Source organism: Oncorhynchus keta, chromosome 36 (assembly GCF_023373465.1).
Source record: "Oncorhynchus keta strain PuntledgeMale-10-30-2019 chromosome 36, Oket_V2, whole genome shotgun sequence".
In the NCBI taxonomy this organism is placed as follows: Eukaryota; Metazoa; Chordata; class Actinopteri; order Salmoniformes; family Salmonidae; genus Oncorhynchus; species Oncorhynchus keta.
This window is the reverse complement of record NC_068456.1, coordinates 11,963,749-12,219,397: the sequence shown is the minus strand read 5'-3', so window position 1 is coordinate 12,219,397 and position 255,649 is coordinate 11,963,749. Positions and strand designations below refer to the sequence as shown.

General features: G+C 42.5%; 3 protein-coding genes across 3 annotated transcripts; 1 reads left to right on the top strand and 2 right to left on the bottom strand.

Annotated features, from left to right (window-relative positions):
* Positions 1–12,494: 12,494 nt before the first annotated feature.
* LOC118369649 (pituitary homeobox 3) lies at positions 12,495–35,388 on the bottom strand. Its single transcript, XM_035754202.2, has 4 exons — positions 35,126–35,388; positions 20,769–20,895; positions 15,440–15,645; positions 12,495–13,501 (listed from the first exon to the last, which is right to left on the bottom strand). Exons 2-4 carry the CDS (start codon positions 20,875–20,877, stop codon positions 12,935–12,937), a joined length of 882 nt encoding a protein of 293 aa, XP_035610095.1. The 5' UTR covers positions 20,878–20,895; positions 35,126–35,388; the 3' UTR covers positions 12,495–12,934.
* Positions 35,389–39,182: 3,794 nt separating this feature from the next.
* LOC118369648 (Golgi-specific brefeldin A-resistance guanine nucleotide exchange factor 1-like) lies at positions 39,183–124,599 on the top strand. Its single transcript, XM_052498244.1, has 40 exons — positions 39,183–39,202; positions 51,532–51,635; positions 52,069–52,135; positions 85,412–85,543; positions 92,332–92,450; positions 92,784–92,892; positions 93,299–93,359; positions 96,404–96,458; positions 98,412–98,559; positions 99,058–99,266; positions 99,387–99,558; positions 101,608–101,819; positions 101,913–102,011; positions 102,123–102,317; positions 102,515–102,710; positions 102,853–102,993; positions 103,105–103,193; positions 103,342–103,544; positions 105,851–105,974; positions 107,066–107,191; positions 108,588–108,670; positions 108,866–109,102; positions 109,233–109,326; positions 109,414–109,590; positions 109,847–109,911; positions 110,110–110,233; positions 110,452–110,523; positions 110,650–110,744; positions 110,912–111,065; positions 112,486–112,711; positions 112,931–113,088; positions 113,303–113,549; positions 114,524–114,714; positions 116,124–116,274; positions 119,029–119,159; positions 119,485–119,586; positions 119,832–119,945; positions 120,609–120,792; positions 120,975–121,142; positions 121,770–124,599. The coding sequence occupies exons 2-40, from the start codon at positions 51,540–51,542 to the stop codon at positions 121,988–121,990; spliced, it is 5,547 nt and encodes a 1,848-aa protein (XP_052354204.1). The 5' UTR covers positions 39,183–39,202; positions 51,532–51,539; the 3' UTR covers positions 121,991–124,599.
* Positions 124,600–124,658: 59 nt separating this feature from the next.
* Positions 124,659–130,686, bottom strand: LOC118369647 (core histone macro-H2A.2-like). The gene is made up of 9 exons (XM_035754191.2): positions 130,500–130,686; positions 128,332–128,523; positions 128,041–128,147; positions 127,293–127,487; positions 127,062–127,172; positions 126,809–126,908; positions 126,620–126,709; positions 126,197–126,371; positions 124,659–125,255 (listed from the first exon to the last, which is right to left on the bottom strand). Exons 2-9 carry the CDS (start codon positions 128,501–128,503, stop codon positions 125,090–125,092), a joined length of 1,116 nt encoding a protein of 371 aa, XP_035610084.1. The 5' UTR covers positions 128,504–128,523; positions 130,500–130,686; the 3' UTR covers positions 124,659–125,089.
* Positions 130,687–255,649: the final 124,963 nt, after the last annotated feature.

Here is a 255,649-nt window from a genome sequence, read left to right as displayed (position 1 = left end):
TGTCTATGATGTACTATGATGTTTTAATATGATACTCCTATATGAACCGTTTGCCCATTTACACCACTGAACAATTATGTTGATGCGGGAAAACTTTTCAGTTGGTTAATTGTGGATTCATTTTTTTTTTAATGAGTTTGGAAATAAGATGTTTAAACCAGTGCTTAATCTATCTTTTAGAATATGGCTAGGGATGTTTTTCTAAACTAATTCATTTTAATTTAATTTGACCTTTATTTAACCAGGCAAGTCAGTTAAGAACATATTCTTATTTTCAATGACGGCCTGGGAACAGTGGGTTAACTGCCTGTTCAGGGCAGAACGACAGATTTGTACCTTGTCAGCTCGGGGGTTTGAACTCGCAACCTTCCGGTTACTAGTCCAACGCTCTAACCACTAGGCTTCATGCCCTTAATTGTTACAGTTTTGTCCATGAATTAATCTTCACAATATATTGATTATACACTATTAGAGAGACTGTTGTTGCAGCTTACAACTTCATGAATGATGACATGTACAGTGTCTCGGAAAGTTTTGTGTGGTCCTTCTGTGGCTCAGTTGGTAGAGCATGGCGCTTGTAACGCCAGGGTAGTGGGTTCGATTCCCGGGACCACCCATACGTAGAATGTATGCACACGTGACTGTAAGTCGCTTTGGATAAAAGCGTCAGCTAAATGGCATATACTATACTACTATACTACTACTTTTCAGACCCCTTGACATTTTCCACATTTTGTGAGGTTACAGCCTTGTTCAAAAATGTATTAAATTGTTTTTCCCCTCATCAATCTACACACAATACCTCATAATGACAAAGCAAAAACAGGTTTTTGGAGATGTTTGCCAATTTATTACAGATTTTAAAAAACATAAGTATTACTCTGTTGAAGCACCTTTGGCAGCGATTACAGCCTTGAGTCTTCTTGGGTATGCTGCTACAAGCTTGGCACACCTGTATTTGGTTAGTTTCTCCCATTCTTCTCTGCATATCCTCTCAAGCTCTGTCAGGTTGGATGGGGAGCGGTCATGCACAGCTATTTTCAAGGTCTCTCCAGAAATGTTTGCTGGCCACACTACATGCCTAGAGAATTTTCAGCTATACTTTTCATGGCTGTTTATTTACCACCACAGATAGATGCTGGCACTAAGACCGCACTCAGTCAGCTGTATAAGGAAATAAGCAAACAGGAAACTTCTCACCCAAAGGCGCTCCTAGTGGCCGGAGACTTTAATGCAGGAACTAAATCAGTTCTACCAAATTTCCATCAACATGTTAAATGTGCAACCAGAGGGAAAAATTCTAGATCACCTGAACTCCACACAGAAACGCGTACAAAGCTCTCCCCGCCCTCCATTTGGTAAATCCGACCATAACTCTATCCTCCTGATTCCTGCTTACAAGAAAAAGGAAGCACCAGTGACTCGGTCTATAAAAAAGTGGTCAGATGATGCAGATGCTAAACTACAGGACTGTTTGCTATCACAGACTGGAACATGTTCGGGATTCTTCCGATAGGCATTGAGTCACTGGCTTTATGAATAAGTGCATCGAGGACGTCGTCCCCACAGTGACTGTATGTACATACCCCAACCAGAAGCCATGGATTACAGGCAACATTCGCACTGAGCTAAAGGGTAGAGCTGCCGCATTCAAGGTGCGGGACTCTAACCCGGAAGCTTACAAGAAATCCTGCTATGCCCTGCGACGAACCATCAAACAGGCAAAGCGTCAATACAGGGCTAAGATTGAATCATACTACAACGACACTCGTCTTATGTGGCAGGGCTTGCAAACTATTATAGACTACAAAGGGAAGCACATTCGCGGAAGCTGCCCAGTGACACAAGCCTACCAGATGAGCTAAATCCCTTCTATGCTCGCTTCGATGCAAGCAACACTGAGGCATGCATGAGAACATCAGCTGTTCCAGGCGACTGTGTGATCACGCTCTCCGTAGCCGACTTGAGTAAATCAAATAAAATCAAGTCAAATGTATTTATATAGCCCTTCTTACATTAGCTGATATCTCAAAGTGCTCTACAGAAACCCAGCCTAAAACCCCAAACAGCAAGCAATGCAGGTGTAGAAGCATGGTGGCTAGAAATACTCCCCAGAAAGGCCAAAACCTAGGAAGAAACCTAGAGAGAAACCAGACTATGAGGGGTGGCCAGTCCTCTTCTAGCTGTGCCGGGTGGAGATTATAACAGAACATGGCCAAGATGTTCAAATGTTCATAAATGACCAGCATGGTCAAATAATAATAATCACAGTAGTTGTTGAGGGTGCAACAAGTCAGCACCTCAGGGGTAAATGTCAGTTGGCTTTTCATAGCTGATCATTAAGAGTATCTCTACCGCTCCTGCTGTCTCTAGAGAGTTGGAAACAGCAGGTCTGGGACAGGTCCTTCTGTAGCTCAGTTGGTAGAGCATGGCGCTTGTAACGCCAGGGTAGTGGGTTCGATCCCCGGGACCACCCATACGTAGAATGTATGCACACATGACTGTAAGTCTCTTTGGATAAAAGCGTCTGCTAAATGGCATATATTATTATTATTATTAGGTAGCACGTCCGGTAAACAGGTCAGGCTTCCATAGCCACAAGCGGAACAGTTGAAACTGGAGCAGCAGCACGGCCAGGTGGACTGGGGACAGCAAGGAGTCATCATGCCAGGTAGTCCTGAGGCATGGTTCTAGGGTTCAGGTCCTCCGAGAGAGAGAAATAAAGAAAGTTAGAAAGAAAGAAAGAAAGAGAGAGAGAGAATTAGAGAGAGCATACTTAAATTCACACAGGACACCGGATAAGACAGGAGAAGTACTCCAGATATAACAGACTGACCCTAGCCCCCCGACACATAAACTACTGCAGCATAAATACTGGAGGCTGAGACAGGAGGGGTCAAGAGACACTGTGGACCCATCCGATGATACCCCCAGACAGGGCCAAACAGGCAGGATATAACCCCACCCACTTTTCCAAAGCACAGCCCCCACACCACTAGAGTGATATCTTCAACCACCAACTTACCATCCTGAGACAATGCCGAGTATAGCCCACAAAGATCTCCGCCACGGCACAACCCAAGGGGGCGCCAACCCAGACAGGAAGATCACGTCAGTGACTCAACCCACTCAAGTGATGCACCCCTCCTAGGGACGGCATGGAAGAGCACCAGTAAGCCAGTGACTCAGCCCCTGTAATAGGGTTAGAGGCAGAGAATCCCAGTGGATCGAGGGGAACCGGCCAGGCAGAGACAGCAAGGGCGGTTCGTTGCTCCAGAGCCTTTCCGTTGACCTTCACACTCCTGGGCCAGACGACACTCAATCATATGACCCACTGAAGATATGAGTCTTCAGTGAAGACTTAAAGGTTGAGACCGAGTCTCTCACATGGGTAGGCAGACCATTCCATAAAAATGGAGCTCTATAAGAGAAAGCCCTGCCTCCAGCTGTTTGCTTAGAAATTCTAGGGACAATTAGGAGGCCTGCGTCTTGTGACTGTAGCGTACGTGTAGGTATGTACGGCATGATCAAATCGGAAAGATAGGTAGGAGCAAGCACATGTAATGCTTTGTAGGTTAGCAGTAAAACCTTGAAATCAGCCCTTGCCTTAACACGAAGCCAGTGTAGGGGAGTAATATGATCACATTTTTTGGTTCTAGTCAGGATTCTAGCCGCCGTATTTAGCACTAACTGAAGTTTATTTCGTGTTTTATCTGGGTAGCCAGAAAGTAGAGCATTGCAATAGTCTAACCTAGAAGTAACAAAAGCATGGATTAATATTTCTGCATAATTTTTGGATGGAAAGTTTCTGATTTTTGCAATGTTACGTAGATGGAAAAAGCTGTCCTTGAAACAGTCTTGATATGTTCGTCAAAAGAGAGATCAGGGTCCAGAGTAACGCCGAGGTCCTTCACAGTTTTATTTGAAACGACTGTACAACCATCAAGATTAATTGTCAGATTCAACAGAAGATCTCTTTGTTTCTTGGGACCTAGAACAAGCATATCTGTTTTGTCTGAGTTTAAAAGTAGAAAGTTTGCAGCCATCCAACTTCCTTATGTCTGAAACACAGGCTTCTAGCTAGGGCAATTTTGGGGCTTCACCATGTTTCATTGAAATGTACAGCTGTGAGTCATCCACATAGCAGTGAAAGTTAACATTATGTTTTCGAATGACATCCCCAAGAGGTAAAATATATAGTGAAAACAATAGTGGTCCTAAAACGGAACCTTGAGGAACACCGAAATTTACAGTTGATTTGTCAGAGGGAAACCATTCACAGAGACAAACTGATATCTTTCCGACAGATAAAATCCAAACCAGGCCAGAACTTGTCCGTGTAGACCAATTTGGGTTTCCAATCTCTCCAAAAGAATGTGGTGATCAATGGTATCAAAAGCAGCACTAAGGTCTAGGAGCACGAGGACAGATGCAGAGCCTCGGTCTGACGCCATTAAAAGGTAATTTACCACCTTCACAAGTGCAGTCTTAGTGCTATGATGGGGTCTAAAACCAGACTGAACCATTTCGTATACATTGTTTGTCTTCAGGGGGGCAGTTAGTTGCTGCGCAACAGCCTTCTCTAAAATCTTTGAGAGGAATGGAAGATTGTGCTAAATTTGATCATATTACTCCAGTGCTAGCCTCTCTACACTGGCTTCCTGTCAAAGCAAGGGCTGATTTCAAGGTTTTACTGCTAACCTACAAAGCATTACATGGGCTTGCTCCTACCTACCTCTCTGATTTGGTCCTGCCGTACATACCTACACGTACGCTACGGTCACAAGACGCAGGCCTCCTAATTGTCCCTAGAATTTCTAAGCAAACAGCTGGAGGCAGGGTTTTCTCCTATAGAGCTCCATTTTTATGGAACGGTCTGCCTACCCATGTCAGAGACGCAAACTCGGTCTCAACCTTTAAGTCTTTACTGAAGACTCATCTCTTCAGTGGGTCATATGATTGAGTGTAGTCTGGCCCAGGAGTGGGAAGGTGAACGGAAGGCTCTGGAGCAACGAACCGCCCTTGCTGTCTCTGCCTGGCCGGTTCCCCTCTTTCCACTGGGATTCTCTGCCTCTAACCCTGTTACGGGGCTGAGTCACTGGCTTGCTGGGGCTCTCTCGTGCCGTCCCTGGGGGGGTGCGTCACCTGGGTGGGTTGATTCACTGTTGTGGTCGGCCTGTCTGGGTTGCCCCCCTGGGTTGTACCGTGGCGGAGATCTTTGTGGGCTATACTCGGCCTTGTCTCAGGATGGTAAGTTGGTGGTTGAAGATATCCCTCTAGTGGTGTGGGGGATGTGCTTTGGCAAAGTGGGTGGGGTTATATCCTTCCTGTTTGGCCCTGTCCGGGGGTGTCCTCGGATGGGGCCACAGTGTCTCCTGACCCCTCCTGTCTCAGCCTCCAGTATTTATGCTGCAGTAGTTTATGTGTCGGGGGCTAGGGTCAGTTTGTTATATCTGGAGTACTTCTCCTGTCCTATTCGGTGTCCTGTGTGAATCTAAGTGTGCGTTCTCTAATTCTCTCCTTCTCTCTTTCTTTCTCTCTCTCGGAGGACCTGAGCCCTAGGACCATGTCCCAGGACTACCTGACATGAGGACTCCTTGCTGTCCCCAGTCCACCTGGCCATGCTCCTGCTCCAGTTTCAACTGACCTGAGCCCTAGGACCGTGCCCCAGGACTACCTGACATGAAGGCTCCTTGCTGTCCCCAGTCCACCTGACTGTGCTGCTGCTCCAGTTTCAACTGTTCTGCCTTATTATTATTCGACCATGCTGGTCATTTATGAACATTTGAACATCTTGGTCATGTTCTGTTATAATCTCTACCCGGCACAGCCAGAAGAGGACTGGCCACCCCACATAGCCCGGTTCCTCTCTAGGTTTCTTCCTAGGTTTTGGCCTTTCTAGGGAGTTTTCCTAGCCACCGTGCTTTTACACCTGCATTGTTTGCTGTTTGGGGTTTTAGGCTGGGTTTCTGTACAGCACTTTGAGATATCAGCTGATGTACGAAGGGCTATATAAATAAATGTGATTTGATTTGATTTGTTACCCAGACTATTTGCATTGTCCCCCACCCCCTCTTTTACGCTGCTGCTACTCTCTGTTTATTATCTATGCATAGTCACTTTAACTCTATCTACATGTACATATTACCTCAATTACCTCACTAACCTGTGCCCCCGCACATTGACTCTGTCCCGGTACCCCCTGTATATAGCTTCGCTACTGTTATTTTACTGCTGCTCTTTAACTATTTGTTATTTTTACTTTTATTTTTTACTTTCTTAAAACTGCATTGTTGGTTAAGGGCTTGTAAGTAAGCATTTCACTGTAAGGTGTTCGGCGCATGTGACAAATTACATATGATTTGATGGTCTTTTTAACATTTTGTTTTCAATTAGGTCCACTACTGCTCAAAATGTTTAATACAGCTGTTCACAAATATTCATTTGGGAGATATGTGATTACAGCACTAATTTTACTTTTATGTTGTCGTCCTGTCTCGAGACCTTGGACCGTCTTTGCTATTTTTATTATCCATGAAACCCCTGGCCCAGGCAATTCATAAATTTAAAGAAATAACACATTTCCCACAAATCTACTGATCACTTCATCTCATTATATGTAGACGATAATTTACTATATCTAGACAATTTATCTCAATTACTCCCAAATGCGTTGAAGATCACAGATTAATAGATGATCTGGGCTCTCTATAATATATAAACGACTTTTGGAAAGCTCATATTCTGAGCTAGCCATTAAAAATATGGTCCACAGATCTAATTGAATCTGAACAACCCTTTAACTCAAACAGAATATGGATAAATATGACTATGCCATCCGGTAATCCGAACAATCAATTTATACAGTTTAAGTTTGTTCACAGACAGTATTTATCCAAGGAAACATTTTACAATTAAATTGGCACCAACTCCTAACTGTTCACTGTGTCTCCTAAATCATATAATGTGGGAGTGCCCTGCAGTCAAAGATACAAAATTAATTTTGAAGTGCGTACATTTAAATATTCAATGCTTTGGATCTATTATGTTACTCAAGGCTGATAGCTCCTTGAATCTCTCAATCAATCAGAGAAGATTACTGCTGGCAGGCAGCACTGCTACGAAACATGGCTCCCAGTTGGGGTGGGAGGGAGGATTGGGTCTGAAGGGCGATATGGGTTTATCTTTGTATGCATTTCTTTGATTGTTTTTGTACCTGCAACCCACCCTCTGAAAAAAAAACTAAATTAAAGCTGGTCACAGAAAATGTTTACTTAGCAAAATAGATAGGATCTTGAAACCATGTCCATCTATGGGAAAATTACCCTGATTAATTGTCTAGTGATATAGCAGTTTACATATCTATTCATGGCTCTACCGACTCCAGGAGTAGTAATGTGAGCCAATAATAATTAATTTTTATTTTGAATGGCAAACCAGATTAAGTTAAATAGGTATATTTATATAATGAATATGAGTTTGGATGGTTAAAACTATTAAATATCAAGGCATTAAAACTCTTTCTTAAAGCTTCTATTTTACCAAAACTGTATCTAAATCCAAACGGGTTTTCCAGTAAGCTACTAAGAGAGGCACATCCGATGTTTAAAACGGGGGCTCTTAGACGTTATACCGAATAAAACCATCCATTTGCGGTGGATTGACAATGGAACCCTGTTTAAAGTATCCCTTTTTTTAATGAAGCCATACAATTCTAATTTCATCCTCCAGAAGAGGCACAACACATTTTACAGCAAATAATATGGCTAAACTCCAATGTACTGATAGTGGATAAACCAATTTTCTTGAAGATAATGTATAAGGTATGAATGACATTGTAAACAACGACGGTAAAATGTTGTCACACAAGCAATTAATCGTAGTGTATGGAGATGTATGCTCAATACAAAATTATAACCAAATCATTGCAGCTCCGCCACAAAAATGGAAGAGGCAATTACTTGAAAGAGAAAGGAATGAATTATTTTGTCTTCAACCAATTTCGAAATAATAAATGGCTTAAAATGACCAATATACTGAGTATACTATGACCAATGAAATTTGATTTGATTTACAAAACGTTAAGAACACCTGCTCATTCCATGATTTACACTATATATACAATAGTATGTGGACACCGACATAATTGTCTCTTATCGGGTGCAACACTCACTACCGAGTTCCAAACTGTCTCTGATAGCAACATCAGCACAAGAACTGTTCATCGGGAGCGTCATGAAATGGGTTTCCATGGCCGAGTAGCCGCACTCAAGCCTAAGATCACCATGTGCAATGCCAAGCGTCAACTGGAGTGGTTTAAAGCTCGCCACTATTGGACTCTGGAGAAGTGGAAATGCATTCTCTGGAGTGATGAATCACGCTTCACCATCTGGCAGTCTGACGGACGAACATGGGTTTAGCGGATGCCAGGAGAACGCTACCTGCCCAAATGCATAGTGCCAACTGTAAGGTTTGGTGGAGGAGGAATAATGGTCTGGGGCTGTTTTTCATGGTTCGGGCTAGGCCCCTTAGTTCCAGTGAAGGGAAATGTTAACGCTACTGCATACAATGAGATTCTAGACGATTGTGTACTTCCAACTTTGTGGCAACAGTTTGGGGAAGGCCCTTTCCTGTTTCCTGTGACATTGCCATCGTGCACAAAGCGAGGTCCATACTTGTCTTTTTTTGTGAACCTTTATTTAATTAGGCAAGTCAGTTAAGAACAAATTCTTATTTACAATGACGGCCTACCGCCTGACCTCAACCCCATCGAACACCTTTGGGATAAATTGGAACCCCGACTGGGGGCCAGGCCTAATCGCCCAACATCAGTGCCTGACCTCACTAATGCTCTTGTGGCTGAATGGAATCAAGTCCCCGCTCCAATGTTCCAACATCTAGTGGAACTATACTGCGTAAAATTCAAGAAAGTTAGGAACAGATTTTCAATGTCCTAATACCATGGTACCGGGTTTATGAACTGACATAGAAAATAACAATTGACGCATCAATCCGTTCTTTTCAATTTAAGCTATTATATAAAATTCTCACTATAAAAAAATGATCAGAATATGGGGCATTGAACAGTCAGCCCTGTGCAGACTCTGTCACGAGAAACAGAATCAATAGAGCATCTCTTTTGGTACTGCCTTCTTTGGAGTCAGGTCCCGGAATCGTTGTCATGTCATAATATCAGGGCGCGGTTGGACCTGCAAACTGTATTGTTGGGGATTTGAAGGACCACATTCAGTCAATTGGAAATATAATTGTGCTCTTGGGTAAAATGTTTATTTTTGGGGCAATTTCAGCAGAAATGTTGCAGATGGGGAGGTTCAAGTCCCTAGTGAGACACCATGGTAGAATGTAGGGATGTATTGCAAGAGGAAATTGTAGAATGATAATTTACTGGGAAAGATGGGTTGAACTGTGGCTATCAGAAGGTTGGAATTAATGAGTGTGGGAATAAATATATACACAGTATAAATGTTTGTGGTCCTTCAATCAGGGGTAATGGTGGGGATGTGATTATTGTATGTTTTGCTTTTAGTTATTTATGTTTTCTATTTTTGTTTTGTGCTGTGAACGGTGTGTGCTGGTCTTGGTCGTTATTGGTGCGATTGCTTCCGTCGGGGAGGCTTGGTCCTTCCCGGCCTTGGAAAGTGTCTTTGGGCCGGGGACGGGGACAGGGGCTTCGACACACCGGCATCTCGGAGTGGGGTGGGGTGGCGGCGAGTGCCCCCACAGACAAGAGAAGCCACTTATGGGAGAGACCATTCATATTGTCTTTGTATTGTATTGAGTTGCTGTAGTTGTAATACAAATAAATAAACATCGCTGGGAGCTTTCCTCCCATCTTGATCAATTGTTTATTGTTAATAACTTTGAAAAGCTATCTCAACCTATTTTAATTTTTTTAATCCTCTTTGGAAACAAACTGTAAAAGAAAAAGCTGAGATTCCTTCCTCATTCTGGTTGTATTATTAACACTAATTACCATACTAATTACTGTACTTTCTGCTGATATCCAAATGACAATTTTAATTAAGTCAGGGTTTCCTAAACGTGGTCCCGGGGGCCCACCCTGGGTGCACAATTTTGGTTTTTGCCCTAGCACTAAACAGCTGATGCAATAACCAACTCATCATCAAGCTTTGAGTATTTGAATTCAGCTGTGTAGTGCTAGGGCAAAAACCAAACGTGCACCCAGGGAGGCCCCAGGACTGATCCTGAATTAAGTCAGTCTTGCCCATTACTTTAATCATAGAAAAAGGTGGAATAATGATATGTAATTAAATCATAGTTCCAAACGAGGTATGCAATTAACAAATTAGTCAACACAGTGTACCTGGAATGGATACTGATATGACATTCTACACCGTTCATAGTATTACAGACATTTGGTGTGAGAGATGTTCAATAACAACAACAATAACATAACTATTTCATGATAACATCTTTCTAGCAATACCATTGCATATGTACCTTATCCATTTTGGAAAACAGGTGGTCATAGGGACTTAGATCGAACAGAATGTTCAACACATTGACGTCCGTAGGCTACCCAGAGAGCTTATCATCATCATAAAATGTGATGATTGATTCTTCATCAGCAATAAATGCAAATATTCTTTCATAATCTTTATTATACTTTCCACTACCACAAAGAGACTGTAGGCACTCCTGGATATTTATAGTGGGTAAAAGGAGATGTGGATTGCTTAATGCTAAGCTGTTGTTGACTGTAATTCAAGTGGTATTGGACCCAAGGAAGTTGAAGTGACAGATTAATTATAACCTACTGATGTTGCTGGACTTCTTGACGCTGAAATGCATGCTTGAACTAAATGTGTTCATGATATGTGGGCCCTTGAAATATTTTACTGAACCATATAGGATACTGTCAGAGTACAAAAACAGTTATTCTATTCATTCCCTCTGTATTCTCAAAGGTAATCGTTATTACTTCAAGTTGTATGGATTTTTTCCAGACAATGGCTTTGGACCGTTGTGAATGTGTTCTCCTTGTGCTGGGCAGTATGAACAAATGGGAATGGGTTGTTTGTCCTCCAATGGAATATTGATTCTATGTGTTGTGTGGAGGGGGGATACCAAATACTGTGACTGCTCCACTTCACTCCACAGACAACTGTAGTCCCATGGACTGTCTTTTTGGACTGCTGGGAGAAGAGACAGATTTATACACACAGAGTTGTGTTTTTGAAAAGGTAGCCGTTCATAAATAACTACACATATAGTTGCAATGTTATAATAATTGTTTCCTTGTCTGCCTTGTAGTTCTAAGATTTGATAGCTCCATTGCTTTATGCCTGCACGTTTGAGAGCCTGTTGTCTAACATTGTAGATATTAACTAGTAGTAAGTAACTAAATAGTAAGCCTAAGCAGAAACAAACAACTAAAATGTGAAAATGTAATTGCTGTAAAAGGCAGCTTTGCCACAAGCTGGGCGTCCCAGGCTCAGCCGACAGTCCCCTTGGTGAGTCCGCAGGGACTCCTCCTGAAGGCTTACATAATGTTGGCACCGGCCTCAGAGATCTAAGGCACGGCCCCAAGAATTCCTCCTGTTACGTTTAGGTCAAACGTATCATTAACCAGGCAGCAGGAACATCTATATCTCTCCATCTCTCTCCAGTCCCCACGTCCCCTGTTGCATAACGTTGCCAGGGATGTGAGACAGCGTTTCCATGGCGTTGACGCTTGTTCAAGGGGAACATAGTGTGTAGGACTTGTTTATCACTCAGTCTAATGTCATAGAACACAGTGGAGGCTGCTGAGGGGAGGACGGCTCATAATAATGGCTGGAACGGAGCAAATGGAATGGCATCAAACACGTGGAAACCATGTGTTTGTATTTGATACCATTCAACTCCACTCCATCCATTACCACGAGCCCGTCCTCCCCAATTAAGGTGCATCCAACCTCCTCTGAGAGAACATAGATGAAGTCATGCAGTACCTGTAAGGAAAGCTGGTGACTTTCTTTCAATAGTACTCACTTTCAGCCCATGTGTTGTTCATAAAAACACATCATTTTTATTATGTTAATGAGACAAAGCAGGCTACACCAGGAAAAAAGGCTTGTTTTATAACAACTGCACTCTTACATACATTTTTACAGTCATGAACTCCTTTTTATAACACCACACAAATCTATATATTCAATGGCTTTTTTAGACTTTTCTTTAAAAATGTTCTGATTTTGGATATTATTTCTTCTGTTTGAGACTACGTTGTGCTAGCTCCTCTCTCCTTTCTGTTCTGACCTTTGACGCCTGATCTTCTGGGGATTGGAATTCATGACAAAATTACAATTCCTAAAGGAGGTACTCATAGTACATCAACCTAGGGTCTGCTCTTCAAGAACATGCTTTTCTCATCTCCAAAGTACTACGTTTCATGGATAGTTTTGTCACATACAAAACAAAAAAAGTCCATTATATACATCCTCATATTGGAACCACAGGTCATTTTCCGTGATGGTGGCAAGCGTCACAATGATTTCATGTTTGGCCAAGATGTTGACCACCAGTGCAGTAGAAGCATCCAGGTTTTCTTCATTTTAAATTCACTCGAGTCATGCAGTCCCAAAAAAATGATATTGGATTAAACTTAGAAATCCTTTTTGACAGTTGGTCGGTTCAGCGACAAAGTCTCAGCGTATTTGAGAGAGTTCTTTGAAGCGTGGTGGTCCATCAGGGATTTTCTTCTAACTGTTAAAGCTTATTCCTGTTGTGTAGCATCAGTTAGACAAACAGCGTCTTGTTAACTAGTCCATGGTGATGACGATGTGTGCAGTTAACTCTGATTCACTGATGGAGCATAGCAGGGACCGGGAGGAGGAGAGGGAGAGGGGGGCAGTGGGTCTGAGAGGTTGGGGGGGTACAGGGCAGGCTGGGTGGGAGTGGGTACATGTCTTCATACCGGCCGGTCCACTGCATACTGGCAAGGGCTTAGGTTGGAGACTGTGTTTTGCACGGCTGGGTAAGCAAAGTTGGCGTGCTGCTTGGCCTTCAGTCGGAGGCTGGCCAGGCTGGAGTTGCAGGTGTCTCTGTACATGTACGGACTTGCGGTGGAGGCATAAGGGCAGGTGGCGGCGGTGACCGCCACCGAGTTCAGCGTGGAGCTATTGAGGTTGCCCAGGTTGCCCAGGTTGTTGAGGCCCGAGCCGGGCACCCCGGCCACCGCCGAGGGCACCATGGAGGAGGCCATGTTCATGGAGGGGATAGAGCTGGGGGAGGAGAACATGGGCTGGGAGGACAAGGGGCTTACATTCATGGAGTTGAAGAAGGGGAAGCTCTTGGCTGACAGTGGACTGCTGGCCAGACTCTTGGTGGCCCAGTTGTTGTATGAGTAGCCAGAGTACATGTCATCATAGGGCTGCATTAGTCCATTGAACTGGGCACCAAAGCCGTTTTTACACAGCTCAGCCTGTTGGTTCCTCTCCCTCTTCCTCCATTTGGCACGGCGGTTCTTAAACCATACCTGAGGGAGAAGGAAAGAAAAGGGAAAAAATGAAAATAGATATGGGCTTTTCTTTTCAGCCTAATCTGAGGTGGTAAAAATTGTTCTGAAACACAATAACATTTTGGTTTGCAATGGCTGACACTATGATTTCTTTCAAATAGTTTAGGCAAGATTCAGTATACTGTAGCTGCAGACTTTTTAAAAGAAAGAATCATCTGGGAAACTAAGTTGAAGTGTATAATCAAACAGTCATATTAGCCATGGTTTATTAAAACAAATTATTCACTTATTTGAATTATGAGCTCCCAGTGAAAGAAATGTCAAGCTGGAGCGGTCTTCACATTTTGTAATTTTAAGGTCCTATTTTTGGAGGGTATAAAACGGATTAAAGTTTTAATGGCAAATCTAAAATGAAGGTACTTAATTCAGTTCCCAATTGGGGAAATATGAATTTGTCCCTGCGCGTTCATTTTGTGGTTGAACTTTCTCTTTATTCTCATAAAGACTTCAAAACTAATTGAGAAGCAAAATACCTTTATTATAAGAATCCAATACAAAAATGATATAAACGGACTGTGTAAAGTTAAAAATCTAATTGTATTAATCAAAATAATATTATTCACATTTGAGTTATTCTAATAAAAATTATTAAAAAGCTACCAACACTTCTGTGGCTAACTCCTCTCCCTCCCTTCCTCATCGAATACTGCTGTGCCAGGGATACAGTATCTAATCCAAACCCTTAGTCTGTGTCTGCCAGCCGGGAGAACAGGCATCTGTTGTGATAGTAATAGAATGCTCTGGACTATTGAATGTGTTGGCACAGTGTATATAGCAGTGAGTCTTCCATGGCACCCATTGACAGTAGGGGAAGTCCCGCTGTGGAGGAAGATTTCTCTCTCCTTTAAACATGACTCTGGGGAAATGTTGTTTAGGTGTTCATGGAAACATCTGAAAGTCAAATGGTTGGATGGGGGTTGTGGCAAACCTTACCTCACTTCCCTAAAACTGTCAAATGACTGACATGATCAGACACTCGCTGTAACCTAAGTACCCACGTTCATTGCTTACGACTCTGCTAAAATCTATTTATCAGAATTCGGACAAACTCTGACATATTTCATATTATACATTTAATTTTATAATACTGTGTTGGTTTAATTTAGTCTGAGCTGTATTGATATTATTAGAATCCAGTCTCCTTGGACTCAGGACTCTCTGTACTGTAAATATACATGTGCAGTAGCAATTAGAGTTTTATTAAGCACATTGTATGCAGCTATGTACTGTACATACATATTTGTAGGCAAGGAAGTAGCCCGCATGGATATAGAGGGAGAGCAAGTGGTTTGTTATTCAAACATTTATTACAAACGCATTCTGTGTTAAATACAATAAATCAAGATGACAGGAGAAGTATTCTGTATATGCAGGGGGAATCTGTGTCCATGTGGGATTAGCAGGGAACTAGTGGGGTCCTGCTAGACATTAGGACGTGTGTGGTCTGTTGTTCTTTCAAAATAACAACCAAGACTGTGTGCTATGTGACCTTTAATCTAGCCAACATGAATTTGATCCATTACTAGGCAGGAAGGCAACGATTGTATTGTCATCCATCAAAATGTGAGCCCACCTGCTCCATACTGGTGGTGACCAAACCTCTGGGCTTGAGGGAACATTTCAGGGTCAGGAGCAGATCGACACACTTCTGACCTTTGTGACATGTGAAGCCTAGTTTTAGGTTGTTGAAGTCAAATTGCAAAATATTTAAATCTCTGCTTAGTTAGGTAAATTTGTCATCTTTTAGATATGTACCCTCAGGTGCCTTTTACCTTCCGAATTATGTTGAAATTATATGTTGAGTCCCACAAATGTATTGTTGAATAACACCTAAACCCTAAGGAAAGTGGGTTTGGATTATTTCACTGGCTCAGTAGTGATTCTGTAGGGACTCACCCTAACTCGTGCCTCTGTGAGGTTGGTCCACACGGCAATCTCCTCCCGTGTGCTCATGTCGGGGTAGCGGTTCCTCTGAAAGGTGGCCTCCAGCTCCTGAAGCTGCTGGCTGGTGAAGTGGGTCCTCTGCCTGCGCTGCTTCTTCTTCAGAGAGCCGTCCTCTGCATTTGACTCGTCTGTCTGGTTCTGGTGGGACTTCTCTGTGTCTGGGAGGCAATAACATGGATCAGTAGTTATAATCAGAACAAAATGTGGGCCCAATACATAGCAAATCCTCATTTTGTATCGCATCCTAACTATCTACATTTGTTTACAATACTTCCAGACTTGCTCAAACATGTTATTGACAAATTGCATATTTCCATTCCCATCCAATATCAAGTATTTTGCACAAAAGCAGCAATCATCTCTCCAGAGTGAGGTGTCTTCCCATTAAAAAGTTATCACACTTTCCACTGTCCACTTTTATTTTAAATTAATTAATATAATGGACATTTTATCCCCCTGCTATTTGAAAAATAATGTGTTGACATATTTTCAAATAATATGGGAATTGTTTACAGTTTACACCTACTGTATTAGATTTGTGCAGTTCTGTTTGGAATATTTCAAGATTCATTGACTGTATGTATTCTCTTCTCAGAGTTGTCAAAAAACAGATCAATAATTTCAATTGGCCCTGAAACCCATCTGGCACTAACACCAGAACCAAACAGACATGTTTTGTCTGCCCGTGATCCTTTCTCTCTTCATCTGAGTTCCGCAATTTGAGGACCCCACAGAAAGAGTGAAATTAGTTGGCTAACTAATCCCAGGGATCAGGCTTTTGTTACCGGGCAGGTTTCGGACTGTTTGGCAAGGGTTTATCTCTCTGAGAGCAGTAAGAAATAATCAGCAGGGTTTAAAAGACTCTGCAGTGCCACTGGCAAAACCAATAGGACCAGACTTTTGCTGCTATCTACCAGTAAACTGACACTGGTTAAGCCATCACTTAGGCCAAAAACCATTGTCCATCCCATGTCACAATCCAGGAGAGAGGGCATATAGTATATATATGCCTTCTACTATACATTTGTACACCACCATCAATATTAGCCCATGTGCTATAGGTGTGTCTAGTGTAGCCAATTGATTTTTCTAAACTGGGTGGTTCGAGCCCTGAATGCTGATTGGCTGACAGCCGTGGTATATCAGACCGTATACCACAGGTATGACAAAACATGTATTTTTACTTATAGAATGTACGTGTGTGTGTGTGTGTGTGTTTGTCAAATATACCCTGCAGATTTTGGGACAGCAACTTATTGGGTCAGACTGCTAGTCAATCAGCCAGCCAATAAACAAACCAACCAACTAACAGTCAGTCCTTCTTAATGCCCACCACCACTTGCACAACTGATGAGATGTTTGAGAATGTCTGAAGCCTTGTGGATTTATCAATGCCAAGCACACTGCCAGACACAGTTGTTTGTCAATTCAATCTGAATTTAAAAGCGTAATCCCTTGGGCAGGCGAAAAGCACCAATGTAGCAGCATACTGTGTTATGCAAATGCATGCACACATGCTTTGAAATGCATGCATACATACCCACAAATGCTTGTGTATGACATATATTATAGGCTATTGCCTCTCTAGGCTTTGCATTATGCACTAAGGCCCCAGCAATCTGAGGCATATTCTAATCACTAGGAGTGTCCTTGAGAATTGAGAGGCTTTGTTTTGACTAACTATACATTTGTGAAAGAAATTTTAAAATTCCCAGCTACGTAATCAAAAATTGTCTGAATAAAATATGCCTATTGTAACCAAGCCTCTAGATCTATACTGTACAGTTACAGTATGTGTTTGTCATTTATAGAAGTTTAACTCATTTTGAAACTTCAGATGTCAGTGAGTGTGCTAATGCCCATGTGCCATTTGTCATTTAATAAGGTCTAATTTAATAAAAATCACCAATATGTATTACATTTCTGCATTTAATGGATACACAGGTTAGGGTTCTCATAATATGTATCCAGAAGGATACACATGGTTATTTGTTCAGTGCAAGCCTATATCTTTTTTATAAACTGGATTCTCATGACGGTGGACACCTGGATCTCAACTCTGAAATATTAAGGTGCCTTCAGAAAGAATTCACACCCCTTGACCTTTTTCCACATTTTGTTGTGTTACAAAATGGGGTTTGAATGGATTTAATTGTCATTTTTTGTCAACAACCTTCACAAAATACTCTGTAAAGTGAAAGTGGAAGAACAATTCTAACATTTGGAAAACATTAATGAAAAATGTAACCCTAATATATCTTGATTAGATAAGTATTCAACCTCCTGTGTCAATACATGTTAGTATCTCCTTTGGCAGATATTAGAGCTTTGAGTATTTCTGGGTAAATTTCTAAGAGCTTTCCACACCTGGATTGTGCAACATTTGCCCATTATTACTTTTCAAAATGATTCAATCCTCTGTCAAATTAGTTGTTGATCATTGCTAGCCATTTTCAAGTCTTGACATAGATTTTCAAGCTGATTTAAGTCCAAACTGTAACTAGGTCACTCAGAAACATTCAATGTTGTCTTGGTAAGCAATTTCAGTGTATATTTGGCCTTGTGTTTTAGGTTTTTGTCCTGCTGAAAGATGAATTTGTCTCCTAGTGTCTGTTGGAAAGCAGACTGAACCAGGTTTTCTTCTAGGACTTTGCCTGTTCTTAGCTCTATTCCATTTATTTTTTTATCAACAACAAAAAACTCCCAAGTCCTTCCTGATGAAAAGCATACCCATAACATGATGCAGCCACCACTATTCTTGAAAATATGGAGAGAGGTATTTAGTGATGTGTTGTGTTGGATTTGCCCCAAACATAACACTTTGCATTCAGGTCAAAAAGTTAATTGCTTTTCCAAATGGTCATTATTACTTTATTGCCTTGTTGCAAACAGGATGGATGTTTAGAAATTTTTTATTCTGTACATGCATTCTTATTTTCACTCTGTCAGTTAGGTTTTTAATTTTTATTTCTTATTTAACCTTTATTTTACTAGGCAAGTCCGTTAAGAACAAATTCTTATTTACGTCCGACCCCGACCAAACCCTAACCGGGACGACGCTGGGCCAATTGTGCGCCGCCCAATGGGACTATCAATCACGGCCAGTAGTGATACAGCCTGGAATCAATCCAGGGTCTGTAGTGATGCCTCTAGCACTGAGATGCCGTGCCTTAGACCGCTGCACCACTCGGGAGCCTATAGGTTAGCATTTTGGAGTAACTCCAATGTTGTTGAGCCATCCTCAGTTCTCTCTTATCACAGCCATTCAACTCTAACTGTTTTAAAGTCACCATTGGCCTCATGGTGAAATCCCTGAGCGGTTTCCTTCCTCTGCAGCAACTGATTTAAGAAGGACGCCTGTATCTTTGTAATGACTGGGTTTATTTATACACCATCAAAAGTGTAATAAATATCTTCACCATACTCAAAGGGATATTCAACATCTGATGTTTTTTCATTTCTACCCATTTACCAATAGGTGCCCTTCTTTTCGTGGCATTGGAAAACCTCCCTGGCCTTTGTGGTTGAATATGTGTTTGAAATTCACTGCTCAACTGAGGGATCTTACAGGAGAGCTGGTTGTCCCTACAGATGGATAGTACTTTTTATGTTAGTTCAGTTTCATTCACCTCTGAAAAACATTGTCTGTTTTTAATTGACATTCATATCAGTTTGTATTGTATGTCTCAAGTACAGAGATGAGGTAGTCATTAAAAAATCATGTTAAACACTATTATTGCACACAGTCTATACAACTTATGTGACTTGTTGAGCACATTTTTACTCCTTGCCATAACAAAGGGGTTGAATACTTATTGACTCAAGACGTTTAAGCTTTTCGTATTTTATTAATTTGTAAATATTTCTAAAAACATAATTCCACTTTGACATTAAGGGGTATTGTGTTTAGATCAGTGACTCAAAAATGTCATTTAATCCGATTTAAAATCAGGATGTAACACAACAACAAAAAACTGACACGGGATGTGAATACTTTCTGAAGATACTATAATATTATAGAGGTCCAGTTTACTTAAAAAAATATAGGCCTACACTGAACAAATAACCATGTATATCCTTCTGGATACATATTGAGAACCTGAACCCTAACCTGAAATGGACATTGAAAAACAAACTCATTGTTCAATTTTATTAACTAAGCCAATATCACAAGAAAGAACAATGAATGGTTTATTTGTCAATATCTCATTTCAACTAGATAAAACTTTTCTAGAATGAATATTCCATAGTCAGTGAACAATACAAGTAAGGTACAGTACATTCGACATATTGCCTCTTGATATTTGGCCTCCACACACCTCGTTATCTTGATGGTTTTAGTGCGTAATCCGTGGTTCATTTACAGTATATGCGGGTTCTCCTAAATCCCTGCACTCACTCAGGACCGTCCATTTCGGAGTAAGTTTACATTAGTCACACTAATGGAGTCTGTTGCAGACCCTGGATCCACAGAGATTTCATCTATTAGACCGCACGGGTATCACAAATATTAGCTTTTTCTCTCTGTCAAATGCCTAATTTGTTATAAATTGGCATGCAGGCGGTTGAAATGCAGAGGCAGATATTTAGCTTTCAAGCCTGAGCAATCGTAGTTGCTCGAGATATTATTTTATGTCTAGGCCTATGACATTCGGCTATATTCCGTTCATCACGCACAGATATGTTTTAGCTTGTTTTTTTAGGTTTCAATGGAGAGTTATTAATAGACCTACAGCATATCGGCGCTTAAAGACACGCACACGACAAAATACCAAAAAGCTCCGCCAAAGCGTAAGGGGTCCATGCCAAATGTTTACAATAACTTCCATTAAAGTCTATAGTCGCTGCAGTTAATAACTCTTGCTTTATAAAAGCCAAACGAGAAGAATAAACTTGCAACTTTGGTTCATTAAAGAAAATAACAATTATATAATGTGAATCATAGGAATATGCGCTATAGGTCTACAAAATAATAGCAAGCCAATTAATATTATGGTTGAATTGATATCCACACAATCACGCACATTAAAGGCGACAATGAATAGCCTAATAGCTATTGCAAGCTAGAAATTCGTCCTGATATTATTATGATTATGATTATTATTATTATAGCTTATTAGGACATTATAATTCCCATTATTATTATCAAATTATTCGATTGGTTTAGACCCACAGGCATTAACATATATGCCTATTCTTCATCCAATGTCAGTCTGAGGAGTATTTATCGGTCAAACACTCCTGTGGACAAAGCATTTGCAAGGTAAACGTGGAAACCGACCACTGTTGTCTTGGCCTTTGCATCCCTGATCATGTTGAGGCGTTCCAGAGTCTGAAAGCGATAGCGCTGGGCTACGGGCTTCACTGTCTGTCAGAAGGTTAAAATCCATAACCTCGGCCGCCAGGCTCTGCAAAAGGAAGGCAATACATTTCAGTATTAGTCAATATGGCAAAATAATACAAGTATCCTCATAAGTGTAGACCTCCAACCGAATTGGCATGACAAATAAATAACAACAATAGAAAACAACATCAGAAAGATCAACTAATGACAACAATAATTATGTTAATAATAATTTAATAATAAGCCTGGATATGTAATATAAGAAATAGCAGTTCTGACATTTCCATATCAACACAAATTAACGAGTGAATCTGCTGTCTATGAATTTCACAATTCTCTTAACTTTTTAAAATGTGACAAACTGTTAGTGCTAATGATAGGCTATAGGCCTACTGAGCAGGCTTTATAATATTCTCATATTTTGATAACATTCAGGTTGCTGATTGACTTTATTTATATTTTGTTTTATTTATTTAACCTTTATCGAATTAAGGACATGAAACGGTCCATCTGTGACATAACTATTTGATTAAATGTAGGCCTGTATTCCGTGGTAATTACTACGAATGTGTTCTGTTAGTTCTATTTTTGTTCCTTTGCAGTTATGTAGTTAAAATATATGGTGACCGTTCAGACCTAAATAGCAACCTCGTGAGGGAGACTGATACGTAATAGAGCCTAAAATAACAGGTCGTTTATTTATACAAGCGCAGTTAACACCTTGAAGATATGGGGACACAATCACTCCCTCAAAGCTTCTTGAGATTTATGATGTCGTGGCTGGGTTTAACGACGGGGTAGGTTCCAATCCACTTAGCCGCCTCTCAACTCGTTTATGGGCACTCCCAAAATGGGAGCTGCACCTAACGTGCATGGTTCATACCAAATCAAATAAAATGTTCAAAACAAATTGTATTTGTGAAATGGGCCGAATACAACATTTGAATACTTTACCGTGAAATGCTTACTTATTTCCCAACAATGCAGAATGAAAAAGTAAGAAAAATTAACAAAAGAAAAAAAGAAATAGTAAGACAATACAATTACAATAATGAGGCAATCTATGTATAACCAATACAGGTGCCTAGTCAATGTGCAGGGGTATGAGGTAGATGAGGTAATTGAGGTAGCTGAGGTAATTGAGATAGTGTGTACATGTAGGTAGGGATAAAAGAGTCTAGGCAATAAGGTAGATAATAAACAGAGTAGCAGCAGCATATGTGAAGGGTGTGTGTGTGTGACATCAATATATATGTGTGTGTGGGCATATGTAGTGTGTGTGTGTGTGTGTGTGTGTGTGTGTGTGTGTGTGTGTGTGTGTGACATCAATATATATGTGTGTGTGGGCATATGTAGTGTGTGTGTGTGTGTGTGTGTGTGTGTGTGTGTGTGTGTGTGTGTGTGTGTGTGTGTGTGTGTGTGTGTGTGTGTGTGTGTGTGTGTGTTGGCGTGACAGTGTAGTACAGTATGTGTGAGTGACTAGAGTCCAGTGAGTGTGCACAGGGGTAAATGCAAATAGTCTAGGTAGCGATTTGATTAACTGCTGAGCTGTTTTACGGCTTGGTATTAGAAGCTGTTCAGGAGCCTTTTGGTCCCATACTTGGTGCTCCAGTACTGCTTGCCATGTGGTCGCGAGAGAACAGTCTATAACTTGGGAGGGTGGAGTCTTTAACAATTCTTAGGGCCTTCCTCTGACACCGCCTGGTATAGAGGTCCTGTATGGCAGGGAGATCGGCCCGAGTGATGAACTGGACTCACTACCCTCTGTTTCGCCTTGCGGTCAGATTCCAGGCATTTGCCATTCCAAGAAGTGATGCAGCCAGTCAAGAAACTCTCAATGGTGCAGTTGTAGAACTTTCTGAGGATCTGAGGGCCCATGCCAAATCTTTTCGGCGCATCGATTTGAGTGTGTCAAGAACTGCAACGCTGCTGGGTTTTTCATGCTCAACCATTTCCCATGTGTATCAAGAATGGTCCACCACCCAAAGAGTATATACAGTTGAAGTCGGAAGTTTACATACCCTTAGGTTGGAGTCATTAAAACTCGTTTTTCAACCACTCCACAAATTTCTTGTTAAGAAACTATAGTTTTTGCAAGTCGGTTAGGACATCTACTTTGTTTATGACACAAGTAATTATTCCAACAATTGTTTACAGACAGATTATTTCACTTATAATTAACTGTATCACAATTCCAGTGGGTCAGAAGTTTACATACACGAAGTTGACTGTACCTTTAAACAGCTTGGAAAATTCCAGAAAATTATGTCATGGCTTTAGAAGCTTCTGATAGGCTAATTGATGTCATTTGAGTCAGTTGGAGGTGTACCTGTGGATGTATTTCAAGGCCTACCTTCAAACTCAGCGGCTCTTTGCTTGACATCATGGGAAAATCAAAAGAAATCAGCCAAGAACTCCAAAAAAATATTGTAGACCTCCACAAGTCTGGTTCATCCTTGGGAGCAATTTCCAAATGTCTGAAGGTACCACGTTCATCTGTGCAAACAATAGTATGCAACTATAAACACCATGGGTCCACGCAGCCGCCATACCGCTCAGAAAGGAGACGCGTTCTGTCTCCTAGAGATGAACGTACTTTGGTACGAAAAGTGCAAATCAATCCCAGAATATCGACATAATCTGAAAGGCAACTCAGCAAGGAACAAGACACTGCTCCAAAACCACCATAAAAAAGCCAGACTACGGTTTGCAACTGCACATGGGGACAAAGATCAGGTCTGATGAAACAAAAATAGAACTGTTTGGCCATAATGACAGTCGTTATGCTTCGAGGAACAAGGGGGAGGCTTGCAAACCAAAGAACACCATCTCAACCATGAAGAACGGAGGTGGCAGCATCATGTTGTGGGGGTGATTTGCTGCAGGAGGGACTGGTGCACTTCACAAAATAGATGGCATCATGAGGATGGAAAATTATGTGGATATATTGAAGCAACACCTCAAGACATCAGTCAGGAAGTTTAAGCTTGGTCGCAAATGGGTCTTCCAAATGGACAATGACCCCAAGCATACTTCCAAAGTTGTGGCAAAATGGCTTAAGGACAACAAAGTCAAGGTATTGGAGAGGCCATTGCAAAGCCTTGACCTCAATCTCATTGAAAATTTGTTGGCAGAACTGAAAAAGCGTGCGCAAGCAAGGCCTACAATCCTGACTCAGTTACAGTTAGGAGGAATGGGCCAAAATTCACCCAAATTATTGTGGGAAGCTTGTGGAAGGCTACCAGAAACGTTTGACCCAAGTTAAACAATTTAAAGGCAATGCTACCAAATATGAATTGAGTGTATATAAACTTCTCACCCACTGGGAATGTGATGAAATAAATAAAAGCTGAAATAAATCATTCTCTCTACTATTATTCTGATATTTCACATTCTTAAAATAAAGTGGTGATCCTAACTGACCCAAGACAGGGAATTTTACTAGGATTAAAATGTCAGGAATTGTGATAAACTGAGTTTTTCAGTAGTCAGACCCTTAAGTCATTACTTTGTTGAAGCACCTTTGGCAGCAGTTACAGCCTTGAATCTTCTAGGGTATGATGCTGCAAGCTTGGCACACCTGTATTTGGGGAGTTTCCCCCATTCCTCCAGACGTGACGCTTGGCATTCAGGCCAAATAGTTCAATCTTGGTTTCATCAGACCAGAGAATCTTGTTTCTCATGGTCTGAGGGTCCTTTAGGTGCCTTTTGGCAAACTCCAAGCGGGCTCTCATGTGCCTTTTACTGGAGAGTGGCTTCTGTCTAGCCACTCTACCATAAAGACCTGATTGGTGCAGTGATGCAGAGATGGTTGTCCTTCTGGAAGGTTCTCTCAACTCCACAAAGGAACTCTGGAGCTCTGTCAGAGTGACTGTCTGGTTCTTGGTCACCTCCCTGACCAAGGCCCTTCTCCCCCGATTGCTCAATTTGGCATAATTCAAGAATTATGAAGACCACTGTGTTCTTGGAGACCTTCAATGCTGCAGACATTTTTTGGTACCCTTCTCCAGATCTGTGCCTTGACACAATCTTGTCTCAGAGCTCTATGGACAATTCCTTATACCTCATGGCTTGGTTTTTGCTCTGACATGCACTGTCAACTGTGGGACCTTAAATAGACAGGAGTGTGCCTTTCCAAATCATGTCCAATCAATTGAATTTACCACAGATGGACTCCAATCAATTTGTAGAAACATGTCCAGAATGACATGAAACAGGATGCACCTGAGCTCAATTGAGTCTAATAGCAAATGGTCTAAATACTTATGTAAATGTCTAAAAAACTTGTTTCTCTTGTTCAATATTGGGTATTGGGTGTAGATTGATGAGTAAAACTATCTATTTAATCCATTTTAGAATAAGGATGTAAAGTAACAAAATGTGGAAAAGAGTATGTGGACACCTGTTCGTCGAACATCTCATTCCAAAATCATGGGAATTAATATGGAGTTGGTCCCCCCTTTGCAGCTAGAACAGCCTCCATTCTTCTGGGAAGGCTATCCATGTTAAAACATTGCTTATGTGACTTGCATCCCATCAGTGCATTGGTGAGGTCGGGCACTGATGTTGGGCGATTAGGCCTGGCTCGCAGTCTGTTTTCCAATTCATTCCAAAGTTGTCCAATGAGGTTGAGGTCATGGCTCTGTGCAGTCCAGCCAAGCTCTTCCAGACCGATCTCAACAAACCATTTGTGTATGGACCTTGCTTTGGGCACAGGGGAATTGTCATGCTGAAACAGGAAAGGGCCTTTCTCAAACTGCTGCCACAAAGTTGGAAGCACAGAATTGTCTAGAATGTCATTGAATGCTGTAGTGTTAAGATTTTCCTTCACTGGAACTAAGGGGCCTAGCCTGAACAATGAAAAACAGCCCCAGACCATTATTCCTTCTCCACCAAACTTTACAGTTGTCACTAGGCTTTCGGGCAGGTAGCGTTCTCCTGGCATTCGCCGAACCCAGATTCGTCCGTCGGACTGCCAGATGGTGAAGCATGATTCATCACTCCAGAGAAGGTGTTTCCACTGCTCCAGAGTCTAATGGAGGCTAACTTTACAGCACTCCAGTCGACGCTTGGCATTGCGTATGGTGATCTTAGGCTTGTGTGTGGCAGCTCGGCCACGAAAACCCATTTTATGAAGCTCCCAACAAACAGTTATTGTGCAGACGTTGCTTCAAGAGGCAGTTTGGAACTTGGTAGTGAGTGTTGCAACCGAGGAGAGACGATTTTTATGCTCTACGCGCTTCAGCACTCGGTGGTCCCATTCTGTGAGCTTGTGTGGCCTACCACTTCGTCCTAGACATTTCTACTTTACAATAACAGCACTTGCTGTTGACTGGGGCAGCTCTAGCAGGGCAGAAATTTGACGAACTGACAATTTGAAAAGGTGGCATCCTATTACAGTGCCAAGTTGAAAGTCACTGAGCTCTTCAGTAAGGCCATTCTACTGCCAATGTTTGTCTACGGAGATTGCATGGCTGTGTGCTCAATTTTATGTGGTTGATATAGCCAAATTTGAAGGGTTGTCCACATTGTAGAATACTATGAAATAATAAATATGGAATCATGTAGTAACCAGTAAAGTGTTAAACAAATCAAAATATATTTTATGTTTGAGATTCTTCAAAGTAGCCACCCTTTGCGTTGATGACAGCTTTGCACACTCTTGGCAGTCTCTCAACCAAATTCATGACCTAGTCACATGCAATGCATTTAAATTAATAGGTGTGCCTTGTTAAAAGTTAATTTGTGGTATTTCTTTCCTTAATGCATTTGAGCCAATCAGTTGTAATGTGACAAGGTAGGGTGGTATAAGATAGCCCTATTTGGTAAAAGACCAAGTCCATATTATGACAAGAACAGCTTAAATAAGCAAAGAGAAATGACATTCCATCATTACTTTAAGACATGAAGGTCAGTCAATCCGGTCATGAGGACCGCCACTGGAAAGGAAGACCCAGAGTTACCTCTGCTACAGAGGATACGTTCATTAGAGTTAACTGCACCTCAGACTCTGTAAATGCTTCACAGAGTTCAAGTAACAGACAACTTAACATCAGCTGTTCAGAGGAGACTGCGTAAATCAGGCCTTCATTGCTGCAGAGAAACTACTACTAAGGGACACAAATAAGAAGAGGAGACTTGCTTGGGCCAAGAAACACGAGCAATGGACATTAGACTGGTGGAAATTTGTCCTTTGGTCTGATGAGTCCAAATGTGTGATTTTTGGTTCCAACCGCTGTGTCTTTGCAGAGTAGGTGAACAGATGATCTCCGCATGTATGGTTCCCACCGTGAAGCATGGAGGAGGTGGTGTGATGGTGTGGGGGTGCTTTGCTGGTGACACTGTCTGGGATGTATTTTTCAATTCAAGGCACACTTAACCAGTATGGATACCACAGTATTCTGCAGCGATACACCATCCCATCTGGTTTGTGCTTAGTTGGACTATCATTTGTTTTTCAACAGGACAATGACCCAACACAGCTCCAGGCTGTGTACGAGCTATTTGACCAAGAAGGAGAGGGATGGAGTGCTGCATCAGATGACCTGGCCTCCACAATCACCAGACCTCAACCCAATTGAGATGGTTTGGGATGAGTTGGATCGCAGAGTGAAGGAAAAGCAGCCAACAAGTGGTCAGCATATGTGGGAACTCCTTCAAGAGTGTTGGAAAAGCATTACAGGTGAAGCTGGTAGAGCCAATGCCAAGATTGTACAAATCTTTCATCAAGGCAAAGGTTGGTTACTATGAAGGATCTCAACAACAACAACAAAAAAGAGATTACTACATGATTCCATATGTGTTATTTCATAGTTTTGATGTCTTCAATGTTATTCTACAATGTAGAAAATAGTAAAAATAAAGAAATACCCTTGAATGAGTAGTTGTGTCCAAACTTTTGACTGGTACTGTATATATATATATATATATATACAATGGGGCAAAAAAAGTATTTAGTCAGCCACCAATTGTGCAAGTTCTCCCACTTAAAAAGATGAGAGAGTCCTGTAATTTTCATCATAGGTATACTTCAACTATGACAGAAAAAATGAGAAAAAACATCCAGAAAATCACATTGTAGGATTTTTAATGAATTTATTTGCAAATTATGGTGGAAAATAAGTATTTGGTCACCTACAAACAAGCAAGATTTCTGGCTCTCACAGACCTGTAACTTCTTCTTTAAGAGGCTCCTCTGCCCTCCACTCGTTACCTGTATTAATGGCACCTGTTTGAACTTGTTATCAGTATAAAAGACACCTGTGTCCACAACCTCAAACAGTCACACTCCAAACTCCACTATGGCCAACACCAAAGAGCTGTCAAAGGACACCAGAAACAGAATTGTAGACCTGCACCAGGCTGGGAAGACTGAATCTGCAATAGGTAAGCAGCTTGGTTTGAAGAAATCAACTGTGGGAGCAATTATTAGGAAATGGAAGACATACAAGACCACTGATAATCTCCCTCGATCTGGGGCTCCACGCAAGATCTCACCCCGTGGGGTCAAAATGATCACAAGAACAGTGAGCAAAAATCCCAGAACCGGGGGACCTAGTGAATGACCTGCAGAAAGCTGGGACCAAAGTAAAAAGCCTACCATCAGTAACACACTACGCCGCCAGGGACTCAAATCCTGCAGTGCCAGATGTGTCCCCCTGCTTAAGCCAGTACATGTCCAGGCCCGTCTGAAGTTTGCTAGAGAGCATTTGGATGATCCAGAAGAAGATTGGGAGAATGTCATATGGTCAGATGAAACCAAAATATAACTTTTTGGTAAAAACTCAACTCGTCGTGTTTGGAGGACAAAGAATGCTGCGTTGCATCCAAAGAACACCATACCTACTGTGAAGCACGGGGGTGGAAACATCATGCTTTGGGGCTGTTTTTCTGCAAAGGTACCAGGACGACTGATCCGTGTAAAGGAAAGAATGAATGGGGCCATGTATCGTGAGATTTTGAGTGAAAACCTCTTTCCATCAGCAAGGGCATTGAAGATGAAACGCGGCTGGGTCTTTCAGCATGACAATGATCCCAAACACATCGCCCGGGCAACGAAGGAGTGGCTTCGTAAGAAGCATTTCAAAGTCCTGGAGTGGCCTAGCCAGTCTCCAGATCTCAACCCCATAGAAAATCTTTGGAGGGAGTTGAAAGTCTGTGTTGCCTAGCAACAGCCCCAAAACATCACTGCTCTAGAGGAGATCTGAATGGAGGAATGGGCCAAAATACCAGCAACAGTATGTGAAAACCTTGTGAAGACTTACAGAAAACGTTTGACCTCTGTCTTTGCTAACAAAGGGTATATAACAAAGTATTGAGATAAACTTTTGTTATTGATCAAATACTTATTTTCCACAATAATTTGCAAATAAATTCATTAAAAAATCCTACAATGTGATTTTCTGGATTTTTTTTCTCATTTTGTCTGTCATAGTTGAAGTGTACCTATGATGAAAATTACAGGCCTCTCTCATCGTTTTAAGTGGGAGAACTTGCACAATTGGTGGCTGACTAAATACTTTTTTTGCCCCACTGTATATATATATTCATTATAACAGCTGTATAATTGGTCTTTGCCTTGTACCAAAATTATTGAGGTAACACTGCCATAAGTGCCATAAGGGACTATGTGAGTGTATGTGTTTAAATCAAAATTTTCATGCAAATCTCTGTCACTCTATAAGCCCCTCTGTGGCTGTGGACCATTTCACTCCTCTGGTGTGTCTCTGTGAACTATGATGCGAACGAGTCACATGGTGGCCCATAGTGGCATAACATTGAATCTCACTCACTTGAGCTGAATACTTACTGGGGAGACTTGCTATTATATGTAGTAGACATTTCCCAGTCATTTTCATTCAAGTACTCTACTGGTTAGGGGCTCTGATCTGATCAACCAACTTGCTGACCATCATCATTTGCAGACTAACTTGATGGAGAGCTCGTTGTCAGTTTGAAAGGTAAACTCAATAAGTCCTCAACCTGAGCCACCACATCAAGCAAACACTGTCTGTACTCCCGTTTCCCCTTCTTTTCATTTCTTCAGAACATTCCTGACAGCCCTCTGCTCATCGATGTGAATGCCTCTGCCCTTGACATCTCAGGAGAAGGCCTACATGATGAAACCTCATCTCCATGCAGATAAGCCTAACAAAAATATTTGTATTCCACTTCAAAAGTTTAAAGAACTGCACGGATAAAACTAAGTGTTTTATGATATGTCGTGTTGGTCGAGACTTTAAGATTGGAATTCACCGTGACAGAAAAAGAAAGTGAGTCCAACAAAAAATATACACTTACAATCCCTTCTGTTCAAGCATGTTTAAAGTTGCCATGCATCATGATTTTTGAAGTTAGAAATGACAATCAAATTATTTTCAAAAGTACCGGTTGGATATCAAATATAAAACTTGATGTTGTTTGGTACAAGTAGACAATGATAAATACATACTTATGCCAATGCAGTTCTCTCCTCAATTTGTCAGAATCTTTATTCCCATGTGTATTATACTCAAACTATTACACCATCACCCTTAGACTCCCACATGACATCCATGACTTATAAATGTAACACTGCAGGAAAGCGTTTGGAAGAGTAATGACCAGGTAAGCCCATATCCAATCACAGTGAGGGAAACTGGGAGACACAGGAGGCAGTGTTGTGATCATGTCCGTATTGCTCGAATACAGGTTAGAATGATGCATGTGAAAAGTGCCGTGCAAAAGCTGATAAATAGATGTTTATCCTTCACAAAGTATAAAGCATTTAGGAATATATTATTCTGTGGTGTTAGTATCTTTCCCAGTGGCGTTGTTCAGCCCCTGAAGGAGAGAAGGGAGATGGAGGATAAGGTCAATTCTCACAGAGAGATTGCTTTCCAAAATGTACTGCTTCTGTGTTGAGGCTAGCTATATTGCTAATGAGGTTCTGATATGGTTTTGTGGGCTAAAGTTGACTTGCAGGTCTAATGGTATTTCAGTTGATTGTACTTTACAACCAGTCTAAAATGATATAAAAGTTTATGCTGAAATCAATACAATTACTTGTCAAAGGTAAGTAATCAAATATATTTCTTGCTTTTGATTCTCTATTGTGTAAGCTTGTTGAAATTAAATCTAAAGTTGTTGAAATCAAAAGTCAATATGTGCCTTATAGGACATATCTGTTTTGTCTACAATAAAGTCCTAAACTGAAAAATAACCCAGTCTGATTGCAAAGCAACCCATAGCAAAACTCAGAGAATAGTGGCATGACAGAGAGCAACAGGTGCTGTCCTTTGCTTTGTGTGTAGGTCTATGCCACCAGAGAATAACAGTATTTTGGTCAGAAATATGAATATGACACAGTCAGACACATATCCACTTTGACAGTGATGTATGGGACCGTGTCAAAGCAGTGCTGAGAGAGGCTGGGATGTTTGGCAGGGAGTGCGGTAACGCTCACCCGTCATTTTGCCTAGAACAAGGTGTCAGTGTCCCCTTCAGAGCCGCGACATTATTATATTTCATATTCCAAATCAAGTCCCTTCCCTAGAATTAGATAAGGCCAACAACCCACCATGGGTCTAACAAGGACACATTGATAAAATGGACCCTATGCTTTTATGAATTTCAAGAGACACGGAATGGAATGTCCCGAGTTCACCCCAGATTTGCAATAATGTTGTGTTATTTAGTGCATGTGCATTCATATTATAAAGGTTATCCTTAGTCATAACATAATGACTATAGGTGCAATGTCCTATATGTTTACAGGGTATGTTATGATGATGACTTAATTAATTACCAATTCATTTCGTTCATTGTTATCTGCTGATATTTGACAACATCCGTCACAATATCAATCAATTGCTTCCCCTAACATCTCTGAAAATGTAACATTTTCCCCATGGTGGCCCCTTTCATTTATCATAGAAATGTGCATAAATGTGTAGGCCTACAGTTGAGAATGTATCCTTTCCTAAAAGTTCAATCAGAGATGCCTGATTATGTTGTCAAAAGGCATGCACTCTATTTCAACCCATGAATGACTCATAATTAAGACATATCGTATATAACCAATTGTTCACCCCATTGAAATAAGTGAAGTCAATCTAGTCACTAAATGTGTACAATGGTAATAATACATGTATTATAATAGGAATAATTACTACAAATCATGATACTATTCATAGTCAGATTATAAATCATTATTTTTTTCTTGTTCAATAGTCTACAAAAAGGCCTACTTATGTTGATAAAGCTGTTGGCTATACCAGATACTTGATCGTAACCTGACATGCTGAAATGTTACAGGCAAATTGTTTGTCTGACAAACATAACCCATAGCGATTGACTGTGTAACCTTGGTAGTTCAACAACTTTATTAGAATTACTGTGATGTTTTCTAAGGACTTGCTCTCGTGCTCGTGCGCCATGCATTGTTAAATTGGGAGCAGTGTACCACCACTCTCACCATCCACATTCAAACTCTGGGTCCCTCTGTTTTCTGTCTCCACAATGCGCGTTAAGAGCATAACACATTGCTGTAAGCACAGATGGAAGTGCACGTTCACTCATATGAACTGAATGAAGTTGAACTCGTGTTCAACTCTTCTGCGCAAATCAACATAAGTAGGAGTTGATGCGAGATGGGGTCTCTAGTTTGCACAAGCAGAGCGCTTTGCATAAGCAGTAGCCTATACGAAATCGGTCTCATTAAAATATACATCTGATAATAAAAAAAATGGAAGCAGAAATCCTCTCATTTTTCAGGAGATTGCTGGTTCCATCTGTTGTTACGGCAGAGGCAGACTGCTTACATTTCCACGGACTTGTGCATTAGCCTTGGAATTATTCATAAACGCGTTGAGAATTAATTCCTTGGATTAAGACTTGATTAAGATGTGTGTCACTTTGCTGTCTGAGAACATATTAAGGGCCTTCTCGAGGAGGCGGCAGATGGAATTTCGGCCCAATGTTTGTAGATGTTAATTTCTCCCCTCCTCACATTCATTTGCATATTACTGGGAGTGGCAAAGCCTGAACTCGCATTTCTCAATTTCAAGTTATTTTCGGAGCAATTCATTCGATGTTATCAAGTCCATTTTATTATTATTATCATTATTAGGCTATTAAATGTTGTATTTATCAGAACATTTTAAACATGCGCATATATGTTTTATTACAGGGTATTTGCCACTGAAATTACTGAGCTGGTAGGCCATGTGAATAACTTTATAGCTTTGTCTGGACGTTCAGATTCACAATAAATTGTTCAATTAATAAACAGAAAGCAATCTGAAATAGGAGCAATTAAAAATATAAATTGTCCTATATCTACATTTTGAGTGAAATGTATAATGCTAAATCTAGAGGTAGCTTACAAGTAGTCTACTATACAAGGACAATTCGACAATATCAACATTTAATAATGGGCCTATAAGAAATAACTGTTAGGCTAATTGTCATAGCTTGATGGCTGAGGCTCATAGCATGATCACATTTTACATTATCAAAATTATAATGACCGAGAATCATAGGTTATTTGGAAGACAATGTTGCTCCCTAAATTATAGGCCTATCCCTTGTCTCATTTTAATTCGACATTATCCCATGATTTGACGTTGAATTAACATAATAGGCTACGCCAAAATGTTTCGTTTCAACAACTCAGTGGTTTTAATTTCAAAACCGTGTGATTCCTTAGCCTAATACAAATATATGTTTTATAATACACAAATGATCACATCTAATATTATATTGATCTTTAACTTTACATGTGATGTGGAACACGTGTCAGACTGAAAACTCCAAAATAACATGCAATAAAAAATGGCATGGCCTAAATAATCGATTCTTAATAAGTTATAATGGTTTGCCATTTGACCTCTTAAATTCGAAAAAAATTGATTGACACTTGTTGTTCAACGTTGTAGGATACTACTGAAATTATTTTTTTCTTATTCCCACAGAAGAAATATTAAAAAGCCAATTTATATACCACTTTTAAAATACCCCTGTATAGGCCTACCATACAGAATAGGCCAAGCTGTGTAAGACACGTTGCAATCAAATCAATTAAATCAATTATGATTGTCATTTAAATTTCTGCATGACATATATCTAAAGAATTGTTCAATTAGTGTAAACATATTAGGCTATAGTGTTAGAATTAAGTAGTATAGTTGAATTCGTAATAGCCTATATCCTTTTAAGGCCTATGTTTTCCATGACGAAAAATGCCACACATATGGATCCAGCAAAGGATTGTTAGCCTATATGAAACAATAGCAATGATTTATACTTAAATATATGCTTGAAAACAAACCATGTTCAGGGATGATTGAACGCACGCATGTTTGTATGGAGAGAGTTCCGAGGCTTAGACGAGAGGGTAGAGGGGGCGCAGCTCTGCCTTTCTTTCTGAGGTCTCTTGTCGCTCGGGAGCACCTGCCACCTATCAATTTCGGGTAGATCCCCAAAAATGTTTGACCTCTGAAATAGTCTCACAGAGAGCGCCCCCCATATACAAGACAAAATCATACTAGTTGCATTTCGAAAGAGTTTATAATTTGGACATACAATGGGAAAAACGTGTTAGCATGTATATCAATTCTGATATATTAAATGCTTGTAAACAAATATATTTATTTAGCTTTAGAAAGATGGAAACAGACTTATTTTTCAACTGAATTAAAGCAAATGTAGGTTTCACAAGACGAGCATATGCAAGGTTAAAAAACGTTTAGCCGTTTACCTACTAAGAAATCAATCAAGGCCAATATTAGAGATAATTTTAGATACATTGTGGTCTACACTTTCAGTGTTATTGTCAAGGTATACAGGCTAGGCCTAATAGATGCATGTTTCATTGAGATAACGTTTTGCATTATGGCTATGGTTATAGTAACAGAGTGCACTCTTATATGGAACCTAACTCTGAGTTTGTAGGGCCAGATGTGACACATCATCATCATCATTAATAATGAAGTAAACTTTTAACATGAGTCTATTTATTTTACCCTGGTGAATAAAAGTTTAACCACGCAGTTACCTAAATCATGTTAACGGACTTACCGAGTATCCTAAACATTTGGTCAATAACTTTAGAGTTATATGCTGGTAAAGTTTGAGTATGTGAGGTGGCAGTTTCAGACTAGCAACACTACTACAACAGTGTATAGGCTACGTTATTGATTGATAGTTCAAACAAGGGCAATCTACTCATTTGCTTGCCTAATGCACATGCTGTCATAACACACACAACCACGACATTTGGAGTTGTACTGGGAGACTATCCTACTTGCACTTACATGAAATCCCGGTCTGGTTAAATTAATCCCCCGAAAAGGCAAGCTTGGTGTGGGTTAATGGTTGTCCGAATGAGATGTTGCTGACATGAAGAAAGTTCCTCTGTTTGTAAAGTAAAAAATCGTCAGTTTCCCTCTTTCAATGCTGTCAGACATGAAGGCAGTCGAAGAGTGAAGGCTTGATCCCCATACAGCGGGGGACTGACTTTATGCTAAATATCTTGTGCGACAGGTCCACTACAGAAAGGACTGCCCACTTCACCGCTTTTACTTGCCCGGTACCAACTCCACAGTGCGCGCTCGGGCGCAAGCAACTCGCACACACACACATACGCACGCACATACCTCTCTCTCTCTCTCTCTCTCTCTCTCTCTCTCTCCCTCTCTATCTTGCAGCCATGCACTCTCACATGAATGCGACCTCTCCCCGCCACTTTTCTCTGTATTCTCGGTTTGCGTAGCTTTTCGCTTCGCTTTGTCCAGGTGATATCGAGCTGAGTCAAAGTAGCCAATTATTTGATTGTATTTCAATTTCATCATTACGACAAAAACGGATGGCGACAAAGTTTCTTTCTTGGATGTATCATTATTGATATATGAATAAGGCTATAACGTGACAGCTACGTGTAGGTTAAACAGGTATTGAGGGTTTTCAACCTTCCACGCACGAAGGAACGCTCGGTGCCATAGGAAGGAGGGGAGAGAACATGGACTAAAATAATATTTGGTACCCATGTGCATTAATAGTAACAACTAATCTTATTTAATTCCCCCAAAATCCAGACAAACAGCTTTCGCCTATCTGTGATTAAGTAATTCATTGATGATGCAAATGATGAAGTTTGCCAATGCATTTTAATTCAAATTTAGGATATCCAATATGGAAGTTCCAGAATAAGATGATCCGCCAAACAACACCCATGCACTCCCTGTTGACATTGTGTGTATTGAACCCACTGCTGACAAATTCATCCTGCACAGAAAATTCTCCAGTGTCAAATCAACACTGAGTGTGTTAAATTGAACACTGTCCCAGTGTCTATATGGTCCACATTTGTCAGTGTTAAATTAACACTGCGGTTAGTGTAAAGCCTTATTTGCATTCGAGTGAATTGTACAGTTATTACCCATGATTGTATTTGTTAGTGACAGAGACATGGTTGTTGCATTCATTAATTTCTAGCCCTGTGGCCTTCACCAAGTGAGATCCTAAGTGAATATGTTATCATTAAAATTCAATGATTTTAAGACAATACCATAGATATTCTACTAGGCCTTATTTTGAGGGCCTAGTTTTACCCTAATACAGTGGCCTGAAACTCATGGTTTACATTCCACATCAGACCTGCAAGTCACATTATGCTGGCTTGCAAAGGGATGTGAAATTCCTATTGGAATCCAGCCAGAGTGGGGATATCCAACATTTATAGTTTATATTCACCCGCAATCTACATTCAGAATGACTGCCAGGGTTGGGGAGACTATAGATTACCTAAAGCATGTAAACTGGAACAACAATTTCAGTAACCAGTGCAATAAGTCCAAGAAAGAGATTGGATTTGTTTAGAAAATCTATGTTATTTATATTTGACTAGCACAATATTAATTAACCAATCAAATATATGCAAAAACAAAGATATTGAAACAAACAATTCTAAAAATCAAGCTGCAATAAAACATTATGGGAAATATGACAATGATGGGCCTGGCTTTGGTTCAACTCTGGCTATTAACACCAACACTGGGGTTATTTTACACCACTGAGTGTTCATTTAACTCTTACAAAGTTAATTGAACTCCTGAATGAAAACTAGAAATGTTAAACTGAAAAATCAACACTAGTTAACACTGGCCAATTTGCTGTGTGTCCTTTGTCATTTGCCCAATGGCAATCCAAACTGTATAGAAGGACTACCTTGTACATATCCATAATTTTATGTCAAGTAGCCAATATTGGCATAGGATTTAGTCACTGGCGAAAACTAATTGATTTTGAAGGTCCATCACCATTTTACGAGTATTGTCTTCAAAATTCAAAATTTGTCTTTAGCTTGTAATCACAAATGTCTTTGATAATAGCCTAAGCTTTATACAGTATCTTATTACAGCACCAATAGGCTTCCTGTGCCTTAAACCAGATTTTGTCAGATTTCTTACAACTACCTGGCAAACAAGGCATATGCCTACGCCGAACTCCATCAAAAGAGGCCACCGCTGCCTTAAAATTAATATATGAGTTAGATTCAATTGCCTGAGAAATATGACAAAGGAATTCTATAAGCAACTCTGGTTTCATTGTCAACTGATTACTAATGTTGGCGTTCGTTTTAGCAGTCTGTAATAGAGTAACTATGAATAATGATTAGTGTTACTTCCCATAACATATGCCATTTAGCAGACACTTTTATCAAAAGCAACTTACAGTAATGTGTGCATACATTTGGGAATGGGTGGTCCCGGGAATTGAACCCAATATCATGGCGTTACAAGCTCCATGCTCTACCAACTGAGCTACAAAGGACCACTTCCCAGATATCTTGAGTAAATATTTGCAGTTTGGATGAAGTAAATGTAATCAAAAGAAATCCAGATGTGTGGAGAAGAAGTGTGGAAACAGAATGACGGGGACATTCAGTCAAAACATATCACACTATGGGTCAAATGAGGACACATCATAATACGCAGGCAGCACAACATTCCATCATAAATGATCATTCAATAGCCTACTTCTTTCACATCGTTGTCCATGATTATGGAAGCATGATTCTGCTGTTTGGAGAATACATTATCACATTGTTTCAATGTGCAAACGGTTGAACAATTTTTTGTTTTGTTGATGAAATACGATAGTCTAAAAAGATTCCAGGTGTTTATTTGTGCTAATCTGACAGGTGTTCACTACAATTTGTACAAAATATAACCTATTGGTTGAGCATACCACAAATGTCATGTATGTACAGGTGTATTACTGACATCCATAAAGATGTCAGTCATACACCTGTACATACATGACATTTGTGGTATGCTCAACTCTCTTGTTATTGCCTCAGTGGGGTTGCCCTGTCTATGACGTGCATTTATTTGCAGATGAAATGTTGCAATTACAAACTGCACAGGTGATCAAACACTTAGCAAAAGAGCAAATAGAGGGCTTTGATTGTAAGGAGTTGCTGCTGCATGTTTTAAACAGAAAGTAATACTTTCAGGTTAGAAAAGGGCCACTGACATCACTCAGCGAGATAAGGGTTTTGATTTAGTTATAGGAAACCCTACAATATCTTTACACGGCACATAGAAACAAAAATGCTTTCATTTTCCACAAAAATGCAGTTTATGCTGCACTGTAGCCTAACGTTACATTTAAATGTTGATATTTTTACATTAAGTTGTCCCTCCTTACACGGTTAATAGGCCTATCTATTGATTCATTAATCATTATGGAATAACTTTAGTGCCTACATGTTCTAATGCTAAAGAATAGCACAGCCATAAATGCATAAGGAAACATTGGCTCCAGAAATAATTTTGTATGATAATTTCATCATACTGGGCCACCAACAGAATCAATCAACCAAAACCTTCATACATGTGTATCAACAGATGAACCAACCATATACAGGTATTGGGGACATGGGCAGCAATGACAGCTTGTGTTGTTGTTTACACCAGATTACAAAAATGAAGATTACAAAAATGAAGTGCTGCAGTCTTTTGCATTTCCAAGGATGCTGACCATAATGCTTTCGTCATCACGAACACTCAATCAACCTTGCTTACGGTTAGTCCCGCCCATTCAGATTCCTTGATTTCATGTCGCTAGAGTAGTTGGATACATTAGCTTATGGATAAGTCAACAGAAGTTTATGTAGCTAGTTATGATAAATGTAAAAACACGTCCGTCTTCTAGTGATTCAAGGTATTTATTTCCAATAGGAATTATATTTCGTCGGCCTAGAGAGCTGTCAAACATAACAGGCGATTGGCTTAGAGTTGTCAAACCATCCCAGTGCAGCATGTTTGGTTGTGAAGACCCAGGTTTTCCACGTCAGTGTGTTTACCAAGAACAGATTGACAGCCGGTGTATGTGTTACATTTGTCCATATTAGGAACAAATTACCGAATGAATCAATAGTTGTGGGTTTTAATATGACTCACGTACTGGTATGTCAAAATATTTGAATTGTCCTATATGTTGTAATTGATTTTTGGTCATCACTGTTGGCCAGTTAGCTTGCTAGCTAAATAAGTTAGCTATCATCAGTTGAAATTGTACAAGACTCCATCTTGGAACTGCAACCATACAGGTAGGCTATTTTCACAGTTCAGTTTGGTGCAATGTTAGTTTGCTAGTTGATGAGTCATACATCCAGTAAAAGCTCATTTCACACAGTCATTGTTTCACCCCGACTGTGTGTCGTCAACAATGTAAATTACGGCAGAACTAGCTAGCCGACCTGTCCAATTTGACTGAGCCTAGCTAGCTACGTAACTTGATAGCTAACGTTAGCTAGCTAGTTGTCTCACCAAGTTAATGTTAGTTTAATCTTTGGCCGTGAAATATCTATCGTTGGGTAGCTACCTAATAGATAAAGCATATCGATAGCTGTATACAATAATTTCCCAAGCCACTTGTCTATGTAGCTGGTTAGTTATTTAGCTAGCTAGCTCAGCTAGATTGTAACATTGGTGTCGAGCCAATTACCCTACTTAGCTAGCTAAATTGTATCACCCATCACATGATTGGTGATCAAAACTAAATTCACTGCAGCATTAGGAATATTATGTTGTAAATCAGCAACTCATGTTTAAAATGAAGATAATCCCAACATGTAAGCAAGCCTTTATTACTTATCAGCCAGCTAACTAGCTGGGCTAGCCTAATCATCGTATCTAAGGCAGGCCTGTAAATTACAAGGCTAGGTGAGTAGCTAGTTTGCTAGTAATGCTACTGTTAGGTTATCAATCCGTTCACAGTTGACACAGTAGCATAGATGTCAAATGACAGGTAGTCAGTCGCGCGGATGTTACTGATAAACGAGTCTAAAACATGGGGAGTTTCAAGTAGCTAACTCATTTCAGTTGAGAAGAAGACTGAAGACTCTCTAGCCACTTCCCTACCAATAAGAAGAAGTTAGGTGTTTTATCTCTGAACACTCAAGATGGTTTCTCCACGGACTGTTAGATAAGGGGAGCCTTGGGGCGTTAAGACAGGCCATGGCAAACTTTTTTATTAGCATAATTGGTGAAGCAAAGGGAAATTCTAAACTGATCTGGGAGAATCTAAAAAAGTTAACAGGGAAAGACCATAGTAACACTGCAAAAAGACGGTTATTTACCATGATTTCTAATCTAAAACAGAATGCAGTTGAAATAGCAATAGCCTTCAATTCCTACTTTATTGACTCTGTCAGGATACTGACACAGAACCCCTCCACTGGTTTCTTGGGCTCAGTGCTAGTAAATTATGCTCAACCTAAGAGAGGTTTCTGAGTCAAAGGTGAACAAAGTGATTAGCTCACTAAAGAACTCTAAAGCCAAAGATGTGTTTGGGCTGGACTCTCCCTTTCTTAAAAACTACGAAGAGTTACTCATTGGCCCCATTACTAAGGTCACCAACACACCTGAAACCCCACCTCTTTAAGGAATACCTAGGATAGGATAAAGTAATCCTTCTCACCCCCCCCCCCCTTAAAAGATTTAGATGCACTATTGTAAAGTGGCTGTTCCACTGGATGTCATAAGGTGAATGCACCAATTTGTAAGTCGCTCTGGATAAGAGCGTCTGCTAAATGACTTAAATGTAAATCTATTGGTCTTGGGGTGTTTCCACGTGTATGGAAGTCGGCCATAATAATGGCCATCTTTAAATCAGGCGACCCTGCTGACGTGAGTAACTACAGGCCCATTAGTACTACCTGTGGTGTCAAAGGTTGTTGAACAGTGTGTAGCAGAACAACTGATTGCCCACCTCAACAACAGCCTCTTCACATTACACTCCTTGAAGTTTGGCTTCAGAGCGAAACACTCCACAGATACGGCCAACTGCTTTCTTCTGGAACATGTGAAGTCCAAGATGGACAAAAAGGGGAGTTATTGGGGCTGTGTTTCTGGACCTAAGGAAGGCTTTTGAGATGAGACACTCATCATAAAATTGTCCAAGTTCAAATTTTCCCCTGATGCCTTGAGATGGATGAAATCATACCTTGAAGGCAGAACTCAGTGTGTCAGAGTGAGCAATGAGCTGTCGCCCACTCTTAGCTATGATGTGGGCGTGCCCCAAGGGTCAATACTGGGGCCCCTCCTGTTCAGCCTGTACATTAATGATCTGCCTTATGTCTGTACTGGGTCTGAAGTTCAAATGTATGCAGATGATACAGTGATATATGTGCATGCAACGAGCAAACAACAAGCTGCACAAGAACTCACTACTGTAATGGTCCAGGTTACAAAGTGGCTCAGTGACTCGTGTTTGCATCTCAATGTGAAAAAACTGCATGTTCTTCACAAAGAGGGCAACAGCTGCTACAGAGCCAGATGTCTGTGTGTCAGGGGAGAAGCTCCAGGTGGTATCTGATTTTAAGTACCGTGGCATCATACTTGATTCGAACCTCTCTTTTAAAAAGCATGTGAAAAAGGTCATTAAAATAACCAAATTCAACCTAGCTAATTTCCGATTTATACGAAATTGTTCGACTACAGAGGTAGCAAAACTGTACTTCAAATCTATGATACTCGCCCACTTAACATACTGCTTGACTAGTTGGGCCCAAGCTTGCTGTACAACAGGCTCTCAAAGTGCTTGATAGGAAGCCCAATAGCCATCATCACTGTTACGTCCTCAGAAAGCATGAGCTCCTGATCTGGGAAATTCTTGTGCAATACACCGACGCATGTCTTGTATTCAAGATCCTAAATGGCCTGGCTCCCCCACTCAGTATTTTTGTTAAACAGAAAACCCAAATATATGGCAGCAGATCCACAAGGTCTGCCATGAGAGGTGACTGTATAGTGCCCTTAAGGAAAAGCACCTTTAGTAAATCTGTTTTCTCTGTGAGAGCTTCCCATGTCTGGAATACACTACCATCAGACACACATAACTGGACCACATATCACACTTTTACAAAATGCTTGAAGACATGGCTAATGGTCAATCAGATTTGTGAACATGGTCCCTAGCTGTGTGTTTCCGCTTTCCTTGTTATCTGTTGTCTGTAGCTTGTGAGGTGTGGAAACACTTTGTTGCTTTTATGATTTTTGTCTTGCTGCTTTTTGTTCTATGTTGCTCTGTCTGTATGCTACGTCTTGCTTGTCCTAGGTTGCTATTGTCTATATTGTAATTGCTTTTAATAACCTGCCCAGGGACTGCGGTTGAACATTAGCCGGCTGGCTAAAACCGGCACTTTTACTGAAACGTTGATTAATGTGCACTGCCCCTGTAAAAATAAAATAAACTCAAGCTCAAACAACACTCGGTGGAGACTAGAGATCCTGACTGCCAATATGTCCAGCCCTAGACATACCATGTAGTTATCCTGACCCTCACACCTCACCATTGTCACACACACACACACGCTAATGATGGATAATTCAGTCAGTGTGGTGTATTAGCAATGATTATATGTATCAAAATTAGAGGTCGACCGATTATGATTTTTCAACGCCAATGCCGATTATTGGATGACCAAAAAAGCCGATACCGATTTAATCGGCCTTTTAAAATATTTTTTATTTGTAATAATGACAATTACAACAATACTGAATTAACACTTATTTTAACTTAATATAAAACATCAATAAAATCAATTTAGCCTCAAATAAATAATGAAACATGTTCAATTTGGTTTACATAATGCAAAAACAAAGTGTTGGAGAAGAAAGTAATATGTGCCATGTAAAAAAGCTAACGTTTCAGTTCCTTGCTCAGAACATGAGAACATATGAAAGTTGGTGGTTTCTTTTAACATGAGACTTCAATATTCCATAAGAGGTTTTAGGTTGTAGTTAATATAGTATTTATAGCACTATTTCTCTCTCTACCATTTGTATTTCATATACCTTTGACTATTTGATGTTCTTATAGGCACTATAGTATTGCCAGTGTAACAGTATAGCTTCTGTCCCTCTCATCACCCCTACCTGGGCTCGAACCAGGAACACATCGACAAAAGCCACACTCGAATCAGCATTACCCATCGCTCCACAAAAGCCGCGCGGCCCTTGCAGAACAAGGGGAATAACTACTCCAAGTCTCAGAGCGAGTGACGTTTGAAACGCTATTAGCGCGCACCCCGCTAACTAGCTAGCCATTTCACATCGGTTACACCAGCCATTAGGCTGATATGCTTGAAGTCATAAACAGTGCTGTGCTTGCGAAGAGCTGCTGGCAAAACGCACAAAAGTGCTGTTTGAATGAATGCTTAAGAGCCTGCTGCTGCCTACCATCGCTCAGTCAGACTGCTCTATCAATGACGACCTTCAATGTTATGTCATAATTACGTAAAATTCTGGCAAATTAGTTCGAAATGAGCCAGACTGCCCAAACTGTTGCATATACCCTGACTCTGCGTGCAATGAACGCAAGAGAAATGACACAATTTCACCTGGTTAATAAGATGGCGTAGCAGTAAGTCGTCCTGTCCCCTGTATATATCGCGTCTTTTTCTTTTTTTTTTTACATATTTGTCTTCGCATACCTCTTTAAAAACATTTAGCTAAATCTAAGCTTCCAAATACTCTCCTGCAACCCGCCTCACCCAATGTAGCTATTTTTCCTAAAGTATTTATATTTACTTCGGAACCGAAACCCCTCAACTGAAGCTAGCCAGCTAATCCACCAGCTATGCTAGCGGTCTTCAGCTAACCGGTCATCAGCTAACCTTTAGCTCGGAAAGCTCTCGCCAGTTCGAACAACGCGACTCTAACCAGAGCATAACGGACCTATTTATTTTTCATCCCTGGATTCCCACCGCAAACCGAACATTTATCAGCTGGATCTTCACAACTAGCTATTTAGCTAAACTGCAACCCCGGATGATTACCCCTGGCTAGCGTTTCCACCCACTTAGCTTGAAGCTAGCCCGGCCAGAGCACCTGTAGCACACCCCTGCTACCCTGTCTAGCCAGGGCCTACGAACTGTTAGCTTGTTAGCACAGGCCTGCTAACCGTCTGAATCGCCTCGTCCCAAACACTCTCTGGACCCATATTTACTTTCTATCTCTTTTTGATTTTTAAATTGTTTATACCTTCCGGAAACCTGCCTCACCCATTGTGATACGGAATCGCTATTATTTTTAATTTTTTAGAACACACTCAAGAACCTCCAGACGCTAACCAGCTAACTAGCTACAAGCTATTTAGTCACTGTTAGTTTTTTTTAACCTGTATAACACTCGCCAGTCCAGCTTCCCTACCCATCCACCGCTGCCCCCTGGACACTGATCTCTTGGCTACATAGCTGATGCACGCTGGACTGTCCATTAATCACGGTACTCCATTCTGCTTGTTTGTTTTATCTGTCGGCCCCGTTGCCTAGTCAACGCGATTTTACCTGCTGCTTGCTGTGCTAGCTGACTAGCTGTTGCTGTCTCACCTACTGTTTTAGCTAGCTTTCCCAATTCAACACCTGTGATTACTGTATGCCTCGCTGTATGTCTCTCTCAAATGTCAATATGCCTTGTATACTGTTGTTCAGGTTAGTGATCATTGTTTTAGTTCACAATGGAGCCCCGAGTTCCACTCTTCATACCCCTGTTACCTCCTTTGTCCCACCTCCCACACATGTGGTGACCTCACCCATTACAACCAGCATGTCCAGAGATACAACCTCTCTCATCATCACCCAGTGCCTGGGCTTACCTCCGCTGTACCCGCACCCCACCATACCCCTGTCTGCGCATTATGCCCTGAATATATTCTACCATGCCCAGAAACCTGCTCCTCTTATTCTCTGTCCCCAACGCTCTAGGCGACCAGTTTTGATAGCCTTCAGCCGCACCCTCATACTACTATTTCTCTGCTCCGCGGGTGATGTGGAGGTAAACCCAGGCCCTGCATGTCCCCAGGCACCCTCATTTGTTGACTTCTGTGATCGAAAAAGCCTTGGTTTCATGCATGTCAACATCAGAAGCCTCCTCCCTAAGTTTGTTTTACTCACTGCTTTAGCACACTCTGCTAACCCTGATGTCCTTGCCGTGTCTGAATCCTGGCTCAGGAAGGCCACCAAAAATTCAGAGATTTCCATACCCAACTATAACATCTTCCGTCAAGATAGAACTGCCAAAGGGGGAGGAGTTGCAGTCTACTGCAGAGATAGCTTGCAAAGTTCTGTCATACTTTCCAGGACAATACCCAAACAGTTCGAACTACTAATTTTGAAAATGACTCTCCAGAAATAAGTCTCTCACTGTTGCCGCCTGCTACCGACCCCCCTCAGCTCCCAGCTGTGCCCTGGACACCATTTGTGAATTGATCGCCCCCCATCTAGCTTCAGAGTTTGTTCTGTTAGGTGACCTAAACTGGGATATGCTTAACACGCCGGCAGTCCTACAATCTAAGCTAGATGCCCTCAATCTCACACAAATCATCAAGGAACCCACCAGGTACAACCCTAACTCCGTAAACAAGGGTACCCTCATAGATGTCATCCTGACCAACTGGCCCTCCAAATACACCTCCGCTGTCTTCAACCAGGATCTCAGCGATCACTGCCTCATTGCCTGTATCCGCCACGGAGCCGCAGTCAAACGACCACCATCACTGTCAAACGCTCCATAAAACACTTCTGTGAGCAGGCCTTTCTAATCGACCTGGCCCGGGTATCCTGGAAGGACATTGACCTCATCCCGTCAGTTGAGGATGCCTGGTCATTCTTTAAAAGTAACTTCCTCACCATTTTAGATAAGCATGCTCCGTTCACAAAATGCAGAACCAAGAACAGATACAGCCCTTGGTTCACTCCAGACCTGACTGCCCTCGACCAGCACAAAAACATCCTGTGGCGGACTGCAATAGCATCGAATAGTCCCCGCGATATGCAACTGTTCAGGGAAGTCAGGAACCAATACACGCAGTCAGTCAGGAAAGCTAAGGCCAGCTACTTCAGGTAGAAGTTTGCATCCTGTAGCTCCAACTCCAAAAAGTTCTGGGACACTGAAGTCCATGGAGAACAAGAGCACCTCCTCCCAGCTGCCCACTGCACTGAGGCTAGGTAACACGGTCACCACCGATAAATCCATGATTATCGAAAACTTCAATAAGCATTTCTCAACGGCTGGCCATGCCTTCCGCCGAGGTTGGCTACCCCAACCTCGGCCAACAGCTCCGCCCCCGCAGCTCCTCGCCCAAGCCTCTCCAGGTTCTCCTTTACCCAAATCCAGATAGCAGATGTTCTGAAAGAGCTGCAAAACCTGGACCCGTATAAATCAGCTGGGCTTGACAATCTGGACCCTCTATTTCTGAAACTATCCGCCGCCATTGTCGCAACTCCTATTACCAGCCTGTTCAACCTCTCTTTCATATCGTCTGAGATCCCCAAGGATTGGAAAGCTGCCGCAGTCATCCCCCTCTTCAAAGGGGGAGACACCCTGGACCCAAACTGTTACAGACCTATATCCATCCTGCCCTGCCTATCTAAGGTCTTCGAAAGCCAAGTCAACAAACCGGTCACTGACCATCTCGAATCCCACCGTACCTTCTCCGCTGTGCAATCTGGTTTCCGAGCCGGTCACGGGTGCACCTCAGCCACACTCAAGGTACTAAATGATATCATAACCGCCATCGATAAAAAGACAGTACTGTGCAGCCGTCTTCATCGACCTTGCCAAGGCCTTCGACTCTGTCAATCACCATATTCTTATCGGCAGACTCAGTAGCCTCGGTTTTTCGGATGACTGCCTTGCCTGGTTCACCAATTACTTTGCAGACAGAGTTCAGTGTGTCAAATCGGAGGGCATGCTGTCCGGTCCTCTGGCAGTCTCTATGGGGGTGCCACAGGGTTCAATTCTCGGGCCGACTCTTTTTCTCTGTATATATCAATGATGTTGCTCTTGCTGCGGGCGATTCCCTGATCCACCTCTACGCAGACGACACCATTCTATATACTTTCGGCCCGTCATTGGACACTGTGCTATCTAACCTCCAAACGAGCTTCAATGCCATACAACACTCCTTCCGTGGCCTCCAACTGCTCTTAAACGCTAGTAAAACCAAATGCATGCTTTTCAACCGATCGCTTCTTTGCACCCGCATGCCCGACTAGCATCACCACCCTGGATGGTTCCGACCTTGAATATGTGGACATCTATAAGTACCTAGGTGTCTGGCTAGACTGTAAACTCTCCTTCCAGACTCATATCAAACATCTCCAATCGAAAATCAAATCAAGAGTCTGCTTTCTATTCCGCAACAAAGCCTCCTTCACTCACGCCGCCAAGCTTACCCTAGTAAAACTGACTATCCTACCGATCCTCGACTTCGGCGATGTCATCTACAAAATGGCTTCCAAAACTCTACTCAGCAAACTGGATGCAGTTTATCACAGTGCCATCCGTTCCCGGGACCACCCATACGTAGAATGTATGCACACATGACTGTAAGTCGCTTTGGATAAAAGCGTCTGCTAAATGGCATATATTATTATTATATATTATACCACCCACCACTGCGACTTGTATGCTCTCATCGGCTGGCCCTCGCTACATATTCGTCGCCAGACCCACTGGCTCCAGGTCATCTACAAGTCCATGCTAGGTAAAGCTCCGCCTTATCTCAGTTCACTGGTCACTATGGCAACACCCATCCGTAGCACGCGCTCCAGCAGGTGTATCTCACTGATCATCCCTAAAGCCAACACCTCATTTGGCCGCCTTTCGTTCCAGTACTCTGCTGCCTGTGACTGGAACGAATTGCAAAAATCGCTGAAGTTGGAGACTTTTATCTCCCTCACCAACTTCAAACATCAGCTATCTGAGCAGCTAACCGATCGCTGCAGCTGTACATAGTCTATTGGTAAATAGCCCACCCATTTTCACCTACCTCATTCCCATACTGTTTTTATTTATTTACTTTTCTGCTCTTTTGCACACCAATATCTCTACCTGTACATGACCATCTGATCATTTATCACTCCACCCAGTGCTAATCTGCAAAATTGTAATTATTCGCCTACCTCATGCCTTTTGCACACATTGTATATAGACTCCCCCTTTTTTTCTACTGTGTTATTGACTTGTTAATGGTTTACTCCATGTGTAACTCTGTGTTGTCTGTTCACACTGCTATGCTTTATCTTGGCCAGGTCGCAGTTGCAAATCAGAACTTGTTCTCAACTAGCCTACCTGGTTAAATAAAGGTGAAATAAAAAAATAAAAATACCTGCTAACCTGGATTTCTTTTAGCTAAATATGCAGGTTTAAAAATATATACTTCTGTGTATTGATTTTAAGGCATTGGTGTTTATGGTTAGGTACAGTCGTCCAACGATTGTGCTTTTTTCGCAAATGCGCTTTTGTTAAATCATCCCCCAGCGTTGCATCGATTATATGCAAAGCAGGACATGCTAGATAAACTAGAAATATCATCAACCATGTGTAGTTATAACTAGTGATTATGATTGGTTGTTTTTTATAAGATAAGTTTAATGGTAGCTAGCAACTTACCTTGGCTTCTACTGCATTTGCATAACAGGCAGGCTCCTCGTAGAGTGCAATGAGAGGCAGGTAGTTAGAGCGTTGGACTAGTTAACTGTAAGGTTGCAAGATTGGATCCCCCGAGCTGACAAGGTGAAAATCTGTAATTCTGCCCTTGATCAAGGCAGTTAACCCACCGTTCCTAGGCCGTCATTCAAAATAAGAATGTGTTCTTAACTGACTTGCCTAGTTAAATAAAGGTATAAAAACAAATCGGCAAAATCGGCGCCCAAAAATACCGATTTCCGATTGTTATGAAAACTTGAAATCGTCCCTAATTAATCAGCCATTCCGATTAATCGGTCGACCTCTATTCCATGCCCTCGTTTGGTGATGCGTCGTTCCCCCGAACGACGAGATTCCTGGCAGGCCCGAGGGTCCCATGAGCTAATGAGAGAAATTAACTGTCAATAGCCGCTTTCTCCTTAGCTAGCTAACCATGCCTAGTAAAATATAGCAATCTGTTGGGTAGCCAACTTTGTTTTGGTAGCTAGCTAGCTTACATTGCTTTCCAGCTAACATTACCCCCTACAACATATACAAATAAACATTAACTCGCTTGTTTTTAGTCAAAACAGCAACATGCAATTTCTTACTCTTTATAATCAAAATCCATGTAACATGATCCTTTTAACTACAAAGTTTAACTAGCTAGTAACATTAGTTATTGGCTGTAGTCATTTAAATTAGTGATCTAGCTAGATTGCTTTGTTGACAAATAATAAAACTGCTTCTTACCTTTATTGCGGAATCGCATTCGGAAGGTTGTGGCCTTGGGGTGTAGAGTATTGCAGACTCCGAGTACCGTTTATAAAGTTATCCGTAACCATTTCCAAGGCTTGGTGCGACAAGTAAAAATTCCAGGAGTTGTTCATGGTTTAAAATGACCGCCAGTATAGAACACCCCCAAGGAAGTGGTATGGCAGAGCTTTTAAATTGCGTTCATTTGATTGGTCATGTTCAACCGTCACGTCCTCACTTCTGGTTTTGTTTGTTTGATTGAAATGGTTTCCTTTCAATTGCTACGCCTCTCCCTTTTATTCCTGTGCATTTGTTTGGCTGATTTTGTGCTGGTGTTTCATGAAACTACACTTCCTGTCCCATCAAAACAGGACTTCTGGTACAAGTGCATTGCTCACAATGACTGTATACTGTCACTCCAGCAGAGACGGAAGAGGAAGTGAGACATCTCACTGGCTAATGTTTCTTGGTTCATATACAAGTAGACCAGACCCAGCTGCTATTGCATTGGTGTCTATGAGAGAGCCACCCCTTAAGTTTACCGAAATTATGAAGCCCTGTGCATATTGCCGGTATAAAGTGTAGTTTGCCAGGACTACAGAGACGGTAAATGTGGTAGTACCAGTTTCAAGCAGGCTGCTTTTTAGGAATTAGGCTACTTGGAGATGAAACTATGAGAAATCAAGGGTCATAGCATTGGAAAGTTGAGCGCAAAGCTACTGTTCATTTCTTAAATTCTAGCGGAAAAAACATTTGATAATTCATCATTGTTTATTTGATAAAACAAAAGTAAACACTATCTGTTTGTTATATGAAACTTTACATTGTACTGTGAAACTGTTTGAGGTCTTAATCCCATTTGTCAACCAGCCTTTTTAAATTGGCCTTTAATCAATCAATGTATTTATAAAGCCCTTTTTTTTCCTTCAGCCTGAACAGCCAAAAAGCACATGTAATCGGATATTTCAAGCCACATGCAAATCTGATTCCTGGCCATGCGATTTGTCAGAATGGTCAAATCTAATGTATTTGCCATAAAGTGGTTTTAAACTATTATTTGGCATATCGTGTTGCTTAGGAGCTACTCTGACAGTTTGACAAGGACATGTAGTAGCTAACTAGCTTGTTAATTGTTTACAAGCAAATTAGTGAATGTGTTTTAACTCTAAACAGCTATACCTAGCTAGCCAAAATGGACTAATTTTGAAAGTCGGGTCATTTTATCCTTTGAGGCTTTATTAAACATTTTCTTAAACCTATAATTTTGAACATTGAAAGCATCTGGGAAATGTCAATGGCAGGTATTGTTCTCAGCTTAGCTTGCTATAGAACTTCTGAGTGATAGGAAGCACGAGCAACACCACCAGCAACACCACCAATCAGCCTACACCACTGCTCGCACACCAGTTGTTACTATGACAACTAGCGTAGCCATGTCAGCAAATGACTGCTGTCTGAACACACACATCCGATGTGGTCACTTGTAACTTGCTGTTTTGGACAGTGAGTATTCCAAAACCAATTTGAAAAATAACTGATCTGAGCGTTAAGGCCTGCAGTGTGAACAAGGCTTAAGTCTATCATTCAAAGCTTGCATTTCAGCACTCTCACCCCCCTGTACCAACAACGTCTCCCTGCAAAGACAGGGTATTATTTGTCTACAGTACCTTTCTCTGGCCGGCTTAAAGGTTAATCCAACCATTTTGAGGTACATGGGGAAACTGCTACTCAAATATTAACATACGTCAATCTGATAATGTTCTGCTTGCCCAATTATTTTTTTTTTTTATCTTTAGGTGGTGTCCAGAGATACCATCTGCTTAATGCTGATTTAGCTGTAGGGTCAAATAGTTCAGTGTAGACAGTTGCATTGACTGGCTGGTCTTTGACTACCGAACTATTTTACATTAATTCATTTTATTGCTTTAGAGTAAGAAGTAGGCCTACTGCAAATTGATATAATTTATAGTTTGTCTTCTCAGATATCAGGATGGTCGACAAGAATATATACATTGTCCAAGGGGAGATTATTACTGTTGTAAGTGCCATCAAGAGGAATTCAAGGTGGAATACCCACACTCCTTTGGTAAGTTAATTTGTCTTGGTGAATAAAAATGGAGTAACACTGCTATTTACCAATCTAGGCTTAGTTTGACATAAGACAACCGTTTAGTTTTAATTTGTAGAATTACCTGCTCCAGGAAGTAATGTGACAGACTTGGTACAAAAGGAAGAACGATTCATAAGTTAAGAGATAGATGGGGGATTGTGTTTTCATAATGCTGTCATGGATGTGTTTGTGTAGTGTTCAGGCCTAATCTTCATAAAAAAAACTATACCGTAGCTCTATGCATATGAACATACTCTGAGTAGAAGACAGCCATTGTATTACAATTGTAGGCAGTGTTTTCATTTGAATCAAATCTGCAGCATTTGAATAGTTTCACTTTTTGAGGTTCAAAGTCCTCTCATTCATTTGAGTTGATGCCAATATTGTTTATTGTTTTACCTTTGTACAGGATGAAGAACAAGATCCATTGCTTAACAGCTTCAGCCACCTGAAGGAGACTCTCAACAATATAAAAGGTAATTACGTCATAATGACAAGCACAACACATCACATAAGTGTTGTTGTATTTTGGGAAAATTGTCATGCCATAGGTAGATATCTGTAGTGAAGTCTCCTTTACTAATTCCTGACTAGCCCTCTTCTCTGTATAGTTGACCCATGAGGTCACCATTTCCTCCCTAACAGCATATTATACAGAGATACCGAAGATATGATAACACGTGAAAGTTTATAACAATTATTCAATATACGAGAATTGTCGATAATTGTCTTTGACCATGGAAGCGGACAAGCTTAAAACAAAAGCCAAATTTTCATTTTCAATTTTCCCTTCGCCAATACGTTACATGGATAAATCTCAGCCAGTTGGGACCTTGGGGCTAAACACATTCAGATTGTTATCACAAAGTACCTTCTCCAGCCTGAAGAGTAAACGCATATTTAATCAGGTGTGCAGCAGATTTCCACAGAGAAATAGGCTGGCCTTTCACGTTTGTCAATATTATCTCTCCCAATGTCTTACTGGGGGGGACTACTCAGCTTAATAATTTTAAGAAGTCCCATTGAAACGATATCAATGTTTGCTAATCTTTTATCCAAATTCCTCATTATGAACGAGACGGCAAAGGTAAATGTTAAGCTAAGTTGTGCAAGTGTTCTCCTCTGCACAAAGACGGGAAGATGTGTGCAACTATGAGGCGATGCACAACGCTTCAAGACACTGTTACCTCGGAGCTCTTATAACAACATGCAATTCAGTAAAAAAAAAAAATAATATACTGTATCTATTTGATTTCCCTGCATGTCTTAATATTCTTGTCAAGAATTCCTTGATCGGTTTTGGTTGTGACAATACTTTGTTCTTGATATGTACTACTTATATCAACTATATTTCCTCTGCAGGGCAATATTCTCCTTGTACTCAGACATAAGAATGTTCTATTCTTTATACTTACTTAGTTCTCTTATTCCGGATTGGATATAATTCCACAACAATATTCCACTGGAGTCTCTTGGGCCACCGTTTGTGCATCTCTTCCAGTTCAGCCACCCCTGTCCATCGCCACATATTTGGCCTGCCTCGCTTGTGCTTTCCCGTAGGTGTCCATTCGACGTGGACATTTTCTTGAGGCATCCTCAGCAGTGCACTTATCTGTGCCATCGTATCCTGCCCATCTTGATCTATACTATACTGGTGGAATAAACCTTTTATAGTCCTGAGTTTTCAAAACTATCCTGCATGTTGGCAACACGTTCCATGATGTCTCTTTGCAGAATGGTTGCCAACATGATGCATAGGACAGTTTTAAATTTCATATAGTTTGCTGAGCAAAAGAGGTTTAGTTGTTTCACATACACTAGGTTGGTTAGCCTACCTAGTCTCCTACAGTGCCTTCAGAAAGTATTCATACACCTTGACTTATGCCACATGTTATTGTTACAGCCTGATTACAAAATTGGTTAAATTGTTTTTCTCACCCATCTACACACAATATCCCATAATGCAAAGTGAAAACATGTTTACGTTTTTTTGTGTGCAAATTTGTTGCAAATAAAATATCTAATTTCCGTAAGTATTTACACCCCATGTTAGAATCACCTTTGGCAGTGATTACAGCTGTGAGTCTTTCTGGATAAGTATCTAAGAGCTTTGCACACCTGAATTGTACAATATTTGCACATTATTCTTTTGTTGTTGATCATTGCGAGCCATTTTCAAGGCTTGACATAGATTTTCAAGCTGATTTGTCAAAACTGTGACGAGGCCACTCAGGAGCATTTCAATTTTGTCTTGGTAAGCATCTCCAGTTTATATTTGGTCTTGTGTTTTAGGTTATTTTCCTGTTGAAAGGTGAATTTGTCTCAAGTTTTCCTCTAGGATTTTGCTTGTGCTTGGCTCTATTCTATTTCCTTAAAAAAGCGTCCTTGCCGATGACAAGCATACCCATAACTAGAGGTCGACCGATTAATCGGAATGGCCGATTTTAATTGGGGCCGATTTCAAGTTTTCATAACAATTGGAAATAGGTATTTTTGGGTGCCGATTTGCCTATTTAAAAAAAGTATTAAAAAAAATAACTATTTAACTAGGCAAGTCTGTTAATTAAGAACACATTCCTATTTTCAATGATGACCCAGGAATGGTGGGTTAACTGCCTCGTTCAGGGGCAGAACGACAGATTTTCACCTTGTCAGCTCGGGGGATCCAATCTTGCAACCTTACAGTTAACTAGTCCAACCCAATAACAACCTGCCTCTCTCTCATTGCACTCCACAAGGAGTGCCTGTTACACGAATGCAGTAAGCCAAGGTAAGTTGCTAGCTAGCATTAAACTTAAACTTATCTTATAAAAAACAATCATAATCACTAGTTACCTACTAGCGTGTCCTGCGTTGCATATAACCTGACTGAGCATACAAGTATCTGACTGAGCGGTGGTAGGGAGAAGCAGACGTGTAAACATTCATTCAAACAGCACTTTCGTGCGTTTTGCCAGCAGCTCTTCATTGTGCGTCAAGCATTGCACTGTTTATGACTTCAAGCCTATCAACTCCTGAGATGAGGCTGGTGTAACCGAAGTGAAATGGCTAGCTAGTTAGCGCGCTAATAGCGTTTCAAATGTCACTCGCTCTGAGCCTTCTAGTAGTTGTTCCCCTTGCTCTGCATGGGTAACGCTGCTTCGATGGTGGCTGTTGTCGCTGTGTTGCTGGTTCGAGCCCAGGGAGGAGCGAGGAGAGGTACGGAAGCTATACTGTTACACTGGCAATACTAAAGTGCCTATAAGAACATCCAATAGTCAAAGGTTAATGAAATACAAATGGCATAGAGGGAAATAGTCCTATAATTCCTATAATGATTACAACCTAAAACTTATCAACTGGGAATATTGAAGACTCATGTTAAAACGAACCACCAGCTTTCATATGTTCTCATGTTCTGAGCAAGGAACTGAAACGTTAGCTTTCTTACATAGCACATATTGCACTTTTACTTTCTTCTCCAACACTTAGTTTTTGCATTATTTAAACCAAATTGAACATGTTTCATTATTTACTTGAGGTTAAATTTATTTTATTGATGTATTATATTAAGTTAAAATAAGTGTTCATTCAGTATTGTTGTAATTGTCATTATTACATATTTTTTTAATCGTCCGACTTAATCGTTATCGGCTTTTTTGGTCTTCTAATAATCCCTATCGGCGTTAAAATCATAATCGGTCGACCTCTACCCATAACATGATGCAGCCACCACCATACTTGAAAATATGAAGAGTTGTACACTGTTTGTGTTGTTTGATTTGCCCCAAACACACATCTTTGTATTTTGGACACAAAGTTGTTTTCTTTGACACATTCTAAGCAGTTTTACTTTAGTGCCTTATTACAAACAGGATGCATGTTTTGGAGTATTTTTTTATTCTGCACAGGCTTCCTTCTTTTCACTCTGTCAATTAGGTTAGTATTGTGGAGTAACTATAATGTTGTTGATCCATCCTCACTTTGCTCTTATCACAGCCACAACTCTGCAACTGTTTTAAAGTCACCATTGGCCTCATGGTGAAATCCCTGAGCGGTTTCCTTCCTCTCCGGTACTGAGTTAGGAAGGACTCCGGGCGCCTGTATCTTTTTTGTGACTGGGTGTATTGATACACCATCCAAAGTGTAATAACTTCACCATGCTCAAACTGACATTCAATGTCTGCTTATTTTTTTTTACCTGTAGGTGCCCTTTGCGAGGCATTAGAAAACCTCCTTGGTCTTTGTGGTTGAATCTGTGTTTGAAATTCACCGTTTGACTGAGAGACCGTACAATTATCTGTATGTGTGGGGTACATAGATGAGGTAGTAATTCAAAAATCATGTTAAACACTATTGCACAAAGTGAGTCCATGTACCTTATGTGACTTGTTAAGCACATTTCTACTGCTGAACTTCTATAGGCTTGCCATAAAAATGTAATACGGAGGGCATAGGTTAAATGCGGAAGACACAATTCAGTTGAAGTTATTTAGGCTTGCCATGCATGACAAAGGGGTTGTATATTTATTGACTCAAGATGACATTTCAGCTTTCCATTTTTTTATTAACTTAAAATAATAATAATGTAAAAACAATTCCACTTTGACATTATGGGGTATTGTGTGTAGGTCAGTGACACAATCTAAATGTAATACATGTAAAATGTAGGCTGTAACACAACAAAATGTGGAACAAGTCAAGGGCTGTGATTACTTTCTGAAGACGTGTGGTGTGTGGTTTCAGAGCAGAATTACTGAATGCTAACTTCAGCCGATTTTGTTTTCTGGTCGGAATCTTTACATTTCACTTATTTTGCCCACTACGTTACTGTAGTGTAAATTCACATCAAATTCAAGTGTTGATCTCCTGATTTATCAAAAAAGCAAGCAAGCTTTTAACCCTTATTTTACAAGGTAAGTTGAGTAGGAACATATTACAATTTTCATATTTGTTTTACAAATGTTGGGAGAAGGATGCAAAATGTTATATGAAGTCATCTTTTCGATGTGCCATTCTAGATGGTCTACAAGATATTGTGTGTTTGTATTGCCCTTCTCATAGATATTCATGGCTATGTGTTCAAGCAATCAGCTTAGACTGTGAGTGGTGTATGTATGGCTTGGCTCATATTTCTCATCTTGGGGCTATAGTTTGTAAATGCTAGACATAAAGATTTTGGCTGTCCTGAGTTCCTTGTTTCCACCAGGGATTTTGTTTTCCCTACTCTACTGATCAGTCGGTCAGTAGAGTATGGGATGGCAAGTTGCTTTCAAGTTATTTAAACGTTTATGGTAACTAGTCTATGGCATCTCTATTAAACGGGTATCTCTAGTGCCATATAGGGTTCACATGCAACAACCCCATTAGAACCCCTGACCCCCATTCTGTCTCTCTATCAACATCTGTAATGATTGATCATTTGGAGTGGCTGTGTTGTGTGGATTTAATGGAGTGGTGCTAGCTGATGGTCTCCGGTGAGCCAACTCTGCGGTCAAGCCTTTGTGTCGTCATGCCTTTGCAATGGGAGTCCTGGCAGCTCCACAGCCCCAGCCGCAGCAGTAGCAGCTAGTGGAGAGACAGAACACATGGAGCCTGCGGCCACGGTCTCAGCCCCCTCCAGGCATAGTGCTTCCTCAAGGGAATGCCACTGCCTCGAGATGGACAGGCACGGCTGCGACAGAGGCCTGGGAGGAATCCGCCACGCTTTTTCACCCCCCCCCAAGAACACCAAAGGCCTTGTTAGTGTTCCACAGCTAGCATTGGCAAGTGTTGTTATATTTTGTTTAGCTACTTTGATTCGACAGAGGTAGATGCTATAGTCTCTTGGTTGCCAGTTAGATTAGTTTACAGAACAAGTTCAGCCAAAGTTACCATTCTTTAAAAAACATTGGGAAACTTCTGACAATGCTGGAATATTATTGTAATAGTTGAATATTTTTTTGTTATCCCATGTTGTGACTTCCGTTTGAGCAGACTGACTTAATTGTACAGTATTTGTTTTTCCATCTTGTTTTGTCGTTCTAATGTGTTTTGACATGACATTTCCAATGGACAAACAGTAGGGGGGTTAAGAGATGTTATTGCCTCCTTAACCCCCAATTTTGTGCGTATTTGGCTCTCTTACACGGTATGCACCTGTCCTGGTGCGAGATGAAAGCCTGGAAAAAGCACATCAAATAACCAGGCCAAAGCCCAACTCTGTGTTTGACTGACTGATCAATGTGTTTTTGTTTCTGTGTGAATTCTTCTGGGTGGGCTGTGTAGTGGTGCTCTGAGGCTGCAGTGGTCCAGCTGTCTGCTTAATGAAAGCCCAGTAATTCCATTCACACTGTGTATCTTAGCTCCTCGAACAACAAAAGCAACCAGCAAAGGAAATGTGGATTAGTCCCGAAAGGTTTCTCAGCCACTTTCTCCCCGTTAAAGGTTCTGTTCTCTTTCCTCTGTTCTGCCAGCGTGATTGGCAGGGCCATGTGCCATGGCACAGTGCAGCTGGAAGTATATCATCTGCAATTTTAGTTGGGTAAATATAGCAGGGAGTCTTGTCAAGCAGAGAGATAAATTGTTCTGGGAAAGGAAGTGTTGTCTCTCTTTCTGGAAGAAAAAAAGTTTCCTACAACTTCTGGAAGGAGGGTTTCTCTTTATTTCAAACAAAGAGAACACAGTTATGGAGCCTGGGCCAGTGGTGAAGCATTTGCCATGCCTCCACCCCACCTTCTCACACCACCCCTCTCTTCCCTAGGGGAAGTAGGCCCAATATCTCCTCTTTGGATGGGATGTTTTGGATTTCTACAAATGCTTAATCTTCCATCACTAAGCTCATTCAACCCATATAATTTAGTGCTTTCCACAGATTTAGGATCTGCATCTGCATCTTTAGACTTGAACTGCTTGTTTGCAAACAATGAAAGGGTAGACTTTCCCCCTTTTGTCTCATAGGATATGTCTTCAAAAAATGAATGAAACACAGCAGGACTTGTTGACTCTACAGTTTCAAGGAGGGGAATTATTTGTACTTGAGTATCTCAATAAGGACTATTTATTTAGCCAAACGCTCCCTGCTTACTATTCAAAATGTCATTCAATTTGTGTGCAATTAATTTTTTTTTAAAGCCAGCAGTTTCAGTCAACTGTTAGTACCGCAACCAAATACCATTTTGTGTTGTCATTGACTGTTTTGGGTATGACATTTTATGTCTCCAGTGGTCATTGCAGATCATATTTACATGTTAAATTGGAATGTTCTATATTCACTCCAAGCCTGGTTTGGGCTCTTGTCTGCCTTAATGCCTATGAGATGTAGCTATGGTTTGCCAGTGCTGTCCACTAATCATTGAACTTCTGGGTAAGTAAGTGGGCCAGTGATGACAAGGATAACCATGAGGACTTGTGTTGGGTAATCCCGGCACTACACTGGAATTACAAACAAGCAACTAATAGTGACAAATTGTCACTGTGACATATTTGGTAATGCCTATTAAGATATGCTGTCCATATTTTCTAATTGAAGCCATAGGCAGTGGATGTTTTACAACATCCCAAAAGGCAAATGCATTGTTTTGATGTGTAGATTGAATCGGATCTCTCCCGTGACATTGGCAGGGAAGTGTTCTATAAAGGATCCGTGTTTAACATCAAACAGACAAATCTGTCTCAATCCCCTGTTGAATAATTCTGTGGATTTATATTGGTTGTACAGTGGTCGACTATACCTCTGAGAGGTAGGAAAGAAGAGAGCAGGGTGAACACATTCATTCACACGTATCCCCCCCCTCGTCTTACCTTATTTTCTAGATTTTGTTATGCACAAGTCATTCCCAGCCTCAGCTTTCTAAATCTTTAAATCTTCTTTTTTTTTTTTTCATCTCCCTTTTTCCTTTACAGCGAAGGTCAGATTTTTGACAAGTCTTCAGAGAGAGCAGTCGGTCTAAATCTCCTCATTTTTATTCATACAAATTCAGGTTTAGAGATTTCAACACCCACAAGATCCAAAGCCAGACCGGCCTTTGACTGACAGCTCTTTCCCTTTTTTCCAAACACTAACGAAATTCACAGGCACACCTCTAATGGACTGGAATCACCAGAAAGGCACCAGTGGTTGATAGTGGAAGCGTAGAGTGAATGCCGTAGCGATGATTTGATCAGTCGCAGACTGACCTTTTCGGTAATTACCTCGCTGTCCCATGAGCAAAGGACAATGCAGAGACAATTTTGCTAGGAGTGGCAAAATTTGGCAAGGGAGCACATTTTAATCGTTATTTTAGTCTCAAACACTATGTTCATGATTTCATCCCTTTTAATGGTAGTTGAAGTGTATACTGATATTTTTTTTTTTTTTAAAGTTTAGTGTCTTAGGCTATTATCCAGGTCCGCAGGTTAGTTGTTTTGTAAGGCTATTTTATTCCTATAGTTCATTATTGAAGGATTAACAGTCATGTGTTTTACGTTATCCATGAAATGCATACGATCCCACACATGTACCTCAGTGTTTCCTTTCGTTTTTTGTTGTTGCAGCAGTGTCAACGGGTTGCGCGTGGGGAGTTAGGCTCACCTTAAATCGGTCCGGAATTGGCGGCAGAGAGAAATTAGCTGTTTTCAGCTAATTTCCTTTTTATGCATTTTTCTATGGAGCTGAGAGAATGTTGCAGTGTGAAAGTACATTTCCTGAAGTTCTACACATTTTGACATTGCCAATTCTGTGTTCTTATGCTCAAACATTATAACAAATCAGGGCTGTGGGCATGTAGCCGGCGTGACCGGTCAGTAATCCAGCCATGCCAAAAATGATCCTAAATTCATGGTTCTTAGAATTGTTCCATTCTCCCTGAATGTCTAGATTTAATTTTGGTGCTTGCTAGTTCTCAGATTATATTATTGAAAAATAATTAGGTCAATCATCTTTTCTACATATTTTGTCTGGTGTTAGTCATTGGAAGTTTATACTGAAAGCTTTTTTTTTTTTTTTTTTTTACCCCAGCCTGGCGCTAAATGAATTTCCGTGTTCATTTAGCACCGCTGTTAAATTCATACAGGGAAACACTCATTGTACAGTCTCGTCCATCAATAAGTAGGAACAAGCACACACTCGTAGTTCAAGGTCAAGTGTGTTCGTGTGTGCCGTCTTGGCCACACAGCTGTGCTCAGGCAGCCGTGGCCAGGCCTCTGAGGGCCGTAGCCTGTGCACGTGGGAACCGACTGTGCCCTTTGGGTCCTCTGCGCTCCTCCGCCACCTGATATCCGCACATATATCATACTCAATTGAACCGCCAGAATGCAGTTAGCAAATGCCAAGTAAGAAGAAGAGCCATAATTCATAACGCTCAGTCACTTATGCAAATATGTTTACATATGAAAGCATTTTGCCCAGTGGAATTGCCTGTGTGAACTTCATTACATTTCCCCAGTACGCTGTGGGCTTACCACTGAGATTGTGATGAGGGAGGGTTTTATTCTCAGTCCCAGCTTTGAAGTTATTTTTATTGCTCTGTCAAAAATACAATAATTACTAAGGATAGTGTTGTCAGAGTCATTTTAATACCCTGGTCATTTTCCTGACGTTTGATATTTTACCTATTTATAACACCCAATCCACTAGTCTTCTTGTGTGTAGGCATTTTGAATACCGGTTGTGTGCTATTGAAATTAATTCTGTAAAGTGGCCTATATTTGCTTATCCCATCCCTTGAGAGCATGTGGATTCTCATTAACCCCTGTGCTATACCGGAGATTTAAAGGTAAGGGGAACATTTTACTCTTTGACTGTGAATGTCAGAAGGAAACATTTGTGTGGGCCCAGTGCTGAAGTACAGCAAGTGTTTGACCCTGTGAGGAATTTACAACTGCTGTCCCCTGAGGAGCGAGGCTTCCTTTCCATTGCGCCAAAAACTTGAGACCCTGGTTTCCATTACAGAGAGATGGTGTCCTGTCCGCTACTTCTCCCAACCTTTCATCTGTCCCCGTCCATGGGAAAGGTGGGATGCTTAGCACCCTTGTAGGGTTAATGCCCCAGTCCGGGTGGGATGGGCATAGGGTTAAACCTTTTTAGGAACAGTACTCAAGCTTTCATTATTGGGTGCTTGGAAGTTTATTGGGTTCACTATTAACCCAAAGGAATGGCAAAATGTTGGACAACTTTCACAATAAGTCATAGGAAGTTGAAACCTTGAGGCTTTAATACAGTACAAAAGTAATATGGGCCATTTTATGTTTAGACCCTGTAAGCAAGCCGACTATGACCAGCAGAGCAGTGTTCGCTGGGATGTGGTCCATTGTGGGTGCGTTAGGCCTTTTGGTCCATCGTCGTTAAAGCGCCCATCAAATGGCCATGATTAATCGGGGTCCTCTCCATAGACAGGCTGCCACCTAGTGCTGGTTAGTAGCTGTAAATCTGGCCAGTTAACAGTGCTCTAACCGGGGACTGACAGGCAGGGCTTAGGCAACTGTTGTCCTGTTTCAGAGCCTCAACAATGTGCTGAGTGGATGGAGAGTCCCACCAAAGGGCCATTAATCATATTGGCCTGGGGGGGTGCGCATCAGCTGGGGTGTATGGGTGAGGGTGGCGTGAAGGATCCGGATGTGCTGACAGGAACAGAGGACAAGACGGGAGCAAAACAACAGACTCAAAAAATAGGGGGACAGGAGTACTCTGTTTGGCCTTTTGCCAGCAAGGTTAAGCAAGAGGAGAGGAGTAGAGCCAGAGATCCGTCCTAAAAATGGATGTCGTTGTCCCCAAGGCGGGAAGGCCGGTGACAAGCTCGAGTCCAAAATAATCCCATAGAAACGCTTTGGACTTATTTTTGTCAGATTTTGGTGAGAGTGGAACCTCTCACTTCACCTCTTCCTCTCTGGTAGAGCATTGCTTCCTGAAAGTTTGCATCAGAACACTTGTCATTGACTTGTCTTGTCAAGTTCTCTGTGCTTCAAAATAACTCACTAAGGAAGTGAATAACTAAGGAACAATAACTACCAATTTACCGTAGAACCTGTTTGGTGCGAGTAAATCAATCTTATGTAGCTCATTGATGGGCAAAGGCAACAAATGTACTTTGATGCACAGCTTTTGTTTTGAAAGGTGCAGTCTATAGTAAGAAAACATGGCTGGCTAGTTACTTTTTGCCACCGGCATTAATGGTGACCTGAGACAAACATTGCTCTGGCTAGAAATAGATTTTCACCAAGAAATTATTTTAACCCTCGAAGCTGTTTCTTCCCACTTCATGTCCTAAGTTTCTTCCCACTTTATGTCCTAAGAGGGACAAATAAGATGACATAATGGCAGTAGATATTCAGGTAAAGATAACATTAAGTGTCATGGGGTCTAGCCTACAGTTAATGTCTAAGCAAACCTATAGGGTCCTCTTAATTCCTCTAGGTTTAACCTATAGGGTCCTCTTAATTCCTCTAGGTTTAACCTATAGGGTCCTCTTAATTCCTCTAGGTTTAACCTATAGGGTCCTCTTAATTCCTCTAGGTTTAACCTATAGGGTCCTCTTAATTCCTCTAGGTTTAAACTATAGGGTCCTCTTAATTCCTCTAGGTTTAACCTATAGGGTCCTCTTAATTCCTCTATGTTTAGCTGTGTTCCACGGAGTCTGGAGTCGATCAGTTTAATTCAAGTCTAGGCCCACCTAATGTGTGTTTGTCAGCCGTGAACCAATGCCGAGGATTTAGTGTTTTCCAGTCTGCTACCTGGATTGGGTTTTAATGTTCTGTTAAGCATATTCTTATGAGGTGGTAATTGGCTCGGTGTGGGCTAGATCTCCAACAGGACCTCCCCTGTCTTTGTTCAGCCTGGAGGTAATAGGTTTTAAGTTCAATGTTGCTTTAATGACTCCACACTGGGAGCTGAGAACATTATTAAAGCAGGGGGTATTAAGGTGGGGTTTGGGACATTTCAACACCTCTGCCTCCTGCACCCGTCCACACTGGAGGTCTGCTCTAAAAACAACCTGGGAGCACATGTGGTGACACTTTGATGGGGCGGACAGCATTTTGCAGATTGACAATATGACCCGGTATTGACAATTTTTGGAGGTGCCAAGTGTTCGCTTTCAATGTGTAAGTGAGCGTGTCGCTATGTATAGTCCGACACAAGGCTGAAACCGTTTTAGACGAGGCTCAGAATTGTGTTTGTGTGGCGGCGGTTTCTGCTCTGTGTATTGTTGGCGCCTCACGGACAGCATTTGAACCTTTTTTAATTAGTCATTCTATAGCAGGTCACTTTTCAGCGTGATGTTATTTGCATTTCTGTTGGGTGGCTGGAATGACCCCTGGCTCATCACAATCCCAATAAATCTCAGGGGTGCCTGGCAAAACGGGATCTGTGCTCTAGTCTAGTTCACATACAGTGTGTTGAGGAGACTTTCTCATGTATAGATTAAAATGGTCTATATAGTACGTCACCTCAATCTTCTAGATTAATATTTACCCCATGCAAATGCTGTGGATTATGTGGGCTAGATATTTAGCTAATTTAATTTAGTTTACAATTTCTACATTTAGCTTACAGCTTCTGGCTGGTCTTGTCAGGTGGTTCTGTTGTGTGGAGCGTACATAAATCATAGTCCCTATTAGAGGTTTCCTCTTCATTCTGAGTGAGTCGGTCTGCTGTAGGGCATGCCTGGTTGTAAAAGCCTGTTTTGTTAGTCATAGCATGGATAAATATAGGGGCTCAACCCTGAACACCTTTGACAGACAATGTGAAATATTGCATGCAATTGGTTAACGGTGGACACAAGGTTGTTTACTGGAAGGGTACATTGGAAAGTCAGAAATAAAGCAGTGGACCACTGACTGTCAGTGGCCAGGATAATCTCCTCAGTAGGACAGCAAAGCTGGAGAAATCAAACTGCACACTCGACTAGCTGTGGAAGCGGCCCTGCTATTGGGTGTTGGGGGGGTTGGTGGAATGGGATTTTATTGTTGTCGAAAATAAGGGCCGATATTAGTATTGCGAGGAGGCAGTGTCTTGCTTGTGTGGCGCTCACATCTTAAGCCTTGGGCGTCCCAGTGCGAATCCCAGACTGCCTTGATGGACTGTGTTAATAAACCTCCCTGCAGACCTACACCCCCCTCACACACACATTCGCGCGCACACACATTGTCTCTCCACACACAGCTGCTTGTTATTTCATGCCCCATAATGGCCCTGTGACCACGGACATTCTAATACACATATCCAATTAGATAAGCATTGCTGTGTGCTTCAGCTTCCAACTGTGATTCTCACACATGCATGCACACACATTGATACATAGAATTCACATTTTTAGTTTTTTGTCAGTCTTGCTAAGTAAGACTGTAAATCAAGGTCACCCTCATTCCCAATCCCTGAATTATATTGTACTAATTTATAAGTACCATTTTTAAAGAACGTTTTTATTCTAGGAACATTTTAACTTCCTGTACTGACGCTTTTGGAAAACCTAATGTAGTTCCCAGAAGAGACTGCATGTTGCTGTTGAGTCTTCAACGTTATGGCAACTTGTGTGTGTGATGGGGGAGGCTAAGATCACTGCCTTGTTCATTGAACATGCCAAGCCGATACTCGATTACACTTCAATGGATTCACCTGTTAAAACTCTTGAGTACAGCCATTGGGTTGTCAACCCCCCCTCCTGTTTCGGCATGGAACAGAGGCACTGGCAAAAGGCAATAGCTTCCAAGTGGACGCCCCAAATAAAAAATAAAAAAAGACAGCCTATTTTTGGGCCTCAGCTGGGTTTTGAAGGGAGTGTGTGCTGTCAAGGTGACATGGGTCAACTTTCTTGTCGCGGGACGACTGGGGGGGAATGGCTGAGAGGAGGGGTGGAACAGGCTTGGGGAGGGGCGATTTTTAAACAACTGCCAGTGTTTCCGGGTTCATAAATATTGAATCGAAAAAAAAGGTGGCATATGCGGCGAGCGTTTTAAACCTGTTGACGCGTCCTTCTAAAATAGAATGGGATCAGCACTGCCGATTACACATTTTGACAAAAGCCGTCCTGCTGACAGGGGAGGGAGCCGGTCGGGCCTGGCGGCCCACGCAGCCGACGAGGAGACATGCTAACAACCTGCGACAACAAGGAGGTGTTGATTGGTCTGAAAGCGAAATAGAACTGCTGATATACTGCCAGCCTACCCCTCCCTCTGGCTCCCTTTGTTATGGCCATGGCGCTCCTCTGGCTGACGGATGTGACTGTGATATGGACACGAGGGACAAGGTGGACACCCCCCTTTGCCCCACCCCTCATCTCTCTCGTAAATGGCTTTAGATTTTTTTTTGTTATTTCGGTCACTTCTTTTTAGGTCATTTATTTATTTATTTATTTATTTATATATACACGCTTACAAAACGGAGGTTTCTGAGACTTTTTAAAGTTAGAGGTGGTGATGTTTATTTTTAGAAACTGGACCTCCCGATTGAATGTAAAATATCGTGGCTATATCGTTTTTAGATTCTTTTGTCACTGTACAATGTGTCTTAGCCTCTTAAACACTCCAAGGTGTTGTTGTAGTTCAGTGGTCACCAACTGGTCGATCACGATCGATTGGTTGATCTCCACGTCATTCCTAGTCGATCACCAAACATTTCTATAAAAAACACCCAAAAAAAGATGAAGCCTTGAAAAAAAAAAATCATTTTATACTGTTGGCAGTAGGCGCTCTTGATTCAGCAGCCCTCGCACTGCAAAGTGTTCCCATTTTGAACCATTTAATGTGTCTGAAGGTAGAACTCAGTCTACCCCGCAGTCCCAAAACCAAATCAAGTGCACTTATAGGCCTACCGCTGGCCAATCAGATAGCTCAGAGCTCCATGTCTGCACAGTTTCCTCGAGCCGTAGACTGTAAAAACAAGTATTGAACGCACAGAAAAGTTGATACTGTAAGATTTTAAAACCGTGACTAGAGGCTCAACGAATACAGCAAAGAGCTGCTCTTTTTGAGAGTTAATGTTTTAAGTTGTTATTCAGCCCTGTCAACACTTTGTAAAACACATTTTTATAAGCCATAAAATGTGTCCTCCCTACTTCGTCATGCTACAACCAGCACTGCAGCTGCAATTAATGAGTATAGCAAAGTGTTCTGATAAGCTTACAAAGTTATTATTATTGTCTTTTTTAATATTGAGGAATATTTCACGTTTTCTGGTCATGGGAAAAACATGAGGCAGAAATAATGCAGTGCGACTTGAGTTTCGCCATCAGCCCAAAGACTGTTCCCTTTTCTCAGTGGAGGGAGGGAGAGCTCCCTCCCCTTAGACTGATCATCAGATGCAGGCCATCAGTCGTAGTAGTAGTAGTAGTAATAATAATAATATTATGCTCACATTCAAGCATAGCCAATGCATGCAGTGATAACATATTGGACCTATAGCCTTCTGCACAAACCTCATTGCTACAGGACTGTTTTTAATTTGTTAATGTTTCATAGGCTTACATTTAAGTCGTCTTTAAAAAAACTCTGGACTGTAGTTCTCTGCGTGTATTTTTACTCAGTGATCTTGACTCAAAAGGTTGGTGACCACTGATGTAGTGAAAAGCAGCGTGAGATAAATATACCCAGATTTGTCTGTTGTTGTCTAATCCCTGTGTGGTGGCTCCAACGCTGTAGCCCCTCTTCAGTCAGAGTAGGGCTTGTACGCACAAGGCAGACTGCAGCCATCCCAGCTATGCACATAAACCCATGTTAGTTTAAAATAGTAAAAATGCTAAACTGGCAGTAGTGTAGCAGGTTATGAGGGGTGAAATGTGGTCCCTGAATTTACGACCTGGGAACACTTGCGGCGTAGTATTGCGTCTTGTTTTTGCGGTGTGTCTGTGTGTGTGCGAAGAGAAGGGGGTTGGTGCTGCTCTGTATCTCAGACACCGAGGTCAGGGGGGAACTGAACTTGTGAACCAGTGGGTAGCACTGTTACTGTTGAGACTAGTATTGATCAAACTAATCCAAGGCTCAAAGCACAGATTCCTCTGAACTTTAGGTTTGCTCTTTATTTGGACGCTCCACACGCTGACATTCACTCCACTCGTTCAAAGGAAAATAAATACAGATGGTGACTAATGGATAGTTAGTTTTGTTGGTAGGTATAATGGCAGTAAAGTGAAGGTCGGCAGTTTAACCGACCTATATTTGATTTATTTATTTCACCTTTATTTAACCAGGTAGGCAAGTTGAGAACAAGTTCTCATTTACAATTGCAACCTGGCCAAGATAAAGCAAAGCAGTTCGACAGGTACAACAACACAGAATTACACATGGAGTAAAACAAACATACAGTCAATAATACAGTAGAAACAAGTCTATATACGATGTGAGCAAATGAGGTGAGATAAGGGAGGTAAAGGCAAAAAAGGCCATGGTGGCAAAGTAAATACAATATAGCAAGTAATAAATAAATAAACACGGGAATGGTAGATTTGCAGTGGAAGAATGTGCAAAGTAGAGATAGAAATAATGGGGGGTGCAAAGGAGCAAAATAAATAAATACAGTAGGTAGTTGTTTGGGCTAAATTATAGATTGGCTATAGATGGGCTATGTACAGGTGCAGTAATCTGTGAGCTGCTCTGACAGCTATATGGTACAGATAAGAAAGCAAAATCCTGAAATCTAGGGTAGGCTTTCTCAAGACTCTGATCACACGTAATGTTGTCTGGCCCTCATGTCTTTTTGACTTTCACGTTTTCTTTTCATCACTTCGTTGTTTTGTGTGGTTTGTCACACTTCCCTTATTCCCTTTTATGAAGCGCCTTGAGCAATCACTAGTTTTACAGGTTTTTGGGCTAAATATGTTTGTGATATTGCAATATGGTTTACTAATCCATAATTCATGTCTTTACTCTGGTGTGTTATATGGATGTAGTTCAAGAACAGTGCATTTGTATCAGCATAACATGCTGACCACAACGCTCGCGTCGTGTGTGCGAGCATTGCAAAATAAATGTAAACATACATGCTATTCAATTATTGCACCCACACTGCTCGCGCACGCCAACGGGCGTCTGCGTTGCCAATCGCTAAAATAGAAGTCAAGTTCTTTTTGTGACGCTGACCGCGGCGCAAGTCCTGCATCTCCCCTCTCATTGGTTTATAGTAGCAGATACCCACGCTCCATCTCATTGGTTATACCCACGTGGGTGATTGAAAGATGAACTGAGTTCGGTCGATTGTCGTGTATGTAACTATGAAAGTTAGATCCCAATCGCCATAAAGTCCAAAGAAGAAAAAGCCTGGAAGGAGGAGAGATGACTAGAAACGATTCGGTTGACCGTTTTATGTGTGGATTAATTGTCGGAGTAGAGGACCTTGTGCATTTCAGGTAAAATAACAACTCAACGTTTAGATTCCAGGACAAATTAGCTAGCAACTGCAAGCTCGCTAGCTAAATTGCCATACATTTTCAATGTTATTCGATCAGTTCCCAAATGAATACAATTGGTTAAGAGTTTGTTTTGATATTTCAACCTGCGTGTCATGATCACGTTTGGTGTGGGGCGACAATCTATTTATGCACGATGGCCCGCGCGCAGCCGGTTTGCATACAGTGTTAACGTCGGCCATTTTTATGTTAAACATTTATTCCATTGTTCACTCTTGAGGCACTAGCTAACTGTATTGTAGACAATCCAACCGATTCAGCCATCTCTCAACACGCATGTATGCTGAGCCATTACAGGACAAGTTGAACGGGATCTCTAGGGCCATTGAAGTTGACAGATACTTTCATAATTATAGGTTAACACTTCCTTTATCAATAGGCGAATGTAGTATCAGGTGCTGTCAGGGCAGGAGAGTAGAGATGTATAGAGGGAAGGTTTAGCCAATGACCCATTGCAGTTGTGTACACAGAGAGATGCCCCACCTCTGTCTGCTCGACACGCACGCGCACGCACACACACACACACACACAGCCATTTTCTTTAAAGGTGACAAAAGGGATTGGCGATTGTTTTTCTGTTTATCAGAGGTGACATGACCAGTGGCGCAAGGGGGCGAGGAGGCCCTGTGTTGCCATAGCTAAGTATACATCCCTGACAGCTCCATAATGGGTTTCAGGAAGTTCAGTCGAAAATAAAAACAAAGCAACATTTCTAGCTGATTGGTTTTGAAAGGCCGTTTTTCCTTGCTGAATGGGAAAAATGTGGACTTCAGCATTCCATGGCAGTGATGCCAGTCGGATCGGATAGGCGCAGCCTTGCGTGAGCAGAACGAACAGGGCCCGATGGAGACACAGTGCGCTGCAGAAACACACTTTATGGGCAAGAATTTAGGCCATGGGTTTGGAATAGCAAAAAAAAACAACAAATGGAGGAAATCCAGATATTATATTTTGTATCACAAATCTTTTTAAAATTGGCTTTATTTTGTCACAGACCGTGGGTTCGTTAAATGTTGGTTGGGCTTTAAATACTTTTAACTTGATATAGCCTAGTTCAGAATATGTTGATGTAGAAGTACTGGTATACTCTCTTTATTTCTACAGTTGGACAAGTGGAAGAGTGTAAAAGAGTGTGTGGACCTCCATTTAGTGGTTTGGAGCTAATCCCTGTAAAGCCTGTAATGTAAGCAACATTCTCAGCGTTTGCTCTGTGATCCAAATGATGTCGTACTACGTTACCAACTGAACTGGCAAGACCATACTTTAAATACCCTGTTCTATTGTTTTTGTGTCACATTATTTTGAAGTTAATAAAAATCGACCATTGGCACTCTTTTCCCCTTGCCTGGGAGGGACCAACCCAAAGCTGTCTGTTTTAGACTAAAGGATTTTTTTTCTCTGATCAAGGCATTTTGTGGTATAAAACATATGGAGAAAAGAAAGAACAGAACATAAACTTGAAAGCTTGGTAGATTCCATTTTACCATGTTGAATGTTTTGATTCTCTAAATAAATACTGATCAAGTCAGAGCCTGGTGTTTTGTGGATGAAAGCAAGGGCCTTGTAATGAATGAAAAGGCTAGATGGCATTGAATCATCCACTCAAGCAGCGCGCGGAGGCTGACAAGGCGGAAGATAAGTGAGACGAGACGAGGCCACAAATCGTAAGGATGGAAGTGCTGTAGCCCTGCGTTTAGATCTACATTTTTGATCTTTGACTTTCTCATGTGTGAGCTGCCTCAAGTGTTTACAAACACCTAGCCCACCGCTGCTATCAGAGCAGAATTTTGTCATGAATTCATAAAGATAATGCACTTACTGGATCTAGTCCCATTTGCTCAGCTGTCCAACAGTACCCCACAGTATCTTCGAGGAGCCACTTAATGCGGCATGGTTTAAAATTACTGCACTCCTGGCAAACGGCCTCAGTATTAAACTCAAACACTTTTTGTAAATTGTGTTTGTATTCCTTTTTTCCCTTTGCCTCTCCGGTTTGGGTCAATTATGTGCTGAGAGATGTTTTATGACAAACAGCAAGCCTCAGGGAAGTGCACTTTATACATCACTAGAAGGGCCTGCCATCTGAACTGCGATAGAGTAGCTCTGTTTTTTGCTCTTCAACCCCTCAGCCCCACTGCACAAATGCTGAGGGAAACTTGAAGGATTGCATCTCCTGGTAGCTGTAGAGAAGACTGGAGGGTTCGTTTCTCTATCCCGCTGACACCCCACAACAGGAGAAGAGGCATAGAGCCGTAAGCCATGCCAAGAGCCTCGCTGCGGGATGGCGGGACACATAGCGTGTACCCTCTTGGCCCAGCCCCTGGCCTCTGAATTTACCCAAAGCTGGTTACAGTATCGCAAACATGTGGACCCACTGGGGAGTAATTTATGACAGTTGTCGCCTTGGTCTGATAAGCCAGTCAGGGCATCTCCAGCCACTCTGAGCGGGGTATTTCAGAGCCCCAGTGGGGATAAACCCGATAGGCTTTAATGTTTCCCCACCACGGAGCCTATGTGGCATCACTGGACAGAAATGTTCCCCGGTCCCAAAGCCACTGTTGTCTAAAGTCACCATTCGTTGCCATGGAGAGGAGAAATGCTGTACATGGTGACTACGCAACACTTTAGACAAGACTCGATGTGTATGTATTTTATGAGATCTTGTTATGAAATCTCAAACTTGCACATTCTTTGTTGGATGTATATTACAGTGTAAGGAACAACTATCCGTGTCATATCGCTGGATAATATTAGACTTAGTGACAGTGAAGTGGTCCAAGTCAACACGGTTAAAAAAAAATAAAGTTATAAGTACGCACTTGAATCTGAATTTCTTAATTTCAATGTTTGGCTATATGACCCACTTCATCCCTCATCTGCATTCCCCCTGTAGACTTGTTTATGGTGCTGTTAGCAGGAGGAGCTGACCCTGTAAAATGGGCTCAGAGATTCTCTCAGCTCTGTCAATGGGCTGCAGATCTGACGGCTAGATGGACTGAAGAGGCTTTTAGCTGTGTGTACAGTCTCCAACCTCTGTTTGTTTGGGAGTTTATTCCAGCTGTACAGTATTTACTGCTAGCCGAGGAGGAGTTGTCAGCACTAGTTATTCATGTGTGTGCCACAGACTGGCTAAACAGTATACTAGCCGAGTGATGGTGTATTGGCTAGTCCACTCCCTGCAGAACAAAAGGCAGCATAGGGAAGTGCTCATTAATATGCTTTTGCTGTATTTAGGAGCTGACTGGCTGGGGCGCGGCGTTGTCCTCTCGACCCGCCCACCCTCCAGCCCAGGGTAAACTGAAACAGCCAAGATTAGCATTAATCCCTCCTAATGCTGCGGCTCATAATATAGTCATTAGGTGACTTGAGACTAATCCGTCTCACCTAACTGCTGCGATTTATTAAACACACACAGAGGATTTTTGGATTTTCTGTCAATGCAGGGCGGGCATAAAGAGTGCATCACGTCTGAATACACAGGTATCAGACTAATACTGATGAAGCTGGGACTGAGTAGTACATTGAAATGAGGGGGCAGGGATGACTGGCCTTTCCATTGAATCATGTTTTCCTGCATGTTGTCTCTATTCTAAATCCCCACCGTCTGTTTTACCTGCTGCCCAAACAGTGATGAAAAGGTGAATCCTTGGTCAGACTTGCAAAGATTAAGGTAACTCTTTCGCTGTTGGTAAATCAAAGCCCACACTAGTTATTTCAAACATTTTCTAAACATATTTCCATATTTGCTCAGTGCCCAACACCTTACATATATAGGAAAAACAGGACTGAATTGTTTACCTTCTAAAATGACCATAGCCTAACAATCATAGTTTAGGCATAACACGCAACACCTTTTCTAGATCAAATATTAGAATGTATTCTTTGTGGTGATTTATCCAACCATTCATTCATTCATGGTTTAGCCATCCCCCCCGTTGTGTGAACACGGCAGCAGAAGCACAGCTGGTCCTTCCAGTAATGTCAAGGTGGCAGAGGAAGTGTCTGTGCTCTGGAGATAGTTCAACAGTAGTCCTTGGGAATTCTATCTGGAGAGCAGTCAGAGCTCTGACTGTGTAATGGCACCTTGAAGGGCTCATGCTGGCAGGCAGTAGGTTTTCTTGTCATGCCGTGACTCCTCTACAGTCTACTCCTCTGTCCTAACCATCCACCGGCTACTGCTTCCTTCACTCACAAAACTTTTATATAACTAGGCATGTCAGTTAAGAACAAATTCTTATTTACAATGTCGAACTACCAAAAGGCCTCCTGCGGGGACGGGGCCTGGGATTAGAAATAAAAACAAATCTATAAAGACTAGGACTAAACGCACATCACGACAAGGGAGACAACATATAAAGAGACCTAACACGACAACACAGCATGGTAGCAACACATGACAACATGGTAGCAACACCACATGGAAGCATAAAACATGGTACAAACTTTATTGGGCACAGACAACAGAACAAATGGCCAGAAGGTAGAGACAATACATCACGCAAAGCAGCCACAACTGTCAATAAGACTGTCTATGATTGAGTCTTTCAATGAAGAGATGGAGGTAATACTGTTCAGTTTGAGTGTTTTTGCAGCTTGTTCCAGTCACTAGCTGCAGCGAACTGGAAAGACGAGCGACCCAGGGATGTGTGTGCTTTGGGGACCTTTAACAGACTGTGACTGGCAGAACTGCTGTTGAATGTGGAGGATGTGGACTGCAGTAGGTATCTCAGATAGGGGGGAGTGAGGTCTAAGAGGGTTTTATAAAAAAAATAAGCATCAACCAGTGGTTCTTGTGACAGGTATACAGAGATGACCAGTTTACAGAAGAGTATAGAGAGGAGTGATGTGTCCTAATAAGGAGCATTGGTGGCAAATCTGATGGCTGAATGGTAAAGAAACCACTTGGGGTGTTCGATTTATACTCCAGCCCTAAATTCTACCTTTATGGACTGAGAAAGAGGGAGAGAGAGTGAGAAGTGTGTGTGAGAGTACAATGCATGAATTGGATCACTGGTCATCTTGCTCTGATTTTCTCTAAACAGCTGGTAAATAATTTGTTGCCTCCAGTAGAGCTAACCGGCAATGCATTTTACAAAGCCATACATCTTGAGAACAGACCAAAAAGATTGACACAATGTACTTCAAAGTTGTCGTCATTGATGGTTTTATCATATTTTTTTAAATGGCTTTATTTGGCACAGTAGAGAATATTTCTTAAGATAATCAAACTCTCTTTGCCACTGATGTGAAATAGAAAATAAAAGTACAGGACTGATTTTCAGAATAGAATCGTGTTGAAAATAGAGCCTCCTCACATAAAAAGCATAGTTCTCTGTGTCCACACTGCTCAGCTGAAACCTTAATGTAATTCCAGGCGGGCTCTGATTTAGTGTGTGGCGGTGGGTATTGTTTCTTGCAACACAGTAGCCAGGGCCTGTTGTCTAAATCTACAGTGCGTGGTTGCAGGATTCCTTCAGACCCCAGGGAATGCCATTAGTTGGGAGCTGAAGGAATGCAGCAGGTGAAAGAGTGGAGCCCCCCCCCCTCGTTTCTCTCGCTCTCCTTCTCCCTCCACTCCTCATTCTTTCCATGCAGTTGTGGATGGTAGTACTCATCAGGATGGGTGTGAAATCTAGTCCGAGCTGGAGCATGTGTGTCGATTTATCCTGCCGAGCTGACCGCCATCTGCAGCTTAACCCTTTACTGTACCAAACAGAGAGCCCCCCCCCCAATTCTTTCCCATGATTCGCACCAGGATCGGCAAGGATACATGGTCGAAGGATCGGATGGAAATTCAGTGTTGCTCTCTGTTTGTTTTTCTGGAAATAGAGGTGATAATACCAGGCCACCTCTTCTGAAGGGCAGCGTATGACAGCGCAAGCACTTTGAAATAAAATGGATTGGATTAGATAATGGGGGCCGTATTTGCCTCGATGTATGTCATTGGGTGGAAACGGTTTATAGAGCAACTTAGTCCTGAAAACCAAACTCAAGATCATCGATTTATAATGAGATGTGTCGCGAGACCTTAACTTTGGACGTAAGGAATCTTTTCATGAGTTTTTGAGATTTTACACAATACGGTGTATGACAGACACACACAAACACACAGGAACTGAACTCTATGCGCTTCATCCTACCTTCCCCCTCTTTCTCTCAAATGTTTTAATTTGGCATGATAAAACATCCGTTATTTATTAGTTGATTGAGTGTAAAATATGTCCATCCATCATCGTGGCGACGGCAGGCTGTGAAACACATTAACTGGACGACCGGAGCCTGGCCAGCCCTCGGCTGGAATAATACTGCTTCTGTGCAAAGTATGCACCATAGAAAATACATTTTATGTACAGGATAACAGGTGCAAGGCAGCGCCGGTTCCTGGGCTGGGAAGGTTTACTAATGAAGTCATGCTTTTTGAATGCGCTTGGCCTTCTTTTTTACCACTTGTTTGCATTTTTATATCAGCAGAGCTGAGTTACTCTTAAATAGACTTTTAGCTACAGGTTGTCTGAGAACATGGCTTTTTTTTTGGTTGTTTAGCCTAGATGAAAGGCAATACAACTATTTGAATATAAATATGAGTTTAGGTCTTGATTGACAATGGAATAGTGTGGTTTAATTAGTAGCCCAAATTCCTCAAGCCTTTGTCCACTGCCTGGCTATTACCGTGGCTGTATGCCCCTTCAATATCCATTGTTTAGCATGCACGCTCTCTCTCATGTCAACAGGGGTATTTCTCCCTAGCGAGGCCCTCTCCTGTTTGTGGTCGTTATAAATCCAGAGGGCCGTTTGAACAGAGCCCCGTGGGTCAGAGGTGCTGGCCAGGCTGTTTGTGTTTGCTTGGTCTTTTGCACTGCCTTTTTTAATATCTGTCCCAAGATGTGGCAAACAAAGCCTTGGTGGCCAGCGGCCTCGGTTTCAGTGACCTGCTGAAAGACTGATGGAGTGATTATGAAGAGGAGGAGAGCGTATGAAAGACTGCCTGGATTAGGAGACCAAACAGGCCTTTTGTTTATCTGTGTGAATTCAAGTTTATGCTGTGCTGTCTCTTTCGCAGCTCCCTACACACACACACACACACACACACACACACACACACACACACACACACACACACACACACACACACACACACACACATGCACAGTCAAATTGCGTGACTCCACCTCTGTCCCCAGCCTGCAGTGAGGGGACAAGTAGGCAAGCAGTGACACACAGCCACCACCAGGCACAAAGGGTTTCCCTCTAGACTAGATAATAATAATCTCATGATTTGACTTCTCTGTTCACAATAATCATGTTGGTGTTTAAAGATGGGAAACATGACTGAGGGATTCCTTTGAATCCAAGAGTTTACAGCAAATACTGCAGCAAGCCTCTATTGTTAATATCGGAGAAGCATTTTATATGTATTGGCCAACTTTGTTGTTTTACATTTTTATTTATCTGTTATTTTACCAGGAAAGTTGATTGAGAACACATACTCATTTACAGCAAAAACTTGGGGAATAGTTACAGGTGAGAGGGGGATGAATGAGCCAATCGTAAACTGGGCATTATTAGGTGACCGTGATGGTTTGAGGGCCAGATTGGGAATTTAGCCAGGACACCGTGGTTAACACCCCTACTCTTACGATAAGTGCCATGGGATCTTTAATGACCTCAGAGTCAGGACACCCGTTTAAAGTCCCATCCGAAAGACTGCACTCTACACAGAGTAGTGTCCCCAATCACTGCCCTGGGGCATTAGGATATATTTTAGACTATAGGAAAGAGTGCCTCCTACTGGCCCTCCAACACCACTTCCAGCAGTATCTGGTCTCCCATCCAGGGACTGACCAGGACCAACCCTGATTAGCTTCAGAAGCAAGCCAGCAGTGGTATGCAGGGCTAAAGGTTAAAGGTTCAACACATTTTCTTTAGAATTTTTGCTTTGTAATTTCAGAATGTCCCTAATATACCTGCATTAATAGTGGAATGATAGTTTCACACTATTACTTACCCGCCAGTGTTGTGATTGGCTGTGATATTCGCCTATTGATTTCTCTGTGAAAGCTGTTTTGACTTTGTGGAGGTGTTATTTAGAACATAGACATATCTGATATTGGCAGGAAGCTTAAATTCTTGTTAATCTAACTGCACTGTCCAATTTACAGTAGCTATTACAGTGAAATAATACCATGCTATTGTTTGAGGAGAGCACACAGTTTTGAACTTAAAAGTTATTAATAAACAAATTAGGCACATTTGGGCAGTCTTGATACAATTTTTAAACAGTAATGCAATGGTTCATTGGATCAGTCTAAAATGTTGCACATACACTGCTGTCATCTACTGGCCAAAATGTAAATTGCACCTGAGCTGGAATAATACATTATGGCCTTTCTCTTGCATTGCTAAGATGATGGTACAAAAAAAAATAGAAAATAAAGTTTTTGTCCCCCTTTGTATTATCTTATACTATATCTATTGTTATGTTCTCCTACATTCCTTTCACATTTCCACAAACTTCCAAGTGTTTCCTTTAAAATGGTACCAAGAATATGCATATCCTTGCTTCAGGGCCTGAGCTACAGGCAGTTAGATTTGGGTATGTCATTTTTAGGTGCAAATTGGAAAAAAAGGGATGGATCCTTAGGAGGATAACAAATCGATTTTCAGTGAAAATAATTAACACTCAATTGTAGCAATTAATTGAAAACTCTTGAAATGAAGGCCACTTCAATCTGTCCTTATTCACAGAATATTGGCTCTATCTTACATTCGCTGGCCACTTAACAACCTAAGACAAGGTATGTATGTGTATGTGTGTGTATATATATATATATATATATATATATATATATATATATATATATATATATATATATATATATATATATATATATATATATATATATATATATGCAAACTATATTCCATTCCCCACTAGAAAACACTTGTGTTGTAGCCCTGCAAAAGCTACAGTGAGTTATTTCCGAAGCACTTGGAAAAGTTTTAATTTCTCTGGGGCTTTTAAATTGCCTGTTTAGGTTGTGCCGAGGCATTGTTCAAAGCATCTATAAAATACCGCTGCGGGTTGGACGAAACAACCATATGGAGTTTCATAACATTGGTACATCCTAATTGCCCCCCTTTTGACAAGTGCCAATTTCCTTCAAGAGTAGGGAGCGATGGGGGGGAAAAGATCGAAGGAGGGAGGGCTTGCCAAGTTGACATGCATCAAACTTCTCCCGACAGATGGGTAAGACTGTCGTCCAGGACTTGCTAGCGCTAGATGAAAATTCTCCCTGGATTTCATTTAGCCTTGCTGGCCTTGTTAAAACGTCCCCTCTCCCCCAGCATTAAGAGCCGGCCGCTGGAAGGCCCCTGACTCTAATTCCAGGAGCGGGGCTCCAGATCAATAACCATCAGTGTTTGGTTTTAGGCCGCTGCGCCGGTCACAGGGGTGACTAACCCCCCCCTCACCCCTGCTCTTCACTCACGCACCCATGGTGTCATTTTGTTTTGAGGTAATTTTCACTGTGAGATCGTGGACTGTCTGAATTGGAGTGAGTGTGTGTGTGTGGGGTAGTAGAATCTCAGGGATTTGACAGGTCTGCTGTTGCACATGTATTTTTCTCCCTTTGTCTGTTACTGTGAGGGCACATTAGCATTAGGTTGTGTGCAGGGCATGCACTACAATATGTGTGTGCTCAAACGCATGCATACACACACATGCGCACACACAACGTTCCTGTTCAGCTCATGAAAGGCGTAAAATTAAATACATTTTTAACTGTGGAGCCAAGAGTCTTAAAATGTCAGGACATGGAGGGGAAGAGCAGAATGTGTGCAATGCCCATGTCATAAATCTAGAACGTATCATATACACATTCGTCACGTTTTCTCCCATTCACAAACAGGCACCATTGGCAACTCTCTGTATCCTACTTCCTTTAGAATGTACAGTATGCATTTTCCCTCAAGTCAGCACAATTCAGTCAGTCTTCAGTTTTCCACATTTTAACCAACCTTTTTTTGCATTTAAATAGATACATTTGTGTAAGAAAAAATATTTTAAATGAATCAAAAATGCTTTTTAATTGGGAAGTCAGTGACCAACAGAGAGGGTCTTAAAGGAAAGGTGGACAGGGTTCTGTTTTAGACTGGGCGGAGGGCACCAAGCCTGTGTGATTGTATAAAATATGTGACACAGCAGTCTGACAAATTAAGTTATTCATCCTTTTGTGATTAAATTAAGCAAATACAAAGGGGCGACCAGGCCCAGTGCCCACAGTATTTCTGGTGTTGTAATCATGTGCTGCTCTGAATAGCTGTCCCCCTCCCTCCCTCCGCCTGTCTCTCTTGCTCTCTGTCTCTCACTCACATACACACACACACACACACGTTTTTCAAAATTGGCTTTGTGTTTGTAGAGCGTAATGCATAGTTCTCATGGAATTCAGATTTCTCTCTGTTGGTTCAGTGGCATGCACAACAAGGGGTAAATCTATCACAATTAATGAAACTGGAAATGATGGCTATTGGAGAGCTCGGAGTTGATGTTTTATACACCTGAAGTTGATGTTAAAATCATGAACAAATACCTAATCCCAAAGACTGAGCTGCATGTTAAAGTAAAGGTTCACCCATTTTGATTGTTGTATTGTTTTTGTGCATCTCTGTGTGATGTTCGATCAATTTCCAGGGTCATTTCATGTGTTCATGTGTATGTGAGCTATTGGTGTTCAAGTAGGCAGAAATCTGTCCGGTATGACGTAGAACTGTGATAGTCTCATTACACTGGAAGTTAATAGGAATATGACTTAGATTGCAAGAACATCTATCATACATGTCAGATTTCGATACTGGCCGATGTCAAAACTCGGGAGAATGTCTTCTCTCGAAAGAGACGTTGATCATATTTTCTGCGATATTCCTACCTCGAGAAATGTGTGATTTTACTATTTGTCTGCCTCTTTAGTCCAAAGTGCATTGCAAGGTGCCGTTGCCAGAGATTTTATAGGAAGGAGATGGGAATCCAATGAAGGAATGTATAACGCCGCACCCAGCAGACTGTCGACTAATCATGTTCACGTTGTCATGCTGCGTTCCATGGTTGCTAAGCTAATCGGCACACAATCCCTTCTCAAATTCAGTGTATATATTGAGAAACGTGCCCATTTTCCTCCAAAGTACTTAATGTTACGGTTCCAAAGCTATATACGATATTACAGAACATTCTTGTAATTTTCTTTAGGTGATAACCAATGTATTTATTTGTTTAAAAGGTCCAATGCAGCCTCTTTTTTTTTCTTTTTTTCTCAATTTCAAATAATTTCTGGGTAATAATTAAGTACCTGTGATTGTTTTCAATTAAAATGGTCAAAAAGAAACAGCTTCTTAGCAAAGCAAGGATTTTGGTAGGACTGTCTGGGAGGGGGAAACTGGAAATGAGCTGTTATTGGCAGAGAGGTTTGGAACTGTGTCTTATTTGTCTTATTTAACGCATGGTGATGTCACCATGGAAGGCTAAAACTCCATCCCACCAAAACAGGCAGAAATTTCAGTTTTTTTTTTCTTCCCAAACCAGTTTTTACACTAAAAGGGCATTATCACAATTGTATAGTATTATTATAATCTCCTAGTGTGGAAATATATACAGTACCAGTAAAAAGTTTGGACACCTACTCATTCAAGGGTTTTTCTTTATTTTTACTATTTTACACATTGTAGAATAATTGTGAAGACATCAAAACTATGAAATAACACGTATGGAATCATGTAGTAACAAAAAAAAGAGTTAAACAAATCAAAATGTATTTTTATATTTGAGATTCTTCAAAGTAGCCACCCTTTGCCTTGATGCACACTCATGGCATTCTCTCAACCAGCTTCACCTGGAATGCTTTTCCAGCAGTATTGAAGGAGTTCCCACATACGCTGAGCACTTGTTGGCTGTTTTCCTTCACTCTGCGTTCCAACTCATCCCAAACCATCTCAATTTGGTTGAGGTCTGGTGATTGTGGAGGCCAGGTCATCTGATGAAGCACTCAAACACTCTACCATTTTGTTCAAATAGCCCTTACACACCCTGGAGGTGTGTTTGGTCATTGTCCTGTTGAAAAACAAATGATAGTCCCACTGAGCGCAAACCAGATGGGATGGTGTATCCCTGCAGAATGCTGTGGCGGCCATGCTTGTTAAGTGTGCCTTGAATTCTTAAAAAATCACTGACAATGTCACCAGCAAAGCACCATCACACCTCCTCCATGCTTCACGTTGGGAACCACACATACGGAGATCATCTGTTCATCTACTGTGCGTCTCACAAAGACACGGCGGTTGGATACCAAAAATCTCAAATTTGGAGTCATCAGACCAAAGAACAGATTTCCACCAGTTTCTTGGCCCAAGCAAGTCTCTTCTTCTTATTGGTGTCCTATAATAATGGTGTCTTTGTAGTAAGTCGACCATGAAGGCCTGATTCACGCTGTTGATGTTGATATGTCTGTTACTTGAACTCTGAAGCATTTATTTGAACTGCAATCTGAGGTGCAGTTTCCTCTAATGAACTGATCCTCTGCAGCAGAGCCAACTCTGGGTCTTCCTTTCCTGTGGCGGTCCTCGCGAGAGCCAGCTTCATCATAGCGCTTGATGGTTTTTGCGACTGCACTTGAAGAAACTTTCAAAGTTCTTGACATTTTCATAATTGACTGACGTTCATGTCTTAAAGTAATGATAGACTGTAATTTCTCTTTGCTTATTTGAGCTGTTCTTGACATAATATGGACTTGTTTTTTTTACCAAATAGGGCTAACTTCTGTATACCACCCCTACCTTGTCACAGCACAACTGATTGGCTCAAACGCATTAAGAAGGAAAGAAATTCCACAAATTAACTTTTAACAAGGCACATCTGTTAACTGAAATGCATTCCAGGTGACTACCTCATGAATCTGGTTGAGAAAATGCCAAGATTGTGCAAAGGATGGCTACTTTGAAGAAACAAAGGTTTACTGCCAATGCACTAAGAATGTCATCTTCTTTGGCTTTGATGTATTGGGTATGAAAATAAATAGTTATTGTATTTGCCGGTGTTCAATTTTTTGCTCTTCACTTCTGAAGCAGCCCTCTCATATATAAAGTTCTGCCTTGATCTTGCGCTGCACTCTTCTGATAAGGCATAGCAGTTTTTCTACTCGACTTCACCACCATATTCAGATTCACCGTACGAAATCAGCAACAAATAGGTAGACTGATACATTAAAGGAAACAAACTGACATGAATGTTTATCAGGACGTTCTCTTAGTGGTCTTGTGAATGTCTTCTACTGGAGTCTACATTACAGTGCCAGTTTACAGTTGGAGCACAGCTCCTAGTATTCCCTGTGTTTTAAGCCCTTTCTGCTCCACTGCCAATAGATGTGCATACGTTAGATGGTGTGGACTGAGGTGCTCTCCTGGGGGCAAAGGTTCAGGGTCTCTCTGTCTCTGCTGTGGTCGTTTGCAGAGGTAGGCCACACATGGCAGCACACACCATTCAGTGTGGTTTTTATGTAGGACTGAGTAATTCATTTCTGGTGACTTTTCAAAAAGGACATTCTACTCCAAAATGAATGGAAATATAATTAAGCTGACACCATCTAAAATAATTTCCACCTCCAGAAATTAGCCAAATAATATATTGGTAAAATTATTTAAAATACGTTTTACATATTGGACCATGCATGTAGCCTATGCATAGTCGATATTATCAGGTATGCTATTAGCAGTAAGTATTATCACCTGTAGCCCAACTGATGCCGCATAGTGTTTATAAATAAATAGGCTGATGCATGGGATTGCCCATCTACATTTACCCTATTGGGCTAATCATTAGCTAGATCCCAAATGTGATTTTTGAACTACTTAGCATCCTATTGATGACAATTATGTCCCAATAAACTTGCATAAACGGAGTGAAGGTAACTTCAGGTGTTCTGCCACCCGGGGTAATACTGCCTGTACTTCTCACAGAAACCACTTCATGTCACAATTTCCCCCCCAAAACCCTTCCCTGGTTGCCAAGTAGGGAGGTGTTTTACCGTAAGTTACCCTACAATTGACCCATGTTACATTTAGCCTCACTCTCCCCTATGGACTCACAGCAACCATGCAACACTGGACGATGGTTCCAACATGGCCAAATGTCCTAGCTGAGCTTTTTAGTATTAGACAAATTGGACTTAAACAATGGTAAAATCTAGTATGCCAAACCGTATTTAATGTGGCTGATATTTAACGCACACGCGCGCACACAGAGTTGGGAGGCAATAGGCTATACATACATACATGGATGGGTAAGGGACGTTAACCCCCTTTTTTATATTGGCCAATGTCAGCCAGAGGTCAACCTGGTTATGGTGTGATTGTCTCACTGTGGTGGTGCAGGGGCTGTCTTTATTTATTTCACTTCACAAGCCCTGGAGATTGAGCTGAAGTACAGAGCCATATTTAGCCTTTATTTAAGATGATTGGGCTGGCCTGCCAGGAGAGCTGTCTGATGGGCCAGCCCCTACTCACCGATGGCCAGCCAGATCAATACAACACAATTGAGTTCTCCAATTTGAGGGTCTTTGAGACGTAACCGTGGCACTTACAGGGTGATCGCTTCTGATGAAGTCTTTATCAGCCTCTATTGACGGATTAATTTGAGCACCCTCCACCCCGGTTCCCTTTTACTCTCCCAACTGTAAAGTAATGGATACTAAGCCCCCTCCTTTAAAAGTTTCTAAGAGCTGATGGATTGATAGATAGGTCGCCTTCTCTTTTTGGAGTTTACACAACCTCTAAGTTTGTTTTTGTTATTTCTGCCTTGATATCTGATGGGGGTGGGGATTACTTTTCAGAAGCGTTCAGGTGATCCTGTGGTTGTTTTGAGACCATTGTTCAGGCAGGAACTTCAGCATTGTGGCTAAATTTACACCAAATGGACCTTCCCCATCAAAGGAGCATTGAGGGTTTTCATGGGGAATACAAAGAAAACATCAGATCCCCCAAAAAATGAAGAAAAAGAAAATGCAAGCGGGATAAGATTACTTTCAGAAGCAAGTCTAAGAGCGAACTGGCGTCCGATGAAAGGTTGTGGAAATGTCCAAATTATTAAATATTTGATTTCCGAACAAGCCGCAGGGATATTGGATATCGCAAGCTAATGCGCGGTGGTCACGTGCAATCTTGGAAATTGGTCAAGGCTCGTCTCAGCCTTTTTGAAGTCACAAGTAGTTTTTTTTTTAGTTTAGAGTAGCTGCTCTAGAGGAAGCCTAATCCATGTGGTATTACTACGGCAAGCAGTGTTTCGACAACACGCCAAACGCTGTTCGTGACTCCACTAATTTGTCCGTTTGTTGTTTTACCTGGTTTGTATTTTGCAGCCCCTCTCGACCCCCATCTCGTTCTTTTGGTTACCCTCCGATGGAGCAGTTACCTCCTCGGATTGGCCCGAGGTGGTTTCCCATCGCGAAAGATGCAAAGTGATCTTCGTTTCTCTGTGACTTGATTAAGAGGAAGATTTGGGGCATCTTCCTCTCCAGCTGTGTTTTGTTGTCTGTGGTGTAACCCGGCTTTCATTTATACACCACAATCTGCCTCTTGTGGGTGCTTTATGCTTGTTCAATGTCTTTCACTCCATGTCTTTTGTCAATATGTTTTGTGATTGTCATGGAATATGTAAACATGCAAACACTGTCGGTCGTTACGGGATTTCTTCCAGTCGCTGTGACCCCTCCGAGCCACCAGCAACCCTCACCCCCACACCGAGCCCAGTCACTCTCCAGTCATTTTCATTAATGCTAAATCCCACATCCTACACAGCTGCCTTAAAAAAAAGCTTTTGGAAATTGAGTTGTAATAAGATACCATGTGCTGCCAAGGTGAATAAGAGGCGGCTCTTGAATGCCTCTCACTCCCTCGGTCTTTCACTCACACACACACACACACACACACACACACACACTTCGCTCCATGTTGTTCTCATCTCTTACTGTGCTGCAGCAGTGGGAGAAGGTTACAACCTCCTGAGCAGCTAATTCCCCATTGATCTGCCCTGGGGCACCAGAGCTGTTGACACAGACCTTTTTATAGAGAGCAGAGAAAAGTCCTCACACTGCTGTTCACTACTCTGTTCTGCATGTTTTTGCACAACAGCAGAACTGAGGCTAAGGCCCTACCGAGACTTACCACACTTGGGATTTGAAGATCCCACTGCCATGATAAGGGAAGATAACTGAGAGCATTAAGATATTGGGAAGAAATATTTCTCCATGGTGGAGACCATGTGATTTGGAACACTGAAAAAAGGACATCTATTTGGTACAGTACACTGCTATATATATGTAGTATCAGTGTTCAGGGTTGAATATGTTGACTGACCTGTCCTCTCTGTCTCCACAGAGCTGTCAGATTTGGAGCCTAACGTATTCCTGCGGCCCTTCCTGGAGGTGGTACGATCTGAAGACACCACCGGACCAATCACAGGCCTGGCCCTCACCTCTGTCAACAAGTTCCTGTCCTACGGCCTCATAGGTGAGCAGCACAGCTGTCAGTCAGACCACTGTTGTCCTACTGATAAGCATTGATGATACAATCAGCTGATATCTCAAAGTGCTGTACAGAAACTCAGCCTAAAACCCCAAACCGCAAGCAATGCAGGTGTTGAAGTAAGTTGGCTAGGAAAAACTCAGTTATTTAGCCTAAATATTGTAAGTAAAACTTACATATATTTATGTGTGGGACCACTACATTGTTCTTTAAGACAGCTTTCCATGAAGAGGGTGAGTTGGTTATATTTTCAGTGTTTCCCCTGGGATATCTTTTCAACAATCGTGACAATGTAGCGGGGGAGGGGCCAGCAGGACTTCGTTATTGCGCTAACGCAAGTTAGCAACGTCCATCAATCTGCACATATAAAAATTGTCTCCATGAGTTCATTTGGCTTAATTGCTAAAACCTCGCACTATCCTTTTAAAAGCGTGTCAGCAGAAATATTTTTAAAATATTTTATTTTTATTTTTGGAGTGGCGGCAACAATTTAGCAGCAACAGGGCGTCTCTGCTAAATTAATATTGGGGAAACACTGTTGTCAATCTGTGAGAACTGTCTTCATGGACTCCCTCTGGATTTAGGCAAACCAAGAATGATGTGTTCTCACTAGCAATGCCTAAATGGACTTGTTTTTTATCACACAAATAGCACAGCCTGTCCTTTCTAGCATCATCGTGAAAATATGGCAGGCGTCCGCCAGTTGTTGTTAAAAGTGTGAAATAAGCATCGCCAGATGTTATTCTAAATGGCAGGGGGTGGATAAATGATGGTACAGTACATCTCTGACCGTTGAAACAGCTGCAACCCCTCTCTAAATTAAATAAGTGCCATCGGCACATTGAATAACACCATTTAACGCATCCCTGTCCTGAACTTCTTATTGAGCTGTATTTTTATCATTCAGCTGTTACATTGTCCAATATTCAGTTAATAAAACATATGTGAAAGGTAGGCTAGGTGTAATTTGATTTCAGCTCCATGACCATTGCTACGATGTCATTTTCTGACTGATCCAACAAGCCCTTAGAATACCTGGCAAACTGAATCTAGACACACGCACGCATGAACGCACTCAAACACACAACCCACACCGCACTCACATGCATCACAGTCACAAGCACACACCATCACAGTCCACCCCCTCACAAATCACTTCCCTACTCCCAGAGCTGCTGTCCGTCACTCAAAACCCAACGCCTGCTTCCTAATCCTGTAACCCCCCCCCCGCCCGCGCGCGCACGCACGCACACACCTCATCAGCGGGGTTCAAAGGGACAGGTAACCATGGAAACGTGACCCAGCAACTCTCAAGACAATGGCCCTCCAGCGCAGAATGAAGAGAAAGATATGACACGCTCAGATATTACCCTCTGTTTGAATTCAACCCGTGTTCCTCAAATGCTGTGAGGTCTTTCCCAGCTTGTTAACACTGAAGTCAAAGGCATTGCTTTCCCCTAGCCTCCATCTTAGTCTGCTCACATGGCGAGTGGCTAGTTGGAGCACACAGTCGTGGGACATATTAAGAAACTGATAATGGTTACGAGGTACTGATTGTATTGGACATTAATACATTCGTTTTTCAACTGGATATTACTGTACAGTAAATGTCGTGTAGCTGTAGTTAAATACTTGGAAACGTTTTACTGAAATGTGAAATAAGAGTTGCGACAGATTTTTATCGATGCTGTATTGTGATTTAAATTGTCAAATAAATTCTACGCCTTCCTGAAAATGTTGTAACCTACTGAAATTGATTTAGAAATGTCATCTATTTAGATTTTAACATTATTCACTAGAATAACTTATTCAAGGGCTGGTAATCACGTTGGTTCTGAGGTCTCGTTGATTAGCAAGTAAGTAGTGCCAAATTACACGGCTTAATTACTATTTCAGACCAAAAAGTTCCTAATACTACCCAGGTTGTTTTCTGGTACTTACGACAGTCATTTTGAGGAAGTGCCAGTAGCTAGTAATTTAGAATTGACTGCAGAGTCAGAGAGCAACCTGTTACCTTAATAACCAGGTGAACAAGAGACAGTCTGTATCATGTTCATAGAGGAATATGAGATTGGATGAATGACCTTTCAGAGTCAAAGGGCTTTTATACTAATGAGACATTTACCACCAGTCTGATTGTCGCCAGTGAAAAGTCAGCTTAGTTATCCCTCTGTATTCCAGACATTTATGAGAGCTTGCTATCGATATTAACTAAGGATATGACCTGTAGCACATACTAGTACTGCACATGAAGGTTTACTCCATCTAGCAATACTTTGAGAAAACGCCTCTCGCTTTCGAAACACCAGCCAAAGGAAACATCTCAAATAGTCATTTTTACTCAATTGTCCATTTGTCACTCCGTTGTTCAAGTGAGGTAGTTGAGGTAAGAGGTTTAAATTGACTTCTGTTAGTCGTGAATTACTGACACCAAGACAGGCAGAGGGCTGATCCTGATAAACACTGCCATCTGCTGGCTGCAGTGGCAAAAATGATCAGATTTCCTGGTCTGTCACTCACTAGTTTTTGATCATTTATTTTATGGGAATATGTCAGTTATATTTTTTCCCATCTAGATGTATGTTAAAACTATCACTAAATAGAATCTAATTTTAATTTTGCAACATCAGCTTACATTGAATAGGGATCGATTTCACTGAGTTTTTCCTCACTATACAGTATATATGGAAACAAAGAAGAGTTGCCTTCAAGTATCACGACTGAGAAGTCCAATTGCCAAAACATGCTAATAACAGGGATAATGCGACCACTGGTGGCATGCTAAATACGTCCCTCTTCGTCTGTCTGCTTTCTTGTAATAGACGTTGTGGTTTTGCTTTGTCTTTGAATGATTACAGAGCTCTGCTGTCTCCTGTGCCTGCGATGTGGTGAGGAGGGCGCAGTGCAAGTTTGCACACATTACTCTCAGGAGAACCACACCACAGCATGTAGCCTTGTTCCTTTAACCCTGTGTGCCACGCTGAACATGTTTCCCCTCACGTCGTCCCTTTGTCCCATGTCTCCCTTCCTCTGTTAGCAAAGGGCCCTGCCTGTCCCGCCCCCCGGTCTCCCTGGGGGGTCCAGAGAAGAAAAGAGGGGGACATTTCATTTAGTGAGGGCTAATTCCGCTCAATCTATGGCCTGAGGTCTGCTGGCATGGAGGGAGTGCTGGCCTAAGCCCCTCCACTGACAGACATCCCGATCCCCACCCGTCTCTTCTCCTCTCCACTCCGCTCCTCAACCACATCCCTCAGAGCCCAGAGGAAGTTCCACTCAGCCTGCCTAGAGCAGCCATGGCCACAACAGCCTTATAGGGCCCATAGGACGGCTCAAATGAGCATTTGCCACCACTACCCGCTTAGAAGAGGCGTAAAATATCACACTGGTTTTCTAATGAGTGTTTTACATTAAAAAAAGGCATTTTATAGGACTTCAAAAGGTATTTTATTAAAATGTTACCTGGGCTGTCTGACAATGGGTTGTAGTGACTTTCAGAAGGGGAACAAGTGAGCAAACCTGACTTCACTTAGACCAGGTGATAGCACCAGTCCTTTTGTTTGGTTTGAGGAGATGTATTGGTCATTGTACAGTATGTGGAGTTTTGGTGTGTGTGTGTGGCATTCTGAAATCCACTCTCCTCTTTCACTCGGCAGCATTGCTAGTCAGCCTTTCCAGCTCCTCTCTAACCACACACACACACACACACACACACACACACACACACACAGCCAGTCTCTGGTGTTATTTTAACAATGGTCCATCCCTTCATAGGCCATCCTCTGGAGACACTGCCAAGAGGGATTAGTATTTTATATCACTTCTGACATTCTGCTGGATAGCCCGTGGCTCCAGTTTCTGTGGTGAGATGAGACGTTTTCAGCACAACTTCCACGGTTGTTGTTGCCCTCGCATCTTGAGGGACGTTGGCATGACTCAGTTTCAGTCTGCTAACCCGGTGACTCGTATCATTCACTCAAGTTTACTCAAAGCGTCGACAAACGCTCCAGAACTTTACACACACTCATTTGTTAAGCATCTCAACTGGAAAGTCACTTCTCCCTCTTCATTTTGCTAATGACAGAGATTATCGACGGTCAGGCTAAACCCCTCCCCCGGCCTAAACCACTCCTATTGTTTCTATCAATAGATGGAATGTTGTGTGGCGTCATGGCTCTACCTGGAAAAGCTTTCACTTATTATTCCACTCCTTCCCCTAGTATGCTCTGCACTTATTAGACCTAGTTAATGAAATGCTCCTTTAAGAGCGATGGGGAAAGAAAAACATGCTGGCTCCAGGCTGCTATCTGGCTCCGGTTGGGTTTCAAAACACTGGCTCCTGTTGCCTAGACAGCCAATTGGCCAGCACTGCCCACAAAAGGCCACATCTGGTGATTAGATCTCCAGGCTTTGAAGGACCTTCTGGATGGACCAGCTAGATTGGGGTTGTGTGTGTGTGTGTGTGTGTGTGTGTGTGTGTGTGACCATCAGATGTGTGTGTGTGACCATCAGATGTGTAAGACTTATTGGATCAATAGTCCAGTCATATCACTTGTCAGAAAAGCTGCGTTCTCGCTGCATTATCTGTTTGACAGCAGCTGTCTCTCTGCATCAAACATGCATTCACGTAATGATGCAGTCCTAGATTTGTTTAGTTTCCCCTCTTGCCTTAAAATGGTATTTTACTTGGCTTTTTAGCCATGTTAATGATTCAATCGCTTCAATTGACCAAAATGTGTCCTCTCTGATCATATTGGTGGATTTGTGCTTTAGTTGGTCTGGAAAACCATTTCTGCCTCTGATTTTGTGAATATCAAACGTTTCACAGGTTGGCTTGTTGCACAGTGCTGACATCTGTTAAAAAGAGGGTAATGTCAATGTGCTTTCTTCTCAATAATACGGTCCTCGACCTGCCTTCTTTGAACTGGCCACCTACTGCAACTTTCCCCTTCTCCGTTCTATCTTGTTTTGAAGGACAATGCTTTTTTTAATTAGATTTTTTTATTGAACATTTATTTAACTAGGCAAGTCGGTTAAGAACAAATTCTTAATTACAATGATGGCCTACCGGGGAACATTGGGTTAACTGCCTTGTTCACGGGCAGATCGACAGATTTTTTTTACCTTGTCAGCTCAGGGAATCGATCCAGCAACCTTTCGGTTACTGGCCCAACACTAACCACTGGGCTACCTGCCTCTAACCACTAGGCTACCTGCCTCTAACCACTAGGCTACCTGCCTCTAACCACTAGGCTACCTGCCTCTAACCACTGGGCTACCTGCCTCTAACCAGTAGGCTACCTGCCTCTAACCAGTAGGCTACCTGCCTCTAACCACTAGGCTACCTGCCTCTAACCACTAGGCTACCTGCCTCTAACCACTGGGCTACCTGCCTCTAACCACTGGGCTACCTGCCTCTAACCACTGGGCTACCTGCCTTTAACCACTGGGCTACCTGCCTTTAACCACTGGTGGGCTACCTGCCTTTAACCACTGGTAGGCTACCTGCCTTTAACCACTGGTAGGCTACCTGCCTTTAACCACTGGTAGGCTACCTGCCTTTAACCACTGGTAGGCTACCTGCCTTTAACCACTGGTAGGCTACCTGCCTTTAACCACTGGTAGGCTACCTGCCTTTAACCACTGGTAGGCTACCTGCCTTTAACCACTGGTAGGCTACCTGCCTTTAACCACTGGTAGGCTACCTGCCTTTAACCACTGGTAGGCTACCTGCCTTTAACCACTGGTAGGCTACCTGCCTCTAACCAGTAGGCTACCTGCCTCTAACCACTGGGCTACCTGCCTCTAACCACTGGGCTACCTGCCTTTAACCACTGGGCTACCTGCCCCTAACCACTGGTAGGATACCTGCCCCTAACCACTGGTAGGATACCTGCCCCTAACCACTGGTAGGATACCTGCCCCTAACCACTGGTAGGATACCTGCCCCTAACCACTGGTAGGATACCTGCCCCTAACCACTGGTAGGATACCTGCCCCTAACCACTGGTAGGCTACCTGCCCCTAACCACTGGTAGGCTACCTGCCCCTAACCACTGGTAGGCTACCTGCCCCTAACCACTGGTAGGCTACCTGCCCCTAACCACTGGTAGGCTACCTGCCCCTAACCACTGGTAGGCTACCTGCCCCTAACCACTGGTAGGCTACCTGCCCCTAACCACTGGTAGGCTACCTGCCCCTAACCACTGGTAGGCTACCTGCCCCTAACCACTGGTAGGCTACCTGCCTCTAACCACTGGTAGGCTACCTGCCTCTAACCACTGGTAGGCTACCTGCCTCTAACCACTGGTAGGCTACCTGCCTCTAACCACTGGTAGGCTACCTGCCTCTAACCACTGGTAGGCTACCTGCCTCTAACCACTGGTAGGCTACCTGCCTCTAACCACTGGTAGGCTACCTGCTATCCAGATTTGAACAGTGTAATGTGCCTCTCACAGCTTCATTTTATTTCTATTTAACCTTTATTTAATTGGGCAAGTCAGTTAAGAACAAATTCTTATTTACAATGACTGCCTACACCGGCCAAACCCGGACAATGCTGGGCCAATTGCATGCCGCCACATGGGACTCCCAATCATGGCCGGTTGTGATACAACCTGGATTGGATTCAGATTAATTTGTCACTTTAATTCAGCTGAAGTGTTGAGTGGAACTTGGCAGCTTGAATGAGCAGTGTATGAAAGAAGCTGTTTTATAAAATGTCTGTGGAAAAAGACGATGACGACTGCGGACTTGTTGTTGTCTGTCCTATGCAGATGCTAACCATGAGGCGGCAGCGGAGGCCATTGAGAACATGGCAGACGCCGTCACACACGCCAGATTCGTAGGGACGGACCCCGCCAGCGATGAAGTGGTGCTCATGAAAATCCTACAGGTAATCTTCTAGCTAAAATCTTTCAGGTAACGGTGCACCAGAAAATGATTAATCAAATGTGTTTATTTCAAACAAGCCTAAGGGCTGCATATCAACTGTCACCCTGTTTACAGTAGTACTCTGTCATAGTATGACACTTCACTATATGGGGGATCGGTTGTCATTTTAACTTTGATACAAGTGTCTTACGTGCATGAATACCCTGGCTGGATTCCCTTTGAGGCTGGAACATTTACTTTATGATACCTCGTAAAAGAACCTGAGATGACCACTCTGAATGTTACGCACACACTCACACATACACACACACACACACTGCGTCTGCCGTGACAGGTCCTGAGGACCTTGCTGCTCACGCCCGTCGGAGCCCACCTGACCAACGAGTCTGTGTGCGAGATCATGCAGTCGTGTTTCCGCATCTGCTTCGAGGTGCGCCTCAGCGGTGAGTTCTCTCTCTGTAGTTCTCCCAGGGATTGATACACACTTCTAGTCCACATGCTGTGTTAGAAAGGAACGCTAAGCTGTATTTTATGATGCTTTTCCAGGGGAAAAATATCAGGAACTTGTAGATGGGAACGTTTAGCTTCCATGGCCTCTGGGGTCCTCCATCACACCAGCCTAACAATATGAGTTCTACCGCTCAACTCCAACGCTCACCCCCTCCAGGCCTTCTGCCCTTAGTTCACTAACACCCCTTACCCCTCCCCCAGTCCCTGAGATGTGCATTAACAGAAAACCCCCCTAATCCTGGCCAAACGCATACAGACAGGAGGTCCCAGCCTGGCCTCTCTCCTCTTGTCCTCTGGGCTCTAATGGCACCTGCCCTGTTTGTTTTGCCCTCTCCACAGAGCTCCTGAGGAAATCAGCCGAACACACACTGGTAGACATGGTGCAGCTGCTGTTCTCCAGGTAAACGGGGTTGGGTGTGTGTGTGTGACAAGTTCAATCCCCCCCCACAGTACACTGTGACTGGAAACCTTCAGGAAATTAACTTCCAGTTTGTCTTTTGAGACCCATTTCTATTAGGTTATTGGATTAGAGCACCTACCCAGAAACCACTGGGAGGGAAAGGTGTAGGGTTAGGGCTTACTTCACTGTGCTCTGTTTAAATTGCAAATCTGTTTAATTATACAAGTATGGGACACTTTAATTTGAAGATAATTTAGTAAACTTAAACTCCATATGAAAGTCCCTGCCCTCGTCATAAGACCTGTGAACCAATGTTTTTGTAAACAACATTGGTAAACTGTGGTGTCGTGGTACCTAGAGAAGTCGGTCTACTCTAATTTTGCCACAAAATTAAAAAAGGAGATTTAAAAAATACATAATGTTTTCCTATAGATTTATCAGGTTGTCACTCTCATAATCTAACTTTTTTTAAATAAAAATATATTTGAAAAATACGGTTCTACCACAATTCTTAAACCACATCAGGAGACACTTTTTTTAGGTACTGTACAATATCCCATTGCAGAGTTTGCAAAACAAATGCCCTCCTGATTGATACAAATCATCACTAGCATTTTGACAGGGTAGGCTTACTTCAGTCAATATTTAATTTAGATGTGTTCATTCAAACAGCCCATGATGACTGACGTGCACATCCGAAAGATTCAACCAAGACTTCACACCAAACTTTTTTCAGTACCTTGTTTGCATACCCATTGTTGCCTAAGTTACTATTTACTGGTAGATATAAGTTGAAACGTCTTTCCTACCTACCGGCTACCAATGTCGTTCTTCTGTGAGCTGCTCAATGCAACAACCAGTTGAGAGCTGCGTGCTCTCTCGCTGCCCACAGATGATATTCCTCTGAAACCAGGCTACCGTTATGTGTGCAGCACATGAATATATTTCAAGTGCTTTGTGTTAGCTACTTTGTGCATGATTTCTCTATTGTACTAAATAATTGATAGGCGTATAACTCCACTTTGATACGCATCAGTGGGGATTAAGAAGTGAGTACACGCAATGCCCACCGGAAGAATACGGCAAATACCTGTGTATACCCTCCACTACACCACTGACGTTAAAGCAACAATGGTCATCGTTCAAAGATTTTAATGCTAAAGTTGTTTTACCATCAACTGGTGGTGGGGTATAATGCCTCGGAAGCCTCAATAGGTATTATCGTTAAATACGTTAAAGTCCTCAGCAACACTTTGCATCTTAATATGCCTCTGCATTCAGAGGTCACTGGTTCACTAATGCAATAACATGCTTTTTCTACCGGTATTTAGCATAGGGTGGCTCCACATCGCTTCCCCACCTCCTCTCCCAGAGGCCCATACATTAGACTTCCACTCACGTCGTCGTCTCACATGATGAGCCTGCAGAAGAGCGGCAGATGTATGATCTGCATATAGATGAAGAGGAGCGGCTCCCCCATAAACACACACATGCAGCATTAGCATGGTCATTAATCCTGCCAGAAATGATCCGAAAATAATCGGGAATAGAGTCGTCTCATTCTCTAAATGTATTAGAGCCCCCCCTCCACCACCACCACCGCGAGAACAAACAAAATATAGTCACGGTGTAATGGAGGCGCGTGGATGTCAGACGAGGCTATTTGATGCAGGATTTGTTAAAAAACATGGTGTTGTCTTTCACAATAGAGCCAGTTGATATCACCACGTCACCGTCAGCACGTTCTTGGTCCGTTTGTGTCAGTGCTGGGAGTTGTTATGCACCGTATCAGCTTGTTATCATATTTCTTGCAGCACTGTGTATTGGTTGTCGGATATTCAAATAGAAAATAATGACAGCCGTTGCAGTCAAAGGAGGCGTCTGTGTCCGTGGTATAAAAGAAAAAAGTAGGCCTATTACTGCCCTTTTCCCAACAGTCAAGTACCTTGAGGATGCCTATAATACCACGTGCTCATTTGTCGGTGTCTTTATTGGCTGGCCAGCCGCCCCTCTTGTCCACAGCTCGTCCATAATAAAGATGTGAGCGCCTTGGGCAGCCCCCCCCCCCCAGGCTGGGCGTAATGGGCAGCGGATCTCATCGAGTGCTCATGAGGAGGCTTAGATCGCCTGCTGAAAGTATTAGGGATGTTAATCTGTTGGACCCACAGATCATCCAATAATCGAGCTTGCAAGACAAGACCATTAACGCGGGAGTTAACGTCAGGGGCCCGTCTCTCTCTCTGTGTGTGTGTGTGAGACAGCCAGTGACATCTCATTCGCCGCAAAGCCCAAGAGTCCACAGAGCACAAGGCTCTCAGACAATGTGTGATGCATTAGAGAACATTACGCTGCCCAGCTCATCTCACCAAGCCACTGAGAAGCTCATCTGGGTCCGGGAATAAATGCCCTCCGAGACAGATTGCTTCTGTCTTCTGTCAGCCTAGTGTCTCATAAGCATTGTTCTCTCTCTCGCTCTCTGTCTGTTTATGATTATTTTCATGGAAGTTTGGTTAGTTAAAAAAAATACCTTTTGTAAAGCAATTGTCAACTTGTACACCAGCTGTTTCTCTTCTTCTGTCTGCAAGCCTTTGAGAGATTACAAATTATTTCAGCTAAGATTACCAACAAATGTACAGGTTCTTTGTCCCTGCATGGATATTGAGGTTACACAATAGATTTCTTTCAGTGTGGTATTTAAGAACAGTCAGACTAGTCTCCATGTTAGTCTAAACGGTGTTATGCATGTAGCTACTTCCCTTGGCGTCACAAAGTTTTCTAGGGCTTAAAACCATCTGTGCTCTCACCCTGCATATTCAGTGTGCAGGTTGAATTGAAAGTGACTCATCTTTAAATATTGTCTGCAAATGGACAAACTGCTTTGTTGGGGTGGATATCAGGTTTCCTGTCACCTCACGGTGGCTGATGAATGAATTACCTTGAATTGACAGTAGAGGTTGAGAAGGCACAGGGGCGCAACACAGAGGTTGGAAAGAATTGTTTGTATTTGTCAGACAATTGACATCTATTTTCCATTTTTCTTCCAGACTACCCCAATTTAAAGAAGAGGCCAAAAGTTTTGTGGGTGCTAACATGAAGAAGGTAAACTCAAATTAGGCCTAGATGTTGAATGTGCCACTACTCTCTGGCTATGACTAATTTGCTTGCAATACCCCCTCCCTTTGTCTCCCCTTGTTCCTGTCATCCCCATGGTGCTGTGAATAATCATTGTACTCTGCAGGGATGGCCACCGCAACAAACCCTCTTGGTTCTGAAACTAGAGTGCATGAAGTATCCAACAGGGAAGAAATGTAACCTTTTTTACTGGGTGTCTACTCCCTCACAGCTAAACAGAAAAGTGTCTTTACACAATAATAATATCTTGTCTTGTGGTACAGGATTGAAACTGGATACCCCAAATGCCCTTCCCTCCCTCTGCTTCCACCCATCAAGATGGCGTTCTTTCCCAGTATCACCTCTGTCTCATCGGATGCTGCCTTCAAAAATGTTTTTGTCCTTTGTTGATTTTCTTTGAGTTCCTCCTTTCAAACTGCTCATTTGCCTGTGTTCCCTCCCACAGATCCCATCCTGTATCCTGGACACACAGGATCTTATTTGTGCAGAACAGCCTATAAACACCAATCAGAGGGGCTTAGAGAGGGTACTTGATAAAGCCACAACTTTCCATTGGCTCTCGCTAGTGCATTGAAATGGGCCAGGATAGCATGGCTTTCTGGAGTGAATGCATGAAGATGCATTTGAGGGATATTTCAGCATTTTCTTAGAACTTTGGTTTCAAGGAATTTCATATTTCCATAACACAAATTTTACATCCATTATTCAAATAGTTTTTCCCACTTAACAACTTAATTAAACTTAATTTAATGGAAAATAAATGTTGGCTAATAGTTTCAGGCTGTACGACAAAATAAGTTGTAGTCATAACCATTTTTGTATATTTGCATCGTGTAGCTTAGATCGGACATTTCGCTGACATTTCTGGTTTAGCCTCACACCACAAAAAAACTCCAAGTGACTTTTGTTTCACAATCATACCTCATCAAACCAAGACTCCAAATGTACAAATCGTACAAATAAAAATAGTAATGGGCTTGAAGCAGTTCCAATATGAAACCTGCCGTTCTGTCTGATTGCCTGCCCTTCACTGTTTTGTCTGCTCATTCTTCAACATCTTCGTATGGAGCCTCCTAATCCACCACCCCTTCCCCAAACAAACCCATCCCTGGGGAGTTTGCATGGTGCTCTGTTCGCCCCCATGCATCACTGACTGAGTGTCTTGTCTGTGTGCTACTGCTAAAATGTCGTCCATCACTAATCACGGGCACCTGCCCCCTTCTCTCCTGAGGCTTACAATATCTTGTGGAAAAACAAACGAGTGCAGGTAAGGAGACTCTGGTGCCTCAGTTGGAGAATGACCATCCCTCCTTCCTATCCACCCTGCCCCTCCTCCCTTCTCGTTCAGAACCCATTTGCCACCCCCTTTTGAAGATTCATACACAATGCGATGGGGGCCAAAATTGTTAAAATATTTGTATACCATATTGTAGATGCATCTAATGATAAATGTATTGATTTTGTTAGATGTGTAGAGTACACAAACCATGCCATGGGGTTAGTTTGTAGAATGAAACAGATCTTACTGCGTGCATTTTTGTGATGGTTGCTTGAATTTGTTTCTTGTGATTGTCACTTTTTGTTGTATAGTCTTATAATTCACCCTCATAGGTATATTGTATCTTGTCATTGGGGATACTTCTATGCAGTCTCAGCATTTGCTAAACAGAATGAAGCATGTGGCTGCGTTTTTGTGTACGGTCACTGTCTTGTGTTTTCAGATGTCGGTCTGTTTACTTTCTGTTTTAAGACGGTCACTGTCCAAGTGTGTAAATGGTCCAGAAGGATCCTATTGCTTTTAAAAGTCCAACCTGATGCAATACCCTCATCTGTACAATGTGATATTACAACACCCTCTAGCCAAGCGCATAGTCAGCGGTTGTGTGTGACTGTTTACTGAGTGTGTTCTACTGGTTCCAGTTGAAGATGCGCGCTGGTGGGATGAGCGAGTCATCAAAGTGGAAGAAGCAGAAACGCTCGCCCCGGCCCCCCCATCACATGGTACGAAGCGCCTCGGGCGGATTGGAGCAGGCCCCTCCCGCCACCCTTAGCCACAACAACCTCACTGGTGAGATTTTATTGTTTTTTTTAGACTGAGTTAGAAACCAGGTCCTGGGGATAGACATGGGAGGTAGTACATTAAGGAAGGATTGTCTGCCGAGCAGAGGCTTGAACCCCCGTTGCCGTCAGAGAGGTCGGGACTGCTAAACCCCACTCCAGCACTTCTATGATCTTTTAAATTAACTTTTCATCTATTACTGCTACCACGTTGCAATAACCGGAAAACAGACCATTGACCGACGATATCAATGCATGCCACGCCACAACATCAACAACAAACGCTTCCTTTAGTAATGAGCAAATGCCTCTTCTGTAAATCAAATCATATTTGGTCCAAGGGGGCTTCATTTTATGTCAATCAAATTTAAACATCATAGATATATCAACATTTATACTGTCAGGCACTCTAAAGTGGGAAAATGTATATTGTGAATACATCTATAGAGGCGGTCTCCAACCACAAAACATCTGATGTATCTAACCATGGTCGGTTTGTGTCTACCAGGTGGTGACCTTTTCATCGAGCAGGTTAGTTTGTCTGTCCCAGACAGCATGGCCTCTTCCATGTCTAGCCCCACAGACAGCGGCCTGGACACCTGCTCCAAGGCCACCTCCAGAGAGGACCTGACAGACCTGGACCAGAGCAGCTCTGTCGCCACCACCCCAGGCACAGCAACTAGCCCTTCCACAGAGCCTGGACGCCTGGATGCTCAGGTGGGGTGAGGGTGGGGGCGGGGCATTGGAAGCAGCTATGTTGTGTCATTTTGTGCATATTTGAATTAAGTCTGTTGGAGCTCATCAATGTTCATACTCTGTTTCTGTTTCCCCTGCCAGTCTGAGGGGAGGCAGGTGGATCGTGCCCAGTCAGCTTCGGTGGAGTCCATCCCTGAGGTCTTGGAGGACAGAGACTCTGTGACGGAGCAGTCAGACTCGGCCTCAATACACGACATGGATTACGTCAACCCCCGAGGAGTCCGCTTCACACCACAGCAAACTCAGAGAGATGGTGAGGATGGTGAGCCCTCTTACCTCCACTACCAACCAGCGTTCAGTTTGGGTTTCACCGTGCCTCAACCTGTTCCATTTTACATCTCGCCCTCTGTCTCACCTTGTCTCATGTCTGTTCACATGTCTCAACATGTCTGACCTCATGTCTCAACCTACGGTGCATTCGGAAAGTATTCAGACCCCTTGACCTTTTCCATATTTTGTTACATTACAGCCTTATCCTAAAATGGATTAAATTGTCCCCCCCCCCTAATCAATCTCATATAATACACCATAATGACAAAGCAAAAACACATTTTTATACATTTTTGCAAATTGATGAAAAAATATATCCCATACACATAAGTATTCAAACCCTTTACTCAGTACTTTGTTGAAGCACTTTTGCCAGTGATTAAATCCTTGAGTCTTCTTGAGTATGATGCTACAAGCTCAGCACACCTGTATTTGGAGAGTTTCTCCCATTCTTCTCTGCAGATCCACTCAAGCTCTGTCAGGTTGGATGGGGCCCGTCGCTGCACAGCTATTTTCAGGTCTCTCCAGAGATGTTCGATCGAGTTCAAGTCCGGGCTCTGGCTGGGCCACTCAGGGACATTCAGAAACTTGTCCCGAAGCTCCTCCTGTGTTGTCTTGGCTGTGTGCTTTGGTCACTGTCCTGTTAGAAGGTAAACATTCACCCCAGTCAGAAGTCCTGAGTGCTCTGGAGCAGCTTTTCATCAAGGATCTCTCTGTACTTGGATCTGTTCGTCTTTCTCGATCCTGACTTGTCTCCCAGTCCCTGCCGCTGAAAAACATCCCCACAGCATGTTGCTGCCACCACCATACTTCACCGTAGGGATGATGCCAGGTTTCTTCCAGACGTGACGCTTGGCATTCAGGACAAAGAGTTAAATCTTGGTTTCATCAGACCAGAGAATCTTGTTTCTCATGGTCTGATAGTTCTTTCGGTGCCTTTGTAAAAAAAAAAAAAAAACTCCAAGCGGGCTGTCATATGCCTTTTTACCGAGGAGTGGCTTCCGTCTGGCCACTCTACCATATAGGCCTGATTGGTAGAATGCTGCAGAGATGATTGTCCTTCTGGAAGGTTCTCCCATCTCCACAGAGGAACTCTGGAGCTCTGCCATCGGGTTCTTGGTCACCTCCCTGACCAATTCCTTTCTCCTCCGATTGCTTAGTTTGGCTGGGCGGCCAGCTTAAGGAAGTCTTGGTGGTTCTAAACCTCTTCCATTTTAGAATGATAGAGGCCACTGTGTTATTGGGGACATTCAATGCTCTAGAAATGTTTTGGTACCCTTCCCAGATCAGTGCCTCGACACAATCCTGTCTCTGAGCTCTACGGACAATTCGTCCGATCTCATGGCTTGGTTTTTGTTCTGACATGCACTGTCAACTGTGGGACCTTATATAGACAGGTGTGTGCCTTTCCAAATCATGTCCAATCAATTGAATTTACCACTGTTGGACTCCAAGTTGTCGAAACAACATCTCAAGGATGATCAATGGAAACAGGATGCACCTGAGCTCAATTTCGAGTCTCATAGCAACGGGTCTGTAATTTGCAAAAATGTCTAAACCTGTTTTCGCTTTGTCATTATTGGGTATTGTGTGTAGATGTTTATTTATTTAATCCATTTTAGAATACGGCTGTAACGTAACAAAGTGTGGAAAAAGTCGAGGTGTCTGAATACTTTCCGAATGCACTCTGTCCCACAACTTGTCTCTGAGTGTCCTTCATTCTTACCCATGTCTTAATTTATATCTCATGTCTAGGGTTGCATAATTCAGGTATCTGTCCCAATATTCCCCGGTTTTCCAGATATCCTGGTTGGAAGATTCCTCAAATTACGAGGGAATAAGCAGGAAATCTAGGATTCTGGAAAACCATGGGATTTGGGGAAAATTACCAACATTTTGCAACTCTACTCGTGTTTCACGCCACCAGAGGGTTATACTACAAAGCAGGATCATAAGTTTATCGACGTCAGCTGACTCATACATCCTGCTTTGTCAATAATTTCCTGTTTTGTGTTTCTTCTTAACCTCCCAGGTGCGGCTCTCATCCCCTACGGTCTGCCCTGTCTGCGGGAGCTCTTCCGCTTCCTCATCTCACTGACCAACCCCCATGACCGCCACAACACGGATGCCATGATGCACATGGGCCTGCAGCTGCTGACCGTGGCTCTGGAAGCAGCCCACATTGCCCCCTACCAGTCACTGCTGGGTCTGGTTAAAGACGAGCTCTGCAGACACCTCTTCCAGGTACTGTTACACCACAGGCTTATTCAGGAGGGGGAACTTGACCCTTCTATTGTGTCTTCTACACAATATGACATAACATGTTTCCTTTTTCAGTTGCTAAATGTGGACCGTATGAACCTGTGTACCGCCTCCATACGAGCCTGCTTCTTGCTCTTTGAGAGCATGCGAGGACATTTGAAGTTTCAGCTTGAGGTATTTGGAGTGTTTTCTTTTGTTTGCGATATTGTCAAACAATTGTTTGACACAACCGCACGAGTCGTTGTAAAACAACCAACTAAACCGAATGACCTGGGGTGTGTGCAGATGTATCTGAAGAAGCTGATGGACATCATCACGTCAGAGAACATGAAGATGCCTTATGAGATGAAGGAGATGGCTCTGGAGGCCCTGGTGCAGCTCTGGAGGATCCCCAGCTTCGTCACCGAGCTCTACATCAACCATGACTGTGACTTCTACTGCTCAAACCTGTTTGAAGACCTCACCAAGCTGCTCTCCAAGGTGGGAACTGGGGCGCCTGCTCTTTGACTTTCTGAAATCTGCATTAGAAGAGTGTCTACTGTCCCGTTCAGTCAGGGCTTAATACTTTTATTAATTTCAATTTGATGCATGTCGTCACGCTCCACGCTTTACATTTTCAGGGGAACATTGTTCTCTTTTGTTGACTTATGGTGTGTTTGTATCATTTTGTCTTGCAGAATGCCTTTCCTGTGTCCGGACAGCTCTACACAACTCACCTCCTCTCACTAGAGGCCCTACTGACTGTTATTGACAGCACCGAGGCCCACTGCCAGGCTAAGGTGCTCAACAGCACAGCTCAGCAGGACCAATCAGCAGAAACTGTGTTGGTGGAAGGGGAGGGCTCAACCAATGACCATGTAGACACAACCACAGGTATGCAGATTTCTATCAAACATTTGATGTACTTTCTACTATGATAGTCTCATACTATAATGGGCTTTGTTCAACATTGACTGCAGTTGTATCAGATGTGTATAGAGGGGTAGTCATTAATATGTTTGTCATGTGGTTGTAGAAGCAGGCAGGCAGGTGAACCGTGCCAACGGTCAGAATGTTCCAGAGGCTGACAGCGTGCCCCTTCCACCTACCAGCGGGCACCTAATGGCAGAGAAGATGAGACTGGGCAGACAAGACCAGGAGGAGACAGAACCATCTGGTAGGTTTGATTTTACTAACCAGTGGTCAGGTCTCCTCGAGAACTTGGTTAGCATTCCGCTCTATAGCCATGAATTAAAAGTGAAAATTGTCTTTATTTTATTTTTGATAGCTGAGAAGAAAGAACCGACAAAGCCTCGACGCTTCTCGTCTTGTTTACCTGATTCTCAAGAGCTGTTGGACATCAGAAATAAAAAGAAGGTAGGTTTTATCATTTTGTTGTATATCTGTTTTAAATAACTTACTTTCATGGCAGTTGAACACATACTGTAAACGCTGACTTTTACATGATGCCAATGGCGTTTGTCTCTCTAAACTGAAGTGATAGTATTTATTTGTATGATTACAGCTGCTGAACAGCGGCACAGAGCAGTTCAACCAGAAGCCTAAGAAAGGCATCCAGTTCCTGCAGGAGAAGGGTCTCCTCAGCAGCCCCATGGACAACAACGAGGTGGCCCAGTGGCTCCGTGAGAACCCCCGCCTCGACAAGAAGCAGATCGGAGAGTTCATCAGTGACCGCAAGCACATGGAGCTACTGGACAGCTTCGTCAAGTACAAGTCTTTATCATTTCCCGGCAGCGTGCTGTATGACCAGTTGGTTTTAAAAGAAGACCTTTTCTGGATCTTCTCCTTCATTTAATTGTACTGAAGCTTGGTTTTGTCAGTTACTCGTGAAGCAATGAATAGTGAAGCAGTGAAGTTTATTTACTTGAAACCTAGGAGTTGATTTGTCTTCAATCCATAACAATGATCAAATACAGTACACAACTCAGTATACACTGAGTATACAAAACATTAAGAACGCCATGACATAGACTGACCAGATGAATCCAGGTGAAAGCTATGATCCCTTATTGATGTCACTTGTTAAATGCACTTCAATCAATGTAGATGAAGTGGAGGAGACGGGTTAAAGAAGGATTTTTAAGTCTTGAGACAATTGACACATGGATTGTGTATGTGTGCTGTTCAGAGGGTGAATTGGCAAGAAACAATATTTAAGTGCCTTTGAATGGGGTATGGTAGTAGGTGCCAGGCACACCGGTTAGAGTGTGTTAAAAACTGCAACGATGCTGGGATTTTCACGCTCAACAGTTTCCCGTGTGTATCAAGAATGGTCCACCACCCAAAGGACATCCAGCCATTGGGGTCAGCATCCCCGTGGAACGCTTTCGACACCTTGTAGAGTCCATGCCCCAACGAATTGAGGCTATTCTGAGGTCCAAATGGGAAGGTGCAACTCAATATCAGGAAGGTGTTCTTTATGTTTGGTATACTCAGTGTATGTATAGTTGTGTAAAAAAAAAAGACCTGACAGGAAATTGAAGAATATACTTCAAAATATACAGTACCAGTCAGAAGTTTGGACACGCCTACTCATTCTTCATTTCAAAACTATGAAATAACACACATGGAATCATGTAGTAACCTAAGAAAGTGTTAAACAAATCAAAATATATTTTAGATTTGAGATTCTTCAAAGTTGCCTCCCTTTGCCTTGATGACAGCTTTCAACACTCTTAGCATTCTCTCAACCAGCTTCATGAGGAATGCTTTTCCAACAGTCTTGAAGGAGTTCCCACATATGCTCAGCACTTGTTGGCTGCTTTTCCTTCACTCTGTGGTCCAACTCATCCCAAACCATCTCAATTGGGTTGAGGTCTGGTGATTGTGGAGGTCAGGTCACCTGATGCAGCACTCCATCACTCTTCTTCTTGGTCAAATAGCCCGTAAACAGCCTGGAGGTGTGTTTTGGGTCATTGTCCTGTTGAAAAACAAATGATAGTCCCACTAAGCGCAAACCAGATTGGATGGCGTATCGCTGTGGTAGCCATGCTGGTTAAGTGTGCCTTGAATTATAAATAAATCAGACGGTGTCACCAGCAAAGCACCATCACACTACCACCTCCATGCTTCACGGTGGGAACCACACATGCGGAGATTATTCGTTCACCTACTCTGCGTCTCACAAAGACACGGCTTTTGGAGTCATCAGACCAAAGGACAGATTTCCACTGGTCTAATGTCCATTGCTCGTGTTTCTTGGCCCAAGCAAAATCTCTTCTTCTTATTGGTGTCCTTTTAGTAGTGGTTTCTTTGTAGCAATTTGACCACGAAGGCCTGATTTCACGCAGTCTCTGAACAGTTGATGTTGAGATGTGTCTGTTAGTTGAACTCTGAAGCATTTATTTGGGCTGCAATCTGAGGTGCAGTTAACTCTGAACTGATCCTCTGCAGCAGAGGTAACTCTGGGTCTTCCTTTCCTGTGGCGGTCCTTATGAAAGCCAGTTTCATCATATCGATTGATGGTTTTTGCGACTGCACATGAAGAAACTTTCAAAGTTCTTGACGTTTTCGGAATTGACTGACCTTCATGTCTTAAAGTAACGATGGACTGTCATTTCTCTTTGCTTATTTGAGCTGTTCTTGCCATAATATGGACTTGGTCTTTTACCAAATAGGGCTAACTTCTGTATACCACCTACCATGTCACAACACAACTTATTGGCATTAAGAAAGAAAGAAATACCACAAATGAACTTTTAACAAGGCACACCTGTTAATTGAAATGCATCCCAGGCGACTACAGTACCTCATGAAGTTGGTTGAGAGAATGCCAAGAGTGTGCAAAGCTGTCATCAATACAAAGGGTGGCTACTTTGAAGAATCTAAAATATATTTTGATTTGTTTAACACTTTCTTTTGTTACTACGTGATTCCATATGTGTTAGTTCACAGTTTTGATGTCTTCACTATTAAACAAAATAATAATAATCTTGAATGAGTAGGTGTCCAAACTTTTGACTGGTACGCTACATATTAGTGCTTTATACTCATTCTCCCATTCCCACGTGCAGCACGTTCACTTTCCAAGGACTGCGTATTGACGAGGCGCTGCGTCTGTATCTGGAGGCCTTCAGACTGCCAGGAGAGGCTCCGGTCATCCATCGACTTTTGGAAACCTTCACAGACACCTGGCATGTAAGTCAGCTGCCTTTACCCCCCTTGAAAGGCGTTCTTTCTCTCTCGCTCTCGCTCTCTCGCGCTCAGGGCACCCGGAGGGACTCACACACTTCTTCCATTACCGCATGGCAAGGCAATCCTTGCCACCAACTGTCCCTATCCTTGTCACCAACTGTCCCTATCATCAGGTAATTACGTCCAGTGGAACGCCGACCCAGATCTGAATCAGGGACATTAATCACTCAAGTAATTAGGGGAATAGTAAAATGCAGCAGTGCCAACCGCAAGGTTGGCATAACAGAGCCGGCCTGTTGATCAAAGGCAGGGGGACAAACCAATGGGGGCCACTGGCTGCTCCTTAAATAACCGGAGAGGGTCATCCTCGTGACCTGGAAAGTATTCCTAGTAATGTCTTTTCATAGTCTCTCTCCATACACAATCGCCTTGAATGACTTTACAGATATTCTTAATGCACACTTGTCTTTTTCCGCTATTGAGCAGTCATCCGTCGTGACTGCACTTTCAGCAGCACAAATATATACCGAACAAAAATCGAAATGCAACAATTTCAACAATTTTACTGAGTTACAGTTTATGTAAGGTCAATTATAATAGTTTCATTAGGCCCTAATCTATGGATTTCACTTGACTTGGTAGCGGTGCAGCCATGGGTGGGCCTTGGAGGGCATAGGCCGACTCACTGGGGAGCCAGGTCCAGCCAATCAGAATAAGTTTTTCCCCTCAAAAGGGTTTTTATTGCAGACAGAAATACTCCTCAGTTTCATCAGCTGTCCAGGTGACTGGACTCAGACGATCCCGCAGGTGAAGAAGCCGGATGTGGAGGTCTTGAGCTGGCTTGGTTACACGTGGTCTGTGGTTGTGAGGCCCGTTGGGATCTTTTATTTTAGCTCATGGAACATGGGACCAACACTTTACATGTTGCGTTTATATTTTTGTTCAGTATAGATATTTGAACGTTATGCCAAAGGTAGTTAGTTATATTATAGTGTGTATCTGGAACTATACCTGAAATAGTGCCTGCAACTCAGCTGTTGATGTATATATATGGATGGAAAGAGGGTTATTTGTGTGTGTGTGTGTGTGTGTAGAAAGTGAACGGTTCTCCCTTCATGACCAACGACGCGGGCTTCGCCCTGGCCTACGCTGTCATCATGCTCAACACGGACCAGCACAACAACAACGTGCGCAAGCAGAACATCCCCATGACTGTTGAGGTAAATGCGCACAATTTATTTCCCATGAAGACTCATCACTATATATATTTTTTTTTTCAAAGATTTATTAGTATTGAAATAAAATGGAAAATAACTTAAATTCGTAAGTATAGTAAGTTTTCTACAAATTGTCTTAGAAATGCACTCATCAACCACATATATATGTTAGATCTGATTTCAATCACTTCTTATGAACACTTGTGCCAGGCTGTGATGGGTTTTGCCAGAGTCCCTGTTAAGACCCTTTTAGACACCCTACATTAGTATGTTGTACTGGTTCTTTCAGACCCTCTGATGGTCTGACAGACCTCCTGTAACAGCTGTGCCCAGTGGTGGTCTGTGGGATGAGATCATCCTGGTTAGTCATGTGAACAGGCGGCAGGGGTGGAAGAAGTGAGCGAGGAGAGGACAGGGGAGGGTGGGGGGCGTCCTCTGCTGTCCTGGCTCCCTCTCTCTGTGTGAGTGACAGCGCCTGAAGACTAAACACAAGTCCCATGGACAGAGTTCTGAAGAGAGCACGGGTGGGCCACAACCAGTATTCCAAGTTGCCATTATGGAATTCTAATCTGCAATGAGAGCAACTGATTTGTTTTACCTTATATTTTTCTAGGGGGCAATGAAATGCCTACTGTTCAATTTGCTGACTATTTACAGCACAGTATATAATTACAGATTAAAGTCCTTACGATGGTACGTCTCCAAGTGTCATACAAATGCCATGATACGATATTATGTGGGATAAAATGGACTCGGGGCATCCTGGCAAGAGTACAATTCAGAGCAATAGAATATCAGCTACCGCATAACACATTGTAGCTCCCCAACAAATCCATAAGTGTGGAACAGCTCTGCTCTCTGGATGTCAGTCCTATGATGACTTGGCAGGCAACACGGCCAGCTGCTTTTTGTCTGTGGCGGCTATTATTACCGTCGTCTGCTCCGCTTTGGGGTGGAGGGGGACTGGTATGACAAACACAACCCTGAGCCCATGGCCCCTGAGCCTTCATTGTGTTCATTTCTCTGTCTGTCCATCCCACTGCAAAGCATCTCGTGTTTCCCCTCTGTTTTACCTGCTATCAGCCGAAGCACGCAGCCGACCAGGAGCCTTGACTCTATCCGTCAACACACGGCGGATCTGTTTATTTGCTGTGGCTCTTGGCCTCGATCCTTTTTGTCGAACATCACACCTAACCGTATTAAGTGACACATACGTTGGTAAAGCTCCTTGGCCCCCCCATCCCCTTAATTGTTGGATGCTCAATTAGCCAGCGCATTGCATTCCTAAGGGTTGGATGCCAGAGCCAGAGCCAGGCCAGCTGGCAGAGCTCCACAATGATTGATGTGTTGATGGTGCCCTGATTCAGTATTGATGTCCGTTCCCCCCACCTTCATGTAGCAATTCAAGAAGAATCTGAAGGGTGTGAATGGAAATACAGACTTCGATCAGGATATGCTGGAGGACATCTACAATGCAATCAAGTAAGACATAGTCTTGTATAGAAATGTTTGTGACGTGTACACACACACACGATGAAGTAAATCTATCTCATTTCAAGAGGATATATTTGTATCAGCGTTTGAGCTTTGACGGTAAGTTATGTCAAACAACCCACCCCAGATGATCAAGGTCGGTTTTTAGCGTTCACACACTCCGTGGTATTCTCTGTCCTGTAGGAATGACGAGATAGTGATGCCAGACGAGCAGTCAGGCCTGGTGAAAGAGAATTACGTGTGGAGCGTGCTGCTCCACCGGGGGGCCACCTCCGAGGGGGTCTTCCTCCACGTGCCTGCCGGCAGCTACGACCACGACCTGTTCACCATGACCTGGGGGCCCACCATCGCCGCCCTCTCCTACGTCTTCGACAAGAGCCTGGATGACGCCATCATCCAGAAGGCCATCGCTGGCTTCCGGTACACTAGGCGTCCCCAGGGGTTTCTGGACCCAGCACTGTGGTTCTGAGGAAATGCTGACGAAGCATCTATTGGGGAAGGCAATGAGAGCGAGTCGCAATGATAATCTGCTTGTCTCTCTCTTTTTTAGGAAATGTGCCATGATATCAGCTCATTGTGGATTCAGTGACGTGTTTGATAATTTGATCATCTCCCTCTGCAAGTTTACAACGCTCAGCAGCGAGGTAAGTGCTTAATTTCAAATGTGGGAACCTTTAGCATTACACCTACTGGAGTTTTCTAAAATGTTCCACTGGGTGTGTTCAATACAGTCGGCGGAGAACCTTCCCACAGTGTTTGGGAGTAACGGGAAGGCCCAGGTAGCCGCTAAGACCGTGTTCCACCTGGCCTACCGGCACGGTGATATCCTGAGGGAGGGCTGGAAGAACATCATGGACTCCATGCTGCAGCTGTTCAGAGCCGAGCTGCTGCCCAAGGCCATGGTGGAGGTCAGAACTGTTTCTTTATAACTAGCAATGGTCATGGACAGGGACAGGCATAACCAAGAAAGACTGTGTTTTTTTGTATGGTCTGTGAAAAACAAATGGTCTCGATCATGTTTCGAGTACCTATGGAACACGGAAACTTTCCATTCATTTTGTTGGGTGAAATGGGTCTTTTGGAACTTGGGTGCTATACTGCCGCCTGCTGGTATAAAACCAGAAATAATTTCCTTGTGGCGTTTGTTTGCTTATGTCCATACAGGTGGAGGATTTTGTGGAGCCAAATGGAAAGATTTCGCTTCAAAGAGAAGAGACGCCTTCAAATCGGTAAGTCACCTCACAATCCTGTCATACAATCTGTTACGCTGGCATAGCAGACTGAGCTCTTTCACTTGTGAAACCTCTTGAGTTTTTGACATTTTAAACCCAGTTCCAGTAATATTGTGAAACGGGTGGCTATCGCCAAGCATGAAATGTCTTTTTAAGAGTTTGACATCTCTCCATCTTTCTCTCTGTCTCTCCCAGGGGCGAGTCTGCGGTGCTGAGCTTTGTGAACTGGCTGACTCTGAGTGGAGCGGAGCAGTCTGGTCTACGTGGGCCCTCTACTGAGAACCAGGAGGCCAAGCAGGCAGCAATGCTCTGTATCAAGGTACCAGAACTAAACCAATCATCCCTCATCCCACTGCTTTGTCTCTGTCACAATCGTTCAAATTGTCTCTGGTGACCAGTATACTGTACGTTCTAGTTCAACTGTGTGGTTCATATCGTGCAGTTTGAATCTTTTCAAATTATGAATACATTTTTGTGGCTTTTTGTATACACGGTCAGTCTGGTAAATTGATTTGTTACCTGTCACTCCCGCGCCAGCAATGTGACCCAGAGAAGCTGATCACAGAGAGTAAATTCCTGCAGCTGGAGTCTCTACAGGAGCTGATGAAGGTAATCATAAGAGTCCAGGCAAATATTGTTCATCTTAACATGTGATTGGCTGAATATGAATTTCTGAGATGCAGGTAGTTTAGAATGTTCTGGTGTTGTTTACTAAGAGCTGTTTCTTGTGGACAGGCTCTGATCTCAGTCACACCTGACGAGGAGACGTATGATGAGGAGGACGCGGCTTTCTGCCTGGAGATGCTGTTACGCATCGTCATGGAGAACAGGTACGGCAGGAAACGGTGCGGTGTTTGCTTTGAGTCAGGGACCGTGTGATCGCCTGTTTATGTTTTGTCCCAAGCAAGTCCAGTAGGAATTACATCAGTCAAATCAGCTGTTTGAAAATCAGGCTTTGTTATGCTATTGAGTCCTTAAATTTTGTGTGTGTGTTTAGGGACCGCGTGTCATGTGTATGGCAGACGGTGCGGGACCACCTGTGCCACTTGTGTGTCCAGGCTACAGAGAGCTGTTTCCTGGTGGAGAGGGCTGTGGTGGGCCTCATCAGACTGGCCATCCGCCTGCTGCGCAGAGAGGACATCAGCTCACAGGTACACACACACACACACACACGAGAGCGGAAACCAAACTATCTAGGCGTACATCATTGGTTTAATGCATGTTTTGTGCTGTCAAACAGATAATGCAGAGATGATGCAGGTTTGATGCAAGTGATGGCACTGAGTGATTGGAGGATTGGACTGCTGATCCAATGGGATTTACATTTGATGGTCACACACACACACACACACACACACACACACACACACACACACACACACACACACACACGCGCAGCTTTATTAGGTCAGTGTCCTTTAGCCATTGCAATCGGTCTTATCTGGCCTGAGCTTAACAGCAATCATAAAGGAGGCTTAAATTTGTTGTATAACAAGTTTAAAAAAAAAGGATGTTTCATGCAATCATACTGGTATCAGATGTTTAATTTGTTCTGGCTTAAAGGCACAGGATGAACTACCTATCAGTATTCTTAGTCTGTGTTGATCAGTGGGACAATTTCATTAGCCAAGTTTTTACTGATCTAATCTTTTTCCAAGAGGGACCTGGTTTCTTGGTGACCTGGCCTGTAACCTAAATAGCGTTTATTATGTGACTGTCCTATTGGCCTTGAACTATTATATCATTGCAGTTTCTCGGCAATGTAAAGAAAATAGGAATGTGTTCTACTTTATATCCCATTGGGAAACCAAACAAGTCTCTAGTGAACACTTTCAAATGTATTTATGGATTGATTGTGAAGGAGTTAAAAGCGCCCAGTTATGTAAAGGTTGTTTACATGTTGGTTGTAAAAACCCTACTGTTTTGAGTGGTTGTTATTAACCAAGGGGGGGGAAATCTGTTTTTTTAAAGCTTAATTATTCTTGTTTTTTTGTCTTATTTACGGAGTTTTGCAAAAAGTGTCTTGTGATAAAGAGTTGCGTCTACTGTTTTGCAAAAAAGTGTTTAGCATTTGCATTGGTGTAAAACCAATGTCCACACGGTTCCAAGTTTCGCTCACATGGATCTCAGTTTCTTTCACTGTGTTTAAGAAATCGAGGAAAACTATAAATGGAGCATTAACTTTGGGTCCCATTTCTTCTATAAGGTATTTAATTGGCTTTCAATCTGATCTCTAACCCAGATGGACGTTGTTACAGCCAACTAATAGTGTTTCCTCCTTCCTTTTCTGTGTGAACCGTGGCGATCAGGGCAAACATCTTATGTTGCAGGGACTTGAATCCACAAATCCCACATTTGTTTTTCTAATCTTTTCCTTTCAAATGTGCAGTGAGACCAAGAACTGTGAGACCTAGTGCAGTATATACATTGAACTGTATTAGGAATTGTGAGCCGAATGTCGGGAACGTACTTCAATTCCCTAATCAGTGAGATCGAGGTCACCGGCAGTTCAAGCAATTGGTCTTATACAACGTTGGCGTCCACTTAACCCCCCTGCCACCCTATCTCTAGGTGCTGCTGTCCCTGCGTCTCCTGCTGATGATGAAACCACACGTCCTGGCCCGGGTTAGCCGGGAGGTGGCCTACGGCCTCCATGAGCTGCTCAAGACCAACGCTGCCAACATCCACTGCACAGACGACTGGTTCACCCTCTTCTCCCTAATCGAGTGCATCGGGGCCGGGATCAAACCACCCGCCTCCTTCCAGGTCACCTCCACCAGTCCCGACATCGACACAGGTCAGCCTCTTACATGTACAGCATCACGTGGCATGGTAGCCTACTTTGTTGGCCTTGGCAGCGGAGAAACCTTATGATCACCTAGTTTACTGTCAATTGCGTTGACTTTACACAAACAGCTCGGCTGTTATGTTACAAGGCACACGTCCACACTGTTAGTGGTGTGTTTTGATGCCTGGTATAAAAAAAAAATCTGTCCTGTTTCCACCTTTGTTCCAGGTGCCCAGTCAGACAGTGAGCTGTCGTCCCACCACCACAGCGAGGTGAGTCTGGACCGGGGCTACACCTCCGACTCTGAGGTCTACACGGAGCACGGAAAGTCCAGGATGCCCCGCTCTGTCACTGATGTGGATGTGGCCAGCAGTGGATGGCTGGTGGTAAGAGCCCACACACACACACTCGCGTCACCTGCACACACTTTTCTTTCGAGTGCTCAGATGATCAACTCCAGAGGTCTTCATAGCGTTAATACACTGTTTATTGTGGAACGCCACACTATAATAGTAAAGCTAAGCTTGTGTTATTTTGTCATATCAATGTCAGGTAATGCCTCAGCATACCGCACATCTCACACTGTGTTTATATTGGCAGGTTGGTAAAGATGACCTGGACATCAACAAGGTACCGGCCTCTGGCTCCAAGCCCCTGCTCAACCCTCTAGTGAACCAGTACAGCCTGACCCTGGGCCAAGACATGGGCTTCCACGACACCAAGTCCCTCATCAAGTGTGTGGAGTCCCTCTCCTTCATAGTACGCGATGCTGCACATGTCACCCCTGAAAACTTTGAGCTGTGTGTCAAGGCCATCCGGGTGTTTGTGGAGGCCAGCCTTAACGGAGGTACAACTTCCTCTTTCCTCACTTCCTGTTGACTGACAAATCAATTCCTATTTGAGGTTCATTTTATATTCAGTCTTTTTCCAAAGGGTTTCTTAATCTTCCAACAATGAATTCGGCATTGTATTTGCCTTTACATCAATGCTGTTTTCCAAGTGAACACAAGTCATCAAACAGTAATTTCTAAATTAAGCTTTGATAGTTTGGCATGTTGGGTGGTTACTCTTAAAAGCCTTTGGAAGGGGATCTCAATGCATGTCTATATAGTAACTAACCTGACTCTGGGTTCCCTGCCTCCCCCACGCCAACCCTAATTGAGGACTGTGTCACTCGGCTGCCCTTCTCCCAATTCATTCAGCAACAGCAGTCTGCTAGTGATCCAGACTCTAGAGTAAAACAAGGATTACAGTGGGAGATTGTTCACTGTGCAAGCCTGGCACCACTGATAGCCTTTTAATTTCTCCCAGCGCTCCAGACCCTTAAGATACCTGCTGTCAACACAGCTTTACACACTTAGCAATAAAGTTTGGTTGATCAAAGACCTCGCGCTAAGCACCGCTCTAATCTATATGGGAAGCGAATGGAAACCGCACAGCCCTAAAACCTGCTATTACTCAATTAGAATTGATATAGCCTTTGGGGTTTACGTGAAAGGAATGTATTTTTTCCTGGAGAGTTTCCTAAGCGCTAAGTCATACCCTATAGACCTATCCATTAAGATAATTATTATCATACTGCACATTGTCTTACACTAGAATGGCCAGTCCTGAAGTCATTCAGGTCTTGGTACTGTACGCCGCCTTAGGGTAAAGACATGGTCTCTGTACTGCTAAATTGGATTACCTTTGGGAGCAGCAAACAGTGGGCATTCATTCTCTGTTCAGAGATATCAGTCAACTATTAGGAGAAAATTTCACACTCAGGATATATCTGTAACAATGGCTAAAAACAGTCCCTCCATCTCTCCTGACCTACAGGCTACAGGACCCATGAGAAGAAGAAGAACCACAAGTACGACTCCCAGAAGTCCCGCGTGAGGAGGAAGCCTCGGGAGAAAGAGGGGGCATCCCGCCGCGCCAAGGCCTCCAGCCAGAGGCACTCCCGTTCCCATAGTGACGATGAGGAGGACGAGGGAGTCCCGGCCAGCTACCACACGGTGTCATTACAGGTTAGTCAGGACGTAAGTACCGCAGCCCTCTTTCCCTTCTACCTTGGTCTCTGTGCTGCTCAGGGGCTCTGTTCAGTTGGGTGAAACGTTCCGAACTACATGTTCGGAACGTATCTGAAGGTTCTGCAACGTTGTACCCTCCTAAATATGCCCCAGGTGTGCTCTGCCTCAGGTGTGTGTGGGTGGGAGGTGGGGTTGCGGAGGGAAGGTGGGGATTTGGGGAGATTTCGGTTATATCTTCCCCTCTCTTGGCACATTATGGTTGTCATGGCAATTAAGCAATGTTGTGGCCGTGTTTAGTTCTATTCTTCTTGAACTACTATTCTCATTTCCTGAAGTGTTATTAAGAAGTTACATTGTCTGCCATCTCTTTTCAGAACTAATTTGGCACTAATCAGGTATTCATGCTCAGTCGACTAATGCTAATATTCACCTCTTGTATTGCCTATTCACAAATTAACTGTCTTGGAAAGGCTGAGTTGTGAATTTTCAATGCTCATTGCTCTAGCTACTCTAAATGAAATTAAACTTTCAAACCTTGACTAATTAATTGCTTGGAAAGGTATATTATTAGATATTTAGGGCTGTGTAGGGTTGCAAAGAGCAAGAATATTACCAGTAACTTTAGGAATTTTGAAAACTTTAAAGACTTTTAGGGAATTTTCATGAAATGTAAAAGATATTCCCCCCAAAATGAAGATGTTTATAATATAAAAATAGAATCATAAGGCTGTAAAACATTATGCTAAATGTAACCCATCAACATAGTTAAAACTGTTGCTGTTTTAATGAGTATGGAAAATCCATATTTATTTATTTAAAAATATATATTTTTGGGTTTCCCATGTCAATATATATTTGTTGTAAGTGCTTTGGGGTCAAACTGGTGACGGTTGTGAAATAAGTCAATAGTTGGAAGAGCTGCAAAGTTAATTTAAAATTATATCATAAGATGTTTTCTCCAGAACCATATGGGATATCTACTAGAAACTCATGGAATGGATCAGATGGACACGTATATTAAATAAATGAAAAATAAAAATGTTTTTTTATAAATTTCCGAAATGTCTTTGGTAAATTACAGGGAGTTTTGCAACCTTAGGTCTGTGTAACATAAATGAAATAATTTAGACATGGAAAATACTGTACTATACAAGATGTGTAACTTCTCCATCAGCGTTTCAAAATGACATAAATATCAATACTCTTATCACAGATCATTACCTAAATATATTGTCAGCATTAGGATAAAGTACTTAGACATGTAAATGTTATTTTACTAAATGTTATTGAGGAAATGTCTTGCAGCCAATCCAGACATTAAGTCATACTCATGTTTAGAATCAAGCTGTATTGTGATTAGAATAGCTATGACCACATCATAATGACATGAAGTTCCCCTGGCTCAGCTGTTAGACCTGATGCACACCCTGCACACGAGGGCCGCCAGCATCTACAGCTCCTGGGCACAGGAACAGCGCCACCTGGAGGTCGCTGGGAAGAAAATTGAGGCTGACTCCCAGACACTGTGGACCAGCTGCTGGTGCCCACTTCTCCAAGGTCAGACTTTAACCCCTAGCTATCTATAAAACATATTTGCATATAGGCACCACTCAATTCTGTGTGTATTAATCGGGATTAAACACAATTCATTGTTTCCTAGTCATTTGAGGAATGTTTTAAATGTCATTGTGCGGAACCAAAGGCACATTTCCTGTTTTCGTGGATAATGTTTTCACATGTTAATGCTTTTTTGCTTATATTGGAACGAATGACTAGTATTTAGAGGAGAGTCATATACACTGAACAAAGCTTTACATGTTGATTTTTGTTCACATGTTTCATGAGCTGAAATAAGATCCCAGATATGTTCCATATGCACAAAAAGCTTATTTTTCGCAAATGTTGTGCACAAATGTGTTTATATCCCTGTTAGTGAACATTTCTCCTTTGCCAAGATAATCCATCCACCTGACAGGTGTGGCATATTAAAAAGCTGATTAAATAGCACGATCATTACACACGTGCACCTTGTGCTGGGGACAATAAAAAAATCCAATGTCAAGTGGAAAGCCTTGCCAGAAGAGTAGAGGCTGTTACAGTAGGAGCTACTGAACATGACCTCTCCTGGTACTACTGAACATGCACTGAAAACAATGGGTACAAAAGCCATAGTAACATCAGAATAGTAATCAATATATATAAAAACACAGAATCCCAAACACCAAACATAATGTTCATAAATCTGATTGTTGTCAATGTCAAAGGTGTTCATTCCACAGACTAGAGTGACTTATTTCTTCTTGGCTGGGGGATTTGAGCTATCATTATTTTTTTAGGCACATTCTTCTTTTTCTGTTCAGTCTGTTGGGACAGGAAGGACACTGGGTTTAATCTACTGATGTCCTTTATGCTGGTCATTTAACCTAGTGATGTTTTTTATCCTGCTAATTTACCTTTATGCTGTTGTACGTCTAAGTTTGAACATTAGTCATGAAGATTAGGAGAAAAAAAATGTATGCGCGAAAATAACTCGAGATCCTGAGGCCCATTGTGAGATTAATTTGTCTTAAGGTACTTGTGACCAACAGATGCATATCTATATTCCCAGTCATGTGAAATCCATTGATTAAGGCCTAATGAATTTATTTCAATTGACTGATTTTCTCATATGAACTAACTCAGTAAAATCCCCCAAATTGTTGCATGTTGCGTTTATATTTTTATGTCTTCAGAAAGTATTCACACGGGTCCCCTTGACTTATTACACATTTTTTTGTTACAGCCTGAATTTAAAATTGATTCAATTTAGATTTTTTTTGTCAATGGTCTACACACAGTACCCCATAATGTCAAAGTGGAATTCAGTTTTTCGAAATTAGTACAAATTCATTTAAAAAATGAAATTGATTCAAGACATTTCAGCTTAAGTATTTAACCCCTTTATGGCAAGACTAAGTTCAGGAGTAACAATTTGCTTATCATGTCACAAGTTGCATGGACACTGGTGTGCAATAATAGTGTTTAACATAATTTTTATTTCACTACCTCATCTCTGTACCCCACACATACAATTATCTGTAAGATCCCTTCAGTCGAGCAGTGAATTTCAAACACAGATTAGACCACAAAGACCAGGGAGGTTTTCTAATGCCTCGCAAAGGGCGGCACTTATTGGTAGATTGGTACAAAGATACAGACGTCCTTTCAAACTAAGTTGCCGCGGAGGAACGAAACCGCTCAGGGGTTTTACCATGAGGCCAATGGTGACTTTAAAACAGTTGCAGAGTTCAATGGTTGGGATAGAAGAAAACTGCAGATAAATCAACATTGTAGTTACTCCACAATACTAACATAATTGACAGAGTAAAAAGAAGGAAGCCTGTACAGAATAAATATATTACCTAACATGCATCCTGTTTGAAACAAGGCACTAAAATAAAACTGAAAAAAATAAAATTACATTTGTCCTGAATATATATATATATATATATATATAAGTGTTATGTTTGGGGCAAATCCAATACAACACATTACTGAATACGACTTTCCATGGGATTTTGCCAATGGGTATGCTTTTCATCAGCAAGGGTTTTTCAGGATAAAAAATAAACGGAATGGAGCTAAGCACAGGCAAAATCCTAGAGGACAACCTAGTTCACTCAGCTTTTCATTAGACACTGGGAAATTAATTCACCTTTCAGCAGGACAATAATCGACACGCGGGTTGCTTACTAAGAGTTAGTTTTGCTTGTTAGTTTTGCCTAGCTGCTTGAAACTCTATGATAAGAACTGAATATGGTTGTCTAGCAATGATCAACAACCTATTTGACAGGGCTGGAAGAATGTTGAAAATAATAATGGGCAAATGTTGCACAATCCAGGTGTGGAAAGCTCTTAGAGACTTAAACAGAAAGACTCGGCTGTCATCGCTGCCAAAAGTGATTCTAACATGTATTGACTCGGGGTTGAAAACTTATGTAATAAAGATTATATTAGTGTTTTAATTTTTCTTTTGTATTTAAAAAAAAAAAAAAAGTTACACATTTTTCTTCCACTGTAACACTTGAGTATTTTGTGTGACAAAAAAATGACATCCATTTTAACCCCACTTTGTAATGCAAAAAATATGGAAAAATTCAAGGGGTGTGAATACTTTTCTGAAAGGCACTGTAATTCACTGAGTTGACCCTTGAGAGAGTGGACTTAGTGGTCTTGTTCTCACGCCACTATATAGCATTCCACTTAACACTCTTGCCGGTCTTAACGCTTTATATCTGACATAAGTATCCATACATTGTGTGAATCCCATAGGGATAGCCTGGCTGTGCTGTGATGCCAGGCGGCAGGTGCGAATGCAGGCCCTGACCTACCTCCAGAGGGCACTGTTGGTCCATGACCTGCAGACACTAGATGCTGTGGAGTGGGAGTCCTGCTTCAACAAGGTGAGAGGAGGATGCTGAACATCTTTTACATTATAGGAGGACCACTGTGAAATGGTGTGTGTATGTGTAAGGAGAGTGGTGGGTCATGAGAATGGCTGCTGAATGGTTCCTCTGAAATATATAGTGAAATATATATGATTAATTAAGAGTAGGCACTTGGGGCCAAATCCTAGCTTGCCATGGGCATTTATTTAGAATTTTATGGCAAATATCTCATTGAATACAATGCAGTATTATGCAAAAAAAAATCTCAAGTTCGAAAATAAGTGGGAAATAATTTTATCAGTGTTAACTGTGTTCTAATCATTGTGTATTGTGTTGCCAGGTCCTGTTCCCCCTGCTGACCAAGCTGCTGGACAATATTAGTCCTGCAGATGTGGGAGGCATGGAGGAGACCAGGATGAGGGCCTGCACCCTGCTGTCAAAGGTCAGAGTTCAGTCAACACACAACAGGCAGCCATGTCAAAGTGTGAAATCTGTAATATGTGTTCAGACCGTAGGGGTGACTTTGTTGTTTTTGGGGGGGGGTTGAGAAATTTACAAAGTTGCTAAATCCTTCCCGTTGTCTAGCATTGCTTATCCGTCTGAAGAGCGATAGTATAATATGCTGTGTCAGGTACCCATGTCATATATGAATATCTCACTGTTTTCTATTGCTTTGTTCTCCACCAGGTGTTCCTGCAGCACCTCTCTCCCCTGTTGTCTCTGCCCACCTTCGCTGCCCTGTGGCTCACCATCCTGGACTTCATGGACAAGTACATGCACGCTGGCTCCAGTGACCTACTGGTGAAGATGCCTAATATTGCACAGTATCACATGTCGATTTCAACTCCTATTAGCTCATGTGTTTCTACGAGTAACTGCCAAAATAATGGAAACACTTGAGTAAATGAGGGATACAAAGTATATTGAAAGCACAGGTGTGGTTCCTGAGTTAATTAAGCAATTAACATTCCATGCTTAACGTCATGTATAGAAATGCTGGGCAGGCCATTATTTTGGCTAACATGACTATACCCTCAAAGGATGGCAATGCCCCTATCCACAGGCCATTAGTGGTCACTGGATGGTTTGATGAGCATGAAAACGATGTTAACCATCTGCCATGGCCGTCTGTCACCAGATCTCAACCCAATCGAACACTTACGGGAGATTCTACACTTGAATAATCTATGCCAAGGCTCATTAGAAGCTGTTCTGGCTCGTGGTGGCCGAACACCTTAATTAAGACACTTTATGTTGGTGTTTCCTTTATTTTGGCAGTTACCTGTAGCTAGTCTAAAAAGTCCATCACTTTACAACAATAAGTGGTCAAACGCAAAGGAGGGCACACAAGAAAAATAAGAGTTCATGTTCACTCCTATTCAGCTCTGTTCAGTGTTTTTTCCTTCTGTGTGTGATTGCACGGCTGATGGGCAGTTTTTTAAATGTATTTTTATCCGACCCCAGCTGGAAGCCATTCCAGAGTCTCTGAAGAACATGCTGCTGGTGATGGACACAGCAGGAATCTTCCACAGCGTCGACTCCCGTACGGGATACTCTGACCTGTGGGAGATCACCTGGGAACGCATCAACTGCTTCCTGCCTAACCTCCGGGAAGAGCTCTTCAAACAAACAGTCATACCCCAACCAGGTAGAGGACCACACACTATACCTGCATCTATTAAGGCCTTGTTTTCTCCAATATGCTTTGAATTAGTTAGAATACACTTCCTACATGTTTTTCATGATGTGTACTTAACCTTCAGTGTTATTTCTGCTATATAGCTACATAAAGCCAGATCACTGAAATGCAATGGTGCTCTGTGTCCATAGATCCTGCTCCCAGTCCCCCAGTGGAACTTGCCCAGCTGGCTGCCCCCTCCCCCCCAGCCTCACCACCCCCAGCCCAGGCCCAATCTCCAGTGCCAGCTGCCCCCACAGAGCCAAAGACCTTCAGCAGACCAGCGTCGCCCCAAGATCCTCCACCACCTAGTGCCAACGGTAACCATGTTAACATGGCCAGTCATAGGCCTCCCGGGTGGCGCAGTGGTCTAGGGCACTGCATCGCAGTGCTAGCTGCGCCACCAGAGACTGGGTTTGCGCCCAGGCTTTGTCGCAGCAGGCCGCGACCGGGAGGTCCATTTGGCCTAGTGTCGTCCGGGTTAGGGAGGGTTTGGCCGGTAGGGATATCCTTGTCTCATCGCGCATTAGCGACTCTTGTGGCGGGGCCGGGCGCAGGGCGCGCTAACTAGGTCACCAGGTGCACAGTGTTTCCGCCGACACATTGGTGCGGCTGGCTTCCAGGTTGGATTTGCGCTGTGTTAAGAAGCAGTGTGGCTTGGTTGGGTTGTGTATCAGAGGATGCATGGCTGTCGACCTTCGTCTCTCCCAAGCCCGTACGGGAGTTGTAGCGATGAGACAACTACTAACAATTGGATACCATGAAATTGGGGTAAAATTTCAAATAAAATAAAAACCATGGCCAGTCATTTATGAAATTTGGCCAAAGCCAATGATCATTATCAGTTTCATAGCCAACAATAAATGAATCAATCAATGTCCTCTTCTTTTCCAGGAACTGACAGATCATCTCCAGTGCCCCGTCGACTCCCCCCATGCCCACCCCAGTGAAGATGTCCCCCCAGATCTCTACCCCCCTGAGTCATTCCCACATGAGTCAGTCCCCCCTCATCCTGCAGCCACTGGCCTCCCATCTGCAGGTGGGGGGCGTGCCCCCCATGTCCCTGCCCATCATCCTCAACCCCGCCCTCATTGAGGCCAGCTCCCCTGTCCCCCTGCTCCCTGCCCCCAGGTCCACCGACCTTAGTGACACCCCTGAGGTAAAATAGAGCCACCTGCTGTCACAGGGGGACATTGTCCCCCACCTGTCCCCTAAACAACATAGCTTTCCTTAGGCTCTGCACCCCTTCACAGGAGGGGATAGACCAACTCTTGACAGAGAGACCCTGGCATACATGGTCATCTCTCAGACAACACTAAACAACCACAGACACATCTAGCTTTGGTCTTATCTAACATCCTGGGGCCTGCTGTCCTTCAATATTCACGTATTCATCAGAAAATACATATTTATGATATATTTATGATATACATATACGATGCTGCATGGATGTTAAGGACAGCACTTATTTGACTCGCTTCGATCTTTCCCACTTTTCCTACTGAGTCAGTTTCAACTTGAGACCTACAAAGTTAAGTCCGTTGTTAGTATGCCTCTGCTTCACAGTAATCTAGAGGTCCTGCCAGGAATAAATCATAGTGAATAACTTAATTGGTTTTAGGTGCTGCATGTTGTTTACTGAATAGGATGTACAGAGATGAATTTACTCCAGTCAAAGTATCAGGGCACTGTGTCTTAAAACAAAAGAGTGAAATACTAGCTATATCATAACTCTTGTATCTGAAGGTTGAAATATACGTGTACAGTAATATAAAAGCATACAGTTTATATATTTCCATTATAAAATTGTCTGAGGTTTTTGAAAATAATTATATTATATGATATCCTGAGATTTCCAAAGAGGGAGAAATTTGCCAACATGTTGTCACAAGCTTGTTCGCAAAAAGTTGATTACAATGCCCAAAATAACAAAACTATGTTTTAAAAGGACACTACGTATTCTTAAGTCCTCTAAACACTGTTATACCCAAGAGGGACAGAGGTGTGCATGGTTTGCCTTGGAAAGATGGATTTGAGATGCTGCCATTGCTAACAAGGACAGCACCTAGAACATTCTGAATGTGACGTCTGGCCTGGGCATGTCCGCTTTTATCGGTCAGGCTAGGGGAGTTTTATAGGAAGGTCTTAATGAGATTATTTAAATGAGTACAGTATTGACTAGCAGATTGAGCATAGACAGCCATCAGTAAATCTGGGACAAGCTGATCTAAAATGCAGTTTTCATTTTCAAGTGATGAGATGAATGGTCTGGATAATCTTTGCAAGTTTTCATTTGGGACTACTTTATCCCACTTGACACAGTGAAAGTAATTTTGCATGTCACTGTCCGTACAGTAAGCAGTACAGTAATTTATTGATTGCAGAGGAGTTCAGATCTTGGTAGGTTGAGGTTAGAGCCTTGATCTTCTGGCAAATTGTACCCAAACCAAACACCTCACTGCATGTGATGATGCAAGAAGAAGAGTTTTCAAAAGCATCAACCACTTAGAACAGGGATGAGCAACTGACGGCGGCCCGTGGCTCCTGTTTGAAAGGCCCTCGGATCACAGCCCCCCACCACAGTCGGGTTCTCAACTTACTGTTGTGGGTTAGAATAGTAGAATACACAAGGTGCAATTTCAGAATGTGGTTCTGCATCAGCTGTTTTTCTATCTACTGATAGTCAATTAGCCCATGTCAGCTAAAAATATTTCATTGCCAAGTTAATTTAGCGGCCAGCTATCCAGACTTGTTATCACGGTCAAATTACAGGCCAGGGGGCCCCCATTGATTTTGTTAGTCTCACTCGGATATCATATTAACAACTGCAAACATTTCTCTCCACCCTATGGCAAAATGTGTAGAATTGCAGGAAATTAGCTGTAAAATGCAAAATCTTCTCTCCACCCCACGGCAAAATCTGTAGAATTACAGCAAACATGCTTTAGAACTGCAACATTTTCTCCACACCATGATAAAAAATATGTAGAATTGCACTAAATTAACTGAAATGATCACCACTGTCAAGACATGGGCCACTAAAATGTTTTGCTCGCAATGGGGGGGTGTTATGTGGGTATGCAGACCTACGAGCAACTGCATCGCCTCATGATGAGTTAAGATTTTTTGTGGCCCCCCCACCCCCATCATTTCAGAGCAGTATACTACAAAGCAAGATCAATGACTTGGACATAACTTTATGCTAAAGATTAGCATGAAACTAGCATTGTCTAATTGACTCAACAACCAGAAAATACATATGTTAGTATAGGTTTATTAAAATAATAAAACAGAAAATGAAGTTATATCTGGTTGTTTATTAAAGTTAGCTGGCTAACTCGTTGATGCTGCTTTGTAGTCTTATCCCTGCGGTGACTATTTTGAATGACCAATCTTGTGATTTGCGTAACCTTCAGTGCAGTTTATTTCTCGGCCGTTGCCCTTATCAGTCTAAAATTGTAATCTTATTTATTCCGCTAGGAATGGGCTGTTGGGAGCAACTGCTTTCAGGTCAGGTTATATTACTCTCCTAATCCACTGCCTTATGTCAGAGAAATTAGAAACGCATTAGTCTGTCTGTGCACCAACACTATACAATGAAGTGGAGCCCCTCTTTCACAGGGTTGTTAAGTCGTTTTGGAAGCTGTTCATTTGTTGTACTGCATTGTTAGGTATACCAGGCGCTAATTCTTGAGTGAACAGGAAATTACATGTGTATATATAAATAAAAGGTAATGTACTTTTTACAATGTAATAAATATAATGTAATGAAACTGGGTTGCTGTGCTATTCATGGGTGTTGGTAAATGATGCATCAATCAAATCAGAACTAGATCTGTGGTGTAAAACATCTGGATTTTTATTTCAAAGCAGAATGAGAAACACTTTTCTTAGTAAACTAACTGTATCAGAAACTACAGAGGGATTCTAGCAGAAAAAACAACCGTCAAAATTGTCTTTGTACATGGAATGTGAAAACAATCTCAGTAAATAAGGGATAAGAATGACAAGCCATGGGATTATTAATTGAGTCTAGTCTAAAAAGAATGCAATCCTGTAAAAGGAAGACAGTGTAACATAAATGCGTACAGTACTTCACTCACAAACATATTTTTTTTTTGCCTTCCGAGGGCTATCCAATGTCAAAAACGCCTACTTACAGCACCTTTGATCACACTATATCAGCTGCAAAAAACAAAGATCCATCTGAAATACAACTGCAACCGTTAAAAAAACACCTCAAATCAAGCATCTCTTCAGCTCAGCTTCACTTGGCATCCAGCTTGGCCATTTCCTGAAGGTATATTCCGATGCTCTCGCTGTCAAACAGTACAAAGTAAATGTTTTTCAGGGAGGAGGTCGTCGCAGAGACAAAATGGTTGGAGATGGCCTTGAGGATCAGCTGGGCGGCTGTTTGCTTTGGGAATCCATTCCTACAACCAGGAGAGACACAGATATGGGCTCAATCTCAATTTGACTTTCCACAATCTCCTTGATTGGAGGAGATAGGTTAAAGGCATTTTGAGAAGGAATCAAGGAAAGATTTAGAGCCCTGGTTCAGAATGTTGAACTATGTTAATTTAGTTGACAAGAAATGTCAACAGCCAATTTTTCCTGATGAGATGCCATGAAAAGTACCATAACTGCTGAGTTTTAATTTTAGTTGAGAAATTCCACGTCCAATCATAAGCATGCATGCCTTTGCAGAATATTTAATGCAATCCTCTCATTGGCAGAATTAACGTTTTTTTAAGCACGGTCTGATTGAGCTGATCTGCCCGGCTCTCCCACACAGCTCCCAGGTGGTCACTTCAGTCACTCGTCAATCTTTTTAACTGGCAGCAAGGACACTTCGATTGTAAGTAACCTAAAGTATACTTTTTTTCTTTACTCTCTCATACTATTTGCTGAATATTAGTAGTACAGTAATATTTCTGCCATTGTTGTGGAAAGCTCCGATTCTTCCATTTTTAACAGAATCACTTATTTACCCCCACTCCAAGGTTATGAAGGGGAGATAAAAGCTGAATGCCTAAATTGTTTAACATGTAGCCAAGGCTTTGTAGCCTGTGGTAAATCATTGCTGGCATTGGTTACAATCTGACACAATAACAATGTGCCAGCTATATGAAGGGATAGTAGGTCTAGTTGGACAAGACTATCTCAATGTACACATGTACACTAATTATTAAATTCACTGACTAATATGCGACAAAGTCTGACTAAAACTAGACAAATTGTTCAGAGTTTTAGTCGACTGATAACGAAGGAGGAAATTATTCAATTGTGACTAAGACTAAAAGTAATTTTAGTTGTCAGTGTTTAAAAAAATTGTTACTGGTATAGATTTAAAGCTGTAGTTGAGTAGTCTCACCGGCCAGCAGGAAGTGAGGGGAAGGCAACGGACTTGAGTTTCTTCTCCTCTGCAGCAGAGAGGCAGGCCTTGACAGTCTTCTCCAGCTGGTCCTCACACTTCTCTGAGCCCCATTGAGGGATGTTACAGTGGATGACAAAACGAGCTGGCATCCCACTGGCCTGGCTCACCGCAACTACAGGACGAAGACACGGAAACACACACTGATGTTTCCCTCTTTCTATGTAGGTTTAAATATACGCATTGACAGTGTACTTGAGGCTAGACAGGTGAGTGAGGGCGAGACTATCATGTGTCAATGATGCTGAATGTGGTTCTTTGGATAAACACATTTGGTATTAACATAATTTCATTAACATTGCATGCGAAACTTCTCAAACCTCTCATTCAGCAGATTTTACTCTAGTTTCCAGATCTCCATACCTGATGCTACCTCCAAAGGTCCCTGTGCTTTCCGCAGTTCTTTCACTGCCTCCAAGAAGTCTCGCCCCCCTGCCTTCTCCAGGGCACTGCCTGCAGACGAGCACACAACAGGTAAGAGGGATAATTATAATGGGCCGTGGGCCTTTCACACGTCTAAGAAGAAAATACCAGCAGGTCTGACTTTCTCACCCACTCCCTCTTTGAGGTCCATCTCTGCATTTGTGGGGTTGATGATTCCCTCCACCTTGATGGTTCCAATTTTGCTAATTTCACTCTCTGTTAGTGAAAGCTGTTTTAGGGGATGTAGAGTTGAAGTTACAACAAAATCACTTAGAAACTCGACTCGTGTCACTTATTTCCAAGGTGTATGACTGAGGTATCTTTATAAAAGGTGTAATAGAATGACATGTCATTGCTGACATGAGCCTACGTTTAATGATACCTTTTGTCCAAGGAACAGGCTTTTCGCTGAGAGGATAGTGAAGCCATCCCCTGGCCCATCTTCCACTGTTGAGTTAGCGACAACAGCCTCTTTGTCGTTTTCCGTGTTTTTCTTTGAATAGAATCAATGAAAAACAGAACACACTCATGCTTCTTATAGCACTATAACAAACACATGGACAAATATTGAGATGTTTGCTGTCATTGACGAAGCCCATTCATGTGTACTTACCCTCTGTTTGCGACCTGGTTTGCCTTTGCCTTTTTTGGTGGTAGGTTTCTTGATGCTCTTGACGCGTTCCGCCCTCTTCTCTGGCACGGTTACCTGAGTGTCCACTTTCACTCGGCTGCCCCTCTTCTTGGACAGCAGCTCAGGGTGGATGCGAGGCAGAACCCCTCCGTTTGATATGGTCACCCCTCTGAGAAGCTGAGAGGCCACAGAACAGGTGAATCAGTTGACTATTCTGTCTCATTGGTCAATTTCTTCCCTCTGAGAAATACTAGGCAAGTGGTAAAAATCCTGCTAAAATGATAAAGCTCATTGTCTAAGTGTAATTATTTCATCCCCACTTATTTGAATATAGGCGCAATGTCCCCACTGTCTAAAAAAAAAACATTACATATTTTTGAGTGTATTGAGCATCTAACCTCTTATAGTTAGTTATGTGTTGTCAGGATTTGGGGCCTCAACAAAACCGTTTCTCCATTCGAGGTTAACCACAAAGCGGTGGCAGTTCATGCCTGATGAAATCCTACCTGATACAGATGCCATTTGGCGTCAACTGCACCTTCCTGAACACTTAGACAAAGGGACTATCTTCATCATTAGTTTTATGGATCCCTATTGGGCACTAATCTACTGTAATATAATATGTTGGAACAATTGTGCAAGTGAAGTGGAACAACATGAAAAATGTACTCTGCTGAGTTCATTATAGGATATTTTTGAAATGTCCGTTTCAAGGGGAATAATACTGTACCTGGTTGAGCTCCTCGTCATTGGCGACAGCCAGTTTAATGTGCCGAGGAGTTATTCTGCCTTTTTTGTTGTCCCTTGCTGCATTCCCTGCCAACTCCAAAATCTCAGCTAAACAAGAAAGTGTCATTAGAAAAATGTTCTGCCACCAATAAAATATAAATTTTCATATTTTACATAATCCTGTAATTAATACACAAGTGAATTTAGGAACATTGTTTTTTTGTGTTTGCTGACACATGACGACACTGTCTTGACATTGGTGTGTGTGTTTTCACTCAGGCGAGATACCAACCTGCCAGGTACTCTATGACGGCTGCCATGTAGACGGGTGCCCCCATGCCGATGCGGTACTTGTGTGTCCCTGTGCGTAGATACCTCATCATCCTCCCCACAGGAAAGATGACTCCTGCTCTGGCGGAGCGGGACAGTTTGGTGGTCTTCTTCTTTCCTCCTCGGGCTGACATCTTGCCTCAGCTATGTCTACCTGGGGAGGACAGCAGTCGTATCACCATGGTTAGTGTTCAGGATGGAGATTGCAACTACATTCAATTGGTTATTTGTTCTATACATGCAACAATGAACCAATTGAAATACACTAGACCCTATTGTGCAAAATTGTTTTTATCATGCCCACTTGCCCAAAGGAATTTAGTAAGACTACATTTACTTTAGTGGAGGTTGGTGGGAGGAGCTATAGCAGGACAGGTTCACCGTAATGGCTGAAAGGAAATAAATGGAACAGTATCAAACAAATGGAAGATGTTTGACTCTGTTCCTTTTATTCCATTCCAGCCATTACAATGAGCCCATCCTCCTATAGCTACTCCCACCAGCCTCCACTGATTTACTCCTGCAATTGTGCCATTTTGAAGCTTCTATGCATTGAATGGTAAGGGTATGTGGTGGGAGCAGAATGACTAGAGGCAGGTGTGTTTGACAGGTGTGCACAGGTAGCAGAATCAAGATATGAAGTCTGGGTGTGAAAAGTAAACCAACGTGTCTATATAATAGGCTATATGACTTATCATTCTTTAAACTGATAAAACATGCATAAACACTTGAAGAATAAAGATTGAGATGTACAGAAGAGGCCTATCAGGGGCATCATATTGTCCTCGTGTAGGCAAGAAAAGACCTATACCTTGACTTTGCAAAGTTGATAAGAACAGAGACAGAATTAAACAAGCCGAGCACACTAGATTAGCATATTATTCCAAATTATTAAGGAATTAAAAGGCCTACAACATTTAAAAGCCCAGTGCAGTCAAAAACGTGATTTTCTGTGTTTGATATATTTCTACACTGAGGTTGAATAATACTGTGAAAAGGATAATGCAAGAGCTGTTTGAAAATACTTTTTGGGTTTGGCCTTCCATGGTGACATCACCACCCGGCAAATTAGTTAAGACCAATAAGAAAGAGTTCCAAACCTCTCTGCCAATAACGAGCTGATTTTCAGTTTTCCCGTCCCCTCTCACTCCCAGACCTTCCTAGCAAAATTCTTCCTTGAAAAATTGCTCTTTGCTAAGGTTTAAAAAAACAAACATCTTAATTGAAAACAATCACACTATAGTACTTAACTGTTACCCAGAAATGAATTGATATTGAGATAAAAACGGCTGCATTGGAACTTTTAAGAATTCAAATAAATTGCCAAATACGAAGAATTGTAAAGTTGTGCATGAGTAACGTTATTAGTTTGATTTTCAAGATGGGAAGGTTACTTTGCCAGAGGTTGTAAACAAACTAAATAATACTAGTACAGAAGAGGTCCGCGGTGGCCTACAGTAGAGTCCCAGATTTAGAAATTCCATTTGCAATCTGAGACCCGATATATTATTTCGGATTGCTATGCCCTATTGCATTGAATGCATTACATTTTCTTGTGCATCGTGAATGCGTTTTGTATCATCGATTGCTCTCATGCAAGGGCAAAATACAAGAACAGAGAAAAGATCGTGACACCTACTGTAACCTACAATACTCGACGTAATTGAATTCATATTTTTCGTAAAATGTGACGTTTAAAATTAGATCCTAGCCGACATAACAAGACAATGTACAAATCGCCATGAATATAGGACAAATTAAATACATGTGTATACATAGACGTTCTATTCTGCAGGAATAAAAATTCACATGCTGGTAGGCCTACGTGTGTTTTTCGGATAGGGTACGCGTATTGAAAAAAACATTATGCACACCTATCTAATCAAGGGCCTCGCTTCAGTTGGTCGCCTGTCCCCTATAAATACGCGGCTGTTCTCAAATAGAAAGGTCTGCTACATCGGGCCGTAACCTTTCTTGTAATTATGTTGCTCACATGCTACAGCGCAACCACCATTTTGTTTTCATTGCATTGGATGTGTAATCTCATCAGACATGAAAAGAAATTCTTTCGGAGACGCAGCTCGCCACATAACGAAATAAGCCGGATATGCGTGAGCGTGAAATTGGTACCTGTTTGTCGTCCTTTACACGAATAAATGCAGACCCGAGTAACCTTTCACAAATCCCCCGAGGAATTGCTATGTTTTTTTTCTTCGCTGTCCTTATGCGTATCCTGTTCCTAAAAAAAAACTACAGCCACAACCACCGTACATTCATAGGAGGCTGGCTCAACGCTACTACTGATGCTGCAAAGTGAAAAAAAAATCATTCCAGGGGAAAGTAGAATGAAACGCCCCCTTAAACATGGCTTCCAGGGGAGAAGAATGTTGGTTGAAATGAACGCGAAGTGTTTAAAGAAATGAGACAGAATTTGGCTTTGTATACCTATAGATACCTAGAGATAAGTGTGGGCTATGTGTAGAACACATTGTGGATGCATACACAGACACTCCAGTCCATCCTAGTGTAAAGGCTACTGTGTAGTAGACCAAGAAATAGGCATCATGGTTGCCCACCTTCATTGTGTAAATTCTGCATAGCAGGTAACAACAACAAAAAACTCAAGAGTATACTGTAGAGGCCGACACTAGCCACCCCCTCCAGAGTAGGCCTACCTGCCAGGAGCATCACAGTGCAATGGCATACATTTATTTTACCCAGGTCCAAAATGGAACATTTCCGCAGATCCTTTTTACCATAATATATGAGGCTTTTTAACACAAACACTTTTTTATTTATTGATGTGCTGCTTTTAGTGTCTGTGTCCTTGTTGTGTTTTTGTGGTGTATTGTATTAGCAATGCATGTTTTGGCTGGTGCAATCAAATCTCCCCATGGGGATTAATAAAGTAATATATTTTAATATTGGCCATTTGGTTATTCTGTGTAATCCCATGTTGCCTTAATGTTGCAAAATCTCATATTCCTAAAATAGTCAATAGTCATAAAACATATGTTAAGTTGACATTTACAGGCTATTGAAACTGAAAATACAGTTGAAGTTTACATACATTTAGGTTGGAGTCATTAACACTCGTTTTTCAACCACTACACACATTTCTTGTTAATTTTGGCAAGTCGGTTAGGACATCTACTGTGTGCATGACACGTCATTTTTCCAACAATTGTTTACAGACAGATTATTCACTTATAATTCACAAAATAACAATTCCAGTGGGTCAGAAGTTTACATACACTAAGTTGACTGTGCCTTTTAAACAGCTTGGAAAATTCCAGAAAATTGTCATGGCTTCTGATAGGCTAATTGACATAATTTGAGTCAATTGGAATGATACCTGTGGATGTATTTCAAGGCCTACCTTCAAACTCAGTGCCTCTTTGCTTGACATGGGAAAATCAAAAGAAATCAGCCAAGTCCTCCGAAAAAGAATTGTAGACCTCCACAAGTCTGGTTCATCCTTGAGAGCAGAAGGTACCACGTTCATCTGTACAAACAATAGTACGCAAGTATGAACACCATGGGATCACGCAGCCGTCATACCGCTCAGGAAGGAGACGCGTTCTGTCACCTAGAGATTAACGTACTTTGGTGCGAAAAGTGCAAATCAATCCCAGAACAACAGCAAAGGACCTTGTGAAGATGCTGGAGGAAACAGGTACAAAAGTATCTATAAGTATCCTATATTGACATAACCTGAAAGGCCGCTCAGCAAGGAAGAAGCTACTGCTCCAAAACCGCCATTAAAAAGAAGCCAGACTACGGTTTGCAACTGCACATGGGGGCAAATATCGTACTTTTTGGAGAAATGTCTTCTGGTCTGATGAAACAAAAATACAACTGTTTGGCCATAATGACCATCGTTATGTTTGGAGGAAAAAGTGAGGATCTTGCAAGCTGAAGAACACCATCCCAACCGTGAAGCACGGGAGTGGCAGCATCATGTTGTGCTTTGCTGCAGGAGGGACTGGTGCACTTTACAAAATAGACGAGGCAAGGACATTTATGTGGATATATTGAAGCAACATCTCAAGACATCAGTCAGGAAGTTGGTCATAAATGGGTCTTCCAAAGGGAAAATGATCCCAAGCATACTTCCAAAGTTGTCACAAAATGGCTTAAGGACAACAAAGTCAAGGTATTGGAGTGGCCTTCACAAAGCCCTGACCTCAATCATATAGAAAATGTGTTGCCAGAACTTAAAAAGCGTGTGGGAGCAAGGAGGCCTTACAACCCTGACTCAGTTACACCAGCTCTGTCAGGAGGAATGGGCCAAAATTCACCCAACTTATTGTGAGAAGCTTGTGGAAGGCTACCTGAAACGTTTGATCCAAGTTAGCAATTTAAAGGCAATACACTCAATTAGTGTTTGGTAGCATGTAAACTTCTGACCCACCGGGAATGTGTTGAAAGAAATAAAAGCTGAAATAAATCATTCTCTACTATTATTCTGACATTTCACATTCTTAAAATAAAGTGTTGATCCTAACTGACCTAAGACGGGTACTTTTTACTCTGATTAAATGTCAGGAATTGTGAAAAACTGAGTTTAAATGTATTTGAGAGAGAGTTTCAGTTAATCCAAAAATTAAATGAAGGCAGTTGAAACCATATTACAGCCTGTATGACTAGCTATTTTATGCATCAAGGGGAAATCACATGGGACTAGGTTGTCAGATGAACCAATCAGAATCTCTGACTCCATCTTTGATCTGCCAAAGTCAATTGCTAAATGGAGCCATGTCTGAATTAACTTCCAAACAACTCCCAGGCTTGATTTGTCAAATCTCATAATACCTTGACACACTGACACCTTAAAATTTCTTGAGTTAGAAAATGTCAAATATGTTCAAATTAAACTGGAAATGCTTTAGTAAGGGAACACTACTGATAATTGTGGTCTCCATCATCTGCAACTTTGCTTGTCTGTGATCCTGAAAAGCACCAGCCTTATTCTTATGATATTTCCTCTTGTTCCCAATGTCAAGATTAGGCCTGTGTCCAAAGACCAATGCCCCGCAGCTGCCTTGAGCTACTGCATGTCAATTTACCATCGATGGATGGATGCAAACCATTAAACTCATCAGCCCTGCCGTCCTCAGAGTGCATCTTCCGCCCTGGCCTATTATAATATAGGTAAGTAAGTGATAAGTTAATTCGTATGGTGATACTATACCAGTTATATTAAATTATTACCTTCTTCCTCATTCTAAATATCAATGGGACCTTCTGTTGCCACTATTTTATTATTTTAATTTACACATGTTCACCATATGCCCTTATTGCTTAGAGTTGATGCATCTCAGTGCACAATCCCTGAGCTATTATAGCAGTCAATATAGTCGTCACAAATGACGTTTGGAGAAACGACTTCCCTTTGCAGTGCCCATTACTTATCCTTCAACAGAGGGCAGTAAAATAAAATGTTTTATCTGTTGGACCATTATTTGGCCCATCATTCCTATTCCTCTTATGCTATAGAACAGTTAAGGAAGTAATGGCTTTGTTATTGATACAGCTTTATGTAAAAATAATCTCCGGTAGTGTAAAGTGATGGTGTTGAGAATAAGAGTTTGCAAGAGATTCACATACAGATGGAAATAATGCTTTTTTCACTCTTCTTGTCCTGCCCTGTTGTATCTCACTTGCTACCCAGTAGAGGTCAGCACCTGCAGGTCTACTTTGATTCATTAAATGTAATTGTCTCAGGCATTGGGTCACAGCAGACTAGTTAAACTCTCAAAATAATCTATTGATATAAGGCCTTGAGATTGTGATGGAAATTTTGATCTGGTATGCACAGGCTCTAATGTATTTATATTTTAAATGTCTTACACAGAGATATGCATGTACTCCCTGTTCACCCACGACTGCGTGGCCGCGCACGACTCCAGCACCATCATTAAGTTTGCTGACGACACAAAGGTGGTAGGCTTGATCACCGACGATGATGAGATAGCCTATTCGGAGGTCAGAGACCTCCCAAGACAATGCAGCTGATTGTGGACTACAGGGAACGGAGGGCCGAGCACGCCCCCATTCACATCGACGGGTCTGTAGTGGAGTGGGTCGAGCTTTAAGTTCCTCGCTGTGCACATCACGAAGGATCTATTATGTTCAACACAGTCATGAAGAGGGCACGACAATGCCTCTTCCCCCTCAGGAGGCTGACAGATTTTGCTTGGGCCCACAGATCCTCAAAATGTTATTCTGCTGCCCCATTGAGAGCATCTTGACTGGCTGCATCACTGCTTGGTATGGCAACTGCTTGGCAAGGTGCTACAGAGGGTAATGCGTATGGCCCAGTGCATCACTGGGGCCGAGCTCCCTGACATCCAGGACCTCTATACCAGGCGGTGTCAGGGGAAGGCCCTAAAAATAGTTTGACTCCAGCCACCCAAGTCATAGACTGTTCTGTCTGCTAACGCACAGCAAGCGATATCGATGCACCAAGTCTGGAACCAACAGGACCCTGAACAGCTACTATCCCCAAGCCATAAGCCTTCTAAATAGTTAGTCCAGGTAGCCATTTGGTTAACTATTTAACTATCTGCATTGATCCTTTTTGCACAAACGTTGTTTTACTCATGCTACTGTTGACCATCTGTCACTTTATTCCTAGTTCTATGTACATACCTACCTCAATTAGCTCGTACACCTGCACATCAACTCGGTTCTGGTTCCCCTTGTATAGGCAAGTTATCGTTACCCATTGTGCATTACTTTTGTTATTACGTGTCTTACGTTTCTATGATATCTCTATTTTCTTTCACTCTGCATTGTTGGGAAGGGCCCGTAAGTAAGCATTTCACTGTTAGTCCACACCTGTTGTTTACGAACCATGTGACAAATACAATTCGATTTGATATGATGGGTTAATAAGACAGTAATGTCAAATATTTTTGTCTTTTGTGTTACTTTTAAAATGTCTAACACTTGAGAATCAATAGAATCACACTTAAGTGATGACCTGATTTGTTTATTATAGATCTTTCACGATTATGTTTCTCATGTATGCCATCACTGTGAGGGAAATGGGTGTTACCTAGAGCATTTTTACTCCCAAACACCCAAGCTCACACAGCTGCAGGCTTATTTAGAAAACATTCTGTTGTTAGCATGAAATATAGTTTAGATTGGCCTTAAAACTTAGTAGGGCTAGGCTCCGTTTTTCTCAATTGAATGACGTGCCCAAAGTAAACTGCCTGTTGCTCAGGCTCTGAAACCAGGATATGCATATAATTGGTACCATTTGAAAGAAAACACTTTGAAGTTTGTAGAAATGTTTAAATAATGTATGAGAATATAACACAATAGATATGGTAGGAGAAAATCCAAATAAAAACCAACCAGAATGTTTTTTTTGAGGCCAGCCTCTTACAATGGCAAGTATAAGGTCATACTAAAAATTAGCTCCCTGGATGCAATTCCTATAGCTTCCACAGGGTGTCAGCAGTCTATGTTCAAGGTTTCAGGCTTGTGACTTCAAAAACGAATTAGAAATAACAGTTTTAGTAGAAGGACACTGTCTTGGAAATTTGTGTTTGCGCACACCGTGAAGACATGATGCACCTGCTAAAATCGGTTTCCTATTGAACATCCTTCCGTAAGAAACATTATAGTTTGATTACATTTTAGGATATCTGAGGAGTATATAGAAATGTATTTTGACTTGTTGAAGCAAAGTTTAGGGATAGATTTTCGGATTCCTTTCTCTGCATGTTGAACGAGTGGATTACTCAAATCGATGGCGCCAACTATACTGACATGTTGGGATATAAAGAAGGATTTTATCTAACAAAATGACACTACATGTTATAGCTGGGACCCTTCGGATGACAAATCAGAGAAAGATTTTCAAAAAGTAAGTGAATATTTAATGAAACCTGTGGTGGTGGAAAAATATTTTGATGTGGGGCGCCGTCCTCAAACAATCGCATGGCATGTTTTCGCTGTAATAGTTACTGTAAATCGAACAGTGCAGTTAGATTAACGAGAATTTAAGCTTCAACCGATATAAGACATATGTACCTAAATGTTTAATATCCATCATTTGTATGATTATATATTTGAATTGTGCACCCTCCAGTTTCACCGGAAGTTGTCGGGACGCCAAGCCCAATACTAGCACTCCACACACCCATCAAACTTTAATATAAAATATAAATATCACATCACTGTATATAGACTTTTTGTTTACTTTTGTTCTACTGTATTATTGACTGTATGTTTTGTTTATTCCATGTGTAACTCTGTGTTGTTGTCTGTCGAATTGCTACGCTTTATCTTGGCCAGGTCGCAGTTGCAAATGAGAACTTGTTCTCAACTAGCCTACCTGGTTAAATAAAGGTGAAATAAATGTAAAAAAATAAAACTGAGAAATATAGTGTAATGCCATTAAACTTCTGAATAATTCAGTATAAAGGATAGGGGAATGGGACATTTTTGTATCTGCTGTCGGTAATGACAACCCAAAATCAGTCATACAACGATAAAGAAGATTATCTTTTCCCCCTCAGTCCTGTGGAATAAAGCAGGACCAGAGGGCATATATATAGATAGAAGCAGAGGATGCAGACACTGTGCTAGATCTAGTTTAATGATCTAACCCAGGGATGGGCCACCTTTTCTAGGCCTGCGTATCAAAAAATAGTATAATACACAAGGTGCAATACAATTTCACTTAGGGCACCCAAAAGGCTAGGCCTGGCTTTGACTGCATGTGTGGGTATAAATGTTGGTAAATTTTTCTTGTGGCCCCCACCCCCATCAAAGTTGCCCATCCCTGACCTAACCTTTACTGTAGCCAGCTCACAGGATGGTCCTGTCTGTAATAGCCATAGTTTGCCAGATGCCTGTTGCATCCTCAGGAGGAGCAGAAGAGATGGTTTCCCCAGGTCTGTGTGTCTGGGCTGTTAGAGGAAGCATTGGGGGGGGAGACAGGCCCCAGAGTATCTGCACAACAGAGGCATGTACAGTTTTAGTCAGCGTTCACCGGCAGAATGGTGAAAACACCTGGATGCAGCCATCCAAACAGACCCTGTGCCTGGTGATGAGATGACTGGACCTGTTCCCATTGGGCTGGACTTCACAAATGAGTGCCTCTGATTGATAGGGTCAATTCATAAATTTAATTTCATGTCCTCTGTTTCATTTCAATGATCTGAATTGACCATAAAACTTCACCCATTTACTGACTAAAATGAACTACAGTAGTACCAGAAAGGAATCATTTTGTACAGCATGACAGAGTGCAGGGGCAGATTAACCATATAGCAATTCTGGCAAATGCCAGATGTGCTGGACCATTTCTTAGTTGGGTGGGCTGGTTGAAATTGACACATATATATATTTTATATCAAATTTAAACAACAACGTGACATTGCCGGTGGCCCATGAGCCTGGTATGATTTTTGCACAATTTTTCTGTTATACTAATCTATAATGAGCCTTTGGCTGACCAGTGGGCAACAGCCGGCCCTTTAAACCAAGATGGGCCTGCCCGATTTTCTGATGGGATGAGCTGAGGTCACGCAAACTCACATTCAAAGTCTAACTCGGCATCAGCAAAGAGACCACTCCAACTCTGTCATCAGTTAGACTGGCAAAATCATGGATTGTAAAAAATGGAAAGCTGTCTGTAAACATAGGAGCACGTTGTCACCTCACTCAAAACGTCCTATATGTTGGGTGGCTAAAACCATGTCAAACAGTATAGTGATTCCTGTAATAAGTGTCTTCCCTGTGCCTGTGGCCTCGCCGTGCCCACATTTTCAGAAATGCGTTTACACAATTCAAATCTTTTCACTAATTGGTCTTTTGACCAATCAGATCAGCTCTGAAACGTATCTTATGTGAAAAGATCTGATGTGATTGGTCAAAAAAACAATTAGTGGAAAAAAGATCAGAATTGGGATGTATGTGTAAACATCCACTGTGTCCACATTGTGACCAGATTTCCTGATTCCTACCTGTATGCAAATTATTTGACAGCTATTCTAACCCTAACCCTAAATAATATTCATTTATTTTAAGACATTGTTTTCACAAATCAATGGTGACACTGACACATGTCATCGGATGAGATAATGATGATAGCTTTCATGTCCAAAATTTTTTAATATTTTCCTAATTGGATCACAATGAGTTCATCAAACCGCATTGACACAGAACATGAACACACCTAATCAGGCTTGATATATTAGTGCCTACTGAGAATACTGAGAGGTAGAAAATGAAGTGTCAACAAGTTTATTTACTGGAGGTCCTATACACTCACTTGGGTGTCTGGCCAACCAATTAGCATGACCTTTTCACCTGTTTGATTTTGGTTCAATTCCAAGCAATACACAACTGCTCAGAGACTTGTCTGTTGACGTGTGGAGGGGGTTATTAATTGAGCATTCCTGCCTGTGGTCTTGTCGGTCACATCCATTGGAGGACATGTGCCGATTACAGGAGCTTTGAAGAATATTCACACGAGAAACATTAGTGGAGACTATATAGTGCGATCACTGTTACTTTCTGTCACTTAGATTTTACTGTCAGGGTCAGGTGGAGTTTGAACAAAAAACAGAATTTACCCCCCCCAAGTCTTTATTTGTCATGTAAGGGTGGGGGAGATGTTTACTCCAGTGGCTTTGTACTTTTTTCCCCATATGAACCGCTGTAAGGTGCAGAAAGAGTGTGATGGAGAATTGGTCAGTTCCTGCTTCTGCTGATGTCAGAAAGGCTTTAAAGACACTTTGTAACTGGAAGACTTGGAAGGTTTCTGATCAACAACAGGACTTGGGTTGATTTAAAAGAGTTCTGAGTTCTGATTGACGTTTGTAACGTCCTTTTGTGGTTGCTTGCTGCTCCATTCCTTGAACCACTTGTTGTGCATAACTCATGTTTCCCCTTCTGCTTATCCTCTCTGTCCTCATCAAGGCTCTGCTTAGTTTAGCCCTCCTGTGGTGGAGAGAGAGACTGTACATATCATGGTCACATACTCAGTGGTTCTTATTTCCTGACTGGTCTAACTTTTTAATCACAAAATCTGACCACAGCTGACTCTCTGTAAATCAAAGGAGCCTAAACATTTGAGCCCTTGTTTTTTTTTTATCCCCCCCTGTCTGCTGTCTGCTGTCTGCAGTCGGACTAAACCATGGAATAGTTCCCTGGATAAGTTAACAAGTAAGGTTTTGGACAGCAGATGTATCCTTTCCAATACGGTCTTATAAGTCAAAGTTCCTATTGTGTTTCTGCATTACTTGACAGGTTCTGTTATTCCTTGGATAAGTAGCCAGCAGAGACACATGGTAATACAATGGTTTCACGTTTAATCCTTCTAACATCCTGGGGTTTTGTCTGTGCTGCTGAAAATCATATGGAGTCCATTTTCATAATCTAGTCTCGGATGATTCAGACCTGTGACAAACACATCAACAGCACATGGATGGAAGGGGATTCAAGTTATTTCCCAGCAACCACCATAAAAGAGCCTCCAAAACCGCACTCAGGTGGCACCGTAAAGAGCCAGCTGGAAAGGAAATCCATGTGTGTTTACTCTTCGGCTGTTTGGCTGCTTTCCCCAATGCATTTAAGACCCATGTTAAGTAATAATGCCCCGTAAATTAGGATTTGTTTCAGGAGAATATTTAGTTGGTACTGTTTTATGCCGGTTAGGTCATGACCATCTGTGGGAAGTAGTCAAATCTGCTTTTGTCTCGTAAATAGAGATGCGTTAGTGATGTCTTTCAACAATGGTGAAGTGAATGTGTGGCCAATTTACTCCACCGTTACTGTGAGATATCTCGCCTAAGTAAACTACACGGTCTTCTTTTCTGTCAGTTAAGGCCATATAAGAAGAGGACTGAAGCTCTACCTTTCCAAAGCATTCCAAATGCCATAACCTTCACCCTTCTTGTGGTCGGAAATTACATACAAATTAGACGAACTGGGAATGCCATTGGTGGGCTCAGTCACGAAAGAAGGCCCAAATAGCAGCCCCTTCCTCTATTGAGACTGTTAAAGGTAATGTCACTTCCATCCATCCATTCAATTCCATTCTCATAGGGCTCACAAAGGTCCTGATGGCGTGACAGTAGGAGATATAGTATGCAGGTATCATTACTAGGATGAAAAAGATATATATACAATATCCCTCACATGCCACGCTATGATTCCTATAAAACCCTGACTTCAGTAATTAGGACTTAATAGCTTTAATAGCTCAAACTTAACTCAGTCTAGACCAGATCGTTCCTCCAGAAATACACGCACAGCTCTTCCGTTAGAGAATGAGAAACATCCTAAATGAGGCTACAATGAAATAGTACCTGAGGGAGGGGAGGGGGGGTGAAGGCCTGAGGGGAATGGCCTAATAGAGAATGGGATAGAGATTAAGACTGTGGAGGGAAACCCACCAGTGTGCTGAGGGTCTGTGATATACCCCACTGAATTGGAGGCACAGTGTCGTGGATCCACATGTATTTCAGCTGGAATCGGTCGATGCCTGATTGCTTTATGTGCCATTCATCAGGTCTTGACACTGTTAGAACTTCCTCTGAAGTTCAGTATGTCGTCGAGCAACATTCAGAATGAGAGCCTTGGGGAGGATGGGAGAGGAACGGCTTGAATTTGAAATGTATAAAACATGTTTTGACAAGTGCTCAGACATTTAGACAAATTAGCTTTTTTACCTGATGCTATTAATTAAAAGGAGGGGCAGAGCAAAATAAGACATTTTGAAGTCCACTACATGAAATTCTAAATAAAATAAAAAGTCCGTAAGAAATGCCTCTAGTCCACAATCCCCAAAATGGCTTTCGAAATGTGTCTAATCATGCTAGACGCCATTGCACATTCGTGACGCGGGTCACCAGAGCTGGAGGAAGCAGGATGGGGTGGGCAAGTTGGGGGACAGGGACAGGCTGTCCCGCCAGTGTAACGATAAAAACATGCTAAAAAAATAGACCTATCATGCAGTCTCAGCATGGGCACCGATGGCAGGTATTTATAGGACCCAGACAAGAGGGCGATGGTGCCTCTCACAAAACCCGGGGCCCTCAAGACAGGCAAATAGGACACCCCCCAAGGGCCCCAGAAATAGCACTCAAATCCCCCTCATCCGCCCTTGGAACCCGGCAAGTCATCCCAAAAAGAGTCTCCGAACAGAAATAAGGCTTTAAAGTGAAGGAGCTGAACAGAGGAGCCGGCTTCAGGTTTCGTTCAGACGGCGCTGTCGTGTCAGAAAAGGCCCGCAGAGTGGCGACAAGGCCCAGGCCACCGAGTTAACCCCACTGCCAAGCCCCGCATTCCACACAAGTATTTTTAGCGGTGGCATTTAAACTTGGCAGAGCGTCATCTCCCAGGCAATCTTCAGTATTTCCTGTTCCTGTGAAAGATGGAGGTCCGAGGACACAAACAGCCACCAAGACAGGCCATGTCTAAAAATACAAGCTTTTCATCTGTCTAATTTCACATTTTGTCTCATCATTTTAATGTCTTCCGTAATACTTTTCAACAACAATTTTTATCTTCCATACTTTGACGCTCGCCGAGGCACATTATTTATGTGCTACACATACATGGAATGCTAGGACACCCAAACGAACGGACATCACGATATGTCAGCCATTTCATGAATGTAATCTGACGCGGAGTTCAAAACGAAGAGTGGACTAAATAGTGCCCTGTCCAGTAACCTCACCCTTCAGCTCTTGAAGGGAGAACTTTGGGGGGGGAAAGAGAATTTCTCTCCATTTGATACCCGGTCATGGTGGCAAGGCCTTTGTTTGTGTGGTACTTTCACTTCATTGCCTGTGTAGACCAAAACAAGAATGAAGACGAGTGGAGGGAGGACAGGGACGGACAGACAGCTGGGTGGATGAAATCCAGCCTGCTCTGTCTTAAAGCAATTCATAAATCACAACATAACTGTGGAGTTACTGAATGATAGGCTAGCATGAGAAGATTGCATCTGTCATCCGTGTGTTGTCCTCAACACATCTGTTGCTAACGTCTGTATTTGCTAAGGACTGAAAAATGGGCTGTGAACCGTTGCTGTGCTGTAGGATCACTTGGGGTATTGCTCGGGTAATCACTCATATGAGGACAAAACATTTAGACTTATCGCGGACAGAATAATATTAGTTGAAGTTGAGCTAATGCTTTTTAAATAGCATTGGACACCACATGACCACACTAGCTAGCTAATGGTCAGATGATTTGTAATGGAGAGAAAAAAGAAAAAAAAATCTGTACAAATGTTGTACAGTAGCTTCTAATGGCCGTCTAGTTTCCGCTCTGTTCTCTCAACAGAATGTGAACCATGGAGTCCCAGTTGGAGTTTCTGTTTTCATCACGGACATATTCATCAGAGAGCGCAGAACAGTGGATCAATTCTGTCTACACTGTCACTTATCACTCACATTGCTGTTGGTGCCACTGTATTAAAAGCACACCCTGGGACTCTCTGAAAGATCAGTGCTGCCAGACAGTATGAATGCCTTGAAATATGTAGAACGCATAAGAATGTTTCCACGCGAACAAGGGAAAGTGTTACTGAGACCTTCTCCAAAATGTCCGATTCTTTAATAGGTGCCTGATTTTCAACCTGTGAATTGTGCAGAGGTGTTGACAGGGCGTTTCTTAAAGACACTGTTTTCCATGACACAGACTAATTACCGATGAAAGCCTGAACAAGGGTTGCCACAAGCGAATCTCATTTTATGGCCCCGGGCTAGATCGAGGCAGCTTTCCATATTTTCCCCATTAAAAAAGGGTTATATTCATCATTAAAATCCCCATTACGAAGCTGGGACGTCAAATGGAGGTTTGAGTTCAAAGTAAAGGTGGATTTTCCATTGCTTAATACCTGAAAACAAGTGGAAATGCAAATGTGAACTTTGACTCTCTTAAAATACTCATTCTACAAGGAGAAGTCAACATGCTGCTTTGTATAGCAGCACAGAGTGGTGATTTAATGTTGACTACTTACTACTGTTGCATTGGTGCGTAACATGGTTCATAGGCTTCTAATCCTCTCTGCATTACTGTTTTTGTTGAAACATCTGCTTATGAGAGAATACATTAAACACCTACCCACCTACCTAAATCTGCAGAGAATTTCCCTCTGCGCCACTCTGCTACTTGACAGCAAACGGTGGATTCACTTTCGTGACAAACACTTGATACCTGAGTGACTCAGTAAGTTTGTGTATTAAGCATCTACAGCTAAGGGCTGGACCAACAGTTGCTGTGCATCCATCTGGAAAAGGAGTCAAGCTCAGCGCCATGGGTTGGCAAAGGACTCTAAATGTGTGTCTATTGTAAAATAAAAAAATGAATTTACTGTTCAATGACATACACAGTAGAATTGCTCTCTTACAAATACAGATGTTTCTCAAAGTATAGGAGTTCCTTTCCCAGCAGGGTAGTGCCACCTGTAGAAATGCTTAGCCTACAGTACCATATTCAGCTCTATAGAATTGACCTGATAGTAGGAGGCCTGTAAATGAAAAACGGATTATAAGACTTATAAAGATTTTCCTAAATATGCTATCCTCAACGCAGTGCACCAACTGTGCATTCACACACAGACTCGTGCATGCATAGGACACACACACAGTCTTATGGGGACATACAATTCAGTCCCATTTAAAATCCTGTTTTCCCTAACTCTAACTCTTGCCCTAACACTAACCTTTATCCCAAAACTTAACCTTTACCCTAAACCTAACCCTAGCTCCTAACCCTAAAGCTAATTCTAGCCCGAACACTAATTCTAACCTTAACCCTAAACAACCTAGAAATAGCATTTTTACCTTGTGGGGACTAACAAAATGTCCCCAGTTGGTCTACTTTTTGTTAGTTTACTATTCTTGTGGGGACTTCTGGTTCCCATAAGTATAGGTAAACATGTATACACATACAGTGTCTTCGGAAAGTATTCAGACCTCTTGACTTTGCAAATATATATCTATTTTTTTAAAACATATATTTTACGTAAGTATTCAGACCCTTTGCTATGACACTCAATTGAGCTTAGGTGCATCCTGTTTCCATTGATCATCCTTGAGATGTGTCTACATCTTGATTGGAGTCCACCTGTGGTAAATTCAATTGATTGGACATGATGTGGATTTGCACAGGTGAGAGTGCATGTCAAAGCAAAAACCAAGGTATGAGGTCGAAAGTAGGGATGACCAGGGGTGTTCTGTTCATAAGTGAGTGAATTGGACTATTTTCCTGTCCTACTAAGCATGGAAAATGTAACGAGTACTTTTGGGTATCAGGGAAAATGTATGGAGTAAAAGGTACATTCTTTTATTTAGGAATGTAGTGAAGTAAAAGTAGTCCAAAAAATAAATTGTCAAGTGAAGCACAGATACCTATAAAACTACTTCGGTAAAAATACTTTAAAGTACTACTTAAGTACTTTACACCACTGACTGTGGGGATGTTTTACAGCGGCAGGGACTGGGAGACTAGTCAGGATCTAGGCAAAGATGAACGGAGCAAAGTACAGAGATCCTTGATGAAAACCTGCTCCAGAGTGCTCAGGACCTCCGACTGAGGCAAAGGTTCACCTTCTAACAGGACAACGATCCTAAGCAAACAGCCAAGACAACATGGGGGACTTCAGGACAAGGCTCTGAGCCAGGACTTGAACCCAATCAAACATCTCTGGAGAGACCTGAAAATAGCTGTCCAGCAATGCTCCCCATCCAACTTGACAGAACTTGAGAGGATTTGTAGAGAAGAATGGGAGAAACTCCCCAAATACAGGTGTGCCAAGCTTGTAGCGGCATACCCAAGAAGACTCGAGGCTGTAATCAAAACATATAGATTCAATGGTTGTAAAGATGGGGAGGGGTCCGTCTGTAATAAAGAGAGACTCTGTTTTTTGACATCACATTCTAATTATTGTTCAGTTGTGTGATCGAGTGCTGCAAGAAAAGACCTAGTTAAGCTGCAGTTGGCCCAGAACAGAATGGCACATCTTGCTCTTCATTGTAATCAGAGGGCTGATATAAATACTGTGCATGCCAGTCTCTCTTGACCAAGAGTTGAGGAGAGACTGACTGCATCACTTCTTCTTTTTATAAGATTGGTAGGTCCCCCGTGGGATGGTTGAGCTAACGTAGGCTAATGTGATTAGCATGAGGTTGTAAGTAACAAGACAATTTCCCAGAACATAGAAATATCTGATATCGGCAGAGAGCTTAAATTCTTGTTAATCTAACTACACTGTCCAATTTACAGTAGCTATTACAGTGAAATAATACCATGCTATTGTTTGAGGAGAGTGCACAGTAATGAACTTCAAAATGTATTAATAAACCAATTAGGCACAGTCTTGTGACAACATTTTGAACAGAAATGCAATGGTTCATTGGATCAGTCTAAAACTTGCACATACACTGCTGCCATCTAGTGGCCAAAATCTAAATTGTGCCTGGGCTGGAATAACACATTATGGCCTTTCTCATGCATTTCAAAGAGGGTACAAAAAAAGTGTTTTTCTTTGTATTATCTTTAACAGATCGAATGTGTTATATTCTCCTACTTTCATTTAACAGTTCCACAAACTTCAAAGTGTTTCCTTTCAAATGGTATCAAGAATATGCATCTCCTTGCTTCAGGTCCTGAGCTACAGGCAGTTGGGAGACCCACAGTACAGGTGTGGAATGCACAGGGTTTATTTCAAAAATCGTCAAAGACAAATGATTTTAACCTAAATCATTTAATAAAGACAATTAAAGTACAATATTATGGGGAATGAGAGGGATACTTACACCGTGTTGGAAAGTGATCACAGCAGTGATTGAATGAGAGTATGAGACATGAGTTGAGGTGTTCAGAGGCTTGACCAGGACAGGATTGGACTGGGAAGACAAAAAAAACTATAAGATGACACTCTACACAGTTAGACAAAAGAGCTAAGAATGAGTTAGTCCATGCAACGAGTGAAATCATTGAGTAATAATATGATTGTGTAAGTGATTGACTCTACATACAGTAATGAGAGAAAATTGATAGGGGTACTCACAGTGCTTGGAGAGGAAACATTCAATGTGCCATGGGATGAGCGGGCACATGAGACGTGGCTTCAGTTCATGTCAGGGGAAAGTTTACAAAGGTAGTGGAGTGGAGTAGTCATCACCTCTTAATCAGGGAACTGGAGGGGACTTAGCTGTAAATACAAATAGCAGATACATTCCATTACAGCTGCGCCATCGTCGGTTTGGACAACGAGTTTCTCTATGACCTTAAACTCAGACACCTCAAAATTCATCAAGTCAAACACAGACTGCGCATCTCACCCACTTGACACATTAACGTATCCCAAGAAACGTTCCTGAATAAAGCCCTGATCTTCCACATACCTGACAATAACTGACAACTGTAAGCAGACAGAGCAGTGGGGCAGTTTTTAACGGTTGATCAGACTGAAAAAATAATCTCGTTTTCATCCAATACAGCATGTCAGATTTCTAATGTTTAGGTGTAATCTAGGCTGCTGCAACATTTATGTCATGAGTTTTTGCTTGTGTCTGTCCTGAGTGATTATGTGTTATCTTTGCTAAATAAATACCGGAGGAAAGTGGAAACCCTCATAACTTTTAATTGTTTTCAACATCCCAGAAAAGACAGTTGAAAGTTCCAGATGTTCAGCAAGTAAAGCGGCATAACGTGCAATTACCAGCTCCTTGTAGTTGCTCTTGTGCCCTTGTCTCCTGCTTTTGTTTTTTCGTTTAGCTGAACGATCAATGTTCTTCAGGTCACTGCACCCACCTTTCGACCAAGGCTTAGACCTTCCAAAAAGCAGGTAAGGCCAACAATACAGGAGGCCTGATGAAAGGCTCCTTGTTAACCAGCTATACTTTTGATTCAAGTTAGTATTGAACGCCCTCACCTTTTCAGCCGTCTTCATGAAACTGATCTCAGGCAGAGGTCGACCTTAATTTTTCATTCGCAACTTTTCCGTGTACCCCAGAGAATGAAAGGGGTTCATAACACATAGAACCCCCATAATGCTCTGTGGCACAATCCCATTACAACTCGCTAGGTTCGTTCTCTGATCCTAATTTTATGATTGGATGGACAACATGTCATGTCATACTGCAAAAGCTAAGATTGGTTGAAGGACGTCCTCCAGAAGTGGTCATAATTGCCATGTATGTCTATGAAAGGGGGTGAGGCCTATGAGCCTCCTAGGTTTTGTATTGGTGTCAATGTACCCTGAGGAGGACGGAAGCTAGCTGTCCTCCGGCTACACCATTTTGCGACCCCAGACCGTGCTGTTGATGTTACTGTAGACCTTCATTGCAAAACAGTGTATTTTAATCAATTATTTGGTGACATATGAATATATTTAGTATAGTTTTATAAAGTATAACTTTTTTTATGTTTCATTATTTTTATGAAATTTCACTGAGGATGGTCTTCCCTCCTCTGAGGAGCCTCCACTTGTGTGTATGTATTGGTATTGATATGCAGGCTACCAAATACCAAATCACTGCCAAAGGTGCTTCAACAAAGTACTGAGTAAAGGGTCTGAGGACTTATGTAAATGTTTTTTTAATAATAAATTAGAAAACATTTCTGACATCCTGTTTTTGCTTTGTCATTATGGGATATTGTGTGTAGATTGATGAAGGGGGAAAAAACAATTGAATACATTTTAGAACAAGGCTGTAATGTAACAAAATGTGGAAAAAGTCAAGAATACTTTCCAAAGACACTGTACTCACATCCACACACACACACACCTTCATCACAACCTGCTAGACAGAATTCGCAGAAGTAACTCCAACCACGTAGTCAGTATGATATTCCATATAATATATTATATTCAACAGCAGGTGTCCTCATGAGCTAGTACACATTAGTACACATTGCTTATATCAATGACATTAGCGATCTAATTTATTTCACATGTTCATATGGTAATGCGATGGAGCGCAAGCACATTTAAAAAGGATTCCTAACTACCTCTTGACATGTCTGCATTACCCTATTTAGGGCTCTTGTTTATTGGCACGTCACTTTGATGGACAGTCACCCCAACAACATCCCATAACAGTGTTGGATTTCAAAGGCCCATTGGCACGCAAACCTGTCACGTGTGCATCCCTTTGAAGCTCATCTCTGGTTTCGGATGCAAAAACAATACCAGGTAAACATAGAGCCCACAGGATCAGGTATTAGGCTCAAACCAGGGCCCAGCTTTTCAGATAGGATTAAATGCAATGCATTAGAATGAATAAAGCAGGAGTCCGAAATTCCTTCTATTCATTCTATTTCTATGGATTTAATCTTATCTGATAAGCAAAATCCAGAATACTTTTGAAAAACTGGACCCCGATCAGGAATCTCCACTGCTTCACTCTAAGTAGAAGATTGAGGGTATCAAACATATATGTAATTACTAATGGTATATGCTTTAATTAGAAGTTACCAAGTAAAACCTATGCAGTGAAATGTCATGCGAATAACATGCATGAAAATATTTAGTTTGATCTATTCACTCATCTAAGAAATTACAATAGGTAAGCTATGAAGTCAAATGCATTGATCCTTATAATGATAATGGGTTGTGATGAGTTAAATCTATATAGCACTGAGCTGAAATGACTTTACATTTAACCACATATACCAATTTGCAAAACACCATATTCACCCAATCAACAAACGTGATGAATTATTGTTAAATATGAATTATTTAGGACATTAGAATATAGGATGTACACACTTTCCAAAGGTCACCATGTGTTCAAGAGAAATAAGTCTGAGTGTTTGTGTCAGCCATTGTCCCTGGGCCAGTAGGTGTCATTCTTCCATCAGCACAGAGCCACTGTGAATGTATCCTGGTCCATGAGACAAAGGCCACAACCAGATCTCTCTCTCTCTCTCTCTCTCTCACTCACTCACTCACTCACTCACTCACTCACTGTTTATTTTTCTCTCCCTGTCAGTCCCTTTATCTGTTTGAGTTCCGCCCCTGTCTCTTTAAGCTCGACAGGAGGCCTACTAGAAGCCTAGGTCTTCGCCATGGTACAGAAGCAGTGTAATATATGCGTAGTCCTGGGGGAGGGGGACGTATATACGTGCCAGGGTTGTCACTTCAACAGTACAGCCACTCCAGTCACCAGTCCAGGCATCAGGTGTGTCACCTCGCCTTTAAAGGCCTGCTTGGAGGCTATGAAAGGTCTTATGCTGGGTCCTCATTTAGCTCACAAAAACCCTATCCGTGTGGAAACTAAGCACCTGCCACCTAGCACAAAATAAAGGTTTGTTATATAGACACTCGTCGAGCTATCTAATCTAGACTATCCCCCTGTGAATGCATCTAAATGTTGCAGGCTGAGTTGCTGAGAAGGAACACAACTTTGTCCTCAGCTAGATATCTGGCATGGCAAGCTGGTGTATTGGTGTACAGAAACCTCTGTCCAGTTCGCTGGACAACATATTTTTAGATCACTGCAACATACTGCCGCTTCAGCTCAAATGTTATCAGCCAACACTACCTTGTCTTTGACAGTCCCTGATATCATCACAGACTGAAACTGGAAAGGGTTGATCTAATCTCGGCCGCTGCCTGCCCACAATATAAGCCTACTGTCCTCATCGGTATCATGTTCACCAGTGCCCCACTATCATGATAGAGAGGCTGGTTTTGTGGTTTTGCATATCATGGTGCAACACGTCATAAGCTCCCCCAACTCCTAAGCCCTGGTCCTAAAACAGTCCCCCTGTAGTGTTGCAGTTTCTGACTGCTGGGCCTTAGCAACACTGATTTATGGTTACAGCTGTGGATTAGCGATAAAGACACCTGTCCGGCCCTCCATCACTAGACATTCCCACACTGAGGAGCCCTGTGCTAACCTGGGCTGGAATGTCACCTCGCCGACCCCCAGAGGTCAAAGGGACCATGTCCTATTGACAACCCTACTCACTACACTCTTAGAGAGAAGAGTTCCAAAAGGGTTCTTCGGCTGTCTCCATAGGAGAACCGTTTTTGGTTACAGGTAGAACTGTTTTGGGTTCCATGTAGAACCCTTTCTGTAATCAAAATGGTTCTACCTGGAACCCAAAATGTTTTTTCAAAGGGTTCTCCTATGGAGACAGCCGAAGAACCCTTTTAAGTTCTAGATAGCACCCTTTTTTCAAAGAGTGTACGACCTTGTTCCCCCAAGTCTGTTCCCCTGAACAATGTGCCAATGTCTGCAAACCTACAGCATTAACTTTTACTGAGGAATGGCAACTTTAGGGAACAATGTGATGATTTGTGATTGAACCAGACTATTTGTTGTTGTCTAACAGTATGGAGGAGATGCAGAGATCTTGAGTCAGATGTGCAATTGTCTATTTGTTCTCCTTAATTAACCATATGTTGGATTAGGGTACGAACCAATAGGTCAATGGGTATTCAATACGGTGACCCCAACAGACCCACAGAATTTGAACGTACTGTAGCTGACATGTGACTGATATGTGGTTCTTCCAGGTAGGTAAGGTTATGGTCCTCACCCTGGAAGAGCAGATTGTGTTATGGCACGGCCTTCTCCAAATGCCTGGGTGGTCTAAATGGGTGAGACACACTGGCATACCTTCTTACCTGTGTCACCATGGGGCTATAACATGACACATCGCCACCCCGGCCGCTACCACAGCTATTTCATTGCAAAGACAGATCTTTGTCACTGCAAGCACGTCGTTATTTGAATCACTTACTGGAGGGATCATCAGTCTCTAAAATAACACTAGCAGGATGTGCTGCTGACCAATGTAGCCTTTGACTGGCACAATGCAAGTTATCAAAGAACGGCATAGTATGAAAACAGTATGTTTTCCTGTACTTAAGCTCAAATTTGTATGGAAGAAGTATAGTACAGTGCTATAAGAGAACATTACAGTCAAAAGGTCATTATATAATCCATGATTGATTATTACAAATTGATCAATGTAGCTTTTATTCTAGAACTCACCATAAAGCCTAGCCTGAATACAACCTAGAATGACCTTTTTCTTGCTATTTTGTTATAGTTGCAAACCACTTTCCATGGTCTGTACATCAACAACATAGCCCATCAGCAGACACATCGAATTACCTCTGTAAAACAAATACAAGAGCACACGTGAACTAAGCTGCTTCCCATTTAAGATCGGGGAAAGATCCAACATATTAAGATGGCCTTGGAATGTTGAGTTCTTTCCATAATCATATCCTTGTCATTAAAGAGCCTGCCGGGCCTAAATCTATTGAGTTTGTGCAACTTGGTCACAGGATGTCCCTCTTTGCTCCTGACCCCAGCCCAACATTATCGAATGGTTTTGAATTCATTAGACCCAATGAACAGATCATCATTTAACAAAAGGAGCAGTTTGGGGGGAACCTGCAATGTCGACCGATCTGGTTTCCATCTACCGTAGTTCTACTCTGCTTGGGAAAATCGTATCCTCTCTGTCAAATAGCTAAACCTTTCACAGAGCCCTTCATTTTTAATATGACAAGCCATGCATCTGTCTGGAGCACATGGATAGACTGTATCTACATTCTTTACAACTGAATTAATCAAATATATCATTTGAGATTATAGTCGAATGCCAATGATGCGTTAGTGATAGAGAACCAAATTGATACCCACGACAAGGGAGTGATTAATTGCACCAGGTTCACTGACCTGGTTTCCATGACTACCGTCTTCTACTGCACATTGGTATTGTTGACAGAGTAAATTTGTCCAAAGTAATTCTGAATAGAGACTATTTTCTCTGCAATTACTATAATACTTTTTGGGGAAAAAGAGCTCTGTGGCATTCACTGTTTTTCAGATATGGCTGCGCTGACTGATCAATCTGGTTTACATTAAGTTTATTTGTTTCAATTTGTGTGTCCCTCGATACTCCTGAGATGACTCCTCCAGACACCCAGGCCTTGAAAACCGCACATCGTATAAAAAAAAAAAGTATTCTGGTCACAGATGTTAAAAAGGTTTCTGATTCAAGTCTGTGGATGACTAATTTGAGCCACTGTTATGAAATCCGATTGGACTGACAGTATTGAACCCTCCTGCAGCAGTGCCTCCAGCTTTTGTCACATCGCTCAACTATAATAAAGCCATAACCTTTACAGCAGCTTCCGCCATGAACATATGATATCCTATTCAATCTACTCAATAAATGGTCATTAGATCATGCCACTTAGATTTTCACATCTTTCCCCTCAACCTCTCTGTATGGAAAAGACCAGACCTGCCAACCGTACTCACCATATCCCCTTCTCCCGGCTGTTGTGCATGTGTGATTTGTCCCCATCTCCGCTCTCCCTCCCCAGAGCTCTAAACATCCCAACCACCACAGTGACCCACTGCACATGTCAAAGCACCCCATCTTCCCCACACTGTAATTATGGCTGGGTAACGTTTCAAGAGACGTGCTCACTTGAAAGCTTTGACTCTTCTTTTTGAAATGATATACGGTCTGTCTTGTGGCTCTCAGAGCTAAGAGGGACATGAAAGGTGGACGCTAAGAATGGGCTTATTGTCAGAGGGGAGCCCTGGCCAGATAAGCTAAGTAGCTGTGACATTATTCAGGAGTTTTACCGACTCAGATGGGCGGTACCTTTACCTGGCTGAAACCATTGGATGTGAGAATGTTTGAAACCGGTTTAGGAAATTACATTTTGTTTTGCCATAATGTCAAATGGTATCAGCTTTCCTGACAGGTATTTACATAAATGTTAATTTGTAAAATATGTGTGGTCTTGTTAGTCTTTTAACATCAAATAGCTTTCAAAATGCGCCCATTAGTGGATCTTGAAATCCCTGAAATACTGTACATACGTAGGCCTGTCCACAAACAACACAAAGAAAATGCACCGCGCAACAAAAGGGCAAAATGATGTTGTGTATACAGGAGAAGAGGTGGCATGCCATGCTGCTTTTATGGGTGCATGGGGTGTAAGCTAACCCCAGAGGGAAAGAGCCAGTGGCTTGCAGATGATGGTCCGCAGAGGGAGGGCTGGACGTTTGGCTCTGCCTAGCCACTTTGAAGATTGTGCGTGTCTCGCATGCCTCACATTGAAGACGAGTCCTTGGAGAAGGTGTGAATAACTCGTCCGATGAAGAGATGAGAAAAGCAGCCTGGTCTGTCAAGGTTTGACTCCTTTCTTGCATATAGTTGCATGCTATCGTATTGCTATAGTATTGTTTTACCACAATAGGTTCTGATGGTGAGAACCAGCTTCTATACAGGGCTCCTGGCATCCTCGTTTTAAAAGGCCTTTTTTAATTATTATTATAATTTTTTTTTTACTGATGTACACTATAATCCCTGTGACATTTCTGAAAGTGATCTTAATGGGTTTGGTAACTTCTTGGCACTGTTTCTGCAGACGATACATGCACAAGATGAGTGGCAAGCAACACAGGCAACACCATTACATGTTCTTGTAATTGTTGGTCAGCGTTGTGCTTCATGGCAATTTGTACCCGAGTAAGTGTATTCTGTCACTGCTTTGGGCTGGAATCTACTTGTGAAGGTAACCAATGGCAAAACAAAGGTAAGGGTCTTGCTTAAGAATATCCCAAAATGTGGTCAACAACTTTTACTCCCCATAATGCTATGTACATTACAAGACATAACATCAATGTAACATGACTGCACTTTTTTTAGTATCCTCCAGTAAAAGTATTACGACGTTTTCCCTTCCCCAGCTGACAAATGACATGAAGATGCTTCTCCACGTTTTGGTTGGCTCTCTATCACTGAATCAAAAAGGTATCTTGCAAAGATAGGCTACCATCTGTTTTTGGGAGTTACCCTTATATCGCCCCTGACGGAATGAGTAATGTTATCTTGCCAACAGGTTCCCCTTTACTCATTCTCTTCCGCTAGTGGGTTGAGCAAACAGCATGTTTAAGGAAACATGCGTTTCAGCTATACTTTGAATGAGGAAAATGGACTGAAATACATTACCATGACACCTGAAAACTTAAACCTCCCTTTGTACTGACGATGGATTAAAATCATTTTTATGTATGCAAGTTCGTTAGTTGAACTTGGCCAGTCACTGGAAGGTGAGAAGGCTTCTAGGAACTGAGGGGAAAATGATAGGTAATGTGGCAGATGTCCTTCATACACGGCTTAGACTGGAGCAGGAGCAGCCACTGTTAGGGCAGATGGCGTCTTAGACTGGAGCAGGAGCAGCCACTGTTAGGGCAGATGGCGTCTTAGACTGGAGCAGGAGCAGCCACTGTTAGGGCAGATGGCGTCTTAGACTGGAGCAGGAGCAGCCACTGTTAGGGCAGATGGCGTCTTAGACTGGAGCAGGAGCAGCCACTGTTAGGGCAGATGGCGTCTTAGACTGGAGCAGGAGCAGCCACTGTTAGGGCAGATGGCGTCTTAGACTGGAGCAGGAGCAGCCACTGTTAGGGCAGATGGCGTCTTAGACTGGAGCAGGAGCAGCCACTGTTAGGGCAGATGGCGTCTTAGACTGGAGCAGGAGCAGCCACTGTTAGGGCAGATGGCGTCTTAGACTGGAGCAGGAGCAGCCACTGTTAGGGCAGATGGCGTCTTAGCCAGTTTCGTTGGATACTGCACTTTTGTAACATAATATTATTAAATACATTAGATAGTATTTTCATGTTATTTGCTGTCAGAGAATTTGATGTGAGATAGACTGACCGAAACTCCACTCATCCATCTATTTTCTCCCTTTTTGATAAGTAATCCCTCAATGTAGCATGGGAGTGTATGCCTTAAATCAATGGCCAGAACTTTTCTCTTTTGCTATAAACATGAAAACAAAACTGGTTTCCTTGGCAAAAGCATATATCTCAACCAACAACATGTTATTCTTACTGTAGATGGTTTAACATGTCTTTCTTTTCTGAGTAATATATACTTTGAAGAAAATGTATTCCAATAAAACAAATGTCTGACTCCTGAAGCCATTTTACGTGGTTAAATTGAGAAAACATTCTATGAGACACTGACCACTATGCCCCAAATATGATACCCAAAACAGATATAGGGAAATAAATCATGCACTAAAACTATATGCATGTATGTGCTGAAATTCCATGACGTGTTTTATAAACGCTTAAAAATCGCAGACCTGCGATTGAAAGAGAAAAGAAACATGGAGGAATTTCCTTTTGGCTGAGGATGCTTTGCATTATCTGGTCGTTTTGTATCTGGGTAGCAGGGATTTCGATCTTGAGGAGAGAGCCACGATCATGGATTTTCCATTGGATATGCCTGTGGTAGGACTTGGCTCCAGGGACAATCCATTACCCTAAACACAACAGCCTGATTAATTCTGTACAGCACCCCGTCACTGACATTAATAATGGCGTAGGTGCAGATTGATGGGTTGAGTAAACACATTTATTGACTCTGAAGTTCCTCCCTATAAATGTTATTCCTTACTGTAATGCTATAACATTGACTGATCATTATTCCTGGAGGTATTGTACCTTAGATAATTAAATCTTTCCCTCATGTTCGATTCAGCCGACACTGTTTATGTACAGTACGTACATCAAGATCATAAAAATATTTAACCTCCCAACATGTATTTTCCAGTAGCTCTTTCGCCTCTTCACTGTTGACATTGAGACTGGTGTTTTGGGGGCACTATTTAATGAAGCTGCCAGTTGAGGACTCTGTTTCTCAAACTAGACACTAATGTACTTGTCCTCTTGCTCAGTTGTGCACCGGGGCCTCCCACTCCTCTTTCTATTCTGGTTAGAGCCAGTTCTCGCTGTTCTGTGAAGGGAGTAGTACACACCGTGGTAAGAGATCTTTAGATTCTTGGCAATGTCTTGCATGGAATAGTCTTAATTTCTCAGAACAAGAATAGACTGACGAGTTTCAGAAGAAAGTACTTTGTTTCTGGCAATTTTGAGCCTGTAATCGAACCCACAAATGCTGATGCTCCAGATACTCAACTAGTCTAAAGAAGGCCAGTTTTATTACTTCTTTAATCAGAACAACAGTTTTCAGCTGTGCTAACATAATTGCAAAATAGTTTTCTAATGACCAATTAGCCTTTTAAAATGATAAACCTGTATTAGCTAACACAACGTGCCATTGGAAAACAGGAGTGATGGTTGCTGATAATGGGCCTCTGTACGCCTATGTAGATATTCCATAGAAAATCTGCCGTTTCCAGCTACAATAGTCATTTACAACATTAACAATGTCTATTTTTCTTTCAAAAACAAGGACATTTCTAAGTGGCCCCAAACTTTTGAACGGTAGTGTACTTATAACCTTTTCAAGCACAAAGGTCAAGGTCCAAAGTCAAGTTCAAACTGTCTTCAGATCAGTGTTGCTCAGCCTCATACTTATATCTTTGTGATCAGCATGGTTGCGCCATTTCTGTGCAGAAAGCAGGTTGTTTCTAGGACACACCGTTCAAAAGTTATATCGACCAAGGTCAAATTGCGGGGGTCAAATGGCGAGTCAATGCTCAGCCTCTGAGAATCATAGGGAAGTCATACTTATATCTATGTGATCAGCATGGTTGCACCATTCATGTGCAGAATGCACATGTTTCAGTTGAGAGGGTCAAATTGTGGGTCAAATTGACCCAGAACATAATGGATGTCCCAATTCAGGTACCGGGTCTATGTTTTATTCATTTTTATTACGTGTTTTACAAAGTAGATGAAGGGTCATGTTGGAACAAAAATAGTATTTTAGTGATTTCAAACTCAAATTGACCCAGAACATAATGGAAAGGGTTAACAACTGTTTGAACACTTAAAAGTTTGCTCTAATGTTGTTATGGTTCTTGAACTTCATGAAAAATCAAAGGCTATGAATGTTCATCTTACATGGCATAAATTTGGGTCCAAGTCTTTCTTCAGACAAGAGTGGTTCAGCTTAAAGCCTTATACTGCCTGCATGGGAACCATCCATCACAGTGCCTCAGGACTCTGGGGGCCTGTTGTGCACCGCACCCCCTTTGGAAAAGGATGTTTGTGTTGACTGTCCCTTTTCTGGACAAGTGTTTCCTGATTTCCCTTTAGAACCTGCTTATTTCAAGTTAAGGGCAGTGAGTCATTCCCTATGGACAATGTAAACTATCAGTGGTATAGCAGATTCCTTCATCCTTATAGTTTCACATATATCATATAGATGTAGTGGTTGTGGAAGAGGCTACTTATTACCCAGGATTAAGAATAACATGTATTTATACTGTCACGCCATTTTGGCATAAGTTTTAAATAAACAATTTAGGTTCATACCTAACCACCTATACAACTGAGAGGCATTGAACCATACACACTATAAACATGTGTTTCTCTTCACAATTCACAGTAGCCTACACTCCACAAACAGGGTAGTGGTAACCAAAATGTATTTAGCATCATGCATTAAATTGCATCTTGGCTAAGCTATATATGGACCCCATTTCAATCACATCCAGCACATCAGCTTCCCTCCAACACCAACCTCCATGCTCCACCATCTCTCTTCCATACAGACGGTGTGTGTCCTCTCGGAGGGCCGCCTCAGCCTGGCCTGGAGCTGCAGGGTGGCTGCGAAAGTCAGATAAATCACAGTGCAATACCAGACGTCAGCAGGTAAGGGGGACCGAGCTATCTGCTGTATGTCTCCGGCAATGCTGTCCCCTAAACATCCACTTTGGTGTGTGGAGCAGCGTGTAATTTGTTCTACCACTGCAGTTGCCCCCCACCTTCGCCCCACACCACCACCCCAATCCCCTGATTGAGGACTGTGAGAAATGTTGAGGCACCTCTTCCCATTGTACCTCCACCCTTTCCTTTTTTAAAAAGGAGGCTGTTTCGGATGTTTTTGTTTTGTGTCACTGTACAGTAGTATTGTACCTTTTGTGAAGTCTTACATTAGGTTAGCCTCCTGCTAAGACATTAAGGCCTAAAAAAAAGAAAAGAATAAACAGTACATCCATTTCTAACCCACTGGGCAAAATAAGTCTGTCCAGTAAAGGTACAGCAGATACATTTTCTATCCCTATTCATAATTAGAAATCAAATCTGCATCATCTGGGAGGTAATGGAATACAACCAATGGTTTACAGAAGTTGTGATGTCATCCCCAAGACGGCCTCTTGATTCTCTTCCAGTAGCATGATGAATCGGCAGTAAAACCAGCTCCCTAATATGCAGCCCTTGGCAGTGGAGGGATGATAGATGATGCAGACAGTGTTGGATCCTCCGGCTAGATCGCCAGGCAACTTTCCAGGGCCAGGCCACGGGAGTGTATTCTCCTTCAGGCCAACCTGCCATGGGTCTGCGCTTGTCTTTAAGGCCATGGAGGGATGGAGGGATACTATGATATTTCCTCAACCGGTTTTGGTTTTGGGAGGTCTTTTCATGCATCCCTGGGTTCTTGTATTTGCGAGTGTAGTAACTGTCCTTACAATGTACTACACATGCCTGTACATTTAGAATTAGTATACTACTAGGCTATCAACATTAGGAGCTAGGTCATAGATAGCACGCTTACACATTCATATGTTTCTGTACACTTATCACAAATAAACCGTCTGTACAGTTTACAGTCTAGGGAGTTTTTCCTTGCCACCGTGCTTCTACACCTGCATTGCTTGCTGTTTGGAGTTTTAGGCTGGGTTTCTGTACAGCACTTTGAGATATCAGCTGATGTACGAAGGGCTATATAAATACATTTGATTTGATTTGAGTCGATAATGGTTCAGACAATGGATGAAATGCCTTTATAGTTAATACAGTATGTCCACATTCTTAGTGATCAGTGACAGTGCAAAGGGAACTGGAAATGTATCAGCTCCCATCTAAACATTGAACATTGATTTCTCTGTAATTGTCCTCTGGTGCCCTCTCCGCAGCAGCTACCGCGACCGCCGTGAACACAACCAGCCGATTCCACGCAGGAGTGTTTGAAGTCCCATCTGCTCCCATTTTCTCTGTCCACAGGTGCTGGCAACACCAAAGCATGGGTTGGCCAAGGGAAGGGTAGGAGCTTACGGCACAGTCTCATAAAACACAGCTTTAATACAAATATTCTATACCTCCCATAAAAAGAGCATGTTGGATTCCAACATCTGTCCCACATGTGAGGGTCAACCGCGGCTCTCCTCGGGTGGCAGATGTGTTAACACATAAATAATGTAACATTAGAGTGTAATGCAGGTGTAAAATGCAGAGGCTCTTTAATGGCACAGGTCAGACTGCGTAATGTCCTCTTTTGATCGATACTCCGTATTTCTTTGTGGTTGTTGAATCACGCATGAGTTTGACAATGTGGTCTTGAGTGCTTCTTGACGTGAGAGAGCCATATGCAGGGTTGTTAATGGTATATTGAGCTGTAACGTCCTGTTCAGACATCCATCGAATGAGGCTATATCATAAAAAAAAGATTATTACATTGTGAAAGGGAACGTTTTCATTAGGTGACAGTTGCAGATAGTAACCTGTGAGTCACTGTAACTCGAAAATGAATATTTCTTTTCCAGTTCACTTCGTTCAGTCACTTTATTCAGTCACCTCTGGAATGGTGTTTATCTATTTTATTGAAGATGGGTAAAAGGTTGACGTCAGTGTGTTGTTCATGCCACACCATTATTCTACAACAAATTGTGAAAATTATACTGAAACACAATATAAACGCAACATGTAAAGTGTTGGTCCCGTGTTTCATGAGCAGAAATAAAAGATCCCAGAAATGTTCCCCAAAATATTGTGAACAAATTTGTTTACATCTCTGTTAGTGAGCATTTCTCCTTTGCCAAGATATTCCATCCACCTGACAGGTGTGGCATATCAAGAAGCTGATTAAACAGCATGATCATTACACAGGTGAACCTTGTGCTGAGGACAATAAGAGGTGCAGTTTTGCCACACAACACAATGCCACAGATGTCGCAAGTTTTGAGGGAGTGTGCAATTGACATGATGACTGCAGAAATGTCCACCAGAGCTGTTGCCAGATAATTGAATGTACATTTCTCTACCATAAGCCGCCTCCAACCTCGTTTTAGAGTATTTGGCAATACGTCCAACCACGTGTAACCATGCAGATCACGTGTAACCACGCCACCTGCGGGATCGTCTGAGATCACCCACCCGGACAGCTGATGACACTGAGGAGTATTTCTCTCTGTAATAAAGCCCTTTGTGGGGAAAAACTCATTCTGATTGGCTGAGCCTGGCTCCCCAGTGGTTGGGCCTGGCCCCCCCAGTGGTTGGGTCTATGCCCTCCTAGGCCCACCCACCGCTGCGCCCCTGCCCAGTCAAGTGAAATTCATAGATTAGGGCCTAATTCATTTATTTCAATTGACTGATTTCCTGATATGAACTGTAACTCAGTCAAATCGTTGAAATTGTTGCATGTTGCGTTTATATTATTGTTCAGTATTTTTAAAGAAGAAACCGACATACAGTATCAAGATTCTTTCCTAACATAGTATTTTAGGCTAGAATAAAGAGTAAATGTTTTTGATAGATATTTCAATGCAGCCAAACTGTAATAGTACATGTTTTATTAACAGTGGGTCACCCCAAACAACATACAGAACTAAGGGAACGCATAAGGAAACAAAAGAATCACTGAACGTATGGCAAAAATAACCATGTGTGTTACTCATGCATTAATCTTGCTGTTGAGAGCTGAGGGACCATGTCCATTTTAGAATCAGTATTTTAGTCTTGAGCATGATCTGATGAATATCACAACATGTCCTCAATACTCCTCAGTAATCTGGCACAGCATCATAAGAAAAGTTCCTTCTATAATCACGAGTTGGAGCATGACCTAGGGCCTGTCAAACTCTGTCATAATATTAGTTCCTTTTTGCCATGAAAGATTGGCATATTTAGGAAAACAAAGGAAAGACATGGGACCTCCAATATGGCCCACTCTAACAGTCAGTACTGTGCGTCCACACTGACTCTGTCATGTGGTCTAATATAGTAAGGCAAGTCACAGAGGGACCAGACTGAAATAGCTTCCCTTTTGGTTAGCTGAACGCAAGTGGGACAAGGTTCAAAGTGGGATGTACAGTGGCTTGCGAAAGTATTCATACCCCCTGGAATTTTTCCTATTTTGTTGCCTTACAACCTGGAATTAAAATAGTTTTTTTGGGGGGGGTTGTAATCATTTGATTTACACAACATGCCTACCACTTTGAAGATGCAAAATATGTTTTATTGTGAAACAAATAAGAAATAACACCAAAAAAACTGAAAACTTCAGCGTACATAACTATTCACCCCCCAAAAGTCAATACTTTTTAGAGCCACCTTTTGCAGCAATTACAGCTGCAAGTCTCTTGGGGTATGTCGCTATAAGCTTTTCATATCTAGCCCACTGGGATTTTTGTTCTTCAAGGCAAACAGCTACAGCTCCTTCAAGTCGGATGGGTTCCGCTGGTATACAACAATCTTTAATAAGTCACACCACAGATTCTCAATTGGATTGAGGTCTGGGCTTTGACTAGGCCATTCCAAGACATTTAAATGTTTCACCTTAAACCACTTGAGTGTTGCTCTAGCAGTATGCTTAGGGTCATTGTCCTGCTGGAAAGTGAACCTCCGCCCCTGTCTCAAATCTCTGGAAGACAGGTTTCCTTCAAGAATTTCCTTGTATTTAGCACCATCATTCCTTCAATTCTGACCAGTTTCCCAGTCCCTGCCGATGAAAAACAGGGATGGTGTTCTCGGGGTGATGGGTTTGTGCCAGACATAGCATTTTCCTTGATGGCCAAAAAGCTCAATTTCAGTCTCCTCTGACCAGAGTACCTTCTTCCATATGTTTGGGGAGTCTCCCACATGACATTTGACGAACACCAAAGGTGTTTACTTAATTTTGTCTATAAGCAATGGCTTTTTGTCTGACCAATTTTCCGTAAAGCCCAGCACTGTAGAGTGTACGGCTTAAAGTGGTCCTATAGACAGATTATCCAATCTCCTCTGTGGAGCTTTGCAGCTCCTTCAGGGTTATCTTTGGTCTCTTTGTTGCCTCTCTGATTAATAATGCCCTTCCCTGGTCCGTGAGTTTTGGTGGGTGGCCCTCTCTTGGCAGGTTTGTTGTGGTGCCATATTCTTTCCATTTATTTATAATGGATTTAATGGTGCTCAGTGGGATGTTTAAAGTTTGGGATATTTTTTCGAACCCAACCCTGATCTGTACTTCTCCACAACTTTGTCCCTGACCTGTTTGGGGACCTCCTTGCTCTTCATGGTGCCACTTGCTTGGTGGTGCCCTTTGCTTAGTGGTGTTGCAGACTCTGGGGCCTTTCAGAACAGGTGTATATATACTGAGATAATGTGAAACTTAGATTGCACACAGGTGAACTTTATTTAACTATTTATGTGACTTCTGAAGGTAATTGTTTGCACCAGATATATTTAGGGGCTTCGTAGCAAAAGGGGTGAATACATATGCACGCACCCCTTTTCTGTTTTTATTTTTTTATTTTTTTTTGAAACAAGTTACTTTTTTCATTTCACTTCACGAATTTGGACTATTTTGTGTATGTCCATCACATGAAATCCAAATAAAAATAAATGTAAATTACAGGTTGTAATGCAACAAAGTAGGAAAAACACCAAGTAGGATGAATACTTTTGCAAGGCACTGTATATGTAACCTTACATGCAGTATATTCAACATAAAAAATGCAATTTGTAACCTCCCTGGTACAGTATGTACAGTAGTAATGTAGAAGTTTGAGATTTAATCGTTTTGTTAATCTGTTACTTTGTTGAATCATCTAGTCCAAAAAAATAAAGATGCCTAATGTGTAAGGTCAAAGTGTTGACTGGAAAAGGACTGACCAGTTTGTACAACAGCGTGAGAACATATTTCTTCACCCGTATTTCTTTTCCCTTAAAAGTGTCATTTTTTAATGCTCTGACATTTGCCTTTTAAGCTGTAATCTCTCAAGCAAGTGATGGAAAGCTTCCAAATCCTCCAAAAGGCCTTGTTGTGAGTTACAATAGCATTTGCTCATGGAGTGCCTCAGCAGTGCACCAATGTGATGCACAGCTGACACCAACCATAGCAACATAGTTCTAGCAGCAGTCTGGTGTTTACCTCAGGATAGGTGATGGGGGTGCCTCAGCCCCTTCAAACAAACTGTTCTTCATCATATACAATGTTCCCCATGAATAAGCGCTCAAGGCAAGACAGATAATTAGGCAGCATGCAGCCAGCGATATTGCACACACAATGAGTATTTTAACTAGTATTGCATTTAGAAACAGGTGCACGTTTCAAACAGAGGTTAGACTAGCACAACTACTTACGTAAACATGAAATGCGTGTCTCGAAAAGTGTCTGTTGCAGTTCATGTGGCGAGACATCAGTTTACATTAGTGAAATGTAATGTTAAACAAAGACTCTTGATCAGAGCCAGAGTGTTTACAATGCCTTTCTCAACTGTTCAGGACAGGAAGTACATGAGAATTTGATCATACCTGCATCTGTTCAGACGCTATTAGCTGCACATTAACCATATTGACCATGGCATCCTAAAATGGGAGAGAGAGTGTTGCCTCGGCCTAGGCTTTGTGTAACCCCACTTGTGCACCAGAGGAAATGTCAAGGAGTGGCAAAGACCAGTGACTCTGTAGGGTCAGGGACTGACGCCGGACTCACAGGAACAACTGGCATGATTGATGTTTCTGCTTAGATGACATCTGAACAGCAGTTCAAGGAAACACAGTATTCTGGCGCTGAGTAACCACCCCCATAAGCTATTTGAGTATGGTCTGAGGATATTGGAGTTTTGTTTCTAATATTGTGTCTCTATATCTCAACATTATTTCAGTCTCATTCCATCCCTTTCCCTTACCACCCTTTTCCCAGGTCATTGGTGTGAAAGTGTTCCCGGTGAATTTATCTGGTGAAGTAAGGATGAAATAAATACATTCTGGAGACAGGAACGTACGACTATCTAGCAGATGAAACGGACTGCAGCATCAACAGAGCCGTCTAGCAGCAGACAGCTGTGAAACGCGTCAGTCTCTCTCTCTCTCTCTCTCTGTGTGGGTAATTCTTACTGAGGAACCCTTAACCCAATCAGTGTGCAGGGGTCAACTCTACCTTGCAAAATACTGAGTAGGTTTGTGACATGCATGCAAGCTTGGCATTAATGTGAAGAACAGAGCTGTTGGTTGAGGTCAAAGGGGAACTGGGGAGACTATTCCTCAAATTAGGACCACGTTTTAAATACATCACCAAAAGAAGGATAGGGTATTACTTCCTGTTAATTGGTTGGTGGATGAAGAGAGACACTCATTCAATGTTAGCTTGTAATATAGGCAGGAAGTCCTTTCTTATGAAACCACAGCAGAGGGAGACAGTATACCTCACCAGGCCTTTTTAAAGACAACAGCCCAGGTTTAAAGATGAGGTTATCCCTTTCCTGAGCAGCTTTCTCCTTGTTAAGGTAGATTCTTTTTCAGCAGCGAGAGCTTCAGGCTGAAGAATGCGGGATGTTCCCTCCCCTCTGGTCCTGATGGACTTTGCAGGTTTGGGAATCAGGAGAGAGGTTGGTGATTGAAAAAAAGGGAGAGAGAGAGGGAGGGGAGACGGGGGCAGGACACTGTGACTGGAAAAGTTATCTGGACACTTGATAGGAGAAGTAAGGGAACTGTCTCTTCCTTTCCATGCAGTGAATCTCTCTCTCTCTATATATATATATATCTATATATATATATATATATATATACACACACACAGTAGGGCAAAAATCGGTCCTTCTGTAGCTCAGTTGGTAGAGCATGGCGCTTGTAACGCCAGGGTAGTGGGTTCGATTCCCGGGACCACCCATACGTAGAATGTATGCACACATGACTGTAAGTCGCTTTGGATAAAAGCGTCTGCTAAATGGCATATATTATTATTATTATTATATTAAAAAAGTATTTAGTCAGCCACCAATTGTGCAAGTTCTCCCACTTAAAGAGATGAGAGAGGCCTGTAATTTTCATCATAGGTACACTTCAACTATGACAGACAAAATGAGAAAAAAGATCCAGAAAATCACATTGTAGGATTTTTAATGAATGTATTTGCAAATTATGGTGATATATACATCGCTCTCATCCTAATACTTTCATGCTTGTCCAATTTTGTCCCTCTGTCCCTGTGTCTCCAAGTCCCAGTACAAAGGCCCCGGTATAAGAAGGGATAGGAGATGTGAGGTGGGCAGCCAGTGTGGATTGCCGTATCCGTAAGTGGATCTGCGTGCCTGATCCCAGCACATAAAGCTGTCAAACACCAATTGGTTATGAATAAACTCTGGTGATCTGGGAGAATGATGAATAGCAGAGCGGGATTGAGTGGGCAGTCCAGGTGTAATATCCTTCAGTCAAAGACAGTGGTATAGACTCAAACTGCCATTACGCACAGCTAAATCATCACTCTTTTTAGAAATATGTAGGGCACAGTACAGATCCAAGTGCTGGGAAACAGGCACAACACATTTTCATGATTGATTCATTGGATGTTGGATGTTGACATAAGCGGTAGTCACTTTGTACAAGGAGTCTACTGGAGTTTCCATGCTCTGTTGAGGTAAACATGATAAAAATGTGTCATTGTGGAGTTAAAAGTGCTTACACCCTGCCTAAATGGCAAAGCCCTCCAGCTTCAAATGTAACGTCAATGTTGTAATAATGTTTATCTATGAGGTCCGGCCGTGATCAAGGCTCAGTTCATGTTGTTTGTTTCACTTTCAGTGGAGTCTTTTCCTCTGTGTAATGACTCATGCCTCATTACGGACATATGTTGTTCCTGAACCTGAAGTTCTAGAGCATTCTTCCTTATTTTGCGTTGCTCACATTGCACCCATTATCTGTTCCACTAATTCTTGTCGATAGCACTGCCTTTCTCATGCTCTCAAACCGGGTCACATAAGACAAAGGTGAGCGAGTGTGGGTGGAGGAGGTTGTAGAATGAAGGCCTTCTCCTTGTCCCTCTCCTCAGGGTAAAGGAGTACCCCTGAGGGCAGGAGTCCCACTGCCCCCTTTAAGTGCTACTCGAGCTTCCTGCTCCGGCCGGCCTTTGTTCTGCTGTTGTGAGAACAGGGGCTGCACAGAGAGTCTGGGAGCTCAGAGCATGTGTTCTTCTAATTTGCCTTGATAACTGCCAGATGATGAGGCCAGGGCCAAAGCCTACGGGCTCTTCTAATGCTGCTCTGGTGCTGCTGGTGGTGGAGGGGACAGGAAGGGGTCAGTCTGCTAAAGTGGGAGAGGGGGAAGCCGGGGCTCCTAGAGAGAGCAGTTCCTGGCAAGACGACTCCACTTCCTGTGTCATGGGAGTTATCTGAGTCACCTGCTCCTCTACATCTCGAGCCTCTACTGTGCCATTCAGAATCGGAGTCAAAGCAGAACCATAGAGGGAAGTTGAAAGGTAAACCAACGGTCACAAAATCATCATAATATCAGTTCATTTGATGACATATACACCACAATCTGTCATCCCTGTATATTACATACTGCACACTCGTAGCCTATAGAGGCCTACAGGAAGTAGCCTAACAGGAAGTAGCCTACTGTACAGAATGTGTGCTGCTTAGAAACAGACAAAAACAAATAATTGTTGTTTGTTTACTGCATAATGTTTTCTTGCTAGAAAATACTATTTAGGAATATTTCTGTATAGCAGAAACTATTCAACAGGCCAACCACTTACTTATTTTGCAAAGGATTGGAAGCATACTGTGGTAGCAAAGGTAACACTATTAAATACAATTTCAGGAAAATTATCTCAGCTGTAGTTAAGCCGCACACTCGCCACTTGGCCCAAATTTTTACCACATATGTGAGTACAGTGAAGTAACGGCTTCCTTTAGTTTTGCTACCAATATTTAGTCATTTTGATTTAAAGTGAATCCAGGCGTAAGCTATGATCCCTTATTGATGTCACTTGTTAAATCCACTTCAATCAGTGTAGATGAAGGGGAGGAGACGGGTTAAAGAAGGATTTTTAAGCCTTGATACAATTCCAAATCAAATCAAATCAAATGTTATTTGTCACGTGCTCCGAATACAACAGATGTAGACCTTACAGTGAAATGATTACTCATAAGCCCTTAACCAACAATGCGGTTTTAAGAAAAATAAGTGCTAAGTAAAAAATAGAAATACAAATAATTAAAGAGCTGCAGTAAAATTGAGACATGGATTGTGTATATGAGAGGGTGAATGGGTAAAACTAAAGATTTAGTGCCTTTGAACGGGGTATGGTGCTGTAGTAGGTGCCAGGCGCACCGGTTTGTGTCAAGAACGGCAATGCAGCTGGGTTTTTCAACGTGGGCCATCATCCCTGTGGAACGCTTTCGACACCTTGTAGAGTCCATGCCTCGACGAATTGGGGGGGGGGTTGCAACAATATCAGGAAGGTGTTCCTAATGTTTGGTACAATCAGTGTATGCCTGTACTGTCTAAGCCTATGTCATTTTGATTTCCTGGTTCCTTGGTTAAGTAGATACTCATCATTTGTGTCAGCAAGCATCTTTCTGTGCTTATTGTTCAGTTGATCAAAACACTGCAACCTGGACTCAGAGCACAGACACATTTGAAGATCAACTGGATCAAATTATCTTAGGTATAGTATCCAGGGACAACGTGTATAGAGAACACTTGAGCACCACCTCTTTGATGAGTTACAGTGCTTCCCCTCCTAGATTCAGAGAGGATCACCTTATTGAAATCCAGGATGCTGGCTGTCTGTCAAGGCCCAGCTGCTGTCTAAGCTTTCAAGTAGCATACGCTACCGGTCTTGAGTACGCCATGACCATAATGTCAACATGCACTTAGTAATTTGGCCTATCCTTTACGCTCTATGGCTATTACATCTGTTTATCTTATATCAGCCCACAGTCTGATGCGATCTTAATTTAAATGACTGCTCGTTAGGCATCAGCAGAGCTCTGTGTGTGATTGAGGGGCTGTGAGTTTCTATAAATCATGAAGATGCTGTGTCTCACCACGTATGTCCTCCAGCTAGACAGACAATTAGACTTTGCACCTCTCCAATCTCTCTCTGAGATGCAAGTACTAGGAGATGCAGTATGTACATTTTGTAATCAGCAATGAGCCTCTTCACTGGTATTTAGTCCAAATGTTAATTTCATGGTTTTCGTGAGCAGAAGTACGCTCACTGAACATCAAATGACCAGACATGGCCTTAGATTCAGTTAGCAGTCAATATGTGTGAATTGATGTAATTAAATGTTTTTTGATTACAACATCTGAAAAACTGAATAAGAAAACGTTGTCACATACATTCTCACATAGAACTTTGCATTTGAAACACATTCCAGGTACAATCAATGGACCTACTGGTACTTTATGTCCGATAAGCTCTATTTGTAGCCAATACCAGATTTGAGCGTCTGATTCTAAAAACCTTGAACATCATCACCCCAAAGTAACTGTGTCTCGGTCAAAGACCATTAAATGATGAACGCATATCTGATTTTCCACATGAATGACCCCCATGCAGCTTCCACCCACTGTCTGTATGATTATGTGAAACCATGACCAGGAAGCAATTTGTTTGGCAGGCTTGGGAAGTCTGAAGAAGACGAGAGGTCTGCAGGTCAACACAGCAGCTATTTCCACTTACCCCTTTCTCAGGGGTGAAGGTCAGCGTGTTTCGTGCAATGAAGTTTTCCTGTCTTCTTTAAACTGGAGAGATGGAGACACTATATTTAACCGCCACGTTAAACTGCACGGGCTGTATAGACAGGTATGGGGAGTTAAATGTTTCCAAGCCGTGAAAGGCAAAGCCAAGGGCTCTGGTATTTCCCATTGAATATTCACCATCCATACATTTCATTGTGGCTAAAAGTATCACATATGCACTTATGGATGAAGGTAAAATACACCACATGACCAAAGGTATGTGGACACCTGCTCGTCGACCATATCATTCCAAAATGACGGGCATTGATATGGAGTTGGTTCTCCCTTTGCTGCTATAACATCCTTCCCTTCTGGGAAGGCTTTCTACTAGATGTTGGATCATTGCTGTAGGGACTTCCATTCAGCCACAAGATCATTAGTGAGGTCGGGCACTGATGTTGGGCGATTCGGCCTGGCTCGCATTTGGCATTCCAATTCATCCCATGGGGTTGAGGTCATGGCTCTGTGCAGGCCAGTCAAGGTCGTCCACACCGATCTCGACAAGCCATTTCTGTATGGACCTTACTTTGTGCATTGTCATGCTGAAACAGGAAAGGGCCTTCCCCAAACTGTTGTCACAAAGTTGGAAGCACGTAATCATCTAGAATGTCATTGTATGTTGTAGCGTTAAGATTTCCCTTCACGAAGGGCCTAGGCCGAACCATGAAAAACAGCCCCAGACCATTATTCCTCCTCCACCAAACTTTACAGTTTGCACTATGCATTCGGGCAGGTGTTCTCCTGGCATCCGCCAAACCCAGATTCGTCCGTCAGAGTGCTGGATGGTGAAGCATGATTCATCACTCTAGAGAACTCGTTTCCACTGCTCCAGAGTCCAATGGCAGCAAGCTTTACACCAGTTGATGCTTGGCGCGATACGCCAAGCATCAGTGCTACGCACTTCAGGACTCGGCGGTCCTGTTCTGTGAGCTTGTGTGGCCTACCACTTTGCGGCTGATCCTTTGTTTCTCCTTGACGTTTCCACTTTACAATAACAGCACTTACAGCCCTTACAGTTGAATGGGTCAGCTCTCGCTGAAGAAATTTGATGAACTGACTTGTTGGAAAGGTGGCATCCTATGACGGTGCGCTGTTGAAAGGCACTAAGCCACTAAGCTCTTTAGTAAGGCCATTCTACTGCCAATGTTTGTCTATGGAGATTGCATGGCTGTGTGCTTGATTTTATACACTTGTCTGCAAGGGGTATCCACATACCACACGTACAGTGTATTATCGTTTTATTACACATTTATACAATGGTAATAACAGCATGAATTATGTTAATTTGTTAACAAATCCCGAACCCCACCAAATCTTCTCAGTGACACACTTTAAAAGTAAAATGTCTGCAATGCTGTTTCTAGAACTAGGACTATTGAGGAAGACTCTGCTCAGTCTAAAGAGTGAATTTTAGCTGTCAACATGCAGTGATGCAAATGTTTCCGTTCTGCTCACCTCCACAGGGAGACTCCTCCACTGATCCAGTCGTCCGCCGTGAAGATCAGGACACTACATAGGGCAAGGCCACGTTACACTGGTGACGGACACTGACAGCCTAGACCATTAAACGCTTCATCAAGTAAGTTTTACTGCACCTTGTAGGGGAACCACTGCAAGGTTAATAGGCATAATAATTACAAAGCCCTGTATTGCAGAGGATATGGAATAATATAAGAGCCTGTTACAGATTGCTTATTTTGGATCGTCTCCAAAAATGGTATAAGCATACCCTCGATGGTATGACTTTGGGATCTTCAGTCTGGAAATGCTAAAGATTCCGGGTTTATTTAATCAGAATCGTCATGTTTCCATTATTTTTCATTACTGTATTTCGATATTCAAGTCGGAGTTTTATTATAATAAACTGAAGTGCATTCCCAAGTTGTTGTTTATCAGACAACATACGTTAATAATATGAGTTCCCATTTCTCAATGGCCTCAGGTTGTTTTTACATTTACATTTACATTTAAGTCATTTAGCAGACGCTCTTATCCAGAGCGACTTACAAATTGGTGCATTCACCTTATGACATCCAGTGGAACAGCCACTTTACAATAGTGCATCTAAATCTTTTAAGGGGGTGAGAAGGATTACTTTATCCTATCCTAGATATTCCTTAAAGAGGTGGGGTTTCAGGTGTCTCCGGAAGGTGGTGATTGACTCCGCTGTCCTTTTTTTTTTTTCACTGAACTTAGTCCACTTGAAGCCTGGAACGCCGAAGCTCAGAGAAGCCGTCACTCTAGGACATCTGCTTAAAAATACAGAAAGAAAGCAACACTAGAGAGTATTATTGGAACAACTTATCTGTACCTATCATCTATCTTAGTCCAATCCATTTTTTGTCTTTCAGACTTTGACTCTCTTGGAAACTGCAGGCACATCCCAGTCCTCAGAGCTCTTAAAAATATTGTAGAAACTGGAATGTTTGGCCTTCTCCTTGAAGGCTAGATGTTGTTGAATGATAAGTGACCATTTCATCTCATGATTGTAGTGTTGAATGACATTTCCTTCCATTTTTGGAGAGAAAGTATTGCCTGTCTGTAAAGTATGTGCATACAGTACATTCACAACCAGCAACTCTCCAGAGTTAACCACACGCATGGTTAAGGAGACATAAACAAAAACAGATTGTATAGACTGCAGCTCGAAACACACAGGTGAATGAGTTAAGGATCCAGACTACCAGCCAACCTTTTTTTTTTATTTAAAAAATATATATTTTAAAATACTTTCTACATTGTAGAACAATAGTGAAGACATCAACACGCATGAAACAACACATGTGGAATCATGTAATAACCAAAAAAGTGTTAAAGAAATTAAAATGTGTTTTATATTTGAGATTCTTCAAAGTAGCTACCCTTTGCCTTGATGACAGCTTTGCACACTCTCGGCATTCTCTCAAACAGCTTCACCTGGAATGCTTCACCAACATTCTTGAAGGAGTTCCCACATATGCTGAGCATTTGTTGGCTGCTTTTCCTTCACTCTGCGGTCCAACTCATTCCAAACCATCTCAATTGAGTTGAGGTTGGGTGAGGCCAAGTCATCTGATGCAGCACTCCATCACTCTCCTTCTTGGTCAAATAGCCCTTACACAGCCTGGAGGTATGTTGGGTCAATGTCCTGTTGAAAAATAAATGATAGTCCCACTAAGCGCAAACCAGATGGGATGGCGTATTGCTGCAGAATGCTGTGGCAGTCATGCTGGTTAATTAAGTGTGCCTTGAATTCTAAATCAATCACAGACAGTGTCACCAGCAATGAATCCCCACACTATCACACCTCCTCCTACATGCTTCATGGTGGGAACCATACATGCGGAGATCATCTGTTCACCTATTCTGCATCTCACAAAGACACGACGGTTAGAACCAAAAATTTGGACTCAATAGACCAAAGGACAGATTTCCACCGGTCTAATGTCCATTGCTCGTGTTTCTTGGCCCAAGAAAGTCTCCTCTTCTTATTGGTGTCCTTTAGTAGTGGTTTCTCTGCAGCAAATCGACCATGAAGGCCTGATTCAGGCAGTCTCCTCTGAACAGTTGATGTTGAGATGTGTCTGTTACGTGAATTCTGTGAAGCATTTATTTGGGCTGCAACCAGAGGTGCAGTTAACTATAATGAACTTATCCTCTGCAGCAGAGGTAACTCTGGGTCTTCCTTTCCTGTGGCGGTCCTTATGAGAAAAATGTTTCGTCATAGCGTTTGATAGTTTTTGAAGAAAAGTTCTTAAAATGTTCCACATTGACTGACCTTCATGTCTTAAAGTAATGATAGACTGTAATTTCTCTTTGCTTATTTGAGCTGTTCTTGCCATAATATGGACTTGGTCTTTTACCAAATAGGGCTAACTTCTGTATACCACCCCTACCTTTGTTACAAGACAACTGATTGGCTCAAACGCAGTAAGAAGGAAAGAAATTCCACAAATTAACTTTTAACAAGGCACACCTGTTAATTGAAATGCGTCCAGGTGACTACCTCATGAAGCTGGTAGAGAGAATACCAATTGTGCAAAGCTGTCATCAAGGATACTTTGAAGAATCTCAAATATAAAATATATTTTGATTTGTTCAATCGCTGTTTTGGTTACTACATGATTCCATATGTGTTATTTCGTAGTTTTGATGTCTTCACTGTTATTCTGCAATGTAGAAACTAGTCAAACAAAGAAAAACCCTTGAATGAGTATGTGTATCCAAACTTTTGACTGGTACTGTACATTTATGACCCCTGGATAATATTGAGGGCTCAAATGCCCAGTAGAGACACCATTACAGTCTCCTTGCTTCATCGCCAAAAGTTTATGCTACTGATGTTTCACCATCTATACTCACTTTGTTAAATGATCTAACTAAATGAAACCACTATGGCCTTGTAATTCACTCTCTTTGACATTGTGATCCAAGTGGAGACTCCTGATATACACTGAGTGTACAAAACATTAGGAACTGCTCTTCATGACGTAGACTGACCAGGTGAATCCAGGTAAAAGCTATGATCCCTTATTGATGTCACTTGTTAAATCCACTTCAATCAGTGTAGATGTCAGTGTAGATGAAGGGGAGGAGACAGGTTAAAGAAGGATTTGTTATCATTATCTTTTAATAAAAAAATGTTTTTACTAATACACTTGCTCAGCTAAAGAGATTTTGTTTAACAAGTCATATTTTTGGCATCTTTATTTTTCATGTCATCTGACCATAGAACTGGTTCCAATTCAAGTCCCTATGCTGTTTAGCAAACTCCAGGCATTTACATTTGTTGGAAGACATGAAAACAGAGCTCTTTGGCCACGCCCACCAGTGGTGGGTTTGGCGTCGAAATAAGGATGCAGAAGCAGAAAAGAACCCCATACCTACTGTAAAATATGGTGGTGGATCTTTGATGATATGGGATTATTTAGCTTCCACTGGTCCTGGGGCCCTTGTTAACGTCAGAGGCATCATGAACTTTACCCAGTACCACAATATTTTTGCCAAAAATCTGTCTGCCTCTGCCAGGAGGCTGAAACTGAATGATCCCTCCCAATGTTTTCTCCAATCTCATAAAACATTTTAGAAAAAGTTTCAGTGCCATTAGAGAGAAAGTATTGCCTGTCTGTAAAGTATTAGACTTGGACCTGAAACACAGGAGAAGAACGAGCAGGAACACAGGCCTATGTCGTCATTAAAGAGTGCATTACAAGTAATGTTTTCCCCATGTGCTTGGGGCTAACTGTAAGATACATGGAATACAATTAAGACTTTCCCTTGAATATGTTATTAATGTCATTGCTTTTAACCATTTATCCCTAAAATATGTATTATCTACTGACCAGGTGCTCTTCAGACCAGTCATACAGGCAGGACAGCAGGTATATTGTTTGCTTTATTAACAAGCCAGTTCATCCAATCATTAAATTATAAGATTACTAACATATACATTTAGTATGCAAGCTCCTGCTATGATGAAATGGCTGAAAAGGTTGTTTTTTTTCTCCAGAAAATAATATTTCAGAAAAACGAAATGCCCGGACAAAAAAAAATCAGTAGATCTGAGAGTGAAACTGAGACAAAAAGCAGGCAGCTTCAATTACACTAACAACTTTCAATTGTTCTGGTTAGGGGTCGAAAGTAGTAAAAGGATGGAGTATCCATCTGTTTTACTACAACTGGTCAATCGGCCCTATGGAAGACGCCGTGCAACTTTGCCAGAAGTCAAGAGAGCATATTTTGGAAATAAGGCTACAACTTCAAAAGAGACCATTTGCCACCCTACAGCCACTTCTTAAGAGGAGACAGTAAATCCAGCTGCTACACATCAGAGAGTGACTGTGCAACGCCCACACCCTTTTAAATCCAGTCAAGGTTTTTGTGGCATATCGATGAGAAGTCAAAGTGGTATTTTATGGATATATAATGTTGAATTAAGTGCATAATATCAATGCACCTAAATATATTGCTGCCTTCAAGTTCTGTCGGAAATCTGGAAATACAAGTTTCCTACTCGGAAATAACCACTTCAAAGGTGCTTCAAGTCAGAATTACAAATTGTCAAAGAGGGACTGTACTGGCTGATTTCAACTTGGTTTTTCTCCTCCTCATTAAAGGCCGATACGGAATTCAAAACAATAACAGAGCTTTCACCCCTGCACTTGTTTTGGTAAACAGCTGAGGGATGAGGCTTGAGAAAAATAACCACTCTCAAAAAGGACTGATAATCATTTCACTTTCCCATGTTAGAAAATACTGTTATTATGCCAAATTATAATTTGTAGGCTTTTGGGTCTATAATTGATGTATATGACAACTACCGATGCCAAATAGGCTGTTTTCAAGTGGAAAACTTAATTTGGATAATGTGGATAATATTGCTAGTTTGACAACGTTTGTAAGCTAGCTTACTTTAGTATTAGCAACATTAGCTAGCTCACCTGGCTAGCTGAAATCTCTAGAGTTTAAGAATTATTATCCGACTTCAAAAGCACTTGAACGTAATAATGTCTTATTTACAACTTCACCAACGGGGAAATACCAGATTCCGAGGACCATTTGAAGGCAGCGTTTAACTTTATCATTAGGAAATGGTAAGAGATAGAAAAGGGCAATGGTCAATGTTTTCTGGACGGAAATGACGTAAAGCAGCTGAAAATGGTTGGATGTACGGTAGAGATGTTGACTCTTCGGTTTGATCTGGTGCAGTTAGATGTGGTTTTACAACCTGGTGCTAGATACAGACCGTGCCTAACAGTGGACTTAAATAGAAGGCGATATGGCCCTTCTTTCAAAGAGTTTGACGCATCTATAGCAGCAGGATATCCCCATTATCAACACAAGTGCTACGGAAACCCGTTGTTTGTACACTGCTTTTGTAATACCGAGAATTATATTGTCTTATTGTGCGTCATGGCCAGTTTCTGCGAGGTCTCCTTGGCCTTTTGTCCTTATGCTCACTCCAAAATTGATATTGTTGCAATGAACCAACGTCAAACACTTCTTTTAAGCACAAAAGGCGGTAAGCACTTTTCTATTTCAGGACAATAACATGAGTACTTGCATTTTCATTCCAAGGACGCAATTGGGGGCTATTTCCTAACTGATTTATAAAACACTTATCTCCGATGGTTCAAAGAGTGCCCGGCTCCCCAACCTGTGTGTGTGTGCATGTATGTGTGTTGTGTGTGTCTAGATTGTAGGCTATACATTAAACTGAAGGAGAGAAATCACCCTAATTCTCCTTACATTTAGCTACTTTTCTGAGGGTACATCTCTTTGAGGAGAACAAAAACATACTTTGAACTTAACCTGATGAAATTGATAGATGTTAATTTAAGACAACCCTTTCATCTTTTTAATGAAAACATGGTATGAAACTTGTAGCTGTCAGACCATGAGCAATTATGGACAATGCTGCGACAGCAGAATGTTTACCTGGCCTCAATTCTACTCACTTACCCCTCTGATATTAGGAGTGCCTCATCTTTGCTACTTTCTGTGCCTGTGAACCGTTATCTGCTATTAGTCTCAATTGAAAATGGATGAATCACCCTAAATGTTTACAAAAGTTGCTTAGAATCCCTTGAAGTTGTGATGAATGGGCCTTTGGTTCTTAGTGAAAAGGGAGACTGGAAAGTATTCAATATTTTTTGTTCATAAACTACGCTGCGTTATCTATAATGTTTCAAGCAATGACAATGCATAGTCGCTTTATAAAATAGCCCGTTTTACTGTAACGTACCCCAGATCTGTTGGCATGATATTGAGTTTCACATTTTTTCAACCGTCTTGGCTCTTATGTACAACTTTCCCATGGTATTTCCTGGGAGACAGACAGACAGCCGTTGCTGGAAATATCATTTGCTGGGTCATCAACAGGACACACCAAATTGTGTGCCTCTTAAGATTTGCTCGCATTTAAAACAACACAATGGAACTGTTTGCGTTGAACTCATTTGGAAATGACCTGTCGGTGCTTTTCCCTGAGGCGTATGCGTGAAAGGAATGACTCCCCTCCACCAGAAGACATGTCCAATTTCTCAGGGCTTCAGAACATACCCTCGTCGGGAAAAGGGAGGACCAATAATAAGGACAAATCCAAACCTATTAAATTAGCATGATGACCATGCAATAAATAGAAGTATTTAAAATCTGTCAACTGCAACTGATGAAACATCCACAATTTATTCATTTGTTCATTTGGCTCTTACTTTTGGCTCCAATAACTTGACCTTAAAAATGTACTAAATCAGTGTAAGATGCACTTAGGCTGTCATTCAAAAATAGACATTTTTTAATCAACTGCTCTGGACAAAATTACCACCCACTTTCTTCTGCAATGGTCATTAATGGGATGTCCCACACCTGAGTCAACAGAGCAAGCCACTGGTGTAATGAGAGGGGTTTAGTCCAGTCAGATTCTAGTCAACTGTGACATGGCTGCAATTACTCCTCATTGACATTCATCTAACGGAAAGGAACAGTCCGCTCCCCTCAGAGCAGTTGTGAGCGTCTGTAGGAACAGGCTTTCCAGCCATCAGCAATAACTAGAAACTTCAGCCGAGGTGATCCATTAGTACAGAAGGATTGTACGGGCCAAGACCAGTGCTAATGTTATTTCGGAGCTCCTGTTAGCATGGTCCTGAAGGGCTACCGATGGCCAGTATTTTACAGTTGGCTAATGTCATACTGTACAAGACTTGCATGAAGGTGTCAAGCTAAGGAGGCTCATTAATTGAAGCATGTCGTGTTACATGCCAACCTGCAATCTATATAGATATTTTGGAGACTAGGCTATACTGTATTTACAATTTACATCCTCAGATAAACATATTTCAATGATGGCTTCATATTAGGCTGCAGTATATTATTGGCACTGTAATACAATATCGAGGCCAGGGCTTTACACTGTAGTTCAGGACATCCTCACCTGTATCAATGTTCACTTAACCTTTATTTAACTAGGCAAGTCAGTTAAAAACATATTCTTATTTACAATGGCGGCCTAAAAATATGTACAACTCCACAACCTGTTAATTTCCTACCATACCTGCTTGTAGTTCTCACAACACACAGTTTGACCCCCCCCCCGCCCCCTCATGCTGGATGAAAGTGTACATTCTCGATTTATTGCCTTGAAAACACTTAACCCTCGTGCTGACCCTGGGAGGATGAAACCCCTTCACCCTCCATTCACACAGAGGTGGTCCCCTCCACCCCCTGTCCATACAGAGGAGCTGTGCTGTGGCTCAGTGACACGACGGGTCCTTAAGAGGGAACAGCAGAGCCTCCATCATCAGAGATGTGTCAGTCATCTCTTCCTGAAGTCTCCATATGAAAGCTATGTCAGAAAAAACTTTGTTTACCCTCTGTTTTTTTCTCCATTGTTCTGTTGTTTCTATCTTAATGCTGTTATCTCACTGGAAACATGTCGTTCTCGGAAACAATACTCTTGGATTCAAAACATGAGATACATGGATAACGCAAAGAATAAGGTTCAAGGAAACCTTTGGGTTATCCAATGGGGAACTGAGGAAGGGGATACCGATATTACAGATAGTAGTACAGACCGAGTATTCTGTACTTCTCAGCCCAAATAAAGACCACCACAAAATGTTCTACAGTGTCTGTACCAGCCATGATGAGAGAGAGAGAGAGAGAGACAAAGCTGATGTCTCTTAACTGTAATACTGGTGTTATTAGCTGTTAATTACATGCATTTGTTTATAATGCTTGTGATGATACAGTCTTACAACATTAAAAGCATTGTGTGCATTCAGATTTGCAGTGTTGAACTATTAATCCATGGTGTTACAATAGGCATCAAGCAATGAGAAAAATGTGACATGTATGCCATGTGTCAACGAGACGTGGGCTAGTAATCTCAAAGTATATGGTGCACATCCCCGGGCCCGGAGGAGTAGGGTTTGCTTGCGACCAGTGGTAACCAGTGGTAGGAACCTGGAATTTATGCAGTCACCATAGCGATGAGATGACAGACAGGGTTTAGGAAATATCATGCAGATTACAGGTGCAGACTTTACTGCAAAGTTAGCCACCCTGCGTTTTATGTCAGACAGAGAGGAACAGAAAGTGCACAGTCAATCAATCAATCAAATTTTATTTATATAGCCCTTCGTACATCAGCTGATATCTCAAAGTGCTGTACAGAAACCCAGCCTAAAACCCCAAACAGCAAGAAATGCAGGTGTAGAAGTCTCCAAAAGCACTTGTGTGGGGACTGTTGGGGCATAACAACTGCTTGGACCATCAAACACACATGCCGGTTGGGTTTCACTGAAAATGTACAGCACCACTATCTTATTTTTCCCAACACTAAATACAAACATGGACAGCTAAGGTGGGCAAGATCAAATGCTTCCTGGGGTTAAAGTTCTGATTCACGGCAAATACTGTGACTCTCGGAGCCTGACGATATCCCTGCCGTGCCACATGAAAAAAGCTCTTTCTGAAACCTGCATCCTTCCTTTACTTAGTTGTTGTGATCTTGTGTAGGAAATACAAAATGGCACTTGGAAAACTCCCTGTGGTTGGAAAGAGACCAAACTACCAGGTCTTGGGGTTTTGGAAGGCACATGTACATACAGATCAATATTCCTGCTTTTGGAAGGACAGAGACGTGATAGAGTTTGGGATGTAAAGTGTGTATGAAGTGATGGAGTGGATGCCTCCACTAAGACAGGCGAGGGGAGCTTGGGGCTGGTATTTCAGCGATCCCTGCCAGTCTAATTTGTTTCTCTGGGCGTCTGATTAGCCCTTGAATTGCAGCGATTACCAGAGGTGCTCTCATGTTTTCTCAGCTGACAGCCGAGGCACTCTGCTGCAGGCAAGCAATTAGGTCTGTTTGCTTCTAATAGACAAAGTATGGACTGGCATCTATAGACGTAGATACAGGCGTTACTGGGTCCAGGAAGGGATATGTTTATCCACTATCCTAAGATGATATCTGGTAATCGAGGTAACGAAGAGAAGAATGTATCTGGGACATTGGTTAAGTATGACTGACTGAAATAGTTGTCAGTTGTCAACCTTCCTTTTTATGCTCTTATAACGCTGAGCGGTTAGTGCTTTTTGAGGTTGGTTCGGTTTTGGTTAGATTATTAAAAAATAATCACGGATTTCGGTTTTGATTATTTTTGCGTTATGAAATAATGAAATTAAAAAGATTTTTGAGATTTTTAATAGAAATTCCAAAGCCATAAATAGTGAACATTAAATTGCCAAAACATTTAAAACATTCCATTGTTTCTGTCAGGTCCACATTGGGCAGACATCAACAGAAAAAGAGGAAATTACTAAGATTTTTTTTTATATTTCAGTTGCGTATATAACTTAATTCTAGGCTAGCTAGAAGCTGCCTAAGTATGCAGCAGAGCTGTTTGACAAAATGTATTTACTAGTTCCTATTTAGCTAGGTTAGTTCAACGTAGATAAGGCATACTTTCAAGACTGCTTAATACCTTAATACCAACTACTACAACAAAAACATTTTTTTACCCCAATTTCGTGGTATCCAATTGGTAGTAGTTACAGTCTTGTCTCATCGCGTACGGACTATGGAAAAGGTGAAGGTCGAGAGCCATGCGTCCCCCTGAAACACAACCCAACCACTGCTTCTTGACACAATGCACATCCAACCCGGAAGCCAGCCGCACCAATGTGTCGGAGGAAACACTGTACACCTGGCGATCTGGTCAGCATGCACTGCGCCCAGCCTGCCACAGGAGTTGCTAGTGCGCGATTAGACAAGGATATCCCTGCAGGCCAAAACCTCCCTAACCCGGACGACGCTGGGCCAATTGTGCGCTGCCCCATGGGCCTCTCGGTCGCGGCCGGCTGCGACAGAGCCTGGGCTCGGGCTCGAACCCAGAATCTCTGGTGGCACAGCTAGCACTTCGATGCAGTGCCTTAGACCACTGTGCCACCCGGGAGGCCCAGTGTCCCACATACACTACATGTACAAAAGTATGTGGACACCCCTTCAAATTAATGGATTTGGCTGTTTCGGTGGCGTTCAATGTGGCACCGTCATAAGACACCACCTTTCCAACATGTCAGTTCATCAAATTTCCACCCTGCTAGAGCTGACCCGGTCAACTGTAAGTGCTGTTATTGTGAAGTGAAAATGTCTAGGAGCAACAACGGCTCAGCCGCAAAGTGGTAGGCCACACAAGCTCACAGAACTGGACCACAGAGTGCTAAAGTGCGTAGCACGTACACATCGTCTGTCCTCATTTGCAACACTCACTACCAAGTTCCAAAGTTCCTATGGAAGCAACGTCAGCACAATAACTGTTTGTTGGGAGCTCCATGAAATGAGTTTGCATGGCCGAGCAGCTGCACACAAGCCTAACATCACCATGCGCAATGCCAAGAGTCGGCTGGAGTGGTGTACAGCTCGCCGCCATTGGACTGCAAGGAGAACACTACCTGCCACAATGCATAGTGCCAACTGTAAAGTTTGGTGGATGAGGAAGAATGGTCTGGGTCTGTTTTTCATGGTTTGGGCTAGGCCCCCTAGTTCCACTGAAGGGAAATCTTAAAGCTACAGCATACAATGACATTCTAGATGATTCTGCGCCTCCACCTTTGTGGCAACAGTTTGGGGAAGGCCCTTTCCAGTTTCAGCATGACAATCCCCCTGTGCACAAAGCGAGGTCCATACAGAAATGGTTTGTCAAAATTGGTGTGGACAACCTTGACTGGCCTGCACAGAGCCCTGACCTCAACCCCATTGAACACCTTTGGGATTAATTGGAATGCCGACTGCGAGCCAGGCCAAATCGGCCAGCATCAGTGCCTGACCTCACTAATGCTCTTGTGGCTGAATGGAAATCAAGTCACTGCAGAAATGTTCCAACATCTAGTGGAAAGCCTTCCCAGAAGAGTGGAGGCTGTTATGACAGCAAAGGTGGATCAACTCAATATTAACGGCCATGATTCTGGAATGAGATGTTCGACGAGCAGGTGTCCATATACTTTTGGTCATGTAGTGTAATTCTTGACTTGATTTCTCATGAATGATTTGATTTCTCTAGAAAAACACGTTAATCTAAAAAAAGAAAAATAACAATGGAATTCAAGTAATTGAACCGATGTGATAAATTATTTGTTTAATAACCTGAAAAAATATGAAATTTAGTCACTAGCTCTTATGTTTATCCCAATTTGGTTCTTCCTATTTCATCACATTGAAGGCATTACTCGACCCCCAACAAGCAGCTGACAGATTGTCGTCATAACAGGCTTACAACGGACACAAAGGCCGAGAGGGTGCAGGGATTTCAAAGCCGTCAGTACTTTGCGCTGATACAAATGGTGAAGAAAATTGCCATGAAAGTTCTTATTTTAACAGCAGAAGGAAATCTCCTTTCATCTAAGATGTCCCAAAACAGTCGTAGACTCTCAACATAAAAAAAATGTATATATATATATGTATATAAAAAATTTAAAAAATTTAAAAAAATATATATATATTTATATATTTTATATACATATTTTTTTCTTAGGGGATAGATCAGCTTTAATATTGCAGATATATCGTAGCTTCCATCAATGTAATTGGCTGCATCACTTCCAATCCCCCATATATATTTTTGCAAATATATACACACTAACCTTTCAATAGTTTGGGGTCACTTAAGAATGTCCTTGTTTTTGAAAATAACATCCAATTGATCATCAATACATTGTTCATGTTGTAAATGCTGATTGTAGCTGGAAACGGCAGATGTTTTATGGAATATCTACATAGGCGTACAGAGGCCCATTATCAGCAACCATCACTCCTGTGTCCCAATGGCACGTTGTGTTAGCTAATCCAAGTTTATAATTTTAAAAGGCCAATTGATCATTAGAAAACCCTTTTGCAATTATGTTAGCACAGCTGAAAACTGTTGTGCTGATTAAAGAAGCCACTCCTCTTTCTATTCTGGTTAGAGCCAGTTTGCACTGTTCTGTGAAGGGAGTAGTACACAGTGTTGTATGAGATCTTCAGTTTCTTGGCAATTTCTCGCATGGAGTAGCCTTTATTTCTTAGAACAAGAATAGACTGAAGAGTTTCAGAAGAAAGGGCTTTGTTTCTGGCCATTTTGAGCCTGTAATCGAATCCACAAATGCTGATGCTCCAGACACTCAACTAGTCTAAAAAAGGCCAATGTTATTGCTTCTTTATCAGAACAACAGTTTTCAACTGATCAATTCAATGTTATTCTAATTAATGGACAAAAAAATTGTTTTTCTTTCAAAAACAAGGACATTTCTAAGTGACCCCAACTTTTGAACGGTAGTGTATATATACATAAATATACATATATACATACATAAATAACAATATGCAATACACAATTCCCATTACAACTGAGCTAATGATCATAGTGCCTTAGTATAGTCTTAAAGCTGCAATATGTCACTTTTTGGGCGACCAACCAAATTCACATAGAAATTTGAGTTATAGATCTATTTCTGCATTGTCCATCTTTAAGGGAGATATTGCCTCAATGTAATCATGCTTTTCAAAAAATCTTGCAGAGGCCTATCACGTTAGTCACTCTTGAACAATGCCAAGGTTACCTAACCACCACGACCCAGAAATCAATCTGTCTCCTCCTGCTCCATATTGCACCTCTATTGCACCTTCAGCTGCCTTGAGGGTTACTTTAGTGTGGTGAGGGAGTGAGGGAGAGAAGTGAGGGAGAAGAGAGAAGTGAGGGAGAAGAGAGAAGTGAGGGAGAAGAGAGAAGTGAGAGAGAAGAGAGAAGTGAGAGAGAAGAGAGAAGTGAGGGAGAAGAGAGAAGTGAGGGAGAAGAGAGAAGTGAGGGAGAAGAGAGAAGTGAGGGAGAAGAGAGAAGTGAGGGAGAAGAGAGAAGTGAGGGAGAAGAGAGAAGTGAGGGAGAAGAGAGAAGTGAGGGAGAAGAGAGAAGTGAGGGAGAAGAGAGAAGTGAGGGAGAAGAGAGAAGTGAGGGAGAAGAGAGAAGTGAGGGAGAAGAGAGAAGTGAGAGAGAGAGAGAGAAGAGAGAGAGAAGAGAGAAGTGAGGAAGAGAGAAGTGAGAGAGAGAGAGAGAAGAGAGAGAGAAGTGAGGGAGAGAAGTGAGGAGAGAAGTGAGGGAGAGAAGTGAGAGAGAGAGAAGTGTGGGAGAGAGAGAGAGAGATAAGAGGCAGAGAGGGAGAAGTGAGGGAGAGAGAGAGAAGTGAGGAAGAGAGAAGTGAGAGAGAGAAGTGAGAGAGAAGTGAGGGAGAGAAGTGAGGGAGAGAAGTGAGGGAGAGAAGTGAGAGAGAGAGAAGTGTGAGAGAGAGAGAGAGAGAGAAGTGGCAGAGAGGGAGAAGTGAGGGAGAGAGAGAGAAGTGAGAGAGAGAGAGAGAAGTGAGAGAGAGAGAAGTGAGAGAGAGAAGTGAGAGAGAGAAGTGAGGGAGAGAAGTGAGGGAGAGAAGTGAGGGAGAGAAGTGAGGGAGAGAAGTGAGAGAGAGAGAAGTGAGGGAGAGAAGTGAGGGAGAGAAGTGAGGGAGAGAAGTGAGAGAGAGATAAGTGAGAGAGAGAAGTGAGGGAGAGAAGTGAGGGAGAGAAGTGAGAGAGAGAGAAGTGAGGGAGAGAGAGAAGTGAGGGAGAGAGAGAGAGAGAGAAGTGAGGGAGAGAGAGAGAGAAGTGAGGGAGAGAGAGAGAGAAGTGAGGGAGAGAGAAGTGAGGGAGAGAGAAGTGAGAGAGAGAGAAGTGAGAGAGAGAGAAGAGAGAGAGAAGTGAGAGAGAGAGAGAAGTGAGAGAGAGAAGTGAGGAGAGAGAGAGAGGGGAGAAGTGAGAGAGAGGGAGAAGTGAGGGAGAGAGAAGTGAGGGAGAGAGAAGTGAGGGAGAGAGAAGTGAGAGAGAGAAGTGAGGGAGAGAGAAAGGAGAGAGAGAAGTGAGAGAGAGAGAAGTGAGGGAGAGAGAGAGAGGTGAGAGAGAGAAGTGAGGGAGAGAAGTGAGGGGAGAGAAGTGAGGGAGAGAAGTGAGGGAGAGAGTGAGGGAGAAGTGAGGGAGAGAAGTGAGGGAGAGAAGTGAGGGAGAGAAGTGAGAGAGAGAAGTGAGGGAGAGAAGTGAGGGAGAGAAGTGAGAGAGAGAAGTGAGAGAGAGAAGTGAGAGAGAGAGAAGAGGGAGAGAGTGAGGGAGAGAGAGTGAGGGAGAGAAGTGAGAGAGAGAGAAGTGAGTGAAGTGAGAGAGAGAAGTGAGTGAGAGAGAGAAGTGAGTGAGAGAGAGAAGTGAGTGAGAGAGAGAAGTGAGAGAGAGAGAGAAGTGAGAGAGAGTGAGAGAGAGAGAAGTGAGAGAGAGAAGTGAGGGAGAGAAGTGAGGGAGAGTGATGGGGTAGAAACTGTCCAGAGGGGCATCAAAGCGGTTCCTTGAGGTCACTGCACTTGTGTACCCGAGGGAGGTAGCCATCACACCACGGAGCCCTGACAGGGCCGCTTACTGCTCAGTCATTACAGCTCCTGAGTGATGGCTGGGGTGCAACATCGATTGCCATGTTCCACAACTTAGCCCAGATCCTCACGCTAGCAGACGCTGTCTTGGGGTTGCTCTAGGGAAGGATCTTGTAACTTTGTCAGAGACAGTATCTTTTCAGTATCTTTTCAGAGACAGTATCTTTTCAGCTTTTCAAGCCTGAATCTTGCAAGTACGCTTAATGCATCCAATATTAATGAGCCTCTCTTTCTCTCACAGCACACGGAGGATATCTCAAGGCGGACGTCAACAACATGAACAGAGTAATAGCTCTAAGGAAAGTCATGGAAACCTTCAGGAGACCTAGGTTAAGATACCTACTGTATATTTCCAAATAAAATTCTGTCCACAACCTACTGTGTACACGTATCACTTATGTAATCTCATAAACATTGTTTTCCTCTATTCATAAATGTTGGGAAGGCATTTGTTCCACTAAGATTACTGTCTCATCCTCTCTCAGAGGACCCCAAACTCTACTGGATGTCTGGTCCTAACTCGGATGTATAGGAGCTTTGATGAAAACAAATCCCACCCAAAGGCCTCTTTGTTATTGTCATACTGTCCTGCCAAATAGCTGCTATTACTACGCTGGAAAAAGCTCTGGCCAGTACTTTCCCCCCAATGTTGTCTACAACACATCTAGGAGTGTTCTATCCAGCCTTAGCAGTTACTTATTGTGTTGTAATGTTTGCTTTAATGGAGCAAAGGCACCTATGTCTCACTGACCTGGCAAGAATTAACATACAGTAGTTGCCACTTCATTTCTGCCAATTTTACAACTTGTAATTGTGAACATGCAATTAGACTCCAATCCATTTGGCAAGCTGCATCTTCATAGGAACTCAATGACCTGCACTTAAATGATTAGAGATCCATTCAAAATATTCAGTGATAGATCTTCAAGGTGTTTGGAACCAGAAATGAGACAAAAACTTGGAAAAACCTGGAGGAGATGCATTGCATCATACCCAAAAGTACTTTCACAGCTTGCACTAGGGCTAAGCCTCCATGCAGACAGTGAGAGAAAAACACACAAAAAAAGCAGACTCTGTTCGGGAGTATCCATATTCTTTCTGTGAACTACTGAGCTGCATGCTTGGTGAGACACAGGAGATGAGGAGTTTCAGCCTGTTTGTGTTTTTTTCTTGTGGTGAGGCAGTGGCACCTCTAGGAGGTCAATCTGTTAAAGAGCCCACTGGCTGGTTTAGGGGCAGGTGCTACACGACCAATGCCCCGGGGCTCTCTGGGTTATGTCTTTTGGCTGCACCTCAAGGAGGCATAGTGTTCCTCTGCTCTCGTATTCCCAGACTGTCTGAACTGCCTCCAGCTCACTGTTGTGACGTGCCGGCTAACATGCAAGGATTTCTGGCTGTCTGGACCCGAGGCAGGAGACAGTAGACCGGCTTACAGTCAAACCTATTGTAGCAGGTCTGCGTGACCGTGCTAGCCATTTGAGCCGAAGGCCAGGTCAATAAAGGAACTCGGCTCCTACGCTCAGCTTCCTCCTCTGTTTTATTGGCCTCGCCTGGCCAAAGGCTCATCACAGGGGGAGGGGGCAAGGAGGGGAGGTGGAGAGAGGGGTGGGGGCAGGGAGGGAGCAGGGAGGTGGAGGAAGGGGAGGGGGCAGGGAGGGACAGGGAGGGTAGGTGGTGGTGGGAGGGGGCAGGGAGGGGAGTGGAGGGGATAGGGAGGGGGCTGCAGGTGTCATAGATGATAGAGTTTAGTGTCGGAAGTGCTGTGTGCTTCCATTCCTCCCACCTGTTCTGCCTGCTTCGACTGAACCGAGTGAATTAGAGCTGCATCAGACTGATAGAAAACAGAACACACACACAGAAACAGTGTTTTGTATTACTAACATTGTGGGGACACACAATTCAGTTCCACTCAAAATCCTATTTTCCCTAACCCTAACCCTAATTCTAACACTAATTCTAACCCTAACCCCCCCCACACACACACACACACACTGCTGTGAACAGTGAGAGGCTGATTAACTGGAAGCAGAGATTCTCAGACTGCTCTGTTTATTGTCTCTTTTACTCTATAGTTCTTCAGCTCCTTTAGGCTGATATGTTTTTCACCTGGCCATTACCATGTGTTGACGGAGAGATGACCTGCTTATAGACAAATATTTCATTGGCTTATGAGACTCATTCACAGACTAAATTAAACAATGAAGCACACAGCAGAAGAAAGCACAACAATATCAAACTTTCCATCAATTTGCACACTTGGCATTTAACATATGGTGTAACTGCATGTCACTGAAGGGTTAATATGTGAGTAAGTAATTTGAACAGAAAATGGCAACTTTCCTTTATTTTCCAGTTACCAACTGTGTAGTTACATTCTGGTTATCAAAGTTTATGGAGACACTATAAGGCATAAGGGTACAATGTTAAGTGCAACCAAAAAGTCTTACCAGTAAACATCAACTCTTACAGATGGCTTTAATTTAGCAAGGCACATCTTGACCATCCACAGTGCTATTGGTGACGACTCACAATCCAGGCGGGCCAAACCAAGATCTAAATTAGTCAACTGGGGTCTGGGCACACAGTGCAGTCTGTAGCCAAAGGGCATGACCAAACAAAAGCCAAAGGGCATGACCAAACCATGAAACCAGGATCTGGTGCTGAAACAGCACTTCTCATCAGACTGCGGTTCTCAAAATAAACCTTGTCCAATGATCTCACTTAGTGTAATTGAATCATTCGGCTCTGTTCTTTAGATATGTCATCTAAGTTCTCATTAATGATGGTAATGATATATGATAAGTGGTAGGGTATGTTTTCATTTCATTTTCCCTCAGGGTTTGTTTCATAAATCTTGATTGGCTGGGTTAGATTAAAGCTTGGTTGGCCTCTTTGGGACTGACCGAAATAGCTATCTATAGGCAACTGGTCATACAGATTACAATGTACAATCCTACAGTAATAACACGAGGGAACATATCGACGTCCAACAGGAGATGAGGCTCGATGAAGTTTATACACCTGTGTACAGTGCATTCGGAAAGTATTCAGACCCCTTCCCCTTTTCCACATTTTGTTACGTTACAGTCTTGTTCTAAAATGGATTAAATAAAAAATAAATCCTCATAAATCTACACACAATACACCATAACGACAAAGTGAAAACAGAAATACCTTATTTACAAAAGTATTCATACCATTTGCTATGAGAGTCAAAATTGAGCTCAGGTGCATCCTGTTTCCACTGATCATCGTTGAGATGTTTCTACAACTTGAGTGGAGTCCACCTGTGGTAAATTAAATTGATTCTTAAAGCCATTCCAGTAAAAGCCATTCCAGTAAAAGGCACATGACAGCCCACTAGAGTTTGGCAAAAGGCACTTGAAGGACTCTCAGACCATGAGAAACAAGATTCTCTGGTCTGATGAAACCAAGATTGAACTATTTGGCCTGAATGCCAACGTCTGTAGGAAACCTACGGTGAAGCATGGTGGTGGCAGCATCATGCTGTCGGGATGTTTTTCAGGGACTGGGATACTAGTCAGGATCGAGGGAAAGATGAACCCGAGCAAAGTAAAGAGAGATCCTTGACGAAAACCTGTTCCAGAGAACTCAGGTCCTCATACTGGGGTGAAGGTTCACCTTCCATCAGGACAACGACCCAAAGCACACAGCGAAGACAACGCAGGAGTGGCTTCGGGACAAGTCTCTGAATGTCCCTGAGTGGCCCAGTCAAAGCACGGACTTGAACCCGATTGAACATCTCTGGGGAAACCTGAAAATAGCTGTGCACTGACGCTCCCCATCCAACCTGATAGAGCTTGAGAGGATATTCAGAGAAGAATGGGAGAAACTCCCCAAATACAGGTGTGCCAAGCTTGTACAGTAACATCATACCCTAGAACACTCAAGGCTTTAATCGCTGCCAAAGGTGCTTCAACAAAGTACTGAGTAAAGGGTCAGAACACTTACCGTACCAGTCAAAAGTTTGGACACACTTACTCATTCAAGGGTTTTTCATTATTTTTATAGTGAAGACATCAAAACTTGATGAAATAGCACATATGGAATCATGTAGTAACCAAAAAAGCATAAAACATAAAAATATATTTAAGATTTAAGATTTAAAATTCTTCAAAGTAGCCACCCTTTGCATTGATGACAGCTTTGCACACTCTCAACATTCTCTCAACCAGCTTCACCTGGAATGCTTTTTCAACAGTTTTGAAGGAATTCCCACATATTCTGAGCACTTGTTGGCTGCTTTTCCTTCACTCTGCGGTCCGACTCATCCCAAACCATCTCAATTGGGTTGAGGTCAGGTGATTGTGGAGGCCAGGTCATCTGATGCAGCACTCCATCACTCCACTCTCCTTCTTGGTCAAATAGCCCTTACACAGCCTGGAGGTGTGTTGGGTCATTGTCCTGTTGAAAAATAAATGATAGTCCCACTAAGCATAAACCAGATGGTATGGCGTATTGCTGCAGAATGCTTTAGTAGCCATGCTGGGTAAGTGTGCCTTGAATTCTAAATAAATCACAGACAGTGTCACCAGGAAAGCACCCCCACACCATCACACCTCCTCCTCTATGCTTCATGGTGGGAACCACACATGCAGAGATCATCCGCTCACCTACTCTGCGTCTCACAAAGACTCCACGGTTGGAACCAACAATTTGGACTCAACAGACCAAAGGACAGATTTCCACCGGTCTAATGTCCATTGCTCGTGTTTCTTGGCCCACGCAAGTCTCTTCTTATTATTGGTGTCCTTTAGTAGTGGTTTCTCTGCAGCAATTCAACCATGAAGGCCTGATTCAGGCAGTCTCCTCTGAAAAGTTGATTTTGAGATGTGTCTGTTACTTGCACTCTGCAAAGCATTTACTTGGGCTGCAATTTCTGAGGCTGGTAACTCTAATAAACGTATCCTCTGCAGCAGAGGTAACTCTGGGTCTTCCTTTCCTGTGGCGGTTCTCATGAGAACCAGTTTCATCATAGAGCTTGAAAGTGTTTGCGACTGCACATGAAGAAACTTTCAAGTGTCTTGAATTTTTTCAGATTGACTGCCCTTCATGTCTTAACGTAATGACGGACTGTAATTTCTCTTTCCTTATTTGAGCTGTTATTGCTATAATATGGACTTGGTATTTTACTAAATAGCCCTATCTTATTAATAGCACCACTATGTTGTCACAACACAACTGATTGGCACAAACGCATTAAGAAGGAAAGTTAACTTTTAACAAGGCACACCTGTTAATTGAAATGCATTCCAGGTGACTACCTCATGAAGGAGGTTGAGAGAATGTCAAGAGTGTGCATAGCTGAGTGTGCATAGCTGTCAAGATAAAGGGTGGCTACTTTGAAGAATCTCAAACATAAAATACATTTTGATTTCATTTCATTTCATTACAGTACAACGGTTTGATTTGTTTGATCGTAGCTAGCTACATAGCCGTCTTTGTTTCAAAGATAATTGTGTAGTCTAGAGCGATTTCCTAGGTTAGCTAGCCAGCTATTGTCGTTCTTTTAACGCAACGTAACGTAAACAACACTGCTAGCTAGCCCCCCGTATAGTAGCACTGTAGAAACTATTACACTCAACGGAACGACTTGATTAGTGTAGTGTCAACAACGCAGCCACTGCCAGCTAGCCTACTTTAGCAGTACTGTATCATTTTAATCATTTTAGTCAATAAGATTCTTGCTACGTAAGCTTAACTTTCTGAACATTCGTGACGTGTAGTCCACTTGTCATTCCAATCTCCTTGCATTAGCGTAGCCTTTTCTGTAGCCTGTCAACTATGTGTCTGTCTATCCCTGTTCTCTCCTCTCTGCACAGACCATACAAACGCTCCACACCGCGTGGCCGCGACCACCCTAATCTGGTGGTCCCAGCGCGTACGACCCACGTGGAGTTCCAGGTCTCCGGTAGCCTCTGGAACTGCCGATCTGCGGCCAACAAGGCAGAGTTCATCTCAGCCTATGCCTCCCTCCAGTCCCTTGACTTCTTGGCACTGACGGAAACATGGATCACCACAGATAACACTGCTACTCCTACTGCTCTCTCCTCGTCCGCCCACGTGTTCTCGCACACCCCGAGAGCTTCTGGTCAGCGGGGTGGTGGCACCGGGATCCTCATCTCTCCCAAGTGGTCTTTCTCTCTTTCTCCCCTTACCCATCTGTCTATCGCCTCCTTTGAATTCCATGCTGTCACAGTTACCAGCCCTTTCAAGCTTAACATCCTTATCATTTATCGCCCTCCAGGTTCCCTCGGAGAGTTCATCAATGAGCTTGATGCCTTGATAAGCTCCTTTCCTGAGGACGGCTCACCTCTCACAGTTCTGGGCGACTTTAACCTCCCCACGTCTACCTTTGACTCATTCCTCTCTGCCTCCTTCTTTCCACTCCTCTCCTCTTTTGACCTCACCCTCTCACCTTCCCCCTACTCACAAGGCAGGCAATACGCTTGACCTCATCTTTACTAGATGCTGTTCTTCCACTAACCTCATTGCAACTCCCCTCCAAGTCTCCGACCACTACCTTGTATCCTTTTCCCTCTCGCTCTCATCCAACACTTCCCACACTGCCCCTACTCGGATGGTATCGCGCCGTCCCAACCTTCGCTCTCTCTCCCCCGCTACTCTCTCCTCTTCCATCCTATCATCTCTTCCCTCTGCTCAAACTTTCTCCAACCTATCTCCTGATTCTGCCTCCTCAACCCTCCTCTCCTCCCTTACTGCATCCTTTGACTCCCTATGTCCCCTATCCTCCAGGCCGGCTCGGTCCTCCCCTCCCGCTCCCTGGCTAGACGACTCCTTGCGAGCTCACAGAACAGGGCTCCGGGCAGCCGAGCGGAAATGGAGGAAAACTCGCCTCCCTGCGGACCTGGCATCCTTTCACTCCCTCCTCTCTACATTTTCCTCCTCTGTCTCTGCTGCTAAAGCCACTTTCTACCATTCTAAATTCCAAGCATCTGCCTCTAACCCTAGGAAGCTCTTTGCCACCTTCTCCTCCCTCCTGAATCCTCCCCCTCCTCCCTCTCTGCAGATGACTTCGTCAACCATTTTGAAAAGAAGGTCGACGACATCCGATCCTCGTTTGCTAAGTCAAACGACACCGCTGGTTCTGCTCACACTGCCCTACCCTATGCTCTGACCTCTTTCTCCCCTCTCTCTCCAGATGAAATCTCGCGTCTTGTGACGGCCGGCCGCCCAACAACCTGCCCGCTTGACCCTATCCCCTCCTCTCTTCTCCAGACCATTTCCGGAGACCTTCTCCCTTACCTCACCTCGCTCATCAACTCATCCCTGACCGCTGGCTACGTCCCTCCCGTCTTCAAGAGAGCGAGAGTTGCACCCCTTCTGAAAAAACCTACACTCGATCCCTCCGATGTCAACAACTACAGACCAGTATCCCTTCTCTCTTTTCTCTCCAAAACTCTTGAGCGTGCCGTCCTTGGCCAGCTCTACCGCTATCTCTCTCAGAATGACCTTCTTGATCCAAATCAGTCAGGTTTCAAGACTAGTCATTCAACTGAGACTGCTCTTCTCTGTATCACGGAGGCGCTCCGCACTGCTAAAGCTAACTCTCTCTCCTCTGCTCTCATCCTTCTAGACCTATCGGCTGCCTTCGATACTGTGAACCATCAGATCCTCCTCTCCACCCTCTCCGAGTTGGGCATCTCCGGCGCGGCCCACGCTTGGATTGCGTCCTACCTGACAGGTCGCTCCTACCAGGTGGCGTGGCGAGAATCTGTCTCCTCACCACGCGCTCTCACCACTGGTGTCCCCCAGGGCTCTGTTCTAGGCCCTCTCTTATTCTCGCTATACACCAAGTCACTTGGCTCTGTCATAACCTCACATGGTCTCTCCTATCATTGCTATGCAGACGACACACAATTAATCTTCTCCTTTCCCCCTTCTGATGACCAGGTGGCGAATCGCATCTCTGCATGTCTGGCAGACATATCAGTGTGGATGACGGATCACCACCTCAAGCTGAACCTCAGCAAGACGGAGCTCCTCTTCCTCCCGGGAAGGACTGCCCGTTCCATGATCTCGCCATCACGGTTGACAACTCCATTGTGTCCTCCTCCCAGAGCGCTAAGAACCTTGGCGTGATCCTGGACAACACCCTGACGTTCTCAACTAACATCAAGGCGGTGTCCCGTTCCTGTAGGTTCATGCTCTACAACATCCGCAGAGTACGACCCTGCCTCACACAGGAAGCGGCGCAGGTCCTAATCCAGGCACTTGTCATCTCCCGTCTTGATTACTGCAACTCGCTGTTGGCTGGGCTCCCTGCCTGTGCCATTAAACCCCTACAACTCATCCAGAACGCCGCAGCCCGTCTGGTGTTCAACCTTCCCAAGTTCTCTCACGTCACCCCGCTCCTCCGCTCTCTCCACTGGCTTCCAGTTGAAGCTCGCATCCGCTACAAGACCATGGTGCTTGCCTACGGAGCTGTGAGGGGAACGGCACCTCAGTACCTCCAGGCTCTGATCAGGCCCTACACCCAAACAAGGGCACTGCGTTCATCCACCTCTGGCCTGCTCGCCTCCCTACCACTGAGGAAGTACAGTTCCCGCTCAGCCCAGTCAAAACTGTTCGCTGCTCTGGCCCCCAATGGTGGAACAAACTCCCTCACGACGCCAGGACAGCGGAGTCAATCACCACCTTCCGGAGACACCTGAAACCCCACCTCTTCAAGGAATACCTAGGATAGGGTAAGTAAGGGTAAGTAATCCTTCTCACCCCCCAAAGATTTAGATGCAAGTGGCTGTTCCACTGGATGTCATAAGGTGTATGCACCAATTTGTAAGTCGCTCTGGATAAGAGCGTCTGCTAAATTACTTAAATGTAAATGTAAATGTAAATGATTTGTTTAACACTTTTTTGATTAATATATGTGTTATTTCATAGTTGTGATGTCTTCACTATTATTCTACAATGTAGAAAATAGTAAAAATAAAGTAAAAACCTGTAATGAGTAGATGTGTCCAAACCTTTGACTGGTATTGTATGTAAATGTGATATTTCAATGATTTATTATTAATACATTAGCAAAAATAACTAAAAACCTGTTTTTGCTCTGTAATTATGGGGTATTGGATGTAGATTGATGAGAGAAAAAACATTTGAATAAATTTTAGAATAAAGCTGTAACGTAACAAAATGTGGAAGGGGTCTGAATACTTTCCAAATACTCTTCAATTGTTTACCCTTAAAGTAACTGTCCAGTGAAAATACGTTTTAGAAGTTCATATTCTGTTAACTCATACCCAAATAATGTTATTGAATCATCCTATAGTCGTATTTGTGGTCAAAGCATAAATTGAAGAAAAAACATATTTAAATATTTAAAAAACACCTCAGATTTGTATCTCCATTTAAAAAAATCTAACTATTTCCACTTAGAGGATGATGTCATCCTCCTGAGGAGGATGAACTGGCCAATCAGCAGTCTACTCGCATTAATATTTTTTATGACCAGTATATCCCACACCATTCTGTTGTTGGGGTACGCTCCAACACTCCAACACAGAAAATATGCTTTTTAACATACTTAATTAAAAAAGATTAGAAGGAAAAATATGTCGCTCACATTGACATAAATTATAGAAGAAGAAACTCTTAAAACCCAAAAAGAGAAACTATACCCTCAATAGTGAGAAGATTTCATTTGTAAAATATATGTATTTAAAAAAAAAAAAACTTAAAATCACAGCATTTAAAAGTGCTTTTGTGGTGAACTAATTGGCAAATTAACTTTTAACGCTCAGCAATCGGACCCAGCTGAAGCTAAGGTGAGAGCCATGGGTCCAATTATGTAGTGGGACACAGAAACGTTTAGACAAGAAAACTAGCTGTGGACATCGGTAATATATCAAATGCAACTAAGCAAATAAGCTGTGCAATTCAATGACACACTTTGACAGAAAATAAATGATACACAGAGAGTTCAATTTCAGCCCTCGGCACAAATGAACCTCATAGATCAAGACCAAATGATTTTCCTCCACTGATAGTTTTTCTTTCTTCATTAAAGTGACTGTCGCTCCACATCTGTGCTGAACGACTCCATGCCTTCGAAAACCTCAGCGTAGCTGTTTCTAATTTCCAGTTCCTTACACATTATTAAACTTCGCCAATAGGCTCAAAGTGAATTGGGGGATAAGGAGGGTGGATTGGGCGCGGGGTGGAGGAGGACCCCAAAGACGTTAATAAGCACCCTGTGCATTTCTTCATGCTTGTGGGACTCTTCAGTGAGAAGGCTGCAGAGAGATGTGTCCAGATGTTTATTGACTCATCTCCCTGCTCACTGCAATGCCTTTTCAGACACAAACAAGTGGTCTTATAGGATGTGTTGGCGTTTTGATTCATCAATATCAATCAAACAAAGGGAGCATGTGGCATTTGAATAACATAAGGAATAAATCAGATGTAACATGTTTGTTGAATGTTGCAGTTGATGCTAATCACTTGCTGTTCACTAATATTTCAAGCCCTGAGCTTTAATGTCTTAAAACACACGTGGGAATGCTACAAACGGCTGTCTAAAACCCTGCAAGTCCCATTCCATTAGTTGTGCAATTCAAGCCCTTGGCCATTGGCAATGTAAATACAGTAAATATATGTGATGAAAATCCATACCAAGTCCTGGGGGTGAGCTGTGTCGATTCAGCGCAGACATGTGCCTGGGTTTGGGGTTTATGGTCTGGCTGAGATGCCCATGGCCTGGCAGGTGCCTTTCCTCATTCTTTAGCGGATGTCGAGCTGAAGGGGCAAGCGCTCACTCTCCCCAAAGCGAAATGACCTGACCATAAGTGCACAGAGGGCCTATAATTTATTTGACATGGATGTCAGCCATACTTTAATATCCAAAAATAAAATAACATTGAGGGTGGAGTGCTTGGCTAATTATAGAAGTGTGAGAAAACCACACAGACCGCCAGAAGGCTCGAGGCGTGGGCTACTACCACAAAGGACCAGACGCTGTAATCTACCTCACATCGTGTTGTTTAAAATGGAGCAGCTCTGTGTTTTGGCCTCCCTTCACCGTAAAGGACAGAGACGAGAGACAGAGAGACTGGGACACTGGCATGGGGAGACGGAGGCCAGCTCTAGCTCATTAGAGTCCATGTACGATTGAGCAGGTCTTTGAACGAGTGCAGCCCTGTGACTGTATCACCATAAAATAATGCATGGGAGAGCAGAAAGGTTGTCATGTTCATATAAAAAAAAACACATATGTTAGATAATGTGGTAAACCAGAAAATATGAAACATCTTTTAAGCTCTCTGGAAGGCGTACTGTGTTCAGGCAAGCTTTGATTTGATTGGAAATGATTTCCCTCAGAATCCTTGCATCAAGAGTACGCACACATTTTGTTCTGTTATTTGTATCTGGGCATGCATGGTGGTCCAATCGTAGACATGGGGAAGTGATGTGTTCTCTCTCTGGTTCTTAATGGAGTTGAATGCTGCTATGGACAGGTCCTCACTAGCTAACAGGACAAGGTCCTTCTCCGGACACACCTGCAGGTAATTTGTAATAATTAGCCTTAGGGACTGTGAACATCCTCCTGGACCCAGAGAGTTACCCTCAGCATCACACGAGAGGGTCACAGCGATGGTTCAAGATGGATCACAGCAATTGTCCCCACATCACAGGAAAGGCCTTGCCCATCCATTTAGGGTGATTGCCTCATTTATAAAAAATGTTTAAAAACTCTCAACAGCGTGAGAGGGATGTCCCCTCCTTCATCCTGGCCTGGTTCTATGTTGTTACACAGCCAAACTGGTCCGCTACGAATCTTTAAAAGTGCTAGACTGCTATACAGGCCATTAGCTTGTTCAGGTCGTGGATCATGTACAGAGCCACGGTTTCTACTTATAGAGTAATACACACAATGGGACACATTACATTAACAGTGACCCATAAAGTCCAGAGATTTTCCTCAAATGTACTCACATGCCAAACAGTGGGCCTGTAGTCAATCTAACCCAATTAGTCTTGTCAAAGGTTACGCAACATACATTCTCAACAACCAAACAAACACAAGCATTATGTAACTACCCACTAACAATACCCCACTGATGTGGAAGGAGAGGAAGTTGATAACTAAACAAAGCAATGCCTTAGTGCCTCCACAGCAGAGGACCCCATTCACAAAATAGTGTTTGTTTTTTTACTAATGCCCACAGTTCGGCACAATATGACGTACTGTAACCAATGCTCTGATTTCTCTATGATTTAGCAAGGCTTTGATGTTGCCTGTTGCCACACAGGGCTTGGATTTGCAGACACATCCATTTAAAGGAGCTTAAATCTCTCTCCCGTTCAAACACTGGCCGTTAACGGAGAATGACCAGTCCGGGGGAGAAAATAACCAGTGAACCAATGAAGACATATTGCCCCATTCTAATGGCGTCTGCAGGACACATGATTCACTTCCACCTTCACTTGTGTCAGATCTGCAGATCCCATGCAGAGTAATTAAGCATTAACTATTGCAAGACCTGTGCGCACCGTATCATGCAACTGGGATGACATAAAAAAAATGCTTTATGCAATTTAAAGGAGCTGCATCCTGCTACTGGGGTTAAATAGGTTCCCACAATGTTCCTACGGTGTGTGTGTGTGTGTGTGTGTGTGTGTGTGTGTGTGTGTGTGTGTGTGTGTGTGTGTGTGTGTGTGTGTGTGTGTGAGAGAGAAAGAGAGACAGAGAGGAAGAAATCTGATGTAAAAAAGAAAGTCTAAATTCCTGCTCATATGTTTATACGTTTCATTCTGATTTCTGTGGATGGTCTGTGAGTGCAGCAGCTTTAAAAAAAAATGTTTAGCCTACAAGAGAGAGGTCAACCTTACGACTCTAAATATACATGACTGTCTTTCTGAAGAGGGCTGGTGCCTCCCCATGACTCTTAGGAATGACAGATATCATCCCTTCAGAAACGTGCTTGTATGGCAAATACAAGCACGTATTTATCTGATGGTGAACATGGCTAATTGCAGTCCTCAATTGGTTATGAGTGACATGCAGCTTCAGTGAGCCTTACGTTAATAGTAGAGAGCATGGGTGAACCCATATAGATTCCTCACTGCACAGGCTTGGACCTTTAGCCATTTATGTAGCCACGCTATCGTTACTCGTTGTGTATTTATTCGTTGGTTTTTTTCTATGTTTTATCTCTACATTGTCGGGAAGGACCCGTAAAGTAAGCATTTCACTGTTAGTCTACACCTTTTGCTTGTGACGCATGTGATAAATAAAATGTGATTGGATTTTTAGATTTTTTTTTTTTTTACTAAGCAGTTGACCATAATATTTTCATTTTGCAACCGTGTTCAGAAGACGCACCAGATTCATGATTTTCAGTTTTCCCTCAAGGAGTCAACACCTGTCAGGCATCCGGACATTCATAACAAGTGACACAAGTTAAAACTATGAAATGTATATAATAATGCATGTGTAATAATGCTTTTGGTATTGACCAGATGTGAAGACAGGTTTACTGGTAGTTTATATGGTGCCCACATTGCAGGGTGCTCTCTTGAAGCGGTAACACCATTCTAATTTCACTGAATGTTTTTTTCTGAACATGAGAGGCAGAGAGAAATAAATATCCAATTCACCGTTTCACTCTAACCCAGGGTTTCCCAGACTCAGTCCTCGGCATCCCAAGGGGAGTACATTTGTTTTTTTTTTTACCCTGGCACCACACAGATGATTCAAATAATAAACTAATCATCCAGCTCTGATCATTTGAATCAGCTGTGTAGTGTTAGGAAGAAAAGAAAAACCTGCACCCCTTGGGGGTCCCGAGGACCGAGTTTAGGAAGAGATGCTCCAGCCTAATATTTAATACTGTAGGAAGCATACATCACTCAGTTTGATTTATTTTACAACCCAGTGTTTAAATTCACTTTGTCATCATTCTAAAACACTAATTGATACAATTTGTATCACAGCTGGGATGCCGGTAGGGTGTTCTGGTCGCAATTTACTCATTTAATTGGATCTAATCTTACGATTGCAATAAATGTGTATTTTTTTACGAGGCTCATTTCTAAGTAGGTTTTTAGCTCCCTGAATCACAAAGCCAGCTGGCCATGTCAATGTTGTAATTACAAGGGTTTATAGCAGCATGGGTTAATTACATGCTCTGGATGGACCCAAGTCACTATAAGTCATAAACCCTGGTATAGAACCGAAGAACTGTAAGATGTGGTTGACAGAGTGGACATCTCTTGGACTGACTACAAATAAGTTGAAAACGCTTTCTGTGGTGCCGTGGAAATGTGACCATAAGCGAAACCACCCGTGTGGTTTTGTAAACGCAATTAGACAGCCACCGGTTGAGGTCGGACATCTTGATTCTGGTGGCCGACGAGTCATCTGCACTCAAACCCAGTGGTAGTTGCTACAGACAGTTTCTACAGCTCAACAGCAAACAAATGCTCTCGTTATTAAAACTATCGTGCCCTGCAATTAGAAGGATTAATCAATATCCTGTGAAAAGGATATAATTAGAGACTGTAAAACTTAAGGGGATATCTTTATAAATGTTTACCTGTCTCACAAAAGAGTGGATATTAATTTATACATGTACTTCTGAGAGACTGATTACCTACTAAACATTCTATCTGGTTATGCTAATCTGGCAAATATTTTGACAACAAATGACCTTAAACACGTTGCGTTTATTAGAATGCCATAACTTAGACAAAACACATTTTTCAAATATGGAACAAGGATGGGACCAACATTTCTAGAGCTATCCGAAGGACCTCACTAAGGACCTCACTTACCTATCAGCCTATGCATGGTTCGAGTGGCGTGGCTATGTACGACTGACTACAATGCCTGGCAGGCATCAGAAAGTGCTAACACACCCCACAAATGCCCTTACCACAGACACGCACATACGCCCACATGCACTTCCATGCTCTCTCTCCCATTCATTTATGCTCCTAGGCTGTGTGAAATACTGTCCTCTGTGCCAGCTCTCTCATGAACGCTGTGTCCTTTTGTCCTTAGGCTAGCAGGGAGCACTGCTACTCTCTGTGCCCTGTTAAAGATACTGAAAATATTGAAAATGGGCGCATAGGGTCAGTTCCCCATTTTATTTCCTCTTGTAGCTACAGTAGCTACTGTTGTATCATGTTGTATCAATGCATGTAACCTTAAATGTAGCACCATTGTGATAAACAGTAGGGAGTAAGGACTTCCCCAACACACACACACACACACACACACACACACACACACACACACACACACACACACACACACACACACACACACACACACACACACACACACACACACAACAATAGCACATGCCATACACTACCTGATCAAACAAAGTGGTACAAACAGAACCCAGCTCAGCAGCTTTATTGTGCCTCTGGCTGGATAGTGATTTTAATTGGGTGGGAGTGCTGTACTTCAAAGAGCCCGGAGACTGAACTAAACACTGTTATTTGACTGTGGGTGAAACAATGACTGCAAACTAATCAAAGAGGGAGGGATGTTTGTCTTTCCCTGACCGGGCTATACCCTCTCCTGACAGGGCAACCAGATAAATGAGGTATTCGTACCTACTATGTAAGAAAGAATCAACCTACAAAAAAAACTATCGCATGTGAGAAAATGCTCACTCTCGGCCAGTGCCCATGATGCCGTTGGAGTCCAGTAAATTGGGGTTGATGCTGGCGAAAGACTGGACAACACAACTCAAAGTCCCTTTCCAGTGTGGCTGAGAATAATGTTCCTCTTCCATCTTTACATGTCCTGACCCTTGACACAGAAAGTCCTAAGAGAGCTTGTTCCCTTATCTCCAATGAAAGGGAGAGTGAGCTTCAACATTGCGTTACATAGTTTGAAGTAATTTGAAGTGGGAGTGCCAACCTTTGATTTCTTTGACCAGACCAGGCATGAAAGAAAACGTGAAAGTCCTGGAAAGCAACTGGAATGAACTTGAGAAATAATCAAACGCTATATAAGTTACTCTACACTCAGACTAGTGTAGTGGTGGGATATTAGGACCCAGCAGCTTCAAGATTAATACCAAAACAGATGCACTACGTGACCAAAGGTTTGTGGACACCTGCTATTAGAAGATCTCATTCCAAAATTATGGGCATTAATATAGAGTTGGTCCCCCCTTTGCTGCTATAACAGCCTCCACTCTTCTGGTAAAGCTTTCCACTAGATGTTGGAACATTGCTGCAAGGACTTGCTTCCATTCAGCTACAAGAGCATTAGGGAGGTCGGGCACTGATGTTGAACGATTAGGCCTGGCTCGCAGTCTGCGTTCCAATTCATTCCCAAAGGTGTTCAATGGGGTTGAGGTCAGGGCTCTGTGCAGGCCAGTCAAGTTCTTCCACACCGATCTTGACAAACCATTTCTGTATGGACCTTGCTTTGTGCATGGGGGCATTGTCATGCTGAAACAGGAAAGGTCCTTCCCCAAAATGTTGCCATAAAGTTGGAAGCACAGAATTGTCTAGAATGCCTTTGTATGCTGTAGCATTAAAATTTCCCTTCACTGGAACTGAGGGGCCTAGCCTGAACCATGAAAAACAGCCCCAGACCATTATTCCTCTTCCACCAAACTGCACATATGGCACTATGCATTGTGGCAGGTAGCATTCTCCTGGCATCTGCCAAACCCAGAGTCATCCATCGGACTGCTAGATGGTGAAGCGTAATTCATCACTCCAGAGAATGCGTTTCTACTGCTCCAGAGTTCAATGGCAGCGAGCTTTACACCACTCAAGCCGACGCTTGGCATTGCAGTTCGCGGCTCAGCCGTTGTTGCTCCTAGACGTTTCCGCTTCACAATAACAGCACCTACAGTTGTCCGGGGCAGCTCTAGCGGGGCAGAAATTTGACAAACTGACTTGTTGAAAAGGTGGCATCCTAAGATGGTGCCACATTGAAAGTCACTGAGCTCTTCAGTAAGGCCAACCTACTGCCAATGTTTGTCTATGGAGATTGCATGGCTGTGTGCTCGATTTTATACACCTGTCAGCAACGTAATTTAAAGGGGTCTCCACATAGTTTTGTATATATAGTGTATAAGGAAGTGGTTCAGGTAGGGCCTTATTGTTACAATAGTTACTTTAATGTGACGGGGTTGCAGGTTGGTGTTGGAATTCCCCTTCATTTTAATCAAACATAGGGCTCGGCAAAGGCCAACAAAATCCGTAGGCAATTCGATTAACCTTATAGGCAGGCCTATTTAAGAGAACTTGAGTGCTTGATTTCCTACTCTTCGACAGACAGAAACGGCCTACTCATGAGGAAGAGTCTATAACGTGCACTTCGGTGAGCAAGGGGTTAGCGTGTTCCCTTCACATCTAGACTGTGCAGACCTAAAAATATCCTCCGCTAGTGCTGGATCAACTGGGGCAGCAACACCGACGTGAATCCCGCCCCGACATTTAGCCTAAATCAACTAATAGGAGGAGCATGTAGGCAACTAACTCTACAGTGGCGCAAAAGGCCCACGATAACCACTTTAGAGCAGAGACGAGTGAGAGGTCGGGTTTCAGCTGTTCAGAGAGCGCTCTGGTGATCTTGCAGAGATCGAAGGCTAGATAGAGACTGTCGTCTGGGACACTGCAGGACCGCTTTGAAAATCTCGTCAAATGGCAACGCTGAACCACAAGGCAAATGAATAAAGCTCCCTTTCAAATCGGACATGACTGATTGATTGATCCAAATCTACAGAATGTCTCATAATACTTTGATATAGACACTCATCTGAATATAGTAAGGTGGTTGGAGAAGAGGACAGCTGCAACTTGCCCAAGGCAACTCCCCTGTCAAAAGTTAGGTCGCAAGGATATATATCCCTTACAATTCGCTTTTCACCTTTCTCCCGATGAATGTTGGAATTTCGTTGTGGATAAAAATCTAATAAACACAACAAAAATGGAAGAAGATCAAAAGTGGGGAGTTGCTGGTAGAAGTGTAGGCAGGACTTGCAGTGAGCACCCTTGCAAAAAACGCTTTTGGAGGAATTGGAAAGATTTGTCAGGTATAACTGTCGGCATCGTATTCTCTGTATTGTCTCTTGGATTTTGCATTCTCGTTTACCTGAGAACCTCGGAGCTTCAGTCCAGGATCCTAAACTTGGAAAAACAGAGAGATACGCAGCTCTCCGCGTGGATCTCACTCGAGCAGGTGGAACCAGTTATCTTTGGCCGAATAGATCAGATTCTGGAAGAGGTAAGGGTTATGGTCAAATTATTCCACATTAAACATGTATTTATCCATATTCTTACTTTTGTAGGCTTACTTACTGTAGCATTGTTCAAATGATTAGGCTATAGGTTATGAAAATGTTTTTCACACCTGCGGGGAAACATTTTAAATGACTATTTATTCATTCATGCTACTGAAAATATTGACGAGCCAACTTTCTAAAAATCATATTGTGTATTTTGTTTACATATTTTATTTTAAAGGGCATGAATAGGATGTGTAGCCTACCCCGCATATCGATGTCTCTCACTCATTCCATAAGTGGTTGAAGCCGCGGCAGTTCCGATTGGTATTAGACCAGCTGCTCATGTTAACATGCACGAGAATATAATGTCCAAAGTACAAATAAGTTTGTTTATAATACTTTTTAGCAAGAAAGATATTAATTTGCGGATACATACATTTAATATTGCATTTAATCACATGCACTCTCATTGGCTACCCCTAGATTCCGATGGAATAGCACATGCATGGAAAAGCGCGTCACATCCATAGCACGCTGGCTTTAGTTCAAAGTCTAGTTTATCCCTAAATTGAAACCGAATGGGAGGAGAATTTGCGTACATCTTTGGGATATCACCATAGTTTAGATAACAGGACTGTGAATGACCCTGGGATCCTGTCTGTTGTTTTAAAATCTGCTTTTCAACGCGCCCTTGCGCTGGCCTTTAATTAACCACTTCCACAGCTATACCAACAACTCCTTATCTTGTGATTGAAGTCCCGCAGTGCCCCTGTTTTCCCTTCCCTTGTTTACTTTAGCCTACCTTTGTTATGTTCCCCTCCACTTTTACTCGGGACATCATTGTAAATGCACTTATCGCAGAGACTGCAGTGCATAAGAAGACTCTTTTTACCATCTGCAATCCTGGTCACCACACTCTATTTTTAGGAAACAAATGTATGTGTTCCTATAGAAAATGAACAACACAGATTGTATCCTTGAAATCCAAGATGAATAAGAGCGAAACCTCTCACGGCGCGTTAGAAAAGAGAGCCTACAAGTGAAAGTGAATATCAGCTTTTGGAATTTGCCGACTTGACATTGTGCATGTCACAAATACCCAATGATCTTATAGGTTTGATACATTGCTTATCATTCTTGTAGTTAGTGAATATCTGCTATGTAGCAATGAGCTGGTGGGGCTCATAATCATAATCTTCCTCCAGTCTCGCTGATTAGATCTGTTTATATAAATTCACATTATTAATGTGACGGAACAGCAGATGTGACCGCTTTTTGCTGACAGCTTTTGCCTGTTTCACACAACACATTCCAGAGCCTCCAACAATTTTTTTCTATCTAGTACACGTTGAAGTCCTCTCTGGAAAATGTAGCTGCACAGGCCTAAATTATTACTCACTATTCACATTCAGATTTTTGAGGTAATATCGCATACATTATTGGATAATGTACGTGGTTCATGTTTTTGTACTCTAATTGTTGTTGCTCAAATATTATACATAGTTCCTGCTCTGTATCTCTGTACTGCCCTGAAAAAGCACAGCTGTATGGTAAAAATGACTTGTGAGCTTCCTTTCTATGCAGTTTAAGCCACTCCTGTAGAAATATAACATTTATTCCACTGATTGAAACACAAATCAAGAGTCTTGAGAGACACTCATTCCATAAAATGCTCTGACACCCCCTGAACACATCACGCTAAAACTGGCCTGTTCAACATTAAAATTGACCACAAAGTGTTCTCCATAGGCTTGACAGAGGCCTAGCGCACATTTCTCCCTTTTCAAGCTCGTGTGAGTTTCAGTCCAGATTCCGAGGTGTAGAAAAGTTAGAAATACGTCTCCCCTTGCCCGGGTTTCCTCGCTCTGGTCCCTGCTGGTCTGTCACCCCACAGTGTGTAAACTAGATGTGGTGTTGAGGTGCTCTGGGCAGCCAGACCATTGCTGAGCACTGAGCACACAGCCACCTGCCATCTCTCTGCATGTATTCTACTGCTGCAGTCCGATAGAGCAGAATGCGCCAGCAGAGTAGCGGGGATAAATGCTCCATGCACTAATAAGACAAGGTAATAAAAACAACACACTCTAGGGGACGCCTCTGTGCTTTCTCAGAGTAAAGTTGCATGATAGAGTCAAGGCCATATACTGTAGGGCTGAGGCCGAGACCGGAGCTCAACCTCTCACGGGGATTTAGCAGTAAGAGGGTTCAGGTCTAAGTGAAGGATCGGGGCTGAGACTTCTGCAGAAGTGGATAAAAATGAACTCTCTAACTTTCTGCATTATGGAAACACTTTACAATTCTCTTCTTGTATATCAATATTCTGGATACCGAGCCATTTCCAAACAACCACAGGCTCACAACCACAAGGAAAATGTGTATTGTAGATGTGTACTCTTAGGGGGAAAAGGTGCTATATAGAACCAAAAAGGGTTATTCAGCTGTCCCCATAGGAGAACCCGAACACAGAGGGTTCGACATGGAACCCGAAAGAGTTCTACCTGGAACCTAAAAGGGTTCTCGTATGGGGACAGCTGCATAACCCTTTTGGAACCCTTTTTTCTAAGTGTGTATGGTAGAGTTAGGGTCCTTCAGCAAGCAAAGAAGTTCCTTTTACAGCTCATTTATCAATCTACACCTGTGGATCTTTTGGCGTGTCCGTTGGGTCCGTAGGGAGCAGAATTTATAGAGGGCAAACGAGTGTGGAGATTCATCTCTTTATGACACATGGAAACAACGCAAAGATTGTTGATTAGAACAAAAAGATCAGTAATGTACTTTATGTCCTGGTGTTAAATGATTTAAGACCATGTGACTGATGATACCAATGTGTTAATGGCACGTCTGTTAGAGAAATCAGTGAGAGTCAAGTGGGGTATAGGTTTCACAGCAGAGCTATGGAGAATACGCCCCAAAGTCCCTCATTCCAGTAACAGAGATGTAGCCACAGGACAGGAGGACAGCGCTCATTATAGTGCCTCCATTGCAGGGCCCCTGGGCAGCAAAGTCAGAGGGTCTTAATATTAATCTGACTTTGGGATTGTAAAATGTTTTGTCATCCTTTTTAAAATAGAATATTAAAACCAGATCAAAAACTCTGGCGTCGGGTTACCATTAAAGTGGGGAGGCAGAGAGGCGGAGAATGTACCTTCCTCTTTACCCTCCCTTTCTCTCTCCCCTTAACCCAAAAGGAGCGAGAGCCTCAGCTGCCATGTCTGCACCATAACTCCTCACCATCCGTCTATCCAAATCATGATGCCTGTTATCACTCTCAAGTCAGTCTGCTAGTAAAGAGACCACCCTATTCATTCTTAATCTAAATAAAGATATGCCTGTAAATTTTCTTAATATTGGTCGTTTGAAGCCCTGTAATTACATATTTTTCTTCTCCCAGCAGACTTCTCTATTCATTGAGATTTAAAGTGGCTGTGGTTGTCAACTGTGACCTTTGATGTGGTTTCGGAAGCTTTTAGTGTCACGTGGCAGATGAGATTCAGGACCATCAGCACTACGTATTGTCTTATTTTCTTTCCATTATCCAGGTGGGAGAATTCTTTAGAAATGTTGGTATTTCGTTTATTTAAAGTTTAGCTTGGCATTTCAGAGATAAGTAGAGAAAATGCCTGGAGAACATGTATCTCTCATTGTGGCTGGTCTTTTTTTAAAGAGATCTCCAGCTGAGTCTGAGAGAAAGGCTTGCCAGTATCAACTAAATACATTCCTGGACCCATTCATGATTAATTTAAAGTCGGTTTAGAGAAATATGTCAAAAGCCAGTTTGAGATTGATTTCGCATGAGAGTTTTGAATGACGGAGCACTTTACTTCCAACCCTATGCTATCTGGAGCCAACCAGCCAGCCAGCCACATTTTAGGAGCATGTCTGGCTGGCTTGACATGACCGTAACCGCGTATTCCCATGCTGACCTGAGTCAGTGATATGTACGGAAGAGCTATAACACATTCATAAATTTTAAGTTGATACCAAGAATGGATTCCCTTTTCCATGGCCAGTTTGCTCCATTCCAGAGTCTCTAGTGCAGTATCTTGGTGAGAGGCCGGATAGGAACATTGAGGTAACATACACACAGTACATTTACTGTACCCGATGCTTAGAATTACAGAACACTCATAACTATAACATGTCAACTCCAGCACCTGTTTGAGGCCTCTAAACAGCACACGTGGCATGCCTCTGATAGTAAGTACTATGAATGTCCCTGACTGCTATGCAGTGGGACAGTACTGGAAGTTCTGTGTTAGTTTAGGGTTGAAAAGCAAACTGTGTTTGTTTATCTAATGAGGTCAATTGTCAAACTTTGATACCTTGATTAAAGACGAGAGGGGTCTTTGTCATTTGATAATTAGGTTGATGTGCTTTTGAACTCTGATTCATCACCATCCACAGACTAACATTCTCTTCCGTTTTTTTTTCTCCCACGTGCAGAAATTGGCGGCTCGACTTCCCAAAACACGAGAGGCCAGAGAAGCACCCCATAGCTGTGTCTGTCCACCAGGTAAGCCTAAGCCTCTGTCCCGCCAACTCTCATCTCCGATCCCTCACACTTGACTGATTCCAGCACACCTCTACAGCTGTGCTCAGGCGTAATCAAGGGTTTTATCCACCGCGACTAATCTGCGCTGTTCAAATCCCGCTTTAGTTTCACCCCTCTGGGCGAGCTCAGTTTGCCCTGCTTAAATGGGTCACTACCCTGAATATGTAAGCGTGGGAGGGGCGTTTACATTTGGCAAACCGCTGCTGTAGGGTGGAGGGTTGAGTAGGGATGGTGAGAGCTGTGTGGCCTGGTGCCAGTCTGCTTCTGCTCTCTTACCAACCTCTTATGGAATTGTAGACAATGACAATGGAGTAGGCAAAAGCACAAACAGATCTGGGTTCAGGCTACCATACAAGGATCTTTAAGCATCTCTAATAGCATGTATTGTTTTGTATAATGGTATTGCTGTAGCAACATTTCACTCAACAATTTTCTTTATTCGTGTTATATATTTGATTGTGGTCATTTACTGCACTTAGGTTGTCAATGGGAATAGTGTGCAACACTAATACATACGTGGACGATGAGAGAAGGAGTTTAAATGTGGTTATCTCAGTTGCCTAATAGCACTCTGTGCGCGTAAGGACACTTTTATGATTCACTGCTGATTGATGTTGGATACTGATACCTTGTGTGCATGTTTGTGCATGCTTCTGTTGTTGAACGTGTGTAACTGACAGCCATTAGAGATATGAAGCAAACCATGCAAACACTAAAAACGTCACAGCAAGGTTGGAGGGTGAAAAGACAGACCAAGATCAAAGCAAGTAAGGGAGGATTTTATTGATGCAGCAGCTATGGCACTGCCGCACAATGCAGGATTCATTGTCTGAGTTTTAGGAGGGGCAACAGATGCAAGGATCCAACAGGTTTTACTGGTATATACTATGGTTACACTTGATACTGTACATGCCAAATCTTGCTATCCTTTTGCACGTGCCCTCAGGCTAGCTTCATTATGACGACAGGTGTAGGTGTATTTTGGGCACAGTTGGCAGTGGTTGGCGGCGTAGGCATTTTGTATCCCGTTGGGTCATGATGCAAGCTGGTGTGACGAGGGCATTCCTTGGCTGCACGACAGGGCATGGCAGCCCACTGATAACTAGCCACATCCGCTACACAACTAACCCTGTAGTTATAGTATGGGTGGACTGAACGGAACAGCAATGACTGTCAAGAAAAAGCATTCGTATTTTGTCCTTTGGAAACCTATGCCACAGAGAGTTGTGCACCTACGGCATATATTCCATTAGTACCAAACATTCTGGAACATCTTAATTGGGATTGTTAGCAAACATGAAGCATAGTGTCTGACAAGGAAAACGTGTTGTTACGCGGAGTGGAACAGGGGAACCCAAGAGCACACTCAGAAGAGGAAACTGGGATGAAGTAACCAGGTATTTATTGAAACACAGGGGGAAGATGGAGTGCCTGTCAGGGGACGCTTGGGTGGGTTGCAGGGAACCAGGTGCAGAGGCTGAGGCTGGAACAAGAGGGGTTGGAACAGGGTAAGCAGGACCGGATGGGAATCCAAGGGAGCAGTAGAGTGGGGAATCCAGGACAGATTAGCAGGATGACGATACGTGGAACTGGAGACAGGGACCAGAGTCAGAGCAGGCAGAACTGTAGCGGAGAGGAAAACAGCGTGAGGCAAGGAAAACAGGTGCAACAGGATAACAGGATCTAAATGGTAACAAACAGATAGAATCGTAGACTGACTGAGCAGAGATTATGATCTGGCAGTGTGGAAGTGTCAGTGCTGAGTATTTGTAGAGGTCTTGATTATGGAACAAGTTGCAGCTGGTGGGGATCTGCTCTGACTCCAGCACACCTCTCGCCGCCCACACACAGAGAGAGGGAGAGAGTACTGGGGGAGTGGCAGCAGGTCAAGGAGACACAGGATGAGCAGTAGAGGGTGTGGCAGGAGCAGATGGAACACTTGTATTGGTAAAGGTTCTTCTGTCACTAAGCCCACCTGCTGTTTCTCTGCTCAAGGCCCCAGGTGTCAGTCATTAAGTAGTAAAGAGTATGTGTGTGTGTGTGTGTGTGTGTGTTTGTGAATGAGTGGGCCTATGCGGAACAGGCCTGTGAGAACCAGCGGAGGTGAGAGCGTACACACATTAGTGCTAATTGGTCTTGTCAATAGGATGTCAGGGTCTTAACTGACCGGTAAGTGTCTTCGGAGGTTCCGTGAAAACCAGTTAAGGTGGACGCGCTGTCAGAGCTTCTGAGAGCAACCCTTTCTTTTCAGGTGTGAGAGCCTTTTAACTGGAGCCATCCCAGATGGCTTGTGTTTTATGGCCTGGGCAGACTGTTTGGCAGTTGCTGGTCACTCATTTTGAAAACTGCTGTTAAATGTACATCTGAGGCCTTGTTTCCATGTATGTTTTCTAAGTACATTAGGCTAACCATTCCTGAATATACTTAATGTGAAAATGTACTTTTGGTTTGCTGACCTAAGCTGTCAGTGTATGAAGACAACAGTTCCAAACAGTAGCATAGCCAGACATTTGTTGGTGGGTGGACCTGCAGAGATTAGGCTGCCCCTCCCAAAAATTATAACAAAATAAAGCTAATTAAAGCTTAAATATAGGTGTGTTGACTGTGATAAAGGCACTGGACCACGAGCTGTCTTGTTTAATAAATGAACAAATGAAGTAGGCAGTGGCATGTCTAGTGGTTAGGATTCGGCACTCTCATGGCCCTGGTTCGATTCCCGGTCAGGGAACTAAACTTTGGGGCGGTAGGTAGCCTAGTGGTTAGGATTCGGCACTCTCATGGTCTGGGTTCGATTCCCGGTCAGGGAACTAAACTTTGGGGCGGCAGGTAGCCGAGTGGTTAGAGCGTTGGGCCTGTAACCGAAAGGATGCTAGATCGAATCTCCGACCTGACAAGGTAAGAATCTGTCGTTCGGCTGTTTCTAGGCCGTCATTGTAAATAAGTATTTGTCATTAACTGACTTTCCTAGTTAAATAAAGGTTAAATGAAAGAATTTAGCATATAGCCATACAAGCACCGTGACATGCCTCAATATGGTCATATTGGGGGTTTGGCTTTCAGTTAGTTATTTTTGGCCACCCATCCCATGAGACTGAATGTCATTGTAGTTCTGCTGGAACCGTGAGGCAAATTATTTCATATCCAGGATGAAGTGTCAACCACTCCACCCCTCCTGCCACCTGAGTGCAGAAGTCCATAACCTGTAATACATTACGTAGATGGAAGGGACTTCATCACCTACTGGAGAGTTGAAGACAGAACCTCACCCAGAGAGCTGTGCGTGTCAGGGTGTTACACAGACAAATCGTTAGATTTGGGAAAATAGACCATAATAATGGAAATGCCATTCTATTTCTGGTTAGACAACTGAAGTTGTAATCTACACACAACATATTTTGATTTGTTAGGTTAAGTGTAGGAAATCAGTCTTTATAAGCACATCAATATATGTTTTTAATAACCTGCCCAGGGACTGCGGTTGAAAATTAGCCGGCTGGCTAAAACCGGCACTTTTACTGAAACGTTGATTAATGTGCACTGTCCCTGTAAAAATAAAATAAACTAAACTGAAAATATGATATTTACATCAGAAAATGTTTTGTCTTTGTAACACGAACACATCCATCCATTTTTTGTTGTTGATATAATCTACAGTCAAGCTGGACAATGTTTGTGTAATGTCTACATGTAGCCTACACCTATAGGGATATTAGTTATGGGATTTGTCTTCCAGGAAAGACCTAACAGTGGACATAAGGAGAGATGAGACAAGACAAAACTAGCCAGCATATTGTGTTGTAGGACAGCTGAGCTGACCGAGGACCGCAGGCATTCCACTCGTTGTAGTTTATAACGTTTTCGCACTAACATGTATTTACATGACATGATGAAACGTTGAAAACAAGTTGCAAGCTACTTTAGTAGCAATGCGTTGTAGAACGCGTGTGTTATGAAACACATTCCAGATACTGACTCTCGCTGTCTTGCCATAACGCAATTGACAGAGAAATATACGCCAGATAGGATAGCCAGCTTTAGCTATCACCAAGCTATGCTAGCTAGCTGCTGTCAGCTTGGCTAAACACAGCGCAGGCTTTAGCCTACACATGGAACTGAATTAGCTGACTATCTCGAGATGGTGAGTCAGTCAGGAGGGGAGAAGTCCTCAACTTGAATGGCAAAGGCACACCCAAGAAAAACCCACATCAAACCACACCTCCAAGACCACTCTTGTTTGCCTTCAGTAATGGCTGCTAGCAATTCTTAATGGTCATTGAGGAAAAACAAGGCCAAATCAGGAAGTGCAGTCGCCCTTTAACAATGACAGATACCCCCGGTTCAGTTCATCCGGACAGTGTGGCTGTTGTCCCTTTGCAGCCTGCCACCAGGATTCTGAAGCAATGCATTGTGGGATATGTGTATGTACAGTGCCTTCTGAAAGTATTCATACCCCTTAAATTATTCCACATTTTGTTGTGCTACAGCCTGACTGTAAAAAATACATTTATGGAAAATTAAATACAGAAATATCTAATTCACATTAAGTATTCACACCCCTGAGTCAATTCTTTGTAGAATTCCCTTCTGCAGAGATTATAACTGTGAGAATTTCTGGGTAAGTCTCTAAGAGTTTTCCACACCTGGATTGTGCAACATTTGCCCATTATTCTTTTCAAAGTTCTTCAAGCTCTGTCAACATGAAGCAGCCACCACTGTGCTTGAAAATATAGAGTGGTACTCAGTAATGTGTTGTATTGGATTTTCCTCCAAACATAGCACTTTGTATTCAGGACAAAAAGTTAATTGCTTTGTCACATCTTTTGCAGTATTGCTTTTATTCCTTGTTGCAACAGGATGCATGTTTTGGGATATTTTTTATTCTGTACAGTCTTCCTTCTTTTCACTCTGCCAATTAGGTTAGTATTGTGGAGTAACTACAATGTTGTTTATCCATCCTCAGTTTTCTCCTATCACGGCCATTAAACTCTGTAACTTTTTTAAAGTCCATTGGCCTCAATGGTAAAATCCTTGAGTTGTTTCCTTCCTCTCCGGCAACTGAGTTAGGAAGGACGCCTGTATCTTTGTAGTCGGTAAATTTATACACCATTCAAAGTGTAATTAATGACTTCACCATGCTCAAAGGGATATTCAATGTCTGCTACCAATAGGTGCCCTTTGCTAGGCATTGGAAAACCTCCCTGGTCTTTGTGGTTGAATCGGTGTTTGAAATTCACTGCTCAACTGAGGGACCTTACAGATAATTGTATGTCTGGGGTACAGAGATGAGGTAGCTGTTCAAAAATCATGTTATACACTATTATTGCACACAGAGTTAGTCCAACGTATTATGTGACTTGTTAAGCATGTTAAGCACATTTTTACTCCTGAACATATTTAGGCTTACCACAATAAAGGTGTTGAATACAGATATTTCAGCTTTTCATTTTTAAATCAACTTGTAAACATGTCTGAAAACACGATTCTACTTTGACATTATGGGGTATTGTGTGTAGGTCAGTGACAAAAAAATCTAAATTTAATCCATTTCAAATTCAGGCTGTAGCACAACAAACTGTGGAACAAGTCAAGGGGTGTGAATACTTCCTGAAGACAGTGAAAATATGGCTATTACAGTGCTCCCAGTTTCCATCCTGGCCCTGTCAATCAAGGTGGCACACAGTGTCCACATGGCTCCAATTCTTTTGTTTATTTAAGTAGTGGTTGCTATGTTGACTGAAGAGGAACGCTTTCGTCCTGAAGAGCTCTCCAATTGTCCCTCAAACGTCAACAGATGTAGTATTTGATTGATTGTGACCTTGTTGTCAGCTTCACTTGACTGAAAGGAACGTATCATTGTAAAGTCTGCATAGTTGTCCCGTTGGTGCAAAGGTGGTAAATGATGTATGTACGGTGTGCTGTTGAGTGGAATCTGTTGAACTGTGGTCAGAGTGAGTACTTCACTCGAAGGACACGAGGCATTAATTACGGCTTGACATGTTTGTGAGAAGTTGGGAAAAAAAGATCCTCTCGTGGGACATGCTAAACGGAGCTGGGTAATTAGCATGCTTTAAACATTTCACTTTTCATTTACGCTAAGTATCATGATTATGATATATTTTTATAACAATTTGTGACTCAACTCCTCATTGCCGTTATAACACTGACGTCTCTGTTGTCTAATACCAAGTTCCTGGATATAAAAAGTCAGACATGGCCAATGGCTGAATTGTGCCCATGAATCATCTGGGTATGCGGAGATGTGTACTGTACATCCCTGAGTGTCTAATAAGCATCACATGCTGCCATAGCGAAACATGGCGAGGGGGTCAGTAAGACCCATGTGTCACCTTCCCATTACCTCATGTTAATGGTCACATATTGACCAACGCCAAATAGAGCGAATAGTCGTATTCTTAGCAGCATGGATTAACGTATTTCACAAAGCCCTCGGCTCTGAGACTGTTGTTTTGGTTGGCTGGTCATTCACAAATTGTTATTTGTATAATGGCTTGGATGTTTGTGGTGTTTATTCTGGATTTTTGGAAATGTGTTAGCTGAACTATTTCACATAGCTGTGGTGAATTGATTATCACAGTGAAGTCCCCCAGTTGCATAAATCTGATTTTATGAATATGAAAATAAAACATTCTCAAATGTATGTAAATGTACAGGTAATTCAAGGGAAAATGCTCATCAGCATAATGCTAATGTGAGATGATCTTGGTAACAGGGACAGCAGGGAGTTTCATGTCACAGTCAGATAAACAAAGAGACAAAGGGAGTGAAGCATTTGTGTTGTTTCATGCTCGGACCATACAGCGTGTGTATGTTAGCCCTCTGACTTATGGGTGTAAAAATGTGTGCGTGAGTATCTATCGGCTCTGTCATCAACGGTGTTGACATCGATGTCTATGCTGTCAGAGGAGTTGCACATGGCGATATGGTGACTTTGTGCGCGTTTGTAGCAAATTAATAACATTCATGTATACATGTATATCAATATTTCAATCATTATAACTATATTGTGTGTATATATATATATATATAAATATTCATATTTTGTACCGAATGAATACAAGTAAATAATAATCTGTCAAAGTGTAGGATAAGAGCGTCTGCTAAATGACTTAAATGTAAATGTAAATGTAAAATGTCTGTGACAGGGAGATTGATCCAGGCCCTTTTTCCAAGAGTTGACCCCAGAGCTGACTTGAATCAACACATTGGATCTAACGTCCGCAAAAAGAGAAAAGAGAGCGAGCGAGCCCACCCCTCCCCCTCTTGTCATTTGCATTTCCGCTTCACCAAAGAAGCTAACTCCCTGGATTTAGCTGGTTTGTGGCTTGAAATCACAACCGTGACCAACATTGAGCTAGGAGGGATGGGAGGGTGTATGTAAGGGTAAAGGGGGGGATTCTATCTTTGGAAGAGCATGTCACTGCCACTGGTTGGACAACATCCTGGGACAGGCAGGCCAGAGTGGATCTATCATCTCCACATTGCTTTGGAAAAGAGCAGGGCACAAAGTCTTGTCCCATCCATCTGGGAGGATTAATCCAGGGGAAAAAGGGGAATGGGGGATAGCAGGAAGGCGGCAGAGGATAAAGGCCTTTAAAGCCTGCATCCCGAGAGGGGGGAAGCGGGCTTTGACAGTTTACCTGTCCAGAGACAGAAGAGGGTGTAATCAGAACCCCTTGCCACAGGGCTGGCAGCCTGGCAAGGTTGGCTTAGCTGACCCCTGCTCTACCCCTTCATCACCCACGCCACCCACAGAGTCCAGGGCAATGAGGGAGCCAGCCAGGCAGGCAGGCGCTGCCACCCACTGTCCTTCACACAGCTACTATCTGGCCTGAGGCCGGGCATGAAGACAAACGCACAGCACTGCACGACACACACAGAACTCTCTCCATGACACCGACAGAGCTCTCTCCAACACTACCCCCATGTGATACATTAGCATAATGCATATTCTTTATTTCCTTGTATTATTTTGTTTACGATATTAAGAGAGTTTATTTGTATTTATATTGTTGTTATTTTAGTTGTTCTTCAGATGTTTAAAGTACAGTTTTAAATGGAGATGTTAAATGCACATCCTGTGTATCAAAATGTGTCAGCGTTCTGGAAAGACAGTCCATTCCTATTGAGTCTACATTAGCATGCTTGTCCATGAATCTAAATTGGACTTGTTTAGAGGAGGCGAAGGACCACTTGGGGAGATAACGCTATGTACAAACATTGACTTTTTTATTGCCCAAGGTACAAACACTTGTCAGTGTTGCTCCAGTGCCAGTTTCTCTTCAGGGTAGTGGCGCTCATTGACGAACTGGCATGCTGGGCACTCAGCGCATGCCTATAGCACGCTCGCTGACAGACCAATGCAGCTCATGTGTGTGTGTGTGTGTGTGTGTGTGTGTGTGTGTGTGTGTGTGTGTGTGTGTGTGTGTGTGTGTGTGTGAGAGAGAGAGGGAGACGAGAGCAGCAGAGAGTGTGTGTAAGAGAGAGAGATCAGCAGAACGGGAGACGAGAACAGCAGAGAGTGTGTGTAAGAGAGAGAGAGATCAGCAGAGGGTGTTCAGCAGAACGGGAGAGAGAGAGCAGCAGAGGGTGTTCAGCAGAACGGGAGAGAGAGAGCAGCAGAGATATGCGATATGTTTTTTATGTTGTTTTTTTAAACTTGCTTTTTGCCTGTGTAACCTCTGGTGGCAGTGCATTCCACAATGACATGGCTCTATACATAACTGCGCGACTCATTAAATCTGTTTTTGGTTTGGTTACAGTGAAGAAACCCATAGTGGTGCGTCTGGTGGGGTATGTATGTATGTCTGTTTGAAGTGTATGCAAATAGATTATACAAATAGTTAGGCATTTTCAACACAAAAATGTTTCTTAAAAAGACTAGAAGAGAAGTTTTACATTTCTTCTCAACCCTCAACCATGAAAGACTATCAAGAGTAGCGGCCCAAGACAACTGCCCTGAGGGATATTGCACTGTTCCATTTAAGAATACTTTGAGTTCTATTGGATAAGTACCTCTCCAACCATGTGATGGCCATAACAAGTGAGATTTAGAGTGAGCAAGTGAGAGAGCAGCAGAAAGAAAGAGAGAGAGGGAGAAAGAGTGAGACGCTGGGAGTGAGCACACACATGGCACCTAAATTAACCCGGTGCAGTAAAGCAAGTGAATCCAGAGTCTCTTTAAAAATAACAAAAATTGAAACTCTCCCTGTAGATGATAATGTAGTTCAACAAGACCCCTGTTTGCCCTTATAAACAAGAGGTTTCATCTAATCTTTGCGCTGGTGTGGGGGTGAAGAGGTCGTGGAGCTGGTTATTTAAGGAGTCCCCAAGTTCACCTTGATATCCCTGCTGACAGGAAGAGGGGTTGGCGGATCCACTTTCTTCGCCTGTGATTAGTTTTCAGCGCAGCTGCCAGTGTGTGGCCATACTTGGGGAGGGCTGTCGCCTGCTACAGACAGAGACTAGATGAGGGAGAAAGGTGGACAGAGAGCAGTCAGAGCACAGTGGAGCTAGCTGACCATCTGGTTTCTACATAAGTCTGGTCCTGACCAAAGAGCTTGCTGCCACTCGATCCCACTACTCCATCTCCAACCGAACAGTCACATCCTAAACTTGTTAGCATCTTGTTTTGTAGAACTTTCACAGCCAACCCAATGCTCCAATCAGGTGGAAACGCCTTTATGGCTATTTGCCTTCCTACCAGTTATTTCCGTATTGAATTTGAGGAACGGTTGAGCAAATAGAGAGAGTATGCTCTCTGCAATATCTGAAGATTGTTTTGCTGATATAAATACCAGTGAATCAGACTCTGAATTAGGACTGGTGCTATGTACATGTAGGCCTACACTGTGTGTATCCGATTTCACATGGGCTTTTGGTCTGTATGTTGTGTGAGTAGGCTTTAAGGAATGCATGTACATTCAGCTCGGGTTGGCCACCAAGAAGCACCAGTTGTGCTGCTACAAATAGAAACATGACAGGAAACACAGTGGTGAAATTAGATGTAGAACACTGAGCCTCCAGGACAATTCTAGTTGGTTAGGAAAAAAGAAATGCACCGTCTTAGCATGGAGAAGTTTAATTGTGGGTAGAAAACCCAATACAGTACAATGCCATTCTGCTGCGATCTGACCCTAGATGATTCATTAAGGAATTTTTTTACATGAATGTATCTCTGTATGGTTTGTTTTGTTTGAACGTGCCAAGGGCTGTAGGCTGTAAATGTAACTGAGCTTGATAGCCAACTCTGCAGCGTGCATATTTTGCATTGACTTTGACAAAGAAATGGAGGTGCCATTAGATATGCAAAAGACCTAGCAGTATACCTAAATAAATCTCCCCTCTCACAGTTTCAATTATCCTTGACCATACAATTTTCAAACTCCTGTCCTGCATTCTCAGAGGAATACTGGAATACCAGGGCTATTTTCCAGTGTTCCGGAGAACATTACACAAGTTTGGCCTATGGACATTCATGCACTTATGCATGTGAAGATCTAAAAATGTAAAACTTAGCAAGAGCAAAGAATTTGATCATTTTCTCTGGATGTGGACCAACCAACACAAACATCTATGCTTCAATTTCAAATTCAGTTATGGGATTTGGAGCGGGTTCAGTAGTTCTCCAGATGGTACAGAAGTTAGGCAGAACTCCCAATACAATGGGACTCCAGTCTGAACAAAGCAGAGATATCCGATAGAAACGCTCCAACATTACTTCCATTGATTTTGAAGCAGACATCTCAGCCATGTTTGGATGCCAATATTGCAATATGGCTGGCACTGGTCTGAGCTGAACTTATAAAATCTTTTTGGCTCACTGAACGAGTCACTCAAACTACAGTGTGTGTGTGTGTGTGTGTGTGTGTGTGTGTGTGTGTGTGTGTGTGTGTGTGTGTGTGTGTGTGTGTGTGTGTGTGTGTGTGTGTGTGTATATATGTGTATCTGAGTTTCTGCTGACACATTGGTCACAACCACAAACCTCAGACATTTGCCACCGATTTTTAGTCCCTGTGTGTCAAACTTGTTTCAATGTAACTATTCTAGCAACAGAAAATCTATAAAATTGAAGCCACATTCGATATGACAATACAGTACTTCTAAAGTCAGGCTCTGCTCGGAAAGGAGTTTTAGGGGACCATATCTGATCTATCATCTGTATATGCAGAGAATTTCATAACTTCCTCATTTTGAGTTATGCATGAAATATAATAGAGCCTGAGAACTGTTTAGAATACAGAAAGGCTGCTGTCTTGGAAAGCTAATCATGTCCTAATTGGCGTCACGGCCGGACCCTTTAAGTGTGGTAAGTATCAATGAAAAGTTATTGGTTGTTAAAACAACACTGCGTTTTCAGTCATAATGAGACATATTTGTCAAGTAATTTTACTCTCCCTGTACGATGGAGATTATCCACATTTATCTAGATTTACAGAGTTCTTGCTGCCTGTTGCATTTGACTGTTTTAATGCTTCTGAGAATTTGCTGTGTCATGAATGGAAAATATAAACTAACCACCTCAACAGTGAGCTACTTCAACGTGACATATATATTTTTCAACAGTAACAACAAAATATGCCCCTTGTGGCTGTGCAGAGAGGTTGATTATACCTACATCATTTTTATGAAGATACTTTATTCAATAATGGGCCAAAACGTGATACCATGTGTAATGTGAGTGTGTGGCCCCAGGCCCTAAGGGGCTCTGTATGTTGGCACCGTTCACAGTGGCCCCTTTGCTCGCTCCAGACATCCTGTGGGTATCAGAGCAGACCACAGCCAGAGTACCACAGGGAGCAGGGTCTTATGTTAACAGAGCTGGGACGCCTGCCAACAGCAACATATTTCATTGAAATTTAGGGAAAACTGTATTTCCCTATTTCTCTCGTCGGCTACGGAGGGCAACGGTAGTTGGAATTGCAGTAGCTCATTTGCTAAAGGTCATGTATTACCTTTAGGAGTTCAGGAATAATTAGGGAGTTGAAAGTTTGGGCAAGAGGGGACACCGTACACTGGCGCCGCTCAGAATGGCTTCCTGCCACCTCCTGCAGATGGATCGCGTGAATTGACGTCTTTAACTCGGACAGCAGATTGGCCAAATGAAAGCGCTTGAGTGTTGATGGTTAATAAGGGCTATCAGGAGCGTGGATGAGTCTTCCTCTTGTCTAATGGGGCTGAAGAAGTGGGACATCTGCTTCCCATCACGCTCTGATTGGGCGAGGGACTGGAACCTTGAATAAGGAAAAAAGTCTCTCTAGAACTATCCTCCAATACCTCTGTTTGCCAGTATCCCTTCAGCTGAAACATCAACATCCAATAGGGGGGAGAGGGTGGTTTATTTACCATTTTGACTATGATGGATGTTGCCCTTCTCCTGAGGCCTGGAGAAGTTTCACATAAGACTTTCTGTTTTACACTCTCTTGTCTGACACGTCTTGGTAATGATGATAGTATAATATACAGGATGATAAGGCTGTGTCAGTGAATTTATTTCAGTGGTTGTTACCGTATTAGGTTCTGTTGACATGTGTAGGGCCTATCGTTCATTACCCATTCACCTCAAACCAAAAGTGCTGTGCCTTGAGTTCTGGAAAACCTGTGGAATGTTGAAACACAACTTCTGGAGTACTGGATATAATGTACAGGATATGATGCTAGATCTGGGCCAAAAGTACACTGTTGTCTGTACTGCTTTCCCCCCAAACAAACAAGAGATTTAATGGTTGCTAAGTTGCGCCATGCAGTCAATACGAACAGACTTTGTGTACTCTCCACTTTTCAGCCCATGGAACAGGAGGGCCTCAGAAAGCTAGCAGCACTGGGAGTTCTTTATTTCCATATCCCGAAGAATGAGGCTTTCGGGAGGAGCTTGCTCTTATGTTAGAGGTGGAGCTCTGTGGAAATGTAGCTCTTCAATGAATGTGACTTGACACACTGATACCCTGTGTTGAAAATAGGATTTGAATGATCGACTGCATATTAAAGGGATCCGAATCGGAGTGATCCCTCTAATTTTAGGATTATGTTTCTTTTGACTGACTAATTCCAGTGCCTGGGGCTGCATTTAAGCATACAGGCAAATGGTTTTCGAAATATATAAATGGCTAAAAGTATGGATATTGGTGGTGACATCAGAGAGAGCTATTTACGTTTCTGAGATTTCAGGCATTTCAAAGTAAGGTCAAATCAATGACAACACAAACATTGGCACAGACACACACACACACGATAACATATGCACTACACATACACATGGATTTACTACTGTAGATATGTGGTAGTGGTAGAGTAGGGGCCTGAGGGCACACCGTGTGTTGTGAAAGGAAGAGTAGCTGCTGCTTTGGCAGTCTTGGTGCTTGGCTTATGCTATTTCCCCTTATGTTCAATTGCCTTCTGATATGAAACCATAACCCACACATCCACTTTATATGGGTGACTTTTTTTTAAAGTGATATTGCCTGGTAAAAATGTGGCCTTCTTCTTCTCCTTTTAATTGCAGGAATGTAAACTTAGACAAGTTAGGGAAACAATTGTCAATGTTACCTGATTTGACTTGAATGAGTATGACTCACTTACTACAACTCAGTCCCAATCTTTGAAGAGGCCAGTAATAGGGTAAAGAAGGTGACTCGTATCTCTCCTATACTGTACCTATATATTCACAGAGTGACACATTGTGTCAGGAATACCAGTGTGAAATAAAGAGTGTCTCTCCTGAGAGTTTTAGTGGCCTGCCTATCACAGTCATGGCAGTGGTCCTCTCCGTGCCTGGGACATAGTAACTAGCTTGCAGGGCCCTGCTACAGGGAGGAGTTAAGTTGCATCACAAACAGACACCAAAGGGCTGCCTCCAGTCCAGGGGAGCGGGATCCATTTCATGCCCAAGAAACTCCTACGGGTCGCTTTGACCTCTGCCCACCCCCAGTTGCCTAAAATGACCCACAACCCTTTGGGAATGTATACTGGAGCCCTGTGAAGGGCAGAGCACAATCACATTCTCATACTCTCTCTCCCTCGAAGCATGTCTATCTACGTGTCTACAGTATGCAGTGTATATTACAAAATGTTTGAATTGTCCAGCACTCACTCACTCACTCACTCACTCACTCACTCACTCACTCACTCACTCACTCACTCACTCACTCACTCACTCACTCACTCACTCACTCACTCACTCACTCACTCAGTCACTCACACAACTGTCATCATTAATCTACTGTTGGTGTCTTATCCCCCTCATAAGAACACTTGGTCTGAAGAAAAGAACATGTTGATAAATAACTCAAATCTGATCTGGACAACAGTGGATCTGTTGTCTGCAAATGATGATGCTTTTGTATGTGTACCTTATGGATGTCAGTAACTTCAAGTACAAAAATATAACTGCAGAACTCAGTCAAGTAGCTTTGTTTTGTTGGTGATCTCAATTGCGTGTGAAGTCGGTCTAACTTGTTACTGTGTTCGAGCTGTTTTGTGTAAAGTGTTCACATTTATCTAAATTCAGAAAAATGCTTTGTGTGAACGGTAGCTATCAGTTGGCCTATCCATGGACTTCCGAGAGGCACAATATTAACGTTTCCTCTTTGGAGTCAATGAGATTGAAGGAAAAGGTCAGGTCTTCATATTTCTCTTGAATTTAGTTTACTCTGCAGGACTGTCACCCTTGCTCTTGACATTCTAGCCTTTTCAGAGTTCCTTATTGCTGAAACAGTGGAAGGAATAGAACATATTTTAAATTTCTCCTGCAATCATAATACAAAGAATGTTACACCTATGAGGTGTCATACTGGATCCAACTGTAGTGCACTTATTGGAGTACTCTCAGTAGAGAGGTCAGGTTTGTGTGACAACTTCAATTCAAATAAATGATTGTAAGTTCATTGGTTTTATTCACAACACTCAATTATCTTCAAAAGGTAAATATCGGAAGGTTCGTATCCAAAAAAGACCAAGGAATTCATCTCATCTCCGTTTTAATACATCCGTTTCTCATCCAGCTATTATTTTGGTTCCTTAAGGAAACAATCATCTCTCCACCTTCAATGGAAGCTTTGTTGCTGTTTTGACTTGGAAGTAAGTCCAGAGTGCTTTGGATTCCTCTCAGGTCAAAGAATGCTCCTGCTCCCACGTATGAGCTACTTCTCCCCTTTTGTCTTGCAAATACATTAGAGCCTCAAATCTCTGAGGTGAGGAGAAAAATGTGGAAGAGCTTTATGCGTTTAACAGGGACACTGGTTGATCCACCACAAGCACATAGCGGGGACCCTGGTTGACTAACAGGGTCAACTGAGAAATGCTATTGCATTGCTGGGATTCCATTGTTACATGAGATACCAGTTACCTCAGAATTCTGCTCAGGCACAATTGGAGACAAAAAGTGTATCCAGGCCTCACATTTTGAGTATAGACTATCATCGCGACTGCATTATCAGAGGACCTGTTAAAGCCATCCCTAGCTGGGTCTGGGTATCCATCCGTCCATCCATCCGTTTGTCTTATAGTGGTGTAGTGCATTTTTGTTGTTGTTGATGTGGGAGCGCAAAAAAACATGTCGATGATCATTTCCTCAATCAAAGTTTGTACCGACAGATGTAGCCTATCTTTACAGGGCCCTCCAACCCTGTTCCTGGAGCGCCACCGTCCTGTAGGGTTTCACTCCAACCTACAGGCTGGTAGCTATCCAGGAACAGGGTTGGAGGGCCCTGTTATAGAATATGCATAAAATGCATCCTCCAATTGCAACATCTGCCTATGTCCACACATATTGTCTCAAGAACATGTTCTATTTTTAACACCCTCAAACACCAAGTTAGGTATACCTACTTTTAAAATAGGCCACCATCAATGTCCATCGTGAATGATAATTCTTCACGTGAAACTGCGTCTGCATGTCAATCATCTGATTGATCTCCACCAGTTTCATGGGAATAGCCTATTCATTTGGATCGACTTGAATGACTGTTTTGTGAGCAGATTAGAGCAGATGGTGTTCACAAGCAATTAGCCTTTCTTTGTTTAAATCGTGTCTAGTGGCTCTGAGTTTTAGTGCATGAGAATATTTTGACGATTCAGCTTCAGCTAACCATCCTATAATCTCATTAGAAATTAGGTGTTTTTGGTGTAAAAACTTTTTAGGGCTACTATGCTATGCTATTATATCCTGTTCTGTTATGAGAACTAGACATTTATCCATGTTTCTCAAACGTCAAATTTAGACGTTTATAAGGTTAAGTTTAGGCATTAACTGCAGAATCTTAAGGTTAGGCATTAACTCCGAATGGTTAAGGTATGGGGTAAGGTTTGGGATAGGCTTAAAACAATACTTTCAAACAACTTTCTATCGCTGGATTTGAACTTGCAACCTTTGGAATCGGAGGCAGATACACTAGCAACACAGTAGCATAACCGAAACCTACTTGAAGGTAACAGCGCTTACTGTTGCCCCTAGTGGCCAGTTTACTTGGCCTTTGCGGTGACCGCTGGTTTGGGTGTCCTCGGTAGAACGGTGTCGCCGTAACCAAGTGGTCACATATTGTTCTGCGTTCCACTGCACGAGAGGGGGTTGGTGGAGTTTTATGAACATCAAGGGAGACACTGTGAATAAACATTTTCTTTCAACGTTCTGATTGGCCAAAGCTGTCAAGCATTAGCCTCTAACAGGCCTCCGCATTGCACACACAACCTACAGTTCTTGATCATTCTCGCCACCGCCAGGGAGAAGACAGGGACGAAACCACAATTTACCGATCTCTAGGCTGCTGTAGCCTATATATTGGATTGGTTTGTCATTCTATCTTTTTTCATGGGATTTTTGTGGTAATTCAATTAAAATGAATTTAAAATGGATGAGAATACATTTTCTGTGTTTTTTCAAATTGAAAAAAGGGAGGTAGTGCCGCTCTCTCGTGCTCCCCCAGCACTACACACCTGGTCTGCTAACAAACTCAAAAGGGAGCTATTTGGAAACAGGACAGGACAGGCTATGTAGCGGAGGTATGGGAAAGCGTAGCGCGGGAGATGAGGGTAGAGGTCAGAAACGTAAAGCGAGGTTAATCATTTACCCAGTCCCTCTCTCACACAGCAGAACATATAACAGGGCTCTTATCAATTACAGGGCCAAGAAGCCCTAACCAGGGAAAGGGTTGTTCTGTCAGGGCTGCAGGCCTGTCAACAGAGCTAAGGCTTCCCAGATACCTGCCATCAAACCCACATCAAAAGACGGAGAAAATGCCTGGTTTGACTGTTAAAGGCTCCATGCTCCTTGTTGGGAAATTACATGAAACAATTTGTGAGATCTGGAGGTCATAATTGACTTGGCGATTCCAGAAAAAGCAACTCAATAGTTAGTTATGTTGACTGATCTCATATAATTTGTCAATTTCCCAATTCAAAGTAATTGGATAGACATGGGCCTGCTTTTTAGCATGGCAGTAGTATTTTATAACTGCAATATGTACATTTTGACATTTTGCTACTTATGTTTTTTTGTGTGTTTGAAACCTCCCCTTGTCACGTTCTGACCTTAGTTCTTTTGTTATGTCTTTGTTTTAGTATGGTCAGGGTGTGAGTTGGGTGAGTAATCTATGTTCTTTTTTCTAAGTTGTGGTTTTGTGTTTGGCCTGGTATGGTTCTCAATCAGAGGCAGGTGTCGTTCGTTGTCTCTGATTGAGAATCATACTGAGGTAGCCTTTTCCCACTTGTGTGGTGTGGGTGATTATTTTCCTGTTATGTGTATGTCACCTTACAGAACTGTTTTGTTTCGTTCTCCTTTGTTATTTTGTTTAGTGTTCTCTGTTTTAATAAATAATATGATGAACACTTACCACGCTGCGCTTTGGTCCTCACCTCATTCCAACGACGAGCGTTACACGCCGGCTTAAATAAATGGGTATGGAAAGGTGGTCTGAGACAACAACGACAAAGAGACATTGACTTCCTAGAGGGTCTTCACACTTACTATACTTTTTTCAAAAAGCTACACATCCAGTACCTTCAGTATGTACTCAGACCCCTTGAATGTCACGTTTTGTTATGGATTAAATTGAGATTTCTTTTGCCACTGTGCTACACACAATACCCCATAATGTCAAAGTGGAATTATGTTTTTCAAAAAATAAAGAAAATGTATTACAAATTAAAAGCTGTCTAGAGTCAATAAGTATTCAACCTCTTTGTTATGGAAAGTCTACAGTGCATTCGGAAAGTATTCAGACAACTTGACTTTTTCCACATTTTGTTACAGCTTTATTCTAAAGGGGAGTACATTTTGACACAGTGAAAACAGGTTTTAGATTTGAATGTAAATAAGAAATACCTTTTTACATTACTATTCAGACCCTTTGCTATGAGACTCGAAATTGAGCTCAGGTGCGTCTTGTTTCCATTGATCATCCTTGAGATGTTTCTACAACTTGATTGGAGTCCACCTGTGGTACATTCAATTGATTGGACATGATTTGGAAAGGCATACAACTGTCTATATAAGGTCCCACATTTAACAGTGCATGTCTGAGCAAAAATCAAGCACCAAGGTTGAAGGAATTGCCCGAAGAGCTTCGAGACAGTATTGTGTCGAGGCACATATCTGGGGAAGGGTTCAACATTTTGTGCAGCATTGAAGGTCACCAAGAACACAGAGGCCTCCATCATTCTTAAATGTAAGACGTTTGGAACCACAAAGACTCTTCCTAGAGCTGGCCGCCCAGTCAAACTGAGCAATCGGGGGAGAAGGGCCTTGGTCAGGGAGGTGACCAAGAACCCAATGGTCCATCTGACAGAGCTCCAGCATGGTGGTGGCAGCATTATGCTGTGGGGATGTTTTTCAGCGGCAGGGAATCGAAGAGTAGTCAGGATTGAGGCAAAGATGAACAGAGCAACGTACAGAGAGATCCTTGATGAAAAGCGTTCAGGACCTCAGACGGGAGCGAAGGCTCACCTTCCAACAGGACAAAGACCCAAAACACACAGCCAAGACAACGCAGGAGTGACTTCGGGACAAGTCTCTGAATGTCCCTGAGTGGCACAGCCAGAGCACAGAATTGAACCAGATCGAACATCTCTGGAGAGTCCTGAAAATAGCTGTGCATCGACGCTCCCCACCCAACCTGACAAAGCTTGAGAAAACAACGAGAGAAACTCCCCAAATACAGGTGTGCCAAGCTTGTAGCATCATATCCAAGAAGACTCGAGGCTGTAATCGTGGACAAAGGTGCTTCAACAAAGTACTGAGTAAAGGTTCTGAATTTGTATGTAAATTAGATATTTCAGTTTTTACCTGCTTTGTCATTATGGGATATTGTCTGTAGCTTGATGAGGGGACATTTTTTACAGTCCATTTTAGAATAAGGCTGTAATGTGGAAAACGTCAATGGGTCTGAATACTTTCCGAATACACTGTAAATAAGTTCAGGAGTAGAAATGTGTCACATAATAAGTTGCATGGACTCACTCTGTGTGCAATAATAGTGTTTATCACCTCACCTCTGTACCCCACACACACACAATTATCTGTAAGGTCCCTCAGTCGAGCGGTGAATTTAAAACAGATTCCACCACAGTGCCTCTATTGACAGATGGGTAAAATGAAAAAAGCAGACATTTTAATATCCCTTTGCACATGGTGAAGTTATTACAAACACTTTGGATGTTGTAACAATATACCCAGTCACTACAAAGATACAGGCGTCCTTCCTAAATCAGTTGCCAGAGAGCAAGAAATTGTGACTTTAAGGCCAATGGTGACTTTAAAACAGTTACAGAGTTTAATGGAGAGCTGAGAATGGATCAACAACATTGTAGTTGCAATACTAACCTAATTGACAGAGTGAAAAGAAGGAAGCCTGTACAGAATACAAATATTCCAAAACATGCATCCTGTTTGCAACAAGGCACTAAAGTAACACTTTGAAAAATGTGGCAAAGCAAAGCAACATTTTATCCTGAATACAAAGTGTTATGTTTGGGGCAAATCCAACACAACACATTACTGAGTACCACTCTCCATCTTTTCAAGCATAGTGGGTTTGCTTTTAATAGTTAAAGGATAAAAAAAGAAACAGAATGGAGGTTATACTTTTGAATCATCTGTCCATGAAACATTCTTTCAAGATGATCATCCAGGTGCTTCCAGGTGCTTTTTGGCAAACTTGAGTGAACTTTATGGATGAGTCCCGATATGTCTAAAATAAGGAAACGAACAGGGTGTTTTCTGCATACAGTATATCCACGGATGAGCCAGGTCACAATTCATATGCATTGTGGGATGGGATGGTAGCTAGCTAAGTGCACAGACGCAATGCACACAACACAACATACTTTCTTAAAATGAGTTAACCACTGTAGCTAGTGATTATGATTAAATCACAATGTATTAGCTCATTTCCATGAAACAGCTACATTGGCAGTATGGGATTATGGAGCATAAATTCAATCGTTTTTTTGTCATCTTAAAAAAAAGGGAAATACTTTCTACACAACAAACATAAGAAGATTAAAAAAAACGAAAGAATAACAATAAAAATGAAACTACTAAAACTCATCCAAAGGAAAAGGAAAGCTGAAAGGTGTGTTTTAAGATCTCTTTTACGTACAGTACCAGTCAAAAGCTTGGACACACCTCCTCATTCCAGGGTTTTTCTTTATTTTTACTATTTTCTACGTTGTAGAATAATAGTGAAGACATCAAAAATATGAAATAAATGTGGAATCATTTGTAAACAAAAGTGTTAAACAAATCAAAATATGTTTTATATTTGAGATTCTTCAAAGTAGCCACCCTTTGCCTTGATGACAGCTTTGCACACTCTTGGCATTCTCTCAACCCGCTTCATGAAGTAGAAGTAGTTTTGTTTGACACTTTTTTTGTTTACTTCAATGATTCCCTACGAGTTATTTCATAGTTTTGATGTCTTCACTATTATTTTACAATGTAGAAAATAGTAAAAAAATAAAGAAAAACCCTTCAATGTGTGTTCAAACTTTTGACTAGTACTGTATGTATGTCCACAGTTTCGGCCCCCCTCTGGTTCTCTGGCAGGCTATTCCAGTGGCTGGGGGCATAATAACTAAAGACTGCCTCTCCATGCTTCTTGGTCCTAGGCTTTGGGATAGTTAAAAGGCCAGTACCAGAGGACCTGAGGGACCTCCTGGGTACATAACCCAAAAGCATGTCTGACATGAATTTGGGTGCACAATTGTGGATCGGTTTAAAAACCAATAGAATAATCTTCAAATGAATTCTAAAGCTCACAGGCAGCCAGTGCAGATACCTTAAAACTGCTGTAATGTGTGCTCTTTGTCTGGTCTTGGTCAGTAACCGTGCTGCAGCATTCTGTATGTTTTGCAGTTGACCAATGGTGTTTTTTCTTGCTAGCTAGTTATCTAGCTGTGGCCATCTGGGTAGTATCAACAAGGGCTTTCTACAAAATAGCAACTTTAGTGCAGACAGCTTCGAATCTAGACCGTAAGCAATATGCACAGATGTGTTGCCAAACAAAACATTCACTGCCACCTTCTGGTTAGGAGTATTTTAATAAGGCTGATTGGCTGATGACTTCCAAGGTCTTTGCTGTGTGAACATTCTGTTCAGAGGTGATAAAGTTCTGTCGGCAGGCAAATGTTTGACAATCCTACTGGTGTGTCTGAGCTTTAAGATCTCTTACTGTATCTAGCTATAGTTCAGCTAAACATCAGCATTCAGCTACAGCCAGTACATTTATATGAGAATTCAGAAATGATTTAGTTTCGCTAGCTAGATAGCTAGCTGTGTAGCCTATATTATAATATGAATGACACGGTATGATAATGTTAATTGGTGGGTAAGCTTACCAGCTTCGTCTACTTCTCTGCTACTCAAATCTGGAGTTTGGACAAATAATTACATTCACATTAAAAGTTACAGCAGTTTAAGTAACCGCATCAATGCCATTTTCTGTAACATTTTTGCAAACAACTTTCGTTTTGACCAATACCGCAACAAGTTAGTCAAAACGTTAGAGCATATGGGATATTCGTCTACTTCTCTGCTATTCATAGCTGTTGGCGGGAATCAAGATATTCCATACAGAACTTACGGTACAGCTGTTTTTGTAACTGAATTGCCACGTGTTTTTCAAACTTTCTCAAACAGCTGCCGTTTTGACCGCTAACACTATTACATAACACAACTTTACAACTTATGACAGCAATTACACAACTGCTTGCCATATCTAGTGACAACAACCACACAATTACATACCACAACTGCACAATTTCTGACAGCCACCACATAACTTCTGACCTCAACTGCACAATTACATACCTCAACCACAACTTTTGACCACACATCTAACTACTTACCATATCCATACAACTTTTCACTACAACCACACAACTACTGAACCACATAACTACTGAACCAAATAACTACTGAACACAACTTCTGACCTCAACCACACAACTTCTGACCTCAACCACACAACTTCTGACCGCAATCAAACAAATTCTGACCACATCTAGTGTCCACAACCATACAACTCCTGACCTCAACCACACAATTACATACCACAACAACACAACTTCTGACCACACAACTTCTAATCATACATTTAACTACTAACCATATCCAAACAACTTTTGACCACAACTACTGAACCACATAACTACTGACCAATAATACCACAACTTCTGACAAAAAACTACTGACTTTCGATGAGAATAAAAATGGCATTTTAACACTTCTTTCACTACTTCAAACGTTTAAAGAGCTTTAGCTAGCCCCACCAACTTTACTTGTAAACTTACCATCTAGTGTACTTTTATATTCGTATTGGAGGGGTAAAGGTTCATTGTTGATATGCGAATGTTACTTGATCATGAAGCATGTTGTTAATGTTAGTTATCTAGCTAGCTAGCTAGCCGGAGTTAGCTATGTATTCTCAGCTAATGTAATATGTACAGATGAGAAAGTAAACACTAGAATTGTCTGCACATGCTTGTGGATTGTTGCATTATTCAATATTTTTTACATGTTTTAGAAGATAATTTTCTCGGATTGTTAAATAGCTTGTGCTTACTGGCTATACTTATGGTCAATTTGAGCTGCGGACCAAAAATGTTGCCTTGCCAGCCACAACGAAAGGTAAGGATGTCATGTGAATTGAAAGTAGAAATGTCTTTTGCCATTCTGCTCCTTTCATCTCTCATAGTGGAAATAGGGCCCTAGTTCCTAGCAGTTATAATGACACATTCCCTCAGATATCAGAGGGCATTGTCAGTTGTTGTGAATAGAGGTTATCTGGCTCTGTATCTCTGGTACCTGGAGGCCCTTATCTAGGGGTCAGAGGTCATCGCTGCTGCTGTGTCCCCTGGGGCTGTGAGAGAGGGGAGATGATGACATCAATCCGTCACAATGACTTCCCCAGCTGTGAAATGAGAGAGCCTGTGCACCGAAAGCAGGGAGGAGGGGAGGAGGGTGAAAGAGGGGTGAGAAGGGCGACCTAACAGAGGCTTGCCAGTCGTTGGGAGAAAAAGGCCCCCGTCCAGACAGTTGGTTTGCTCATCTATCCGTTAAACAGCCATTTGATGTCCCCAAGATAAACAAGGATATTTACAGTGCTGGAGACTTGTGACGAGCCAGCATCGGTGGCCCCTCTTTACAGAACAGCCCCTCGGTGGGTTGTCTGGCAGATGTGTGTGTGTGTGTGTGCCCGCGAGACAAAAGAAGAGTTGGTGTTCTCGGCCATGGTGTGTCTTCAGATCTGAGGGTTAGTGTACATGTCACATACGCTGTGTACATTAGTGTCCCACACCTGCTGTGACCCGAGTCTTTGACCTCAGGAGCCTCTGTTCCACCGTACTTCAAACTGGCCACTCTCCCACACCACGTTAACAGTAATGAATAAGATGGTAGCTAGCTGCTTTATTTGTTAGAAGTCCCTTTTAATCAGAGTGATAAAGACGTTTCTGGAAGTTTGAATCTCTTTTCAGATGGAGACCTTCTAATTGCCTAAAGGAACCTGTGACTAGGGGAATAAAAGCAACAACGTTACTTCAAAGCATACTCAGTCATAGCATTTTAAATGTATTTTTGAGAGCGGAAGTCTGTTTTGCTGTTACATAATGAACCAAGGCACACATTGTTATGAATATAAACTCTATTAAAATTCTTCAAAGACCTGTTTTGCTTGTTTAAGGTCCACCTTGGGCCTCCTCTCTCTGTGTGGGAATTTTTATGACACGGAAGTGCCAGCGTGACGGCTAGCTTGTTGATATGGCCGGTGGTTTCCCCCTCCATGTTTTGGTGCCAAGAGCAGGGCCTCACAGTGAAATGTAAAACACCCTCCGGATAAAGCACCCCTCTGCTCTCCCAGGCACAGACCCACCAAACTTGATATCATAATTTACTGTAGTTCACTACATCCCCCAGCTCAGAGCCAGGCCAGGGGGGCAGACAGGCTTTCACAGCCAGGTTGAGGTGGTGATGGGGGCTGCGGGGTAGGGGGGCAAGTAGTGTTCTCAGCCTGTCAAGGCCCTTCATAGTAATCCAGGATTAGATCCCCCGCTGTGTGTGTGTGGAGGTTTTGTTTGTGTGGGTTGCATCCCCCCCTGTTTACCCGTCATCAATATCAGCTCGACAGGGAACTTATGTTAGAGTCTAATCCACTGGGGGTTGGTCGAAGAGGGCAGATTCGTATCTCTCCCCCATGGTAACAGTGGCCATCTATAATACAGCCAACAATGTATGGGTCATTCAATTACCGAAGATGCTTAGATGGTAGAGACGTGCCAAAGACATACATACTGTGTTAAGTTTTGTGTTAGAAATTGTGAACTATCCATAAATTATAGAAGGGAAAGGCTGTGGATCTGACTTGTCTGGACCCCTCTTCCCGACAGCTAAAGGTCCCGAAGCTTCTGTGCATGTGTGGGATTCTCTACTTTACGCACATTCTCTGCTCTACTTGTTGAGAACAGGCTACTCTGGCAAATTATGTTTGTTTAATAAAGTTTGAACAACGCTGAATCAATGTCTGCAAGGTCACATAATGATAGTATTCTACATAACAGAACCGACTATAATAGCATAGTATAACGTTACTGTAAGACAAAAAATACCACCTATTTTCTTATTCGATTTCAGGGTGATTGTGCAAATGGTCAAATTGTTTAGTCATGTGGCCAAAACTCAACAGTGTTGTGCGCCACTATGCAAAATACAGTTGAAGTCGGAAGTTTACATACACTCCGGTTGGAGTCATTAAAATTAGTTTTTCTATCACTCCACACATTTTTTGTTAACAAACTATAGTTTTGGCAAGTCGGTTAGGACATCTACTTTGTGCATGAAACAAATCAAATCAAATCCAATTTTATTTGTCACATACACACAGTTAGCAGATGTTAATGCGAGTGTAGCGAAATGCTTGTGCTTCTAGTTCCGACCATGCAGTAATATCTAACAAGTAATCGAACCTAACAATTTCACAACAACTACCTTATACACACAACTGTAAAGGAATGTAATTTTTCCAACAATTGTTTACAGACAGATTATTTCACTTATAATTCACTGTATCACAATTCCAGTGTGTCAGAAGTTTACATACACTAAGTTGACTGTGCCTTTAAACAGCTTGGAACATTCAAAATTATGTCATGGCTTTAGAAGCTTCTGATAGGCTTTAGGCTTTGACATAATTTGAGTCAATTGGGGGTGTGGGTACCTGTGGATGTATTTCAAGGCCTACCTTCAAACGCAGTGCATCTTTGCTTGACATCATGGGGAAATCAAAAGAAATCAGCCAAGACCTCAGAAAAATATTGTAGACCTACAAATCTGGTTCATCCTTGGGAACAATTTCCAAATGCCTGAAGGTACCATGTTCATCTGTACAAACAATAGTACGCAAGTATAAACACCACGGGACCACGCAGCCGTCATAACGCTCAGGAAGGAGACGCGTTCTGTCTCCTAGAGGTGAACATACTTTGGTGTGAAATGTGCAAATTAATCCCAGAACAACAGCAAAGGACCTTGTGAAGATGCTGGAGGAAACCGGTACAAAATTATCTATATCCACAGTAAAACAAATCATATATCGACATAACCTGAAAGGCCGCTCAGCAAGGAAGAAGCCACTGCTCCAAAACCGCCATAAAAAAGCAAGACTTTGGTTTGCAACTGCACATGGGGACAAAGATCGTACTTCTTGGAGAAATGTCCTCTGGTCTGAGGAAACAAAAATAGAACTGTTTGGCCATAATGACCATTGTTATGTTTGGAGGAAAAAGGGGGAGGCTTGCAAGCCAAAGACTACCATCCCAACCGTGAAGCACGGGGGTGGCAACATCATGTTGTGGGGGTGCTTTGCTGCAGGAGGGACTGGTGCACTTCAAAAATAGATGGCATCATGAGGGTGGAAAATTATGTGGATATTTGGAAGCAACATCTCAAGACATCAGTCAAGAAGTTAAAGCTTGGTCGCAAATGGGTCTTCCAAATGGACAATGACCCCAAGCATACTTCCAAAGTTGTGGCAAAATGGCGTAAGGACAACAAAGTCAAGGTATTGGAGTGGCCATCACAAAGCCCTGACCTCAATGCTATAGAATATTTGTGGGCAGAACTGAAAAAGCGTGTGCGAGCAAGGATGCCTACAAACCTGACTCAGTTACACCAGCTCTGTCAGGAGGAATGGGACAAAATTCACCCAACTTATTGTGGGAATCTTGTGGAAGGCAACCTGAAACGTTTGACCCAAGTTAAACAATTTAAAGGCAATACTACCAAATACTAATTGAGTGTATGTAACTTCTGACCCACTGGGAATGTGATGAAAGAAATAAAAGCTGAAATAAATCATTCTCTCTACTATTATTCTGACATCTCACATTCTTAAAATAAAGGTGTGATCCTAACTGACCTAAGACGGAGAATTTTCACTAGGATTAAATGTCAGGAATTGTGAAAGCCAAATACATTTAAACTCAGTTAAGGTGTATGTAAACTTCCGACTTCAACTGTATGTGCTTCGATTGAAACTACACACAGGCAGGCTATGCTACAATTTGTTAACACCATCTACTTTAAACATTTGCTTGCTGTACATATTCAAAACAATACTGTAGGCTACTTTGAAACAACACTGTAGACTACTTCGAAACCACACTGTAGGCTACTTCGAAACAACACTGTAGGCTACTTCGAAACAACACTGTAGGCAACTTTGAAACAACACTGTAGGCAACTTTGAAACAACACTGTAGGCTACTTTGAAACAACACTGTAGGCTACTTCGAAACAACACTGTAGACTACCTCAAAACAACACTGTAGGTTACTTCGAAACAACACTGTATAACTCAAGAAGATCTAAGTGCATATCCAGATGAAACTGACTGAGATCAAATGGTTACGATGCAGATGCTGCATAGACATTTCACCAAAAAACAAAACCTCCCAAAATTATTCTGTGAGAAATGTGGGAGGGTGAACACAAAAATGTGTGTGTAAAACAAGCACCTTTTGCCAGTGTAGCCTGTTCTCTACGAGTAGAGCAGAGACGTGTGAAAAGTAGAGAATCCCGCACACGCACAGAAGTTTCGGGACCTTTAGCTGTTGGGATGAGGGGTCCAGAAAAGTTGGATCTGCAGCCTCGACTAGTCCTGGATAGACTATTTTAGCTCGTTTTGACGGCAGGCAAATATAGCCAATTTTCAGTGCGGCCTTGAAGACCAAATGCGGCCCTCAGCAATGAGCCATGTGGGATATTTCATCAGAGAACACTGGACGCAGCATTTTTCCTAGGAAGCCTGGGTAATATGCAGCCTGTCTGAAATGTTTGGCTGTGGGTCATGGGTGTCCATGCCTCTGATATGGAATGGACTCAGGAGATGCAAACACCTGTGTTTGGCAACAAGTTGAATCTCCCTGGCCCAGCTTGTGATGTGTGTCAGTTCTGACCTAGTTACCAAAGTTTGTTTCCTTTTGTGAAACAGGCCTACACTACCATCATAATACTGACTCTATAAGAGAGAACTTCAAAAGGCTAGCTATTTCAGTAGGCTTGGAGACAACCTCAGTGAATTGGAAGCTTAAAGATAGGCCTCTTTATCAGTATTTGCTGTCACGCTTGAGCCTCCTGTGATTACTGATGTGTGGTGACATGGACATCCCAGATTATGAGGGCTAACAGAGAGCTGTGTTGGACACCACTGTGTAGCCATGGTGGATTGGTCTCACTCCAGCGAGCCAAAATGGATTCCATGACTCCCTAGCTTGCAGCACCATACCTATGTGGTTGTAGTTTGTAGTGGAGGTGGGCACTGCAGTAGTGATGGGGGAGTTTGGTCAGGGGTTCTGCTTGGCCAATCTGAGATGCAGAGCTGAAGAATGGCAGGCGTTGCACAAGGGAACCCGTTGTGTTCTGGAGATAATAATCAAACAGCATATGGTTTGTGAGCCCATGTGGTCACCAGCTCCAGCAATATCAGAGAAAGGCCCACTTCTATATCCTGGAGCTTCCTTTGTCTGGAAATGTCAAGAGTTGAATTATCACCCCAAGGAATCTGGTGCAATTCGGTATTGTTTTATTAGAGTTAATTTCTGGCCTGGGGTCCATATTTCATTGTTTGAAGTCTATAATTCCCGGTGCATGACCAGAGATCACCCCAATGTCATATACCCCACTCCTTTCATATTGGGAGGTTTAACATTAAAAGGCTTTATTTTACACAGTCATGGATGATGACTGTGGCCAGATGATCTGCCAGACAATCGTCATAATTGGATCTGGTGAAGTAGGGAGAAGTAGTTGGAGACTGATTGGACGGGCTTGAGGAACATGAATGATGTAATACTTCTATAACATGTCTCGAACGTCGGAAGGCTGTTCTTGAGCGTAATCAAACACTCGTGCATTTTGATGTTAAGCAGAGAATTAAATCATCCTCATTGTCCTCATAATATACAATAGGTAATATTGTTGAAAAAACTCAACCTCTTATCATCTAGATGTTCTCAGCACAAATCATTTTCTGACTGATCAATTCAGAAATTCCCTGAGCTTTTCCTCCTCTTTTCAGAAAACTTCAGGTAGGTACAGCCTCAGGTTTTCTCCTTTGGCCTGTGAGTGGAGCCTGTTGAGCCCCTAGAGTAGAGTGTAAGATGGAGGCTGGACATGTTTTCTCTGAAGAGCTGACTTCCCCGTGTTTTGGAATGCCCTGGAGCAAGTGTTCCTTATGGGAGTTCTCTGAAATGAGACATGCCTAATTTCTGAGAGAGTCCATATGCTCCAGTTAAATGGGATATGGAGACAAACAAGGCCTGTTCCCTGTTTATTGATGTTGTATAATGTTTTTTGAGTGTGCGTGTGTACATGGAGGGGGTCACTACGCCACAGAGGTTTATTATTGTGTGTGTAACGTGACGGGTCTCTTCAGACTGTTGTGTATGTGCTTTACGCAGCCATTCAAACCTATTAGTTAGACAGTGTTTTGACATCCATTTCGTAGATCCACTTTAGAACATCACAACACTCTTTTGGTTGAATCAATACACAAATAATGTATGCTTTGTGGAGCCGTGAACTTTGGTGTGTGTGTGTGTTTAAACAGAGCCGTTTCAGTCCCTTTCTCATTCTCTGGCCTTTTTTCCCACATTGCATGCATCCTACAGTGGAATAGGTTCCCAGGTGGAAACAGATCTCGGTCCTGTCTCCCAAAGGGAGTGTGAGCTGGAATCTATGCACCTTGATTGACTCTCCTGGAATGCAAAATCTGATTCAAACCTATTTACCTCTTTGTCCATGTCACCCGTATCCATGGAGAACAACTGCTGTTGGCAGGGCAGGCCCAGAGGCCCATAGCAGCCCTACCCGCCAGTTTGAGACCAGCGCCAGCAGTGTTTTTGAGAGAGACCAGTAGGCAGGTTTAGGACTTGTTTGGTCTATGGGAGAGATCCAGTCTCAGGGAGACCCTTGGAATAGACCAAGTTTGGGTTTCAGGGGTTCACAGCTGGGGTGGCATGTGCAGGGTATCGGGGGGAGTTGAGGTTTGCAGAGGTAAATGCCTGAGCATTCAATGGATATGAGAGGCAGATGAAGATCACAGCAGGTCTGTCTTCTGTGTAGCAGCGGAAGACATCTGGAAAGAGAGAGAGAGAGAGGTGGATGTTTGTATTGACAGAGCAGGTTCTGGGAACTGACTCTGGTCAGTGTTGTCTGTAGTTACGGCCAGACAGGGACAGATGAGACAGATGAGAAATTCAGCTTTTAAAAATCTCTACAGATTTAGAATGAATGGCGCCTCCCCTTTGACATCCCCATGACGACGTGACGCAAATACAGAACAAAGCCAGAGATACTCAAAAAGATTCTGCCGTCCTCAGAAATATGAACATGCCACCGTCCCATTTTGATTACGAATGGAGTCCTCAAACTTGTTTTAACCTAAAATATTGAATCTAATAATAACTTGATAATACCCCCCACCCAAACACACACATACACACCTTCAAGTAGATCAGGTCACCAACCATATTACTCACTGAAAACGTCACGTTTTATTTGGTGCCACACAGAGCTTATCTTTATTGTTGTCCTTTGTTCTAGTGTGGTTGTACAGGATTATCATTTAGAGATGCAACCCAGAGGGGTGAAGAAAATGTTATCATGACCCTGGCAACAGTCCTTAGCTAAGCAATAGGGATCGGTGCTAATAGCGGTAACAATTTACAAGCAGCATTAGGCATGGTTCATGTTTGATACTTTTTTTGGTTTTTGCTCAGTTTTATGAGACAAATCTTAGAACCTCTGTTCCAGCTGAAAGGGAGGAGGGAGTAGTGAGGAGGGGAAGGGGAAGGGGGAGATGGGGTTCAGGGGGGTTGTGGTTGAAGGAATGTAAGAATGTCTTGTCAGTCATAACTCCACTCTGCTGGACGTACGCTTGTGTTTGCGGCCAAGTCTGTTTTTCCCATTTAGGCTTCCACCTTCTCGAGGACGAAACCTGATGCTTCGTGTGATTTGGGTTTTCACTTTGTTTGCCTTTGCTGTGGACATGTCATCCTTCATCAGGCCTGTGTTTATTTTGATATTCTGTTTGGGGGGGGGGGTGACAGAAATACACAATTGATTGGGCACAGTCTTGATATTTCTCAGGGGAAGTGCAGTGATATCCTGTGGTCTGAAGTCCTCCATCTTGTTCTGAATGTGCTTGGTCATAATTTGTGGAAATTATATAGCAGCACCAATAAACATTCTTTATGGGAAAATACAGAGTGACTGACCCGAGCTTCGTAGACAGACAGGACATAATTCTTTATTTCTCAGAAGCCACACTAGACCACTTTTCTTTGCACAGTTCTTATTTTCATTCCCTCACAGGTATGTCTCAAACTCAGCATCACAACGAGATGAATGGAAAATTAATTAATTAATGGAAAATCTCCACCCAAAAACTATTAGTCCATTGTTGATATAGTCCCAAAATGTTTTGCTTGTCAGCAATCAAGTTTTCAAGATACAGTATGTAACTTTCAAAATACAGAAATCATCCCCGTATGATGTATTCTGCATCATATGCTGCTGTGTTTTGTATCATATAATGCAGAATGCATCATATGGGGAGGATTTCCGTATTTTGAAAGTTACATGTCTTGAAAACTTGATTGGGAATATGTCAACAATGGACTAATTAATGAAACAAATAGCAAAACATTGTTTTTGGGTGGAAATGTCCTTTTAAGCGATTAAGTTAAGTGTTGCTGCATTGTTTTGAAATGTTAGTAGATTGTTTACAGCCATCACAGCTGTGTGTTTGATTAATTTGTTTGGCCACAGGATCCACTGCTTTGACTAATGAGCCCGATGACAGTTTACAACACATTTCCAACACATGAGCCTCAACTTGTGACATTGCGGTGTCCACGCTAATGACAAACAGCAGACTTAGTGCAATGGACCTTTTCTCACTACTGACATTGTAACATACTGTAGATGTGGCTGCATACCTGTGGTTGGAACACTGGATGCTTTCCTAATTCTAGCTCTTTTCTGACTTTCAGGGTCCTCTGATAGAGTGAGGTAGGGGGACATGAGGGACCATTAGGGAGGGAGAGGGACGGGGCAGTTTGTAGACAGGGTATTATTTCAGAGTATCTGAAGGCTAAGCTTTGCAGCAATTTTTCTGTGAGGCAAAATAGGCCCGGCAGCAGCTTAGATAGAATCAGAAGCTCATCTTACTGTTCTCCGAGCTGCAGGAACACTTCAAGGACTCTGTGCACATTGGTGTCCAACTGGTAATAACTCTAGCATCGGGGCTGGATACATTCTGGTGTACATGGAGATAACCCCAGGCACTGGCAGTTAGCTTTATTACCTCTGACAGTCTTTACTGCTCAAATATCAAACACATAGAGATACAAATCTTTTAAGACAGGGTAAAATATTTTTGCTCGTACACTGTTTTTCCTTTCTAGATTTGTAGGCCTATAATTCGGAGTTCCTCTTATAATCAAACTCAGGCCGTGTTGTGGTCCCTTTAAGCAGGTAAGATTTGAGTTGTTTATACCACTGCTGGCTCTGTTTTTCTAATTGTCCAACAGCCAATACTCATTTAAAGCCCCTTTTAACACTGCTCGGTGTGTAGTGTGAAGCTGGCCAAATGCCAACCCTTGGTAAAGACGCACATGGCACACATGGTAAAGACATTGAGTTCTTCCCCATTTATTTCAGCAATGCAACCAATGTCTGCTCTCGGAGCTTCTGTTTTATTAACTTCAAGCACGGCAACCTCCCCCTTCTTTCTCTTGTAACCCTATAGGAAGAGGCATTGGCTCCTAAAATCCACATTGCACCTCATTTTTGCTCTTGGCAGCAGAGTCGTTGGTTATGAATTGAAGTGGGGATTGAGCCTCCAACCCGGTGGTCCTAGGAGAGTTCTGATGTCTGTGCTATGTCACATTACCAGTGTGTCTTAGCTGGGTGGATGCATTTGTCTAACTCAGCACTGAAAGATGAGAGAAGTCGTTATGGAAGTGGAACCTCAGGGAACCTAACAAGCTTGTTTTGGTTGTTTTAAGAGCTGGAGAGATTATGAATATGACTAATTGCCATGTAGAAGTCAAGCTGTGATTTGGACCAAATGATGATATATGTCAGCAGCACACTGAGAAATATGGAGCACTGATGTCATATATAATATGCTAACAGCAGCAACCCTTGGTGGTCACAGCCAAGAAAAGGTTCTTAGCAGTAAATCCATAATGTCAGCTTGAAAAAACAAAGGATTATAAGAGTAAACATCAACTGCAAGGTCTTACGTATTCACAACTCTTGAAACACTAGAATTGTATGCATAACAGTCGTTTGCAGACGTGACAAAATATTCCATAGATATGCCTTGGCGACCTGTTGATATGGTTTAGGTACCGTACCTTGTTTGTTTTTGTAGGTCTGTTTTTACAGGAGTCAACTGTTGATTCATTCATCAGATTTTGAAAACAATAACACACACCTAGATCACGTCTCAAATCCATCTCTCAGCAAAGCCGTCAGTGGATATGCATACACATTAGCCCTGAAAGGATGAATGGAGGAATGCTAGCTTGCATAATGCATTTACTGTTGTAAGCATAAAACATTCCAAAGTGCTCAAATGTTTTGTCCCCCGTTGTAGAGATGTTTTAACCTGACCCACATTGCCATTTTTCTTGGGTAAATAATGTTTGTGGGTCAAGGAGTGCTGGGGTTTCCTCTCATTGACGCCTCCTGCCTGTGTGGACAAGAGGGAGAGCATGGCGCCTTGTTGCCGCTAGCTACGTACTGTAGCTAACAGTCGTATGCTCCATGGCCCAACATGCAGATGTGCCAGGCCTATTATTAAAAAGCTGTAAGAGAGGAAGTACTGTAAATTAATGTTATTGTTCCTAATCCAAATCTAGGTACTGGCATTGAGCTAACCTTTAGGCGGCAAACTATTTGGACAGATTGACATAAGCTTTCACGAGATGATATCAAGTCCTAAGCATTTTATTTGGGGAAGTAGGCATGGTAAATAATCGCAATTACGCAATCAGATGAGAGGAAATCAAGAGAGCCCTAACAGTTTCCCTATCATAGGCTTTTTGCTCCAGTAATTCTTTGCTAAGCATTGTATTTAGCTCTACAGTACTATACCAAATCCCTCCCAATAAACCCTAGCAAACAGAGCACTGGGTCTGCCCTTAAACCTCTCCACCTCTGACAAAACTAAACTCACCCACTTTGGGCCCCGGTCCAAAAACTACAGGATAATGTCCAAATAACTCCTGATGTTTTTAAACATAAGCAACTGAAATGTAGCTGCCACGTGCTCGCCCAGCCATGCATTCAAATCACTCCAATGAGTTGTTTCCTTTGGCTGATAACAAACAGCTTTAGGAAGTGCGCAGTGCATGAGATATTGGTTTTCATGACAGGCCCGTGGACTTGTGAAGGTTATTTAACAGCTACATGAAGGCCTTCTAGGGTTACAGTGGGAGCATCCTTGAGAAGGCGTTGAGGAGGCTTTTCCGGAGTTCGCTGGTAAAAGCTCCTGAAACACAGCACGTATTTGCTCGGTGGACTTTCCCCGTTTCCCGCGGTCCCTCCCTGTTTTAAAGTAAGTAAGAGCCTAATTTCTTTAGCATCTGCCGGATTATGCAGGTGTTAGTACAATCCTAGCCCTCTTTGTTGATCATAGCTTTATTTGTGTGAGCCTGAACTGCAGACCAGTAGCTGTGGTGTTTTAAGAAAGGTGAGGTTGCCCTCCATTTCACATTCCTGTCTTTTCAAAGGCCTCCTCTGGCAATGAAGTCAAATCGCTTCCCCCCCACCCCCTGTGCCACTTTGGTGTCCTGTTAATTCAAGGTCCAACAACAGCTCCGTCTGTACAAAAGAAAATCAAGTCGGCTTGAATGAAACTTCAGTACAATTTGAATGCAAACCCGCTATTAAGTCAATGAAAGAGGAGACACGGTGAACCCTCATTAAAACCAATGCTCAGTTGCAAAAGCCTGATGGTGTATTTCCAATGATTATGTGAATTAGCAAGTCAGGGAAATGTAACCTAGTATCCTGCAGCACTGCTGTTTAACCTAATTGTCTAATGACATACATTTAAAGCATAAACTATGTTTCAAATGCTCTGGGTACAGTGCTAGTTACATAGTGTGGCAGCCAGTGGGGAGTTGTACTGCCACTGACTAGAGTGGTATACTGCGAAGCAAGCTCGATCTACTCAGGCTTTTATAAAGCTAGCTTCACATTCCAGGTACTACGTTGATGGATATTGCTCGTCCTCTTGCTGCCAACTCTAGCAGGCTTGCAATGTCGCACATGGCTAATCGAATTTTTTTATTTATTTTTTTATTTTTTTATTTCACCTTTATTTAACCAGGTAGGCTAGTTGAGAACAAGTTCTCATTTGCAACTGCGACCTGGCCAAGATAAAGCATAGCAGTGTGAACAGACAACACAGAGTTACACATGGAGTAAACAATTTAGCAAGTCAATAACACAGTAGAAAAAAATGGGCAGTCTATATACAATGTGTGCAAAAGGCATGAGGAGGTAGGCGAATAATACAATTTTGCAGATTAACACTGGTGATAAATGATCAGATGGGCATGTACAGGTAGAGATATTGGTGTGCAAAAGAGCAGAAAAGTAAATAAATAAAAACAGTATAAAAACAGTATGGGAATGAGGTAGGTGAAAAAGGGTGAGCTATTTACCAATAGACTATGTACAGCTGCAGCGATCGGTTAGCTGCTCGGATAGCTGATGTTTGAAGTTGGTGAGGGAGATAAAAGTCTCCAACTTCAGCGATTTTTGCACCAGTCGTCCAGTCACAGGCAGCAGAGTACTGGAACGAAAGGCGGCCAAATGAGGTGTTGGCTTTAGGGATGATCAGTGAGATACACCTGCTGGAGCGCGTGCTACGGATGGGTGTTGCCATCGTGACCAGTGAACTGAGATAAGGCGGAGCTTTACCTAGCATGGACTTGTAGATGACCTGGAGCCAGTGGGTCTGGCGACGAATATGTAGTGAGGGCCAGCCGACTAGAGCATACAAGTCGCAGTGGTGGGTGGTATAAGGTGCTTTAGTGACAAAACGGATGGCACTGTGATAGACTGCATCCAGTTTGCTGAGTAGAGTGTTGGAAGCCATTTTGTAGATGACATCGCCGAAGTCGAGGATCGGTAGGATAGTCAGTTTTACTAGGGTAAGCTTGGCAGCGTGAGTGAAGGAGGCTTTGTTGCGGAATAGAAAGCCGACTCTGGATTTGATTTTTGATTGAGATGTTTGATGTGAGTCTGGAAGGAGAGTTTGCAGTCTAGCCAGACACCTAGGTACTTATAGATGTCCACATATTCAAGGTTGGAACCATCCAGGTGGTGATGCTAGTCGGGCATGCGGGTGCAGGCAGCGATCGGTTGAAAAGCATGCATTTGGTTTTACTCGCGTTTAGGAGCAGTTGGAGGCCACGGAAGGAGTGCTGTATGGCATTGAAGCTCGTTTGAGGTTGGATAGCACAGTGTCCAATGACGGGCCGAAAGTATATAGAATGGTGTCGTCTGCGTAGAGGTGGATCAGGGAATCGCCCGCAGCAAGAGCAACATCATTGATATATACAGAGAAAAGAGTCGGCCCGAGAATTGAACCCTGTGGCACCCCATAGAGACTGCCAGAGGACCGGACAGCATGCCCTCCGATTTGACACACTGAACTCTGTCTGCAAAGTAATTGGTGAACCAGGCAAGGCAGTCATCCGAAAAACCGAGGCTGTTGAGTCTGCCGATAAGAATTTGGTGATTGACAGAGTCGAAAGCCTTGGCGAGGTCGATGAAGACGGCTGCACAGTACTGTCTTTTATCGATGGCGGTTATGATATCATTTAGTACCTTGAGTGTGGCTGAGGTGCACCCGTGACCGGCTCGGAAACCAGATTGCACAGCGGAGAAGGTACGGTGGAATTCGAGATGGTCAGTGACCTGTTTGTTGACTTGGCTTTCAAAGACCTTAGATAGGCAGGGCAGGATGGATATAGGTCTATAGCAGTTTGGGTCCAGGGTGTCTCCCCCTTTGAAGAGGGGGATGACTGCGGCAGCTTTCAATCCTTGGGGATCTCAGACGATATGAAAGAGAGGTTGAACAGGCTGGTAATAGGGGTTGCGACAATGGCGGCAGATAGTTTCAGAAATAGCGGGTCCAGATTATCAAGCCCAGCTGATTTGTACGGGTCCAGGTTTTGCAGCTCTTTCAGAACATCTGCTATCTGGATTTGGGTAAAGGAGAACCTGGAGAGGCTTGGGTGAGGAACTACGGGGGGGCGGAGCTGTTGGCCGAGGTTGGAGTAGCCAGGCGGAAGGCATGGCCAGCCGTTGAGAAGTGCTTATTGAAGTTTTCGATAATCATGGATTTATCGGTGGAGACCGTGTTTCCTAGCCTCAGTGCAGTGGGCAGCTGGGAGGAGGTGCTCTTGTTCTCCATGGACTTCACAGTGTCCCAGAACTTTTGGAGTTGGAGTTACAGGATGCAAACTTCTGCCTGAAGAAGCTGGCCTTAGCTTTCCTGACTGACTGCGTGTATTGGTTCCTGACTTCCCTGAACAGTTGCATATCACGGGGGCTATTCGATGCTATTGCAGTCCGCCACAGGATGTTTTTGTGCTGGTCGAGGGCAGTCAGGTCTGGAGTGAACCAAGGGCTGTATCTGTTCTTGGTTCTGCATTTTTGAACGGAGCATGCTTATCTAAAATGGTGAGGAAGTTACTTTTAAAGAATGACCAGGCATCCTCAACTGACGGGATGAGGTCAATGTCCTTCCAGGATACACGGGCCAGGTCGATTAGAAAGGCCTGCTCACAGAAGTGTTTTAGGGAGCGTTTGACAGTGATGAGGGGTGGTCGTTTGACTGCGGCTCCGTGGCGGATACAGGCGATGAGGCAGTGATCGCTGAGATCCTGGTTGAAGACAGCGGAGGTATATTTGGAGGGCCAGTTGGTCAGGATGACGTCTATGAGGGTGCCCTTGTTTACAGAGTTAGGGTTGTACCTGGTGGGTTCCTTGATGATTTGAGTGAGATTGAGGGCATCTAGCTTAGATTGTAGGACTGCCGGGGTGTTAAGCATATCCCAGTTTAGGTCACCTAACAGAACAAACTCTGAAGCTAGATGAGGGGCGATCAATTCACAAATGGTGTCCAGGGCGCAGCTGGGAGCTGACGGGGGTCGGTAGCAGGCGGCAACAGTGATAGACTTGTTTCTGGAGAGAGTAATTTTCAAAATTAGTAGTTCAAACTGTTTGGGTATGGACCTGGAAAGTATGACATTACTTTGCAGGCTATCTCTGCAGTAGACTGCGACTCCGCCCCTTTGGCAGTTCTATCTTGACGGAAGATGTTATAGTTGGGTATGGAAATCTCTGAATTTTGGTGGCCTTCCTGAGCCAGGATTCAGACACGGCAAGGACATCAGGGTTAGCAGAGTGTGCTAAAGCAGTGAGTAAAACAAACTTAGGGAGGAGGCTTCTGATGTTGACATGCATAAAACCAAGACTTTTTCGATCACAGAAGTCAACAAATGAGGGTACCTGGGGGCATGCAGGGCCTGGGTTTACCTCCACATCACCCGCGGAACAGAGAAGGAGTAGTATGAGGGTGCGGCTAAAGGCTATCAAAACTGGTCGCCTAGAGCGTTGGGGGCAGAGGATAAGAGGAGCAGGTTTCTGGGCATGGTAGAATATATTCAGGGCATAATGCGCAGACAGGGGTATGGTGGGGTGCGGGTACAGCGGAGGTAAGCCCAGGCACTGGGTGATGATGAGAGAGGTTGTATCTCTGGACATGCTGGTTGTAATGGGTGAGGTCACCGCATGTGTGGGGGGTGGGACAAAGGAGGTAACAGGGGTATGCAGAGTGGATCTAGGGGCTCCATTGTGAACTAAAACAATGATAACTAACCTGAACAACAGTATACAAGGCATATTGACATTTGGGAGAGACATACAGCGAGGCATACAGTAATCACAGGTGTTGAATTGGGAAAGCTAGCTAAAAACAGTAGGCGAGGCTAATCAGCTAGCACAACAAACAGCAGGTAAAATGGCGTTGACTAGGCAACTGGGCCGACAGATAAACAAACAAGCAGAATGGGGTACCGTGATTAGTGGACAGTCCAGCGTGCGTCAGCTATGTAGCCAGGAAATCAGTGTCCAGGGGGCAGCGGTGGATGGGCAGGGAAGCTGGGCTGGCGAGTGTTATCCAGTTTTTTTTTTTTTTTTTTTTTTTTTTTTAAACTAACAATGACTAAATAGCTTGTAGCTAGTTAGCTGGTTAGCGTCTGGAGGTTCTTGAGTGTGTCATAAAAATAAATCAAAATTAAAAGTGATAGCGAATCCGTATCACAGTGGGTGAGGCAGGTTTCCGGAAGGTATAAACAAATAAAAATCAAAGAGAGAGAAAGTAAATGGGTTCAGAAGTGTTTGGGATGAGGTGAGTCAGATGGTTAGCAGGCCTGTGCTAACAAGCTAACAGTTCGTAGGCCCGGGCTAGACAAGCTAGCCGTTAGCAGGCCGAATAGCAAGTAGGGAGATAGCGAGGGCTAGAGAGCTAACCTTTGGGGGACGTCGCGATGGGGTGAGTCTGTTTATTCCTCTTCTTGCGGTGGCATTGACAGACCGGTCGTGGGCCCGGGTAATTGTAGCCCAGGATTATGCTACAGGAGCTCTGGTGAGCTGGAGACACAGCGTTTCAGAAAGCTCGCGGGCCTTGGCCAGCAGATGGGTCTTTGGCGATGTCGCAACGAAAAAGCCTGTTGAAACCACCTCGGACGATTATGTCGGCGGACCAGTCGTGATGGATCGGCGGCGCTCCGTGTCGGCAGTAAAGGGTCCAGGCCAATTGGCAAAAGAGGTATCGTTGGGCCTCTTCGGCTAGTCGGGAGATGGGCTTAGCTCAAGGCTAACTGTAGCTTGTTTTGGGCCAGAGACGTTGGCCAGGAGTAGCCACTCGGAATTGCAGCTAGCTAGTTGCGATGATCCGGTGTAAAGGTTCAGAGCTTGCGGTAGGAATCCGGAGATGTGGTAGAGAAAGAGCAGTCTGATATGCTCTGGGTTGATGTCGCGCTGGTGTTCTAGTTAGCTTAGAAGACCGCTAGCAATGGCTAACTGAGTACGAGCTAGTAGCTAGTTGCTGGCTAGCTTCTGATGGTGGCTCCGGATCTAATGTAAAGTATAGAAAAGGCGGATCCGTACCACATTGGGTGATGCGGGTTGCAGGAGAGTATATTCAGCTCTAGTTTGAGAGTGAGATTAAAATATGTACGAAATATATACAGAAAAATAATGGTCCCCTCTTAATTGAGACAATGCTGAAACATAAATCCATGGGCGAGTCTGTGCCACATTTGAATTTTCGATGAATGAAAGAAAGGTTATCTTGCAAATTCAGAAGGCAATGGTGTGAAATAGGCTTTTAGAAGTGCCGTCATTGGTGTGCTTATCTCACTCCTATCGCACCTTCTGTGGAACAGCTTGTTGCGTTGTGGCCATATAGTTTAATCAATAATGGTTTTGGAACCTCTTACCCTGGCAATTTGACTGTTAAACCCATGGGTACACTAACAATGGCTGCCAGTCTTGACTTGAATGGGAACTGCCATCTATGGATTATGTTTCTACGATGGTTGGTTGCTTGACGCTACAGAAGGTAGTGCATATGGCCCATTACGTCACTGGGGCTGAGCTCCCTGCCTTCCAGGACATCTATACCAGGCGGTGTCAGGAAGGTTCTAAAAATGGTCAAAGACTCCAGCCACCCAAGTCATACTCTTAATTAAATGTTTAATAAATCATCTTGCTCAAATGAAGGAGATGTTGACATTCTTTGCGTGAGGGAGGGTATCTGATTACATTGGTCCCCAACTCGTGGTCTAGAAACTTCATTCAGGATAAATGTATTAACCTACCCCAGAGCAGGTTAGTTCTGAAGGATTCATTGCCATATAAATGTGCCTGGCTAAAAGGTGAGCCACTTTCGTGGTACCGGGAACTCAGTTGACCAAAGTCACCTCGCTAACTTCTCAAACCTGATTTGTAGGATTGGACTCCGAGCAAGGTTTCTGATAGGCGGCTCATGATAGGCAATAAAAGCTCTGTTTTACCCTATAAAAGGTTACAACCTAAATTTAATTAAAATGTTCAGCAAATAACTTGCAAACAGAGCTACCTGCTCGCTCAGGCCTCGCTCTCGTGCAAAACCAGCAGCTGATAAGTGTGGTGTCTGATCGAGTAGCCAGCCACACCCTTAATGAGCCTTTTGAAGTCAGCTGTGCCTGTGTTCTCATGCCAGTGGGTGCATACCAGGCAAACTAAATGGCTTGTGGTGCTGGTGCCCCTCACGGCGCCACACTTCCTTCTCATGAGGAAGGCTTGTAGATCACCCATCCCAAGGCTTCAAGCTGATGGGTGCATTCCAGGCTGACCACATGGCTTGTAGTGGCGCCCCAGTAGTAGGGTAGAGGATTTCTTCTGTGGCAGCCCCAGTGGCACAGGACTTCTTTAAGGCATAAGGGCAGTGACTGTGCAGGCTCTTCTGGTTGACACTGAACAGGCCAGCAGCAAGTCAGCTCCAGCAGAGCACCATGGAAGGAAAGTCTTCTTCTGCAGAGTGAGTCTGATAGAACCTGCGCCACGTCCTTAACAGTGGTTTGGGGTGGTCGCAACTATTGTAACTGAGTCAATCATCTTCAGTAAGACCGCATGGGCATCAGGATTCATGGGGACGTGGGCATAATTTTCACTGTTGTCAATCCATTTCACAGCTGCCATACCAGTCATCACGACAGCAAGGGCACAGAGTCAAATAGTGTGTGATTTCTCCACACCATTCATACAGACCAGGGAGGTCTTCAGGGACACCAGTAGACTTATTGGGAATAGAGGGAGATCAAAAGTACTCCACTGTTCATCTTCAGCCCACCAATTCTTCTCCTAAAGGTAGAAGCGCATGACATCAACTGCCTTTAGTGACCTTTTCAGATAGCGCTTGCTGTATGTATGTAATTCCACTTTTTTTTTTGGTTCATCTTACATGAAGTCCAGAAGGAACCTTGCACCATTTTCTTCCAGCCACTCACACACCATACTTGCAGTGATCTTGTCTTTGCCATCTAAACCCCAAAACAACTCACCATGCCTCCAAGGAGCAATGTACCAGAAACACAACCTAGCTCAAGGTCATCCGGTAGAGCTCTGCCAGCATTTTCCACTGAATGTGGGGAGGTGTGGTGCAACTGACCAGAACTAGGCTAGGTTTCAAATAGAGGGTAAATTCAAAACAAAAGCACTTTTATTGCCAAGAAGGTTACAACCTAAATGTTCAGCAAACAGAGCTACCAATGCTCTGAGGTCTCTCTCTCTCTCTCTCTCTCTCTCTCTCTCTCTCTCTCTCTCTCTCTCTCTCTCTCTCTCTCTCTCTCTCTCTCTTGTACTTGATTGATGAATTAAGGTCACTAATTAGTAAAGAACTCCCCTCACTTGGTTGTCTAGGTCTTAATTGGAAGGATAAACCAAAAAACCCACAAACACTAGGCCCTCCATGGAATGAGTTTGACACCCCTGGAACAGATCCTGCTCTTGGAATTTAACCAGAACCTGTAATTGGAACTAGATTCCACTGGAGCCACAATTAATTTGTTGCTGTTTCAAGTCCATGATTTAAATAGAGGAAAATATGGCGGTTGTAGAAACAAAGGGAGATTTCTGCACCTCTCCAATAAACCACTCACTTCAATGGAGTGGAGGAAGCCTTTCTGCTCAGTCTGGAGGGCTGTTCAACTTTTAAATGTATTGCTCTCCCCCCCGAGAGCAATTTGGGAGAATAATGGTAAAGTCAGATTAATGGTGGCTTTTCTGGCACAAACACAATGGCGTCTTTGTGGTGATCTGCTTTAAGAGGCACTGTGTAATTATTTAATCTCAGGCTTAGTGACGTTCTCTGGTCCAACAGTTGTTTGGGAAAATATTTCAGTCTCAACCAAGCCAATCGGCATAGGTGTGCTCCCATTTTCTCTCTTTCAGACATTCCAGCAATGGTGATGGACTGAATCAAGATGTTTTATTTGTGTGCAGAAAGTAAAAGGCAGGTCCTCTGATCAAGGGGTTTTCAAACTTTTCAAACTTGCAACCAGGGACTCCCATCATATGTTCGTAAAAAAAGGTAATTCATCAGGTGAATAATAATTGCAAAGAGAAGTAATTAACATTTTAAAATCAATAGATTTGTTAGACAGTTTCATTACTTTGACCTCTACATTTAATTGGAAAATGATGTGTAAACATAGCATATTAGCTAGAAAGGTATCTTGCCGTTTTTTTGCTGTTGTAAAGCTAATTTCCAGCAATTCTACACAGTTTGGCATGGCTAATGTTGTGTTCCTCTGCTCAAACACAAAATCAATGGTCATGTGTCCTGAATGCCCCTTTTTATGTTTAATTCTACCTGACTGTCTAGCTTTTATTTGAGTGTTACTTCTCAAAGATGGTATTATTTAACATATATATATTTATAGTTCAATATCTTTTCTGCATGCTTTCCATCTGGTCGTTTAAGTTGACACTGAAACAGTTTTTCCATCCACTTAGATGGCCAGTGGTAATTTAGACAGGCCTACTGTGATCGGTGTTACCCTGCTTTGATAACCAACAACAGAAAGTCATTCTTATTACATTGGTAATTTCACTTCGCAGCATTTGAAGATTTTCTCATGGTCTGATATTGCAGTGCTTTGACATGTATCCATCAATCTGGTCACTTCTCTCTGCACACTGTACAGTATGTAAACCATTGGAGGGGGTGGGGCATTTAAATGGGGTACACCATTTGGTTCCCCCACTCCCCCTTAGCTTATTGACTCTTTATCTAAAGTTATTTTCCAATGTCTTCCATATTCCATGGTAACTAATGGAGCCAGAGTTCCCCATGCATCTACACCCACCTTCTCGCCATGAACAAGCTTATACACTAAACGGCACATAGGAAATGTGTCTGGATGTGTATGTTTGTGTTCCAATGAAACATGTACACAATATTCTGCTTTTGTTGGACGGCCAAAGCAATATCACTCGTGGGGTTTAAAAGTCATTTCTCAGTAGTAGTATAGAGCATCTTTTCATGAACATTGGCCTCCCCTCTTTTCACTGTGCCATTTTCTCATAACATGACGTCAGCGAAGCATGAGCCAAAAAAAATCGCTCGCGCCTTTAAAACTATGAGCCGTGTTTAACAAGGCAACAAACCTACAAGGGCTCCTTGTGAACGGGTCTGTGAACTGTCACCTTTGGATACACTGAGTGGATGGCGGGACCTCTGTCTGTCTTGGATCTCTTCTGCTTAACATTGGCTCCCTCTGGCTTGCTGTCTACTGTTCTAGACATGCTGTCTTTTCACATGGACTCTCTCCCCAGGACCAGCCGAAATGAGCAGAGGAAGGGATTCGTGATGAACTGTTGATTTGTCTAAACGTGATATTTTTGTGGAGCACTGGGAACCTGATAGGGCCGTTGTTAGCGTTTATTGGTTCCCTGTGGATGGCAGAGGTGCAGAGGTGCATGGAGAGGCCAATCCCATTCTTTAAAAGAAGTCAACTAATCCCCCTCGCCTTTAGGACCAGCCGCATATCCATATTTTTTGGGGGAAGCCGAGAAAGTTTTATATATATATATATATATATATATATATATATATATATATATATATATATATATATATATGACAAGGTTATATATAACCATAGTGAAGAGGCATGAATTTTGCGGAATGATTTTTCCAGATTTCAATAAGAGGTGGACGTTTTTCTCTCTTTGACAGAGGTGCAAAAGTTCAGTCCCTTTTTATTCTTCAACAGTTACAACCCCCCGAGTAAATCCTGTCCTCTGTTTGCATAATTGTAACTGAAAAAGTGTAAAAGTACATTTACAGAGAGCAAAATTGATTGACTGTTACTGCAAAGTATTAGTTTCCCCTCAAACATCAGGGAATGTGAATGTTTTGTGTCTTGAGCATTATGCGATTTATGACAGCCCTTCGGTGTGTGTGGTAGGGCAAGTTCTGTTGATAATGAAATTTGACCCTTTTTCTGCCTAAAATAGCATCGTTAAATTATCACCTGGCTGTGGCACACACCCTGTTGTGCTTTTGGCTATTGAAAGCAGTGCCCCCTACTGGTCCCTCCGACACCACTTCCAGCATCAACCTGTCCTGGATGATCTTTAATAAAAGTGCCGAACAACCATACCCAGCCCTGCTTTAAGATGCAACAGGATGAGAGCAAGGGTGTTCTTTTTCAGCATTAGCACTACCACGGTCCATTCAATAGCATGGCTCCAGACTTTCCACAGCACAAAGCTGACTTTTTCGAATGCTGCAAAGGTTCTCACCCTAAAATGTCCAATGAGACTGACCTCTGAATACTGGCTATATCTTACATAAGGCTAAAACAGACAGTGTCCTTACACTGCAGCCTATTCCATATCACCCTGTGGTTTCTCCTGTCTGGTCTAGTGTATTGGAAACTTTCTACTACCCTTACAGTACATTTCACATTTGTGGCGGCCACTTGTTTACAAGGGCAATTGGAGAAGCAGGGAATCCAGGAGATTGGCTCAGGAAGAGGGGGTTGGGAGGGTATTTTCAGCACCGGAATTCTGTGGGTTATTCCTGGATATATATCGCAGGACACGGATCATCTCAAGATGGTAACCCACCTGCCCACAGGCCTCTGATCCAGTGTACTCAACCGACACGAAAGGTCATGTGAATTTAGCCTCAAGCTAGGGATATGACAGCCTTTTTGAAGTTTTGAGTTATTGTGGATGGATATGAAAATGTCCCCCACCCCTAAAAAAAAAGTATGTGTTTTGGTTATTAGTTTTGTAGGAGAAGGTGACACTGAAACTCTCATTGTGCAGAGAGAACAAGCTTTGTGTCTGTTGTGGAGTTGAAGAAAGACATAACTATCACTCAAACCAAAGCTCATTGTCACTGGCGGTCGGTGCTGTTTAAGATGAGGGAGGACATTTATTATTTCATTTGCATGGCCTTATTTCTATTACAGCATATTGGATGGCTGTCATTCACATTCCATTCACCCAGTTCAACGTAACAGCGATAGGTTTAGGCTACTACATGATACTCAAATTTTCCCTATACCCATCATGAGGTTGCTACAACCTAGCCTATGGATGAAAGTTTACAGCGTAGGTGCACACAGGTCGAGACAGACAGTGACACATTCAATTCCGCCTTGCACACTTTTGCCTGCATCCAGCTGATATAGGATGTAATCATTATTCCAACAGTTGCAAACAAGAGTTTCTATTGGACAAATTCAGGTATGTTTATCCCTGTTTCGTTCCATTTGCTTCCATTTAAGAACCGTTTTTCATCTGAATTGGCGGAATGATAGTAGTAGTTAGTTAATAGAATTAACACGTTAGTAAACCCACTACAATCATGCAGTAACGTTACATTGTACAGTCAGTAAAGAGTGACAATAAATGAGTAAAACCAAAAAGCTTACCGTGACTTGGAAGTGTTTCAGTGTTGTCTGATAGTCATAGCCAGCTAGCTAACATAGCATCCCTTTGTTTGAGCAGGGTGTTTGAGTAGGCTAAACTAGCTAGCTGCATTTGCTAGCTAGGTAAGTGAAACTGAAAGTGAACAAAAGGGACAATCTCTCTATCTCTCTCTTGCTTCCCCTTCATTTTGGAAGAAATTAATTTGCTCAAAACTGTTCAACTATTGTCTTTCTCTCTTTTTGAATGAACAACTCACCACATTTTATGTGCTACGGTGCTAGCTAGCTGTAGCTTATGCTTTCAGTACTAGATTCCTTCTCTGATTCTGTGATTCGGTGGACAATTTCAGTTAATTCCTCAAAAGATCTGATAGGTTGGAGGATGTCCTCCGGACGTTGTCTTAGTTACTGTGTAAGGGGGTGGGAACCATAAGCCTCCTAGGTTTTGTATTGAAGTAAATGAGCTCAGAGGAGAACGGAAGCTAGCTGTCCTCCGGCTGCACCATGGTGCTACCCTACAGAGTACTGTAGACCTTCATTGCAAAAAGTGTGTTTTAATCAATTATTTGTTGCCATTTGAATATATTTAGTATAGTTTTATCTAAAAAGGATAACTTTTAAAATGTTTTCCTATTCTTATTTTTATGAAATTCACTGAGGAGGATGGTCCTCCCATTCCTCCTCCGAGGAGCCTCCACTGCCTAGTGTTGGGTAGATGCTTGCCCTCTGAACTATTTATTATAAGTGGTGAGG

What these genes read in the sequence shown, in the direction of transcription:
- LOC118369647 (XM_035754191.2), bottom strand. Translation starts at nt 128,503, where the DNA reads ATGTCAGCCCGAGGAGGAAAGAAGAAGACCACCAAACTGTCCCGCTCC. An exon ending in CGTCATAGAGTACCTGGCAG is followed by an intron (nt 128,148 to 128,331) that starts GTTGGTATCTCG and finishes TTTCTTGTTTAG; the next exon opens with CTGAGATTTTGGAGTTGGCA. An exon ending in ATGACGAGGAGCTCAACCAG is followed by an intron (nt 127,488 to 128,040) that starts GTACAGTATTAT and finishes GTGGCCTCTCAG; the next exon opens with CTTCTCAGAGGGGTGACCAT.
- LOC118369648 (XM_052498244.1), top strand. Translation starts at nt 51,540, where the DNA reads ATGGTCGACAAGAATATATACATTGTCCAAGGGGAGATTATTACTGTT. An exon ending in GGAGGAGACAGAACCATCTG is followed by an intron (nt 102,994 to 103,104) that starts GTAGGTTTGATT and finishes TATTTTTGATAG; the next exon opens with CTGAGAAGAAAGAACCGACA. An exon ending in ACATCAGAAATAAAAAGAAG is followed by an intron (nt 103,194 to 103,341) that starts GTAGGTTTTATC and finishes GTATGATTACAG; the next exon opens with CTGCTGAACAGCGGCACAGA.
- LOC118369649 (XM_035754202.2), bottom strand. Translation starts at nt 20,877, where the DNA reads ATGGATTTTAACCTTCTGACAGACAGTGAAGCCCGTAGCCCAGCGCTA. An exon ending in CAAAGGCCAAGACAACAGTG is followed by an intron (nt 15,646 to 20,768) that starts GTCGGTTTCCAC and finishes ATTGCCTCCCAG; the next exon opens with ACACAGAGAAGTCCCACCAG. An exon ending in TCACAGAGGCACGAGTTAGG is followed by an intron (nt 13,502 to 15,439) that starts GTGAGTCCCTAC and finishes CTTCTCCCTCAG; the next exon opens with GTATGGTTTAAGAACCGCCG.